The following is a 288358-nucleotide window of genomic DNA, read 5'->3' on the forward strand; positions in this document are numbered from 1 at the left end:
CACACAGAAAAGACCCGGACCGCCCCACCTGGGGATCGAACCCAGGACCTTCTTGCTGTGAGGCGACAGTGCTACCCACCAAGCCACCGTGCCGTGCCCCCCCTTGGTGTAAGTAAATGTAAAAAAAGTAACAGAATGTGTACTATGTACTTGTGTGTAATTGTGTGTAATTATTAAATGTCCTGTCCAGGGTTTGTTTTTGCTCTGCTCTGTGGCCAGGCATGATGATGGACACACTGTGACCCTGACCAAGATAAGTAATTGTTTGACCAGGATGAAAAATAATGAGGTGATTTTTAATTATTTTAATGTTTGATCATTTACAATGTGAACTCTAAGCATGTTCAATTACAATTACAAACAAATTGTAAATACAAATAAAAATGTCAAATATTAAAAGTAATATAAAACTGAGAACTGAATCACTTTCACTCTGTTGAATCAGCTTCATTCGACTCACTCATTCGGAGTCGACTCTCTAATTCCAATTCATGAAATTCTTTGCCTGGGAATCGACCAGTTTCAGCAGGAGGGGCAACAACCGGCCCAGGGAGGGACTTCCTTCAGACCCGCTTCAGCTCCATGACACGTAACTACAGATCCGAGCGAACAGGCCTTTATTTACGCACGATGTAGATCTCATTTCTACTAAAAGTTTACATACTGAATCTTTGAGGCGTGTAGAAGAACCAGGGTGTGACTTTACCTACAGAAGATCTGCTGCTGAAAACCTGCTGACTTTACAACCTGCAGAGAAAAGTTCAGAGTGAAAGTTAAAGTAAACAAAACTGTATGGAACCTTGTTCTCTGTGCATGGAGTGGAAGATCTACTCGTGAGGACCTGCTCAGGTTTGGTCCTGATCTAATGAGGGATCCTGGAATGTAAAGCCCTGAAGCTGAAGAAGGAAAGTTTTGGAGAAAGTTGTGTAGGGTGCAGGGTGGAGAAGAAGGAGAACATGGGCAGTGGGGTTTGCTCCAGGAAGCAGAGAAAGATCTTCCAGTCTCTGCTGCTCACCACTGTGGTTTTCGTGTTCATCTATGGAGGGATGATCTGGTATGAGATGCACCAGCAGCTCAGGAGAACCGAAGCCTTAGCACTAAAATACCAGCAGCACCAGGAGTCTCTCTCAGCCCAACTGCAAGGTATTTTAATGATGATTCAGAAGATCCTGGTGAGAGTAAGGGGGGCAGGCATGGTCCTCTAGTTTATGATTGTGGAAAGTATGGTGTAAAGAAGCCAGAGCTTTAAGAAATGCCATGAAATTCATAAAAGAAATAAAAAGATGTTAAGTTAGCCCACCACTTCTGAGATCCGAGTTTGAATCTCAGTGGTCCTATGTCTGAGAGAGGGGGTGATCAGTGCCCTGTCCAGGGCATGTTTATGCCTTGTGCCCAGAGCTTTCTGGTGGAAACAGACCTGCGATGACCAGGACTAGGATAAAGTGGTTGAGCAATTATGTAATTGGGTCTGTATCAAGCAGGGAAGGAACTAAACGATATTTTCTCTGACTGCAATTTCATAATGCACCTTATAGTTTTTTCTAACACATTGAATCTTGGGAGTTTATTTTTTCAGACGCAATGACACTATTGGTAAATTTTTTAGTGTTTTTTTTTTTTAATGCTTTGGAATTACAAAGCCTCTAATGAAAAGCTCATGAATTGTAAGAATGTTGGTTATAAAAAGTTTCTGAAGCGTTCCCCTGATTTGGGAAGGTAAGGAAGGCATGAGCCATGGCAGGTAGAAATTGGACAGAAGTTTGTTGTTGACCATATGGATAAAGAAAAAATGGGACAAAAGCTCTTTTTTAAAAGGCAGCCTCAAAGCCCTTAACGATTATAAAGCTTGCTTGGCTGTGGACATTGTCACCTGTGTTTCAGAAGCGTTTAATTATTGCCAGATCTTGGTACGTCTTGGGTAACAACTAACCATCCAGTCAAATTGTTCTCTCAGCATGCGCTAATAGTTTGGCTTTTCCTAACACTTTTAAGATATCGAGACACACCGACCACTTTATTAGGTACACTTATCTGATACGCACATTCATTGATTTATTATAAGCTACACCGCTAATACAGACAAATTTTGTGGGTGTACAATTACTGTCAGAAGCCCATCTGTTGCTCTCTACATGGCCAAAAGTATGTGCACACCCATCCAATAATCTACACCCTTTTATAATAATAACAAAATCTTGTAAAAACTGGACCAAAGTTTGTTGTTGACCACATGGATGAAGAAAAACTGGAATAAAAGCTCCTTTCTGAAAGGCAGTCAAAGCCATTGGCAATATAAAGCATGCAAAACTGTTCTCTCAGCATGCGCTAATAGTTTGGGTTTTCTCAACTCTAGCAAAGAGACCAGTGTTCCTTATACTAGGTGCTTACAGACTGTATTATATTGGGCACAGAGCTTTCTAAACCTTCCTACAGCTTTCTACTCCATTATATTAAAATATAATGTAAATTTATACATAATATGCATAAATATTTTTCTTACGATTGCTCATTTTGGTCCACAAACCTGATTTGGCACAGTTTTTGTCAAAAATGCCCCTTCTTATGCACCCCTCTTAATTTTATACAGGCTTGGAACCGGCACTAAGAGTGCACTGATAACTGCACCTTCCACTAGTTAGGCTGTTCGGCCACCCTCCCCATAACAGCTTTAAATTGTTCCCTGATGCTCACTAATCCTCACAGCTTTACTAACACGCCGGTGCTACACTGTACTTCCCATATGTGTACAGAAGCTGTATCTTCAATAGAGCCCACCCGACAACAAAAAAAATTCTGATCAATTTATTACGTAGGTTAGTGAGTGAATGAGGGAATTATTGTGTTTCTAGCCAGAACACACAGAGATGGAACATCATTTAAAATATTGTATCACAGGGCCGCTCAGGTGGCGCAGCGGTAAAACACATGCTAGCACAGTGGAGCTGGGATCTCGAATACATCGTATTGAATCTCAGTCCTGCCATCCGGCTGAGCTGAGCAGCCACATGATCAACGATTGGCCTGTTTATATAGGGGTGGGGTAGTAGTAAGCCAGATAGGGTCTCCTCGTAGCTGATGCGGCTGCGACCTCTGCTGGCTGATTGATGGCGCCTGCACAGGGGCGGGAAGGAGTGCTTTGATCAGGGTCTCTCCGTACACAGTGGTGATCCGCATTAGCGAAAAAAAAAAAGCATATTAGTGAAAAAATGCATACAGCTGCTGTTCACGTGTCGGAGGGTGTGTGTGTTAGCTTCGTTCTTCTCAATCAGAGCAGGGATGGGCATTAGTGGAGAGGAAACATGATGCAATCGGATGATGCAAGTGAATGCGCTAAAAGTCGGGAGAAAAACGGAGAAAATGCATATTATTCTACTAACATCTCCATGTTCTGTACATGATAATCTTTGATCTTTTTCCGCTCTTAGTTGTGTATGAGCATCGGTCCAGGCTGGAGAAATCTCTTCAGAAAGAACGAGTGGAGCACAAGAAGGCCAAAGAAGGTACAATAATACTTCATATTTATTCATCTGTCTCTAATGCCTCTAAACATTCAGTGTACAGGACTTAAATAAAAAGGGGTACTGTAGCTGAGAACGTTTCTGGACCATGCAAATGATTTGTATTTGTTGTGTTTTAGATTATATGGTGTATAAACTAGAGGCTCAGCAGTCGTTAAATAAAGAGAAGGTAGGTCTGTGTGTAATTATTTCTTTATTATACATCAGCGTGTACATACTTCGGTTTTTTGTTTTCCCTTTAACGGTGGGTGCTCGGGAGGCACAGCAGTAAATTTCGCCAGCCCACTGGTGATGAAATCCGGGGTAAGAAACCCCAGCAGTGCTGTCGGCTATCGGTGGATCATCCTACTGTGCATCCTGGTGCAGCTCTTTCATGGGTAAACGATGCGCACATGCTGGGATTCGCACATGCTCGGTGGGTGGCACTGTCGCCTCACAGCAAGAAGGTCCTGGATTCGATTCCCAGGTCGAACGGTCCAGGTCCTTTCTGTGTGGAGTTTGCATGTTCTCCCCGTGTCTGTGTGGGTTTCCTCCGGGAGCTCCGGTTTCCTCCCACAGTCCAAAGACGTGCGAGTGAGGTGAATTGGAGATACAAAAAAGTGTGTTTGACTTTAAACTTGTGAACTGATGAATCTTGTGTAACCAAAGTGTAAAACATGCTGTTAAAATCCTAATAAATCACCAAACAAACAACAGTGTGCTGCAGTGACAAACATACGCAACTGATACCACAAAACCATAAAAACTGCAGCGGGATAGAACTGTAAATCGTCCTGTTGTTGCTGCTGCTCTTGTTTAGAGCATCTGCTCTCAGCATCTCTTTAAGAAGTCATCACAGCCTCACCTGTCTCAACCAGAGATGTCCGAGTCGCACGTAAGTCACACACAGCGACTTCAGACTTGACTCGGACTCGACTCATGACTCGTGTGTGTGTGTGTATATATATATATATATGATGAAGTGTCGCTCCCTACTCCCTACACAGTTTGAAGTTCACTTCATTTGAACATTTTCGTTGGATTGGAATCTTACTCAAAATGGTGGAATACCCTACGTAGTGTACTTCACAGGAACAACTGGGGTGAATAAAATGCTCCTACAGAATTGGTGCTAATAGTTGAAAAAATGCTTTCTGAACCAATCAGAGCTTCTGATTGTAATTGTTAGTACGAAATGCTGTAATTTGCATATTCAGTTTGCGTCACACAGATGATTGTCAAGGAAACGCTTAATTGGAGTTCGTGTTTTACTTCACAACCGGGAAAAGTTTGGAGGTTTTTAATTATAAGCACATTTACAAAATAATGGATTATATTCCTAATGGGACACACGGTTATAAATTTAATAGCATCTGAAAGAACATAAGCTAAGGTAAGCAGTGGTAATGATTTTTTTTGCTGTGTTTTGGATTTGGGCCGCTGTGCCGTGATTTATCGAGTGCTTTCGTTTTGCAATGAAAACAAAACGTATCAGTTGAAGGTTTTAACTGGTACCTTCATGTTATGGAAATTACATTCATTTGCACAATGAATAGGAAAGTAAAGGCATTAAGTAAAACTGCAGAATACAGTCGCTAATCTAAACTAGTCGTTTTTATCTGAACCTAGATATTATTTGTTTATTTCTACGCTACATTTCCAATATATGTTTTGTGTTTATTATATTGACTCGTGACTTGACTCGGACTCTAGCCTAAAGACTTGTGACTTGACTTGGACTCTAACCTAAAGACTTGTGACTTGACTCGGACTCTAGCCTAAAGACTCGTGACTTGACTCGGACTCTAGCCTAAAGACTCGTGACTTGACTTAGACTCTAACCTAAAGACTTGTGACTTGACTTGGACTCTAACCTAAAGACTTGTGACTTGACTTGGACTCTAACCTAAAGACTTGTGACTTGACTCGGACTCTAACCTAAAGACTTGTGACTTGACTCGGACTCTAGCCTAAAGACTCGTGACTTGACTTGGACTCTAACCTAAAGACTTGTGACTTGACTTGGACTCTAACCTAAAGACTTGTGACTTGACTCGGACTCTAGCCTAAAGACTTGTGACTTGACTTGGACTCTAACCTAAAGACTTGTGACTTGACTCGGACTCTAGCCTAAAGACTCGTGACTTGACTTGGACTCTAGCCTAAAGACTCGTGACTTGACTTGGACTCTAACCTAAAGACTTGTGACTTGACTTGGACTCTAACCTAAAGACTTGTGACTTGACTAGGACTCTAACCTAAAGACTTGTGACTTGACTCGGACTCTAACCTAAAGACTCGTGTCTCAACTCGGACTCTAACCTAAAGACTTGTGACTTGACTCGGACTCTAACCTAAAGACTTGTGACTTGACTCGGACTCTAACCTAAAGACTTGTGACTTGACTCGGACTCTAACCTAAAGACTCGTGTCTCAACTCGGACTCTAACCTAAAGACTCGTGTCTCAACTCGGACTCTAACCTAAAGACTTGTGACTTGACTCGGACTCTAACCTAAAGACTTGTGACTTGACTCGGACTCTAACCTAAAGACTTGTGACTTGACTCGGACTCTAACCTAAAGACTTGTGACTTGACTCGGACTCTAACCTAAAGACTTGTGACTTGACTAGGACTATAACCTAAAGACTTGTGACTTGACTCGGACTCTAACCTAAAGACTTGTGACTTGACTCGGACTCTAACCTAAAGACTTGTGACTTGACTAGGACTCTAGCCTAAAGACTCGTGTCTCAACTCGGACTCTAACCTAAAGACTTGTGACTTGACTAGGACTCTAACCTAAAGACTTGTGACTTGACTCTGACTCTAGCCTAAAGACTCGTGTCTCAACTCAGACTCTAGCCTAAAGACTTGTGACTTGACTTGGACTCTAACCTAAAGACTTGTGACTTGACTCGGACTCTAGCCTAAAGACTTGTGACTTGACTCGGACTCTAACCTAAAGACTTGTGACTTGACTCGGACTCTAACCTAAAGACTTGTGACTTGACTCTGACTCTAGTCTAAAGACTTGTGACTTGACTCGGACTCTAGCCTAAAGACTTGTGACTTGACTTGGACTCTAACCTAAAGACTTGTGACTTGACTCGGACTCTAACCTAAAGACTTGTGACTTGACTTGGACTCTAACCTAAAGACTTGTGACTTGACTCGGACTCTAGCCTAAAGACTTGTGACTTGACTTGGACTCTAACCTAAAGACTTGTGACTTGACTCGGACTCTAGCCTAAAGACTCGTGACTTGACTTGGACTCTAACCTAAAGACTTGTGACTTGACTTGGACTCTAACCTAAAGACTTGTGACTTGACTAGGACTCTAACCTAAAGACTTGTGACTTGACTCGGACTCTAACCTAAAGACTCGTGTCTCAACTCGGACTCTAACCTAAAGACTTGTGACTTGACTCGGACTCTAACCTAAAGACTTGTGACTTGACTCGGACTCTAACCTAAAGACTTGTGACTTGACTCGGACTCTAACCTAAAGACTTGTGACTTGACTCGGACTCTAACCTAAAGACTTGTGACTTGACTAGGACTCTAACCTAAAGACTTGTGACTTGACTCGGACTCTAACCTAAAGACTTGTGACTTGACTCGGACTCTAACCTAAAGACTTGTGACTTGACTCGGACTCTAACCTAAAGACTTGTGACTTGACTAGGACTCTAACCTAAAGACTTGTGACTTGACTCGGACTCTAACCTAAAGACTTGTGACTTGACTCGGACTCTAACCTAAAGACTTGTGACTTGACTAGGACTCTAGCCTAAAGACTCGTGTCTCAACTCGGACTCTAACCTAAAGACTTGTGACTTGACTAGGACTCTAACCTAAAGACTTGTGACTTGACTCTGACTCTAGCCTAAAGACTCGTGTCTCAACTCAGACTCTAGCCTAAAGACTTGTGACTTGACTTGGACTCTAACCTAAAGACTTGTGACTTGACTCGGACTCTAGCCTAAAGACTTGTGACTTGACTCGGACTCTAACCTAAAGACTTGTGACTTGACTCGGACTCTAACCTAAAGACTTGTGACTTGACTCTGACTCTAGTCTAAAGACTTGTGACTTGACTCGGACTCTAGCCTAAAGACTTGTGACTTGACTTGGACTCTAACCTAAAGACTTGTGACTTGACTCGGACTCTAACCTAAAGACTTGTGACTTGACTTGGACTCTAACCTAAAGACTTGTGACTTGACTCGGACTCTAGCCTAAAGACTTGTGACTTGACTCGGACTCTAACCTAAAGACTTGTGACTTGACTCGGACTCTAACCTAAAGACTTGTGACTTGACTCAGACTCTAGCCTAAAGACTTGTGACTTGACTCGGACTCTAACCTAAAGACTTGTGACTTGACTCGGACTCTAACCTAAAGACTTGTGACTTGACTCTGACTCTAGTCTAAAGACTCGTGACTTGACTCGGACTCGTATTTTGTGACTTGTGAACATCTCTGGCCTAAACTCCTTTTAATTTCATGGGTACCACTTGATCTGGGTTTGGATCAGTGTCATTCCCGTTCTGGATTAATGTCAGTGTTGTTTGTGTTGTGTCTCCACAGCAAGATTCCAGCAGCAGGTTAAATGTTCTACACTCACAGCATCAGATACTCAAGGTCAGTATGGCACTTTCAAACCACAATGCATTTCTGTTTAAGTTTTGACCCATGTTGTTTCTTTCTTATTGCTTTATGTGTTTTTTTTTCCGTTACGTTGTACTGATTTGGACATATCCAATCCCCCTGTTTACTCTGGCGACCCCTGTTGCTTGAGGCACCTGATGTGTAAAGCTTCTGGCTGTTTATTTACACTAGACAGCGGTGGATGCTTACAGCGGGCCCTAACATTTATGTAGTTATAACGGATTAGATTGATGAATCATGTCCTCTGTTCTGCCTCTAATAACCTGCAGTGGGCATTGAGGTGTAGATGAGTGTCTGTGTCTCTGCATCTCATCAGTGGTAATGCGCTGCAGCTGGGAGATCCTTTTAAATACTGTTCCTGTTGGACATTTACTTGCTGGCTCATTGGTTTTGTATGGTGAGGTGTTTGTACCTTAGTGGCACCTGCATGTTCTGCAAGGCCGTTATTTTCCATTTTTGCCTAATTAGATATAGGCACTCATCTAGAACCTAGCTGGTATTGCTGCCCCTTTGGACCACCAGTAACCACCCTGGACAAGCACGGTGCCTTCCAGGATATTTTCATTTTTGTTTGTGGCTCAGTTAGGTGTCCTGCATGTTGAGTTCATCCTCCCTGCTCTCGCAAATACGGGGCTACACCGGCCGCCTCGGTGGCAAGGCACGACTTACCCTGTTACATGTAGTAACATCACACTGTGCTCTCTGTATTCCTCCACCGGTCACCTCAGACTGTAAAGATCACTAATTGATGAGTTGTGTCTGTTAAGCACCCAACAAGGCACCACTCAGGTATCAGTTGCCTCTGGTAACATCTGCATGGTGTCTGCATGCTGGTGACTATCTGTGGTAAATTGCTTCTAAATGTCCATCTGCACTTCTACTAGGATAAAGTGATGACTTTGTGTGTGTGTGTGTGTGTGTGTGTGTGTGTTTGTCAGAACCAACATGAGGAACTTAAGAAGCAGTTCTACGAGCTGCAGGAGCAGCACCAGGCTCAGGGTGAGGATCACAGTAAAGTTGTGGATGAACACCAGCAGAGATATGATAACCTACAGCAGATCAAAGAGCTGGAGGTCTCCAAATTTAAAGGTAGCTCTTCATTGATTTAACCCCTTATTCCAGTGTCATCTCACTTGATCGGCCTTATTGGGCAGAATTTGTTGCCGTGCTTCCACCTAGTGGTGCTTTGGCACAACACCAGCTTTGTCCTTCTGGTGCTGATGTTTGGTCTGATCTGTGGCTTTGCACTGCTTGAAGAACTTTAAATCCAGGTGGACACTGCAGTTTTGGAAATCTAAGTCTAGGTATAAGTCACTATGACTACCTCGCTGGCAGACGAGGGGCGGCAGGCGAGTACACACATTCGCCAACGTGTGAATCTGCTGGCCGGTGTGAAGATGATTCTTTTTAATTGCCTCAACACATATGGTGGACCATGCTATCTTCTCTACTCTTCCCATGTTCTTCCTCTGCGTGTTTCATTTCCTTGACCAGACAGCAGAGGTCACTGTGGCAGCAAGAAGAAACCCTATCCCACCTCCCCTCCCTCAGACAAGGCCAATCCAGTCGTATCTGTTGATATTATTTTGACTGATACCGAGACAGCTCGTTCTTTGCTGCCTTAACAGCCTCCAATCCACTGGTAAGGCTTTCCAAAAGATTTTGGAGTGTCTCTGTGGGAATGTGTGCCCACTCACTCACTGTCTTAACCGCTTATCCAATTAGGGTCACGGGGGTGGGGGTCGGGTGCTGGAGCCTATCCCAGCTTTTCAATGGGCGCAAGGCACAAATAACACCCTGCACGGGGCACCAGTCCATCGCAGGGCAGACACACATACACACACACACACACACACACACACACACATTAACCTATAGGACAATTCAGTGTCTCCAGTTGACCTGACTGCATGTTTTTGGACTGTGGGAGGAAACCGGAGCTCCCGGGGGAAACCCACACAGACACTGGGAGAACATGCAAACTCCACACAGAAAGGACCCGGACCGCCCACCTGGGGATCGAACCCAGGACCTTCTTACTGTGAGGTGGCAGTGCTACTCACTGAGCCACCGTGCTGCCCGAATGTGTGCCCAGTTAGTCTAAAATGCTTTTTTGAGGTCAGGCATTGATGTAGGTTGCAATCGACATTCCAGTTCATCCCAAAGTTTTCTCACATCAAGCTCATCAAACCATTTCTTTATGGATTTCAAGGCTGAAACAGAAAATTACCTTCCTTAAACTGTCGGCACTGTATTGGAAGCAAGGAATCGATTCAGTATCATTAATTTTATGCACCTGTAAGCAAGTGATGTAGCTGAACCTGGACTTAAAAGGCGTTTCCATGCACGTTTGGCCATACAGTGTGTATTGTCAGCTCTTTTTTACATACAGCATTGATCACTAATAGTTTCACTACCTGTCCAGTCGTGTGTGTGAATTATTATCGATCCCTCTTTCCACCTGTAGAGAGTGTGTACAACCTGCGGGAGGAGAACAGACAGTTGAGGAAAGCTCATCAGGAGGTCCACGTGCAGCTCCAGGATACAAGGGTAAGGCCCTGAGGCACCATGGGTAATGCAGTTTAGCAGCAACATGGGCAGATGGTTTGACTGATATCTGATTGATCTGCATATCCAGCCGAGACATGGACTTCACAAGACATATGCAGGACTCTTGTGGTGTCTGGTACCAGGATGTTATAGGATTGTCCTACGAGGAAATGATGTACATGAGCCTGGCAGCCAACATGATCCCTGTTGGACCAGTTGACCATCTTCTGTTGCTTCAATGTCCATTAATGATGCCTGTGTTCTGTTTTGATGTTTTGTTAGCTTATTTTGTGATTTTGTGGTTGGTTTTTAGCAACAGCACAAAGATTTAAAGGCTGCGCATGATCAGCTGTTGCTGACGCTGGAGGACCACAAGAGTGCGCTAGACGCAGCTCAGGTATGTGTGTTTATGTTTGTCTGTGTGGGAGAATTGCCTATAGCAGCCTTACTGCTCCAACAGTGACTCCTACTGTCCGACTGAGGCACTGGCATGAATTGTGGAGGAATACGAAGAGAGTAGTGTGATCCTCTGTACGTGCTGAGGCTCTCTGTAAGAATCCACCACTAGCTGGTCTAAATATATAGCCCACGGCTTCACATGTCGGAGCAGGTGTGCGCTTGCTTGCGTCCCTCCTCAACCAGTGACAGGATGTTTTTCAGAGGTCGCCAGAGTGCATATGGGAATTAACCATATTCAAATTGGTACAATTTAATTTAAGCTTAGCATGTTTTATTTGTAATGTAGAGCAATATAGTTGTTACTGGTTCTAGGTAACAGTCGATACTTGAGGACCAGGGGTCAGTATTGATATTAATGCATCCTTAGAGACTGATATCAATAATGGGTATACAATTACTCCCTCACAGTAACTTGTTTACATTTACATTTTCGGCATTTAGCAGACGCCTTTATCCAAAGCGACTTACAGTACTGTTACAGTATACAGTTTGAGCAATTGAGGGTCAAGGGCCTTGCTCAAGGGTCCTTGTTTCTATTGTATTTATAATGTCTGTACGCTCAGGTAGTGCAGAGGTAAATTACTCCACCCCCCTACTGCTGGGATACAGGGTTCGAACCATCAGGGGGGCTATCAGCCTGTTGTGCGTCTACATACAGACACACAGACACGACTGGCTGTGTCTGGGTGGGGTGAGATTGCCTAGGCCCAGCGATAGATTGGCGCCACGTCTTCTGTGTATTACTGGGTTTAGCGATTTCGAACCCACCGCGACCCTGACCAGGATAAAGTGGTGCTGCAGCTTTCGTACTTTTCAATGAACCCTCATTGTCCAGGGTTGGAGATGTTGGAATGTTGACTGGTTGTAAGAGTGTGAGCTGAAGTGTTTATCAGTGTTCATTAGTGTTTATGTTTGTTTTGTATTGGTGTATTTGGAAGGCTATAACGTAGCTCTGTGTGGTTTGCAGGTTCAGGTAAACGAATACAAGCAGCTGAAGGAAACTCTGAATAAAATGCCCAGTCTGAGGAAAGGTGAAGAACATCAACCTCCAGCATCTCAGATCAATCAACCAGAGGAACATCAGAACCCAGAGAACCAGGTACAAAACAATTGTGATGATGATGATGATCTAAACCAGGGCAGTTGTAGCCTAGGGTGCTGGACTAGTAATTGAAAGGTCACTGTTTAAGCCTCACCACTGCCAGGTTGTCCCTGTTGGGCCATTGAGCGAGGCCCTTAACCTTCAATTGCTTAGACAATATACTGTCACAGTACTGTAAGTCGCTTTGGATAAAAGTGTCTGCTAAATGCCAAAAATGTAAATGTAATGTAAATTCTCATAAATTCTGTACCAAAAAACAACAAACCTCCAACGGACTTCAAAAAGCCCCAACAAGCCCCAGATATTCCTACAAGCATCAGAAAACATGATTCTACCAGTGCTATAGTGGTGCAGGAGTCTAATCACAAACACACCATCGATGAAAGTGCCTGAGAAGGTCAGGAAGGACCTCTGCTGTCTAGTCGGGGTGCTTGCACTTATGATGGATGATTACTGGAGGGCACAGAGTGACTCTTCTCTGAGAGTCCACCAGTGCCAAGTGTCTGAGAAGGCACATGATAGTCTGCAGCTCTCCTCGGCCAGTGTAGGGGTGGTGTAAGTCGTTGAGAATTGGAAAGACATGGTATTTTGCAACCAGCAGAGGTTGCCAGAGTGCACATGGGAATTAACCATATCCAAATTGGTACAATCCAGAAAACCCAAACAAATAAAAAAACTTCAATAATTTAAGCTTAACATGTTTTGTTTATGATACAAAACAATGTAGTTGATACTTGAGGACCAGGGATCAGTATTGGTGTTAGAAGGTAAAAGTGCATCCCTAATTAAGACTTATATTAATGATAGATATACAGTAACTACCTCACAGTAAATTGGTTCTACTGTATTTATAATGTCTGGACGGGTGGTGCAGTGGCAAATCACGCTAGCCCACTACCGTTAGGCCTTGCTTTGGGGTCCAACAGTGGCAACCTGGCAGCATGTTGGCTCAAACCGAGACCTTCTGATCACTAGTGCAGTACCTTATTCTCTAACCTACCACTGACACTATTAACCATAATCAACATTTCCAGCATCCGTTCTTCTGTTCCTAGTCGTTTTCCAGATTCTTCCCCTCATCCACCAGGCTTACTGCTAATGTCTCTAACGTCCTCACCCAGGTGGTCCACCGGGAGGACAAAGGAGAGGCGAGGGAACTGGTAGCAGCTCAGGTGGGGCAGAAGAGGCATGAAGATGTGCAGCAGCCTCAGATACCTGAAGATCAAAATCACCTCCATCATCAGAAAGAAGAGAAAGAACATGAAGAAAACCTGCCGGATGAAAACGCATTAGAGAGGGAACGTCTCGCCGTACAGTCGGTGCGCTGATTTTACTCTCTATTTCCTCCATTTTCAATATATATATACTTTAACAGAAGATACACGACATGGCCACAAGTATGTAGACACATTTTCAAATGATGGATTAAGTTCTAGCTTCTTCTGCCACACACCGGTGTGGCAGGTGTGAAAATAAATCGTACCTTCTCGTCTGGATGAATTTTGGCATTAGAATGTGTTGTGCTCAGTTTGATAAATCAGCTCCATTACTCACTATGGTGTTCCAAACTGGCCAGAAAGCAACGTCAGCATCATAACTGCTTCGTGGATCTGGTTTTAAAACAGAATAAGCTTAAGATCAGCAGGTACAATACCAGGAATGAGCTAGTTTAAAGTAAAGCACAACACATTTGGACTCTGGAGCAGTGAAAGCATTCTGGTGTAAAGCAGTAGAGTATCTGCTTAAATGTATTGTGCCTACTGTCAAGTTTGGTAAAGAAGGAGTTATGTGGAAGCTGTGTGGACTTTAGGGAATGCCCTTTGTTGTTAAAGATTGGCAATGCTTCACTTGGTACAGACAACGATTGGCCCATCTGAGGGTGGGAATGTCGGAGGAGATTCCTCATAACCTGTGCAGTTGTGCCCTCTGCTGCTTGATTGATTGAGACGGGGAATAATGGAGGTCAGTGCTTGACTCTCTGTGCGTGATACAGATCTCCACATGAACTCGCCTCATACAGGTAAAAAGAAGCGGTCAGCTACTGCTCATGTATCGAAGGGGGCGTGTGTTAGTCTTGACTCTACTCGGTCAGGAGTGGGTGGCTAAGTGGGTAGCACTATCGCCTCACAGCAAGAAGGTCCTGGGTTCGATCCCCAGGTGGGGCGGTCCGGGTCCTTTCTGTGTGGAGTTTGCATGTTCTCCCTGTGTCTGCGTGGGTTTCCTCCGGGAGCTCCGGTTTCCTCCCACAGTCCAAAGACGTGCAAGTGAGGTGAACTGGAGATACTAAATTGTCCGTGACTGATGAACCTTGTGTAATGAGTAACTACCGTTCCTGTCATGAATGTAACCAAAGTGTGGAACATGACGTTAAAATCCTAATAAACAAACCAACAAACTCGGTCAGGAGCAGCAGTAGAGAAGAAATATAATCAGGTAATTGGATATGACTAAATTGGGAGGAAAATTAGGGGAAAAAAGATTGCCAATGCTCCATAGACAGTGCAAGCTCCATAAATAAATGGTTTTGAGTGGAAGAACTTGACCCTGGTCGCCAACGTCAACCCCGTCGAGCCCTGCTGGGAATGAATTAGAATGGCTCAACATGGCTGAATCCCCCTCGGTTCTGAAACCAGACGTTTTGGCCACGTGTTACTCATATTTTCTATATTTATTTTCTGAAGGACGGCATGCACGTGCTGCTTCTGTCTCCATGTGTGTTCAGGTGAACCCCACGCGGGTGAAATCGGCGTACGAGCAGCAGCAGGACGAGCAGCGGCGCTTAGCCGCACAGCTGGAGGAGGAACAGCGGCGGCTGCTCCAGAGACAGGAAGAACTGCAGAAGGAACGGGAGGAGAGAGAACGGACCGAGAGAGAGAGGGCAGAGAGGGAGAGAGAGGAGAGAGAGAGGGAGGAGAGAAGGATGAGAGCGGAAGAGCAGCACAGAGAAGCTGAGCTCAGGCAGCTGCAAGAGAAGCAGCTCAGGTTGATCACATGCACATTTTACTACATTTGACTTCCTTTGCTTCACTTCCGTCCCTCTTTCGTCCTCTCTTTGTTCATTTCAGCTCTTTTTTATTTCCCTCCTTTGCTTTCTCTGCTTTCCTTAATATCCTTACATTTCAGACCCCCATTCTCCTACATCTGTACATTTTTATTAGTCGCTTTCAGAGATGGGGACTCTAGTCCGAGCTGCACGTAAGTCGCACACACAGCGACTTCAGACTCGACTCGGACTCGTTTTAAATGACTCGGACTCTGACTCGTGACTCACATAAAATTACAAAAGTCAGCAACATTAGTTACGTGTGACAATTGTATACCACAACACACAATGGGAAAATGTCCCAGCCAGCTTCCGTCGTAGTAATAAGGCGTCGGTCCCTACTTAAAGTGGTGGAATACCCTACGTAGTGCACTTCACAGTGACAGATAATGTGAATGAAACGCTCCTACAGAATTGGCGCTAATGATTGTAAGAACCGCTTTCTGAACCAATCAGACCTTCTAATTTTAATTGTTAGTAAGAAATGCTGTTATTTGCATGTATTTAGTTTGCAGCGTCACACAGATGATTGTCAGTGAAACGCTTGATCGGCTTTCTAACGAGTTCGTGTTTTACTTCACACCCGGGAAAAGTTTGGAGGTTTTTAATTATAAGCACATTTACAAAATAATGGATTATATTCCTAATGGGACACACGGTTATAAATTTAATAGCATCTGGAAGAACATAAGCTAAGGTAAGCAGTGGTTATGGATTTTTTGCTCTGTTTTGGATTTTGGCCGCTGTGCCGTAATTTGCAATGAAAACAAAACGTCAGTTTAAGCTTTAACTGGTACCTAGGAAAGTAAAGGCACGAAGTAAAACGGCAAAATACAGTCGCTAATCTGTTGTTGTTTTTATCTGAACTTAGATATTATTTGTTTATTTCTACGCTACATTTCCAATATATGTTTTGTGTGGATTATATTGACTCGTGACTTGCCTCGGACTCTAGCCCAAAGACTCGTGACTCGACTCGGACTCGTATTTGTGACATTTGAACATCATCGCTTTATCCTGGTCAGGGTCACGGCAGGTATAATTCCACCAGAAAACACCGGGTGCGAGGCAGGAATACCCTGGACAGAGCGTCACGGGATCAATCCACAGCAGGCCTGTGACAATCCTTACACCTAAACCCCCAGACGTAGCCCATCATGGTAGCCATCATGGGATTCGAACCCGAATGTCAGAGGTGTTGGGCTAGTGCAACATATTTCTGCTCCACCTGAGCTTTCTCCAGCATCAGTGCAGCTCTTGCTTTAATTCTCTTGTTCTTTTTTGCTTTCGATATCAGCTGCTTTTCTTTTTTCATTTGTTCTCCTCCTCCACTACTTCCATTTATACCATTTTCTTTATTTATATGCTCCCTTTGATCCACCTTCCTTTCATCCCCAAACTCCTTTGTCTCTTTATTGCTTTGTTTATTGTTTGATCAGTCAGTTCATTTAAATCACATAAAATATTAAATTTATAATAAGCTTTACTCAGCGATAAATTGAACTAGCCCACTGCTGCTGGGATGGAGGGTTCTAATCCACAGCTGTGCTATCAGCCAGTCGGGCGTCTACAGAAAGACGTGAATGTGTGTGTCTGTGAGGGGGTAATTGAGGCCTGCAATATATAGGCATCCTGTCTGGGGTGTTACTTTTTTTATGCATCTTCTCCCCTTTTCTCCTTTTTAGCACGTCCAATTGCCCGATTGCGTCATGCTTCCTCTCCACCAGTGCCGATCCCCGCTCTGATTGAGGAGAACGAACCTAACCCACGCCCCCTCCGACACGTGGTCAGCAGCCGTATGCATTTTGTTACCTACACTTTGACGAGTGCAATGCGGATCAGCCCTGTGTACGGAGAGACACACCCTGAGAGCACTCTTTTCCCGTCTCTGTGCAGGCGCCATCAATCAGCCAGCAGAGGTCGTAATTGCATTAGTTATGAGAGAGAGAGCCTACCCGGCTTTAATATCCCACCCCCTATCTGAACAACAGGCCAATCGTTGTTCATGTGGTTGCCCAGCCCAGCCGGTAGGCAGAGCTGAGACTTGATACGGTGTATTCGAGATCCCAGCTCTGGTGTTCCAGCATCCGGGGTGTTACCTGATATTACTGCATAGTGCCCGGTGATTCTGGGGCAACCAGACCCACCACGACCCTGACCAGGATAGAGCGGTGATATAAAACATGAAAATGAAATAAAATCAAAAACTAATTGTAATCATTCATATCATTACCTTAGGAAGAAGGCTGCATATGAGAACATGCATGTTGACGTTCACGGTGAGGAAGGTGAGTGATTTTTAGCTCTGTTTGCATTAACGCAGGATTTTTCACTAGTGCACCAGTGCTGGAATACTGAACTCCTCAAATTTAAATTTCAGCTCTGCTACCAGTCGGCTGGGCGCCCTCTAGCGGGCACAATTGGCAGTGTCTGCAGCAGACAAAATTGGCTTCTAGTCTGCTGGGTGGGAAAAGACCGGCCTAAACAGTGGGTGGTTAAAATTTCAGCTCTGCTACCAGTCGGCAGGGCGCCCTCTAGCGGGCACAATTAGGAGTGCCTGTAGCAGACAAAATTGGCTACTAGTGTGCTGGGTGGGAATCAGAATCAGAATACTTTATTGATCCCAGAGGGAAATTGCAGTTCTTACAGAGTCACACATTAAGGGAGGAATTATAGAGTTTGATGGCCACAGGTAGAAAAGACTTCCTGTGGCGCTCTGTGGTGCATTTTAGTAGGATGAGTCTTGCACTGAATGTGCTCCTTTGTCTCATCACCGTGTCATAAAGTGGGTGGGTGCCATTGTTCATGATAACCTGCAGTTAACTCTGCTACTAGTCGGCTGGGCGCCCTCTAGCGGGTACAATTGGCAGTTCCTGCAGCAGACAAAATTGGCTACTAGTCTGCTGGGTGGGAAAAGACTGGACTAAAAAGGGGGTGGTGTCTTCGATGCTGTGTAAGGACCCTGGTTAGTAGCCTGAGGCGCCTGTTCAGAAGTGGAGGGGAGGGGGGTCAGTTCGTGACTCTCAATGCACAAGACTGGGCTCATGCGTGAATCCACCAAAGTATGGGCAAATAAGGGAAATGTATCCTCCTCAGAAGCAGTTATGGTCTTCAGCAGCAAAGGACAAATTGGCGACTCTAAATGTACAAATAAAATATTAAAAAAACCTGATAAACTAACGACATGCTGTTTTTTTCTGATTGAAGAGAACAACGAGCCCCACGAGGAGCAGCAGAGACACGAGGAACAAAAACCTCCACTTCAGGACGAGGTACGGCCGTTACCCTCGAATTAAACACACACATCCTGTTGTTCAGACCTTTGTGCAATGGTTCAGCTCCACCTCACTCTCCTCCAGCACATGGTGGACGCAGAAGTGGATCCAGCAGACGATCCCAACAACCAGGGAGAGGACGAGTTCGAGGAGGCCGAGCAGCAGGTCCACGAGGAGGAGGAGGATGAAAAGCAGCCACTTCGTCCCAGGCACTCCCATACGCATATAATGAAAGAGGATCAGCAGCATCCTGGAGTCGACGAGCAGCTCGTGGTGAGTCTCGATCAGTCCGATAAAGTCATAAATCAGTAGTGACTGTACCCCTGTGCACAAAGTAAGCTCTATCAAGACATGATATTCCAGTGTCATGCACAGAGCCCTGACCTCAACCCCACTGAACAGCTCTGGAATGAACCGGAACATCAACTGAGGCTTTCTTGACCAACATCAGCGCCCAGCCAGACAAATAATCGTTTGAGCATGACTGAATAGCTCCACTTAGCATATAGAAAAACTTTGTAGATCTACAATTACTGACTGTAGTCCATCGGTCTCTCTGCATGCTTTGTTAGCCCCCTTTCATGCTGTTCTTCAATAGTCAGGACCCCCACAGGACCACCACAGAGCAGGTATTATTTAGGTGGTGGATGATTCTCAGCACTGCAGTGTGTTAGTGTGTGTTGTGCTGGTATGAGTGGATCAGACACAGCAGCGCTGCTGGAGTTTTTAAATACCGTGTCCACTCACTGTCCACTCTATTAGACACTCCTACCTAGTTGGTCCACCTTGTAGCTGTAAAGTCAGAGACGATCGCTCATCTATTGCTGCTGTTTGAGTCGGTCATCTTCTAGACCTTCATCAGTGGTCAGAGGACGCTGCCCATGGGGCAGTGACAGTGAGGTGTTTAAAAACTCCAGCAGCACTGCTGTGTCTTATCCACTCATACCAGCACAACACACACTAACACACCACCACCATGTCAGTGTCACTGCAGTGCTGAGAATGATCCACCACCTAAATAATACCTGCTCTGTGGTGGTCCTGTGGGGGTCCTGATCATTGAAGAACAGCATGAAAAGGGGCTAACAAAGCATACAGAGTAATATATGGACTACAGTCAGTAATTGTAGAACTACAAAGTGCTTCTATATGGTAAGTGGAGCTGATAAAATGGACAGTGAGTGTAGAAACAAGGAGGTGGTTTTAATGTTATGGCTGATCAGTGTACTTCAAAGTCTTGTGAAAAGCTGAAAAGATCACATAGAGGTCATTCTAATTTAATGCCATTTGTTTTCATAATGAGAAGTCCGACAACTCATGGTCAGGTGTCCGAATACTTTTGGCCATATGGTTTAAATGTATTTGACTCGTTGTTTAGAAAGACTGAAGTATGTTGTGTGTTTGTGTGTAGATGGCAGGAAACCCAGACCAGCAGGAGGACAATTTAGAAGAGCAGTATCAGGAAGAAGGAGATGATGAGGTACAACACACACACACAGACACACAGACACACACACACACACACACACTAATAAAAAGACAGATTTATATATGTGTGCACGACATGATTTCCGTCTCAGGCTCAGGAGGATCTGGCTGAGGGACAAAAACCTGAAGAAGGGGGAGAAGAAGAGGCAAATCCTTATAATGAGGAAAACGGAGAACAGGTACGTCCAGTTTTATTTATTTATTAGGATTTTAACGTCACGTTTTACACACTTTGGTTTCATTCATGATAGGACAGGTAGTTACTCATTACACAAGATTCATCAGGTCAAGTTTTTAATATCAAACACAGTCATGGACAATTTAGTATCTCCAATTCACCTCACTTGCACATCTTTGGACTGTGGGAGGAAACCGGAGCACCCGGAGGAAACCCACACAGACAGTGGGGAAGATGCGGTACATCAAAAAAGAAAACAATGCTTCAGAGAAACATTAGAACCCCCCACCCCAAAATAAATGTTCGGCTGATGGTGGTTCCTCGTAGTTCATGTGTTTAATGCAGCAGATCTGATCAGCATAAAGACCTGAGGGACTTTGATAAGGACCCCCTATCGCCGATCACTCGTGTAGTGTGAAAACCACGACTTAAAAGACTCCAAAATACAAGAGATCCAGTTGTGTAGTGTGAACTGTACAGCCATCTGACAGCTCTGAAAGTCGGCATTATGGTCGTTTGTCCACATACTTTTGACCATATAGTGTATTTTTTACCTTCCATTATAATTTAGCATAAATGATTATTAATTTTAGATGAAATGAGGAGAATCTGTCCATAGTTACACCTACAGCCCACAAAAGCTTCATAACGCAGGAGCATCGTGCACTATAAGAGTGGACGGTTATGAAGCTTTTGTGAGCTGTAGGTGTAACTATGGACACGACTTGCTAAGCGGGTGGATAAAGTTTCTCTGTGGTGTCTGATTACCGCTCGTCCCGCTGCCTGGTAAACGAAAATCAGCTCGTCTGTGTCGCTCTGTTCGGCTTCTCATCTACGCATACATTTACATTTCGGTATTTAGCGGACGCTTTTATCCAAAGTGACTTACAGTACTGTGACAGTATATTGTCCAAGCAATTGAGGGTTAAGGGCCTTGCTCAAGGGCCCAACAGTGACAACCTGGCAGTGGTGGGGCTTGAACCAGCGACCTTTAGATTACTAGTCCAGTACCTTAACCACTAAGCTACAACTGGCCACTTATATTCCACATTCTTATATGAAATTCATCTATTCATTGTCTGTTTATTCATTGTACCACCACTTTATCCTGGTCAGGGTTGCGGTGGGGTTGATTCCTTGTGCGAAAAGGAGGTTTGTGGGAAAGGTCGGGTCAGCTGTGATGGGTGCACACACACTTTGGTGTACCTGTATTGAAGGGAAAAGGTAAAAAATTCATGCAGCAGTATGATTAATCATGTTTGACCCTGTTTGTATTGTGTGTGTGTGTGTGTGTGTGTGTGTAGGATGACGCCAGAGAGCAGGAAGAGGTGGGGCCTGAAAAGCGAGCTGCCAGAGAGCCCAATGAGGGGGAGAATTACGAGGAAGAAGAGGAGGAGCCCGATGAAGATGCCAATCACAGAGCGGAGATGTGAGCTGTTATTTACTGTATGGGATCAGATTAGAAACTGTGACCGGAATAAACACACACACACACACACAAATCTGATCTGATTAAGTATACACATTATTTTCTTTACTGTGCTTCTGTTATATGAATCGGTCACTGAGGTTTCAGACGTGATTATTAAGTGTTTATTATAAAAGCTGACGGCGCCTCTTTATAAATGTTACTTTTAGTTTTTGTTGTTTATATTCATGTGTGTTGGGGTTGGAGAGTTCTGGTGATGAATACTGTTACTGTCACTGAATGTTGAATCTGTTTGTTTGTTGCTGATGACGATCAGTTTTTCTCTCTATAATATTTTATTTTAAGCGGAGGACGTGAAAGTGCCGAAGCACCGAACAATTTCTGTGTAAAATAACCCGTTCAACAATTCTGAAAACTAATAAGTGTTGGGCTGGCTGTTGCCCAGTGTGTAAAATGCCATATCATGTTAATTTTGTATTATTTTATATTATTTGTTATTTCCTTTTGCTGTATGAGTTTCGTTTGCTAAGATTATTTAAATTTGAGACGATACCTCATAGGTACACTAAAAACGATCGACTTAATTCGAACACTGTTCAGTTTCAATTTAATAATGATTTTATCATGGCTGTTTAGCTGAAAGGGCTTGGGGCTGATTTTTTTCTGACCCACATCACCCAGACCGCTGTTCGCTAATCACAAGATGTTGCCATTCTGACATTTACATTTACATTTTTATTCTTTGGCATTTAGCTGACGCTTTTATCCAAAGCGACTTACAGCACTGTGACACTACACAGTCTAAGCATTGCTCAAGGGGGGCGGCAAGGTGGCTTAGTGGGTCGCCTCACAGCAAGAAGGTCCTGGGTTCGATTTCCAGGTGGAGCAGTCCGGGTCCTTTCTGTGTAGAGTTTGCATGTTCTCCCTGTGTCTGTGAGCTCCGGTTTCCTCCCACAGTCCAAAGACGTGCAAGTGAGGTGAATTGGAGACACAAAATTGGCCAGGACTGTGTTCGACATCGAACTTGTGTCAGTAACTACCGTTTCTGTCATGAATGTAACCAAACTTTGTAAAACATGACGTTAAAATCCTAACAAACATTGCTCAAGGTTTAACAGTGGAAGCCTGTCAGTGGTGGGACCTGAACCAGCAACCTTCTGATTACTAGTCCTATACCTTATAACCGCTAGGCTACAGCTGCCCTCAGTTGTGTTTATTTTTTCTTTTAAATCCTATGTTAATGGATTAATGCTTTGATTAAATTGATGGCTTTAGTAATTCATTGCGAGTGGTGCTGCCGCAGTAAATAATGCTAGCTTACTACTACGAGGATCCCAGGGTTCGAATCCCCAGCAGTGCTATCGACTCATCGGGTGTCTACATACAGACACAATGGAGATGCTGTCTGAAAGTGGGGTGGCTGATACCCCGTGATGGATTGGCGTCCGGTACAGGGTGTGTCCCTGCATTCCGGGGAAGCCGGACCCACTGCAGCCCTGACCATGATAAAGAGGTGGTGAAAGCTGAAAAATTAAACAAATTAACTGTTCAAGGTACGAACATGGTGCAACATTTAATGCCACACTTTCCTGTTATTGTCTTTGATTTACTGAGGGAAAAAATTTTTATTACACGAAACTGATATAAACAATGTAAACTGTGGGTAAAATATGATTAGAACATATTTTATACAGGTTGATAAAGAGCAAAACTTAGTTTGTGTTACCGGACCGCTGGTCGGGTCTAAGTCTCAGCACTGTGGGTGCAACAGCTCCCCCTACTGTCTGGCAGAGGTAGCAGAAGAATACAGAGAGAGTAGCGTGTTCCTCCGTATGTGCTGAGACTCTCTGCCAGGATTCACAGTTGATCAGTGTGAAGATGGGTGGAATGCATTTTTTTCTCACCCATTCATGTACACATGTACCCTACAATTTAGAAGCAGAGGTCAGAGCGCAGGGTCAGTCGTTAACCGGCGCCTCTGGAGCTGAGAGGGTTGAGGGCCCAACAATGGCTGTATGGCAGAGCCGAGATTCAAAACTCGTCGCCTCAGAGTCCACAGGGAAATCGAGTATATCCAAAGATTTTTCCAGTTCACGAAAGGAAGGAAAAAAGGAAAAAAATCTTTTTAAACACTTTACTAAACACAAATCTTTATCATTTTCTATCTTATTTGATTTCTTTTGTTCTGCCGTAGACTGAAGTTTTTATTACACGTTTGTAAAGTTTGTGTGTTTGGGATGTTTAATGTGTCACTACAAATGATTGTATTTATTTTGCCAAATGTTACTGTTTTTATAAAGCGAATCACCTTTTTACTGCCAAAATGTTCTTTACATCACGATGTACAGTTTTGTTTCCCCCTCGTAGAGCTTCAAGATTTATTATTAATCGTTTACTATTATATTGCAGGAACAATCTTAGGAAATGTTTATTATTTAAAACGATAAAATAAAAGTCAGAATTAAATGTATACGTGTGTGTTGAGTGTAGATTCATTTCTGCTGACCGTGTTGAGCGAGGGGAATCTGGTAAAGCTCCTAAGGGTCTTGTTAATTTTGAGTACGTAAAGCCTGGACACTGAAGAAAGAGGAAGAAAGATGCTTTCAGGCAGAAATCTGATGAAAATCTAATGGCGGAAGATGATCACCACTGAGTAAGTGGACAAGATGGCCAGAACAGAAAACAAGCTACTAAACTGTGATGAGGCACCCATGTGACAACGCAGTGTTAGGACAGGACTTGTGGAAGGGCTCAGAAGATTAGGAAGACCAAAAATAAACTGGATTGACATTATAACATGGATTACGTTATAGGGGTTGTGTCTGCGCCCAGGTGGCGCAGCGGGATATTCCGCTAGCACACCAACCCCCGAGATTCTGAACTCCTCGGTTCGAAACTCGGCGTTGCCACCGGTCAGCTTGGCACCATCTGGCGGGAATAATTGGCAGTGCCTGCAGCAGATACTAATTGGCCACCGCGTGTGCTAGGGTGGGATGACCGGACTATGTGTGGGTGGGTCTTCATACGCTGTGTAAGGACCCTGATTGGCAGGAGAGACGCCTGTGCAGAATGCAGGGGTGAGAAGAGGAGGGATGTGCACGTGTCGGAAGAGGCGTGTACAGTGACATGCTGTCCTCGGATACAATCGGGTATCCCTCAGCAGCGGAAGACAAATTGACTGCGCTAACTGACTGGGAGGAAAATGGGGAGAAAATGCATTAAAAAAAAAAGTGGTGTGTCTGCTACAGGTGACACTAGACAGAGGGCATTGGAGAAAACTGACTCATCTCTGCAGCCAACCATCACAAAGCCATGATGGCGTAGTGACATGACAGAACGGACCACTAGATAAACAGTTATAGATAAACTAGATAAACCCAGCAGTAGTAGTAGTAGTGTGGAACACAGTTATAGATAAACTAGATAAACCTAGTAGTAGTTGTAGTAGTGTGGAACACAGTTATAGATAAACTAGATAAACCCAGCAGTAGTAGTAGTAGTGTGGAACACAGTTATAGATGAACTAGATAAACCTAGTAGTAGTAGTAGTAGTAGTAGTGTGGAACACAGTTATAGATAAACTAGATAAACCCAGTAGTAGTAGTAGTAGTGTGGAACACAGTTATAGATGAACTAGATAAACCTAGTAGTAGTAGTAGTGTGGAACACAGTTATAGATAAACTAGATAAACCCAGCAGTAGTAGTAGTAGTAGTGTGGAACACAGTTATAGATGAACTAGATAAACCTAGTAGTAGTAGTAGTAGTGTGGAACACAGTTATAGATAAACTAGATAAACCCAGTAGTAGTAGTAGTAGTGTGGAACACAGTTATAGATGAACTAGATAAACCTAGTAGTAGTAGTAGTGTGGAACACAGTTATAGATGAACTAGATAAAGCTAGTAGTAGTAGTAGTAGTGTGGAACACAGTTATAGATGAACTAGATAAACCTAGTAGTAGTAGTAGTAGTGTGGAACACAGTTACAGATGAACTAGATAAAGCTAGTAGTAGTAGTAGTAGTAGTGTGGAACACAGTTATAGATGAACTAGATAAACCTAGTAGTAGTAGTAGTAGTGTGGAACACAGTTACAGATGAACTAGATAAACCTAGTAGTAGTAGTAGTAGTGTGGAACACAGTTATAGATGAACTAGATAAACCTAGTAGTAGTAGTAGTAGTAGTGTGGAACACAGTTATAGATGAACTAGATAAACCTAGTAGTAGTAGTAATAGTAGTAGTAGTGTGGAACACAGTTATAGATTAACTAGATAAACCCAGTAGTAGTAGTGTGGAACACAGTTATAGATGAACTAGATAAACCTAGTAGTAGTAGTAGTAGTAGTGTGGAACACAGTTATAGATGAACTAGATAAACCTAGTAGTAGTAGTAATAGTAGTAGTAGTGTGGAACACAGTTATAGATTAACTAGATAAACCCAGTAGTAGTAGTGTGGAACACAGTTATAGATTAACTAGATAAACCCAGTAGTAGTAGTGTGGAACACAGTTATAGATGAACTAGATAAACCCAGTAGTAGTAGTAGTAGTGTGGAACACAGTTATAGATGAACTAGATAAACCTAGTAGTAGTAGTAGTGTGGAACACAGTTATAGATGAACTAGATAAACCTAGTAGTAGTAGTAGTAGTAGTGTGGAACACAGTAGTAAGTGCTGTGACCAAGAAATAACAGGGATTTGATCAGTGATGGAGAATTTTCTGACTCTGTGTGAAACCTCAGGACTGGAATTTGCTTTACTTATTTCTCCTGGTACGTGTAGCTTTAAACGCTGATGTCCTCTGTCCCTTCGTCCTCGGCTCAGGTTACAGTGCAGCTGAACTTGATCCTGAATTTTAAACTGAAGTGGAAATGAATTAATGAGGCGGCGCTGACAGAGTCAGACATAGGATTTGCTCCTCACCTTTGAATTGTGGGGTTAGAATCACATGCAGTCTTAAAATATAAATATGGTGGTGTGAAAAATCATTGCATTCTCTTAAATGGTCTTCGTTGTTGCATAGTGATCATAAACAAAACACGTTTTATAACAGATTATTTGAATTATTTAAGGAACAAAGTTATCCACCACCCATATTACATATACAACCTATAAACCATTAGAGCTAATTAAACACAGCCAGGGGTGATTTCAGCAGCTCTGTAGAATAGAAATCTCATTTATACTGAGCCTTTCCATCAGTGTCGATAAGTTTCTACAGGAACACTATGACATGATATTGTGCGCATTTAAAAGTTGCACCGCTAAAGTGTAAGGCTGCGTTTTGTAAGGCTTTGGGACTCAACTGAACAGGTTGGTTACTAAACACCACAAAATCTCTACAAAACTGAAATATCACCTCACCTCAAAAACTGTACATCATAATCTTAACAAAATCCACTTAATCAATAGCAGCAAAAAACCTGGTGTAAGGAATGCAAAACCTGGACCCCTGAGCAATCAAAAGTAAGTAAGTAATATAGTCTGGAGGAAATTAAACAATGTTTTAAACCCACTATGTTTTTTCTTAAATATGAGAGAATACATAATGGGAAATCATTGGGTTTGATGTTAAACCAGTATGAGACCCTATGGTGCAAACCCTCTTACTATAATCAAATTTAAACACCAAAGCTTTATTTTAAGCTCTAAAGCTCTTTTTACAATATACTTAGTCTCAAAGCAATTTTACAGAATCCAGGACCGACAGACCAAAAACCCCCTGTTGAGCAAGCCGAGGGCAAAGTTCTGAAGAGCACTTGGCAAAATAGATTCCTACTTCTAACATCCCTTCAAAGAACTGGAAGATTTTGTTCTTAAAGAAGCTCCAACACATTCATCACAAACATGAAGGACTTACAGTGAGTGATAGGGGAACCAGTTCTGACCCGACAAGACAAGGTTTCCACAGGACCCCTGAGGAAGGATGTTACCAGCAGGTCCTGTAACTTCTGTACATTGTGAGGTAGACCATTCCACAGTGCATCCTGGTTTATCTCTTCCTCAGTCAAATGATGTACCAATGCCTGACATGATCTTAGAGAAAACAGGATTCATTGAACCAGTCGACCTTCTTCCATTGCTTTAATGCCTGTGGCCACCGAGCTTTGGATAGTAGACAGGAGTTGCATGGGCACTTTGACTGGCACAGAAGGGTTCAATGCTCTGTGTGTTGTGACACATTCACCTTATCACCAGGATTAAAATCATCTGCAGTTTGATCCACATTAGATTTTCAGTTGGTCCGTACCAGACGCCAAAGCCTTCATGTCCTCTGGTTGCAGTGATCAAAGTTTATCAAAGTCCCTCAGGTCTTTATGCTGACCAGATCTGCTGTATTCAACACTTGAACCACAAGAAACCACCATCAGCCCAACATCTAATAGATCCCTCACCCTCGCATGCTCATTTTGGATGGTGGTCCTAATGTTTTGGCTCATCAATTCATAAAAGAGTTTAGAGAAGAACTGAAGCTGTTCAGGACGTGAAACCTACTGTTAAACAGAAAAACGAGAAGACATGATGCTACGAAATCTTCAACCTTTTAATTCCTCATATAAAAACAAAAGCTTTAACAAACAGTTCCATTTAGAAAAGAAAACAATCACATTTCCTCCACAGTACGTCAGATGTGATCATGACTTGTGCAGCTTTGTGACCATGAGCTTGGACTTCCAGTCCAAACCCTGCTGACGTCACTGAATAATACAGAACCTGGAGGACTGTGGGAAACGTGGAGGCACTGAATCTTCTGGCAGCTTTGGGATGCCATCCAGGACTTTAAGTTTTGGCAAATAGGAGAACACCCTGACAAGAGAACACAGAAGATCATCCAAAACGTTTAACTAACAGCTTATAAGAGCTTATACGTAGCTACCAGTTTAGTCTGAACGATCTCTCACCGTGAGCGGTAGTCCTGGAGGAACTCACAAGGGTTGTGTCGCAGTGTGAGGGTGTGTATGGGGGTGTGTTGGAGCAGTCTGAGCTCCGTCAGGTTGTAGATGTTGTTCTCAGATACACACAGGCACTCGATGGATGGGAGTTTTGGCAGCTGAGCAAAAGACGTCAAGTGATTCCGGTGCAGGTTCAGGATTTTACATCTACAACATAAAAGCTCAGATTTACCAACAGCGGCGTCGTTTTTGCTTATTTTTTATTTCTTTTTCTTGTTTTACCACCGCTTTATCCTGATCAGGGACGCAGTGGATCTAGTTTCAGAAACACTCACTGTATTGGCCTATTTGCACTGTGTAGCTATTAGCATTTACATACGAGGGATCTTCAAAAAGTTTCCACACTTTATATTTTGGTTGGAAATGGTGAGGGTTGGAGGAGTAGTAATAATTTCAAGTCACATTACTACACTGTCATGGCTTTGTGATGGTTGGCTGCACAGATGGGTCAGCTTTCTCCAATGCCCTCACTGTTGTGTCACCTGTCGCATACTAGCCCCTAATAATGCAATTCCACATCATTAGGTTATCACTTCAGCTTGTTGTTCATCTTCCTCGACCTGTCATAACTCTGCCTTCAATGTTGTCATGTGGGTGAATCATCACACGCCCAAAGTTACGTAACATGTGGGACTTAATGTGGTTCAGAAGCTCTGTTCTGGCCGTCTTGTACACTTGCTCAGTGGTCGTCATCTTCCTTTTTCTTTTTTTGATAGGCATTTTCTCCCTTTTTCTCCCGACTTTTAGCGAATCCAATTGCCCAATTGCATCACGCTTCCTTTCCAATAACGCCGATCCCCGCTATGATTTCAGGAGAATGAAGCTAACTCACACCCCCTCCGACACGTGGGCAGCAGCCGTATGCATTTTTTCACCTGCAATACACAAGAGACACACCCTGATCAACGCACTCCTTCCCTGCCCCTGTGCAGGCACCATCAATCAGCCATCAGAGGTCGTAGTTGCATCAGTTATGAGGAGACCCTATCTGGCTTAATACCCCACCCCTATATGAACAACAGGCCAATCGTTGTTTATGTGGCTGCTCAGCCCAGCCGGATGGCGGAGCTGAGCTTCGATACGATGTATTCGAGATCCCAGCTCTGAGATTTTTACTGCCCTGAGATTTTCAGCAGTTTTCTGATGCACTTGTTCTCAAAAGTCTGAAGGTCATCCTTCCTCTTAGTGATAGTGTTAATTTGACTTGTTTTTCACATTCTTGTCAATTTGACCATCATCGCAACCACGTCCATTTACATTCTTGACTTCACTTCACCAGCACATTTTGCATTTATTTATTTATTATTTCATCATTCATTCTTATGAGAAATAATCAACATTATCATAATGCCATAAATCAGTCAGTCTAACTGAAATGTATTATACTTTCACGATGGGCAAACTATAGCATCCTAAAATATAAATATTTATACTAATACTAATTTTTATTAATAATAACTATTCATTCTCTGATATTTTGATACTGAAATACTGGTGGATAAAACAAAGGCTACAACATCCCGTAGTGTTTTAAATGAGAGTTTTAAAGTAAAAAAAAGTGACCTGTAATTCTATTCATATATAAAAACATGATTCATTTTGTCCCCACTAGCAGCTCTGTGCAGTTTAAGACGGGATGAGATCAGATTAAGGTCACATTCTGATTAGTAATCTGAGTTTGCCAGCTGGATTCCTGTGTGGATCAGTAATCTGCTTATTCCAGTGCAGGTAATGATGAAAAGAAGATAAAAACGTGATGGTTGATGATGAGATACTTTACATGTTATTCTAATGGATGTGAAACATTCAAAACTTAATCTTAATCTAAAAATCAACAACGGTCGGTGTGAATTCCTAAATTATCTTAAATAATTAGGTGTGATGAATGTGCAGTAACCAAGGCAATCAGGAAAGAGGGGCAATTACTTTTGGAGTGATTAAGTTTGGAGAAAAATTTAAAATAAAAATATTGGGACATCTGACCATGAGCTTTTTGAACAAAAAACGGTATTAAAATTGAGTGACCTTTATGTGACAGCCTTCTTCTATGAAGGTTTCTCACAAGACTTTAAAGTCTGTGGGAATTTGTGCCCATTCAGGCAAATTTCTATTTCAGCATTTTGCCTATACAAAGCGACTTACAGTACTGTGACAGTATAATGTCTAAGCAATTGAGGGTTGAGGGCCCAACAGCAGCAACCTGGCAGTGGTGGGGCTTGAACCAGTGACCTTCTGATTATTAGTCCAGTACCTTAACCACTAAGCTACAATGTCCCTATAAGCATTTCTATGGCTGGGCACTGATGTTGGTCAAGAAACAGTTTATTCCAAAACTGTTCAGTGGGTAACAGAGTTCAGGTTTACACACACACACACACACACACACACACACACACCTTGGCAGTCTGATTGAGCTGAGATCGGACAGTGTGTTATCCACCAGCTGCAGACGCTCCACTCTGATCAACCTTCTCAGGATCCTCTTAAAGTTCTCCAGCTGATAATCGTCTCCCAGATCTTGATAGGACAGATTTAGCTCCTGAACACACAAACACACTCAACTAAATATTCTTTCTCTGCCCTGATTGGTTGGATGTGGTGTGTGTGTGTGTATGTGGTGAACATCTCACCATACAGTTCTCCCAGTTCTCCTGCAGTCTCTCATCCCAAATCTGACCTTCATCCTCCCTCCTCTTTCTCCTGCTGTTCCTGATGAGCGTCTCTTCAGCCTGAAAAGGCCGCTCGTCCTCTGATGGACCTGTATAATAACGGTACAAACTCTTGTACACACTTTATTGTTAAAAGTATGTGAACATGTGAGTGTGGCCTTTTCAGAAGAAGTAAACTTAAGGCTTAGCTGGGGTGTCCACATAATTTTGGCCAAAGATTATAGATTCATTATGCAACAATAACTTGTGTTCAAGTCCAATTCCAGGTACTGTAATTTAAACACACTGAATTCACAAGTGGAATGAAGATTTTATAAACCCACTTGCTGTTCGTGTTGCTTTTGGTGTGGATGGGTTGATATTTTGGCACAAAAAAGTCCAGCATTGTGGTTCAGTTAGCAAATCAGCCATGACTTAGCATTTTATTATTATTATTAAGTGCTCTAAGGTGCAGAAACGTTTGGTGAATTAAGCAAATGAGGGGTTGTTGGCTTGTCGAAAGTGCTCTTACCTTCTCTGACTCTGGGACAGGAAAGCTGGTTTCCACGAACATCGCTTTCCTCCAGGTGATGCCACGAGGTGAATCTGAACCGACTGGATGGCAGCTGAATTAAAAGAAAAAAAAAACATAATTTGAAAATTTGCTAATTCTTCCCTTATGCCACCACTATTTGCACTCACATGGCACCCGACATTAGCTTTCAATACACTGAAGCTGTAACTCATCACTGAAACTGCAGAAAACTGCTGCGGAATCAAAAATCTACTAGAACAATAAAAACATTTAACCACGGAGCTTCTTCCATACTGGGGGCGGCACAGTGGCTAGCACTGTCGCCTCACAGCAAGAAGGTCGTGTGTTCGATCCCCAGGTGGGGCGGTCCGGGTCCTTTCTGTGTGGAGTTTGCATGTTCTCCCTGTGTCTGCATGGGTTTACTGCGGGAGCTCCGGTTTCCTCCCACAATCCAAAGACGTGCAAGTGAGGTGAACTGTAGATGCTAAATTGTCCACGACTGTGTGTGATATAAACTTGTGAACTGATGAATCTTGTGTAATGAGTAACTACCGTTCCTGTCATGAATGTAACATCTATTACATATATTATCTATTAAAATCAGCATGATTGGCATTGAACACGGTGAGTAAATCATTGTACAGTTCTGCAACAAAAAACAGGTAAAGAACTGCCAATAACCAGTATATATATATATATATATATATATATATATATATATATATATATATATATATATATATATATATACTGTATATATATATATATATATATATATATATATATATATATATATATATATATATACAGTGGGGGCAAAAAGTATTTAGTCAGCCACTGATTGTGCAAGTTCTCCTACTTAGAAAGATGAGAGAGGTCTGTAATTTTCATCATAGGTACACTTCAACTATGAGAGACAAAATGAGAAAAAAAAATCCAGGAAATCACATTGCAGGATTTTTAAAGAATTTATTTGTAAATTATGGTGGAAAACAAGCAAGATTTCTGGCTCTCACAGACCTGTAACTTCTTCTTTAAGAAGCTCTTCTGTACTTCACTCGTTACCTGTATTAATGGCACCTGTTTGACCTCGTTATCTGTATAAAAGACACCTGTCCACAGCCTCAAACAGTCAGACTCCAAACTCAACCATGGCCAAGACCAAAGAGCTGTCGAAGGACACCAGGAAGAAAATTGTAGACCTGCACCAGGCTGGGAAGAGTGAATCTACAATAGGTAAGCAGGTTGGTGTGAATAAATCAACTGTGGGAGCAATTGTAAGAAAATGGAAGACATACAAGACCATTGATAATTTCCCTCGATCTGGGGCCCCACGCATGATCATGAGAACGGTGAGCAAAAATCCCAGAACTACACGGAGGGACCTGATGAATGACCTGCAGAGAGCTGGGACCAAAGTAACAAAGGCTACCATCAGTATACACACTACGCCGAGAGGGACTCAAATCCTGCAGTGCCAGGCGTGTCCCACTGCTTAAGCCAGTACATGTCCAGGCCCGTCTGATGTTTGCCAGAGAGCATATGGATGATCCAGAAGAGGATTGGGAGAATATCATGTGGTCAGATGAAACCAAAATGGATTTTTTTGGTAAAAACTCAACTCGTCGTGTTTGGAGGAAGAAGAATGCTGAGTTGCATCCCAAGAACACCATACCTACTGTGAAGCATGGGGGTGGAAACATCATGCTTTGGGGCAGTTTTTCTGCAAAGGGGACAGGACGACTGATCCGTGTTAAGGGAAGAATGAACGGGGCCATGTATCGTGAGATTTTAAGCCAAAACCTCCTTCCATCAGTGAGAGCATTGAAGATGGAACGTGGCTGGGTCTTCCAGCATGACAATGATCCCAAACACACCGCTCGGGCAACAAAGGAGTGGCTCCGTAAAAAGCATTTCAAGGTCCTGACCTCAACCCCATAAAACATTTGTGGAGGGAGTTGAAAGTCTGTGTTGCCCAGCGACAGCCCCAAAACATCACTGCTCTAGAGGAGATCTGCATGGAGGAATGGGCCAAAATACCAGCTACAGTGTGTGCAAACCTGGTGAAGACTTACAGGAAACGTTTGACCTCTGTCATTGCCAACAAAGGTTATGTTACAAAGTACTGAGTTGAACTTTTGTTATTGACCAAATACTTATTTTCCACCATAATTTACAAATAAATTCTTTAAAAATCCTACAATGTGATTTCCTGGATTTTTTTTTCTCATTTTGTCTCTCATAGTTGAAGTGTACCTATGATGAAAATTACAGACCTCTCTCATCTTTCTAAGTAGGAGAACTTGCACAATCAGTGGCTGACTAAATACTTTTTGCCCCCACTGTATATATATATATATATATGACACACACATATATATATTATAGGTTCACAGAACTGATATTAGAAAAAAAGGCTGGTGTTCCAAAGTTCTAATGCATCTTGCAAACCGGAACAGCATTGTATACACATGTTAGCAATGGATGTGGCTGAAACACTTGATATCAGTAATTAGGAGGAGTGTCATCATACCTTTAGCCATATAATGTTTATTTACTTATTCATCTTTATTACCCTGGAAACTCTGGTTAAGGTGCAGAAGGCCACCCTTCCTCCAGTCCATCATACACCCCCTCCCACAGCAATACGTTTTTTAAAGTTGCTTACTGGAGTGCTGGCTATGCCGGAGTCTGGACTTTGTTCCACTGAGAGAAGGTTGTGTGTATCACTGAGTTCAGAGTAACGAGATGAGTCTAATTTGGGGAAACTGCTGCTGCTTGTGTTCACTCCTGAGGAACTGTAGAGAGAAAACGAGAGCAGAAAAGAGAGGAACAACCAAGTGAGTGGACGGTTGATTAAAAGTAAGCAACAATGAATCAGGATCTGCTAAAACAGGGTTGATTATTTGCAGTCAAGCAAGCTTTACAGTGGCATTAAACTGAAACAAGAAAGATCTATGCTTTTTCGCATCTGATCAACAAACTTAATTTTTCACTGCAAGTCTGAGATCTTGTGTGCTGCTCCTGTCCGGGGACAATTTGCGGTTCCATGAACTTTCCACTTGTGGATGATGGGACCGGGTGCACAGCAGAAATGTTGGTGTTCACTGCCGCTCTGTAGCTTTTTCCATTCAAGTGTCTTATCACTTTGTTCCTAAGAACTGGGCAGTTGTACCCTAGTGGTTAAGTTTGCTGATTTAAGCCCCAGGTTGCCACTTAAGTTGGGCCTTTAAGGCCCCTCAGGTGGCGCAGCGGTAAAACACAAGCTTAACACCAGAGCTGGGATCTCGAATACATCGTATTGAATCTCAGCTCTGCCTGCCGGCTGGGCTGAGTGGCCACATGAACAACGATTGGCCTGTTGTTCAGATAGGGGTGGGCTATTAAGCCAGATAGGGATTTTCTCATAACTAATGCAATTACGACCTCTGCTGGCTGATTGATGGTGCCTGCACAGAGGTGGGAAAAGAGTGCTGTCAGGGTGTGTCTCTCTGTACACAGTGCTGATCCTTATGCACTCGTCAAAGTGTAGTTGACAAAATGCATACGGCTGCTGCCCACGTGAGGGGGCATGGGTTAGCTTCGTTCTCTTCAATCAGAGCAAATGGACATGCTAAAGTCTTTATATATATGTATAAATGTATAAATATAAATGTTGGACCCTTAAGCAAGGCTCTAAACCCCTAAATTGCTTAGACTGTATACTGTCACAGTACTGTAAGCCGCTTTGGAAAAATATGTGACAAATATGTCGATGTAGAACTTTAGGAAGCTCCATTAGCTTCATCATTATGGATCCTCGCTGTGTGGGATCTGTTTCTAATGAAATTAAAATGTGACTTTTTTATGTAACCATTTACATCTTTTTATTTTTAAATATAGCAAAAAAATATGTTTTTGTGTTGTTTTGGTTTGTAAACTTGTCTTTGCCCTGAAAATGTAGCGTAACACCAGTTCTATAGCAATTGTGAATGTGAGGGATCTATTAGAGATGTTAGGCAGGTAGTTCCTCTATGGGGGGGGGGAGGTGGGATACTTCGGTCGGTCGATACTGCTTCTAACAGGTGAAAAGAAGCACGCAGTGCCCTCCTTGACCCTCCTCGATCAGTGGTTGGGTGACGGCAGTGATGAGAGAGAGATAAACTCCAATCAAACAGGGAAAAATAAATACATTGAAAGTAATGAAGTAGAAATAAAGTAATTAGAAGGGGTGTTTAAACACTTATTTATGGTTTTTAATCACTCTGGTTGAAATTAAATCATTTATACAGGTTTGTTTGTTTGTTTATTAGTATTTTAATGTCATGTTTTACACTTTGCTTACATTCATGACAGGAACGGTAGTTACTCATTACACAAGATTCATCAGTTCACAAGATTATATCGAACACAGTCATGGACAATTTAGTATCTCCAATTTACCTCACCTGCATGTCTTTGGACTGTGGGAGAAAACCGGAGCTCCTGGAGGAAACCCACACGGACACAGGGAGAACATGCAAACTCCACACAGAAAGGACCCGGACCGCCCCACCCGGGGATCGAACCCAGGACCTTCTTGCTGTGAGGCGACAGTGCTACCCACTTAGCCACCGTGCCGCCCAGTTATGCATGTAAGAAATATATCAATTCATGTATGAAGGTATGAAATTAATTTGTTAATCATGATGTGAATGTTTGAAGTCAGTAGCTGAAGCTTTAGGAGGTTTTTAGATGGAGAATGAGGCGTAATTCCTGTGTAACCAAACACCACAGCACTGAAACTCTGATCTCTTTCTTTAAGGCTTAGGTTTCCATGACCTCTGACCCCTTCACCTACATAAAGCCTCAATGTCTAAAATACACAAGCAGGTACCATAGAATTAGATGTTTATATACATTTTTAGTTAGTTACACCTTTATATAAGAGGTTATACAGCTCCTACAAACACACATATCAAAAAACATTCAAACCAAAAACATTAAAGGTGTAAAAAGAGACCTTTTAACCCGAATTAAAGGTCACGTCTTACCTTTCGGACATGTCCGGCAGTCACAGTGAATCTCTTTGGCATTTAAAAGCAGGTGAAAGAGGGCATTATGTCCACAGAGGGTTTGGGTTCCCATCGGGGCCGAGACGCCGCTCACATACTGAAATGGCGACAGGATGGGACGGGATCTGTCAGCGCCGGCGCGGGCTCGTTGCTAGGCGACACTTTGCCTGGTCATGATATCCAGATCGTGGCTGAAGAGTGACCCCGAGTGCATCCTAAATTATACACCTCGCTCTCAGTAGAAGCACAGTGACCAGGTAAAGGAGGCATCTGTGGACCTTCTGACTATAATCCTCTCTCATACAAACACCTGATACATAGTCTTACACTGATGAGCCAAAACACATGAGACTCTGAGGATCTATTAGATGTTGGGCTGAAGGTGGCTCCTCACAGTCCACATGCTGAATGCAGCAGATCTGATCAGCATAGAGATCTGAGGGACAGTGGTAGCTTAGTGATAAGGGACAGATAAGGGACAGTGGGTAGATAAAGGACAGTGGTAGCCTAGTGATAAGGGACAGATAAGGGACAGTGGTAGCCTAGTGGGTAGATAAGGGACAGTGGTAGCCTAGTGATAAGGGACAGATAAGGGCAGTGGTAGCCTAGTGATAAGGGACAGATAAGGGACAGATAAGGGACAGTGGTAGCCTGGTGGGTAGATAAGGGTCAGATAAGGGACAGTGGTAGCGTAGTGATAAGGGACAGATAAGGGACAGTGGTAGCCTAGTGGGTAGATAAGGGACAGATAAGGAACAGTGGTAGCCTGGTGGGTAGATAAGGGACAGATAAGGGACAGTGGTAGCCTAGTGGGTAGACAAGGGAGAGTGGTAGCCTAGTGATAAGGGACAGATAAGGGACAGTGGTAGCCTAGTGATAAGGGACAGATAAGGGACAGTGGTAGCGTAGTGATAAGGGACAGATAAGGGACAGTGGTAGCCTGGTGGGTAGATAAGGGTCAGATAAGGGACAGTGGTAGCCTAGTGGGTAGATAAGGGAGAGTGGTAGCCTAGTGATAAGGGACAGATAAGGGACAGTGGTAGCCTAGTGGGTAGATAAGGGACAGATAAGGAACAGTGGTAGCCTAGTGGGTAGATAAGGGACAGATAAGGAACAGTGGTAGCCTGGTGGGTAGATAAGGGACAGTGGTAGCCTAGTGATAAGGGACAGATAAGGGACGGTGGTAGCCTAGTGGGTAGAGCTTTGGGTTATCAACTGGAAGATTGGCGGTTCAAATCCAGGCTCTGCTATGCAGCCACTGTTGGGTCCTTGAGCAAGGCCCTTAACTCTGTCTGCTCCAGGGGCGCCGTACGATGGCTGACCCTGCGCTCTGACCCCAGCTTCCAAACAAGCTGGGATATACAAAGAGAGAATTTCATTGTACTGTACACCTGTATATGTATATATGACAAATAAAGGATATCGATATTTATATAGATCATTATGATCAGGTTCAAATATCTTAGGGGTGTCACAGACAACCATGGTGAGTATCGACCAACCCACAGTGATCCGAGGAGGGACAACTGCTGACAGGTTGTTGGGCGACCGAGATTCAGTAATGGCAGACGACATTAAGGCTGTGGCGCCTGGTACGGATCAACAGAAGATCTACTGTGGATCAAAGTGCAGATGATTTCAATCCTGGTGATGAGGTGATTGAGACCATTGGGACGGATGCAGTGTAGGATGCTTGAGATTCCACAGGACTTCTTCAGATGTCTTGTGGAGTCTATGTCTTGGTGGGTCAGTCGTTTTGATAGTATTTTAAAACGGGTGGTCCTAATGTTTTGGTTCTAACGTTTACGAACTGGGCATAACATGCCAACATGTGTGAAAATATACATTTTGAGGCTGTATATTATAAACGTTTGTGAACCCTTTGAATGATCCACAATACCTTCAATTTTGATCCAATATTCTTAGTTAATAACACACACATGCTACCAGAACTGACACACACTGTGAAACACTGATCAATGATTCATCATTCCCTCCCAAAGCTGAAGAAAAGTGTAGACTATGCGGTCAATAGGATGTGGAGAGCAATCAATAATGTCAAATGAATTATAGATCCTGTTTCAGAACGGCTGCGCCATGGTTTGAAGAGCTTAGTGTGGAGACCTAAACTCAGATAAGCCATACCTTCTTGTCCAGCCTCACAAGTGCACTTTTAAATAAACAGGCTTCTTGAAAAGCCTTCCTAGATGAGTGGAGGCTGGGGGTGCAACATCAACTTTGTGTTAATGGCAATGGTTTTGGAATGAAATGACCAACCAGCTCATGGTCAGGAGTCCACATGGGATTTAATGTCTTTCTACAAATCAATCATAAAGCCAATTTACAGCATAAATACAACTATGGCATCCATTTAGATTAGGAACACAGCTGGTACAGTGGGTGCTGAATAACATCCTGGGAGTGGATCAGACACAGCAGTGCTGCTGGAGATTTTAAATACCGTGTCCACTCACTGCCCACTCTATTAGACACTCCTACCTAGTTGGTCCACCTTGTAGATGTAAAGTCAGAGACGATCGCTCATCTATTGCTGCTGTTTGAGTCGGTCATCTTCTAGACCTTCATCAGGGGTCACAGGACGCTGCCCATGCGGCGCTGTTGGCTGGATATTTTTGGTTGGCGGACTATTCTCAGTCCAGCAGTGACAGTGAGGTGTTTAAAAACTCCAGCAGCGCTGCTGTATCTTATCCTCTCATACCAACACAACACACACTAACACACCACCACCATGTCAGTGTCACTGCAGTGCTGAGAATGATCCACCACCTAAATAATACCTGCTCTGTGGGGGTCCTGACCATTGAAGAACAGCATGAAAGGGGGCTAACAAAGCATGCATAGAAACAGATGGACTACAGTCAGTAATTGTAGAACTACAAAGTGCTTCTATATGGTAAGTAGAGCTGATAAAATGGACAGTGAGTGTGGAAACAAGGTGGGTTTTTCCACCTCCTGAAATCATGCATTAGGTGGATTTGATACTCGGAAGTGTCCCTAGGTGTAAGTAAGGGTGTGATTCGGTATACCATGACTTGGCAACATGACCAGGTTGTATTCTTGCCTCGTGTGAGTGTTTCTGGCTTGTATAGCAAACCTGGATAAATTACGTCAAATCCAATCCAACAGGTGATTCAGTCTGTATCGGACGGCATTAAATAAACATTTCAGCATAGAAAGCGAACCAGATTTTCTTACATTCGTATTTATTTCCAAAATCCAGAATACAGCTGGTGTGTCTCTGTTTCTAAATCCCTGTACACCAAACAGTTAACCATGAACACGGCACTTCTCTACAGAGGAGACTGATCCGTGTCCTGTACATTCATGAATGCAAATACTTTCATTTTTATTTCTAAGGCAGGTGAATATTTCAGCAGTACTTCAGCCACATCATAAAAATACTGAGATTCATCAGGATAGAGAGAGAAATGTGAGCGCTCGCGTTATTCTCAAGAAATATCTACTCTAACACAAAAGGAAATATACAATCAATAAGAGAACATGCTCTGAGCCTGGAGAAATACAAATCCTATCAATATGATCTTATATACAGTGTATCACAAAAGTGAGTACACCCCTCACATTTCTGCAAATATTTCATTATATCTTTTCATGGGACAACACTATAGACATGAAACTTGGATATAACTTAGAGTAGTCAGTGTACAGCTTGTATAGCAGTGTAGATTTACTGTCTTCTGAAAATAACTCAACACACAGCCATTAATGTCTAAATAGCTGGCAACATAAGTGAGTACACCCCACAGTGAACATGTCCAAATTGTGCTCAAATGTGTCGTTGTCCCTCCCTGGTGTCATGTGTCAAGGTCCCAGGTGTAAATGGGGAGCAGGGCTGTTAAATTTGGTGTTTTGGGTACAATTCTCTCATACTGGCCACTGGATATTCAACATGGCACCTCATGGCAAAGAACTCTCTGAGGATGTGAGAAATAGAATTGTTGCTCTCCACAAAGATGGCCTGGGCTATAAGAAGATTGCTAACACCCTGAAACTGAGCTACAGCATGGTGGCCAAGGTCATACAGCGGTTTTCCAGGACAGGTTCCACTCGGAACAGGCTTCGCCAGGGTCGACCAAAGAAGTTGAGTCCACGTGTTCGGCGTCATATCCAGAGGTTGGCTTTAAAAAATAGACACATGAGTGCTGCCAGCATTGCTGCAGAGGTTGAAGACGTGGGAGGTCAGCCTGTCAGTGCTCAGACCATACGCCGCACACTGCATCAACTCGGTCTGCATGGTCGTCATCCCAGAAGGAAGCTGACGCACAAGAAAGCCCGCAAACAGTTTGCTGAAGACAAGCAGTCCAAGAACATGGATTACTGGAATGCCCTGTGGTCTGACGAGACCAAGATAAACTTGTTTGGCTCAGATGGTGTCCAGCATGTGTGGCGGCGCCCTGGTGAGAAGTACCAAGACAACTGTATCTTGCCTACAGTCAAGCATGGTGGTGGTAGCATCATGGTCTTGGGCTGCATGAGTGTTGCTGGCACTGGGGAGCTGCAGTTCATTGAGGGAAACATGAATTCCAACATGTACTGTGACATTCTGAAACAGAGCATGATCCCCTCCCTTCGAAAACTGGGCCTCATGGCAGTTTTCCAACAGGATAACGACCCCAAACACAACCTCCAAGATGACAACTGCCTTGCTGAGGAAGCTGAAGGTAAAGGTGATGGACTAAACCCGATTGAGCACCTGTGGCGCATCCTCAAGTAGAAGGTGGAGGAGTTCAAGGTGTCTAACATCCACCAGCTCCGTGATGTCATCATGGAGGAGTGGAAAAGGATTCCAGTAGCAACCTGTCCAGCTCTGGTGAATTCCATGCCCAGGAGGGTTAAGGCAGTGCTGGATAATAATGGTGGTCACACAAAATATTGACACTTTGGGCACAATTTGGACATGTTCACTGTGGGGTGTACTCACTTATGTTGCCAGCCATTTAGACATTAATGGCTGTGTGTTGAGTTATTTTCAGAAGACAGTAAATCTACACTGCTATACAAGTTGTACACTGACTACTCTAAGTTATATCCAAGTTTTATTTCTATAGTGTTGTCCCATGAAAAGATATAATAAAATATTTGCAGAAATGTGAGGGGTGTACTCACTTTTGTGATACACTGTAAATACTTATAAATGCATGTGTTGCTTTATCTGACCAAATATTCATAGATATATTTACAACGGAGCCGCCAAAAATAAAAAGCGCAGAAGGTTCTTCTCACCCTGTTACCTGTTAGATAGAGTGCACGACTCAAATGAACTTTAGACAGCAAATAGACCGGCAGTGATTCAAAACAAGAACGACTCTGCACAGTGTGTAGTAAAGGTTAGGATTTGCAAAGCCACTGCTGACAGTTGAGCAAGCTTTAAGTCAGAATGAAAGAAGAAAGAAGCCTCTGCTTCTTCGTGTATGTGATTAGCAAGAAATCTTTAACACTGGAACTTATTTCTGTGCAGATCTGACACCCTGGGTGTTTTTGAAAACTTGCTGTCTTACTGCCTAAATAGGAAGCTGCCCAAGTAGTGAGTATTCTAATAAGTCATCGACTTATAAGACACGTTATTCAGACACATACTTAGACAGCGATTAGAGTGTAGGATGACGTAAAATGCTGTCTATGTAGAGAGCTCACTAGGTTTTTGAACAGACCCCTTGTGTGCTGTGCTGCAGCCGTCTGGGGACGATTCATGTTTCAGTGAGCTTTCCACTTCTGAATGATGGAACCAGTTGTACTTACAGTTTGAAGTCACTAAACTACATGCCAATGCGTAAAGAACAATTTGCAAATCGTCACTTTCAATCTGTGAATGTGTACAACGCTATTTGCAGCTGTAAATCAGTATTAGAAACATGTAGCTCAGGGTTTTCCAAACTTAACAAAAATAGTGGCAATCTGGTCCCACTGTGGTTTACAAGATGTAATGTAAAGCCTCCACATGGGGGCATACGTGCAAAAGTTTATTTCGTGTTTATGTGTCTGTTAAAATTTATTTATTTCATTATTATTATTTTTCTCTGCAACCCAGATTTTTTGGCTTACGACCCTTGGTGTGAACAACCCAGGTGTCGAGCACAGCCAGCACAGTAATGTGACTTTTGGAAACTTCCTACCACTTCCAAAACATGGAATTAAGTGTGACTTGTAGATCGCGATGAGGGAATCGGAACTGTGGGTCGCAGACATACATCAGAACAGTAGGTGGCAGTATGCACCTTTCACGCTGAAGAAAAGAAAACACCTCACCGGGCTTTGACAGCCAATCCAAGTAAGTCACCATATGTAACAGGACATACCAGGCATGTACTTATTTATTTTTCTTGGTGTTTTCCCCACTTTTTGCACTCAATCCAGGCCAACTGGAATTTGCTTATCACTGCTGCCACGCCCACCCCTGATCGAGAGGAGCCACGGACTGCCATTCATAGGGATGTAACGATGCACCACAAGACAGTTAAAAATCGATTCACATGTGTAACGTTTCAAATTGGTTTACATATATAATGAATCGATCTTCACTTTAAACAGCAGAGGGCGCTGGCGCTATTCACCTTGCCTGGTTGACATCACTACAGGGTTGCCAGGTTTGGAATTTTCCAGCCAAATATATTTATGTCAGGATACTTTCTTTATTTGTATTATTCATTTATTTATTTAATGTGGGATTTGTTTTAAGATTTCATTTCAGTTTTTTTTACACAAAAAGGGAAATGTGCAGCATTGTTTTGCATAGTTTGTACCTACCTCAGAAATAAAAGGGCATTCATTATTTAGATAAATAAAAGATAATCACAAATACAGTATTTTATTTTATTTTTTTAAAGAGAAATAAGAAAAGGAAACTTTGTCATAATTTGTCTTCAATTTAATTTTGTTTAAAAAAATCATGAAAAAAAAAACGGATTCACTATTCAGTATCGTGAATTGCATCGCATCATGGGTAGAGTGTATCGTTACATCCCTAGCCATTCATGATCAGCAGAACCCAAGCACGCGTCTCGACTAGCCAGCAGAGGCCAGAATTGCAGCAGCAATTAGGAACCTGTTTGACCATCGTCCCACTGTAGACACAGCCAATCATGTCTGTGTGACGCCCATCAGGTAGCACGGCTGAGATTTGAACTTGAGCTTGAGGTGTCAGTGTCGGTGGTCTACTGTATTAGACTGTATTAGACTTCTGCACCCTCGTCAGGCATGGATCAGGTAACCACACCAGCCGTTACACTGTTCTGTGCTGCCGACTGTATACTGCCACCTGCTGTTCTAATGTATGTCTGTAACCCATAGTTATACTGACAAAGCAGTTTGCTCGACAGACGCGATCGCGCCAATCAATGCTCAACATCTTAGCTGATCAATATTCGGGGTAAGAAGAACGAAATGCAGGATTTATGTTCGGTAAAGCTGAGAGTATAAAAAACAATCACATGTAGCATAGAGTACACGGCGTAATGCACTTCCTCTCTTTGGGCGTCGTTTCATTCGATGACTTGCGTCTTACGCCGAATCAAATTCAGCTTCATAGGGATCGATAACGTCTGGGTTCATGACCCGGCCCATAAACAGAATCCATCCTGCAAGAAACAAAAACATTCACGACATTTAACACAATATAAAGAATAAAAGCCGGTTGCCTTAGACTCCTGCTGCTTGTAATGTTGCTATATGAAAAAGGGGGGTGGTCAGGCTAAGTCTAGCTAATTGAACCACAATGGTGCACCATTTCAGGCTTAAGTAAGTGAATTAGACATGACTTGGTGAATCCCTGTTAAATTATAAGTGCACATTATGAAGGTATATGATTCAGTTGTGTTAGCTAGTTAGCATTAGCAGAATACAGCAATACCATAGCATTAGCTTATGTGGCTAAGCATAGACTATAAAATATTTGAGAATCTGACTTTAAAGTCCTCTCACAAATCTCATCAGACGACCTGTATAAAGAACACCCATAAAGAGTTGCCAATGTTGCAAAGCTTTACACACATTTTATGTGTGCTTTATCCTGGTCAGGGTTACGGTGGGTCCAGTTTTCTCTGTAATTACTGGCCGCAATGCAGTAACACACCCCGGACAAGTCGCCAATCCATTGTGGGCCTCGACAATATCCAACCTCCCACCCTACTTCCCAGACGTGTCTGTATGTAGATGCCCAACTGGCCAATAGCATAGCTGGGGATTCGAACCCTAAATCCTAGTGATTTTAAGCTAGCCGAATTTACCACTACGTCACCTGACTTGCCATATTTTTATTCTTTCTAGTATGGAAAACAGACGTTCGCTTCCTGACCATGGAACACGTCCAGATATACAGTTATCACACAGTACACCTGTTGACTGCGGGTGGGTCGTACCTGTCTTTCTGTTTCGGATGACAAAGAAGAACGGATGATCAGCCATAACCTGAGGGTACAGCACCATGGTCCTGCTCAGAGCTACAAACCCTGCAGAGAAAACCCACAAACTCATGTAAATCAAAACCAATGTGGCTCAAACCCTAATGCTAATGATAAGACAACTATAAAAGCATGTGGACAGCTGACAGTAAGCTCAGACATTTTATTACAGAACATTAGTTTTTATGTAATGGTCCTCTTTAGGTTTGTGGCTAACACAACCTTCACTCCTCTAAGTAGACCTCCCATAACGATTTGGAGAGTGTCTGTAGGAATTTGTGCCCATTCTATCAAAAGAGCACTGATGATAAAGGTTGCAGTCAATTCTAGATGTGTTCAGTGAGATTGAACCAGGGCTTTGTGCAGACCTTTGGAGTTCCTTCACATCACATTTGTCAGAACAGGACTTGGTTTATGTTCAGGTGCACAGACAGGGTGGAAGAGGACAGAGCCTACGCATTGTGGGTGTGGGTAAAACATCTGAACTCAATAATTAGGGGTCCAGACACGTCAGAGAGGGCAGCATCGACGAATCTTCATCTGAGGTCCATACCATTGTCGTACCATCAGAAACATGCTGTGAAGATCAGACACTGATAGATCCCAGTTCTTTAAATGCAACAGGGTGCCCACTCACACCTGATTCCAATTTTCACCTGCAAACCCTAGAGGTTCACATACTTTTGCCACTCACATACACAAAATATTGGGTCATTTGCCACATTTTTGTCTTGTTTAACTGGATTCTCTGGATTCTTGTTTAACTGGATTCTCGAACAGGACAGACAGGGTGGAAGAGGACAGAGCCTATGCATTGTGGGTGTGGGTAAAACATCTGAACTCAATAATTAGGGGTCCAGACACGTCAGAGAGGTCAGCATCAACAACTCTTCATCTGAGGTCCTCAGAAATCTCTGTTGTCCATACTATGGCCATATCACCACAAACATGCTATGAAGATCAGACACTGATAGATCCCAGTTCTTTAAATACAACAGGGTGCCCACTCACACCTGATTCCTATTTTCACCTGCAAACCCTAGAGGTTCACAAACTTTTGCTATTCATATACACATAATATCGGATCATTCGACACATTAAACCCTGTTTATTTAAATGGATTTTCGTTTTTCTACTTTTAGTACTTGAGTGAAAATCGGATGGTGTGTTCACAAACTTTCAAGCACCGCTGTATATAAAAGTCCATGGATCTGTAATAGACCTTATGTTCAGGTGTCCACATACTTGTGGCTATACATTATAGTTAAGCATAGTGTTTTACAGAATGGTGAAACATAAAAATGTGGACATGATCAGCATCTCAGCTGCAGAGTTGATGCATTTACTGAGTTTGGACTAAAACAATCACATCACTGTTACAGAGAAGCATCTAGCTGTTTGTCATAAATGACAATTTTGAGTAACAATGCCAACTCTGCCCATTAGTGGTGAAATATTTCAGAATACAACAAATAATGCACAGCCTGAACAGAAGTTTCCACTGAACATACATGAACTAATGCAGCGTTTCCCAACCTTTTTTGCACCACAGACCTGTTTCATATAAGACATAATTTCACAGACCAGTGGGGAAGGAAGGATTTAATAATATTGCTCACAAACTACGCCGACCAGGCATAACATTATGACCACTGACAGGTGATGTGAATAACACTGGTTATCTCTTCATCACGGCACCTGTTAGTGGGTAGGATATATTAGGCAGCAAGTGAACATTTTATCCTCAAAGGAAAAATGGACGAGCCTGAGGATTTGAGCGAGGTTAACGAGGGTCAAATTGTGACGGCTAGACGACTGGGTAAGAGCATCTCCAAAACTGCAGCTCTTGTGGGGTCTTCCCGGTCTGCAGTGGTCAGTACCTATCAAAAGTGGTCCAAGGAAGGAACAGTGGTAAACCACCGACAGGGTCATGGGCGGCCAAGGCTCATTGATGCACGTGGGGAGTGAAGGCTGGCCCGTGTGGTCCGATCCAACAGACGAGCTACTGTAGCTCAAACTGCTGAACAAGTTAATGCTGGTTCTGATAGAAAGGTGTCAGAATATACAGAGCATCACAGTTGCAGGGCTGTTTTGGCAGCAAAAGGGGGGCCAGCACAATATTAGGACGGTGGTCATAATGTTATGCCTTATCGGTGTATGTAAAATAAGCTTTTTTCGCTGCAACGAGACGCTGCTCCGACCTAGAAGTGACAATAAGTCAATAACACCTGAAATAGAAGCGATCTTTTCTAGCAACCTGTAATTATTCATTCTTTCTGTGCGGCCCGGCAACAAATAGCCAACGGACCGGTACCGGTCCGCGGCCTGGTGGATGGGGACCATCAAACTTATGTCAAAAAATAAGAAAGGATCGATAAAGACTCAAATAAATAAGAGAATTTCATCCATTCAGATTGTGATTCTGTTACAGAATATAATAATGAAACGTGGATAAAAAACATCCAGCAGCTCCCACCTGATCCAGCGGCTCCCTCTGCTCCCTCCTCCGTCACCTCCAGGTACGACTTCTGTACGGCTTTAGCGATGAACATGTTCTTCCCTTCTGTACAAAGAAAAGAGGAGAGAATAAAAGTGATGAAATTCTGAGAAATATCTTACCATCCTCTGTTCAGACACACACACACACACACACACACACACACACACACACACACACACACACACAGTACCTGCACTGTTGGAGGTCATGGCTGAGAGATCTGCATCTTTAGTGAAGATACTTTTGATGCCGAGCTGCTGCAGCGTCTCTCTCAAATCGATCTTTTGCTCCACTTTAAACCTGCAGCAGCACCACATCATCACTATCATACTCATCACCATCATCATCACTACCATCTTAATCATCACCATCACTACCACGATAATCATCACTATCATCATCATTAGTACCATGATAATCATCACCATCATCATTACTACCATCATTATCATCACTATAATCATCACCATCAACATTACTACCATCATTATCATCACTATAATCATCACCATCATCATTACTACCATGATAATCATCACCATCATCATTACTACCACGATAATCATCACTATCATCATTACTACCGTCATAATCATCACGATCATCATTACTACCACGATAATCATCACTATCATCATTACTACCGTCATAATCATCACCATCATCATTACTACCATCATAATCATTAACATCATCACTACATCATAATTATCACTATAATCATCACCATCATAATCATCACCACCATCATCACAAACATCACCATCAACATTGAAATGATAATCAGTAAACACCACCATAATCAAAATCACCAGCATCATCACAATCATTAACATCAACATCAATCACCACCATATTCATCAACATCATAATCACAGTAATCACCACCATCATAATCACCACCATCATATTCAAGACCATCACCACCATTAACATCACCACCATCATATTCACAACCATCAACATGATTATCAATATCACCAGCACCACCATAATCAAAATCACCACCATCAACATCACCACCAACATAACCATCATAATCATCACCATCATTAACATCAACACAATCGTCAATATCACCATCATAATAATCACCACCATCACAATAACACACAGTTATTAGTTTTTCTCCTCTCACAAACAGAAGTGCAGTGAAAGTGACTCACCTGGGCAGGTAAACCTCCACTTTCTGCTTTTTGACGTTATTGGCCCACTCATCAATCAGGGAGGCTTTGATGATCGGCTCTAACGAAGCCAGTGGAACTTCTTGTCTTGGTAAAACGATGATCATGCTCATTTCTTCTCCTTCATATGGCATCTCCAGCACCTGGTACATACCACCCGCCTCCATAGTGCCATCACTAAACTCACCTACAAGCACAAACAGGAAAACATAACGGTGGTGTTTTCTGTGCATGAAGTTTTGTCCTGTTAAATATTTTAAAGGTAAGAATTTATACAACAAGGACATTTTTGAGGAACCAGACAGCAGGAGATGAACTACAGTCAGTAACTGTACACCCACAGTTTATCTGTATAGTGGGTGCAGCTTATTAGTCAATGTATGTGCCAAATAGGTGTTCTTAATAAAGTGCTCAGTGAAATCATCGCTCATACGTTCCCTCCCTAAATAACAACAAATAAATCAAGCACATACTGGTAATGGAATTAAAACCCCAGTGTACCCACCATAGTAAAAATCCGCCTGTTGGTACATCATCAGCGTCTGCACTTCACTGCCGTCGTCTTTGCTAAATGAAAACGTTCTGGTGTTTTCGGGTCGGAACTGATTCTTCCAGCTTCCTCTGAAGTAAAGAGCATTAACCAGTGTGATCCTGGTCAGGCTGCTGAAATCCTCGGCCGACACCAGGTCAGTAATCTTACCTGTACAGACGAGAAATAAAAAAAGAGAGAAATATATTTCCTTCCATCAATTCTTAAGTGTCTCTCAGTATTTCTGTCCTGCCTTGGGTCTGCACAAACACAACTGGGCATGTACAAGTGTAAGTGTGTGTTGGGGGGTCACATGGAGCTTAGCGTGACACTCCATACATGATACAGCTCTGTGTGGGAACCCAACACTGGCGGGTGATAAGAAGCGGCGGCAGATTGGACACACGTTGGAGGAGGCGTGTGGTGATCTGGATCAGATAGAGGGTTGTGCAAGCAGAGGGATTTACGATCGGGAACTGGATATGACTAAATTGGGAGATAAATTGGGCTCTTCATACATAATATAGATCTGTGGGAACCCAACTCTGGCAGGTGATAAGAAGTGGCGGCAGATTGGACACACATTGGAGGGGGTGTGTGGTGATCTGGATTAGAAAGAGGTTTGTGCAAGCAGCAGCGGATTATCGATTGGGAACTAGATATGACTAAATTGGGAGATAAATTGGGAGATAAATTGGGCTCTTCATACATGATAAAGCTCTGTGTGGGAACCCAACACTGGCGGGTGATAAGAAGCGGAAGCAGATTGGACACACGTTGGATGGGGATAAAGGGGATGGGGGTCCCAAAGAAATCAGTTCTGGCTGCTTCTCAAACCACTAATGAAGAGACTATCAAAGCACACAGTATGAGCAAGTTAGTAACTAGCTGACTTAGCACGATGGCTAAGGGTAATTCAGCTCAGGAGTGTTGGTGGTGGTGGTGCACTCACTCTCCGTGTGGTTTTGAACCCAGGCGTTGATGTGTTGAGCCACAGCGGCCGATTCGTTAAAATCCACCGTCTCAGCTTCAGCGTGGAAATAATGTTTAATCAGCTTCAGGAACTCTGGGTTGAAGTGAATCCCACTCTGGAGGAACAGGGAATTCGCACAACGCACCACATACTGAGATTCTTCTACCGTCAGAGCCTGGGTCAGGTTCCTCAACATGGAGAACTCTTCATCTACACACACAGGAGGAAAACGGCTCATTATATTATCATGACGGTGTAGAACCTTGATGTAGATTTGCAGAGAAATGACAACTGTAAAAAATTTGTGGACATTTTCAAACCTCCAGGTCTTCATGGGTCAGGGGTCACTTTACTTTTCAATATTAAATCTGTATTTAGTTTTTCTAATTTAATTTCTTCTTTATACCTGAAACTGCACCTCCCTGCACATTCATTCATTCATTCATTCAATTGTTTCTTCATTTATAACTGCACTGTAGAGACGTGTGTGTCTGTGCGTGACTCGAGTGTCTCTACATACAGTATATGCATTTTTGTGGTGTTGTACTTCAGCAATCCCCAACCTTTTTTGCACCACAGACCGGCTTCATATAAGATATACAACCCTAAATCAGAAAAAGCTGGGACAGTATGAAATGAATTACATTTACTTTTATTTGACTGCAGACAGGATGAACCTGAGATATTTCATGTTTTATCGGCTCAGCATAATTTCATTTGTTAATAAACATCCATTCCTGCATTTCAGGCCTGCAACTAGGTGAAAAAACTAAATAATGATGTGATTCCAAACAGGTGATTGTAATCATGGCTTGGTACAAAGGCAGCATCCAGGAAAGGATGTTTATTAATAAATGAAATTAAGACTTGAACTGATGAATCTTGTGTAACCAGTAACTACCTGTTCTGTCATGAATGTAACCAAAGTGTGTAAAACATGACGTTAAAATCCTAATAAATAAATAAATAACTGTAGCAAGTACATGTACCTTTCAGTCTTTGATGTTGTGTAGGTTTTGTTGTCGTATTTGTACTGTCGTACTTTCATGGTTGTATAATGCCACTGGGTTAATCTATCCATCCATCCATCCATCAATCTATCTGTCTATCCATCCATCTACCTATCCATCCATCCATCCATCCATCCATCAATCTATCTGTCTATCCATCCATCTACCTATCCATCCATCCATCCATCAATCTATCTGTCTATCCATCCATCTACCTATCCATCCATCCAGCTATCTATCCTTCTATCTATCCATCTATCCATCCATCCAGCTATCTATCCTTCTATCTCTCTATCCATCCATCCATCCATCCACCTATCCATCCATCCATCCATCTATCTCTCTATCCATCCATCCATCCATCCATCCATCCATCCATCTATCTATCCATCCATCCATTGAACCATCCATCGAGCTCAGTCATGAGGCCATACAAGCTCACAGAGTAAACACAGACTTAAATCATGTTCATCATCATCATCAGCAATTTCAAAGTGCATCTAGGGGACAAGAGCTGTTCATTAGGAACTTCATATACCCGAACATCACCATGCACAGTGCTAGGAATTGGCTGGAGTTGTGTAAAGCACACTGCCTTTGGATTCTGGGGCAATAAGTAATCATGCTTTGCCACCTGGCAGTCTGATATATCTGTTATTTATCAGGGAATGTAGATACAGATATGTCAGGTTTTCAAATGCCCAAACACTTCCTGCCCCAACAGACAGCGTCATCTGTAAAGTAAGGTGGAGGAGGAATCACTGTAAGAGTTTTACCTTCTCTGTAGTTTGTGTAACCCATGACCTGTCGTATCTGCTGCAGAGATGATCCACGTGCACCGAGCTCCACCATGCCCATCGCCAGCGCCACGCTCAGAGGGGAGAAGATGATGTTCTCGTCCTCCCCGGGTATCTGCAGCTGACGGTACAGTCTGACCCAGAACTCTGCACTTGCATCTTCAGAAACTTCCGTCGCCCGGCAACAGCAGATCTGCAGCAGCAGCATCGGCACAAGGAGTCCGAACGGCGGCATGGTGGGCGAGAGAGACAGACCTACAGAGGAAAAGAGAGAGAGATTGGTGTGTGTATTTGTGTATGTATGTGTGTGTATGCACAGGTTGCCAACTCCGGTCTTGGCGCAGTGTGTGTCATAAATGATTGAGGTGTGTCCTACCTCCCTGCGTTGTACTGCTGCACACACACACACACACACACACACACTAATACATATCCTAATCCTGTATCAGCCCTTGAATACTGCCACTGTGGTTGCCTAGCAACACCCACTGTGTGTGCTCTGTGTTTTAATGTGTGTGTGTGTGTGTGTGTGGTGTGGAGGGGGGAAGTCAAGGATCTGCCATAAAGTAGAAGATGCTGGAACACTGTTGGCACTGTCCACAATCGAGTAAGCTCTACATATCCATAGGTTTGGAAGCCCAAGCAGCTAGTTAAACTAGGCTTATTTATATGGGCACAGAGACGTCACCAAAAACCGTCAATCATGCACTTGATGTAAATGTTATGCCTTATCTATCTATCTTTATAGATACCGGTAGCTCAGCAGTTAAGGTAGTGGACTAATGATCAGAAGCTGCAATTGTTGGGCCCTTGAGCAAGGCCCTTAATTACACCGAATTGTATTCGATCCCATATTAAGCTGATTGTACATGATAATAGAAAACTATCATCTGAAACTCTGATGACGAGGTGTTTGTTCCAAAAGGCAGGAAAAGACGAAGCTTGTTCAGGCGTGAAGTTAGAACCAGGAGCTCAGGTGAGGGAAAACAGATGCTCGTTTGTGTACTAAAGAGAAAAGACGAGAGGAGAGACGATGACCTTTTATTCTTTTACTAAGGCCGAGCGGTGCGTAAAGGCCAGCAGGCCACCAGGGACGAACCAACCAGGTCAGACTGGCACTGCAGACCGGCATCCGGAGCTTCCAGCTCCAATTCAGCTTAGAGTCTCACGCACTGTAAGTCCTAAAGTTTGTACACACCTCTCCTGAAGACTGAGCTCTCTCTCTCTATTTCCTCGACTGCTCCCGTTAGGGGTCGTCGGCGGATCGTGATCCGCATTATTGATTTGGAACAGTTTTTACGCCGGATGTTCTTCCTGACACAACCCTCCCTATTTATCCGGGCTTGGGACCGGCACTACAATGCACTGGTTTATGCATCCTAGCGGCCAGGAACCTATAGGGCAATTCAGTGTCTCCAATTATCCTGGCTGCATGTTTTTGGACTGTGGGAGGAAACCGGAGCCCCGGAGGAAACCCACGCAGACACAAGGAGAACATGCAAACTCCACACAGAAAGGACCCGGACCGCCACACCTGGGGATCGAACCCAGGACCTTTTTGCCGTGAGGCGACAGTGCTACACACTTAGCCACCGTGCTGCCCTTCTAAAGACTAAGCACAGGTGTATATAATCAGAAGAAGTGCTTTTAAATCTGTGACAAAAGTTTGGGGAAGGCTCTTCTACTGTTTCCTCATCGAGGTCCATAAAAACACCCACGTTGGCGAGGAGGATTAGGACACACCTCATCCGACACCTTAGCAGCCGCCGGTTGCTTTGTTACAGAGAGCTTTAACATGTATAGAGATCACACTATACACTCTGTATTCCTTCACCAAATGTATCAGCACGTTAACCAGACACCGCCAGTTTTATCCACAGTCTCTATGGTGGTGGACTGGCGCATGGGACAGTTGCGCCACACAGAGGCCACAGGTTAAATTCATATTTAATTTAGATTCAGTTTGGTTCCACCAAAGGTTCCATCACCTTGGTTCTTTTTGATTGACTGATAAGACGGCTAAAGGTGCTGGGTGATATACACTATGTAGTCAAAAGTATTGGGACACCCCTTCTAATTATTGAATTCACGTGTTTCAGGCACAACAATTCCTAACAGGTGTAATAAATCAAGAAAATCATATGCTTCCAACTTTACAGCAACAGTTTAGGGAAGACCCCTTCCTGTTCCAGCATGACTGTGCCACTGTACACAAAGTAAGCTCTATAAAGACGTGAAGAAAACTCTGATGACGAGATGTTTGTTCCAAACCAGTTCGAACCAGGAGCTCAGGTGAGGGAAAACCGATGCTCAATTCAAAGAAACACCAGTGACCTGCACAGAGCCCTGACCTCAGCCCCACCGAACAGCTTTGGAATAAACTGGAACATCAACAGAGGATTTCTTGACCAGCATCAGTGCCCAGCCACACAAACGCTTGTTTTGTCTGAATGGACACAAATTCCCAGAGACATACTTTAAAGTCTTGTGAAAAGGTATTCTCTGAAGAGTGCAACAAGCTCATGGTCAGGTGTCCAAATACTTTGGACATAGAATGTAAGAACCTGATCACTGATTTTGATCAACTAAAATGGACATGACTGATTATTATTTATAATAATTTAGACATGTCCAATTCCCCCACCCCATTGCATTGTCAACCTTTGCCTCATACTTGGCATCGATGCTGGCGTAGGAGAACCACAGACTAACAACCATCACCTCGGACACAAGCCATCAGGCTCTTCTTTTCACCGACCAGCAGTGGGTTCCTATACAGAGTCGTAATTGGCTCAGAGGAACATGCTATACTTAAGAACTCCTCCACTGCTCATGCTGGCATCTCAACAACAAGATGTCCCAGCTTTTTGATACAGAGATGGACAAATATGTCTATAAAAAGGCTGATCAGAGGCTGGCCATTAACATCTTGGACATTACTTTCCAAAACCATCAGCACCTATAATAGTCTCTACTCCTCTGGAAAGCTTTCTACAAGATTTTGAAGGGTGTCTGTGGGGATTTCTTCCTATTTGGTCAAAAATGCATTGTGAGGAAGACATTCTGACATTCTGAACATGTTAATAAGGGCTCTGTGCACGCCACTGTAAAAATCTGTCAACATAGAATTGTCCAAGTGTGGACACCACGCAGCAAAATGGGTTCTGTGATCCTGGGTTTGATGCTTGCCTTGGGGCACCATATATACAGAGTTTTACATGTTCTCCTTGTGTATGTGAGGGTTTCTTTTGGGTAATCTGGTTTCCTCCTACCTCCTAAAAACTGGTGCCTCTTGTCCTGGGTGAATTCCTGCCTTATACCACCACAACCCTGATAAAGATAGTGGTTTGTAAACATGTATGATGCAGTAAATGATGGTATTATAGTTCATTGTAATACAAAAAACAATGTGAAAATACAGTTGTTGATTTGTCAGCCACCAGTGCAGAAAAAACATAAGGCATTGTTATAATTAGATTATCTAATATCTTAAAATAAATAAAATACCTAAAAGTGACACATTGACCTGTTTATTCCATTTATAGCTAATTATAATATCCTGTATAATATCCTGTACAAATACTCTTAGGTAAATATACGAATATGCTTTTATTTACTGCACTGTTTTGCATGGCTGCTAATAAATGAATTAATTTAAAGCTGATCTTTTTCTGTTTCTTTAGGATATTATAAATCTATATAAAAATAAGCACTACTTACCCTATGTGTTGGATAAAAAAAATAAAGAATTAACAACGACCTGATCTCTGGTTTGTCCTTCACTACACCGAGACTGAGCGATCACATCATTTTATACTCAGCAGTAGCCCCGCCCCTTTGTGTTCTGATTGGTCAGTTCCACACGGTCTGATGAATCTACCCATGAATCAAAACTCATCTTGTTATTATATTTAATTAAAATTAATTAGAGATAAGAACAATGCTTAAGTTTTAAAAAAAGCTCATGACAACAGCATGAGCTGTGCTTTTGTTAATCCAACTCAAGTCTGATCAGAAGCAGATCATCAGAACAATCTGAGCTGCAGTGGGAAGTGTAGTTCTGTTTCTGACATGCAGAATATTGTTTCTTGTACAGTGGACCCTTGACTTACGAATTTAATTGGTTCTGAAGTTCTGTTCTTAAGTCAAAATGTTTGTTAGTTAAACCTATTTTTCCCATAAGAAATAATGTAAACAGAATTAATCCATGCCAGACCTCCCAAACCCCCCCTTACCTAACCTCTCTAATGTCTTAAATGCTCTTTTTTGTTATAAATACAAGTATATTTTCCATTAAATCTTAAATTATAGACATTACTTAGACATTACTGTAATAAACAATAATAAACAACAATACACAGCAGTACTGTACTGTACATAAAACACACACATCACATTTCAGTACAGTACGTGTGCTGTACCATACACCATAATATATTTCCTTCTTTTTTTATATATAAAATGTATCTACCAGAAACAACAATAACTCTCATATTTCTCTATTATTTCCTTCTTTATTTCAGTAGTGTTGTATTTTGTAGGTGTAATTGCACAAAAGAAAGAATACTTTACTGAGCCGACCTCCTTCTTCTCTCTCACTCACTGTCCCCTCTGTCTGATACACAGTGACACCTACTGGCAGGAGTAATTATACAACAACAAATAGTGATTTTTTTTCATTTTCTCACCACTACGCTTCCTCTGCACCTTCTCTGGGGACATTTTAATATTGAATTTTACAAAATATAAAGAAAACACAGGAAAAACACCGTCTGCTGTCCGTATGTTCGCTCACTGTATATATATACAGGGCCAGTGATAGCTCAGTGGTTAAGGTACTGGACTAGTAAACAGAAGGTTGACCAAGTTGCCACTGTTGGGTCCCTGAGCAAGGCCCTTAACCCTCAATTGCTCATCGTGTTCCGCTCATTGTGTAAGTCGCTTTGGATAAAAGCGTCTGCTAAATGCTGAAAATGTAAAATGTAAATATATAGAGAGAGACGGTTGGAGTCAACTTGTTCGTGATGTCATGTGTTTCGCGAAATTCTGTTCGTAATCCGAAATTTGTTCGTACGTTAAGTTGAACGAAATGTTTGTATGGTAAAACGTTCATAACTCAAGGGTCTACTGTATTTTGACATATTTACTCTGGCTTTTGATTAATCTTTCCAACCTGTGGCTCCAGAAGAAGTGTGTGGCTCCAGTACTGGATGTCTGGGGTCTGGGCAAACTGGTGCTCTCATGTTTGTCAGATTTGCTGGCGCGGCGTGTTGGCTTCTGGCTGCGCCTGATTAGCTGCCCATTCCGATTATACAAAGGCGCAGAGCTTGGGGGTTCTTGGTCATAGAAACTTGTGGTGATCAGGGATGTTGGGTTGCTGTCGTTCTGTCTCTCTTGTCCGATCAGGTTTGATGGCGGTGGGGGAGGTGGGTGCTGAAAATGTTTCAGAGCACCCCAGTGGTTTTCAGCAGGGTTAATGTCAGTGCTCTGTATAGTTTCTCCACACCAAACTAGTCAAACCCTACCATGTCTTCATACAGTAATACTGAAATAGAAATAGAAAGAACTTAACCAGGAGAAGAATCATTCGTTGAATCTTGTGCACACGGAAAGCACACAGACAAGACACCAAGTCAAAGTATGAATGCCTTAGTTTATTGAAAGACAGAGTTTTTATGAACACAAGAAAAGTGTGTGTACGTATGTGTGTCTGAGTGTGTGTGTGATGGCTAAACTAGTTTCAGAGAGATAACAGGAACAAAACTCGCCAAAACAATGTTCAGAACTGCATGCTCAGCTCGTAAGCTGTGCGAAGTGGAGAAATAATAGGCCTAATACCATAAGTATATGGACATAAGTATAACATCTAACAGATGCAGTCTGATTAATTAGAGTTTGTGTGTGTGTGCCTTGTGATGCTTTTTTTGCTAGTTTTTTTCTTTTGCTAGTTATGACTTTCAGTTCAATTTAATTCTGTGTTTGTATGACTTGCCACTGCCGCCCTCGGCTTGCTCAATAGGGGTTTTTGGTCTGTTGGTCCTGGATTCTGTGAAGTTGCTTTGAGACAATGTTCATTGTAAAAAGCGCTATATAAATAAATTTGACTTGACTTGAGTTGAGTTGATGGACTGGCCACATGTCCGGGGTGTTTCCTTCCTTTTGTCCAATGAATCTGACCTATCGTGACCCTAAATAGGATAAAACGATGGTAAAACAGACAATGAATGAGTCGATACTTCGTGTTCCAGCCTTTAAAGTGGGTGAAGACAGAGGCTCACAGGGCGGCACGGTGGCTAAGTGGGTAGCACTGCCGCCTCACAGCAAGAAGGGTCCTGGGTTCAATCCCCAGGTGCGGTGGTCCGGGTCCTTTCTGTGTGGAGTTTGCATGTTCTCCCCGTGCCCGAGTGGGTTTCCTCCCACAGTCCAAAGACATGCAAGTGAGGTGAATTGGAGACACTAAATTGTCCATGACTGTGTTCAATATGGCCTTGTGAACTGATTAACCTTGTGTGGTGAGTAACTACCGTTTCCTGTCATGAATGTAACCAAAGTGTAAAACATGACGTTAAAATCCTAATAAACAAATAAACAAACAGAGGCTCACATTTAGTGGTTCGTTATTTTTTATATTTAATTATATATTCATTTTGCTTAGTAATTAATAATGCTATTTTAATGATACTTTTATGCTGTGGACATGAAAAACAAAAGGTGCATTTTTTGTAAACCGGAATTCATTCGTTTGGGTTTCGATCAGATCAACCAATCAGCGAACGCGCTGGGAATTGTAGTTCTTTATCTGCACTCGGTGCACTTCCTGAAAGGCTTCCAGTCATCGGAAAAAACTACAAATTCTGTGTCCACACCTTGCGAGTCTTCTGAAAACACAGAACCTCACCTATTTGGTTTGTGGATTTTAGGCTTGCTGTACAAAAACTTCCGTCTTTCATTTCATACGATAATCGGCGTACTAACGAGCGGTTTTATCTTCAAATTTCACAAAACTGTACAGTAATAAAGATTACAGGTAAGACGAATTGGTGTTTTTATCGTTAGTAAAACACTTCAATGTTTATGCGTTAGTGGGTATTAAAGTGCGGCTTGTACTGGTTCCGTCTCCATTGTATCTGTATTATATAAATAGTGTACACTTTATAGGGTGTGTAGCGCTTAACTAATCCACTAGGTAGGTCACATATGAAGGGAGAGCGGATGTTTTCGACTCGGCCCTCTCTCTTGCGCTACCATTAGCTAACTGTGCTAAAAGGTGTTTGGCGAGAAGCTCTTGTTGTATGAGTCAGCGATCTCGACACCGTCCATATTATTTTGAAAAGGTTTTAAATGATTAGAATTAGTGATTTGATTAAGATTTTTAAAGATTTTTAAACCAGTTTTACTGAAAACAGGTTCATTAGTAGAAGCTTTGATCAACATAGTGCAGCGCGCCCCCTGCTGGCCCGACCTGTTATAGCAGTCAATCTCATAACAGCTCTCTTCTTCATACACTGATCAGCCATAACATTAAAACCACCTCCTGGTTTTTACACTCACTGTCCACTTACCATATAGAAGCACTTTGTAGTTCTACAATTACTGACTGGAATCCATGTGTTTCTCTAAATACTTTTTTTTTAGCCGGTATCACCCTGTTCTTCAATGGTCAGGACCACCACAGAGCAGGTATTATTTAGGTGGTGTGCTGGTATGAGTGGACTAGACACAGCAGTGCTGATGGAGTTTTTAAATACCGTGTCCACTCACTGTCCACTCTATTAGACACTCCTACCTAGTTGGTCCACCTTGTAGATGTAAAGTCAGAGACGGTCGCTCGTCTATTGCTGCTGTTTGAGTCGGTCATCTTCTAGACCTTCATCAGTGGTCACAGGACGCTGCCCACGGGGCGCTGTTGGCTGGATATTTTTGGTTGGTGGACTATTCTCAGTCCAGCAGTGACAGTGAGGTGTTTAAAAACTCCATCAGCATTGCTGTGTCTTATCCACTCATACCAGCACAACACACACTAACACACCACCACCATGTCAGTGTCACTGCAGTGCTGAGAATGATCCACCACCTAAATAATACCTGCTCTGTAGTGGTCCTGTGGGGGTCCTGACCATCGAGGAACAGGGTGAAAGGGGGCTAACAAAGCATGCATAGAAACAGATGGACTACAGTCAGTAATTGTAGAACTACAAAGTGCTTCTATACGGTAAGTGGAGCTGATAAAATGGACAGTGAGTGTAGAAACAATGAGGTGGTTTTAATGTTATGGCTGATCAGTGTACACCGTTTTGTGCAAAAGTATGTACACCCCTGCTCAAATCCCGTGTTTCGGTGGTTGTGTGAGTGAAACTCGACACTCACCTAAACCGAGAAAGCAATTAAATTCAAAACTTTATTTCAGTATGTACTTCAAGAGGTAAAAGATCTGTAAAATGAAAAAATATATATAATTAATTCAAGAAAAAATACAAAATTCTCTAGTGGTCTGATAATTCTGCTGCTCACTTTATTAGGAACACCAATCTGATATGTCCATTCTTTAGTTAGACTATAAGATACACCAAGCATACAGATGAACTTTGTGAATATACAGTTACTGACGTAGTACATAGAAATAGTACCCTATTTATAAATGGAAAGGAGCCCCCATAGGACCCGTACTGACCACAGATTTCATGTCATCTGGCATCAGTGGGTCTTGATCGCCCAGCAACCTGTCTGCAGTTGGTGGCTTGTCCATCCTTGGATCATTGTGACTGGGTTCTTACCATGGCTGCCTGTGACACCCCTTGTTTGGGAAATACCTCAACACATTATGATCGTTTGATCATAATGAACTGGTCCTTATCAAAGTGAGTCAGGTCTATGCTGATTAGATCTGCTTCATTTAACACGTGAACTATGAGGAGCCCGACATCTAATAGATCCCTCACCCTTACGTCCTTACATGCACCAGTGCTACAGAATAGTCAAGTCAAGTTACATTTATTTATATAGCGTTTTTTACAATAGACATTGTCTCAAAGCAACTTTACAGAATCCAGGACCAACAGACCAAAAACACCTACTGAGCAAGCCGAGGGCGACAGTGGCAAGAAAAAACTCCCTTAAAATTACAGGAAGAAACCTTGAGAGGAACCAGACTCAGCAAGGCCCCCATCCTTCTTGGGTGGCCTGCAGGATACTTTAAATAAATAGGATTTACACAAATCATACAACACAAAATTAAATTGAACTGAAAGTTATAACTAGCAAAAAACTTTATTGTTCAGTCCAGTCAGTCCAGTCTGTGATGAAGTCCATTGTAAGTTCTGGACATTTTGGGTGCAAAAAACACGCCAGGTTGCCATCCCATCTAGTAGGAGCAGCATTGTTGGCACTGCAGTTTTGACTTGCAGTCTTTAACCTCGAGAGGGTAAACAGAATAGAAGGTACAGTGGTTCTAATGTTTTGGCTGATTGGTAAAGCCTTTGACCTTGACTGTATATTATATCTAATAAATAATAAATTAATAATTAATTGGATCTCACCACCTCTCTTGTGTAGTAAATAGAGATGGGACGATCGATCGGCTACGAATCGGTATCGGCCGATTTTTAATCAAAATATGCTATCGGCGATCGGCGATATTTCCTAAAAGTAGCCGATCCGATCGTGTGATATATAAAGACCACGTTAAGCTTAACAGCTCAGTGGATTGATCCAGACTTTGAGCTACGAAGCACCAACCATCACATCACCATTCATCAACCATCGTACAGAAACCATCGTGAAAGCTCTTACGATGTAATTTTGCTGATTGTAATATTTACTTTAAAAAGATAATTCAACCCGGTCACATCTGAGTCGATTCTATCAGCACGTTATATAAACTCCTGGTTCACTTTGGTAAATCGTAAGCGGTTCTTACTTGTGATGTAGATGAGAACAGAAAACGTTACAGAGCCAATCAGAGGCAAAAGTTTATTCATTACCAAATTCGTTAGTTCAGGATCATCTGCTGAACTTTTAGAAAACTTTTAGCTCCTTAGACGGAACGAGTCTGACTCGGTTACAGATCTGTGGTAATAGCAGTTTAATGAAGCTTTTTAATGTAAGAGAGTCACACAAAATGTTCTGTAGTAGCTGGTGTTTATTTAAAACCACGACATTTAATTAATAACAGTAAACACGGAGAGATAACTGAGAAGAGAAACTTACGCTTCACATAAAAACGAATCAACTCATGAATCAATGAATCACTTATAGCGATACTGTGAACAAAGCGTGTGTTCTAAAGGCACAAACACACACACACACACACACGCGCGCGCGCTGCTCCGGTTTATCTTTACTGTGAGGCTCTTTTTAAGTTCATTTACTGCTAATCACCCCCCCCCGATCGGAATCGGCTATCAGCCGATGTCCCTGAAAGGAGATCGGAGATCGGAATCGGTGCCAAAAACCCCGATCGGTCCATCTCTAGTAGTAAATATTCAGACTGTACCTCTGTGCCCTGGTTCCTGACGTATCGAGTTGTGTTGGGTGTCAGTATTTTGTCCTCTAATGCAGGGTGCATTCTGTCACCGTGTGTTTATGGCATCGGGGCACCGTGCCAGCCGCGAGTCCTCGCCCGTCGTGTAGAACTAATGTGGCTTGTAACGGGCTGCTTCGTTTAAACAGTGAAGCTTTTTGACTGGGAGGAATGGCATCGTATCACCACCCTTCTGTCTTCATATGCTTGGTGCTCGTTCACCTTTCATAGCAGCAGTCACTTGAATAGAGGACGTGTTTGTTAAACCAGTGCAGCTGCTCTTATGTTGGCTGTAAAATGTACTACATGACCAAAAGTATGTGGACACCATTTATAATCCATAGTTTTTGCAGTTTAACACAATATTAACATGTCTCAGTGAGCTGCTGAGCCTTCTGTATGGCTGGCAAAGCAACCAGGTTTAGATCCACACCTGCACTCACTGTATGTTTGGTTGGTGCTGAACACACTGTGACCCTGACCAGGATGAAGCAGTTAGTGTTAAGAACTAAAGCATAAAAATCAGACATGCAGCATGTAGTATTGGTGCCACACAGCACCAGGACTCCAGGCACCTGGGTTCAAACCTAATGAACAGTCACTGTAAACAACCTATAGGTTTGAGTGTACTGTGTCGAGGCTGTTCTGCACTGCCTGTCCGGGGATCCACCACAACCCTGACCAGGATTCAATGGTCACTAAAATGCTTTCAATGTTGGTCACTGTTCTACGTGATCAGGGTTGTGGAGGTGTAAGCTTCACCTGCTGTCAGATTTTTGGGAGATGCGAGAAAACTTAAGCGGACATTAAGAGAACATGCCAAACTTCTTACAGATGTGATCGTACATGTGGTCTAAACTTCGGTCTCGAGGATCCTGGTGCTGTGTAGAGAGGTGTAAATCATGCCATGTCGGCTGTAAAGTATGGTGGAGGAGGAATAATGCCATGAGAGGGAATGTCTTAATGCTCCAGAATACAATGCCATTTTGGATTAATTTTGGGGAACAGTTTGGGGAATGCCCTTTTCTGATTTACAAGGGAGCTCCCTGAAAGACAGGTTTAGTCTCCTAACTCAATCTTAGACCTTTGGAATGCTTGAATTGGAACTCAGACTGTGCATAAAGCCTCATCAAATCAGCCCCTGACACCAGTAATAATGTTAACGATGAATGCAAGCGAATTCCCACAGTCGTGGTACTATATCTAGTGAAAAGCTTTTGAAACGAGGACTCGATGATCTAATATGTTTGTTATTTTGCAGGTGACGTCTCGGCTCGAACTGAGCATGCTCTGTAGTGAATGAAGCCCCGCCCCATCTCTTATTGCCACGACAACGATGACAATGGAAGAGATCAAGAATGAAGCGGAGACGGCCCCGATGGTTTCCATGACTCTCTACACCGTCATGTACCCGGTCTTCAATGAGGTACAAAGATACGTACACTACATTGCCAAAAGGATATGGACACCCCGGGGTATTTGTAGCCTAGAGGTTAAGGTGCTGGTCTAGTAATCGAAAGGTCACTAGTTCAAGCCCCACCACTGCCAGGTTGCCACTGTTAGACCCTTGATCAAGGCCCTTAAGTCTCAATTGCTTAGACAATGTGCTGTCACATTACTGTGAGTCGCTTTGGATGAAAGCGTCTGTGAATCAACCGTCTCGCATGCAGACGTCTCGACCCGCCAGCAGAGGCCGCAGTTGCTGCAGAAACGGGGAACCAGTTTGACCCCTTTTCTGAATGGCTGCCTGTCCTGGGATCCACCACAACCCTGATCAGGATTAAATGGTCACTGAAATGCTTTCCCAGTTGGTCACTGTTCTCCCTGATCAGGGTTGTGGTGGTGTTAGCTTCACCTACTGCAGGTTTTTGGGAGATGAGAGAAAACCCAAGTGGTCATTACATTTACATTTACGTTTTTTGCTCTTAGTAGACGCCTTTATCCAAAGCGACTTAGAGTACTGTGACAGCATACAGTCTAAGCAATTGAGTGTTAAGGGCCTTGCTCAAGGGCCCAACAGTGGCAACCTGGCAGTGGTGGGGCTTGAACCGGCAACCTTCTGATTACTGGACCAGCACCTTAACCACTAGGCAAAATAAATAGCAATGATAAAAGCGTCTGTGAATCAACGTCGCTCATGCAGACGCCTCGACCCGCCAGCAGAGGCCGCAGTTGCTGCAGAAACGAGGAACCCTCTTTCGACCTCTTTCTTCCAGACGGAGCCAGTCGTGTCTGTGTCAGTGTGGGTGCAGGGCTGGTCGAACATTGGGCAGAGATTACATTCCTAATGTAATGATTTTAAAGGTCCAGAGGATACTTACTAGCAGAAGTTAAATCAGAATGACTGGACGCTTCATGGACGCTTCATAAGAATGAATGATCTGTTTATTTAATTCGATGAAACATCCTGTTCCTGCCAAAGATCTCAGTGTTTGTGTCTGAGCTGTAAATCAGGAAGGTAAAAGCACTGACGCCGTGTGTTTTTGTTCTCCTGCAGTTGGAGAAAGTGAATTTATCTGCGGCACAAACGCTGAGAGCTGCTTTCATCAAGGTAAGAACATCTCACCTGGAAAACAGCGAGCCAAGTCACTTTTGTTTCATCGATTTTTGTCCAAAACTTTGCAGTTTGATGAAGTTTGAGGCCTGAATCACAAGCTGGATTTGCTTTACTGTGAAGATCTCTAAATATATCTAAAGATCTCTATAGATCTCTAAAGTTCTCCAAAGATATCTACTGGTCTCTAAAGGTATCTAAAGATCTCTTAAGGTCTCTAAATATCACCTAAGATCTCTAAAGGTCTCTGAAGATCTCTAAAGGTCTCTGCAGATCACTAAAGGTCTGTAAAGGTCTCTAAAGGTATCTAAAGATCTCTAAAGGTCTTTAAAGGTATCTAAAGCTCTCTAAATATCTCTAAAGATCTCTAATTATCACCAAAGATTTCTAAAGGTCTCTGAAGATCTCTAGCAAATATCTCTTAAAGATCTCTAAAGGTCTTTGAAGATCTCTTAAGGTATCTAAAGGCCTCTGAAGATCTCTGAAGGTCTTTGAAGATCTCTAAAGTTCTCTAAAGGGCCTCTGAAGATGTCTGAAGGTATCTAAAGATCTCTGAAGGTATCTAAAGATCTCTGAAGGTATCAAAAGATCTCTTAAGGTATCTAAAGATCTCTAAAGGTCTCTGAAGATCTCTTAAGGTATCTAAAGATCTCTAAAGGTCTCTGAAGATCTCTGATCTGTTCACGATGCAACACGTTTGGTTGTTCCTTCATTTATTTTTACTCATACTGGAGACCAGACTGAAATTCCACCGTACCGGTCGCTGAATACTTTCACGACATCACATACTCGCATCTTGGAGCAATTTAGAGCAGCCAATCCACCTTCTGCCTGCTTTAGAAGGTTGAAGGGAACCATATACATGTAAACATGTACTATTGTCCACATACAGCCACTGTCATTGAGGATCAAATCCAGGTTCCCAGGACTCATGTTGGTGTGCTGCACCCACCCGTCTTTGACTGTAACTTTCTCCACTGTTCCACTGTTACTCGTCTATCTGAGTGATTCAGCAGAGATCGATTCTATTCAAAATCAACCCTACAAAACCAAAAAGTGTGCAGAAACTGCAGTACTTTATAAATCCACTGTACATGTGTATAGGCTTATCATTAGTTTTTTCTTTCCAACGATGCGACAAGATAAATAAATTCAACTTGGTCGCTGCTTAGTACAGTTACAAGGCAATGAAATGCAGTTAGCATCTACTAGAAGTGCAAATGGTAGCATTGTGCAAAAAACTAAACAAAGAAAATCAAAAAACTTACAGATCTATGGTTAGTGTAAAAATCATAACTATAGCTATTTACATATATGGTATTAGATCTATGTACATAGTAATGTATACTTAATAATAATAATAATAAGAATAGGAATACTAGGTTTACATGACTATACATAGGGTCTTGATGGGTATATACACCGATCAGCCATAACATTAAAACTACCTCCTTGTTTCTACACTCACTGTCCACTTTATCAGCTCCACTTACCATATAGAAGCACTTTGTAGTTCTACAATTACTGACTGTAGTCCATCTGTTTCTCTACATACTTTTTTAACCTGCTTTCACCCTCTTCTTCAATGGTCAGGACCCCCACAGGACCACCACAGAGCAGGTATTATTTAGGTGGTGGATCATTCTCAGCACTGCAGTGACAATGACATGGTGGTGGTGTGTTAGTGTGTGTTGTGCTGGTATGAGTATACCAGACACAGCAGTGCTGCTGGAGTTTTAAATACCGTGTCCACTCACTGTCCACTCTATTAGACACTCCTACCTAGTGTGTCCACCTTGTAGATGTAAAGTCAGAGACGATCGCTCATCTATTGCTGCTGTTTGAGTCGGTCATCTTCTAGATCTTCACCAACGGTCACAGGACGCTGCCCACGGGGCGCTGTTGGCTGGATGTTTTTGGTTGGTGGACTATTCTCAGTCCAGCAGGGACAGTGACGTGTTTAAAAACTCCAGCAGCGCTGCTGTGTCTGATCCACTCATACCAGCACAACACACACTAACACACCAGCACCATGTCAGTGTCACTGCAGTGCTGAGAATGATCCACCACCTAAATAATACCTGCTCTGTGGGGGTCCTGACCATTGAAGAACAGCATGAAAGGGGGCTAACAAAGCATGCAGAGAAACAGATGGACTACAGTCAGTAATTGTAGAACTACAAAGGGCTTCTATACGGTAAGTGGAGCTGATAAAATAGACAGTGAGTGTAGAAACAAGGAGGTGGTTTTATTATGCAGATATGTGTGAGGTAGATAGTTTTATGTAAAGTGCAGGTGTTAATGATAATAAATAATAAATAATAGGTCCAGTGAGTAGTCCAGGGTGTTAGTGGTGTTAACGGTGTAGTGTTGTGTTCAGCAAGGTGAGTGAGGTGGGGAGGAAATTGTTCTTAATTTCTGCTCTTTTGTTTCTGAGCATTGCTGAGGTTCTGTAAGGAGTTCGCATATAAACAAATAAATAAATAAGTAAGTAAGTAAGTAAGGGGTTCTCAGCCTGCGGAACGTGATCCGTCGACGACCTTCCTCTGTTCTGTACTGATGAAAGCACTGAAATGTCTGCAGGCGGAGAAGGAGAACCCAGGTCTGACTCAGGACATCATCCTGAAGATTTTAGAGAAGAAGAACGTGGAGATCAACTTCTCCGAGTCTTTGTTACGCATGGCTGCAGACGACGTGAAAGGTGCGTTCAGATCCCAGACCACAGACATCCCAAGTCTCCCGGAAGTTCCAAAAGTCTCCCGCATAAACATGGCGGCTCCCTGATGCCCGCAAGTCAGATAAAATCTCCCGGAATCTAGAACGAGCGGCCAAGAGTGCACGCACGCACGCGCGCGCACGCACACATGCAGGCGACACTATGTAAGGAACACAAATCATCATCTAGTTATACTTTCTAGTGCACTATGTAGTGAACATGAATGTGTTATCTAATACACTATCTAGTGCACTATGTAGGGAACATCAATCCGTGATCTGATATACAATCTAGTGCACTATGTAGGGAACATAATTAATTATGTAATACACTATCTAGTGCACTATGTAAGGAACACAAATCATCATCTAGTTATACTTTCTAGTGCACTATGTAGTGAACATGAATGCGTTATCTAATACACTATCTAGTGCACTATGTAGGGAACATAAATCCGTGATCTGATATACAATCTAGTGCACTATGTAGGGAACATCAATCCGTGATCTGATATACGATCTAGTGCACTATGTAGGGAACATAATTAATTATGTAATACACTATCTAGTGCACTATGTAAGGAACACAAATCATCATCTAGTTATACTTTCTAGTGCACTATGTAGTGAACATGAATGCGTTATCTAATACACTATCTAGTGCACTATGTAGGGAACATAAATCCGTGATCTGATATACAATCTAGTGCACTATGTAGGGAACATCAATCCGTGATCTGATATACGATCTAGTGCACTATGTAGTGAACATAATTAATTATGTAATACACTATCTAGTGCACTATGTAAGGAACACAAATCATCATCTAGTTATACTTTCTAGTGCACTATGTAGTGAACATGAATGCGTTATCTAATACACTATCTAGTGCACTATGTCGGGAACATAAATCCGTGATCTGATATACAATCTAGTGCACTATGTCGGGAACATAATTAATTATGTAATACACTATCTAGTGCACTATGTAAGGAACACAAATCATCATCTAGTTATACTTTCTAGTGCACTATGTAGTGAACATGAATGCGTTATCTAATACACAATCTAGTGCACTGTGTAGGGAACATAAACCAATTGTCTAATTCACTATCTAGTGCACTACGTAGGGAACATAAATTCATATCTAAAATACAATCTAGTGCACTATGTAGGGAACCTAAATCCATTAACTAATACGCTATCTAAAGCATTATGTAAGTAACATAACTCTATTATCTTGTACACTATCTAGTGCACTAAGTAAGGAACATAAATTCTTTTTTAATATACAATCTAGTGCACTATGTAGGGAACATAAATCTGTTATCTTTCACACTATCTAGTGCACTATGTAGTACACATAAATGTGTTTGTGACACAAACAGTTAGTTTAGTAGCTCAGTTAGCAGCTCCTAAAAGTTCTGTTATCACCCATAATCCTTTGGTGTGTGCGAGAGGTTTTTTTTCTTTTTTTTTCTTTTTTTCTTTGGGCTTGGGGGGGGGTCGTGGGGGTCGTGGTCGTGGTTACCTCCCTGAAATGAGTTTTTGCTACTTGGGATGTCTGCAGACCATCCCGGCTGCCACAGATTCACTCTCTGTCCTCTAGGTGGAGCTGTGTTCCTACAGTTTCTGCCTCTGTTCGGCGCTCACATTTCCTCCTCGTCATAATTTAATTTCCTGCTCACTGCAGCCAGTTTTTTTTTTTTTTGCTCACATCTTCAGATTTATGCTGGTAATGAATTCACAGACACACTCGCGCTGGAATGTGAAATTTCACTCCATCCCCAAACTGGGGCCGTTTTCATACCTTAATCCCGTCTTTGTAATCGCTTCCTGCACTCTGTGTGTGTTTGACTGTGTGTGTTGGGATTAATGGTTTAGTGAAACTGGTATAAAACCCCGCTGCAAAATTTGTTCTCGTTAATCTACTTTACGCGCCAGCTAGCGAGCCAGGCGTCGTATCTCTCAGCGCTGATTTCAGCCTGGAAAAATCCATCCTTGATCTCGGAGGATCTCGCTCTGCTTTGTGTTTTCCCTAAACAAGATTTATTCCCCCCCTCGTCGTTTCTAATCGAAGTAATCGTCACGTCGTAGGAGCTTCAGTTACGCCTTGGGAGTTTGGGAGTCGGACTAAACGGCTAACGTTTAGTTTAGTGGACGGAACAATGCGCGATGCTCTGGGGAGTGATGCTACACGCGGTATTGTGGGCTTAAATAAAATCCTCAGACACTGCAGCTTTTCCCACTTCAGTTTTTTAAAGAAGTAAAGTTGCTCCAACTTTTTCTGCAAACCAAATCCCAGCAGCTGTCATTGTTTAGGTTTATTTATGCATTTTTTTTCTTTTTTCCCCCTGATTTAGAGTAGCGAATTTGTGGGCGGCACAGTGGCTAAGTGGGTAGCTCTGTCACCTCACAGCAAGGAGGTCCTGGGTTCGATTCCTCAGGCAGGGCGGTCCGGGTCCTTTCTGTACAGAGTTTGCATGTTCTCCCCGTGCCTGCGTGACTTCCCTCTGGGTGCTCCGGTTTCCTCCCACAGTCCAAAAACATGCAGTCAGGTTAATTGGAGACACTGAATTGTCCTATAGGCACCGAGCCACTAGGATGCATAATCCAGAGCATTGTAGTGCCGGTCCCAAGCCCGGATAAATAGGGATGGTTGTGTCGGGAAGGGCATCCGGCGTAAAAAAAACGGTGCCAAATCGATAATGCGGATCACGATCCGCCGGCGACCCCTAACGGGAGCAACCGAGGAAATGGGGAGAGTAGCCAATTTGTCTTTCACTGCTGGGAGTCCCGATTGCGTCCAACATAATTGGCTCTGTCTGGGAAGGAGGGTGGATGGCGGGGCAGCCTAGTCATTGGGAGGCGCAGTCATCAGTGCACTCATAGTGCTGGTCCCAAGCCCGGATACAGTAAGGAAGGTTGCGTCGGGAAGGGCATCCAGCATAAACATGTAATCATTTACATTTTAGCTAATCATCTGCATTGTTTTTTTATATACACCAATCAGCCATAACATTAAAACCACCTCCTTGTTTCTACACTCACTGTCCATTTTATCAGCTCCACTTACCATATAGAAGCACTTTGTAGTTCCACAATTACTGACTGTAGTCCATCCATTTCTCTGCATGCTTTGTTAGCTCCTTTTCACCCTGTTCTTCAATGGTCATGACACCCACAGGACCACCACAGAGCAGGTATTATTTGGGAGGTGGATCATTCTCAGCATTGCAGTGACACTGACATGGTGGTGGTGTGTTAGTGTGTGTTGTGCTGGTATGAGTGGATCAGACACAGCAGCGCTGATGGAGTTTTTAAACACCTCACTGTCACTGCTGGACTGAGAATAGTCCACCGGCAAACAGCGCCCCGTGGGCAGCGTCCTGTGACCACTGATGAAGGTCTAGAAGATGACCAACTCAAACAGCAGCAATAGATGAGTGATCGTCTCTGACTTTACATCTACAAGGTGGACCAGCTAGATAGGAGTGTCTAATAGAGTGGACAGTGAGTGGACACGGTATTTAAAAACTCCAGCAGCGCTGCTGTGTCTGATCCACTCGTACCAGCACAACACACACTAACACACCACCACCATGTCAGTGTCACTGCAGTGCTGAGAATGATCCACACCTAAATAATACCTGCTCTGTGGTGGTCCTGTGGGGGTCCTGACCATTGAAGAACAGCATGAAAGGGGGCTAACAAAGCATGCAGAGGAACAGTCAGTAATTGTAGAACTACAAAGTGCTTCTATATGGTAAGTGGAGCTGATAAAATGGACAGTGAGTCCATAGAAACAAGGAGGTGGTTTTAATGTTATGGCTGATCAGTGTACAGATGTTCAGTACAACAAAATTCTTTCTTCGCATATCCCAGCTTGTTTGGAAACTGGGGTCAGAGCGCAGAGACAGCCATTGTAAGGAGCCCCTGAAGCTGAGAGGGTTAAGGGCCTTGCTCAAGGGCCCAACAGTGGCTGGATGGCAGAGCTGGGATTCAAACTCTCAACCTTTTAGTTAATAGCTCAAAGCTTTACCCACTAGGCTACAACTGTCCCTTTCAACAGAATATTAGCGCACGTTTATTCGATCAGCCTGAAACAGGGTTTTCTGTTTTTTTCCCTCTCGCGAGTGGCGCACATGCCAGGCGTCAGTCAGTAATGGAGTGCAGTGAGGGCTGTAGAGATTGGTTGGAATTTGTTCCACAGTGCTGCAGTGATGGATTCGAGCGCACTCGTTTTTCACTGGAACTAAGCAGGGCTGTCGGACTGAGTTTCTGGGATTGGTGCTCCGTTATGATGGGTGTCGGCTGCTGTTACGCTGATGTACGGGTATGTCGTGTTTCTCAGAGTACATGATTGACAGGCCGGAGCGGGAGTTTCAGGAGCTGAACGAACGAGCTCGAGCGCTCAAACAAATCCTCAGCAAAATCCCCGACGAGATCAACAACAGAGTGAGCTTCCTGCAGACTATCAAGTAAGTGCTAACACACACACACACACACACACTAACACACACACACTAACACATCTTGAAGTTTTGCGAGTGTTTCCGGGTGAAATTGGACCTCCATGACCCTGACCAGGATGAAGCGGTTGATGAAAATAAAATGAAATGGAAATTCAAACACAACAATATGCTGATGCTCCCACCACCGTGCTTCACTGTGCTCTTTTGGTTTGGTGCTACTGGGATCATAAGTGACTCTTCTTTCTTCAAACAAGCAGCTGAATTATTAGCCAAAATTATATTTCAGTTTTATCTAGACGTCGTTCTGATTTGTCTAAATGATGGCATGCTAATTTTAAACATGTTAGCATGGTTTAGCGTGTGCTGTAGGAGGTGCCAGCATGGAGCCCATAAAATAAATAATTAAAGTAAAAACATAATGGTAATAAAATAGTACAAAATAGTAAAATTAGTAAAAATAATTTTTTTAATTTTTTTAATTTAATTAATAAATAATAATAAAAAATAACAATATAATAATAATACGTTTAAGTAATACAATAATAAATATCTTTGATATATATAAATCATTAATAGCAAAAATAACAATAAATGAGTAAAAATAGTAGTACATAGTAATAATAATAATAATACTTTATATTAAAAATTTTATATTGGAAAATTAATAATAATTATAATAAAATGGTAAAAATACAAGTAAAATAATAATAATAATTATTTTAAATAGTAAAATTTAATATTGATAAATTAATAATAAAAATAATAATAAAATAGTAAAAATACAAGTAAAATAATAATAGTAATTATTTTAAGTCATAAAAACGTTAATGTAATAATTACAAAAATAATGATATAGTAAAATGACTAGTAAAATAATAATAATAATAAAAATAATAATGATAATAATAATAATAAAAAATAAATAAATAAATAAAATAATAATAAATAATAATAATATAATAAAATAAAAATAATAAGAATAAAATGAAAAATAATAACAAAAATAATAAGAATAAAAAATAATAGTAAAAATAATAATTAATAATAATAAATAATAATAAAATAATAATAATAATAATAATAAAATAATAATAAAAATAATAAAAACAAAAATAAATTAATACATTGTGTTTTGATTGTTTTACTAAAATATGTTTTTTAATTCAGTTTTATTACTGATGAATGTTTTTGTACAGAGACATCGCCAGTTCTATTAAAGAGCTTCTGGATACCGTCAACACCGTCTTCAAAAAATACCAGTACCAGAACAGGAGGGTGAGTGGACACACACACACACACACACACACACACACACACACAGATTAAGGACGTTGAGTGAGGTGTAATGAGTGCCGCCTGGCAGGATGATGGATGTTAATGAGAGCTGTTTTGTGTCCTGCAGGCGCTGGAGCATCAGAAGAAAGAGTTTGTGAAATATTCCAAAAGTTTCAGCGACACTCTAAAAACTTACTTCAAAGATGGAAAGTAAGTACAGCATCACCACGGCTTTCCCAATGCTCCCTTTCACTACAGCGTTCCCAACGTTCCTTTTCTCACCATGACAATCCCTCTCTCACCACGACGTTCCCATCGTTCCCTCGCTCACCACAACGTTCCCTCTCTTACCACGACGCTCCCTCGCTCACCATGACATTTCCAACATTCCCTCTCTTTCCATGACGTTCCCAACGTTCCCTCTCTCACCTCGACGTTCCCAATGTTTCTTTTTACCCCAACGTTCCCTCTCTCACCTCGACGTTCCCTCTCTCACGACAGTGTTTCCTCTGTCACCTCAACGTTCCCTCTCTCACCTCACCGTTCCCAACGTTTCCTTTCACTACAGCTTTCTTAACGTTCCATCTCCCACCACAAAGTTCACGATGTTCCCTCCCTTACCACCCCGTTCCCAACATTCCCTCTCATCACAGCATTCCCAACAACCCCTCTCTCACCACGACGTTCCCAACATTCTCTCTCTAACCACAACGTTCCCAACGTTCTTTTTCACCACAGCGTTCCCAACGTTCCTTCTCTCACCACATTTCCTCTCTCACCACGATATTTCACTATGTTCTCTCTCTCACTGTGATGTTTCCTCCCTCACCACAACGTTCCCAACATTCCTTCTCTGACCACGATATTCCCTCTCTGACCACGATATTCCCCCTCTCACCACAACGTTCCCAACATTCCTTCTCTCACCACGATAGTCCCTCTCTGACCACGATAGTCCCTCTCTCTCCACAACGTTCCCAACATTCCTTCTCTCACCACGATAGTCCCTCTCTGACCACGATAGTCCCTCTCTCTCCACAACGTTCCCTCTCTCACCACGACATTCTTTTTGTTTTTCAGGGCAAACAACGTGTTCGTCAGTGCCAACCGCCTGATCCACCAAACCAACCTGATCCTCCAAACCTTCAAAACGGTTTCATAGGACTCGGCTCATTTTAATCTGCTCTCATTTTTAAATCTAGGATCAGATCTTTATATAAACGTGTAGGAATGTTGGGGAGGTTTATTAATTTATGAAGCTTTTGGGACGATCACTGGGATTCTCTTTTACTTTTCTCCTCCAGCTTCTTTTCATTTCCTGTAATGACCAGGTTCAGATCCTGGACTTTTTCATGTCATTTTTAATTCTCCCTTTTTATCATCTGCTTTTGATTCAGAGCTTCAGCTGAATTTCCCCTGATGGTGGTGGGAAAGAAGAGCAGGATTTTCTTTCTGTACATACTGGACTTTCACAGATGCTCTGAGCTCTGACGATGGGAGATTGTATATTAAATTAATATTTGGTAGCAGAAATATTCAAATAAATATAATAAAACTCCTGTGTGATGTTCTAATGTTTCTTTATTAAAGATATAAAGATATTGGTGTATATATCATTCATTCTTATCATTATAAACATAATTAAAATTAAGTTTTTTTAATATAAATACAGCACGGTGGCTTAGTGGGTAGCACTGTTGCCTCACAGCAAGAAGGTCCTGGGTTCGATCCCCAGGTGGGGCGGTCCGGTTTCTTTCTGTGTGGAGTTGTTGGCATGTTCTCCGTGTCTGTGTGGGTTTCCTCCGGGAGCTCCGGTTTCCTCCCACAGTCCAAAAACATGCAGTCAGGTTAATCTGAGACATTGAATTGCCCTGTAGGTGAATGGGTGTGTGTATGTGTCTGCCCTGCGATGTACTGGCGCCCCGTCCAGGGTGTTACTGTGTTCCTTGCGCCCATTGAAAAGCTGGGATAGGCTCCAGCGCGCCCCTGAAAAAAGACAAAAAAAAAGAAAAATAAATAAATTAAAGAAAATTAAAAAATAAAAGAAAAAAGACAAGAAAGAAATAAGAGAAAATAAAGAAAAAAGACAAGAATAAATAAAAGAAAATAAAGAAAAAAGACAAGAACAAATGAAAGAAAATAAAGAAAAAAAGACGAAGATAGAAAATAAAGAAAAAAGACAAGAAAAAAAAGTCAAGAAGAGAAATAAAAGAAAATAAAGAAAAAAGACAAGAAATAAAAGAAAAAAGACAAGAAGAGAAATTAAAGAAAATAAAGAGAAGAAAGAAAAGGTTTAAGATGAGATCAACCCATAAATTAGCATATTTGAAAGACATTGTTCTTGTGTAAAAGTTCTGTTATAAATAAATAAACAAATTAATTAAATAAATACGTTTTGAACAGGTGAGGTGATGGTGGTGCTGGAACCAGAGACCTTCCAATTTCTATATATCGAGGATATCGATGGAACGTCTGTGACAGGATTTAAAGCTCAGCTTTACGGGTGGAAGCTCTGATCAGATCAGTCTGATTATCTTGACCCATTAAATAATGTGGAGAACTCGGACACGATTCCTGTAGAGGCCAGTTACGAGAGAATCCATCATCTCAGCGATGTTTCACTCTTCTGCTTTTATTCACTCGTTCATTACAATCATTGCTGCTTCTTTCTTCAGATCAGATCTCACAATCTAGTTCTGTCCAGATTTATCACCTCTTACTACGTCCGAGACTCCGAGCAGCACCGTATCTAACACACACTCGGTCTGACGTGTGTAATAGCCAACCGCTTCTTACACACACAGTAGTGAGGATCTTTCTCTGGCTGCTTAACCTGATTAGACCTCAGCTTTAGCTCATGGACAGATGACCTTCCATTCTCCAGAATTTTCTGATAGGTAGTGAAACTCATTGTTCCTGTTATAACAGCAGGTTTTTCAGGTCCTGGTGCAGTGAAGCACCTGCACAAGATGAAGTGATCAGTGATGATGACAGTGGAATCACATCTACAGTCTCAGGTGTTTGTATTGATGTCAGCAGGTGGATTGTGTGTGCCGTGTTCATCATTAATTCATTATTAAGTGAAGGACGCCTCCTCACTTCTCTTTTTCTAACTGGAACTTCTGACCTTCCAAATCCGGTGTTGTTGGGCTCCCGGGGTGATGGTTTGTTGTGGAGTTTGTGTGTGTGTGTGTGTGTGTGTGTGTGTGTGTGTCTGTGTAAGAAAAAGACAGAGAGAGAGAGAGAACAATTGTTTAAGGCCCTAGAGAGTGGAGGTGGGTGAGGGTTGTGGAAACTGTAATAAAACTTTTCCCACTGGCTGTGTGTGTGCGTATGTGTCTGTGTGTGTGGTGGGTGTGTGTGTACTGTATGTGTGTGGTGTTCTGTGTTGTGTACTGTGTATTCTGTATTAGTGTGTATATAAGTGTGTGTGTGTGTTGTGTATGTGTACTGTGTATGTTGTGTAGTTTGTGTGCCTGTTACTCTGTATACCGCATATAGCTGTGTACGTGTGTGTACTGTGTACCGTTACTGTGTGTATTACATACATAGGTGTGTGTGTACAGAGTATGTTGTGTAGTGTGTACTGTTACTGTGTGTATACTGTATGTAGGCATACGTGCGTGTAATGTGTGTGAGTGTGTACTGTTACTGTGTGTATATTGTATGTAGGCGTACATGTGTGTAATGTGTGTGTGTGTGTGTACTGTTACTGTGTGTATACTGTATGTAGGCGTACGTGCGTGTAATGTATGTGTGTAAGTGTGTACCATACATAGGTGTGTGTGTACAGAGTATGTTGTGTAGTGTGTACTGTTACTGTGTGTATACTGTATGTAGGCGTACGTGCGTGTAATATGTGTGTGTGAGTGTGTACTGTTACTGTGTGTATAACATACATAGGTGTGTGTGTGTACGGTTACTGTGTGTATACTGTATATAGGAGTGTGTGTGTGTACTATTACTGTATGAACATTGTGTATAGGTGTGTGTGTGAGAGTGTGTACTGTAACTGTATGTACATCGTGTTTAGGTGTGTGTGTGTGTGTGTGTTTGGGGGAGGGGGGGAGGTATACCCAAGGCTCAGATAAACTTTCCTCTGGTGCCCAATCTGGACACATAAACATCTCGTCCTCGTCCTCGCCCTCGTGCTTGTCCACGCTGCTGTGTTGCCTGGAGACACGACAGCTTTAAAAGAGCCCATTATAAAGAACAAAGTTGTGTACTGTGTGTGTGTGTGTGTGTGTGTGTGTGTGTGTGTGTGTGTGTGTGTGTGTGTGTGTGTGTGTGTGTGTGTGTGTGTGTGTGTGAAGGGATTTAGCAGCACTAACACACTGCTGCTGGACGTTCTCTTCACTGGAGTGTACAGAAGCACTTTTACGTTGTGGGATTTGAAATCAGCGCTGAAACACCTCAACTTTTTTCATCAGGATTAGAAAAACCTTCAGAACCAAACGGGCCCGAATTCACCCAAAGGATTATGGGTAGGAGCCTCTTATATCACTTTATCATTCTTTTTTCTCCTTATCAAATGTAAAGTTCAGTTCTTCTCTGGTTCCTTTGTTACGTCACTAAACGTGGATGAATTTTATGATGATTTTATTCTCAGGCTGTTGTAAGATTCTCTCATTTTATCATCAGGGTAAAAATGTTGTGGTACGAGGAACACACCAACTAGCCAAATGTATGTGGACACCCTTCTTTATGATTAACATCAAATTCATTTAACAGAATCATGTATGTTAAATAAATGACATACCTTCACAACTGTGCTCCAGGCTGGACAGGTTTAATGTGCCTGCACAGAGCCCTGAGCCCTGACTGTATATGTGTGTGTGTTTGTGTGTGTGAGTGTGTATAGGTGTGTGTGTACTGTTACTGTGTGTACATCATGTATAGGTGTGTGTGTACTGTTGCTGTGTGTACATCATGTATAGGTGTGTGTGTACTGTTACTGTGTGTACATCATGTATAAATGTGTGTGTACTGTTACTGTGTGTACATCATGTATAGGTGTGTGTGTACTGTTACTGTGTGTACATCATGTATAGGTGTGTGTGTACTGTTACTGTGTGTACATCATTTATAGGTGTGTGTACTGTTGCTGTGTGTACATCATTTATAGGTGTGTGTGTACTGTTACTGTGTGTACATCATGTATAGGTGTGTGTGTTTGTGTGTGTGAGTGTGTATAGGTGTGTGTGTACTGTTACTGTGTGTACATCATGTATAGGTGTGTGTGTGTACTGTTACTGTGTACATCTTGTGTAGGTGTGTGTGTGTGAGAGAGAGAGTGTGTATACTGTATATAGGTGTTTGTGTGTGTGTGTTTGTACTGTTACTGTGTGTACATCGTGTGTAGGTGTGTGTGAGAGTGTGTATACTGTATATAGGTGTGTGTGTACTGTTACTGTGTGTACATCGTGTGTAGGTGTGTGTGTGAGAGAGAGTGTGTATACTGTATATAGGTGTGTGTGTGTACTGTTACTGTGTGTACATCGTGTGTAGGTGTGTGTGTGAGGAAGTGTGTATATAGTTGTGTGTTTGAAAAGTCTGCTTATTCAACATCAGTGCCTGACCACACAAGTGCTCCTTTAACCAGGACAAATTCCCACAGACACGCTCCAAAATCTCATGGTAAGCCTTCCGGTAAATCTGTAATTTTGGAGTAAATCTGAATTGATGACCATGGTTTTGAAATGTGATGTGAAACTAGCTAATGGTCAGGTGTCCACAAACTTCTTGACAATTTATATTGCTTTAGCTTTTAGACACACACTGCCTTTTACTTCAATTTTGAGGCAAATCACATGTTTTAGTGTGAAGATTATAATAAAAGACTAAATATTTAATGTTTATTTTATCTGCACACAAACCAATTCCAAAAAAAGTTGGGACAGTTAATAAGTAAAGTAAGGGTGACATGGTGGCTCGGTGGGTAGCTCTGTCACCTCACAGCAAGAAGGTCCTGGGTTTGATCCCCAGGTGGGGCGGGTCCTTTCTGTGTGGAGTTTGCATGTTCTCCCAGTGTCTGTGTAGGTTTCCTCCCACAATTCAAAGTCGTGCAAGTGAGGTGAACTGGAGATACAAAATTGTCCATGACTGTGTTTGATATTAAAAACTTGAACTGATGAATCTTGTGTAACCAGTAATTACCTGTCCTGTCAGGAATTAAACCAACGTGTAAAACATGACGTTAAAATCCTAATAAATAAATAAATATACATTTACATTTACTGCATTTAGCAGACGCTTTTATCCAAAGTGACTTACAGTACTGTGAGAGTATATTGTCTGAGCAATTGAGGGTTGAGGGCCTTGTTTAGGGGCCCAACAGTAGCAGCTGGCAGTGGTGGTGCTTGAACCAGCAATCTTTCAATTACTAGTCCAGTACCTTAATCACTAGGCTACATCTGCCCTATAAATAAATAAATAAATAAGTAGTAAAATGCAAATAATAAACAGAAAGCAGTGATATTTGTTCTTCACAGTGATGCTTTACACTCATTCCTAATTGATGACAGGAACACATTCCAAAAAAAAGTTGGGGCAGGTGCGATGCAAGACTGAGAAGTTTGTTAAATGACCTGAAACGGCTGTTTTCTAACTTCCCACAGGTTAAATGGGAGATGCTGTCATGATTGTGCAGGACTAGGTGCACCCTATGGCGCTGATGAGTCCAGTATGTTTCCAGATTAAAGCCTCATTATAAAGGGCAGAGGGTGAAGTAGATATCCCCCTTCTTCATCATTCAAAATACTAAAAGATTCTTGAAGGAGCTCCATCATCTCACCACAAACCACCCAGGACTTCTGCTGGACTGTTCCAATAAATCAAAGCTGTTGAGGAAACAAAGACTCAGACTCAGACTCAGACTCTGCTTTATTGTCATTCAACCACGTACATGATAGAACGAAATACAGTTTCCCAGGTCTCGGTGTGTGTGACATGAAGAAAATAAAATAGAATAAAATATAGAATAATATAGAATAAACTAAGATAAGTAATACAAATTTAGAACAAACTGAGAAACTAAAAAGAGTACAAGTACAAAGTTTACAAGTATGCAGCAGCTTATGTTTACTAAAGTGCATGATTCCAAAGGTGTAGCAGCAAAAACTAGCAGCAACAATCCCAAGATTGTCAAAGTGACAGTGTGCCAGTTGTGTCCAGTATGGTAGATTGTGTTAATAAGATGTTCAGTATATGGGGAGTAGAAGAGTTCAACAGTCTGAATGGATGGTCTGAGTGGTCACCTGAAGTACTAAAAGAGCTCAGCAGTTACAGGATTGAAAATAGCAGTGTGTAACATACACAGCTTTCATACACAACACACACACACACACACACACACACACACACACATCCATGTTTGTATGGATGTGTGATCTGATCAGACTTTCTGAACTTTGACACTTTCACCCCTGTGGGGTGGCGCCCTCGCCCCCTCTCGCGGGTGACCGACAGGTGTAACCATGGCGACGGTGCAGGAGGCGGAGGTGCTGGAGAATCGCCTGAGCATGGAGGACTTCATCAGCATGCACCGTCTGTTTCAGGTGGGATCGGTCAGCACTAAAGAGGCCAGACGTGCCGGTACTTACTGTGTGAGGGCTGTGAAAAAGTAATCCCCCCCCCCCGCCCCCATCTAACTGAGTCTCTTATTAAACGTTTCGCAATGACTCAGACCCACCGTGACCCTGACCAGGAAAAAGCGGTGATAAAACTGACAATGAATGAATGAATGAATGAATGAATGTTGACCTCCTTGATCAGCTGTAATGAAGCCCTTGACTTCGATGATTTCAAGTCAGCCAATAATGGGCTGATTGAGTTAAAGGTTAGAGGCTTGTTTCACCTTGATAGAATGGCTCTTATTGTGGTTCAGCTGAGTCCCAGAATTTTAGAAATAGTTGTGCAATCCTTTCCAGACTACTATTCAACTTGCACTGATCAGCATAACATTAAAACCACCTCCTTGTTTCTACACTCACTGTCCATTTTATCAGCTCCACTTACCATATAGAAGCACTTTGTAGTTCTACAATTACTGACTGTAGTCCATCTGTTTCTCTACATACTTTTTTAACCTGCTTTCACCCTGTTCTTCAATGGTCAGGACCCCCACAGGACCACCACAGAGCAGGTATTATTTGGGTGTTGGATGATTCTCAGCACTGCAGTGACACTGACATGGTGCTGGTGTGTTAGTGTGTGTTGTGCTGGTATGAGTGGATCAGACACAGCCCCGTCGCTGGAGTTTTTAAATATTGTGTCCACTCACTGTTAACTCTATTAGACACTCCTACCTAGTTGGTCCACCTTGTAGATGTAAAGTCAGAGACGATCGCTTATCTATTGCTGAGTTGGTCATCTTCTAGACCTTCATCAGTGGTCACAGGATGCTGCCCACAGGGCGCTGTTGGCTGGATATTTTTGGTTGGTGGACTATTCTCAGTCCAGCAGTGACAGTGAGGTGTTTAAAAACTCCAGCAGCACTGCTGTGTCTGATCCACTCATACCAGCACAACACACAATAACACACCACCACCATGTCAGTGTCACTGCAGTGCTGACAATGATCCACCACCTAAATAATACCTGCTCTGTGGGGGTCCTGTGGGGGTCCTGACCATTAAAGAAAAGCATGAAAGGGGGTAACAAAGCATGCAGAGAAACAGATGGACTACAGTCAGTAATTGTAGAACTACAAAGTGCTTCTATATTATAAGTGGAGCTGATAAAATCTCCCTGTGTCTGTGTGAGTTTCTTCCCGCAGTCCAAATACATGCAGTCAAATTAATTGGAGCTGCTAGAAATTGCCTGTGTGTGTTAAGGTGTGAATGTGTTTGAGTGTTCGCCCTCTGATGGACTGGGGCCCTGGCCAGGGTATTTTTGTGTACCTTGCGCCCAGTGAGAACTGGGATAGGCACACCCCCACCCCTTCCACAACCTTGATTAGGATGAGCAGTGATAAGTGATCGACATTCAACAAACCTGATTATGTTTAATTAATCTAATTGGCTTATGGTTCATTAAGTAACTAAGGGGGCAATTACTTTTTCACACCATCGTATGAGTCTGTGTTTTAGTCTAGGTTTTGAGTTTGATACGTTCTCTCTTTATCTACTTGGTTTCTTTTTGGGTACTCTGGTTTCCTCCCACATTTATAAAATATGCATAAGTGGATTGACTGCTTAAAACTACCCTTAGTTGTTAGTGAAGGGGCAGTAAGAATGTAGTTCTGCCTTTTGATTATTTTCCAGGAGGCTCTGGACCCACTGTGACCCAAACCAGGATAAATCAATTGTAAAAAAAAAAAAAAAAAATGTAACAAAAATGTGTTGTTTTTTCCACCTTGTTATTCTCCCACCTGTTTCTGTACCACAGTCATCCGACGGCTCCACAGTGGTGATGCAGCGGGCGGAGTTTGTTGACCGCTTCTGCTCTGCGATTGGTCGGGGCTCCCGGGAGGAATACGAACGTCTTTTTGACAGTGTGGACGTATCCAGGGACGGCTGGTTAGACTGGGATCGACTGGCATCTTACCTTCTTCTGGGGCTTTCAGAGAAAGAGGAGCTGACCGTGATGTCCGCAGTGCCACGCTGGTCCTCGCCCCGACTCTTATCCAACCCACACAAAGGGCCAATCCAGAGCCTGGCACAGCTGAGTGGTGGACGCTACCTGAGCATTAGTAAGGAGGGCATGATGGGAGTGTGGGCGGAGAACCTGACCCTGCTGAAGAGTCACCGTCTTCATAATGACTCGGTCAAACTTAAAGACCTCTGGGTAACGGGGATGGTGGTCATGCCCAATGTCCACAAGGTGACTGTCTAGCAAAATCTGGTCTGCCTAACCACATACAGCACTGCCTAACCAAACCTCTTAATTATTAATTCACTCAAACCCTACCATCAGGTTACCATCAGATTACCATCAGATTACCATCAAGTTACCATCATATTACCATCAGATTACCATCAGATTACCATCAGATTACCATCAGGTTACCCATCATATTACCATCAGGTTACCCATCATATTACCATCAGGTTACCATCAAGTTACCATCAGATTACCATCAGATTACCATGAGGTTACCCATCATATTACCATCAGGTTACCATCAAGTTACCATCATATTACCATCAGGTTACCATCAGATTACCATCAGGTTACCATCAAGTTACCATCATATTACCATCAGGTTACCATCAGATTACCATCAGGTTACCCATCATATTACCATCAGGTTACCCATCATATTACCATCAGGTTACCATCAGATTACCATCAGGTTACCATCATATTACCATCAGGTTACCCATCATATTACCATCAGGTTACCATCAAGTTACCATCATATTACCATCAGATTACCATGAGGTTACCCATCATATTACCATCAGGTTACCATCAAGTTACCATCATATTACCATCAGGTTACCATCAGATTACCATCAGGTTACCATCAAGTTACCATCATATTACCATCAGATTACCATCATATTACCATGAGGTTACCCATCATATTACCATCAGGTTACCATCAAGTTACCATCATATTACCATCAGGTTACCATCAGATTACCATCAGGTTACCCATCATATTACCATCAGGTTACCCATCATATTACCATCAGGTTACCATCAGATTACCATCAGGTTACCCATCATATTACCATCAGGTTACCATCAGATTACCATCAGGTTACCATCAGGTTACCCATCATATTACCATCAGGTTCCCATCAGATTACCATCAGGTTACCCATCATATTACCATCAGGTTACCATCAGATTACCATCATATTACCATCAGGTTACCATCAGATTACCATCAGGTTACCCATCATATTACCATCAGATTACCATCAGATTACCATCAGGTTACCCATCATATTACCATCAGGTTACCCATCATATTACCATCAGGTTACCATCAGATTACCATCAGGTTACCCATCATATTACCATCAAGTTACTATCAGATTACCATCAGGTTACCATTAGATTTCCATCAGGTTACCCATCATATTACCATCAGATTACCATTAGATTACCATTAGATTACCATCAGGTTATTATTAGTTTAACATTAGGTAACCAGATCATCCCAGTTCTAAATTCTGATCAGTGTTGTATTTCTTCCCTCCTCCACCAGGTCGCTGTTTCCTTCACCAGTAAAGAGATCTGCTTTTACGATCTGCTCTCCAAACCAGAGTTCAGTTGTCAGTATAAAGTTCTGGGGTTGCGCCACACCCCCATCTGCCTCCATTACTGGTACAATTCAGAGAGACCTGAACACTCTGTGCTCAGCTTTGGAGACGTAGCAGGACAGGTGAGCACTGAGACCCTGTACACATCTGTCCACATTCTTACCCAAATTCACACACCTGTGTGTGTGTGTGTGTGTGAGTGTTCAGGTGAGCGCAGTGTGTTTCAGGTCAGCTCTGGTCTCTCTGTTTGAGAGGCCGAGTGCTGGAGTGGATCAGAACACCGTCGTTACCATCAGCTGGACGGAACTTCAGCAAAATCACCATCGCTGCTGTTACACCGTCACACACAGCGGTCATCACACACACTGGGTCAGGAACGGTGAGCAACACCATCACACACAGCGGTCATCACACACACTGGGTCAGAAACGGTGAGCTACACCATCACACACAGCGGCCATCACACACACTGGGTCAGAAACAGTGAGCTACATCATCACACACAGCGGTCATCACACACACTGGGTCAGAAACGGTGAGCTACACCATCACACACAGCGGTCACTACACACACACTGGTTCAGAAACAGTGAGCTACACCATCACACACAGCGGCCACTACACACACTGGGTCAGAAACAGTGAGCTACATCATCACACACAGCGGTCATCACACACACTGGGTCAGAAACGGTGAGCTACACCATCACACACAGCGGTCACTACACACACTGGGTCAGAAACGGTGAGCTACACCATCACACACAGCTTCCATTCCTCTGATGAGCTGTTCACTTCACACCTAAATTCACCTGTAAATACCTGACCGTGTACACACCCGTACAAACCTCACCTGTACACACAGAATTGAACCTGTACACCCCTGTTCTTTACACACCTAAAAAACACTAATACACACCTGTACACACCTGACCTTCCATTTACACACCTGTACAAACCTTCATTCACCTGTACACAAATAATTTTACCTGTACACACCTGACCCTTCATGTACACACCCGACAACATTAATACACACCTGTATACACCAGTACACACCACTCCTGCATACACCTGACCTTCCGTTTACACAACCATACAAGCGTATATTCACCTGCACACACATCATTTTATCTGCTTCCCTTTACACACCCGGAAAGACTAATACACACCTTTACACACCTGTACAAACCAGTACACACCTACATTCACCTTTACACACCCAAAAACACATCTGTAATCACCAATGTTCATCTGTACACAAATAATTGTATCTGTACACACCTACTTCTCTCTCTACACACACAAAAATGCAAATACACACCTGTACACTCCTGTACACAGCAGTACACACCTCCATTCACCTGTACACACTGGATTTTACATGTACACACCCGCTCCTCCATCTACACACCCGAAAACACTGATACACACCTGTACACATCTACATTCACCTGTACACATAAAACTTGATCTGTACACACCTACTCCCTCTACACACCTGAAAACACTAATACACACCTGTATTCACCTACATTTACCTGTACACAGAATTTTACCTGTAAACACACGCTCCTCCCTCTACACACCCCAAAACCCTGATACACACCTGTACACACCTGTCTGTCCATTTACATGCATGTACACACTTGAATACTCCTGTCGGATTTCACCTGGCTGCAGTGTGTGTGTGTGTGTGTGTGTGTGTGTGTGTGTATGTGTGTGTGTGTGTGTGTGTACCGGATGATAAAGTAAACAAGTAAAAGCCCCACAAACAGAAGGAAGAGGAGAACATGAAAATGACTGGTTAATTGAAAATTGCACCATGGTTCATTTCCTCTGCTGAAGGCGAAATCCTTTAGAAGTTTGTGTATGATTAGACACACAGTGTTTGTATATGTGTATGTGTGTGTGTGGGGGTGGGGGGGCTGATTTAATACACTACTTTGGTGGCTTGCTGGCCTTCAGGCACTCACACACACACACAATACAATACGGTTCTCTACAAATTGTAGTCCTGCTCCCATCGGCAGGATGTTACTGATCCCAGTTCCTAAGCAATGCCACAGCTCATTAAGTGTAGGCAGCATAGACACAGAGACAGGTGCCAACTGCCAGCACCAAAAGTCCAGAGCATAGCTGTCAGGTAAGAATGAGAAAAAAATGGCTGTGTGGAGTTGGCATGTTCTCCTCGGGGAGCTCCGGTTTCCAAACCACAGTCCAAAGACATGTGGTCAGGTAAACTGGAAGTACTCAAATTGTTAGATTTCTTAGATGTGTGTGTGCATGTGTGCTAAGGTGTGAATGTTTGTGTGTCTGCCCTTTGATGGACTGGCACCCTGTTCAGGGTGTTACTGTGTGTAGGCCCCAGCACCCCCGTGACCCTGATTAGGATAAGCAGCTTATAAAGTGAGCAGGTAAGTAAGTAATTATTACACTGTTGACTTTGTTTCTTCAGTGCGGTTCCTGGGGCCGTTGGAGGCGCTGGTCTCCTGCAGCGCTTCCTCTCAGAGCAGCATGGTGATTGCATGGAGAGAATCAGAGACCCGCCCACTCCGAATCACCACCTTCCACACCGAGAAGGGAATCCTGGATCTGGATTATCATCCGGGACTCAACCTCGTCGGTACTTTATCTAAAACCATGTCAGCTTATAAAGTACCTATCGTTTTAATTAGTGGTCATGTGAGCCTGCTTGCTGATTGGATGATGGCAACATTGAGGGTGAAAATAATCTGCTTTTTAAATGCAACCGTTGATGATTGAAAACTGAATAAATACATCTCATATAAACACAAACGTGGCTTGTTTTAGATTGGATCGGTTCCTTGGGGGGTTCCTATGATTTAATCTTCACACTTCTCATCAATCCTAATTTGAGCAGCAATAAGAGGAGTGAAGCAGTACTGGAGCAAATTCTTCACCCCTTACAAATCCTGGGTCGTGACCCTTAGATGGGTCGTGAGCCAAAAAAATTGGTTGCACAGAAAATAATAATAATAATCATCAAATAAACCAATTGTTACAGTTTTTACAGTACAGAAGCATGAAATGAACTTGTATGCGATCGCTGCCTTGTGGAGGCTTTGTGTTACATATTGTAAACCACAGTGGGACCAGATTGTACAGAGAGAGTAAGATGCATTGTTTGTGTTGCCTGGGTCGCATAAAAACACGCTAGCTCGTCTGTTCGCAACTCAGCTCTGCCATCCGGTGGACTGGGTGCCTACACGAACAACGATTGGCTGTTGTTCATACAGGATGGGAGCTGGATAGGGATTCCTCATAACTGATTCAATTAGGACCTCTGCTGGCTGATTGATGGCACCTGCACAGAGTATAGGAATAATGCTTTGATCAGGGTGTGGCTCTCCATACGCAAAGCTGATCTGCATATGAACTTACTTTGTGCAGGTGAAAAGATGCAGTCGGTTACTGCACACGTGTCGGAGGGGGCGTGTGTTAGTCTCGCTCTCCTCAATCAGGGCGTGCATTGACATCAGTAGAGAGGAAGCATAATCATCACTTTTTCAAGTCCATATGACCCAGATGTCTGTCAGTTATGGGTATTTTTTTTGTTTACAGTATGGGTACTGTATGGTTACTGTAAACTGCAGAAGGAAATATCCATACCTGACAGACATCTAGATCAAATGTTTACACCCACTGTGGAAGTGGTGTCTTCGTCATGCTTGTCTTGAGAAATTCTGCAACTGTTTTTTGACTAAATGATTAATATGTACACTGTCCAAAACCCGCAAAGCAAAACAAAACCAAAATGAACCTTCACAAATTTAAGTTGAAGGGTCTGAGATGCAGTTGCCATAGCGACATGATAAACCTGTTTGTTATTGTTTCTTTTCCAAACTCTGTTTGGTTTGTTGGCTTTTTCCTTAACCTGTTCCCTGGGTGTATCGTTGTCAAGGATCGTGGTGGGTTAGTGGGTAAGGTACTGGACTGGTGATCAGAAGGGTCCTAGTTTAATCCCCATTACTGCCAAGTAAACACTGTTGAGCCCCTGAACAAGGCTCTTATTTTTATATTTCTGGTCTGTCTGTGAGTCTGTGGGGAGACATGATTTATACTTTAACGGGCTCACCTTCACTGGAGATTGGCTGGGTGGCTCATTTATAGAATCATGTCCTTCTGTCTTCTCGAATAAGGGCGGCAGAGGGGGCACTGAGGCGCAGATAATTGACGTGTTCGTTCTTCATTGAGCTTTACTCGCTCCAGGTGGATGCATTTCTATTTATGACTGATTCTTCTTCACTGAGTTGCCTGCTCATTTGTTAGAAACCAGCTTTCTTCTAAAAACCATGATGTCAGGCTTGATGCGGTCCGGTTTTCTGCTTGTCCACAATGCCAACACCTTAAACCGAATGAGTATAGTCAGTGTCAAGGCACTTTTTGGCCATTTACATTTTCTGCATTTCGCAGACGCTTTTATTCAAAGTGACTTACAGTACTGGGACAGTATAGTGGCAACCTGGTAGTAGTGGGGCTTGAACCAGCAACCGTTCAATTACTAGTCCAGTACCTTAATCGCTAGGCTACAACTGCACACTTACCACACCAGGGACAGTGGTGGGTTAGTGGTTAAGGTACTGGACTAGTGATCAAAATGTGCTGGTTTAAGCCCCACCACTGCCAAGTAAACACTGTTGGGCCCCTGAATAAGGCCCTTATTTTAAGTTACTGGTCTGTCTGTGAGTCTGTAGTTGACTGCCTGTGAGGCTGCTGCCTGCAATACCTCATACCCCATCACCCTCAAAACATCAATACATGAAACAACTATCTTGGAATAGTTATTGATACAGAATGATGGGATCTTCTGAGATGTTTGAGATGTTTCCTCCTCCCTGTAGCCACAGCAGGTATAAACAACCAGGTGCGTCTGTGGAACCCATACCTGGTCTCCAAACCTGTGGGAATCCTGCAAGGTCATGTAACCAGTGTGGTGGCAGTGCAGTTCATGCTGGGAAGGAAACAGCTCATCAGCTTCTCCAAAGACAAGGTGTACCTCAAATGTACCTCATTAGCATTAGAAATAAGACGAGAAGGTACAAATAATCCACTCTCTCTCTCTGTTCCAGGTGTTGAGGGTGTGGGACGTGTCCACCCAGCTGTGCATCCAGCGTGTAGCGGGACTCTTCCCAAAAACGCGGGAGTGTAGGACACTCTTGTTCTTCCATGAGGACCGATGGCGTTTACTCCTGTCGTTCAACAGCGATCTGTGGTTTCTCCAGCTGCACAAAGAGGAGAAGAGAAAAAGAATGAGCCACGAATGTGTCGTAACCTGCGTCCTCTACAACCCCCTGTTCAAACAGGTGGGGTGCAAATATCCTAAAACTAACCCTCCCAAAAAGGTCGACAGTGCCTTTCTGAGGATAACGTCCAGATACTGATACTGTGATGTTTCTCTTCTCAGGTGATCAGCAGTGATGTGAACTCTGGAGTGACGTTCTGGCTCATCGACACGGGACAGAAAGTCAAACACTTTCCCCGTTGCCATGGTGATGCAGCAATTTCCACCATGGCGTTGGACAAGACTCAGATGCAGCTCTTTACCGGAGGCACAGACGGCGTGGTTATGGTTAGAGGCATGTTATTATATGTGTTATTATCATTGTGGAGCTGATCTGTCTGTCTGATCTGTATAGATGAATAGGAAAACACCGATTAGGCATAACATTATGACCACCTTCCTAATATTGTGTTGGTCCCCCTTGACCCGTCGAGGCATGGATTGCACTAGACCCCTGAAGGTGTGCTGTTGTATCTGGCACCAAGATGTCAGCAGCAGATCCTTTAACTCCTGTAAGTTGTGAGGTGGGGCCTCCATGGATCGGACTTGTTCGTCCAGCACATCCCACAGATGCTCGATTGGATTGAGATCTGGGGAATTTGGAGGCGAAGTCAACACCTCAAACTCGTTGTTGTGCTCCTCAAACCGTTCCTGAAGCATTTTTGCTTCGTGGCAGGGCGCATCATCCTGCTGAAAGAGGCCACAGCCATCAGGAAATACAGCCTGGTCAGTGTATATCTGGCTGTACCAGTTTAAAATAATGTTCATTAATATGAAGTTTGCTCCTGATCTCCAGTCTTGCATTGATCACCACAGTTCTGGGAAGTCTTGCCAAAAGATTCTTGGAGTGTGGTAATTGGTGCACATTTAGATAAGAGATTATTATTCCCAAAAAGTAATTGATCGGTCTCCGCCCACGCTGGGGGAACTCTGGGGGATTCTGAAAGATGCAGCTCACCCTGGACACAATCTCTTTTCTCTGATTCCATCGGGAGGCATTACAGGTTTTTAACTACACCCACCTCCAGACTGCAATTGTTGAATTAAACAAATACTGCCCTCTTACCCCTGTACTTCAACAACACTGCAATAAGTCCTGAAGTGCAATAAATTCCTTCAAATGTGTAATTATACCTGTACTGTATATACTGTAATACCTCTAAATGTAAAATCTAGAGCACAGATTCACTTTTTGTACACTTTAGTTTACTTTTTATATGTAACCTTTTGTTATCTACCTTTTTAATAGTTTAGGCCTTAATTGTTGTGAGTATTTCATCTTTTTAGTGTATATATGTATGTGAAAGTGTGTCTTATAATTTTTTTTTTGCATTTTTTCCCAATTTTCCTCCCAATCTAGTCATATCCAATTACCCGATTACATTACGCTTCCTCTTTACTGATGCTGATCTCCACTCCTGATTGAGGAGAGCGAGACTGTCACATGCCCCCTCCGACATGTGCAGTAGCCGACTGCATCTTTTCACCTACACCAGTCGAGTTAAGTCAAGGCGCCATCAATCAGCCAGAAGAGGTTGTAATTGCATCAGTTATGAGGTCCCTCTGGCTCCCACCTGTATAAACAACAGCCAATCCTTGTTTGTGTAGCCACCCATGACAAAGCTGAGATTTAAAACGATGTGTTCGAAGTCCCAGCTCTAGTGTGCTAGTGTGTTTTACCGCTGCGCCACCTGAGCAGCCCAACAGCATGTGTTCTTGTTGGTTCTTGTATGTTTTTGTTTTTCCATGGAGTTGCACAGAACATTTTTCTACTATGATAGTAAAGGCATGAATTCATTTATTTATTATTTAAGAGGTAAGGTACTGAGAGGACCTGGCTTGCAACTGACGTTCCAGTTCCGTCCAATGGGCCTTCTTAAAGTATAGCCAAAATTATTAATGCATCTGTTAGCAGTAGATGTGCCTAAAACATAATGATCAGACGGGGTGTCCACATACTCACACCTCCAAACCTTCCCTAATGTGTTTCAAAACTGCCTCTGATAAAGGGGTATATGATGCTCATATTGTGTGCAGTTTGTTATTCTAACCATTTCTGGTTGTGACCTTTGTGTGTGTGTGTGTGTGTGTGTGTGTGTGTGTACCAGGTTTGGGATTTTAATGGCCACTGTCTCCACAAACTGAATGTAGGTGGAAATGTGGAAGTGGAAATCACACAGATCCTGCTGCTGAAGACGAAAGTTTTAGTGTTTGACTGGGACAGGTCAGAAGTACTGAGACACTGAGAAAGACCTTCACTGATACTGATATACTGTAGGACTGTTTGAAGCCAGTTTTATTCCCATTGGAAGAAAGTGTATCTGCTCATAATATAATTATACTTGCAACACCCTAGTAACCACCTGAAATACCACAGTCGCCTTACATGGTTGGGAGGACCAGGAAACACAGGATGCACCATTTTCAGGGTGTTGATTCTTGCAGGACAACATACACTCACTTACTTTCTTATACCTAGGGTCAGTTTTAAGTGACCAGTACACTTAGAACCAGTGTACCTAAAGGATACAGTTGGTAGGTCTTGATCATCTCACTCTCTCTCTTTCTCTCTCTAAACAGGATGATTGGTGTATTCAGGATGAACGCTTTCTCTCAGTACTATGTTCAGATGTCCGAGTGGAGAGGAGGAGTTCAGCATCGTGATGATGTTCTGTGTGCTGCTTTTCATCCACCTCAAACTTTAGTGACTGGTACCGTCCTCTTACTGTCCCTCCCATCTCTCTATTTTCTGCTGCCACAATTATACTCATTCACTAAAGTCCAGCTATCAACCTACTGTTCTAGATCACTGGTTTTATTAGCTGCACACCTTTAAGGTATCCTTATTAACAAAATAGACCATTGTGATACTGGCTAGCCCTGCCTTCTAATTGGCCACAGTGGGTTCCAAACACTGAGCTAACTGTAAGCTGTGGATTTCAATGATCTGCAATGAGCATTTGTGGCATAACATGACTGTTTGTGCAAGGTAAAGTTTTTATAGGTATTTATTAAATTTATAGTCAACGTCTAAAGCCAGAACCATTACCATGTACATGGAGTAGTGCTGCTCTGAACTCCCCGGGTTTGAGTCTCGGCTCTGCTACCGGTCAGCTGGGTGCCCTCTAGAAAGCAGTCTAACAATTGGCAGTGCCTGCAGCAGACAAAATTGGCCACAAGTCTGCTGGGTGGGAAAGGCCAGACTAATAAGTGGACCAGTCTTCAAACGCTGTGCAAGGACCCTGGTTAGCAGCCCGATGCGCCTGTGCAGAAGTGGATGAGCATGGAGATTGGTACGTGTTTCTCTGTGCACGAATCCACCGAAGTTTGGGAGTATAAGAAGGGGTCGAGGGACTACGCATGCGGCAGAGAGGGCGAAGGGCAGGCGAATATACTCTCCTCAGATGCGATCGGGATTCCCAGCAGCGGAAGACTAATTGGCTACGTTAAGAATCGGGAGAAATAATGAGAAAATGCTTAAATAAAAATGGAAAATAGTTGGATTTGCCTCAGATAGACTGCACATATAAATAACCGTTACCAGTTTCACTAATGCAATTCTCCTGCTGTTTGTCCACCCACACAGCTCATCTTTTCACCGGCCAGTGGTGAAGTCTGACACACTTGTATAATGAGTCTCTCTAACTAAACCACATGGTGCCTGAACCAGACATCAGAGGTTGCAATTGTACAGCGGCACAGAAGCCCAGTCGACTCAGGCTCGCACAGCTGTGTCTGGAGCTTAAAATGCAAGTTCAGCTCAATTTTAAGTCAAATGCTGAATGTAAAAGTTATCCTGACTCTCCGAGCCTGTGTTTTGTGGGAATTATGGCCCACGCTACTATTTAATAGTTGTAACACTTGAAGCCTCTGTGTGCTCTGGAGCTTGTCTGCCATGCCCCCCCCCTCCATGAGCACACGCTGTCTCCTGCCACACCCCTGTTCCTGATTGGTTCATTGCGTGGCATCACGAGATTATTATTAAGAACCGGTGGTACACGAGATTGAGCTGCGCTTCATGAAGGGGAGGGGGCCGTGAGCTGTGCCTAATCAAGGGGAAGGGGACGTGGAGGAATCCGCTCTTGGCATCTGCGTCAGAGCGCTGTGTCACCAAGGGGAGGGGGGCGTGGCGGAAGCCGAGCTTGGCATTCGCAATGGAGCCGTGCTTCATGAAGGGGAGGGGGGTGCGGCGGAACGAGCTGGGGTTGTGAATGCATCGAATCGAATCTCAGCTCTGCCTTCCGACTGGGCTGGGTGGCTGCATGAACAATGATTGGCTGTTGTTCAGGGTTAGGGGTAAAAAGTCGGATCATAGGTCCTCACAACTGGTGCAGCTGCGGCCCCTGCTGGCTGACTGATGGCGTCTGCACGGGGCTGAGGAATAATGCTGATGGGGGTGTGACCCTCAGTACACAGTGCCCGTCAGTGTATGAACTCGACTCGTGCAGGTGAAAAATGCAGTCTGTACTGACTGTACGTGCCGGAGGGGGCGCATGTCAGTTTAGCGGCGTCCTCAGTCAGCGGTGAAGGGTCGAATCAGTATAGAGGACGCAATCAGGATAACTGGACACGACTAGATTAGGGGAGAAAATTGGGGGGAAAAAAGTGGGAAAAATAGAAAATGATGCCACTGCTGAAAATGTGCAAGCTAAAGTACGTTAATAGCAGATATTTAGATAAACTATTATGGGACGGCAGGGCATGATAGGTTGGTTCCAGTTTGTCCACATATACATAAATATTCATATGTGCTAATGTTATTAATGTTATTAATTAGGGTTGTTTTTATTTTTTAGCCATCAAATCTGAATCATTAAACCATTTATTATTTCATATATTTAATTTTAATCTTCTAAAAGTGAGCAGTTGGTGATATATTTTAGTGTTTTTATTTTGGATGTGTTTGGTGTAGGCAGCAGGGACGGTGAGATTATAGTGTGGAACAACAACACTGAAAACGTTCTGCACAAACTGAAAACTCCCACACAGCATTCAGACCTGAAGTCCAACTCAGGTAAATCCTTTCAACTTTAACAACAACAACAAACAACAACAACAAAATAAAAGATTTCTGATGATGGATTACTTTTGGAATGATAAGGATGACAAACAAACAGTAAAAAATAAATGAGTATGTTAAATAAGTACAGCTATAAAGCTTATAACAATTAAATGTATTGGAGTTTTACAACTGTCGTCAAACATTTACCTCAGAATCTGTTGATGCATGCTCAATAATCCAGGTACACAAATCCACAAAGTTGAATCAGTTCATCTGGACACAAGTTTGGTGTAGAGATACGTTTCGTCACTCAATCCGAATGACTTCTTCAGTCTGAGCTGGTGGTGGATACCCCGACCTTATATGCAGCCGATTTGCATAACGACCGATCACCGCCCATTGCATAACAATGAAACCAGTGATCAGGTCCATATGCAAATCACAATGACCATTAATTTCAATGGTCATGTGTGTCTTTCACATATGATTGGGGTATAGCTCCTATTACAGCGTTGTAAGATGGTGAGAGACGTACTCTCAGGCCCCCTCCACGGTTCAGGGATGGTCGTTCCCTCTTCACATAGATGGCCTCTTCGACTCCCCATTCAAACCAGCGTTTCTCTTTGTCAAGGATCTGCACATCTTCATCATTAAATAAGTGGCCGCTGGCTTGCAGGTGGGCGATTTACACCCACTTTGAGTGACAAAACGTATCTCTACAACAAACTTGTGTCCAGATGAACTGATTCAACTTTGTGGATTTACCTCAGAAGTAATCCAAGAAGGTCCGACATACTGTAAATCTGAAGCTGCTGATAAACATTGCCACTGTCGACCATCAAGATGCTTCTCTAAAACAAGAACTTTGTTTTACTTGGTTGCAGATAATGCACTATATAAATCCAGCACACCAAAAGGCAAACAGACGTCAGTGAATTCTGCATCCGGAGTGAACTGTAGCGCCCCTGGTGGTAAAGAGGACTCAGAGAACTATGCCTTCACCAGACTGGCATTTCTGGAAGGAAGAAAAGAAGCAACAGCGACAGGTAACAAGGTTCATGTGCAGACTGCACACCACAAAATACTCAAAAAATGTCTTTACTTAACGACAACAACAGTGATAATAATAATAATACAAGGGATCTTCAAAAAGTTTCCACACTTTTATATTTTGGTTATAAGCGGTGAGGGTGGTAGGAGTAGTAATCGGTCGTGTCTGAGAGACTGAGAGACGCTTATAGTCCGGATTTAGCTCCATCTGATTTCCACCTTTTTTGACCTTTTCTCAAAAAAGCTTTAAGGGGAAGAAGATTTTCATGTGATGATGATGTGAAAGCAACGCTGCATCAGTGGTTACACGTTCAACCAAAAAAATTTTTTGCTGAGGGTGTTATAATAATAATAATAATAATAATAAAAATAAATAAATAAAAATAACAATATTAATAATAATAAAAACAATGATAATAATAATAATAATAATAAAAAAATAAAAATAACAATATTAATAATAATAAAAACAATGATAATAATAATAATAATAATAACAATAATGTAATAATAACAATAATAATAATAATAATGTAATAATAATAGTAATAATAATAATAATGATAATATAATGTAATAATAATAATAAAAATATAATAATAATAACAACAACAATAATAATAATGTAATAATAACAATAGTAATAATAATAGTAATAATAATAGTAATAATAATAGTAATAATAATAATGTAATAATAATATTAATATTAATAATAAACATAACAATGATAATATAATATAATAATAAAAATATAATAATAATAATAATAATAATAACAATAATAATAATACGTGGGATTTATATAGGGCTTTTCAAGGACCCAAAACTGCTTTAATATATAAAATACACAACACAGTAGGCAACAGAACATGATAAACATAATATTATCAACATAACAATATTGAACAAGACAAGGAAGAAGCAAAGAGGAAAGTCAGGGATGACCGTACTTAAACCTACAAGAGGTGGATTGACAAGCATACAAGGGGAAAAAAGTTCCAGAGTCATGGAGCACATCTGGAAAATGCTTGTTCACCAAACCTGTGAAATTTGGCAGGACAGTCAGTAAACAGTCAGTAAACCAACAGAAGAAGACCTAAGAGAGGGCAAGGTTTGTGGTAAGAAGGTCAGAGGGGGCAGGAGAGATTTGTACGTGAGAACTTTGAAGTAAAGGTGATACTTAACAGGAAGCCAGTGTAGATCCTGTAGAACAGGGGTGGGGAACCTCCGGCCCGTGGGCCGTATACGGCCCCCCTGCTCAATCAAATGTGGCCCGCCATATATTTCCTAGATTTTATTGTCTGGGCTTTATGCAATTAATTAAACTTTAGACGATACAACAGACATAACAAATACGAGTTATGTTGCCACATACCGGTTGCGTGTTGCCACGACATCATTGCCCCCAGATATTCCACAGCTGGTCAAGACCAAACATTCACAACTGTCACATTGAAATTATGATAAGGTAAGTCTGAGATCAAATATAAACACTACATACCATCAGCATCTTGTATTTATAAAGCCTATATTAATTTGGCTCTATGTTGCGTCATTGTAGTCTGTGGCCCGTGACCAGATATGTAATTATTAATCTGGCCCTCAGTGGGTAGAAGGTTCCCCAGAGTCAGAGTCAGAGAGGTTTTATTGTCATTTCAGCTACATACAAGTACATATTGAAACGAAACAGCGTTCCTCTAGGATCACGGTGTAACACGGTACAAAAAGTGCAAGACAATACAAAAACAGTGTAAATACAACAATAAATACAAAAAATCCTATAATAAATAACTACAAAAGATATTCCTAATTATCCCTAATATAAACAAGTAATTAGAAGACAGGACTAAAGACAAGTGTTAGTACATGATGGTGAATAGATGGTACAATGGTTCATGAGGTAGTGACATGTTGTACATTAGCAGCGTAAAATTGGCAATGCCGATAAGGTGCCTAAAGAGTAAATAAGGTGCAAAAATACAAGTAAGGTGCAGAAATTACTTGTTCAGTTCCAGGAGGTGTGCAAAAAATGCAAGTAACATAGTCAATACAGTTCAGTGTGTGGCAGCAGAAAATTTCCGCAGGAAATTGTTACAGTACTGAGTTGAGGAGTCTGATTGCTTGTGGGATAAAACTGTTACACAGTCTGGTTGTGTTAGTCCGGATGCTGCGGTATCGTCTCCCAGACGGGAGCAGAGTAAAAAGTCCATGTGATGGATGGGTTGGATCGTCCACAATGCTGAGAGCTTTGCGGATGCAGCGGGTGTTAAAAATGTCCGTGAGAGATGGAAGAGCGACCCCGATGATCTTTTCAGCTGTCCTCACTACTCGCTGGAGAGTCCTGCGGTCCGACGCAGTACAATTTCCGAACCAGACAGTGATGCAGCCGCTCAGGATGCTCTCGATTGTTCCTCTGTAGAACGTGGTGAGAATGGGGGGTGGCAGATGAGCTTTCCTCAGTCTTCTCAAAAAGTAGAGACGCTGCTGGGCTTTCTTGGTGATAGAACTGGTGTTGAGGGTCCAGGTGAGATTCTCCTCCAGATGAACACCGAGAAATTTGGTGCTCTTGACGATCTCAACAGATGAGCCGTCGATGTGCAGTGGGGAGTGGTCCCTTAGTGTCTTTCTAAAGTCAATGACCATCTCTTTGGTTTTATCCACGTTCAGAGACAGGTTGTTGACTTGGCACCAGTCCGTTAGATGTTGGATCTCCTCTCTGTACGCTGACTCATCGTTGTTGCTGATGAGTCCCACCACAGTTGTGTCGTCTGCAAACTTAACGATGGAATTCGAGCTGTGCATTGCTGTACAGTCGTGCGTAAGCAGAGTAAACAGCAGTGGACTGAGCACACAGCCTTGGGGAGCGCCGGTGCTCAGTGTGGTGGTGCTGGAGGTGTTCTTACCGATCCGGACGGACTGAGGTCTCTCAGTCAAGAAATCCAGGATCCAGTTGCAGAGAGAGGTGTTCAGGCCCAGCGTGCTCAGCTTTCCAATTAGATGCTGAGGAATGATGGTGTTGAATGCTGAGCTAAAGTCTATGAACAGCATCCTGACGTAAGTGTTCTTTCTGTCCAGGTGTGTAGAAGCCAGGTGAAGTGTAGTGGATATGGCGTCGTCCGTTGAGCGATTAGGACGGTACGCAAACTGCAGTGGGTCCATGGTGGGAGGCAGTAGGGTCTTAATATGCCTCATGACTAGTTTCTCGAAGCACTTCATGATGATAGGCGTGAGTGCTACAGGACGATAGTCATTGAAGCATGACACAGATGACTTCTTTGGCACAGGTACGATGGTGGTCATCTTGAGGCACGTTGGAACGATGGCGCTGCTCAGGGAGATGTTGAAGATGTCAGTGAATACATCTGCCAGCTGGTCTGCACATCCTTTGAGCACTCGGCCAGGAATGTTGTCTGGTCCAGAAGCTTTCCGTGGGTTGACTCTGTGCAGAGTTCTCCTCACGTCCGCTGTGGTGAGACGAAGCACCTGGTCATCACAAGGTGGGATCATCTTTCTCGCCAACATGTTGTTCTGCGCCTCGAACCGAGCGTAGAAGTCATTCAGTGCATCTGGAAGGGAGGCATCACTGTCACAGACGGGTGGAGTCGTCCTGTAGTTGGTGATGGCCTGGATGCCCTGCCACAAGCGCCGTGTGTCACCGCTGTTCTGGAAGTGGCTGTGGATGTTCTGGCCGTGTGCGCGCTTTGCTTCTCGGATCGCCCGGGACAGTCTGGCTCTCGCTGTTCTCAGAGCCGGCTGGTCACCTGCTTTAAAAGCGGCGTCTCGGGCCCTCAGCAGTGCACGCACCTCTGGAGTCATCCACAGCTTCTGGTTGGGTCTGGAAGTGATGGTTCTAGTGGTAGTGACGTCCTCAATGCATTTGCTGATGTAGCAGGTCACTGAAGTCGTGTACTCCTCTAGATCAGTGTAATCGCCGTATGTTGCAGCGTCCCTAAACATGTCCCAGTCAGTGCACTCAAAACAGTCCTGAAGAGCAGAGATGGATCCTTCTGGCCAGGTTTTCACCTGTTTCTGTACAGGTCTGGAGCGCCTGACGAGTGATCTGTATGCTGGAATTAGCATTACAGAGATGTGGTCTGAGTATCCGAGGTGGGGGCGGGGCTCCGCCCGGTACGCACCGGCAATGTTCGTGTAAACATTATCCAGCGTGTTCGCTCCTCTCGTAGCAAAGTCCACATGCTGATGGAATTTAGGGAGAACAGACTTGAGATTTGCATGATTAAAATCCCCAGCGATAATAAACTGTCCGTCTGGATGAGTGTTCTGCAGTTCGCTGATGGCTCTGTAAAGTTCGCTCAATGCTTCCTTCGCGTTCGCGCTGGGCGGAAGATACACCGCGACAATAAGCACGCTGGTGAATTCCCGTGGTAAATAAAAAGGTCTGCATCTAACAATAGCAAATTCCACCATCGGAGAACAGTACGCCACAACAAGCACAGAGTCCTTGCACCATTCGGTGTTAATGTAAACACAAACGCCTCCTCCTCGTGTTTTACCGGACTGAGCTGCATTTCTATCGGCGCGATACGATGCTAGCCCGTCTAGCTGAATGGCACTGTCTGGAATGTTGTCGCTAAGCCATGTTTCAGTGAAAATTAAAACGCAACAGTCCCTGTACTCACATTGGGTAGTTCGCTGAAGTCTGATACAGTCCAGTTTATTCTCCAGAGAGCATGCATTTGCGAGGAATAACGATGGTAGAGCCGGCCGGCTTGGGCTAGCTTTTAGCCTAGCACGGACCCCGGCTCGCTTTCCACGCTTCTGCTTCCTCGAGCACCGCTTGCGGCACCCCCTCCCCCGGTCACCTGCTTCAGGTAACACCGAGGACTGCAGGCCTGGTTCGCGAAGTAGGCAGAGTTCATGCAGAGTTCGCTGCAGATCATCTTGCAGGTTGGTTTCTGACTGTTTTCTCAATTGTAGCAGTGTCTGGCGGTTGTAAACTGAGTCAAAAGTGGTTTTCATACGTTTATAAACAAAACTGTCCTAAACAAACTTACAAACTTTTCCTGAAAACAAAAAAAAAAACACAGTTTTTCGACCCCAGAGCGGCCGCTGCGTGTTAACACGCCGCCATCTTGGATCAACCATGCTGTAGAACAAGTGTCATGTGCTGGTGAGAGCTGGTGTGTGTAGCAGCAGAATTTTGATCTGCCTGAACCTTGTAAAGGAGAGATGAGATACTTTCAACTTTAAAAGTGTAGACATGTCTTGAAGTCTACAGATGGAAAGCAAAGCTGCTCCACATGGGTTTGATTATGTAAGTAAAAAAAAGTGTTTTTAGGGCAGTTGTAGCTTAGCAGTTAAGGTACTGGACTAGCAATCAAAAGGTCGCTGGTTCAAGCCCCACCAATGCCAGGTTGTCACTGTTGGGCTCCTGAGCAAGGCCCTTAACCCTCAATCTCTTAGACAATAAACTGTCCCAGTACTGTAAGTCACTTTGGAAAAAAGCGTCTGCTAAATGCTGAAAATGTAAATGTTTTATGTTTAGAGATCTTTAAGTAGGAGAAAAGAAAAAATTTAAGGCTTTTGTAATTGACGCCCATCTACCCCAACAAAACGTCTGTTTTCCTGCAGGTGGAGCTGATCTGGTGTCGTGTGGAGGTTCCGGTGTGGTTTGTATTTGGAGTACCACATGTTCTCGGTTAGTCGGGGAGTTCGTGGCCCATAAAGACTCCAGCTCCATCACAATGACCGTGGACAGTGGTGGACGTTACCTGGTCACAGGGGACATGGACGGAGCTCTAAAAGTGTGGGATGTCCAGGTGAGAGAGAGAATTTTTTAGTAAAATGTAGAAATTAGGGACAGAAAACTTTAGTTTGCTATGATTAAGTGCTGTTGTGTTTATTCTGACTCTGGGTCTTCAGGATGGTTGATTCCTCTAATTGTATCCGTCCATCTTGTTGATGGTTGTTTTGCTTCTTCTAATTGCTTGTTCACTTTTGCTTCTGATTTGTACCCCAGTCACAGTTCCTGTTTGTGCCAGGGAGTCACAAGCATACAGACTTTGGAGGGCATGGTGGCATCTTAAATTTAAAGTCTGGGACCATAATATCAGGTCTTTTCTCAGTGGTGTTACCAGCCTGGCCAAGCGCTCAACAGACACATTTAGGCATGTCTAAAAGAGGGTAGGTCAGATAATGTTTCTCTTTATTGTCGCTGTCTGCTGGGGATGGAGGAACACATAGGGCATAGTATGACTCTCCATATGGCAGTAGGCAACTTCACATTTGTCAAAGGGGGGCGAGTGCTAGTCTGCAGCCCTCCTCAGCCCAACTGTGGGCAGACGATCTGCAATAGGGCATTCAAGGTTCTAGTTATTGACCATGTACAGTGTATCACAAAAGTGAGTACACCCCTCACATTTCTGCAGATATTTAAGTATATCTTTTCATGGGACAACACTGACAAAATGACACTTTGACACAATGAAAAGTAGTCTGTGTGCAGCTTATATAACAGTGTAAATTTATTCCTCCCTCAAAATAACTCAATATACAGCCATTAATGTCTAAACCACCGGCAACAAAAGTGAGTACACCCCTTAGTGAAAGTTCCTGAAGTGTCAATATTTTGTGTGGCCACCATTATTTCCCAGAACTGCCTTAACTCTCCTGGGCATGGAGTTTACCAGAGCTTTACAGGTTGCCACTGGAATGCTTTTCCACTCCTCCATGACGACATCACGGAGCTGGCGGATATTCGAGACTTTGCGCTCCTCCACCTTCCGCTTGAGGATGCCCCAAAGATGTTCTATTGGGTTTAGGTCTGGAGACATGCTTGGCCAGTCCATCACCTTTACCCTCAGCCTCTTCAATAAAGCAGTGGTCGTCTTAGAGGTGTGTTTGGGGTCATTATCATGCTGGAACACTGCCCTGCGACCCAGTTTCCGGAGGGAGGGGATCATGCTCTGCTTCAGTATTTCACAGTACATATTGGAGTTCATGTGTCCCTCAATGAAATGTAACTCCCCAACACCTGCTGCACTCATGCAGCCCCAGACCATGGCATTCCCACCACCATGCTTGACTGTAGGCATGACACACTTATCTTTGTACTCCTCACCTGATTGCCGCCACACATGCTTGAGACCATCTGAACCAAACAAATTAATCTTGGTCTCATCAGACCATAGGACATGGTTCCAGTAATCCATGTCCTTTGTTGACATGCCTTCAGCAAACTGTTTGCGGGCTTTCTTGTGTAGAGACTTCAGAAGAGGCTTCCTTATGGGGTGACAGCCATGCAGACCAATTTGATGTAGTGTGCGGCGTATGGTCTGAGCACTGACAGGCTGACCCCCCACCTTTTCAATCTCTGCAGCAATGCTGACAGCACTCCTGCGCCTATCTTTCAAAGACAGCAGTTGGATGTGACGCTGAGCACGTGCACTCAGCTTCTTTGGACGACCAACGCGAGGTCTGTTCTGAGTGGACCCTGCTCTTTTAAAACGCTGGATGATCTTGGCCACTGTGCTGCAGCTCAGTTTCAGGGTGTTGGCAATCTTCTTGTAGCCTTGGCCATCTTCATGTAGCGCAACAATTCGTCTTTTAAGATCCTCAGAGAGTTCTTTGCCATGAGGTGCCATGTTGGAACTTTCAGTGACCAGTATGAGAGAGTGTGAGAGCTGTACTACTAAATTGAACACACCTGCTCCCTATGCATACCTGAGACCTAGTAACACTAACAAATCACATGACATTTTGGAGGGAAAATGACAAGCAGTGCTCAATTTGGACATTTAGGGGTGTAGTCTCTTAGGGGTGTACTCACTTTTGTTGCCGGTGGTTTAGACATTAATGGCTGTATATTGAGTTATTTTGAGGGAAGAATAAATTTACACTGTTATATAAGCTGCACACAGACTACTTTTCATTGTGTCAAAGTGTCATTTTGTCAGTGTTGTCCCATGAAAAGATATACTTAAATATCTGCAGAAATGTGAGGGGTGTACTCACTTTTGTGATACACTGTAAGTGTGAGGTACAAACTCTAAAGTACTAAGCAATAATGTAGTGTTACTTCCCATCATGGTACCCATGTTGTTTTTTAATCCCCCCTTCCCCGAATTTTCCTCTCAGTCTAGTCGTATCTAATTACCTGATTGTATTTCACTTCCTCTCTACTGTTGCTGACCTCCACTTCTGACTGCAGACAGCCCAGACTAACACACTTCCCCAACACCGACCTTTTGCTTAACACCTGCACAAGGCAGGTTCATATGGAGCTCAGTGTCACATATAGAGAGTCACGCACTGATCTCCATTATCCCCTGTCTCTGTGCAGCCACCATCGATCAGCCAGCAGAGGTCGTAATTGCAGCAGTTATGAGGAATTGAGCCAATCCTTGACCGTGTAGGTGCCCGGCTTGCTGGTTGCGGCAATGAGATTTAAATTGGCAAATTTGAGATGGTGTGCTAGTGTTGCTGATCACTGCGCTATCTGAGTGCCCGTTACCCAAGTTTGTACCTCACATTACCTGGTTAATACTTGGAACCTGTGAGAGAGTTCAGTGTGAATAAATTACTCTGTATTTGTATTTACCGTCTTGTTAACCAAAATATTTACCTAATACTTTGGAGTTTGTACCTCACACTTACCTGGTTAATATCTAGAACTTGTTGGACCGTTAAAGAAAGCGTCACCCCTGACTTTACACTCCCAGCTGTGGTGTTTTGCAGACGAAGCCCCGTCCTCATGTCATCTCATCTAAAGGACACAAGTTTTTGTCCTTGAGGACAAATAGAGGCTGTCAGAAGGAAGCCATGATTGATGAAGTGAGAGCGAGGTGTTTGTCAACTCCTCATAACTTTCCTGGAAGTGTAACGGCTCTCCTCCATAAGGATAAATCACGTGTTCGCTTTCATTTTATCGCTTCGACAAATCGGCGTAATTTGGTCTCGGATTTCGGCTGCTCGTCGAATGTAATTGCTTTACGGCTTGTCTGTGTCTGTTAGCTTTTCACTGCATCTTTATGGCTGTATCTTAAAATACTGTTTCTGTTCACGCCTGGGGCGCAAAAACACACTTCCAATAAGATCGTTTAGCTTCCTCACGTCGCTGGAGAATTTTTATTTAAGGCTGCAAAAATCTGCACAAAACCTAGCTGTGTCTAGTCTAATAAAACAAGTTAGTAATTAGCTAATGTGCTCAGGAGACGCAGCGGTCTATAACACCAGCCCACCACTGCTTTTGACCGGCCGGTCAGCTACACATACAAAAACACCATACATTTACATTTACATTTTCTGCATTTGGATGGCTAATTTCGCTGTAATTGTACTTGTTGCAATTTATAGTGACAATAAAGTTCTACTACTACTACTACTACTACTATTTAGCAGACGCTCTTATCCAGAGCGACTTACAGAAGAGCTTCCATAGTAAACATTTCATTACTCTAGTTTACAGTCCAAGAACACAAATCTGCTAAAACTCTGTTAGAACCAAAGTTTTTTTTTTATTCTGCAAGAAATAAGTGCATTAGTAAGTAAGTACAAGTCAGTTTAAGTACTCAGTAAAGAGGTGACGAAGGTTTTTAATTGTTTTTTAAAGACAGCAAGAGACTCAGATGTTCAGACAGACAGGGGAAGTTCGTTCCACCACTTGGGTGCCAGTACAGAGAAGAGTCTTGATGCTCGTCTTGCTCGAGTCCTGGGTGGAGGATAAAGTCGAGCGAGACTGGTGGCTCGGAGGTTGCGTGGTACAGAGTGGTGTTTGATTAGACCGTGAAGGTAGCTTGGGGCTGGTCCATTTTTGGCTTTGTAGGCGAGCATCAGTGTTTTAAACTTGCGTGCAGCTACAGGAAGCCAGTAATGGGGTGATGTGGCAGCAATGGGGTGATGTGGCAGTGTCTAGGTTGGTTTAAAACCAGGCAAGCAGCTGCATTTGGAATAAGCTGCAAGAGTTTAATAGTGGACATAGGAGCACCTGCCAGGAGGGAGTTGCAGTACTCCAGACAAAATGAAACAGGGAAAGTCAGAAAACAGACTACCAAGAAACAAGCCAGAAACGCTAACAAGGGAGCTAAAAGGAGAGACAGGGAGTCGTGAGCTGGGTCCCCGGGATGCCTTAAAACAATCCTACAATTATAGTGAGTAATGTCAGTTATGCGCAGAAACAATTACACTTTATGTCAACCTGTGCCCTCCTACCAGTCGTCTGATGTGGGCGTAGCAGGTCAACGTGTTACACCTTTCTATTTTATTTATGCATTTTCTCCCATTTTCTCCCAATTTAGTGTAGTCAATTTGTCTTCCACTGCTGAAGGATCCCTGACTGCAGTCGAGGTGGGTATATTGCTGCTCACGCCCCAGCGGAACCCTTTTTCACCTACGCTTTCTGCACAGGCACCTCTATCTGCTAATTAGGGTCCTTACACAGCGTTTGTACCACATAGTCTGGTCATCCCGCCCTAGCAGAACCGTGTCTGGTACAGGCACTGCCAATTATGCCAATTATGCAACGGCAATGGTGTGCCAGCGGAATATCCGCTGTGCCACCTGGGCACGTCACACCTTTATATGTCAAATAATCCGTGGTCTATTTTTATTCTTCTCTATCAGGGTTACTGTCTCTACCCCTCCGAGGACGTGACCACCCAGCCACCAGCACTTCTCTCCAGTCTCCACCCTCACACCAACTGTATCACTCACCTGGAGACGTGCAGCCACGACAGCCGCCTGTTTCTTCTCAGCGCCTCGGCTGATTGCACCGTGGCACTCAGTTTCCTGCCAGGAGGAACAATTGGCACATTCGGACAAGTGAGTGTTGTTTACTGTAGGAGGCACAGCGTGTGTACGTGGAGTGTCAGTGAAGGATTCGCCTTTTTTTAGATTTTGCCTTTTTTTAAGATCATAACATCATAACAGAAAGTTTCTAAACCATTTAATTAACTTCATACTCCTCTTGATTCTGCAAGCTGTGGATTATTTTTATTTGTTGAGATTTTAATGTCATGTAACAAAATGTGGTTCATATTGCTATGGGTGGCATCAGAGTAATACAGTACATTATTTCATTAGGGACGACACTGGAACCTGGCATCAATAAGTCAGGTGTTTCAGAGGGAGGAGCAGGATGTGGGTACACATGTTCCCTCAGAGGGTGAGAAACAAAACGTTCAGCAGGAACCACGACCTGAACCAAAACCAGAGGAGGAACCAGATCTGAACCACTCAGTGTAAGTGTGTGTATCTCTTTTTGTGCATGCTGTTGGACAAAATAATGGAAACAGCAGTACTATAACAGCTAAATGGGCGAGTCTATTAGATTACATATGAATATCGGGCAGCACGGTGGCTAAGTAGGTAGCACTGTCGCCTCACAGCAAGAAGGTCCTGGGTTCGATCCCCAGGTGGGGCGGTCTGGTTCCTTTCTGTGTGGAGTTTGCATGTTCTCCCCATGTCTGCGTGGGTTTACTCCGAGTGCTCCGGTTTCCTCCCACAGTCCAAAAACATGCAAGTGATGTAAATTGGAGACACTAAATTGTCCATGACTGTGTTTGATATAACCTTGTGAACTGATGAACCTTGTGTGAAGATAAGCTACCGTTTCCTGTCATGAATGTAACCAAAAGTGTAAAACTTAATAAACAAACAAATGAATATCAAACAACACGAGGCAACTAACAGAGTTACAAAGACACCAAATAGCGCGTTCCTGACTATCAGGTGCATCAGTCATCAAAAAGGATTTATTGATGAAGGGAAACAGTCTGAAAAGGCATGGCAGTGAAAGTTTGTTTGTTTATTAGGATTTTAACGTCATGTTTTACACTTTGGTTACAGTCATGACAGGAACGGTAGTTACTCATTACACAAGATTCATCAGTTCACAAGGTTATATCAAACACAGTCATGGACAATTTAATGTCTCCAATTCACCTCACTTGCACGTCTTTGGACTGTGGGAGAAAACCGAAGCACCTGAAGGAAACCCACGCAGACCCGGAGGAAACATGCAAACTCCACACAGAAAGGACCCGTACCGCCCCACCTGGGGATCGAACACAGGACCTTCTTGCTGTGATGCGACAGTGCTACCCACATAGCCATCGTGCCGCCCTGGCAGTGAAAGTCAAACAGCACCCGACACTACAGCAGAGGTTTCCAAACTTTTCTTGTTGGGGGTCAGATGAAGTAAAAAAAATAAGCAAACACAGACAACAGACTTTTGTAATAAAACAAATAAAAAATATAACAGACCTACATGATCACTAACAATTTAACTTCCTTTTTATTTGAGTAACTGATGATCTATCGCAGACAGTGTATTAATGATTTCACGCAACAGTTTATAATCCTAATGCGAAGATTATTATACTTTTTTAATTTAAACGTACCCACTTCCCTCTGAACTCAGTGAAAAAATATTTATTATCTTAAAATCTTCTACCTTCGCTGTCTAATTTTTGTTTCTTTGGAGCCACCATGTTTATCCAAAAACTCAGGAACATTAATGTAGGAGTAACATTAATGTTTTGAGTCGGGGGAAAGAAGACAGGGAGAGTTTTAGATTTGATTTATGTGATAGCGACACCCAGAGTTCAAACAGTTCGAACATTTTTAAAACCTGCTTAATAGTGGGGCAACTTTAATTTTATTTCTTAAATACCTCGTGATACACTATATGACCAAATGTATTTGGACACCTAATCGTGAGATATGTGATCTTTTCACCTATTCTTCTGAAAGAAGAAGTATTTGTGGGAATGTGCGCCTATTAGTCAAAAAAACGTTTGTATGGCTGGGCACTTCTGTTGGTCAAGAAAGCATCAATTGATGTTCCAGTTTATTTCAAAGCTGTTTAATGGGGCTGAGGTCGGGGGTCTTTTCTTCATATCATTATAGAGCTAGCTTTGTGCACAGAACCTTGATAAATTACTTGGTGAAGGCCAAAGGATGTTTTCAACTCACACTGTTATACAAAGTACAGTGGAGGAGTCACACTAGTGTAAAAGCCACATCTGATGGAAATAATTCAGTCTAATGCTTATTTACATGGTTGAATAGTAGCCGAGGTGACTACAGTGTGCACAAAATCCAATATAGCAACACCTTCATACCTACTGCAAAAAGTCTGGCCTGAATCCCTTTTAGCACCCAATGTTTAATGTTTCCAATATTTTGTCCACCTTTTTTATTAGTAACACCTTTACAGTTATAAATACAGCTGGGTGTGGTTCTGGGTGACAAATTGGTTACTTCGAGTATTTTAGAAGCTCCTGATCTTTTAGGAATCATCTAGTAAGTGGAAGTTGTTGATGAGAAAGTCAGAAGAGACTGTCAATAACCAGTTGCTCAAAGCACAGTGAAGAAAAAAGCACCTCGCGCCCAGTATGCCAAATCTTGAGGCAGATGTGCTATGACAACAGGACCACAATTTAGTCTCTTTTCCTCTGTCGCTCCAAACCCCCCAAATGAGCAGATAAACAGACAGGAACAGACAGGTAAGAGACGGACAGATGTTGGGTAAATGCCAGCAGACGGCTGGTTTCCACATGAGAGCGCTCATTCAGCGAATCCCATGCAATCTCATTACTGTCTCCACATCTGGCTGATTGATAAAGCAGATAAATCACCTGCACCTCTGCGCCTGTCACTGTTACCATCCAAATTCAATCAGTGAGAGTGTGTGTGCGTGTGTGTGCATGTTTGCCTTTTTGTTCTAAAATGCCGTAAATTCATTCTGCATACCCTCAAAACAGCATCAGAAATAAAAGCTGCTGAATTTTCTGACTCTCTCCCTGTGAGAGAAACTGTGAGGCGGAAGTTTGTATGGTGATTATTTATGTCTTTTATAACGAGTGTTAAATAAATGCAGCGTGAATGTGCGAGTGTGTGTGTGTCACCGTCATTAAACTGCAGTGAAGAATCACTGCTCTCTGGCTAAACCAGACGCCTTTGTTAATAAATAGCTAAAAGTTCAGTCTGCATACGAAATTCCAGGCCAAATTCATTTCCTTTTGCTTCAGGACTGTAATAAAGAATTGAAAAATGGGGCGTGGTTTTGTCTCTGTCTCTTGAACTCGTGGTGGCGGCTCATTTTCAAAGAACTGAGATCAGACGGCTTAGTGCGAGTCTGTTTTATTTTAGAGAAAGTAGAATTGCAATATTTTATCTGGCTTACATTCTAATGACGAGCACATCAGTGGTTGCCAAAAGTATGTAGACATTTCTGTTTTGACTAGATACATTGGAAGTCCAAATTTTACATGAACTTGTAAGGAAAACATACACCGATCAGCCATAACATTAAAACCACCTCCTTGTTTCTACACTCACTGTCCATTTTATCAGCTCCACCTACCATATAGAAGCACTTTGTAGTTCTACAATTACTGACTGTGGTCCATCTGTTTCTCTACATACTTTTTAAACCTCATTTTACTCTGTTCCTCAATGGTCGGGAGTCCCACAGGACCACCACAGAGCAGGTATTATTTAGGTGGTGGATCATTCTCATCACTGGTGGTGGTGTGTTAGTGTGTGTTGTGCTAGTACGAGTGGATCAGACATAGCAGTGCTGCTGGAGTTTTTAAACACCTCACTGTCACTGCTGGACTGAGAATAGAACCAACCAAAAATATATCCAGCCAACAGCACCCTGTGGGCAGCGTCCTGTGATCACTGATGAAGGTCTAGAAGATGACCAACTCAAACAGCAGCAATAGATGAGCGATTGTCTCTGATTTGACATCTACAAGGTGGACCAACTAGGTAGGAGTGTCTAATAGAGTGGACAGTGAGTGGACACAGTATTTAAAATCTCCAGCAGCGCTGCTGTGTCTGATCCACTCATACCAGCACAACACACACTAACACACCACCAGCATGTCAGTGTCACTGCAGTGCTGAGAATCATCCAGCCAGAACAGATTCTACATCTGATCTTAGGCAAAAGGCAAGAAGCCTTGATGATATATACATAGTGCTAGGTTGACAGTACCTATTACACTCAGCCACAAGCATTTTAATAGAAAACTAGTACACATTAAAAAAAGTTGAATGTATTTCTAACCAACTTCAGATCCTTAGATCAGCCCAGTCCACAGTCCTGGGGGAACCCCATTTATTTCCAAGCCAGCTGTGAGATATAATCCCTCCAGTTGGTCCTGGATCTAATGGGACTTGCCTGAAACATCTCCAGGGGAGGACGTCTGGGGAAGTCCTTGTGAGATCTTTAACGGCTCTACTTCAAGGTTCTCTCAAATGGCTGAGCTATCTGTCCTATTATAGGAAGCAAGCCTTGTCACCTGACAACATCTTTGCTGCTTTCATCTATGCATACACCGACTTCTAATGTTAACATGTATATAGACTATCTATCTGTCTGTCTGTCCGTCCGCCCGCCTGCCCGCCCGCCCACCAATCCAAGTCCATTCACCCAAGTCCATCCAAGTCCATCTACCATCCATCCACTCAAGTCCATACACCCATCCACCCATCCATCCATCTATCCATCCATCCATCCATCCATCCACCCATCCACCCATCCATCCATCCATCTATCCATCCATCCATCCATCCATCTATCTATCTGCTTCTCCATCACAGATGGATCTATACATGAACACTTCTTTACTCTGACCTGGGACTTTATCTGGTACCTTTGTTGATTATTTTGTAAGCTACACTTTGTGGTTATACAGTTACTGACTGTAGCCTATGTGTTGCTTTGTGCATGCTGTCATCCCCCTGGACCACTAGAGCTGTCTGATCTCAGTTGTGTGGCACGGTGGCTCGTTGGGTAGCACTGTCGCCTCACAGCAAGAAGGTCCTGGGTTCGATCCCCAGGTGGGGCGGTCCGGGTCTTTTCTGTGTGGAGTTTGCATGTTCTCCCCGTGTCCGTGTGGGTTTCCTTCGGGAGCTCCGGTTTCCTCCCACAGTCCAAAGACGTGCATGTGAGGTGAACTGGAGAGACAAAATTGTCCATGACTGTGTTTGATATTAAACTTGAACTGATGAATGTTGTGTAATGAGTAACTACCGTTCCTGTCATCAATGTAACCAAAGTGTAAAACATGACGTTAAATTCCTAATAAACAAACAAACTGATCTCAATTCTTTAAAAATGAGACGATAACGCCACGCCCCATTTTTCAAATCCTTATTCCAGTCCAGAAGCTAAAGGAAATGAATTTGGCTTGGAATTTTGGATGTGGACTGAACTTTTAGCTTGTTTATTAAAAAACTGAACCCCATAGGACCTCTACTTACCAGATGATGATGTTCTGGTATGAGTGTAGCAGGTGCAGCAGTGTTGTTGGGGTTCTAAAACAGCTCAGTGTCAATGCTGGGAGGAGAATAGCACTCCAACCAAAAAATAAATAAAAATAAAGCCATGTGATCAGAAAGTGTTTGCTGAGACTAGAGTAAGTTAAACACACATTGTGTCAATAACTGTCCACCTACAACCAGCACTAACAGGGTTTGTGTTTTTACAAACTTTTGTAAGGTGTTTTTACACCTGCTACACTCATTCCACAACAACAACAGACACTAGCATATCATTACCATGTTAGAAAGATCAACATTTATAGCAGAAAAATCATTTATTTTTCATTTATTCTGGTTTAAATTCTGGTTACAACATGTTTAAACTAACACAGATTTGTAGATTCTGGAGAATGTTCTTCACCATCACATTATTATTGTACTATTTACTGTATCCTAGGCAACTCAGTAACCCTGGTAATGATGTCACTCCACGCGGGCAGGGCTTTGTGGACGGACTGGGTCAGCAGCAGCGTGACAGCAAATCCCATCAGCATGTGAACGGTGTTCACAAACCCTCCATCGGTCAGTCCCAGATTATTCTCACTATTTATAAAGTTACACACACTCACATACACAACATGGCCAAAAGTATTTGGACACCAGACCATGGTACTCTAAAATAGAGTGACCCCTATGTGAACAAAAGCCACTTCTCTGAGAAGACTTTGAAGTATGTCTGTGAGAATTTGTGCCCATTCAGTCAAGAGAGCATTTGTGTGGATTGATGTTAGTCAAGAAAAATTCAAGTTATGTTCCAGTTCATTCCGAAACTTTCATTGTTTTGATTTTTTTATGGAAAACATGAGCAAAATCTCATGTTTTCAAAATCTCATGTTTTCAAAATCTCATTACCACTTTGGAAGCTGGGGTTAGAGCGCAGGGTCAGCCACTGTAGAGCACCCCTGGAGCCAAGAGGGTTAAGGGCCTTGCTCAAGGGCCCAACAGTGGCTGCAACCCACAACCTTACAATTGATGGCCCAAAGCTCTACCCACTAGGCTACTACTGCCCCAATCACCAACCAGTTTAATTGCCAACAAATGTGGCATGTGTGGATTTTAAAAATATTGATTTCTTAATAAGATTAAGAGTGCAGTATTTTGTTTCTATCATTGTGGCTTTTTAATAGTAAGAAGATGAAAAATGTGCAAACTACTGTATGTGCAAACTACACTCATTCAAGTAATTAGTAATGATTAATTTTTCATTTTGATGAAAACAATTTTTGGGTAACAGTCTGTGGAATAAACAATTATTTATTACATACTGTGATAGAAAAACATGGATCTCAGAGTAGGTTTAGAGTAGGGTTGCTAAAACTTAAAAATAAAACCACTAAATAAGGCCACTGGCCCAAAAATGTTAAATCCTCTTAAATCCTTAAATCCTGAAAATGGCCATTTATTTAATCACATATTAAACACAGCCACTCATTTGCTGCTCGTTATTCAACAGGTCGTTAGAAAATCCTTTCTCAGATGCACGAGTGTTTCCTTATCATCCTTTTTTGTGTTCTGCTATCTCAGGGAGGCTCAGTGATCTGCGACTGGAGAAACTGGAACCAGTGGAACAGCTGCGCAAACCAGACTTCATCTTCAATCCTCATTTATATTTTGGCAAGATGTGGGATTCACCAACTCCAACTCCACCTGCACTTCCTGCCACAGAGGAGGGTAAACACCTCACTCCAGCAGACATTGAATAATTATAATAATTATATAAAAACAGAGACTTACCAAGTAGTTATATATGTACAGTGTATCACAAAAGTGAGTACACCCCTCACATTTCTGCAGATATTTAAGTATATCTTTTCATGGGACAACACTGACAAAATGACACTTTGACACAATGAAAAGTAGTCTGTGTGCAGCTTATATAACAGTGTAAATTTATTCTTCCCTCAAAATAACTCAATATACAGCCATTAATGTCTAAACCACCAGCAACAAAAGTGAGTACACCCCTAAGAGACTACACCCCTAAATGTCCAAATTGAGCACTGCTTGTCATTTTCCCTCCAAAATATCATGTGATTTGTTAGTGTTACTAGGTCTCAGGTGTGCATAGGGAGCAGGTGTGTTCAATTTAGTAGTACAGCTCTCACACTCTCTCATACTGGTCACTGAAAGTTCCAACATGGCACCTCATGGCAAAGAACTCTCTGAGGATCTTAAAAGACGAATTGTTGCGCTACATGAAGATGGCCAAGGCTACAAGAAGATTGCCAACACCCTGAAACTGAGCTGCAGCACAGTGGCCAAGATCATCCAGCGTTTTAAAAGAGCAGGGTCCACTCAGAACAGACCTCGCGTTGGTCGTCCAAAGAAGCTGAGTGCACGTGCTCAGCGTCACATCCAACTGCTGTCTTTGAAAGATAGGCGCAGGAGTGCTGTCAGCATTGCTGCAGAGATTGAAAAGGTGGGGGGTCAGCCTGTCAGTGTTCAGACCATACGCCGCACACTACATCAAATTGGTCTGCATGGCTGTCACCCCAGAAGGAAGCCTCTTCTGAAGTCTCTACACAAGAAAGCCCGCAAACAGTTTGCTGAAGACATGTCAACAAAGGACATGGATTACTGGAACCATGTCCTATGGTCTGATGAGACCAAGATTAATTTGTTTGATTCAGATGGTCTCAAGCATGTGTGGTGGCAATCAGGTGAGGAGTACAAAGATAAGTGTGTCATGCCTACAGTCAAGCATGGTGGTGGGAATGCCATGGTCTGGGGCTGCATGAGTGCAGCAGGTGTTGGGGAGTTACATTTCATTGAGGGACACATGAACTCCAATATGTACTGTGAAATACTGAAGCAGAGCATGATCCCCTCCCTCCGGAAACTGGGTCGCAGGGCAGTGTTCCAGCATGATAATGACCCCAAACACACCTCTAAGACGACCACTGCTTTATTGAAGAGGCTGAGGGTAAAGGTGATGGACTGGCCAAGCATGTCTCTAGACCTAAACCCAATAGAACATCTTTGGGGCATCCTCAAGTGGAAGGTGGAGGAGCGCAAAGTCTCGAATATCCGCCAGCTCCGTGATGTCGTCATGGAGGAGTGGAAAAGCATTCCAGTGGCAACCTGTGAAGCTCTGGTAAACTCCATGCCCAGGAGAGTTAAGGCAGTTCTGGGAAATAATGATGGCCACACAAAATATTGACACTTCAGAAACTTTCACTAAGGGGTGTACTCACTTTTGTTGCCGGTGGTTTAGACATTAATGGCTGTATATTGAGTTATTTTGAGGGAAGAATAAATTTACACTGTTATATAAGCTGCACACAGACTACTTTTCATTGTGTCAAAGTGTCATTTTGTCAGTGTTGTCCCATGAAAAGATATACTTAAATATCTGCAGAAATGTGAGGGGTGTACTCATTTTTGTGATACACTGTATATATATATATATATATATATATATATATATATATATATATATATATATATATATAGTAGTATAAATAATAATAATTATAGTAATACAATATTGCATGCCATGTCATCCACTTTTTTAATGTACCCTAATTTTCCTCTCAATGTAGTCATATCCAATTACCCTATTGCATTTTGCTTTATCTCTACTGCTGCAGACCTCCTCCTGACTGAGGAGAGCCGTGACTAACACACACCCCCTCATCCCGTTCATACAGGACTCAGTCCCACGTACAGAGAGTCACGCACTGATCTCCATTATCCCTCGTCTCTGTGCAGGCACAATCAGTTAGCCTGCAGAGGTCGTAATTGCAACAGTCATGATGAATCCCCTTCGGCATTCAACCCAACTGACGAGCCAATCTGTGTCCTTGTAGGCTCTGTAGCTCTGGTGTGCTAGAGTGTTTTACCTCTGCCCCTAATCCATGTTCTTATTTAGCAGTGAGGTCACTGTCCCGTAATTATATGGACATTATCACTTAGGATTGCTTTATTGATCCACATCAGCTCCAGTACAGCGTAAGTACAGTAAATACAGTAAACAGAGTAAATAGAGTAGAATGAAATAAAAAAATATTGATAATGTAATGCAATTACTATTCTGACCTCAAATGTGACCTTGACTGAACAAACAAATCACTGAGCACACACACGTCGTGTTTAAACCCACTGTACTGTATTACAGAAGACTGACATCACTGAAAATGGTTAAAAATGGTTTTATTTATTATTAAAAACAGAAACTTGCACTGGAGAACCAAGATGTGAAGCCAAAGAGACATAACATGACACACCCTTATTTTAAACCTCTGAACGTTTTATAAACTGAAATAATAATATTCCTTATTCCAGAAGGACTGAAGGAACTTGGTGGAGGAATCAGGAACTATTTGTTTACTTAATTTTCTGATATGAAACACGTTTCCTCTGTGTAGCAGGACACAAAGCCGTGTTTGACGAGAAGAATCTGTTTCCTAAAGACGTTCTGGAGAAGGTGGAAAGATCTCAGTGTTGCACTCAGACGGTGAACGTGATGAGGAGTTATGGCAGAGCCACCAGGAGCTTTGGGTGTGTGTGATTGTTTATTTAATAAAGACTAATAATGCTTCTGTGAAGTACAGGACGTCAATAATCTAATCTCACTAACAAAATATATTTACGACCTGTCTCCTTATCTCTTGCAGAAAAACTAAATCATCCTCTGGAGCCCACAAAACCAAATGATGATCCTTTCATTTAAGGGAGGAGGAGGGAATTATGTAAATGCTTTTTAAAAGAGAGATTCAGGAATATTCTTCACACGTTCCAACAGCAAACAGTCAGGTCAAAGTTCAGGGTAAAAATGTCTGTGTTGCGGCTCTGGGATCTGCAGATGGAAGAGAAACAAACCCGGTTGGCATGTGAAATTTCACCAGACGTTCTGCTGACCTGTGTATCACGTATGTAATAACCTTCAGGTGTTCTAAGCATCTCTGACTTATGTGTTTTTGGATTATGACCACTCTTCTGAAAAGACTTTGAAGTATGTTTGAGAGAATTTGTATGACTGGGCATTGATGTTGGTCAAGAAATCCTCAAGTAATGTTCCAGTTAATTCCAAAAGTTTCATTGTTTTGATCTTTTATGTAAAATATGAGCAACAATAGCTGCTTTACTAGCTGAAATTAATTAATAAATAATAATAATAATAATCTAGGGTCGATGGATCAGCCATAACATTAAAACCACCTCCTTGTTTCTACACTCACTGTCCATTTTATCAGCTCCACTTACCATATAGAAGCACTTTGTAGTTCTACAATTACTGACTGTAGTCCATCTATTTCTCTACATACATTTTTAGCCTGCTTTCACCCTGTTCTTCAATGTTCAGGACCCCCACAGGACCACCACAGAGCAGGTATTATTTAGGTGGTGGATCATTCTCAGCACTGCAGTGACACTGACATGGTGGTGGTGTGTTAGTGTGTGTTGTGCTGGTATGAGTGGATCAGACACAGCAGCGCTGCTGGAGTTTTTGAAAATATTGTGTCCACTTACTGTCCACTATATTAGACACTCCCACCTAGTTGGTCCACCTTAGAAGAGAAACCACTGCTTTCCCCTTGTAATAATTCTGACTGTATTGCTATAATGTAGTGTTAAGGTTGCTGTGTTGCAGCACATACCACATCTTGCTTTTTCTTTGTCGAATTTCATATAAAAATGAAGTTGTGAGGTGAGAAGAACTAATTAGATAAAATAAAGATGTGAATTGCATGATGATACCTGTGTGCTGCATGGTTTCATCTCAAACCACTGAATCCTGTTGCCATGGAAGCTGAAGGACTTTCACACGAGTGTTCATTAATTAGTAAAATGTAAATTAAAATTTAACAAACATTTTGATGCTTTGTGTGACAGTAATGATCTGATCTGCATGAAGAATCGGTTTATACTGAGCTTCAAACCTGCCAAAGCTCAAAGTATAAAATACACTATGTGGCCAAAAGTATTTGGACATCTGACCAAATACTTAACTCCCGAGTTCATCCACCACTTGGGTGCAAGTACAGAGAAGAGCCTTGATAAATGTCTTCCCCGAGTTCTGGGAGGAAGATCAAGGCGAACAAGAATTAAATCCCAGTTAAACACGCAGTCTGGACTCGAATCAACATCCTTCCGATTTATGGCCCAAAGTTCTACCCACTAGGCTACCACTGCCCCAATTCTAAGCATCTCGGGCTCATGTGTTTTTGGATTATGACTTTTTAAGGGTGAGGCTGAATGTCACATATTTTTGGGGTGGCACGGTGGTGCAGTGTGTGGTGCTGTTGCCTCACAGTGAGAAGGTCCCAGGTTCGACTCACCAGCCAGGCGACCAGAGTGCTTTCTGTGTGGAGTTTGCATGTTCTCCATATGTCCGTGTGGGTTTGCTCCGGGTGCTCCAGTTTTCTCCTATAAGTCCAAAGACATGCAGTCAGGCCTAAAATCACTAAAATCACTCTAAACACTCTAAAATCCCAGTGACAGCCTTCCCGGATGAATGGAGACTATTATCGGTACCAATTTGGAATATGTTTCATATTAATGCCTATAGTTTTGGAAATAGGGCATCCATCAAGATCATAGGCTGCTGTCCATAAACTTTTGGTCATTTAGTGTAGGTCTCTCAGGACATTGTGAAGCAGAAAAATCAGATATCTAAAAATATAGGACTCCTGAAACATGAAGCATTGAGAACGTAGGACCCGGTACATTAAAATACACATGAGATTCTAGGAACTCTGGGAATACAGGAACCTGAGATCGGTCAGGATCACAGCGGGTCACAAAGGGTCCAGTTCCCCCGGGAGACACTGGCACAAGGCAGAAATACCCTTAACAGAGTGCCAATCCATCTCAGGGTTTCGGTCATCACCTCCCCCCTCAGACATAGCCAATCATGTCTGTCTAGGGATTTGAACCTGGTGCTGGGATATGTAATAATCAGAATACAGGAGAGTGGGAATATATAAAAGTGGGATTATAGAGTAAATCCAGCCCTGTTAACATACCCAGACTACAAGTGCAAGATCATGTTAACAAATGCTAATAACTGTACAGGTGATGATTGTTAGTAAAAGCGACTCTGAGCCGCCCGCTGAGCCCGAAATAGCAGCAACGTGCTTATTTAGTTAAAAGAAATAAATATTATCCGACAAACTCACTGACTCCTGTTTAAAATTCAAATAAAGCACTGCAAATGATTCCAGTCGCAAATGTTCAATTAATTTCATTCAGTGTGTATGTGTTGCATGCTGCTTCTGTCCAAACGCTAATGAAACTGGTGTTTTAGTGTGTTTGCCCTTCAGCTGCGTCTGCTCCTCGGTTCTATTCTTTACAAGCCTTTTAAATGATTAGATACAGTAAAACAAGCAACACCGCCGTTCCTGCGGCTTCCTAACAGCAATAATACTGAATGTTGTTGTTCCAGGTTACACAGTTTTGTTTCTAAACTGTTCAACATCATGTGATCATCAGACCTGACAGACATTAACATTATTATATACACTGATCAGCATAACATTAAAACCACCTCCTTGTTTCTACACTCACTGTCCATTTTATCAGCTCCACTTACCCTATAGGAGCACTTTGTAGTTTTACAATTACTGACTGTAGTCCATCTGTTTCTCTACATTTACTGTTCTTCAATGGTCAGGACCACCACAGGACCACCACAGAGCAGGTATTATTTAGGTGGTTGATCATTCTCAGCACTGGAGAGAGCTGGAGTTTTAAAATACCGTGTCCACTCACTCTCCACTCTATTAGACACTCCTACCTAGTTGGTCCACCTTGTAGATGTAAAGTCAGAGACAATCGCTCATCTATTGATGCTGTTTGAATTGATCATCTTCTAGGCCTTCATCAGTGGTCTCAGACCTTCATTCTCTGTTCAGCAGTGACAGTGAGGTGTTTAAAAACTCCAGCAGCGCTGCTGTGTCTGATCCACTCATACCAGCACAACACACACTAACACACCACCACCATGTCAGTGTCACTGCAGTGCTGAGAATGATCCACCACCCCAAATAATACCTACTCTGTGGTGGTCCTGACCATTGAAGAACAGCATGAAAGGGGGCTAAAAAAGCATGCAGAGAAACAGATGGACTACAGTCAGTAATTGTAGAACTACAAAGTGCTTCTATATGGTAAGTGGAGCTGATAAAATGGACAGTGAGTGTAGAAACAAGGAGGTGGTTGTAATGATATGGCTGACCTGTGTAATTATTTATTAATTCAAGATCAAGGTCACTGTGGCTCTAATTAATTGGGCAAAAGATAGGAAACACCCCAGACAGGTCGCCAGTTGATCAAAAGAAAGAGACACACACACAAGGCAATTTCTATTGTAGGAGGAAACCGGAGCATCAGGAGGAAACCCACACAGACACGGAAAGAACATGCAAACTCCTCGCAGAAAGGACCCAGGCCCTTCTTGCTGTGAGACAGTAGCGCTACCCACTGCACCTTATTTAGTGCTGCCTTATTAACAAGTAGTAGCGGGCGGCACGGTGGCTTGATGGGTATCACTGTCACCTCTTTTTTTTTTTGATCAAAGTTTGTTTATTTTATTTTTTAATACAATTTTACAAAAAAATATCAACAAAGAGAAAGTAATTAATAAAAAATAAAAAATAAAAGGGAATAAAGTCCCCTTCCCCCCAAACCAGACATGAGTATTCAAACTTAAAATACAGCCAGTATACAATAAATCAAAACAGAAAATGCCATCACATTAAAGTTACATACTGTATGTTAATTATATCGTCGCGCCGTTAGCCCCCATCTCCCCAATATGTACCAAAAAGGGCTGCCAGATATTATAAAATTTCTCGGTAGACCCCCGGACAGTGTATCCAATCTTCTCCAGTCTGAGATGACTAGCGACCTCTGTAAACCACTGGCAATATGTAGGTGGGGCAGAGTCCTTCCATTTAAATAATATCAATCTTCTTGCCAGGAGAGAGCTGAAGGCCATAACGCTAATTTCTTTCTTGCTGGCGGTACCACTCTCCGGTGTCACATCTAACAAGGCAATAAACGGGGATGGGTCAATTACTCTCCTAAAAATTTTAGAGAAAGTTTCAAAAATTGTACGCCAGTACACATGGAGCCTTGGGCATGTCCAAAACATATGCAGTAGAGTGGCCGGGGCCTGTCTGCATCGGTCACATGTAGGATCTATGTCTGCCCTAATCTTAGAGAGTCTGACCTTAGTCCAGTGCAGGCGGTGCACAATCTTAAATTGAATAACTGCGTGCCTTAGACAAATCGATGAGGAGAAAATTCCCCGTATTATTGTTTGCCACGTTTCATCTGATATAGTTTGGTTAAAATCTGATTCCCATTTGTCTTTGAGAAGATCTAATGAGGTTGAGTTACAATCGTCAAGCAAGCCGTAAATTGTGCTTATAGCTCCCTTATTAGTAGGATTGCAGTTAAAAACTGAGTCCAATAGAGTAGTGGGAGGGCGTATTGGGAAGCAGTCCGAGCTGGTAGCTACAAAATTTCGAAGCTGCAAGTATCTGTAAAAATGTGGTCTTGTGATATTAAATTTTTGTACTAACTGATCAAATGAGGCAAAGCAATCGTCAATATAGAGATCCGACACCGTGACCAGGCCTCTACTAGACCATAAAGCGAAGGCTGCATCCATCGTTGATGGAATGAACATATGATTGTTTGTGATTGGCACTGCCAAAGATAGATCCCTGAGAGAAAAAGTCCTTCTGAACTGATTCCAGATCTTAAGTGAGTGTATTATGACTGGGTTATGAGTAAAATTAGAGAGAGGCTGAGTGAATGGTAATTTGGAACATAATAAAGCTGGTAAAGATGTGTGACTGACTGACGCTTTTTCCAGTTTTAGCCAATCAGATGTGGTGTCCTCACTCCTAATCCAATATAGCAATGACCTTATATTGGCCGCCCAGTAATAGTACAGAAAATTTGGTAATGCCATCCCTCCCATTGTACGAGATCTTTGTAGCATACTTCTTTTAATACGGGGTGTCTTCTTGTTCCAAATAAAAGTTGAAATTAAATTATTCAACTTAGAAAAAAATGATTTTGTTAAAAAGACCGGGAAACATTGGAATATATATAAAAATTTGGGAAGAACGTTCATTTTTATTGAGTTGATTCGCCCCCCCAGAGAGAGGGCTAGGTGGTCCCAACGCTCAATGTCTTTCCTCAAATTATAGAGCAAAGGTTCATAATTAGCCACAAATAGGTCTTTATGATTATTTGTAATCCATACTCCAAGATATTTGAACTTTCTAGGACTAATTTTGAAAGGAAGTGAAGACAACGACGCCCGGTTGTTCCCATTATTTATAGGCATCAGCTCGCTTTTCTGAATATTGATCTTGTAACCGGACAATTTCCCAAATTCTGTGAGCAGGTCTATCAATTTGGGAATGCTTGAGAGGGGCTGTGTGATGTATAGCAGCATATCATCCGCATACAGCGAGACCCTATGCTCCACCCCTGCTCGCATGATCCCTTTAATATTATCATTCTGTCTCAGAGCTAGAGCCAGTGGTTCGATTGCGAATGCAAACAAAAGTGGGGATAGAAGGCAACCCTGTCTTGTACCACGGTGGAGTTCAAAGTAGGTGGACAGATTATTATTAGTGCGTACAGCTGCCATCGGAGATGTGTATAATATTTTAACCCATGATATAAATTTATGACCAAATCCAGGGAGCCGTAAAGAATGTTTAGGAGGCGTCTAATATTAAAAAAAGAAAAGCGATTTTTTACAAAGCCAGTTTGATCAGGTGAGATAATGGAAGGGAGGACCATCTCCAAACGGTGTGCAAGGACTTTGGCGAGAATTTTAGCATCTGTGTTTAAAAGAGAGATGGGGCGAAATGAGCTGCATTCAAGTGGATTCTTGTCCTTCTTAAGTATTAAAGAGATGATTGCATGTCGCATGGTCGGTGGCAGGGATTTTTGATAGAGTGATTCTTCGAAGACAGACAGCAGTAATGGAGAAAGCTGGTCTGAAAATTTTTTGAAAAATTCAGTTGGATAGCCATCAGGCCCTGGAGATTTACCGCTTTGCATTGCTCTAATGGCCAAAGCTATCTCCTCAACCGACAGATCTTCCTCCAGTCTGGCTATGGTCATTGGGTCTAAGGATGGGAAATGCAAAGGTTTGAAAAAGTTTTCAAATTGGGAATGATTTACAGATGAGTCAGAGGTATATAATAACTGGTAAAATGTCTTAAAACAGGAATTAATTTTTAAGCTGTCCATAGTTTTTAAACCTTGCTCGTCTTTGATTGCCGAAATAGTTTGGTTGGCAGTCCTTTGTCGAAGTTGGTGGGCGAGTATCCGTCCAGCTTTTTCCCCATGTTCGTATGAACTGTGCCTCGATTTAGTAATAAGGTACTCGGCCTGTCTTGTTGATAGGAGATCAAATTCGACTTGCAAGGACATACGCTTTTTCTTTATATCTTCGGAGTGCTGACAACTATATTGCCTGTCTAGTGTCAGAATTTCATCAGCTAATTCTTTAAGACGTGCCGTATTTGTTTTATTTTTGTTAGCACAATATGAGATAACTTGTCCCCGAATATACGCCTTAAGTGATTCCCACACAGTAGAGGAGGACATTTCTGGAGATTGATTAATATCAAGGAAAAGTGCAATCTCAGATGAAATGAAAGTGGTAAATGTTTCTTCTGATAAAAGTAACGGATTTAGTCTCCAGGGTCGGGAGTCGAATCGTGTGTTAGGAATACGCATTTTCATGGTCAAGGGGCCATGGTCAGAAATCACCATAGCCTCATATTCACATTCAGTGATTAAAGGCAGAAGCCGCCTATCCAGAAGGAAATTATCTATGCGGGAATAGGTTCCATGAACTGGGGAGAAAAAAGAATATCCTCTAGTCACAGGATTGCGAAACCGCCATATATCGACTGCCCCATACACTTCGAGGAAGTGCTGAATAGAGTGTGCAGATTTAGATAAGGGAACTTTTTTGGATGAACTACGATCCCAAACCGGGGAGAGTACACAATTCATATCACCTCCAAGGATAAGGTGGTGAGAAACCATATTCGGTAGACGGGAAAAAAGACCGGTAAAGAATGCAGGATTGTCCCAATTTGGTGCATATATGTTAGCCAATATAACCGGAAATGCATAAAGTTGTCCCACCACTATAACATAGCGCCCCGCAAGGTCAGCATCCACACTAGTTGCAGTAAAGGGTATATTTTTATCAATCAGTATGGCAGCCCCTCTAGCCCTTGAGTCAAATTTAGAATGAAACATCTGTCCTGTCCAACTTCTTTCTAATCGGAAATGGTCTGCTACCCGTAAATGCGTCTCCTGAAGGAACGCGATATCTGCCTTAAGCTGTTTTAGATGCGTAAAGACCTTTTTACGCTTAACCGGATGATTAAGCGATTTAACATTCCAACTTACAAAATTAACCGAGCAGCCTCCCCGGCCTCCCAAAACATTAGAACTTGCCATGTTGGGTATAGGAAGTTATGGATTTGAAGTCAATGGGAGCCACAGCACGACAGCAAATACAAAGCAAAACTAATAACTGGCTTATTAAATCAGAAAAGAAGAAAAACAAAAGAACCATGTCTGGTGAAACCCCCCACATAACGCTTACATGAACAAAAACAGCGTTAACACTACACCAGTCCAAAACAAATCCACACATTTAGTGCTTATGATTGGGACCTCAGCTACTCGTGTCCCCCCCGCCGAGCCTCCTGAGAGGAATGATCAATTTGTGCATAGTAAAACAATAATATATATATCTTAGAATTTAACCGCGCATTTAAATAATAAAATTGGTCATGGAAAACAGTGATGCCTCCGCCCAAGCAACTTCCAAAGAACACATGGATTCACTCTCATCAACATACGCATCTACACACACACTCACATAATAACTCGCACACTTAACACCATGCACACAAACACACACACACACACAGGACACACAGTCATCCACACACACACATACACATCTGGGTATATATATACTTATGTCAGGGCAGAGGCAATCACCGTAAAGCAAGTCTACAGACCTAATGGGGCAAACTAAATCATATTAACACCATAACTTAATACAAATTACTTGTGACCCCAACTGAACGAATCGATGCTGAAACGGGTTAGCGTATAAACATAGCATTTAGTCTCACAGTCCATCTACTGCCGCTGGGAGAATCTTGCTCTTTACATAATCCATCGCTTTAGCTGCATCGGTGAATTTCTTTAGATCTCCGTTATGTGTGATACGAAAACGGGCTGGAAATAGTATGCCATACCGGACGCCCTGGCGATTTTGAAGCAGCTTTCTAACCTCTGTGAAGGCAGCCCGAGCCTTGAGAACATTTGGAGTGTAGTCCGGGTAAATGGCAATTAACTCGCCATTAATACGAAGTGGAGCATGAGAACGCGCGCGACTCAGTACTTCAACACAGTCTTGGTAATAATGTAGCTTCGCTATGAGGTGTCTGGAAGGTTCATATAAAATAATTTGGTCAGATATCTCTTTTTAATATTCCTTTTAAAACAATCTCATATATAGGTTATTGTGTAGAAGTGTTTCCCACACTTCTGGGATGCCTCTCATGAGACCTCTACATTCCATAAGGAGGCCGGGGTGTATTCGGTTGCAATCCCACATCTGGGATCCATTTTAAATGCATACATTTCTGTTATTCTATAGAAAATATATTAATCACACAGAGGCCCTAACTGTCAGTAGGACTGTGGGAACCTCTACTGAGTTTTAAGAAAATGACACACCCAATACATTCCATATGTTTTTTGTATGGATATTCAAGTATTTAAGGAGAAGCAAATTTCATTGGAGTCAGAGAGCAGCAGATCCGAACACAAGCTCTCTCCGGACAAAGCCAGGCTGTCCGAGCGACACTGCTATTATTCTGTAATAAACTTCTTAATTGCAAATAAACTGTGTCAACGGAGTCGTCATTTCACAATCGGCACCTCATCGTTAAGACAAAGACACCTCAGCTACAATGGCGCGCGGTTTACCATCAGCTCTTCTCATAGCCGCACTTCTGTGTGAACGGTCCACTAACACATCCTTATCTAGATGCAGCACTTCTCTCAGAAGTTTCGAAACAGATTCAGTAGAACTTGACCCGTTCGTCTCAGCCACTCCGTGTATTCTAATGTTACATCTCCTCATTCTCCCCTCCACAATCTCGTATTTCTCCTTAACCTCAGCCACCTCGGCTTTCAAAGCAGTCACAGTTGTTTGTAAAGCAGTCGTTTCATCAGACCAGGTTGATAATCCGCCTTCCATTTCTTTGACGGTGTTTTTAACTTTGTCCATTTCGGCGTGCATTACCGTTGTGCTATTTGCTAATTCCAATCTAACCGCATGCAGTTCCATTTTTAGGAAGTTAAATTCCTCAGCAAACGCGCTTTTTATTTCTGCTTTTATCACGGCTGATAAATCCGCTTTTAGCGATGAAATAATCTCCGCTTTTAGTGTTGTGAAATCCATATCGAAACTGTTCGATGGTGTCCGAGTCCGTTGGGCCGGAGCATCGGAGGGACTTGAAGTTGTGCTGGGCCTAGCGTTGGATGGTCCGGCGTATTTATATTTGCGTAGATTTGTCGCCATTGGCTTAAATATAAGTTATCCCCCAGCTTCAGAGATTCTTTCAGCATAGATTGCGCAGTATTTCCTAAAGTAAGCACTTAATTATTTTAATAAAATTGGAGACTCGGCGGGAGCACTAATTAAACACGTCCTACACCATCGCGAGCTCAGCAGCGCCCCCTGTATCACTGTCACCTCTCATCAAAAAAGTCCTGGGTTCAATTCCCAGGTGGAGCGGTCTGGGTCCTTTCTGTGTGGAGTTTGCATGTTCTCCCCCTGTCTGTGTGGGTTTCCTCCTGGAGCTCCGATTTCCTCCCACAGTCCAAAGACGTGCAAGTGAGGTGAATTGGAGATACAGAATTGTCCATGACTGTGTTTGACAATAAACTAGAACCTGTCCTGTCATGAATTTAACCAAAGTTTGTAAAACATGATGTTAAAATCCTAATAAATAAATAAATACATTAATTAATTTGTATTTAATCAGATGAGTCTGATGACCTGAGGTCTGGAAGAGGAGCAGCTGAGGAAATGAACTGAGAAGCTTCCTATAAAGCAGCTCGGGTAAGGTAAGACGTCCAGCAGGCTTAGACTAGCTCTCTTAAAATAAGCAAATAAGATTGACCGTAAGTCTGGGCAGTTCTTAAAGCGACTTAGTAAAAGACGCCATCGCTAGTCTACTAATGAGTAAGCAGTAACCGTTGTATTCGAGCGCAGGAAGTGAACGAGTAAGCTGACTCGAATGCAGAAGGACGTGTGTGTAAAGCCCATCTGTGCTGGTCCAGTCAGTAGATGAAGACTGATATCGACTGCAGCAGTTTTGCTGAGTTTGTAACATTTTTACTATTAACAGCAGCGTAATCAACTGAGATTGTGTGTGAACATCTCTCAGCAGAATTCACCTTCTCATCAGGAGAGAAACGGCCCCGAGAAAAACCCTCATCGATTTTTATTTATTCGGACTTTCTTTCATTAAAATACAGACGAAAAAAACGATACTGTTGAAGCATTTTGTCATCCAGCTGCTGCTTTAGACCGAATCATGACATCATAGAATAGAACGCTTTTATTTGTCATATATACATAAACATGAGTACAGTACAATGAAATTCTTTTTTTCACATATCCCAGCTTGTTTAGAAGCTAGGGTCAGAGCACAGGGTCAGCCATCGTACAGCGCCCCTGGAGCAGGGAGGGTTAAGGGTCTTGCTCAAGGGCCCAACAGTGGCAACTAAGATTTGAACCCTCAACCTTTCAGCTGATAGCCCAAAGCTCTACTCACTAGGCTACCACTGTCCCATCATGAAGCTGGAGCTTAAAGGTAGAGGTTTTGTTGTTTTAGACTATTTGTTGTACCAGAATAAAATAATGATTTAATCATTTCTACATTAAACAGTTGAGACATACACCAACCAAGCATTACAAAATCATGCACTAAATCATGCTGGCCCACCACCGCTGGGATCCAGGCTTCAGATCCACAGTGGTGCTATCAGCCGACAGGTCTTCTACATACAGACTTGATTGGATGTCTGAGGTAGGCGGGATGGCTGAGGCCCTGCGATGGATTGGCGTCCTGTTCGGGGTGTGTTACTTCATTGCGCCCAGTGATTCCAGGGGATTGGACCCACTGCAACCCTGACCAGGATAAAGTTGTGGTACAACATGAAAATTAAATGAACAAAAAACCTTTAGAAATATAAATACAGCACATGCAGCACAGTGGCTCAGTGGGTAGCACTGTTACCTTACAGCAAGAAGGGCCTGGGTTTGATTCCCACATCCTTTCTGTGTTGTTTTGCATGTTCTCCCTGTGTCCATGTGGGTTCCTGGGTAGTTTTTTCCTACACGTCTAAATACACACAGTCAAGCCCACTGGAGCAACTAAAATGGTCCTAAGTGTGTGTGTGTGTGTGTTTGCTTTGTGATGGACTGGCGATCTGCCCGGGTTGTTTACAGCCTTTTGTCTAATGAATCAGACCCACTGCAACCCTGACCAGGATAAAGTGGTGGTAAAACTGACAATGATTGAATGAATGTGTGTAATGGTTGAGGCTAAAACTTCAGAAGAATTAGAAGGGGTGTCCACATACTTTTGTCATACAAATACTCCCTCAAAGTCTATTTGCTGTAAGTGGTTGTTATAATGGTTTTCATCCTAGTAAACTGGTTTCCTAATGCCCTCTGAAAGCATGCAAAAGGTGGATTAGCTGCTCTAAACCAACCACACTTCTGTGTGAAGGGGTGAGTAATGAGTGCGAGTGTGCTTCCCTGTTCTAACCCTGCAATCAGTGTTTCCTGGTGGCACTGGACCTATTGTGACCCTGACCAGGATAAAATGGTTATTAAAAAAATAAATGAAGGAATGAATCAAAACCACAGAACAGAATCGTGGTTCTCCGTTCACGTTTAGGTTCTGTTAGTGATTCTCGTATCCGTCTGCACTGAGGTTGAGAGGAGAGGAGATTCCTCATCGTCTCCACGTTCTCCCACCCCGCGGCTTCCTGCACGAGGTTCTCCTCAGATCTGATTCGATCTCTGAGTGTTTATCTCCTCTCCATCACGGAGAGCAGGAATGAAAAGCTCTCAGATCTCGTTAGTGTCTCTGCAGTGCTGAAGACGAGAGAAGGAGATAAACATCTCTGCTGACGTCTCACTGATGCTCACTGTCGACTCCACGTTCCTCATCCATCACTCTAATTCCACTCATTACTCTGTGTAAGTGTGTGTGTGTGTGTGTGTGTGTGTTAGGGCTTTTTCCAGGTCCTCTGTTTTTATATAAAACAACATACACTGATCAACCATAACATTAAAACCACCTCCTTGTTTCTACACTCACTGTCCATTTTATCAGCTTCACTTACCATATAGAAGCACTTTGTAGTTCTGCAATTACTGACTGTAGTCCATCTGTTTCTCTGCATGCTTTTTTAGCCTGCATTCACCCTGTTCCTCAATGGTCAGGACCCCCACAGGACCACCACAGAGTAGGTATTATTTAGGTGGTGGATCATTCTCAGCACTGCAGTGACACTGACATGGTGGTGGTGTGTTAGTGTGTGTTGTGCTGGTATGAGTGGATCAGACACAGCAGTGCTGATGGAGTTTTTAAACACCTCACTGTCACTGCTGGACTGAGAATAGTCCACCAACCAAAAATATCCAGCCAACAACGCCCTGGTGGGCAGCATCCTGTGACCACTGATGAAGGTCTAGAAGATGACCAACTGAAACAGCAGCAATAGATGAGTGATCGTCTCTGACTTTACATCTACAAGGTGGACCAACTAGGTAGGAGTGTCTAATAGAGTGGACAGTGAGTGGACACGATATTTAAAAACTCCAGCAACGCTGCTGTGTCTGATCCACTCATACCAGCACAACACACACTAACACACCACCACCATGTCAGTGTCACTGCAAAGTGCTACAAAGTCAACTACAAAGTGCTTCTATATGGTAAGTGCAGCTGATTAAATGGACAGTGAGTGTAGAAACAAGGAGGTGGTTTTAATGTTATGGCTAATCGGTGTAACTCCAAACTGGGAACACTGGAATGAGGTCAAGCTGCTTTCATGATCTCCTCAAATTGTATTCATCAAAGCTTCAGTGAAAGTTCCTCCTTCGTCCTACAAAGTACTGAAAGGCATCAAACTATAAATCATCCAGGATGCTGAGGAGAGCATTTAGAGAAGAAGTTCAGATCTTCTCAAGGTAAACACAGCCATGAGTCATATACGTGTGTGTGTGTGTGTGTGTGGAACATGATAGAATGAAAGGAAACCTTACAGCAACCTTGAATGTGATGTGTGTCATGGCATTTATTAATTATTACACACGCACACACACACTCACAAATCATAAGAAATGAGATCATGTGATCATGTGAGGTATTTATCAGACCTTCTTCTAACCGCCGAGATGATGGAACTGCTCGGCCGTGTGTGTGTGTAGCCTTCACCATCCCCGCCATTAACCTTTATTCAGAAATGATGGACAGTTGTCAGGAAACAAATATGGGAGAGAGAAAGGGGTGATGGATGAAGAAAAGGAAAAGTGTGTGTGTGTGTGTGTGTTGGTCAGGTGGCACAGCAGAATATCCACAACGGAGACCCAAGTTCAAGTGTCAGGGGTGCAACAGACCTGGCTGCAATTGGTCATGTCTAATAAAGGAAAGGCCGGGTGGGCTGTGACCTGTGCATTTTGAGACGTCTGAGGTTGTGACCACACCCAGTTTCCCAAATTTACCTCCAGTCTTCCTGGGTTTGTCTCACCTCTGGAATCAGACGAGCAGAATATCCACAACGGAGACCCAAGTTCAAGTGTCAGCGGTGCAACAGACCTGGATGGGCGCAGCAGACACAGTTGGTCATGTCTAATAAAGGAAAGGCCGGGTGGGCTGTGACCTGTGCATTGTGAGACGTCTGAGGTTGTGGCCACACCCAGTTCCTCATCCAGTTCCTGAGCCCAAATTTACCTCCAGTCGTCCCGGCTTTGTCTCACCCCTGGAATCAGACGAGCAGAATATCCACAACGGAGGAGACACAAGTTCAAGTGTCAGCGGTGCAACAGACCTGGATGGGCGCAGCAGACACAGTTGGTCATGTCTAATAAAGGAAAGGCCGGGTGGGCTGTGACGTCTGAGGTTGTGGCCACACCCAGTTTTTGTCTCTTTGTCTCACCCCTGGAATCAGATGAGCAGGTGGAAAGTGACGTAGTCATCCTCATTATAGTCCATCTTATGTGCAAATCAGCTTAATCTGCATCCCATCATGATGACGATGGTTTTGAATTTGATCAGTGATCAATAAATGAAGTTTATATGAGCAGGATAAATGTGTCTATGAACCATGACATCATGCCCATGTACCATCCTGTTTCGGATGCACCAGTTGGCTCAGCACTTACTGCAATGCAATGAATAGAGGCTACTGACTAGTTGTTTTCAATTCCCCTGACTGTAATACCTCTGCTGCTTGCACCACCCCTGCCCTGACTGAAGACAACTGGAGACACATCGAGGTCTTACAGAGAGCCATATCACGTACATAGAGACACATTGCTGCTCCGTGCCTGCTCGACCCCTTGTGCAGGTCCCTTGACCATCCAGCAGTGGTTGCATTTACAGCAGCAATGAGAATTAAGCTGGCCTCCCTCCCTCAGACCAACTGTTTGTGTTGAATGCCCGGCCAGCACAGCACAGCTGTCTGAACATAAGAACTCAAGATCTTAGAGGTGATGGGCTAGTGCATTAGAATGCTGCACCTCCAGGTCACCCTTTTTTATTATGTCCAATTCCCCCCATTGTACTGTTAACCTGTACCTGAGACAGACCACAGACTAGCACACACCCTCTCCGGCACGTGTGAAGCCATCGGTTTCTTCTTTTCAACAGTCAGCGGTAGATTTCTACACAGAGCTGTAACACATAAAGAAGAACAATATACTACAGTGTTCCTTCACTTCAGTCTCCGCCCAGTGGCACCACTGAGACTCGAATCCCAGTATTTAAAAAAAAATATTTAAATAAAACTAAACTTTCCCTGTGTGGTTTCTAAACAATCTGATCCCACGGATGGTTCAATCCAGTTAGAGTGGGTTAGTGTTTCTTTGTCAGAGTAAACGAACAGATCATTTCTAATGAGGGATTAAAGAGATTAACATAAAGAGATTAGAGCGCTGTGCCACGCTGCGGTCCTAACATTACAAACGCTTTTATTAAATCATCAAAGTATCATCAGATAAGTCGTGTGGTAGAAACTAACCAGCACAAAGAGAAACGAATCAGAGTGAAATAATAATAATAATAAAAATAATAATATTCATAAGTATACCGTTACCATTAGAAGAAACATTTAAACACTTTAGTTTCTATTTAGACTCAGTAGATAGCACTGTCACCTTACAGCAAGAAGGTCCTGGGTTCGATCCCCAGGCGTAGCGGTCCAGGTGCTTTCTGTGCGGAGTTTGCATGTTCTCCCCGTGTCTGCGTGGGTTTCCTCTGGGAGCTCCGGTTTCCTCCCACAGTCCAAAAACATGCAGTCAAGTTAATTGGAGACACTGAATTGCCCTATAGGTACAGTAAATGTGTGTGTGTATGTGTGTCTGCCCTGCGATGGACTGGCGACCCCGTCCAGGGTGTTACTGTGAGCCTTGCGCCTATTGAAAAGCTGGGATAGGCTCCAGCGCCCGCCCCCCCATGACCCTGATTGGATAAGCGATTAAGACAGTGAGTGAGTGAGTGAGTTTCTTTTTAATATACACTGATGAGCCAAAACTTTATAACCACCCACGTAATACACTATATGGACAAAAGTATTGGGACACCTTAACTCTATGAATTTATAACCCGTGGTTACATATTGGGGCAGGAAAACAAAAATCATAATGTTGTATGTGTAAACGTTATGGCATACTTATTAGAATATGTTCTTATTTTTAAAATATTATTTAAGGTTGTTGTTTTTATAGTATATATAGTAGGGCTGGCACTGATCCGATACTCTGTATCAGTATCGGTCCGATATTGGCCCAAATCACTGAATCGGATATGAGAAGGAAAAAAAACGTGTAATCTGATCCAATACTGTTGCTTAATGTAAATAACACTTAATGTAGATAAGGCCATTGTTTGTGTGTAAAGCAAATAACACACGAAGATACAATCCAACAGTGCCTTTTATTGCCAGCTTGCATCTTCATGACATTATTTGTTTAAAATATATTTGTCTTTATGCATTTTCTCCCCTTTTTCTCACTTTAGCGCGTCCAATTGCCCGATTGCGTCATGCTTTCTCTCCACCAATGCCGATCCCTGCTCTGATTGAGGAGAACGAAGCTAACCAACGCCCCCTCTGACACGTGGGCAGCATGCTGTATGCATCTTATCACCTACACTTTGACGAGTGCAGTGCAGCTCAGCGTTGTGTACGGAGAGACACATCTCTCATAATCTCTGTTCAGGTGCCATCAATCAGCCAGCGGAGGTCGTAATTGCACCAGTCATGAGGGAGACCCCATCCGGCTTAGTCCCGCCCATATCTAAACAACAGGCCAATCGTTGTTCATGTGGCTGCTCAACCTTAGCCGGCAGGCAGAGCTGAGATTCGATACGATGTATTCGAGATCCCAGCTCTGGTTCCACCGTGTTTTTTTACCGCTGCGCCACCTGAGCGACCTTCCTGACATTATTAACATGACGTGTCACTGATCTACAACTCATCTGCAACAGCCACTCAGAAATTAAAACACACTGATCTACTTAAACTTCTAACATTTAAAAAAAAAAATCTACTACTACCACATCTAAAAACACTGTTTAAACACAATAAAAATTGCTTTATAAATGATAAATCGCTCAGCTGAGATAAAGAAAACCTATCTTGTCCCGGCTTGGAGATCTCTCACATCCTCAACAATTAATCCATTAGTGTTATGAAATAAAACAAGCTACACCGTTTCCTGTTTAGCCACAGACATCCTCTTCAAAATGGCAGGGTTTAATCATCTAAAAACGTGACAGAACTTTAACGGAAAATCTTAACTCTGCGTCAATTCTAATTGGTCCATCGCGTTTGATTGACATCCACATCTTCCAATTGTAGACACTTTGGACGAGACGCCGTAAAGCGAGATGTGTCACGTGAACAACAACTTGAACGTAAGTGAAACCGAAAATGCTGCAAAATGTTCTGTGTGTAAAAGTTAAAATAAAAACAGCAGTTTTGTGTAAGCGTGATGTTGTAGCTTCTGTATTTATTCCTTTAGAATATTTGTTTCACAGTCTGAGCGTTGTTATTTAGATTAAAGCAATAAGCCACGAGAGGCCGTGCGTTACTGTGATTTTAGGTCAGATTTAGATCAGATTTTAGGGCCGGAACTATCCGTTTTATAAAGCTAGTTTAACCATGGTGCATTGAGACATGTATTATTACTGCTTAGTTGTTTGAGAGGAGAAATGACATATCGAATTGGTGTCGGCAGATACTCAATTTGCAGTATTGGTATCGGACATAACAAAGTGGTTTTGAGCCAGCCCTAATATATAGTATAATTCCTCACTTATTGGAATTAGTTGCAATACCCAGACCTTATGGCAAGTGTTAAGTCTTGCCTATTCAGTGTGAATAAAACCTTTTTAGAATATTCTCTGTTTTTTAAAGTCTGTTACAGTTTTTCAAGTACACCAGCGTTTTTTTTTTTTTTTAGTCTTTATGCACTAAACATATGGGTAAGTGTAAAGCACTGTCTCCTGGCATCTGATCCTGGCTCTGCTTCTGAATACTGATTTCTGTTCCATATAAAAATAAGCTCAGTGATCTGATCTCTGCTGAGCAGCTTTGTTAGACAGCATCGGGAAGTTTCAGCGCTTGAATTCTTTTTGTGGTACTTCACCTGGCATTGCTTTTATAATTTGGAATTAAGTAGTGCCATACTTGGTGCCAGTCCTAAGGAGCTGCAAAACCCATCCAGCTGGTACCTTTGGTGAGTATTCGCAAATGATAAAAGCAGTTAAAGTTTTCCTGTGCCTATAAAATTCCTGTCCTCAGGTAAAGAGGACCAGTTTTAATTGCAAAGGTCCAGCAGTTACCTCTAATTTTTTTGTAACAGCAGTGGGTGCTTTTTAGGTCCAAACTCATAACATGGTGTGTTGTTGCCTGAGGAAAATAGTAAAATCTAATTGCAGTCCAATTACAGACAGCACAGTAAGAATGTGGTTTATTTCCGGTCAGAGATATAAAACTACAGGGTGCATGAGAGAGAACCTGTTCTGAATGGATAATGACCTAAATAATATAATGATTATAAATAATAATTATTATTTAATATTGTGATATAAATATATGATATTGATAATATCACACAATTTCTAGCCATGAATCAAATAAACAAACAAATAAATGTACTTTAAAACTGCATTTTATTTCTCAATATGTGAGATTGCACCCTGGTAGTGTGGGTGCTGTATTGCAACATAGGCTCCGGGTTTGTTTCCTTCTGTCACTGTCTGTAATGCTGTTCTCGTATCCATGTGGGTTTTCTTTCACCTTCTTTTACCTGGAAGGTGGATTGGCCCCCTGTCCAATCCTGAAGAGCATAGTGTCTAGTAAACATTTGTAATGTTATATGTATGTGTACTGCTATTTTCTCTATAAAATAAACAACCTTTAGAAATCTTTAAACAACAAAACAAACATGTAATAAATTAAAACATTAAATACAAAAACATTAATTATTTCGTAGATTAATTATGTTTGTATAATTAAATGTTTGTAATTACTTAAACTATGTCCTGTAAATGTTTTTGCTATTAAATGCTCACAGTTAAATTATTTATGTATTTAATATAATTATTTTGTTATTATTATTATTTTATGTTATAGTATTACTATAAATATTAAATTTTTATTACAATTAAGAGCGTCATTATTATTATATATTATTATTATTTCTTTATGTTATAGTAATTTGTAAATATTACATTTTATTACAATTAGTAACGTCATTATTATTATTATATATTATTATATATTCTTCTTCTTCTTATTACTATTATTATTATTGTTATTATAGGTTTTTAATTCCTCTCAATCGACTCTCAACAGAATATAATAATATTCTTATTATTATTATTTTACAGTATTATTATTATTATTATTATCATATATTATTATTATTATATATAATTGTTATTATTATTATCATTGTCATTACTATTATTATATAGTATTATTATTATCATTATTATTATGTTTATATAGTGTGTTTATAGGTTTATATATATATATATAGTTATTATTATTATATATTATAATTATTATTATTATTTATTATTAGTATTATTATTATTATTATTATTAGTATTATTATCATTATTATATTTCTTCTTCTTCTTCTTCTTCTTCTTCTTCTTCTTCTTATTATTATTATTATTATTATGTAGTTTTTGATTCCTCTTAATCGACTCTCATCACTCGGGAATAACGCTCCACATCTCGCGGGATTTCCCGTTACCATAGTGACGGACGTACACATCGCGGGACCTGCACGGAGTAAGAACTTATTGTAAATCTAATTACATTTTAAAATAATAACTTTTGTAAATTTGTTGGTTTAACAGTTATAAATTTATATATGATGTATATTTATATTGTATTTAATTCTGATATAAATAATAAGCAGGTAGTTCTTGCTGAGCTGTGGATGCTAACCATGCTAACTGTAGGGCGCTAAGTGTGGAATCTAATGTCACAGTATTCCGTACACACAGTTTTATCATTCCTATTAATTATATTCATTGTTTTTATATAATTATTTTTTACTAAACTTATCTGACATGAGACAAAGTTTTATTGTAATGAATGATTAATAAAAACGCTTCTCTCTAAATTCTATTAAAGTATGTAAAAAAATCAGTAGTGGATCTGATTCGTTGAATAATTCGTTGTTTTTTAGGTTTTATATATATATATATATACTTTAAATTTACATAAATATAAAGTGTGTTATAAACAATAAAAAAGAAGAAAAAATCCAGGAGTAAAAACTGGGGGAAAAGACTGTAAATTATATTTTGTTTTTTTTTATTATGTTTTTTTCACTTAAATTATCATAAAAATAACAAATCAGTTGAAGAGATTAATGGTTTGAGAATTATTCATTTTTTCTACAGATTTTTTGAGATACTGTTTGGATTAAGCAGGCGAATCCATCTGCAGCATGAATTTAAACGACTTCAAGCTGCTTCCTAACAAGCCCAAATCAGTCAGGCTGAACATCAGGTGGGTTTCCTTCATCATGCTTACAGAAAGTACTGGAGTGTGTGTGATAGTGATGAATAATTTCACCTGATTCATTATTATTTTGATGTGAATAAAGTTTGTTATTAGGTGTTTAAATGAGTCTGTTTGCAGGAATTTGCATGAACTGAGGATGGAGACGGTACAGCTGGATCAGGAGAATAAAAACATGGAGCTCAGACTGCAGCAGCTGCGTGAGGCCATGAGCCGAGAGAAACAGGAGAGAGAGTGAGTCTGATAAAGCAGAGGTGGAGGATGATGTGTCTGCACCAGAGATGTTCACAAGTCACAAAATACGAGTCCGAGTCAAGTCACGAGTCAATATAATCTACACAAAACATATATTGGAAATGTAGCGTAGAAACAAATAACATGTAAGTTCAGATTGTTCAAAAACAACAGATTAGCGACTGTATTTAGCAGTTTTACTTAGTGCCTTTACTTTCCTAGGTACCAGTTTTCATTGCAAAACAAAAGCGCACAATAAATCATGGCACAGCGGCCCAAATCCAAAACACAGCAAAAAACTCCATAACCACTGCTTACCTTAGCTTATGTACTTCCAGATGATATTAAATTTATAAGCGTGTGTCCCATTAGGAATATACCATTAGTGCCAATTCTGTAGGAGCGTTCCATTCACACCAGTTGTTCCTGTGAAGTGCACTACGTAGGGTATTCCACTATTTTAAGTGAGATTCAAATACAAAGAAGGGAGTAGGGAGCGACGCTTCATCACTACTCCAGAAGCTGGCTGGAACATTTACCCATTGCGTTCGTTGCGGGTTAAAACAGCTGGAGCGATATTAGAGAGCAGAAAATGACACGATCAGAATGATGTCAGATCATATATATATATATATATATATATATATATATACAGTCACATGTAACTAATGTTAACACATGCTGCTGACTTTTGTTGTCTACAAGTCATTTTTTGCGAGTCATGAGACGAGTCCGAGTCGAGTGTGAAGTTGCTGTGTGTGCTACTTATTGGACTCAAGTCCCCATCTCTGGTCTGCACGGACCAAAAATATTCATGTTATCAACCATTTATTTACTAAATGAGAGATTCTGCACTGCTTATTGTAGGCATCTTAATATATAATAACTACATTTCCCAAACTTTGTTGCAGTGCCTTGTCTGTCCTTCACTAAATGGGGGCACACATAAATGGTGTACAGTTCAGTGAAATGTTTTATTATGCAGTGAAAACTCTGTACGGCGGTTTATTGGGGCCGCTGTAAAAGTAAACAGTATATATATTTTTAAGCTTCGATTTCGAGAATAAAGTCGAAATGATTTCAAGATTGAAGTCTAAATATTATGGCCAGCCGTTCAGGTGGCGCAGCGGTAAAGCGTACGCTCTTCACCAGAGCTGAGATCTCGAATACATCGTATCGAATCTTGGCTCTGCCTGCCGGCTGAGGCTGAGAGACCACATGAACAACTGTTGGCCTGTTGTTCAGATAGGGGCGGGATTAAGCCGGATGGGAACTCTCTCTCAGACTAGTGCGATTACGACCTCTGCTGGCTGGTTGGTGGCGCCTGCACGGAGATGGGAAAGGAGTGCGGTAGGGGGTGTGGCCCTCCATGCACAACGCTGTATCACACTGCGCTCGTCAAGTGTGGGTGAGAAGATGCTCGACTGCTGTGCACGTTTTGGAGGGGGTGTGGCGCAGCCTCGTCCTCCCCAATCAGGAGCAGGGACCAGCATTAGTGAGAGGATGATTGACGGGCAGAAATTGGATGCACTAAAGTGGGAGAAAAAGGGGTAAAAAAAAAAAAATATATATATAGACATATATTATGGCCATAGCAACCTCCTTGTGTTAAAATGAGGGATGTTCATGATCTGGTAAAGTTATACTTTCGTATCGGTAAAAAAAAAAAAACTGTGTTTATTTAGAAGAACGTGCGCCACCGGTACGCTCGGCGTCTGCGTCGTTGCCAGTACTTCAACCGAGCCTTATGGGCTCGTACGATAAACTAAAGCCGTACAGCATTGCTATAAATGCTTGCATGGATGGGTTTAGTCGTCATGTCATGTGGATGGAAGCGTACAATACAAACAGCGACCCAAAAGTAATCACGGGTTATTGGATAACCACAGTAATACGCATTGGAGGCTGCCCTCAGCACTTGCGTGCCGATCCAGGTACTATGACCCGTGCTTCTCTGAACTGACTGGCTTTATTCTCATAATCATTTTGACTTTGTTCTCGAAATTTAAACTTATACGACTTTATTCTCGAAATCAATTTAAAAATATTTTTTTTACAGCGGCCCTAATCCACTGTCGTACTGCTGTGCTTTTCACAGAGGTTCAGACGATTACTTAAAAAACACCATGATTCAAAAGATATTCTTACATCTAGCCGTGATGCAAATGCACTATAAACATTCTGCACAAATTGAATAAAAAAATCAATTTTCATTAGCAACCCAGCTTCATTAGCAACCCAGCAGAACATCAAAACACCAGGTAGAACCTGAGATTATTGACTGGTTTACTGGTTCTGGTCAGTTAGACAGGATGGTGATATTAATTTAACTCAGTACTACTAAAGCCAGGCCAGAAATGTAGACAACGTTTTCACTCTGGAGCGCTACCTTAGCTGATTTGCTTAACAGAAGCACTGACTCAGCGTAGCAGTTACACAAACGGTAGCTGTGTAACAAATCTAGCGAAGATAAGGAAATGAAAGGGTCGAGTGCGCCGACGAGCAAGATGGAGAAAATAAAGTGCTGAATTCAGCAAGGACATTGAGCGTTCCAAAAGTCTGAGCGCCCCACCAAAAACGGTTTAATTCCCTCATTTGTCAAAAACTAATACACTTAGGTCAAACCTTATTTCACACAGAAAGCTTCATCATTCTACACTAATATCACTGAAGGACTAGGAGATCTTATTGGCTGGGAGGAGAAGAAGTACAAAAACAAACTGAGGGCTGATTAAAGAAAAGCCATCTGAATCTGTAGCTTAGTGGTGCTGGATCTGAAGCTCATTACTGCAATGCGTATCACTCACACACACAAAAAGCACTTACGTTTAAATAGAGTTTTTGGGAAAGTCTTGCCGTGTGATTGTCTGAGAACTGGACTCACGTTAACTAGATGTACAAAGGTGAGGAGGTGCAATTCAAATCTGCGTTTACATTGCTGGTGATGTTGACGTTCAGTTTACTGAAGCTGTAGCTCATTACACAAGCCTGCTGGTTGCTTGCTGTTTGAGGTGCAGAGTGTGAATTGGTAAAGTTGATCAAGCATAGAAGCAAAAACAGTGTGCGTGTGTTAGTGTTAATAGTCTGATATGGGACTGGATTCAGGCTGGCTGGTTTTATTCTGATGAAAACACGACTGCATGCAAAATTAACTCCCTCATGAAAAAGCATAAAATAAAACTGTTTTTACTTTTTTATACCAGAACAACACACACTACCATGTTATTACCATGTTAGTGTCAGCGCAGTGCTGAGAATGATTCACCATCCAAACATTATAATTAATATACGCCTTGAATTTGTGTTCCTAATAATGTGCTTAGTGAGTGTAATGTTTAAAAGAAAACATGGGAACCAAAAAATAATGGTTTTAGTTTCATGAGGTAGAAGAAATTATACACAAATCTCACTTACTTTCTTAACCGCTTATCCAATCAGGGTTGTTGGTGTTGCTGGAGTCTATCCCAGCTTTTCAATGGGCGCAAGGCACACAGTAACACCCTAAACGGGGTGCCAGTCCATCACAGGGCAGACACACATACACACACACACACAGACACACACCCATTCACCTATAGGGCAATTCAGTGTCTCCAGTTAACCTGACTGCATGTTTTTGGACTGTGGGAGGAAACCGGAGACACGGGGAGAACATGCAAACCCTGCACAGAAAGGACCTGGACCGCCCCGCCTGGGGGTTGACCCCAGGACCTTCTTGCTGTGAGGCGACAGTGCTACCCACCGAGCCAATGTGCCGCCCCTATACACAAATCTGCCATCATTAATTACCCAAATTTTAGTAAATTGAATCTCGTGAGTAAATTTCACATACACTATATGGCCAAAAGTATTTGGACACCTGACCATGTGCTTGTTGGACATCCCACTTCAAAAGCAAATGGTGTTACGATAAAGTGACCTCTATGTGATCTTTACAGCTATAACAACAGCCACTCTTCTGAGAAGACTTCTCACAAGATTTTGAAGTATGTCTGTGGGAATTTGTGCCCATTCAGTCAAAGAGTATTTGTATGACTGGCCACTGATGTTAATCAAGAAAACCTCTGGTTAATTCCAATGCTGGACTCACTGAAGTTTCTTTAAACCGAGGTTTTCTTAATGTCTTAATGTCTGTAGAGCTTGTTTTGTGCACAGGGGTATAGTCATGCTGGAACAGGAAAGGACCTTCCCTAAACTGTTGCTGTCAAGCTGGAGGCACATAATTTTCTTTATATAATTGACTTATTACACCAAATTACATATAGCAACTGTTATGGCTGAAACACATTAAATCAATAATTACAAGGGTTGTCCCAATACTTTTGTTCATATAGTGTATTTCCAGACTTTTTTGGGGGCGTATTTGCCACTTTTTGTTTGATCCTTCTTTATTTGCATATGTATGAGGAACAGAAGCGCACATTTTTCATCGTGCCACATACGGAACGTGGGAACTGAAACTGAGAAACTTCAACACAAGTGCGAAAAACTCACAGCATCTCGTCCTCAGTCTTGGCACCGCAGACAGGCGTGTGTAATTTGGATATTGACACCACGCTACATTTCTGTTACTTCACCACAAATACCGTCATGTGAGGATTTCTCATATGTCATGGCATTTTGAGTCATCCTCGCTCTGGTACCACCCACCACTGCCCACCACTGCCCACCGTGTCTTCTCTGTAAACGAAATGAGAATAAATGAAAAAAAACTGAAGCAGGAAAATTGGTTTCCCATGAAAACCAAACATTTGAAGTTATTAATTGGCAGGTTCTTCCACGGTGTGACCCGGTTCTGCAGAATTTCATTAATAATGTTAGGATTTGACCTGCGTGTGAAATTACAGCAGGGCCCTTTCAGAGGATTACCAGAGGATCTATGAGCCTATAAGTCATCCGGCGTGAGTGGAGGAGTGTTTGTGGTGTAAATTTCACCCACACACTCTACCATGATGAATCACCGCAGAGGTGAGAGGAGGGTCACGATGAACTTAGCCATGACTTAATATCTGGCTGGCGTGCTGTGTGTTGGAGCTCATCCGAAAAATAAAACAGTATAATAGCAGAGGAGAAATGAAAGCGGCGTAATAAAGAGGTTTATAGATGTTCTTCATCATGCTGGTTGCACACTGACAGTACAGGCTGCGATATGCTCTCTCACAAGTGTGTCTGAGAGCTGTCAGAAACAAGCTGCTGTCAGAGTCTTCAGCAGTAGATACGATTGCGTAATTGGACACCACAAATGCATAATTAGAATTTAAAAATACAAAAAGCACATGGGATGAAATGCATGTTCATTAGACGTGTATGTAAACTTCTGAGCTGTGTGTGCTGTTGTGTTTCTAACAGGAAGTGTGGAGCTCTTCGCTGGAAATCTGCTCAGATTCCAAACGGACTGAAGAATAAAGAGACGAAACCCGAGAGTGTGAGGGTTTCACACTCGCATACATATAGTTTCCTACTATCACATTGATAGTGCTGTTATTGTCTGTGGGCATATGATTGCCATGATTTAACTAATGCCAAGAAAAAAAGACTGACACATCAATCATCTGCGCCTCTTTGCCCCTTCTGCCGACCAAAACGGCAACGCAGAAGGACGCGACTTTTTTTTGTGTGCATTTTCTCCCTTTTTCTCCCGATTTTTAGCGCATCCAATTTTTAGCCAATTGCATTGTACTTCCTCTCTACTGGTGCTGACCCCCACCCCTGATTGAGGAAAGTGAACTGACACACGTCCCCTCAGATACGTGAGCAGTAGCCAACTGCATTTTTTCACCTGCACCAGCCGAGTTTATATGCGAATCAGCCCTGTGCATGGAGAGCCACACCCTGATCAGCATCATTCCTCTACTCTGTGCAGACACCATCAACCAGCCAGCAGAGGTCATAATTGCATCAGTTATGAGGTCCTTATCTGGCTCCCTAACCCTGTATGAACAACAGCCAATCGCTGTTCATGTGGCTGCCCAGCCCAGCTGGATGTATTCGGAATCCCAGCTCTGGTGTGCTAGCGTATTTTAGCGCTGTGCCACCTGAGCGGCTTTGAAGGACTCGACTCTTAATGTCACCAACTGTCAAATTCATTTAGCAAATGAGCCATGTTATAATAACCTAGTATAGTGAGTTCTGATTGGCTGGATAGTCTGCGCAATGACACAATAAAGGCTATACGAATACAACTTATTTTTTCTTTCAATGTAGTCATTTCCAATTCCCCATTGCAATCCCTCCATACCCATGCTGGCTGATGATGCGTTAACACTGATAGTGCCGCTATTGTCTGTGGGCATCTCTTCCGCCAATCAGGGTCCTTACACAGTGTATGAAGACCCACCCACCCACACATAGTCCGGCCCCCCCCTGCAGATACGATGGCCAATTAGTATCTGCTGCAGGCACTGCCAATTATGCCCGCCAGATGGCGTCCAGACGACCGGTGGCAACACCGAGTTTCAAACCGGGGAGTTCAAAAACTCGGTGCTGGTGTGCAAGCGGAATATCCCGCTGCGCCACCTGGGCGCCCAAAAATGTAATTTTTAAAAATTATTTTCTTCTGTTGGGAATCATAACGAGATCTGAAAATGTTTGTGTGTGTTTGGGCAGATTACTACCGGGAAAATGAAGATCCGACTGCTGAAGGACGAACCGCTACCAGGTAAGTGTGTGTGTGTGTGTCTGTGTGTTAGGGGTGCAAACGTTGCCAAATTCTTTCAACCGATAAGCGACCGTCATTAGTCAAGAGTGAACTGTTAACAAACAAGCAAATACTCATGAGACAAAACATTAGGACCAGCCCCCAATGTGAGTGTGAGAGCTCTATTAGATGTCGGGTTGATGATGGTTCCACTTACTAAAAATGAGTCACGTTGATATGGACTAGATAGTTATCTACCAGATCTATCTATTTCCTCTGCTGCTCCTGTTAGGGGTCGCCGGCGGATAGTGATCCGCATTATTGATTTGGCACAGTTTTTACACCGGATGCCCTTCCTGACACAACCCCTTCCTATTTATCCGGGCTTGGGACCGGCACTACAATGCACTGGTTTATGCATCCTAGCGGCTAGGTACCTATAGAACAATTCAGTGTCTCAAATTAGCCTGGCTGCATGTTTTTGGACTGTGGGAGAAAACCGGAGCACCCGGAGGAAACCCACGCAGACACGGGGAGAACATGCAGACTCTGCACAGAAAGGACCTGGACCGCCACACCTGGGGATCGATCCCAGGACCTTCCTGCTGTGAGGCGACAGTGCTACCCACTTAGCCACCGTGCCACCCATAGTTGTGGCCAGATGACTGGGTTTAAATATCTCCCAAAAAGCAAGGGTGTTACAAGGAGGGTTAGGGTCAACAAACCTGTAAACAAACCTCAGTGATCGTATTAGAGAGGCAGAACGACAGCAACCCAATGTCTCTGATCACCACAAATGTCTATGACCTTGAAGATCTGCCCCAAGATCTGCACCTTTGTCTGTAGTCGGGGTGGACAGTCCCTGTCCTAGAGGGCCAAAGAAAGCACAGCCAAACGGCCAACATGCCATAAAACTGGGCAAGTGTGACAGAATATGACAGTACCAGACTAACCAGACCCCAGATCCCCACATCCCTGGTTTGGAAAGACTAATCTAAAGCCTGAGTAAATAAGTATGTTTTAATTTGGACTTGAGGATTGAGGTGGGGAGATTATGCCGAAGCTGGAGCCGTGTATGAGGAAGCTCTTCCCCCCTGCAGTGATTTTTTAAATACTAGTAACTATGAGTAACTCTGCCATGTAGCGCCTTATTGGTTAGTGAAAGTACTGTATTTTGGAATGAATGCAGAATTAAATTGGCAGCCAGTGCAGAGATGATAGAACAGGGCAAATATGATCAAACTTTCTAGCTGTAGTTAATACTTGAGCTGCTGAATTTTAAACCAATAAAGCTTTAAGATCAAGTTCAAGTGCAAACAACACAGTACACACAATAAATACAAGGGAAACTTTCTATTTTAAAAAGGTTAGCTCGGTGGGTAGCACTGTCACCTCATAGCAAGAAAGTCCTGGGGGACCCAGGTGGACTGGTCCAGGTCCTTTCTTGAGTTTGCATGTTCTTCCCGTGTCTGTGTGGGTTTCCTCCGGGAGCTCCGGTTTCCTCCCACAGTCCAAAGACGTGCAAGTGAGGTGAACTGGAGATACAAAATTGTCCATGACTGTGTTTGACATTAAAAGACTTGAACTAATGAATCTTGAATGAGTGTCAGTGTTTCCGCTACATGTACTTTGCGGTGGCGGCCCGCCGCTGCTTAATTATTGCCGCCGCTCCATCAGAATTTATATAATGACATGAAACCGCAATGACCCCCGTCCCAAAGCACTCACAGACGGTCAGTCTTACAACCCGCGTTTCCACCAGTGTTTGGGAACCAAGCGCGTGTCATCAACGGTGGGCGTTACTTAAAGAAAGTATAGAGTAGTGATGTGAAGTAATGCGGAGCGTGTAGATTATGTGTGAGCATTTCTGCTGTTGTTACAGATGTTCATCTTTATGCAAAAGCATCGTATAACTATTGGTGATAAGAAGACGTAGACATGTTTGTTGTAGTTGTTGTTTTCTTTAGTGCATCACGTGAGAATCGTTTTGCGCTTTGCTCTCACCGCGACCCTCGGCGCTCGGCTTGAGCGATAAAACATCACAAAAGTTCCACGACACGAGGGAGCCTGCCGCCGCTGCTAAAAAAAATTCTAGAGGAAACACTGAGTGTAATGAGTAACTACCGTTCCTGTCATGAATGTAACCAAAGTGTGTAAAACATGATGTTAAAATCCCAATGAATAAATACAATAAATCTATTTTAAAAAGTGAAGGGACGGGACCAAATGAACAAGTGTGTTGTTGGCCAGTACACGGCACTCAGTAAATGTAGAGTGAGAAACTCTTGCTGAAACTCTACCAGAGCATCCCATGAGAAGAACATGCAGTAATCTAACCTTGAATTTATAAATGCATGGATCCATGTTTCAGCATTATCAGATAATTTAGAGATATTACGCAGGTTAATGTAAAAAAACTCTGGTAATATTATTAACTTGTGCATCAAATGAAAGTTTGAATCTATTGTGACGCCAAGGTTTTTTTTTTACAACTGAGATGAAAAAAAGCTTCAAGGTTTAGCACCAGTTTAGACAACTTGTCCTTCACAGACTTGGATCTCACATGTAATAATACCTCTGTTTAATCTGAATGAATTAGAACGCTACACAACATCCAGTCATTTTACGCAACATCCTCAGTCCTAGGTTTGGCTGATATATTGGGAATGAAAACTCAAACCTCCACATTTGTTTGTATGTACTGCAAAAACCACCAAACAGGGCTGCCATGAATAAAAGGCTACTAGAACAAAGTATGGACAATGTTTACAGTCAAGCCAGCTTCATGTTATCGACAGCATGAAAGAACCTCTTTCTCATTCTCCTGCTTTTTCTTTGTCCTCTCTGTCCTTGTGACCATCAATAAACTGTGTGTGTGTGTGTGTGTGTGTGTGTGTGTACAGTTGAGAGGGTACCTGAGCCTCCACCTAAGGATGGACGAGGCAGGAAATCCAAACTAAAAGGAAAAGTGTGTGGACAGTGTGAAGCCCGAACTGCTGGACTGGTAAGTTATTATTAATTCATCCATTCATCATCCATCCATTGGACATCCAATGGATTCAATCATCCGTCCATTCATCCGTCCGTCTATCCATCAAATCATCCGTCCATTCATTTAACCATCCATCCATCCATCCAATCATCCATCCATCCATCCATCCAATCATCCATCCATCTAATCATCTATCCATCCAATCATCCATCCATTCATCCATCTATCCAATCATCCATCCAATCATCTATCCATCCAATCATCCATCCATCCATCCATCCATCCAATCATCCATCCATCTAATCATCTATCCATCCAATCATCCATCCATTCATCCATCCATCCAATCATCCATCCAATCATCTATCCATCCAATCATCCATCCATCCATCCATCCATCCAATCATCCATCCATCTAATCATCTATCCATCCAATCATCCATCCATCCATCCATCCAATCATCCATCCATCTAATCATCTATCCATCCAATCATCCATCCATTCATCCATCCATCCAATCATCCATCCAATCATCTATCCATCCAATCATCCATCCATTCATCCATCCATCCAATCATCTATCCATCCATCCATCCATCCAATCATCCATCCATCTAATCATCCATCCATCCAATCATCCATCCATCTAATCATCCATCCATCCAATCATCCATCCATTCATCCATCCATCCAATCATCTATCCATCCAATCATCCATCCATCCATCCATCCATCCAATCATCCATCCATCTAATCATCCATCCATCCAATCATCCATCCATTCATCCATCCATCCATCCATCCAATCATCTATCCATCCATCAAATCATCCATCCATCCATCCGTCCACTAAATTATCTGTTCGTCTGTCCGTCCGTCCATCTATCTATCAAATCATCCATACATCCATAATCCATTCATCATGCATCCATCCATCCACTAAATCATCCGTCCGTCCGTCCTTCCATCTGATCTTTCATCCATCCATCCGTCCATCCGTCCATCCATCAGATCATTCATCCATCCATCAGTTTTTCCATCCATCCATCCATCCATCCATCCATCCAAATAAGGAACCACTGTGTCTCTCTCACTCACGTACTCACTCTCTCACTCACGTACTCACTCACTCACTCACTCACTCACTCACTCACTCACTCACGCACTCACTCACACACCCACTAACTCACTCACTCACTCACTCACTCACTCACGCACCCACTAACTCACTCACTCACTCACTCACTCACTCACTCACTCACTCACACACTCACTCACTCACTCACTCTCACTCACGCACCCACTAACTCACTCACTCACTCACTCACTCACGCACTCACTCACTCACTCACGCACCCACTAACTCACTCACTCACGCACCCACTCACTCACTCACTCACTCACTCACGCACTCACTCACGCACCCACTAACTCACTCACTCACTCACTCACTCACTCACTCACCCACTCACTCACTCACTCACTCACTCACGCACTCACTCATGCACCCACTAACTCACTCACTCACTCACTCACGCACTCACTCACGCACCCACTAACTCACTCACTCACTCACTCACTCACTCACGCACCCACTAACTCACTCACTCACTCACTCACTCACTCACTCACTCACACACTCACTCACTCACTCACTCTCACTCACGCACCCACTAACTCACTCACTCACGCACTCACTCACTCACTCACGCACCCACTAACTCACTCACTCACTCACTCACTCACTCACGCACCCACTAACTCACTCACTCACTCACTCACTCACTCACTCACTCACTCACTCACACACTCACTCACTCACTCACTCTCACTCACGCACTCACTCACTCACTCACGCACCCACTAACTCACTCACTCACTCACTCACGCACTCACTCACGCACCCACTAACTCACTCACTCACTCACTCACTCACTCACGCACCCACTAACTCACTCACTCACTCACTCACTCACTCACTCACTCACTCACACACTCACTCACTCACTCACTCTCACTCACGCACCCACTAACTCACTCACTCACGCACTCACTCACTCACTCACGCACCCACTAACTCACTCACTCACTCACTCACGCACTCACTCACGCACCCACTAACTCACTCACTCACTCACTCACTCACTCACTCACGCACCCACTAACTCACTCACTCACTCACTCACTCACTCACTCACTCACTCACACACTCACTCACTCACTCACGCACTCACTCACTCACTCACTCACGCACCCACTAACTCACTCACTCACTCACTCACGCACTCACTCACGCACCCACTAACTCACTCACTCACTCACTCACTCACTCACTCACGCACCCACTAACTCACTCACTCACTCACTCACTCACTCACTCACACACTCACTCACTCACGCACTCACTCACTCACTCACTCACTCACGCACCCACTCACTCACTCACTCACTCACACACTCACTCACTCACTCACTCACGCACTCACGCACTCACTCACTCACTCACTCACTCACTCACTCATGCACCCACTCACTCACTCACTCACTCACTCACGCACCCACTCACTCACTCACTCACTCACTCACGCACTCACTCACTCACTCATGCACCCACTCACTCACTCACTCACTCACTCACGCACCCACTCACTCACTCACTCACGCACTCACTCACTCACTCACTCACGCACTCACTCACACACTCACTCACTCACTCACTCACTCACTCACGCACCCACTCACTCACTCACTCACGCACTCACTCACTCACTCACTCACGCACTCACTCACTCACTCACTCACTCACTCACACACTCACTCACTCACTCACGCACTCACGCACTCACTCACTCACTCACTCACTCACTCACGCACTCACTCACTCACTCACTCACTCACGCACTCACTCACTCACTCACTCACACACTCACTCACTCACTCACACACTCACTCACTCACTCACGCACTCACGCACTCACTCACTCACTCATGCACCCACTCACTCACTCACTCACTCACGCACCCACTCACTCACTCACTCACTCACTCACTCACGCACTCACTCACTCACTCACGCACTCACTCACTCACTCACTCACTCACTCACTCACGCACTCACTCACTCACTCATGCACCCACTCACTCACTCACTCACGCACTCACGCACCCACTCACTCACTCACGCACTCACTCACTCACTCACTCACTCACGCACTCACTCACACACTCACTCACTCACTCACTCACTCACTCACGCACCCACTCACTCACTCACTCACGCACCCACTAACTCACTCACTCACGCACTCACTCACTCACTCACGCACCCACTAACTCACTCACTCACTCACGCACTCACTCACGCACCCACTAACTCACTCACTCACTCACTCACTCACTCACTCACTCACGCACCCACTAACTCACTCACTCACTCACTCACTCACTCACTCACTCACACACTCACTCACTCACTCACTCTCACTCACGCACTCACTCACTCACTCACGCACTCACTCACGCACCCACTAACTCACTCACTCACTCACTCACGCACTCACTCACGCACCCACTAACTCACTCACTCACTCACTCACTCACTCACTCACGCACCCACTAACTCACTCACTCACTCACTCACTCACTCACTCACTCACTCACTCACTCACACACTCACTCACTCACTCTCACTCACGCACCCACTAACTCACTCACTCACGCACTCACTCACTCACTCACGCACCCACTAACTCACTCACTCACTCACTCACGCACTCACTCACGCACCCACTAACTCACTCACTCACTCACTCACTCACTCACTCACTCACTCACTCACTCACGCACCCACTAACTCACTCACTCACTCACTCACTCACTCACACACTCACACACTCACTCACTCACTCACGCACTCACTCACTCACTCACTCACTCACGCACCCACTAACTCACTCACTCACTCACTCACTCACTCACACACTCACTCACTCTCACTCACGCACCCACTAACTCACTCACTCACGCACTCACTCACTCACTCACGCACCCACTAACTCACTCACTCACTCACTCACGCACTCACTCACGCACCCACTAACTCACTCACTCACTCACTCACTCACTCACTCACTCACGCACCCACTAACTCACTCACTCACTCACTCACTCACTCACTCACTCACACACTCACTCACTCACTCACGCACTCACTCACTCACTCACTCACTCACTCACGCACCCACTAACTCACGCACTCACTCACTCACTCACTCACTCACGCACCCACTAACTCACTCACTCACTCACTCACTCACTCACTCACTCACTCACGCACTCACTCACGCACCCACTAACTCACTCACTCACTCACTCACTCACTCACTCACGCACCCACTAACTCACTCACTCACTCACTCACTCACTCACACACTCACTCACTCACGCACTCACTCACTCACTCACTCACTCACGCACCCACTCACTCACTCACTCACTCACACACTCACTCACTCACTCACGCACTCACTCACTCACTCACTCACTCACTCACTCATGCACCCACTCACTCACTCACTCACTCACTCACTCACTCACGCACCCACTCACTCACTCACTCACTCACTCACTCACTCACGCACTCACTCACTCACTCATGCACCCACTCACTCACTCACTCACTCACTCACGCACCCACTCACTCACTCACTCACGCACTCACTCACTCACTCACTCACGCACTCACTCACACACTCACGCACTCACTCACTCACTCACGCACTCACTCACTCACTCACTCACACACTCACTCACTCACGCACTCACGCACTCACTCACTCACTCACTCACTCACTCACTCACGCACTCACTCACTCACTCACTCACTCACGCACTCACTCACTCACTCACTCACTCACTCACACACTCACTCACTCACTCACACACTCACTCACTCACTCACGCACTCACGCACTCACTCACTCACTCACTCACTCATGCACCCACTCACTCACTCACTCACTCACTCACGCACCCACTCACTCACTCACTCACTCACTCACTCACGCACTCACTCACTCACTCACGCACCCACTCACTCACTCACTAACTCACTCACTCACTCACTCACGCACTCACTCACGCACCCACTAACTCACTCACTCACTCACTCACTCACTCACTCACACACTCACTCACTCTCACTCACGCACCCACTAACTCACTCACTCACGCACTCACTCACTCACTCACGCACCCACTAACTCACTCACTCACTCACTCACGCACTCACTCACGCACCCACTAACTCACTCACTCACTCACTCACTCACTCACTCACTCACGCACCCACTAACTCACTCACTCACTCACTCACTCACTCACTCACGCACTCACTCACTCACTCACGCACCCACTCACTCACTCACTCACTCACTCACTCACTCACGCACCCACTCACTCACTCACTCACTCACGCACCCACTCACTCACTCACTCACTCACTCACTCACGCACTCACTCACTCACTCACTCACTCACGCACTCACTCACTCACTCACTCACTCACTCACACACTCACTCACTCACTCACACACTCACTCACTCACTCACGCACTCACGCACTCACTCACTCACTCACTCACTCATGCACCCACTCACTCACTCACTCACTCACTCACGCACCCACTCACTCACTCACTCACTCACTCACTCACGCACTCACTCACTCACTCACGCACCCACTCACTCACTCACTCACTCACTCACTCACGCACTCACGCACCCACTCACTCACTCACGCACTCACTCACTCACTCACTCACGCACTCACTCACACACTCACTCACTCACTCACTCACTCACTCACGCACCCACTCACTCACTCACGCACTCACTCACTCACTCACTCACTCACTCACTCTCACTCACGCACCCACTAACTCACTCACTCACGCACTCACTCACTCACTCACGCACCCACTAACTCACTCACTCACTCACTCACGCACTCACTCACGCACCCACTAACTCACTCACTCACTCACTCACTCACGCACCCACTAACTCACTCACTCACTCACTCACTCACTCACTCACTCACTCACACACTCACTCACTCACTCACTCTCACTAACTCACTCACTCACGCACCCACTAACTCACTCACTCACTCACTCACTCACTCACTCACTCACACACTCACTCACTCACTCACTCTCACTAACTCACTCACTCACGCACTCACTCACTCACTCACGCACCCACTAACTCACTCACTCACTCACTCACGCACTCACTCACGCACCCACTAACTCACTCACTCACTCACTCACTCACTCACTCACGCACCCACTAACTCACTCACTCACTCACTCACTCACTCACTCACACACTCACTCACTCACTCACGCACTCACTCACTCACTCACTCACTCACTCACGCACCCACTAACTCACTCACTCACTCACTCACGCACTCACTCACGCACCCACTAACTCACTCACTCACTCACTCACGCACCCACTAACTCACTCACTCACTCACTCACTCACTCACGCACCCACTAACTCACTCACTCACTCACGCACCCACTAACTCACTCACTCACTCACTCACTCACTCACTCACTCACTCACTCACACACTCACTCACTCACGCACTCACTCACTCACTCACTCACGCACCCACTCACTCACTCACTCACTCACTCACACACTCACTCACTCACTCACTCACGCACCCACTCACTCACGCACTCACTCACTCACTCACTCACTCACGCACCCACTCACTCACTCACGCACCCACTCACTCACGCACCCACTCACTCACGCACTCACTCACGCACTCACTCACTCACGCACCCACTCACTCACTCACTCACGCACCCACTCACTCACTCACTCACTCACTCATGCACCCACTCACTCACTCACTCACGCACCCACCCACTCACTCACTCACGCACCCACGCACCCACTCACTCACTCACTCACTCACGCACTCACTCACTCACTCACTGACTCACTGACTCAGTTGGCTGTTCTGAGGTAGATTAGGTTGATCCTCATCTCTCAGCCGTCTGTCTGGTTGAGGATCAGTTTTTCCATCCATCTATTCATCCAAATAAGGGTGAGTGGAGATACCATGGACAGACAAACGTGGTCCTCTGTACATACCGCCACCCTCCTTGGCCAACATGGATGTTGTGCAACCAGCAGAGGTCACTAAGTGCATGAGGAAATAAAATGCATCTAAATTTGGTGCAAAGAGGAATTTCATTAAAAGCCTGATTTACAGGATCTGATCTGAATGTGTGTTTTTTTTTAAGAAAGAACTGTAAAAACATCATCTTTGTTTTTTGATGTTTGGTAGCTTCTTATATGTGTGATTATTTAGGCCCTCGCTGTGTTTCTTCATTTAGGCTTTAAAAAGAAATAATGAGCTCCCTTATGATACCTGCACCTCACATCTCATTTTTATTTAAAAGACACATTAGGATAAAAAAAGCATCAATTCCCAACCCAACATACGCAACATGGCTTCGATTGTTAGACATACGCTACAAAGCTTGCTCGTAAATGATGAAGCCTTTGTTCTTCTTATACCCAGTAATGACAGCTTTGCCTGTGGAAAGTTCCTGAACAGATGCTTTTTTATCATTCCACACAGATCCAAGTCTTATATTGATCCTGTCTCAACCTTTTTTTGAAATGCTTTGGATGTTTTTTTGCCATTCTATCCCACAGCCCAGACATACACCAATCAGCCATAACATTAAAACCACCTCCTTGTTTCTACACTCACTGTCCATTTTATCAGCTCCACTTACCATATAGAAGCACTTTGTAGTTCTACAATTACTGACTGTAGTCCATCTGTTTCTCTGCATGCTTTGTTAGCCACCATTCACCCTGTTCTGCAATGATCAGGACCCCCACAGGACCACCACAGAGCAGGTATTATTTAGGTGGTGGATCATTCTCAGCACTGCAGTGACACTGACATGGTGGTGGTGTGTTAGTGTGTTAGGGAGTTTTTAAACACCTCACTGTCACTGCTGGACTGAGAATAGTCCACCAACCAAAAATATCCAGCCAACAGCGCCCCGTGGGCAGCGTCCTGTGACCACTGATGAAGGTCTAGAAGATGACCAACTCAAACAGCAGCAATAGATGAGCGATCGTCTCTGACTTTACATCTACAAGGTGGACCAACTAGATAGGAGTGTCTAATAGAGTGGACAGTGAGTGGACACGGTATTTAAAAACTCCAGCAGCGCTGCTGTGTCTGATCCACTCATACCAGCACAACACACACTAACACACCACCACCATGTCAGTGTCACTGCAGTGCTGAGAATGATCCACCACCTAAATAATACCTGCTCTGTGGTGGTCCTGTGGGGGTCCTGACCATTGAAGAACAGGGTGAAAGCAGGTTAAAAAGATATGCAGAGAAACAGATGGACTACAGTCAGTAATTGTAGAACTACAAAGTGCTTCTATATGGTAGGTGGAGCTGATAAAATGGACAGTGAGTGTAGAAACAAGGAGGTGGTTTTAATGTTATGGCTGATCAGTGTGTGTATGTATGTATGTACGGTTCTCTTCTTGTCATTTCATCTATTTTGGGGGGACGTCCTGTTCTTGGTAATGGTGCTGTTGTGCTATGTTTTACACTTGTTGATGACCACTGTGTTCCCTGGTATTTGTAATGCTTTGGAATTGTTTGTACCCTTTTTATACCGTTTTGTAAGCTTTTTACAGACAGTCAGTAAAATCCTGACCTTTAACTATATGGGGCTAATTGGAGTCTGTAATTACTGGCAGATAGTGATTACTATGTAACATGAGCTTGAACGTAATTGGTTCATTCTGAACACAGCCACACCCCCCGTTATAGGACGGTTTATTTATTTATTTTCTTTTTTTCACTCTAACTGATGTCAGTTTGGTTTTTAGTTAAATTGTACAGATTTTAGGTGGAAATAAATCTGAAATGATTCCTTATGGTCTGATTTTATTACATCACAGAACCTTTCATTGTAGCAGGGGTGTGTAGACTTTTTATATCCACTGTATATATTTTATACAGTTATGTTGGGTTACAGTCGATCCATCTTTATAATGTTTATGTGCTTGTGTGTGTGTGTGTGTGTGTGTGTGTGTGTGTGTGTGTGTGTGTGTGTTTAAAGGTGTGTGCGGAATGTGGAGAGGATTACTGTGTTGGCTGCTTTGCCAGATTCCATCAGAAGGGGGCACTGAAGTTCCACCACATGATCCCTGTACAGGTAAAGAACACAGTTCACACACACACACACACACACACACACACACACTGGTTTGTTCCACAGATTGCAGATGCTACACATCGTTTAAGCTAGAACATTTACCATGTGTGTATGTGTGTGTGCAGCATATGTAGGTTTATCTGTGTGTGTTGTGTGTGTGTGTGTGTTGGTCAGTGGCTCAGTGACTCTAAACCTGAGCAGCAGGAGATGTAGCAGGTCATTACAGCCACCTTCCAACCAGCAGGACCACTGTCTAATCCTAACACACACACACACACACACACTTTTACACACATATACGTTCACACACATATACACTAACCTACACACATACACACACACTCACACCCATATACTCACACATATGCAGTACGTTCACTCACATATAAACTAACCTACATACACACACACACACACATACACACACACACACACACACTTACGCACATATACACTCACCTTTATACACACACATACACACTCACACATATATGTTCACACATATTTTTAAAATGTATTTTCTAAATGTATTATTATATGCACTAACCTACATACACACACTCACACATATACGTTTACACACATAAACTAATCTACACCCACACACACACTCACACATATACGCCCACACACATATACACTCACCTTCACACACACACACACACACACACACACACACTTACACACATATACACTCACCTTTATACACACACCTACATACACACACACACTCACACACACATACACTCATACATATAAGTTCACACACAGATACAGTACCCTACACACACACACACACACACACACATGCACACACTTACACACATATACTCACTCACCTTTATACACACACATACACTAACCTATATACACACACACAAACACACTCACACACACATACACTCATACATATAAGTTCACACACAGATACACACACACACACACACATATACTCACCTTTATACACACACATACACACTCACACCTATATGTTCACACACATATACCCTAACCTACACACACACACACACACACACACACACACGCACACACTTACACACATATACTCACTCACCTTTATACACACACATACACTAACCTATATACACACACACAAACACACTCACACACACATACACTCATACATATAAGTTCACACACAGATACACACACACACACACACTTACACACATATACTCACCTTTATACACACACATACACACTCACACCTATATGTTCACACACATATACCCTAACCTACACACACATACACACACTCACATACACTTACACATACAGGGGTTGGACAAAATAACTGAAACACCTGGTTTTAGACCACAATCATTTATTAGTATGGTGTAAGGCCTCCTTTTGCGGCCAATACAGCGTCAATTCGTCTTGGAAATGACATATACAAGTCCTGCACAGTGGTCAGAGGGATTTTAAGCCATTCTTCTTGCAGGATAGTGGCCAGGTCACTACGTGATGCTGGTGGAGGAAAACGTTTCCTGACTCGCTTCTCCAAAACACCCCAAAGTGGCTCAATAATATTTAGATCTGGTGACTGTGCAGGCCATGGGAGATGTTCAACTTCACTTTCATGTTCATCAAACCAATCTTTCACCAGTCTTGCTGTGTGTATTGGTGCATTGTCATCCTGATACACGGCACCGCCATTGGATGCACATGGTCCTCCAGAATGGTTCGGTAGTCCTTGGCAGTGACGCGCCCATCTAGCACAAGTATTGGGCCAAGGGAATGCCATGATATGGCAGCCCAAACCATCACTGATCCACCCCCATGCTTCACTCTGGGCATGCAACAGTCTGGGTGGTACGCTTCTTTGGGGCTTCTCCACACCGTAACTCTCCCGGATGTGGGGAAAACAGTAAAGGTGGACTCATCAGAGAACAATACATGTTTCACATTGTCCACAGCCCAAGATTTGCGCTCCTTGCACCATTGAAACCGACGTTTGGCATTGGCACGAGTGACCAAAGGTTTGGCTATAGCAGCCCGGCCGTGTATATTGACCCTGTGGAGCTCCCGACGGACAGTTCTGGTGGAAACAGGAGAGTTGAGGTGCACATTTAATTCTGCCGTGATTTGGGCAGCCGTGGTTTTATCTTTTTTGGATACAATCCGGGTTAGCACCCGAACATCCCTTTCAGACAGCTTCCTCTTGCGTCCACAGTTAATCCTGTTGGATGTGGTTTGTCCTTCTTGGTGGTATGCTGACATTACCCTGGATACCGTGGCTCTTGATACATCACAAAGACTTGCTGTCTTGGTCACAGATGCGCCAGCAAGACGTGCACCAACAATTTGTCCTCTTTTGAACTCTGGTATGTCACCCATAATGTTGTGTGCATTGCAATATTTTGAGCAAAACTGTGCTCTTACCCTGCTAATTGAACCTTCACACTCTGCTCTTACTGGTGCAATGTGCAATTAATGAAGATTGGCCACCAGACTGGTCCAATTTAGCCATGAAACCTCCCACACTAAAATGACAGGTGTTTCAGTTATTTTGTCCAACCCCTGTATATGTTTACACACATAAACTAACCTACATACACACACACACACAGACACACACACACTCACACATATACGTCCACACACATATACACTCACCTTCACACACACACACACTCACTCACACTCTCTGTGTCTGTCAGCTCGCACACACACACTCACACACACATACACTCATACATATAAGTTCACACACAGATACACACACACACACACACACACACACACACACACACACATATACTTACACATATATGTTTACACACATAAACTAACCTACATACACACACACACACAGACACACACACTCACACATATACGTCCACACACATATACACTCACCTTCACACACACACACACACACTCACTCACACTCTCTGTGTCTGTCAGCTCGCACACACACACTCACACATATACGCCCACACACATATACACTCACCTTCACACACACACACACACACTCACTCACACTCTCTGTGTCTGTGTCAGCTCACACACACACACTCACATATATACGTTCACTCACATATACACTAACCTACACACACACACACATACACACACACACACTCTCACACTCATACACTCACACATATACGTTCACTCACATATACACTAACCTTCATACACATACACACACACACACACTTACACATATATACACTCACCTGTATACACACACATACACTAACCTACATACACACACACACACACACACACACACTCACACACATACACTCATACATATAAGTTCACACACAGATACAGTACCCTACACACACACACACACACACACACACACTTACACACATATACACTCACCTGTATACACACACATACACTAACCTACATACACACACACACACTCACACACATACACTCATACATATAAGTTCACACACAGATACAGTACCCTACACACACACACACGCACACACACTGACAGTGTTTATTTCACTCTCCTATAATAAAACCAAAGTGAATGATGGTTCTCAGCTTTTTAAGAATATGTCTTTAGTACACCAGACTTATAGAGGGTCTAATCCAGAAATTGAGAGAATTGTAAACAAACAAGCTGCTCTGGAGAGCACAAGTATACAGTTGCAGTTGTTACAGAATGCACTGTACAGTGATCTGTTTTCACCTTGTTTGAAAGTAAGAGTTGAAGTACATTCTAAGTACAGAACATTGTAAGTGTGTAAATAAGTGAATGTGGTGTGGTCTGGTCTCCTGTCCAGGGTGTGTTTCAGTGGTTCTGGCACAGGCTCTGGGTTCATGTAGGTAAAGAATGAACCACTCACTGAAGATGAATGAATAAAAAATCTGTCCCTGAAAACCTCACAAGTATCTGAGAAACATGAAATTTATACCAACATTATCAGCAGAATCGAATCAATAAACACATCAGTGAAGATAGTAATACAATGGTGTGTACGTCATTGTGTGTATGTGTGTGTGTGAGCTCGTGTAAAAGCTCTGTTGGAATCAAGGCCGAACGCTTGGCAGGCCACATTGAAGCAGGATTAGAGGAATCTGGCCACTGAGGCAGGTTTCCACTCCTAATCCTGTTTGATTTGCCTTCATCAAAAAAGAGAAAAATAAAACGGAGAGAAAAAAATGGCTGTGGATTTGTTTCTAGTTTTTCTCTACGGTGTGTTTTCTGTTTCTCCAGAGACAATGAGCGTTTCATCACGTCTCTTTTCTTTCTTTTCACAGATTGCGTGTCCTCTTACATTCACGTGTCCCGTTTATTCTCGCATTCTTTAGGCAGAATCCAATCTCAGCACGGAGCCGAGCATTAAAGGATGAGAGTCTTGCTGAAAAGCCCCCAAATCCTGGGATTTCAACTTGGATCTGCTGATCAAAAACTGCTATTTTAAAGTGCTGGGATTTGAACTCACAACCTTATGGAAAATTGTGTTTTCCTGAAAGACCTAGAATCAAAACTCACAACTGTCACGACTTTTTTGGATTTGAACTATTAAAATCTACAGTGTAAATTGGTGACTTTTAGCAGCCCTGAGATTTGAACTTTACTCATTTCTTTACTCTCACAGATTTAGTTACTTCAAACTTAAGGAGGTTTTAACTCACAATCTTTTATTGGTTCACAAATAGCTTCACGGCAGAACTGGTATTTGAAGCCGTTCAGGTGGTGCAGAGGTAAAACATTGCCGTCCGGCTGGGCTAGGCAGCTACATGACGATTGGCTTGTTGTTCATACAGGGTGGGAAAGGCCGGTTGGCTGATGCAGTTGCGGCCTCTGCTGGCTGATTGATGGCATCTGCACAGAGTTGAGGGATAATGCTGATCAGGGTGTGGCTCTCCGTACACTAAGCTGATCTGCATATGAACTCACCTCGTGCAGGTGAAAAGATGCAGTCGTCTACTGCTCACGTATCAGTGGGGTCTTGTCGGGCCGGGGGTCAGCTCCAATGGAGAGGAAGCATAATGCAATTGGGTAAAAAATTGGATGTGCTAAAAATCAGAAGAAAAGTGGAAAAATGCATTAAAAAAGAACTGGTATTTGTACTCACGACCTGCCAGTCAGCACTTGGGCGGACGCAGCAGTAAATTGTGCTACTATTCACAATCCAGCGGTGCTCTCCACCGGTCAGGCGTCTTTATACACACGATTGGCTATGTCTGAGGCCAGGGTGGAGGATGACTGAGGTCCTGTGATGAATAACCTTCTTTTCCTGGGTGTGTTACTGCATTGTGCCTCGTGATTCCGGGGGAACCGGACCTACCACGACCCTGACCAGGTTAAGTGGTGGAAAAAACTTAAAAAAACATGAAAAACCAACCTGCTGGTCACTTTAAGGTCTAGAGATTCTACACTGATATTTATAGTGTTTAAACTTATAACAATGTCCATTAATGTAATAAATTAAGCAGTCCTGAAGGTTATGATATTTATATTAATAGTATTTGTTCTACTTAGATTGTACCGCAGTGTTCCTGTAGAAACTTTAAGATATTAAAAATTAGTCAGGGGATAATTACTTCTCCACACTTCTGAGTGACATATGAACGACAGTTTGATTACAGTGGCACAGTGGGTAGAGCTGTCATCTTAGCAAGAAGGGGCTGGGTTCAATTCCTTTTTGTGTTGAGTTTGCTTGTTCTCCCTGTGTCCACATTGGTTTCTTCCTGGTTCTTTGGTTTCCTCCTACAAGTCCAAAGACATGCAATCAGGTCAAGTGGAGCTACTTTGTGTTTGTGCGTGTTTGCCTTGTGATAGACTGGCGACCTCTCTGGGGTGTTTCCTACCTTTGACCTAATAAATCAGACCCACCACGACCGTGACCCTGACCAGGATAAAGTGGATAAAGGTTTAAAACAGACAACAAAAGAAAAAAGGTGGTGAAACTGATAATAAATGAATGAATTAATGAATGATTGATTATGTAATGATTTGCAGGCGGAGCTGCACACCTCCATCAGCAGTGTGGACGTGCGGAACCGATTCCAGAAGAATGAAGAAAAGGAAGCAGAGGAAGAGCGGTCTGATCGCTCAAAACACAGCGCTGATGAAAAACACGCCACACAGGTGAGACTAACACTAACACATTGTCTCTAGTGTTTACCTATAACCAGTTCTAAGAGGCTGTGTGTTCCTAATAAAGAAACCAGTATGTTTGAATGGTGAGAAAATGTAATGAGGTAGAAATGATGTGTCATGGGTTTATGCAAAATACTGAATCAATCTCTCATCTGAATGACTGTAAATATCAAAAGACGGTCGGTCAGACCGGGGGCAATTACTTTCTCACAACGATATAGGAATGAGTCTGTATTGTGGATCATGTGTTCAGGTGTTGTTGGTGAATGACGGAGATGTAATGGAGGATGAGGAAGGCGAGGAGCCGGAGGAATCTTTACTGAGAGGGCAGTTTGATGAAGAGGAATCTTCCAGATCATTCCAGCAGGCGCTGATGCAGTGGAGAAACTCACATGCAGAGAAAAAATGCCATCAATCTGACAGCATGGTGCAAACACCACGCCCAGGTAACTCCCACATAAAAGTCACTCTATTTTAATACTACAGTGGTACCTTGAAACTCGACGTCAGTTGGTTCTGGGAGTGGCGTTGAGTTTTATAAGGCGTTGAGTTTCATGGTATTTTTTTCCATAAGGATGTATGGGAAAACTGTTAATGTGTTCCATGGTCCTGTGGAACTGCATATATTTTAGACTAATGTAAAATAATGGGGTTGTTTTTGACACTTGTACACTGAAACTAACACAAATATAATATAAAAACACTGAAATACAATTAGAACAGTTAAAAATAGATAAAAAATACAATATAACCTGCACTTTAGCTTTACTTCTTTATTGTTTTCATATGCTTCTTAATTAGTGGAGAGAACTTTTGAACAGTAATAATTAAGAGAAGTTTAGTGTTTCTATGTCGTTCTTTTAATACATTAAGTCACATTAAGCGTTTTAGACTCTCAGAAAAGCTGATTCTTACAATTTCTCAGAACCTCGAGCTGTAACACAAGTTTAAAAGTGAAACAGTAAGGAAAATCCAGATAAACACAGATACATGTGGAGCTTTCAGAGTGAATCTGACGGTTATTCCACACAAATGCAGATTCGTCTCATACTCGCACTTTGATAACGTTTTACCGCACCGCTCAAGCCGAGCGCCGAACAAAGCGACGGTACAAATTTCTTAATGAAGGGTACTGAGTTTCAAAGATTTTGAGTTTAGGGGACGTCGAGTTACAAGGTACCACTGTATTTGTTTTTTAAATGGGACGTCCAACAAGCTCGTAGTCAGGTGTCCAAATATTTTTGGCCATATAGTGCATGTGGTTAGGGATGCAGCCAAAATGAAAAATTTGAGCTTGGGTGTTGCAGTAGCATCTCGAATGGCTGGACGCTCAACAGACAAAATTAAAGACTTTTTTTATAACCTCTCAGATCAGATCACATAGATCAAAATTAAACCAATAAAAGTTCACAAAGAAAAAGTGTAAATGTTTAAAACCAATAAAAGTTGGAGAAAAACGTCTCGAACCTCTTTCTCTTTCAGTGAGCGTCGAGGTGACGGGTACGCAGTCTGAAGAAAGACCTCCAGCCATCCGTATTGAGTTTAGGGATCACGGCCTGAGCTACATGGAGAAGCTGCTGCTGAAGAAACACCGCAGGTCAGGAGGCATCACGTTAGCCCATGAATTTAGCGTCTTAGAGAACGGAATGCTAAACAGGCTAAGCGATCCTCCCGGGACCTTCATTAACAGCCATCAGTTAATGACTTCCTCAGGTTTAAAAATCACCCAGAGTCCCGCGAGCCTGTTTACGCCAGGAGAGGAAATTGAACGTGTAGCGGCGCTCTTTGATGCCGCGGTGATGCTAATACATGAGGATTGGAAGGTTTGACTAAATAAATTGTGCTTTTTGAAGGTCTTTTCTGACGGAGAATGCGATTTTCTGCCGATCTTCTCCCTCCTGAGTTCAGTAATAACTCAATTCTGAGTGGCGGCCGCTGGGGAGGCCTGGAGCCACAAACATTCGCTTGCTGGTTAATTCTGGGATGAATCCGCACGGTGAAGCCTGGAATGCTAACAGGAATTAGGGTAGAACTTAAGAACAGAAGAACAAAGTGTCCTTGAGTCAAGAGGAAAACCAATTTCTTTTATAGTTAGGACCGAAGCTACTGAGAAGATGCTAACAAGCACCCGCCATAATGCTAACAGGTGTTCAATAAGTCATACGCTAGCAACTTTGTGCCAATAGTTTGGGGAAGGTTCTTCCTGGTTCTAGTATGAGCTAGTATAACCCCAAATCAGAAAAAGTTGGTACAGCATGAAAAAAGCAAATAATAAAAATGCAGAGTTACTTAAATTGACTTTGACTTTTATTTGATTGCAGACAGGATGAACCTGAGATATTTCATGTTTTATCTGCTCAACTTCATTTCATTTATTAATAAAAATCCATTCCTGCATTTCAGATTTGCAACACATTCCAAAAAAACGTTGGGACAGTAAAGCATTTACCACTTTGTAATGTTGCAGTTACTTCTCACCACTAAAAAGACGTTTTGGCATCAAGGAGACCAAGTGATTTAGTGTTTCAGCTTTTATTTTGTCCCATTCTTCCTGCAAACACGTCTTAAGATGTGCAACAGTACGGGGTCGTCGTTGTCGCATTTTTCCTTTCAAAATTCTCTATTGGGGACAGGTCAGGACTGCAGGGAGGCCAGTCCAGTACCCGTACCCTCTTCTTCCGCAGCCATGCCTTTGTAACGTGTGCAGCATGTGGTTTTGCATTGTCTTGCTGAAAAATGCATGGACGTCCCTGTAAAAGATGATGTCTTAAAGGCTGCATATGTTGCTCCAAGATCTCAATGTACTTTTCTGCATTAATTCTGCATCACAGAAGTGTTAATGACCTTTACCAAGGGCACTGACACACCCCCATACCATGACAGACCCCGACTTTTGGACTTGTTGCTGATAACAGTCTGGATGGTCCTTTTCATCTTTGGTCCGGAGCACACGGCGTCCATTTTTTCCAAAAAAAGACCTGGAATGCTGATTCATCTGACCACAATACACGTTTCCACTGTGTAATGGTCCATCCTAGATGCCTCTGAGCCCGGAGAAGTTGACACCGCTTCTGGACATGGTTAACAAAAGGCTTCTTTTTTGCACAGTAAAGATTTAAGTGGCATTTGTGCATGTAACTCTGTATTGTAGAGCTTGATAAAGGTTTGATAAAGTAATCCCTCACCCATGTGGTTATATCAGCTATTGTTGAGTGGAGGTTCTTAATGCAGTGCCGTCTGAGGGATCGAAGATCACGGACATTTAGTTTAAGCTTGCGCCCTTGGCCTTTACGCGCCCTTGACCTTTGAAATTCCTCCCGATTTCTTGATTGGTTTAATGATGTTCTGCACTGTAGAGGAAGAACTATGCAAATCCCTTCCAATCTTTCTTTGAGGTTCATTGTTTTTAAACATTTCAATCATTTTCTCACACGTTTGTTGATAAACTGGAGATCCTCTGATCATCTTTACTCATCAAAGACTCTCAGCCTTTCCTGGATGCTGCTTTTGTACGAAACCATGATAACAATAACCTGTTACCATCACCTGTTTAAAATCGCATTATTATTTAGGTTTTTCACCTCATTACTAGCCCTAAATTGCCCCCATCCCAACTCTTTTTGGAATGTGTTGCAGGCCTGAAATGCAGGAATGGATGTTTATTAATAAATGAAATGAAGTTGAGCAGATAAAACATGAAATTTCTCAGGTTCATCCTGTCTGCCATCAAATAAAAGTCAAAGTAAATGTAAGGAACACTGTGTTTTTATTTTATTTGCATTTTCCATACTGTCCCGTTCCATACTGTTCTGATTTGGGGTTGTATGATCTAGTATGTGCAAAGACCACGGTCCATTGCTAACAATTGCTATTGCTAACAGGTGTTTAATAAATGATACGCTAGCAACTTTGTGGTAACAGTTAGGAGACGGTTCTTCCCTGTTCTAGTATGAGCTAGTATGTGTACAGACCAAGGTCCACATAGACAGCTCTGACCTCAGCTCAACAAAACCATTTTGAGATGAATTTGGAACCTTACAAACCAACCAGATCTTCCCAAACATCAGTGCATGACTTGAATACTCTTGATAAATGGGCACATTTTTCATCACACACCAACATTTTCATTTTATAAAAGACTAGAGAACGACATGAACAAAAAAAACAGTCAGTAATTGTTTAATCAAAAAATGTGTCTGTATGATAGATGTAGCTAATAAAATTGGCACTGAGTTACTGTACCTTAATGTTTTCAGTTTATGTGTGTATATAAAGCAGGACTTAGCTTTAGCTTCAGGCTGAGGGTTTGCAGTGGAGAACAGAGTGAACCGTCAGGATGAAGTAAGGGTAGAAGAAGTGAGATAGAGGAGAACACTTGTACCCACGTGTGCTTTTGTTCAGGATTTAGAGGATTTTGGCTCAGACGCTCTTCAGCTGCAGCCTTCCTCAGCCAGCATGGACGTCTTGCATGAAGTGGAGGGACGGGTATTGGAAATTGGGCATGTCTAAATGACTGTAATATTCGGCACATTCTTTGCTTACTTTCACGGCAGATGCACGACCATGTGCTGGTCTGCACATTAATTCCTGCGACTCGCTCACTTTTCAAGTGGATCTGTGGGTCATTTCCTTAAGTCCTGAAATGTTCCCGTGTAATGAAGTGAGAATAAAATCAGTGAATCCAAAGAATTGATTATTTTTAGTCACGCTCTGGTTCTTGTGTTCCTTCCTCCCTCAGAACTCCTATCGAATCTTATCGGCTGCTTTCCACCTCCAGCTCCCCACAGGACCAGAATGTTCACCCATCCAAACAACCCAATGAGGAGAACCACCAGTTAACAGGTCAGCAAGACTTTATCTTACACAGACACATAGGGTCTGGTCAAAAACCTAGTAAGATACCTTGTGTCCAGTGAATGCTGGGATTGCATTCACCGCTAAGGCAGCATCGGATGCTCCCTCATCATTCAGTCAAAATACCGTTCAGATTTAAGGTGTCTTACTAGGTAGCATTTTAAGGTATCTAAGATCAGCCATAACATTAAAACCACCTCCTTGTTTTTACACACACTGTCCATTTTATCAGCTCCACTTACCATATAGAAGCACTTTGTAGTTCTACAATTACTGACTGTAGTCCACCTGTTTCTCTGCATGCTTTGTTAGCCCTCTTTCATGCTGTCAATGGTCAGGACCCCCACAGGACCACCACAGAACAGGTATTATTTAGGTGGTGGATCATTCTCAGCACTGCAGTGACACTGACATGGTGGTGGTGTGTTAGTGTGTGTTGTGCTGGTATGAGTGGATCAGACACAGCAGCGCTGCTGGAGTTTTTAAACACCTCACTGTCACTGCTGGACTAAGAATAGTCCACCAACCAAAAATATATTCAGCCAACAGCTCCCCGTGGGCAGCGTCCTGTGACCACTGATGAAGGTCTAGAAGATGACCGACTCAAACAGCAGCAATAGATGAGCGATCGTCTCTGACTTTATATCTACAAGATGGACCAACTAGGTAGGAGTGTCTAATAGAGTGGACAGTGAGTGGACACGGTATTTAAGAACTCCAGCAGCGCTGCTGTGTCTGGTCCACTCATACCAGCACAACACACACTAACACACCACCACCATGTCAGTGTCACTGCAGTGCTGAGAATGATCCATCACCTAAATAATACCTGTTCTGTGGTGGTCCTGTGGGGGTCCTGACCACTGAAGAACAGGGTGAAAGCAGGCTAAAAAAAGTATGTAAAAAATTTAAAGATGGACCACAGTCAGTAATTGTAGAACTACAAAGTGCTTCTATATGGTAAGTGGAGCTGATAAAATGGACATTGAGTGTAGAAACCAAGAGGTGGTTTTAATGTTATGGCTGATCGGTGTTAGGTTATGTGTCTAAAAGTATTTAAACTTGTTGGACAAGCAATCATATGGCAATTAAGTTAGTGTAACAGTCTTTTCTGTGTAGTGTGCTCACAATGTTTGATGTATGTGTTTACGTATTGAGTGCATTTTGTCCCTAATCCACTTTCCATAATCAATGGAAAAGTGTGATTCTCTACATACATGATCATCTTTCTGTAGTTTGTGCTGTGCCTCAAAATAACATTCAAAAGAGTATTCTGCTCCTGATAGATGTCTGTGTACAGTTTCTTTCTTTCTTCATAAACTCCAAAGACGCTCGGTTACATTAGCAATCAGTTAGACAAAATGTCCAAGATGTCGACGTCTACTGCAGCTAAAAACACGACTCAGGTAACTGAGTTTGGAAAATTAACAACTGATACTGTGGACGGGGGTGGGGGGTTGTCAAAACATGGACAAGTATTTTCGTATTTGAGACAGAGCCTTGCACCGTCACTGGATGTTCTAGGTTTACATTCAACCATTAAGGTAGCTGTGCTGTGTATTGTTGCTTCCATTCATTCTACTGTTCAATTTATGAGAGTAATTTAATGACTGCCGTGAAATGTGGCTCTTTTCTTTATGAAATCTGTGATTTTTGAAAAACACGGTCTGTGAAGTGAAGCACATTTTCCTGTGAATTTAGTAGGGCCGTAGCTATAACACTAGCCTGGGCCAGTGATAGCTCAGTGGTTAAGGTACTGGACTAGTAAACAGAAGGTTGCCGGTTCAAACCCCGCCACCACCAAGTTGCCACTGTTGGGTCCCTGAGCAAGGCCCTTAACCCTCAATTGTTCATCGTGTTCCGCTCACTGTGTAAGTCGCTTTGGATAAAAGCGTCTGCTAAATGCTGAAAATGTAAAAATGTAAAAATGGGTTCAGATCTCATTAGCTGGCTATCAGGCGGCTACACAGACATGACAACCTGATATAACAGTGGTAATAAAATGAAAATGAAAAGAAAGGAAAATGAACTTACACTAAGGGTGTGTTCGAAAACCTAGGGAGCTGCCTTGCTGTCTTACTGTCTACATAGGCAGCTGACTTAGTAGAGAGGATTCTAATAAGTCAGTGACTTAAAAGGCAGGTTATTCGAACACACTACTTAGATTGCGATTCCATCGGGTTTAGCATTTCGCGTTTAGCATTTAGCATCTCGCCATAAAAACCAATAAACTGAGGTAGCACAGCACGCTAACGTCAATAACATCTCCCTTCATGTACCGATAACCGATACATTTCCTGACAAGCCCGAACTTGCAAATAAAAACACACGGTACAGGTTTATACAAGTTAAAAATCAGTAATATTTTATTTACGTTTGAAAATAACTCCATTCGTTTCTCCGCCCCGTCAGCCATGAATGCTGGGATTGTCTTGATCACTAAGGCAGCGTTCGATGCTCACTCGTTCTTGAGCCAAAATAACATTGAAATAATAAGATGCCTCAGAAGTGAGGATTTTAAGGCATCTAGGATTTCGAACAGCCTCCTTCTCGGGAGCGCGCACAGGATGACGTAAAATGCTGCCTATGTAGACAGCACACTAGCTTTTCGAACACACCCTATATTGCCAAAAGTACTCACTCGTCTGCCTTCATGTGCATATTAACTTGAGTGACGTCCCATTCTTAATCCATAGGGTTTAATATGATGTGGGCCCACCCTTTGCAGCTATAACAGCTTTAACTCTTCTGGGAAGCTTTCCACAAGGTTTAGGAGTGTGTTTATGGGAATTTTTGACCACTCTTCCAGAAGCGCATTTGTGAGGTTGCTCGCAGTCTCCGCTCTAATTCATCCCAAAGGTGTTCTGTCTGGTTGAGGTCAGAACTTAGGCCAGTCAAGTTCTTCCACACCAAACTCGCTTTGTGCACTGGTGCGCAGTCATGTTGGAACAGGAAGGGGCCATCCCCAAACTGTTCCCATCCCCAAACAGTTGGGAGCATGAAATTTTCCAAAATCTCTTGGTATGCTGAAGCATTAAGAGTTCCTTTCACTGGAACTAAGGGGCCGAGCCCAACGCCTGAAAAACAACCCCACCCCATAATCCCCCCTCCACCAAACTTTACACTTGGCACAATGCAGTCAGACAGGTACCGTTCTCCTGGCAACCGCCAAACCCAGACTCGTCCATCGGGTCGCCAGACGGAGAAGCGTGATTCGTCACTCCAGAGAACACGTCTCCACTGCTCTAGAGTCCAGTTGCGGCGTGCTTTACACCACTGCACCCGACGCTTTGCATTGTGCTTGGTGATGTAAGGCTTGGATGCAGCTGCTCGGCCATGGAAACCCATTCCATGAAGTTCTACACGCTGTTCTTCAGCTAATCTGAAGGCCACATGAAGTTTGGAGGTCTGTAGCGATTGACTCTGCAGAAAATTGGCGACCTCTGCGCACTATGCGCCTCAGCATCCGCTGACCCCGCCCTGTCATTTTACGTGGCCTAACACTTCGTGGCTGAGTTGCTGTCGTTCCCAATCGCTTCCACTTTGTTATAATATCACTGACAGTCGACTGTGGAATATTTAGTAGTGAGGAAATTTCACGACTGGTCTTGTTGCACAGGTGGCATCACGGTACCACGCTGGAATTCACTGAGCTCCTGAGAGCGACCCATTCTTTCACTAATGTTTGTAGAAGCAGTCTGCATGCCTAAGTGCTTGGTTTTATACACCTGTGGCCATGGGTGAGTGAATACTTTTGGCAATATAGTGTATATCCGTGGTATGTACAGCCCGTTCCCTGCCAGTGTTTCTCTATTGAGGTGGCATGGCAGTATTATTGATTTTCTGTTCCTGTTAGCTGAAATCTGAATTTTCTGTACATGAACTGTTAGTTACTTGTTTGTTCGTTTGTCATTGCACCGCTTTTTAAAACTAAATCAAAAACAACCTGCCGTAGCTGCCGAACAGAGAATAGCACCTACTTTAGAAAAGTAAGTTTTGTGCCCGACCACTGCTCAGTTTTGTGGAACTCCAGTAGCACAGAGTGCCAATCCATCACGCTAACACCACTGAAGGCTAATCACAGGGCTTTTATTACAGCAGAGAGGCTGCCATGGCTTGACGGAGGCCTCTGACAGCCCACGAATGAGTGCATGTCGAAATTCTGCAGGTGAAAAGAAAGAAAAGAGCTCATCTGTCACCCGAACGCCCCGAGCCGGCCAGGTCGTCCGAGCTCTGGCATCAGCGCCAACCCTTCCTGACATCCTATACATATCCCACAATCCTTCCCTTTTCTCCCCACCTGAGAGAGCCTGAGCACTCTCGTACACCACTAGCTGATGGAGAAATCTTCTTTGACACTTTGTACAGGGCATCCTGCTGTCATTCGGCTCTGAAATGTGACGTCTAATCAGAGATGAGCTCACACGTTTGGGTTTCTGATTTTTTCTCAGACAGCTCGTCCCGAGTTTCAACAAAAAGATCTTACAGGATCAATCAGAGGGATTTTACTGAAGAATTAGATCTTTTTAATTCCTGCTTGCACTCTGGAATTTACCACATGTAAAATCAAACCCATAATTATTCATTTATTGTCTGTTTAACCACCACTTTAGTCTGGTCAGGGTCGGGGTGGGTCCGGTTCATTGAGTAAAAGGTACTAAACACTCTGAACAGGTCGCCAGTCCATCACAAGGCAGACACACACCCACATAGGGCAATTTCTAGAAGCTCCAGTTGGCCTAACTGCATGTCTCTGAACTTGTGGGAGGAAACTGGAACATCCAGATGGAACCCCATAGACACAGGGAGAACATGCAAACTCCACACAGGGTCAACAACCAAACAGATTCTTTAAGTTTTTTAATTTTCTATAAAAACGTAAATCTGTAACAACAGCACAAATGCTCACACATAATCTACATCTCCACCATCATGTTACGACTCCTTACTCTCTTTATGTAACGCCCACCGTTGATGACGCAGGCTTGTTTCCCAAAAACGGGTGGAAACGCAGGTCAGTTCTCTACGAAACACCAAGGTTCGAAGAAACCTGAACAGAACCGGTTCAAAAGCCAGGGTTCTTTTGGTGGAAAAGCGCTGAATGTGAAAACCTCTGGTGTAGCTGGCAAATCCAGACATCCTACAAACATTTAGCATTTTGATGAAACGTCCTCGGTCTCCTCCGGTCTCATAATCTCTTGTTTCTCTGGTATATGTGCTGCAGCTGAGGAGCTGGATCTGCACAGCTACTGCGTCTCTCTGTTCTCCGTCTCCACCTCAGCAGGACCAGAAGAACCGAATTACGTTCCTAAATCCCACCCGAGTATCACAGAGATAGATGAGGTAATCCCGGTTCCTCTGTACCTGCTGCCCACATGACCTGTAGGCTCTATCTATGACCCGCAGTACTGCTGGAACTAGTGCGTATACGTTTTCAATTTCCTCTCGGGTGCACTTTCTTCTCTCACTTGTTTTCTGGCTTTCATTTTATCCAGACGGCTGCAGATTCAGCTGCGGAAGCTTCTTCTGGAGTCACACAGAGAGACGATGATGAGAAAACGTGAGTCATGCTACATATAATAAAGTGGTTTCCCTGTTTGTCATTTTCTTAAATTGTGAGCGCAATTTTGTTTTTATTATGCATTGTTTATTGGTGCTGGTGCACCAAATGTAATGAGCCCACCTGCCGAGGAGATTGGTGGTATGTCTCGATTATGGTTGCCTGTCCTTCTGCCTTTCCAAATACGGACGACAGAGGGGGCATGGAGGTGCACATGATTAACATGTCTTTTCCTTTAAACTGACCTCATTGAGCTTTAATTTTTTCCTCACAGTGTTGCCAGCTCCTCTGTTTTAAAACCTGCCTGGTTCTGGTCAAATTTTCTGCTGCTGCTTGATGCCTGCATACTAGAGCTATTTCTGGGAACTCAGCTGGTGTTGCTTCCTTAAAAAAATAATGCAATTTTTAATATGTCTGGCATTATGCAACATTTACTTACATGAAAAAGGTGATTCATACACTTTAATAACAGCTTTGCATTATTAATGCTGAGGTTCTTTCAGCCAGCTTCAAAAGGAATGAAGGTTCGTAATCTTGGGACTCAGAGATGCAAACATTTATCATAGAGATACAAACTGTTATTGTAGAGATCAAGGCATTGTAGTAATAATTCAACCTTTTTGAACATGCTATAATTAGTTTCATTTGTAGCTTCTCACACACTCCTGACAATATCAGTGGTACACTGAATGGAAAACGTATTGAGACACCTTCTAATAATTTTTGTATTTCAGCCACACCAATTGTAATAAATCAGTTATATAAAGAAAATGAAATGCTTCCGGTCTTGCAGCCCTTTTTTATACCAGCGTGACTGTGTCCCTGTGCACACAGTAAACTCTATAAAGACATGAAGACAAGCTTGATTTAAAGCAGGGATGCCCATCCTTTCATGGCTTGAGATCTACTATTTCAGTCGACAGGTCATCACGATCTACTTTTTAAAGAGTTTGGGCTCATCATTTTTCAAAAAAACTTTGAAGCTTTTTTAAATGCACTTCAGTTCATATATTGATATTCAGCATTACAGGGCAATCACACTAACCTTATTCTAATGATTTACACTGAATGGTGTCAGCCAGGTTTGCTGCTGATGCCAATTCTCAAGCAGGCTTCCTAGTGTTCATCAGTAAGGGTGGACCGATATTTAGACTTCATTATTTTTTTATGTGGAAAAAGGCAGATTCACTTAAGTAGGTTGATCCAAAAATGCTGTCAAATACAGTACGTGGCTCATGTTCTTATGTTTGGATATTTTTCTTCAGCCAGCAAGTTCCAAAATTGTCCAGCAGAGGCGCTTGACTTCATATGAATGTCAGATTGTAGGGTTAAAATTTCTCCGTCAGCTTCTTCCATGCATGAATGAAACAGCCACCCAGTCGAACTGTTTTTGGTTTCTATGTGATTGGTTGCGCACTCATCTTCACAAACAGTGTAGGTTACAAAAGGAAAAATGCAAAAATGCCACAAACTGGCTACTGATGAATGAAAACTTTCTAGATTAGCGGTGCTTTAGGCGGGCTGAGGCATAGCTATGGTAACAAACCACAAATTAAAGAAACAGTGGCCACATTTCATGTCAATCACATTGACCTGTTTGAATGAGGCTTGAATGATCAACGTATTGAGCACCTCTGATTAAAAGGAACTCCAGTGACCTGCACAGAACCCTGTCCTCAGCCCCACTGAACAGCTTTGGGGAGAATTGGAACATCAATTGAGGCTTTCTTGAACAGCATTAGTGCCCGGCCATACAAATGCTGTTTGGCTAAGTGTGATGTCCAAGAAGCTGTCCAAATACTTTTGGTCATATAGTGTTTGATGATGTACAAGCATTTCTTGAAGCTTGCGCCTAATGTGAATGCGATGTGGTGAGGGGCTGCATTCATTTGCGTAAAGGGAAGCTTTGCTGAGCTTAAATTCTCTACCTTACAATTTGTGGAACACTCACTATTCAGCAACAGTCCACTTTGAGACCTTGAGACGGTTGTGAGGGGTCCCAAAAATGTTAAGAACTTAAAATAGGGTCAGCTTCATTTACTTTCATTAGACGTGCTTTAGCTCTTGACTGTTCATACATCTGATTTTCTTTTTTCTCAAAAAGATTCAACCAAGCAAGAAAGGGCGCATCTGCACCTCCCCGAGTAGAAGAACTTGGAGAGCAAACAACATCAATGAATCTGTCTGGAAGAACGTTTACTAACGAAGCAATGCTAAATCAGTTCTTACAATCACCCCCATCTAACCAACGTCCATCATCACTCACGTCCCAGAATCTTAAACAGTCTGAGGATACCTTGGTTACCGCATCTTCCCCCAGACTTGGTGACTTCCTCAAATCACAGACGTCTCAAGGATCTCAAGAGAAGTCAATGTTTGAGTCAGTACAGGACTGGGATTTCTCTCTTTCTGCTTCCTTTCAGTCCCAGAGCCTAATGCATTCCACACCAGTACTGTGCAGATCTCCAGTATTGCCTGTTTCCTCTAGTCCAACACCTTTAGGGCACCTTCATACAGGTTCCAAAGCTTTGGATCCATCATTGTCAGTGGCTTCCCTTCTGCAAGATGAAGTTTATTGCACCACGAAGCATCTGGACTCATCACAAGACAATCACACAGTGGATAATGAAGCAGTGTTGCATCAGGTCTCACTATCATCTAGACTCGATGATTTGACTCAATCACAGACATCACGATCTTCACCAAACGCTACGTCAACACCAAATTACCTTAGTCTAACGTCTGGTGATTCCCCACATTTGCATTCTCCTTCTCTGAGATCCCAGAACCCACTGCATTCCACGTCAGTTCAGTTCCAGTCTCCAGAATTCCCTGTGTTCTCTGAGCCAAATATGAGTACAACACCTTCAAAGCACCATCATAAAGGTTACAAAGCTCTGGATCTACCAGTATCTGTGCCGTCCACACCAAAAGAGATCCCAGAGTCCCACAGTCCATTGCTTCCCACGTCAATTCTGTGCCAGTCCCCAACGTTTCTGGATTCATCTGGGCCAGCACCTGTAGATCCAGCATTGTCGGTACCTTCCCACACAGAGGAGACATTTGGAGGCCCGACAAAGTCACTTGATTCCTCACTATGTCCCACACCAGCAAATGAAGTAACGTCCAGGCAGGTCTCACCATCACCAAGACTAGATACATTTTCTAAACTACAAACACCAACACAAGACTCTGATTCTTTTCCTGCTCCTTCTTCTTATTCTCAAGCCAAGAGTTCATTGATTTTCTCTTCACCTCAGCGCCATCCTCCACTATTTCCAGTTTCCACTGTGGCAGAACTTCCAGAACAGCATCACATAAGCTACAAAGCTCTGGAAATGCCATCATCTTTGCAATCCAAAGAGGAGCAAGATGACTGGCTAATACTAGATGTCTCACAAAAAAGTCGAACACCAGCTAATGAGGGAATGCTAAGTCAGGTCTCACCATCACCAAGACTCAGTGACCTTTTTGAACCTCTGACACAAAGAACATCAGCTCAATCAAGATCCAGGTCAGTCATCGAACAAACCAGGACAACACAAGACTCTCAGAATATTTCCCCCTCCCCTCGACCCTACAGCTTATCGACTTCCACATCAGCATTTCCTGTTTCACCTTTAGAACTCAAAAGTAGAGGCTTTAAAGATCTGAACCCACAATCCACAATCCTCAGATCAACTCCTTACACATCCTCATCTGAACCTCAGAAATGTCCTGCATCTGCAGAGGAACTGTCCTCAGAGGATGAGGAACCTAAAGAACAAATAAACCTATCAGGGTCTCATATTGCTCCTCACCCCAGCTCACCAGGTTAGTGCACTTATTAGTGTATGGTGTGATTTATTTGAAGGGCACTTGCGGGCACCCAGGTGACGGAGCAGGATATTCCACTAGCACAGCAGCGCTGGGATATTCCACTAGCACAGCAGCGCTGGGATATTCCACTAGCACACCAGCATTGGAATATTCCACTAGCACACCAGCGCTGGGATATTCTACTAGCACAGCAGCGCTGGGATATTCCACTAGCACACCAGCATTGGAATATTCCACTAGCACAGCAGCGCTGGGATATTCCACTAGCACAGCAGCGCTGGGATATTCCACTAGCACAGCAGCGCTGGGATATTCCACTAGCACAGCAGCGCTGGGATATTCCACTAGCACAGCAGCGCTGGAATATTCCACTAGCACACCAGCGCTGGGATATTCTACTAGCACAGCAGCGCTGGGATATTCCACTAGCACACCAGCATTGGAATATTCCACTAGCACACCAGCGCTGGGATATTCCACTAGCACACCAGCATTGGGATATTCTATTAGCACAGCAGTGCTGGGATATTCCACTAGCACACCAGCATTGGAATATTCCACTAGCACACCAGCGCTGGGATATTCCACTAGCACACCAGCATTGGGATATTCTATTAGCACAGCAGCGCTGGGATATTCCACTAGCACACCAGCATTGGGATATTCTATTAGCACAGCAGCGCTGGGATATTCCACTAGCACACCAGCGCTGGGATATTCCACTAGCACACCAGCATTGGAATATTCCACTAGCACAGCAGCGCTGGGATATTCCACTAGCACACCAGCATTGGGATATTCTATTAGCACAGCAGCGCTGGGATATTCCACTAGCACACCAGCATTGGGATATTCTATTAGCACAGCAGCGCTGGGATATTCCACTAGCACACCAGCATTGGGATATTCTATTAGCACAGCAGCGCTGGGATATTCCACTAGCACACCAGCATTGGAATATTCCACTAGCACACCAGCATTGGAATATTCCACTAGCACACCAGCATTGGAATATTCCACTAGCACAGCAGCGCTGGGATATTCCACTAGCACACCAGCATTGGGATATTCTATTAGCACAGCAGCGCTGGGATATTCTACTAGCACACCAGCATTGGGATATTCTATTAGCACAGCAGCGCTGGGATATTCCACTAGCACACCAGCATTGGAATATTCCACTAGCACACCTTTCAGAGTTTGAATTTTAGCTCTGCTACCGGTCGGCTGGACGCCCCTAGCAGGCACAATTGGCATCTAGACTGGGGGACAAAAGAAGAATATGCATAAATAAAATAGCAAAAAAAGTAAGTTGTTTACCCCATCAACAAGGTTCATTATATGGCTAAAAGTATGTAGACACCCCCATACAAACCCTTACAAACACCTTATTTGACTGAATGGGCACAAATCTCCACAGATTCACTTTAAGATCTTATGGCAAGCGTTCCCAGAAGAGTGGAGGCTGTATCAGCCATAACATTAAAACCACCTCCTGGTTTCTATACTCACTGTCTATTTTATCAGCTCCACTTACCATATAAAAGCACTTTGTAGTTCTACAATTACTGACTGTAGTCCATCTGTTTCTCTACATACTTTTTAGCCCCCTTTCACCCTGTTCTTCAATGGTCAGGACCCTCACAGGACCACCACAGAGCAGGTATTATTTAGGTGGTGGATCATTCTCAGCACTGCAGTGACACTGACATGGAGGTGGTGTGTTAGTGTGTGTTGTGCTGGTATGAGTGGATCAGACACAGCAGCGCTGCTGGAGTTTTTAAATACCGTGTCCACTCACTGTCCACTCTATTAGACACTCCTACCTAGTTGATCCACCTTGTAGATGTAAAGTCAGAGACGATCGCTCATCTATTGCTGCTGTTTGAGTCGGTCATCTTCTAGACCTTCATCAGTGTTCACAGGACGCTGCCCACAGGGCGCTGTTGGCTGGATATTTTTGGTTGGTGGACTATTCTCAGTCCAGCAGTGACAGTGAGGTGTTTAAAAACTCCAGCAGCGCTGCTGTGTCTGATCCACTCATACCAGCACAACACACACTAACACACCACCAGTGTCAGTGTCACTGCAGTGCTGAGAATCCAGCACCTAAATAATACCTGCTCTGTGGTGGTCCTGTGGGGGTCCTGACCATTGAAGAACAGGGTGAAAGCAGGTTAAAAAGGTATGTAGAGAAACAGATGGACTACAGTCAGTAATTGTAGAACTACAAAGTGCTTCTATATGCTAAGTGGAGCTGATAAAATGGACAGTGTGTGTAGCAACCAGGAGGTGGTTTTAATGTTATGCCTGATCGGTGTATCTTTTGTTGAAATAGGATGCCCATCAAGCTCATGGTCAGGTGTCCACATACTTTTGGGCAATTATTTTATGTTATCAGATGATCTATCATGTCATACATCAAAACACTTGAAATGACCACAAACTTGAGTCAAATACACAAAGTTTCTGTGGCGTACTAAAAAGTAGGCAATGCCAAGAGGGTGCGTCTTTGTTGTTGGACTTCCTCGGCCCCCCATGACCCCATGCGAACCGTCCACTCCTTTGCCAAAGTTAATTTCGACAGAGCGATAAAGGCCTTTCTCTTTCCATATCGATTAGAGCATTAAGTAAATACTCCGTGTGCTGCTGCATTAAACCAGCCAATTACACACCCAGCAACATGGCGGGCATACAGGGCAGCAACCTAATCACCAGCATCACCTGGGGCTCCAGACAGTCTGAATCAGGAATACAGATACACACACACACACACACACACACACACACAGTGCTGTTTCCCACACCGCAGGAATGCTAAGCTTTACTTGCTGACTAGCAGAACGATGCCAGCCTCATGCTGGGTATTATAAACATTATTAATGCCAGAGAGAAAGAGACATGAGCGAGAGACATCTACACAGTGAAGAAGAGAGGGAGTTAGAAATTTGCCTCACAGCTGGCACATTTGTTCTGGCGCTGAAATCAGATAACAAATCCAATCTAATAATAATTAAATATCTGGCCAAAATTATGTGGACAACCCATTTTGTTATAAATGCCAGGTTTTTCAGCCACACCCATTGCTTTTGTAAAAGCACAAAAGGTGCTTTGTAAAGTTATTTATTTTAAATGTATTATGTACTTCCAACTTCGTTTCAACAGTTTAGGGAAGGCCCTTTCGTGTTCCTGCAATAGATTCAGTAATTAAAAGGGGTGTCTACATACTTTTGTTCATGCAGTGTGGGTAATTTTAAATATAACACAGATTTTAACACCAACAACAACAAAAAAAAAAAAAAACATAAAACACAAGCAATGTGATCATAACTATACAGTAAGAACATAATAATAAAGGCTGAAATAGACACTATATGACCAAAAGTATTTGGACATCCTGCTTTAAAAGTGACCTTTATGTGATCTTTTCAGCTAGAACAACAACCACTCTTCTGAGAAGGCATCTCACAAGACTTTGAAGTGTGCCTGTGGGAATCTTTGCCCATTCACTCAATTGTTGTGGTCGTAGCCTAGTGGTTAAGGAATTGGACTAGTAATCGAAAGGTCACTGGTTCAAGTCCCACCACTGCCCGGTTGCCACTGTTGGGCCCTTAAACAAGATTATTTATGCATTTTCTCCTCAATTTAGCGTAGTCAATTTGTCTTCCACTGCTGGGGGATACCCGATTGCAGTCGAGGTGGGTATATTGCTGCTCATGCCTCCTCCAACCCGCATGCAGCTCTTAGCTGAACCCTTTTCCACCTATGTATTCTGCACTGTTGCCCCTCCATCTGCCAATCAGGGTCCTTACACAACGTTTGAAGACCCCACCCACATAGTCCGGTTATCCCGCCCTAGCAGAGACGTGATGGCCGCTAGATGGCGACCAGCCAACAGGTGGCAACACCGAGTTTCGAACCGAGGAGTTCAGAATCTCGGCGCTGGTGTGCTAGTGGAATATCCCGCTGCGCCACCTGGGCACCTTAAACAAGACTCTTAACCCTCAACTGCTCAGACAATATACTGTCACAGTACTGTAAGACTCTTTGGATAAAAGCATTTGCTAAATACCAGAAATGTCAAAAATTTTTAATGCACAAGAGCATTTGTATGGCTAGGAACTGATGTTGGTCAAGAAAGCCTCAACTGATGTTCCAGTTTATTCCAAAGCTGTTCAGTGGGACTAAAATCAGATCTGAAGAACTGTAACTATAATCAAGTCTGTAGAACTATAAATACAGTCAGATCTGTGGGTCTATCAGTAGAATCAGATTTTTTATCACAGTGCTAAAACAAGACTAAAGACATTCACTGGTTCTAACCAGGCATGCATTGAAAGAAGTGGTGTCCTCATACTTTTGGCCATTTGGTGTATATTGTTTCACTGATGCATCTCTATAACCCAGACTGAAATGTCATTTCCTTTCCCCCGGTTCCTGCTGTATCAGATTCAGACATGTCAAGTGAGAGCATGGGTCTGATGCCCTCTGATAATGAAGGCTCTTCTGATGAAGATATGAGGAGCGCTACAGTACAGGCAGTGGAGCCGGTGCAGAGGAGAAGCATTTCCTCCTCCCAGCGATCGTTCTCAGAGGATTCGCTCCTCTCTCAGAGCTGCAGGAGCACTGAGAATTCAGGACTTTTCACTGAACCGTCTACGGTAAGTGAATTAGGTGAATATTAAACCTGTGACATTAAATTGGGTCTGATTGTGAGAGGTGTGTTTGTAAACAGGTTTTTGCATAGCATCCACTAAAGTTCGATCAGGCACAGTCGCCTCACAGCAAGAAGGTCCTGGGTTCAATTCCCAGGCGGGGCGATCCTGGTCCTTTCTGTGTGGAGTTTGCATGTTCTCCCCGTGTCTGCATGAGTTTCCTCCAGGAGCTCCGGTTTCCTCCCACAGTCCAAAAACATGCAGTTAATTGGAGACACTGAATTGCCCCATAGGTGAATGTGTGTGTGTGTGTCTGCCCTGCGATGGACTGGTGCCCCGTCCAGGGTGTTACTGTGTGTCTTGCGCCCATTGAAAAGCTGGGATAGGCTCCAGTAACCCCCCCCCCCTCCATGACCCTAATTGGATAAGCAGTTAAGAAAATGAGTGAGTGAGTAAATGGCTCAGTTTACCCAGTCATTCCAGGGTACGATAATCTTCTCCTCCTTCTTGCTATTATTTATTTATTTTCTCCATCTTTATTCCAGACTTTGAGATCATTAGCCCAGAGACATTCTAGTGTATCCTCACACTATCAGGGTCTGAATGGTTTCCTCAATCTGGGAGTGGACACCGTGTCCAATCCATTGAACCCAGCTCTATCATACACTCCTGAAGAGACACTGACCCACCCGATACACTCCGAGAGCTTCATAACAGGTCAGTATTCCATGCAAACACCAGAAAATCCTGTTTTTGTCATGTTTTTATTTACACTGGGGTTTAAAGGTGCTCATACAATTCAGTGGGTCTTTCTGGGGGCAGCTGTCCATGACTAGAAAGTACATGGAACATTTGTCTCTTTATCAAGGTTTGAAGGGAAACCCAAACTGTTCCCATATGCTGAGAGGAAACTAGAAACAGCTGGTAAAAGGGGACTAGTAACTCAGGGGTTAAGCAACTGGACTAGTAATCAGAAGATGGCTGGTTCAAGCCCCATCACAACCAAGTTGCCTTTAAGCAAGGCCCTTAACTCTCAATTGCTTAAATTGCATTCAGCCACAACTGTAAGTCGCTTTGGATAAAAAAGCCTCTGCTAGGTGCCCAGTTGGCACAGCGGGATATTCCGCTAGCACACCAGCGCCGAGTTTCTGAACTCCTCGGCTGGGCGCCATCTAGCGGGCATAGTTGCCAGTGCCTGCAGCAGACTCTAATTGGCTACCGTGTTTGCTAGGGCGGGATGAGCGGACTATGTGGGTGAGGTCTTTAAACGCTGTGTAAGGATTTAATTGATTGATTGGCAGATAGAGAGGCGCCTGTGCAGAGTGCATAGGTGGAAAAGGGTTCCGCTAAGGGCTGCATGCAGGTCGGAGGAGGCGTGAGCAGGAAATATACCTTCCTCGACTGCAATCGGGGATCCCCCAGCACCGGAAGACTAATTGAATACGCTAAATTGGGAAAAAATAGGAAAAAAGCCTCTGCTAATGCTGTAAATGTAACCCAAGAACCATCAATAACAAATACATAGGTGTGGGCTTTAGAGACAGTGGATGGAGACTCGACTGAGCTTGAAAAAGAGTTTTTGGTCAAATTAATTAAAGCTTAAGTGATTAGGCCTTCATTATCAGATGACTGTACCTACTGTGAAGCATGGTGGTGGCAGTATTATACTCTGGTGCATAGCAGAAAGTGGACAACATAATAAAGACGCACTATTACTCCCAAAATTCTGAATCTTGGACCCAAATGGGTGTTTTAACAGGACAGTGAGCTGAAACTGGGTTTAGAATTATTAAACCTGGGTACAGTTATGCTTTTGGAATGGCCTTGGCCTCAATCATCTAAGAATATGTGGTGGTACTAGGCCAAAGAACCAGTTTGAACCAGTTTACCAGTAGCTTGGTAAAGACTACAAAAGCAACTGATTGAATTGAAAAGAGCTAATAAACAAATAATAACATATTACTTGTACTTTATTTATACACTGTATGGCCAAATGTATATAGACACCCATACTAATGATTAAGTTCAGGTGTTTTAGTCACACCCATTACTAACAGCTATACAGTACACCGACCAGGCATAACATTCTGACCACTGACAGGTGAAGTGAATAACACTGATTATCTCTTCATCATGGCACCTGTTAGTGGGTGGGATATATTAGGCAGCAAGTGAACATTTTATTTTCAAAGTTGATGTTAGAAGCAGGAAAAATGGACGAGCGTGAGGATTTGAGTGAGTTTGACAAGGTCCAAATTGTAATGGCTAGACGACGGGGTCAGAGCATCTCCAAAACTGCAGCTCTTGTGGGGTGTTCCCGGTCTGCAGTGGTCAGTATCTATCAAAAGTGGTCCAAGGAAGGAACAGTGGTAAACTGGCGACAGGGTCATGGGCGGCCAAGTCTCATTGATGTACGTGGGGAGCGAACGCTGGCCCGTGTGGTCCGATCCAACACATGAGCTACTGTAGCTCAAACTGCTGAAGAAGTTCATGCTGGTTCTGATAGAAAGGTGTCAGAATACACAGTGCATCACAGTTTGTTGTGTATGGGGCAGCAAAAGGGGGACCAACATAATATTATGAAGGTGGTCATAATGTTGTGCCTGATCGGTGTATAATAGGGGCATATCGAAGATCTCAGTGATGTCTAACATGGCACTCTCATAGAATCCCAATTTTGTCAGTTCCCTGCTAGATCTATCAGGGTCAACTGTACTGTGATTGTGAAATGAAATCGTCTAGGAACAACCACAGCTCAGCAACAGGGCAGGTAGACCACGCAACCTCATAATGACTTATTCTTGGTTGCATGATCGACTACAGAATTACAAATTCAGATCACTATGCACAACAGCTGTTGTTTACTAGACGTGGTGTAAAGCAGATCGTCTCTAGACTCTGGAGCAAACCAAACTTGGTTTAGATGGCTACCTACCAAAATGCGTGGTGCTCTTTTGACTTAATAAGTGCAGATTCTCATGGAAGCATTATGAAGGTGTGGTGCTCAGGCGTCCACATAGTTTTGGCCATACACGTTTTTTTGACCGAGCAGGTTAAGCTATATTTTTTTTATATCATTCTCATGTGATTTGCTTTGTAGCTTCAGTGCAAAACATAAAAAACTAAAAAAAACTTCAGACATCAAGCAGGCCTTGGCGGATCGACTATGTTAGTCAGGGGAAACATAGCATTTCATTTTTGGCCAGAATTTCACTTCAAGCTGGAAAAAGCCCCACTGAGAGCAAAATCTCATCTCTGAGAAAAGCCGGCATGTCAGCAGCAATCTAACCAAAACATTTAAGGAAATTAATAGAAGTTTAAAGGCCTGCAGAGCAAAACTGATCCTGCCAGATTAAATAAAACATGTACATTAAATTGAAAACTAAAGTAAACCTACAGCTGATCGTAAACCAACAACTATTATAAAAGAAAACTAATCAGACTAATGCGATTAAACAGCACCAACATTAAATCAGATGTACAAGATCATATTTGTTGAGTCGGAGAATCTTTACAGCTTAGTAATAAATTCATTTCTAACTGCTGACGCTTTTGTACTGAGAGCGAACAGTACAGACTAGAGTTCAGACTACTGATCTGAGAGTCACCCACACCCACAGTCAGTGTGCTGCCCACATCCACGGTCAGTGTACTGCCCACACTCACCCTCGGTGTACTGCCCTCACCCACAGTCAGCGTGCAGCGCACAGCTCACACCCACTCTCAGTCTATTGCCCACACCCAGCGTCTCAATGTACAGTAAAGCCCACACCCATTCTCAGTGTGCAATACAGCCCACACTCACCGTCAGTGTACAGTGCATAGCTCACACCCACCATCAGTGTACAGCCCACACCCACCGTCGGTGTACTGTACAGCCCACACTCACTGTCAGTGTACAGTACAGCCCACTCCCACCATCAGTGTACAGTACAGCCCACACCCACCCTCATTGTTCAGCCCACACCCACCGTCAGTGTACAGTACAGCACACTCCCACCATCACTGTACAGTACAGCACACTCCCACCATCACTGTACAGTACAGCACACTCCCACCATCACTGTACAGTACAGCACACTCCCACCGTCACTGTATCGTACATATCCACCGTCAGTGTACAGCCCACACCCACAGTCAGTGTACTGCCCAAACCCACTGTCAGTGTACAGCACACACCCACCATCAGTGTACTGCCCACTCTCACAGTGTACAGCACACACCCACAGTCAGTGTACTGCCCACTCCCACAGTGTACTGCCCACTCCCACAGTGTACAGCCCACACCCAGTCAGTGTACTCCCCAAACCCACTGTCAGTGTACAGCACACACCCACCATCAGTGTACTGCCCACTCTCACAGTCAGTGTACAGCCCACTCCCACCATCACTGTACAGTACAGCACACTCCCACCGTCACTGTATCGTACATATCCACTGTCAGTGTACAGCCCACACCCACTGTCAGTGTACAGCACACACCCACCATCAGTGTACAGCACACACCCACAGTCAGTGTACTGCCCACTCCCACAGTGTACAGCCCACACCCACAGTCAGTGTACTGCCCAAACCCACTGTCAGTGTACAGCACACACCCACCATCAGTGTACTGCCCACTCTCACAGTCAGTGTACAGCCCACACCCACCCTCAGTGTACAGTGCACAGCCCAAACCCACAGTCAGTGTACAGCCTACACCCACCCTCAGTGTACAGTGCACAGCCCAAACCACCGACAGTGTACTGCCCACACCCACACCCACCAATGCATTTATATGATTTAAATCATGATTGAAGAAATAGCCGGTCAGTGTCAGTATGAAGCTGGTTGATGTGAGTATGAAGCTGGTCAGTGTGAGTATGCTGGTCAGTGTGAATATGAAGCTGGTCAGTGCGAGTATAAAGCTGGTCAGTGTGAGTATCCTGGTCAGTGTGACTTTTATTGTTGAAGCTACCAGTTTGCTGTAGGTGTTTTTATCTATTTTTGTTATTGTTCCTCGTGGAGTCGAGCAGCTTAATAACTAATCCAGAAAATAAAAGACATTTATTTTCAAGCAGGATGAAATGTTCGGGTCCACCTGAGACTGAAGACCCGAAATATTACAGTAGAAATGAAGGACACTCTGGCCTGGAGATCTTCATGCTCCTGCACCTGATCCACATGTTTTCAATGATGTTTATAATAATAGTATGAGCTTTAGGAGATGACAAAGAGTTTCTACAGAGAGGAGATGATATGAAGCTCTCGTACCTCCAATCCCCTCCTGTATCCAATTCAACATCATAAACACGGACCTTTAAAATACAACATCACCTCTCATAACCTGTAACCCGGTGGTACCATTACACACCTGATTCCCATTCATCCTAAAAAACTGGGTGAACGTTCTGCTTCTGCGCCCGCCGTGTTTTATTCCTGCTCTCCATCAACCCGCCAGATTATGTTCACCCGAGGCTAAACAGGATTCAGTGCTGGTGACACGCCTTATTCCCACAGCTCCCATTAATCCAAACGCTCCTGGTGAACAGTATAAACTGGATAAATCTTCCCTCAGATTTGTGGAGGTCTACATGAAGCTGGTTGGTTTTTTCATGTGTGGTTGAATGAGCAGCGTAATGCAGCCAAATCTCACATCAAAACCTGAGCTGATCTGGAACCAGGTTCAAACCCTGGATTACGGGACTCATGCTGCTGTGAGACACCCACTTCAGCAGCTGCACCACTGTATCGCCACACAGCATTGAATTAAATTAGATTCTTGTATCTGGTCTAAGTAGTTTGGCATGTACTTCCAGTTACCCTGTGTAAGCCAGATTTATTTTTAATTTTTATTGTACCTCCTATGAGCATGCAGAAGGTGGATTGGCTGCCCTGGGTGTGAGTGTGTGAGGCATGCTCTGTCATTGACTGATGCTAAATTTGGTACATTTTGGGGTATTTTTATTAAAGTTGACCCTGATCCTAAATGATTAATTCACGAAAATAAATGAATGATGAATAGGCCGTGTGCTACATTATATGGTCAAAAGTATGTGGACACCTGATAATGAGCATTTTATTCCAAAACCATCTGAAAAGGGTTTCCAAAAGTAGGATTTTTGAAATTTGTGTCCATTTAGGTAAAATAGATTTTTTTTGGGTCTGGCATAGATGTTGGACAAGAAGGTCTGACTCACAGTTAATATTCCTGTTCATCCCAAGTATGTTTAATGGGGTTAAGGTCAGAGCTCTGTGCAATTCACTGGAGTTCTTCCATACCAACCTGAAGGAACTTCCACAAACTGTTGACATGAATTTGGAAACTTATAATTTATTTAATGAGAGTATGTTGTGGGCAAACTATGGCCCGCGGGCCACATACGGTTAGGCTGTTTGATCCGGCCCATTGAGCATTTACAAAATTGTCCTTTAGAGTAGGGCTTGCAAATTGAATCACTGAGTCAACAAGTCAGAAATGACTCTTTTCAAACAAATTATTCATTGGAATCGAATCAGGGAGCTGTGCTCTTATCTATGGTAAAGATTCATTCGTTTTGCTCACTCTATTTCATTAGGGTGTCGTGCTCAAACAACTTAATGAATCAGTTCATTTAATAAAGAGATTCGATCGTGGTCCAGGCCTTGATAAACCGCTGTATAAACCAATCAGAGCTTCCAAATTCAGATTTTAGGCGGAATTTCAATCTCTCTCTTTATTGGTTGTTGTATAAGTGTCAGTTTAGTGAACAAATTACCAGTTTCAGCTTTTTACCGCGAAAGCCGAGAGAATAAACGATCGAAACGGTTTTCATTAGTTAGGTGGACAAACACAGTTACATATGGATTTTTATATTCTGGAAATATTCTGGAAACCAAGAAGAAAAAAAAGTGGATTATATCATTAATGGAACAACACATGGATATAGATCAGGTAAGCAGCGGTTATGATTTTATGCTGCTGTGTGGTTGATCTGGGTCGTGGTGCTGCTGTTTAACGTGCGCTTTCATTTTGCAATAATAGCAGAGCATTATCAAATATTGTGATTTTTTTAATGCTCATTTATTTGAAGTAAAATGGACAGCAGAAATGTGGTTGTGAGATTGTGCTGGTTTGTTTAATATTGTCGAAATGTATATATAGGGTGTGTTTGAAAACCTAGGGAGCTGCCTTGCTGTCTTACTGCCTACATAGGCAGCTGCCTCAGTAGAGAGAATTCTAATAAGTCAATGACTTATAAGTCAGGTTATTCGAACGCGCTACTTAGACAGCGATTCCATCGGGTTTCGCTTACTAAGCTAACAGTTAGCATCTTGCCATTCAAACCAATGGGATGGGGTGGCACAGCGCGATAGCATGTCAATATAACATCTCCCTCCGTGTACCAAAAACTGTTAAATTCGCTGACAAGCCCGAACTTGCAAATAAAAACACTTGTGCAAGTTTATACAAGTTAAAAATCAATAATAATTTATTTAGGTTGGAAAATAACTCATTTCATTTCTCCGCACCGTCAGCCATGTTTTTTAATTTTCTGTGAGAGAAGAGCTGCCGCACTGAATGCTGGGATAGCCTTGATCACTAAGGACGCTAACAATGCTCACTCGTTCTTGATTTAAAATAACATTGAAATGTTAAGAGCAAGATCGTAAAAAAATTCTGCACTCTAACGACGGTGTCCAAACGACTCCTAACGTTCTTCTCATCGGTTTGTTCAGCGTTCGGTCGTTCCTGCGCTTAACGAGCCACGTTCAAAAGAGATTCAGCTTAAACGTAAGCGCTCAGATTTCCACGGTCCAATCGGAAGCGGCGGATATTACAGTCGGGGACGTGTCTATGGAGACAGGCAGGAGAGCAATGAACTCACAGGCGGCGGATTTAATGAGAGGCAGGAAAGGTCAGAGCACTCAGATCTTTTTTCATTTGTCCTCCTGCAGCAGTAGCAGCATCTATCCATCACATCTTCTCTTAAGCTTCTTTTCTTTATTATTCCTCCGACTGCTCTGATCTCATCCAGCCGCTTTTATTGGTCCGTCTGTGCAGCTCTTGTTCCCCTGAGCACAGTGACAAGGCCAGAAACTACTGAGGTGGAAAATGGCTTAATTATAGCTGGTGTTTAAGACAGAGAGAGGAGACACAGGCTAACCCCGGAGACATGTCTCTCTTTTTCCTCGTCCCTTTTTTTCTTTGTTTTTCTCTTTTCGTCCCTCTGTTTCTACATCCCCATCCCTCTTTTTCCCTGTCTCACTTACTCTGTCTTTCTTTATCCCTCTGTCTCTACATCCCCATTCTTCCAAGTCCCTCTTACTACTTGTCTCTTTTCGTCTCTGTCTCAACATCCCTCTTTTTCCTTGTCTCGCTTCCTCTGTCTTTCTTTCTCCTTCTGTTTCTACATACCTCTGTGTCCTTGTCCCTCTTATTCTTCGGTTTTCTCTTTTTGTCCCTCTGTCGTTATGTCCCTCTTTTTCTTTGTTTTTCTCTTTTCGTCCCTTTGTTTCTACATCCCCATCCTTCTTTTTCCTAGTCCCTCTTAGTCTTTGTTTCTACTGTCTCTACATCACTTTTTTTCTGTCCCTTTTACTGTTTGTCTTTCTTTCTTTCTCCCTCTGTCTCTCTTTTCCTTGTTTCTTTAACTCTTTGTCTTTCTTTATGTCCCTCTGTCTCTACATCCCTATTTTTCCATGTCTCACTTACTCTGTCTTTCTTTATCCCTCTGTCTCTACATCCCTATTTTTCCAAGTCCCTCTTACGTCTTGTCTTTTTCGTCCCTCAGTCTCTCTATCCCTCTTTTTCTTCATCCCTCTTTTTTCTCATCCCTCTTATTTTTATTGTGTTTTTTTCTTTACGTCCTTCTGTCTCTACATCCATCTTTTCCCTGTCCCTTTTACTCCTTTTTTTGTCCCTCTGTCTTTATGTTCCTCTTTTTCCTCGTCCTTCATATTTCATGTTTCTACTGTCTCTACATCCCTCTTTTTTTGTGTCCCTCTTACTTTGTCTTTTTTCTCCCTCTGTCTCTACAGCCTGCTTTTTCCTCATTCCTGTTATTCTTCGTTTCTACTGTCTCTACATCCTTCTTTTTCCTCATCCCTCGTTTCTACTGTCTGTACATCCCTCTTTGTCCTCGTCCCTTGTTTCTTTGTTTCTACTGTCTGTACATTTCTCTTTTTCCTCGTCCCTCTTATTCTTTGTTTTTACTGTCTCTACATCCCTCTTTTTCCTTGTACCTCGTTTCTTTGTTTCTACTCTCTGTACATCCCTCTTTTTCCTCGTCCCTTGTTTCTAATGTCTCTACATCCCTGTTTTTTCTTCATCCCTCGTTTCTTTGTCCCTCTGTCTTTACTTCCCCTTTTTTACTTGTCCCTCTTACTGTTTTTTTTCCTCATTGTTCCTCAGTCTCTACATCCTTTTCTTACTTGTCCCTTTTACTCCTTGTCTTTTTTCGTCCCTTTGTCTTTGTGCCCCTCTTTGTTTTCGCCGCTCTGTCTCTGTCTCTTTTTCTTTGTCCCTTTTAAACTTTGACTTTTTTTCATCCCTCTTTCTACGTCCCTCTTTCTACGTCCCTCTTTGTTTTTCTTATTGTCCCTCTAATTCCACGTCCTTATTTCTGTCTCTTTACTGTATATTTTTCTTTGTCAGTCCTGTTTCCTTTTGTTGTTTCTTCTGTTTTATTGTTTTATGTCTCCATTCTCTTTTGTCTCTATCTGTTTTATCGACCCACTGTCTTACCTTTCCTGTCTGTGCATGCCTCTCATCATCATCTTTTTTTCTTATTCCTTTGTAAGCAAGTAAATGAAACATAAAGCTAGAGGAAACAATAGTCAGGAGCTCTCGCATGTGTTAATTAATGTGGTTTTGGAATAGAGGTGTCCACACTTTTAGGGTTTAGTCTAAACATTAATATAAGTGAAAGTGAAAATAAAAGTGAACCTGCTCAAAGCCTTTATCTCAACCCCATCCAACATTTCTGGGATGAGTTAGAACACCTCTTATAGGACAGATAGTTCCGGTCCTAAAATCTGATTGGCTGAGCCGCGTTCGAAGCCGTTGTAAAATCCCCGATAAACTCACACCTATGACCACCTCACATCATTCCATATTAATACGCCACTGAATAGAAAAAATTAATGTTATTTTCGCCCTCATGTTGCCTAGAAACACTGTTAATCGAACTATTTTGCGTCGCGGAAGAATGCTTTATTGTAAGTTTATACACAATAAATACATTTATGAATTAAACATTGTTGTATTTATTATATTTTATGTTGACCGCCGTTTTATAAAAGCAATAAGCCACTCGAGACTCCGCTTCGCGTCGTGCCAAAAACGTCATCCCCGTGCTAAAATCACAGTAATGCACGGCCTCTCGTGGCTTATTGCTTTATTAATACGCCACTGAAAAGAAAAAGTGAATGTTATGTTCGCCCTCATGTTGCCTAGCAACACTGTTAACGAACTACCTGGGGTCGCGGAAGAATGCTTTTTGTAAGTGTTTTTGTAAATAAAAACATTTATAAATTGAACATTGTTGTATTTTATTATATTTTATGTTGTTTTATCTACCGCCATTTTATAAAAGCAATAAGCCACTCGAGACTCCGCTCCGCTTTGCATCGTGCCAAAACAACCTTCCCCGTGATAAAATCGCAGTAACGCACGGTGTCTCGTGGCTTATTGCTTTATTAACATTTCTTCTCTACCTCTCAACATTAATTCCTAGCATTACTGATGCTCTGGCTCATTTCTATAAATCAATTCTAACAAAATACATTTCATGATATAAATAAATAAATCCATTTATTACAATATATATATATATATACTGTAATATTTAAACCCTGTTTCGTCCTCCTCTCTGTAGGTAAAGCAAGCTGGAGACCAGACAGCAGCCTTCGACATCACATAGAGGCGGAGCTTGTTAATGAAGTGATCAACAACCAACCAATCAGCATCAGTTTACATTCTGCTACACCAACCCGCAAAACAGTGCAACCCGGGAGTCCAAATGTATCAGGTGCAGTATCACTGTATTAGTCACTATAACAGTCTCTACTCCTCTGGGAAGGATTCCCACAGGATATTAGAGTGTGTTTGTGGGGTGTTGGTTTCCATTCAGTTAAAATATTTGTGAGGATCATAAACTATTCCAAATAAAGGCAAAAAGAATCAACCTTGGGCGGCACGGTGGCTTAGTGGGTAGCACTGTCGCCTCACAGCAAGAAGGTCCTGGGATCGATCCCCAGGCGGGGCGGTCCGGGTCCTTTCTGTGCGCAGTTTGCATGTTCTCCCTGTGTGTCCTCTGGTTTCCTCCCACAGTCCAAAAAAAACATGCAGTCAGGTTCATTGGAAACACTGAATTGCCCTATAGGTGAATGTATGTGTGTGTGTGTGTGTGTGTGTGTATGTGTGTGTGTGTGTGTATGTGTGTCTGCCCTGCGATGGACTGGCGTTCCGTCCAGGGTGTTACTGTGTGCCTTGCGCCCATTGAAAAGCTGGGATAGGCTCCAGCACCCCCCCGGTGACCCAAACTGGATAAGAAAATGAATGAATGAATCAATCGTGACACCAGATAAAATTTAGATCTACGGGTCTAAATGTAAAAGGTTCATTATTAACGTCATTCTGGACCTTTAGATTCTGGTTCCATCAAATCTCATAAGCAAATCTTCATGAATTACCTATATATGGAAGAAAACTATTGGGACACACCTTTTTCAGACACAGAGTTGTAGCAGAAAGAAGGTGATTTTTCAACCAATAATTGTTATTTTTGTCCATTTCTTAACAATTTTGTTTTTGTCTTTAGTTCTTTCTTCTTCCTTTTTAACTCCTACCCCAATTGTCTTTTTTTTACCTTGTTTTTCTCCTGATTTTTCTTGCTTTTAGTCCTGATTGCACATATTCTTTTATTCTTCCAGCCTCGCTGTGTTTGTGCACTTAATTGAAATCACTTTCATTTCTTCTACATGATTTTCTGAGTGTTTTTATTCTCTTCTATGTCTTTCTTATTTTTCCTCTCCAGACGTCTCTCGTCCCCCGACCGCTCCTTGTTCTCTGAGTGTCTCTCGTCCGGCTTCTCTGAAGGTTCGGACTGTGGAGATGGTGGACCCTGCACTCTCTGATCAGGATGATGAAGAGGAGGATGAACTCGCCCTCATGTCTCTGGAGGAAGAGCTCAGACGGATGAGCGCTAAACCAGGTCAACTTAATTCATACAGGCATAAAGCCGTCAGAAGATGGGAAGAGGACGACTCAGATTTTTAAATATTCCCACTTTTAAATGTATTTATAACAATTATTACTGGCTCTTTCTTTACTGTTTATTAGTTTATAATCACATAGAATTTAAATATTTTGTTCATAAAACAGAACAAATGCTAAAAATCCATCACAACAGTAAAACATGAATATTTTTTTAATATATTTAAATTACTGTAACACTTCTGTTATGCTTTTTTATACAAAACTCATATGGGAAACTTACTGATGGTGTTGCTAATTTTATAAGATCTGTCCTAAAGTCCAGCCCAAGTCTGTCCACTTATTGGCTTTATAGGGTGAATTTAAAGCTAATATATAAAAATGTGTTTATGTTTTAAGCCATATATAAAAATTTGGGTAGGTTTTAGTTCATATATGGAAGTGCGGGAATGTGTTTAGTCCATATATGGAAATGTGGGTATGTTTTAGTTAATATATTGACATGTGGGTGTGTTTTAGTCCATATATGAACATGTGCAGAGGTATGTGTTAGTTGATATAAGAAAAAGTGGGTATGTTTCAATCTATATATGGAAATGTGGGTGTGTTTCAGTCCATATATGGACATGTGGATGTGTATTTGTCCATATTTTATGTGGGAATGTTTTAGTCCATATATGAACATGTGCACAGGCATGTTTCAGTCCATATATAGACATGTGGGTATGTTTCCGTCCATATATGGAAATGTGGGAATGTTTTAGTCCATATATGAACATGTGCACAGGTATGTTTCAGTCCATATATAGACATGTGGGAATGTTTTAGTGCATATATGAACATGTGCACAGGTACGTTTCAGTCCATATATGGACATGTGGGAATGTTTTAGTCCATATATGAACATGTGCACAGGTATGTTTCAGTCCATATATAGACATGTGGGAATGTTTTAGTCCATATATGAACATGTGCACAGGTATGTTTCAGTCCATATATAGACATGTGGGAATGTTTTAGTGCATATATGAACATGTGCACAGGTACGTTTCAGTCCATATATGGACATGTGGGTGTGTTGTAGTCCATATATGAACATGTGCACAGGTATGTTTTAGCCCTTATATGTAAATATGGGTATGTTTTAGTTTCTATATGGAAGGGTGTGTATGTTTCAGTCCATATATTGACATGTGGGTATGTTTCCGTCCATTTATGGACATGTGGGAATGTTTTAGTCCATAATATATGAACATGTGCACAGGTATGTTTTAGTTGATATATGGAAATGTGGGTATATTTTAGTCCATATATGGAAATGCGGATATGTTTTAGTCCATATATGGAAATGTATGTATGTTTTAGTCCATATATGAACATGTGCACAGGTATGTTTTAGTCCATATATGGATACACTGTATGGGCATGTTTTAGTCCATATATGGAAATGTGTGTATGTTTTAGTCCATATATGGAAATATGGGCATGTTTTAGTCCATATATGGAAATGTGTGTATGTTTTAGTCCATATATGGAAATATGGGCATGTTTTAGTCCATATATGGAAATATGGGCATGTTTTAGTCCATATATGGAAATGTGTGTATGTTTTAGTCCATATATGGAAATGTGTGTATGTTTTAGTTTCTATATAGACTTTTTAGTTTACTTAATTCAGTTATTTTACCTAATTTAACTGGTAGGCCAATTGACTATTTGACCACAGGTTCGATTTGGTGATATATGTGTTGGATAATTTTGCTTCTTAAATAAATGAAAGTATGATTTACTCATGTGCTCTCATAAAGAAATATGTTTTATTTGATAGTCTGATATAATTAAGTGCTGCATTAATTAAGGTAATGAGGTACAACCCCAATCTTATAAGTTTAATAAGTAAGATAAATAGCAACACGGCTGAGACTAATTAACACCTGGTTTTGGGAGGTTAAAAAATCTGAATTTCTGCAAATTGTTCTTGTTTAGTTTCATTTTTACACTTTTTGCCACTTTTTGTCATGCGAAAGTCTTTTCGCATGACCCTTTAAATTTTCATTTAAACAGAGTAAAAGTGATGTCTATATGTCCACGACTAGACATATTTTTATGTAACATGTCATGAAGCACCCAGCTTCTGCTCAGTGTGACCATAATGTAGTATTAGAGACATAAAGAAAAAGGGGGCAATTACTTTCACACACCACTGTAAATTTAATATTACTCATATGTGCACATCCTTTGAAGCACAAAAGCTCTTTTAAAAATGGCAAAATTATTTAGGCGAGCTCACATTTAACACCACATTACGCTTACTGTGGCTGGAAGTGCTGCACACACACACACACACACACACACACCATAGCCTTAAGCTTGTATACATAAAACCAGTCATTGCTATTATATTTAACCTGTCATGGTTAAGGGTTTTACACACACACACACACACACACACTTGAATTGAAGCCTGGAGCTCTGCAGAGAAAAAACAGAAGCTTGGAACGCTGGAGTAGAAGCAAGTAATAAAGAATGAAGAGGAAGAAAAAGAGAAAATAAAATAATAAAAACAAAACATAAAACACAGAGAAACAAAAATAAAGACGCACACCAGATGCTCTCCGTCCTCAGTGGTTCGAGAAGTGAGCAATTCAGTTTTGCCATGACTTGGGATATAAGGTACGACTTGTTTGTGGTATGGAACGGATTACTAGGAATTTGCTGTTTTATAAATGCAATTTAACGGGGAGCTACTATTGACCTGGCTGGGTGTCCAAACAGGCACAACTGCGACGTCTGCTGGTGGAGATGCCTGCCCTAATGGTTGGGTGTTTTCAGCTCCTTTGTAAAGGCTCCACCACTGGCAGGTGGAAAAAATGCAGCTGGTGATTTCTTGCATGTTGAAGGGGGCGTGATATACTCAGCTCCCCTTGGCCAGCACAGTTATAGCGCTTTTCCACCAAAAGAACCCTGGTTCTTGAACCGGTTCTGTTCAGGTTTCTTTGAACCTTGTCTTGTTTTGTAGAGAACGGACCACGCGTTTCCACCAGTCTTTGGTAACCAAGCATGCGTCAACGACACGAACATCCATTTGTGTGAAATAACAATAAAATCCACTCTAAAATACAACATGTATCTGTGTTTAGCTGGATTTACTTCACGTGTGGTGGTTTTGCAGCTCGGGGTTCTGAATCCGCTTCTCGGGAGAGTTAAAAAAGCTTCACCTAAATAAAGCGTAAGGTGGCTGAATGTACTACAAGTACGACACAGAAACACTAAACCTCTCTCCGTTATTACTGGTTGTAAGCGCTCTGTACTGGTTATAAGTGCTCTGTACTGGTTATAAGTGCTCTGTACTGCCTAAATTCATCTGTCATTGTTTTAGTATAACAAACCACATTACGCTTTATTTTTCACGGTAAGCGTTTATACTGTCCGGGTCACTTTTACCACGTCATATCACACAGTTCATCTCTTTAAAAATATCAGTGGCAAACTGGCTCAAAATGTAATCAGGTGAAAAGATGAAAGTGCAGCGCAAACGCGGTTTAGCAGCTTCTCATGTAAAAGCACCCAAACCTCTACACTGTGACACGCCCACAGATTCATGCTGAAAACTAAGTATTCTGTGGTGCCAGATTAGAACCAGTTTGCTGTCTGGAACCTCTTTTTTTCGGTGGAAACACACGGAACCAGTTCAAAATCAAGTTTGCGAACCGGAGTTTGTTCGGGAGGAAAATGCAGTCATGTAGGTCAGGGTTTAACAAACTTTATTTCAAGTGACCCACATTTTGTCCATGATTTTTTACGTGACCCGGGCAACACTTACTCTTACTCTCTCGATATAATCTGGTCCCACTGAGGTTTACAAAATGTAACATAAAGCCTCCACAAGGGGGTGTTTACGTACAAATTTAATTATTATTATTTTTCTCTGTGATCCATTTTTTTGGCTCACGACCCACCTAAGGGTCATGACCCATGGTTTGCAAAAACCCTAATGTAAGTGACCTGCCAGTACACCTTTCCTGCCTCACCGTTCCAAGTCACAGTTAGCAACCTCCTAACAGCCTCCACTCTTTTGGGGAAGCTTTTTACAAGGTTTCAATTTAAATTAATTGAAGTAAGTGCTAGTTGACTTTTTTATTAAAATATATTGTGTTGAAAATATATTTGTGTAAAAATATATTGTGGAACAACTCGCTTTTTTTCAGTTCTGGTGCTGACAATATCTATTCATTCATCCACCTTTGTGCCCACTCGCCCACCTCTGTATGCTTAAAACCCTGACTGTTATCAAATTTTGTTGGGTGTGTTCACCTGAGCTACTTTGCAAAATAGATGTACTGCAGCATAAAATAAAGAAGTTAAAGAGAGAGATCATCTGTCTGAGGCAGTGCATTAGTGCAGGTGAAGGTAAGTCATGTTTTTCAGCAATAAATATTTTGTGCACCATAAAAAATTAATGCTGAGATCACAAAAGTTTATACATCTCTTGCAATATACTGACCACCCAAACAACAGATTATCTTTAAAAATAACATTATCTTTGAAAATAATGATACTCTGTCCCTAACTCCTGCTTAGGCTCAATCAATGTTGTAACCATAAAAGTATTTCTTTTCTTTTTCTTTCTTTTTTCAGTTGCTGCTACTATTAAAAAAAACATTCATAGAGTTTAATACCATATTGCAGCCAAGAGAGTTATACCAAGAGACTGTAAGAAAAGTGCTCTTCCCAAGTGAAAGATTTAATCTAACCAGTCAAACCAGCTGCTGACTCACAATCAGAGCCATAACAGGTACATTTATATTGCCTCACATTAGAATGTTTAAGCAAAATGGCACAAGTGAGAGTGGTGATACATTCTTAATAATATGGGTGAGCAAGAACAACATCTGGTTATATGGACTGTACTCTGCTAGATGTGAACATTTAAATGGAACAGTACTTGGGCTGCGAATGGTGACGTTTCTCAAGTCTATAACATTGAGGAAGCAACCAATGGCTGATCTGTCGCTGCACAGTTTGTGTACGTCATCGTCTAGTCCTTCATCAGTGCAAAAACAGATTTTTATTCAATAGCTTTTAAAATATTCATCACATTGCTCCAAAACAAGGTGTATTTTATCAAGTGTAACCCATATTACATACTACACTTTTACCCTTTATTACATAATAAAAAACAGATTTTTATTCATAACTTCAATAGCATTTAAAGTATTCAGCATATTAATAATTTCAATAGCTTTTTAAATATGCATCAAGAAGCGTTCTAACCGTGCTGATATTGGTGATAACAGCACGGCCTTTTCACACCACAACTGTATTACTCTGCTGATGCGTTGCCAGTAACGACAAGCTTCATGCACACAAACGTGCACGCAGGCGACACAGACTTTTTTCCCAGTCGCGTTTTAAATCCGTTATCTGATATACAATCTAACGCACTGTGTAGGGAACATAAATCAATTGTCTAATATACTGTCTAGTGCACTATGTAGTGAACATGTATGCGTTATCTGATATACAATCTAGTGCACTGTGTAGGGAACATAACCAATTGTCTAATTCACTATCTAGTGCACTATGTAGGGAACATAAATCCGTGATCTGATACACTATCTAGTGCACTATGTAGGGAACATTAATGTGTTTGTAACGCGAACAGTTAGCTTAATAGCCCAGTTAGCAGCTCCTAAAAGTTCTGTTATCTGTTATCAGCCTTCGGCTCGTGCCTGCGACCGAATCACAGCCGTGATGTTCTATTGCTCAAATAAAAAACTGATTTTTATTCATAACTTCAATAGCATTTAAAGTATTCAACATATTAATAACTTCAATAGCTTTTAAAATATTCATCACATTGCTCCAAAACAAGTTGTATTTTATCAAGTGTAACACACATTACATACTACAACTCTTATACTGACACTTTTACCCTTTATTACATAATAAAAACAGATTTTTATTCATAACTTCAATAGCATTTAAAGTATTCAGCATATTAATAACTTCAATAGCTTTTAAAATATTCAATGAATTGCTCCAAAACAAGTTGTATTTTATCAAGTGTAACCCACATTACATACTACAACTCTTATACTGACACTTTTACCCGGTGGACTATTCTCAGTAAAAAGAAGATTAGCTTTTTGATGTGACATATATCCTACATTTGTCTGAACAGTTTATAATCCTAAACTAACGTGTACGCACAATACAAAAATGCTTCACTTCACAAGTAGGGTTGCAACTAACGATTATTTTCCTAATCAATCTGGTGATTGTTTTTGATTAATTGCTTAGTTGGATTATTTAAAATACAAAAACAGAAACAGTATTTACAAAAAAAACCCAATATTTAAATAAATATTAAAACATCCACAACACTAGTATGATTTCCCTTCTTAATTTTGTTTAATCAAGCTGGCTGTTTAATTATTTTATGGCATATTAAATAGCGCCATGTACCTCATGAAACAATGCTGTTTCATTATTTTCACTGTAAAATCACACATACGAGTAATTCAACCATTAAAAAAAGAGCCACAGACACCTCTTGCTTATTGAAGACTTAAATTAAATTAAAGACTGCAAGATAACTTCAAGGAAGCTTTGTATTTTAGCTTCCCAGAATGACTTGGTTACAGTGTAAAATGTACTTAAAAAACCTCTTTGTTTACTTTTGCAGGTGGAGAATGCAGAGACGCCCTGAATTACTACCTAACTTCATTTGTTTTTTTCCCTCATTTTCCATTTATTTATTTACATTAGAATTTATATATACTTTTTCCATTTTCCATTGATTAATTTAAATTAATTGTTTAATAATAATATTAATAACATATAATAAATACAATATATTCTGATAATATAACTGATTTTTTTCAGTTTTTAAGGGATAGAAAAATTGAGGGATTGTTCTTTTTTCATTTTTTGTTCATTCAATTGAATTTGATTGATGATGATAAAACATTTTTTAAAATAAATATGTTTGCATTGATTTTGCCTCCGTTTATGTCAGTATTATCACATGAATTGTTTGAATTAGACCATCATAGCAAATGTTATCAGAGTGATTCAGATATGTTTTTTTTTAATGAATGGTAATGTCTGAGGGGGTTGGGGGTTCAAGACTGTAGTATAGTAGAATTGTATTTGGTGATCTATAACTGTAAGTTAGTTAACGGTTAGAAGGTGGCAGTAAATACTTAATGACTATATAAGATAATGAGGGTAGAATTACTAAGTGAATGCACATGTAACGGGTTGGAAGCATGAATGTGTGTGTGTGTGTGTGTGTGTGTGTGTATGTTGAGAATAAATGTCCATAGTTAAACGGATTCTCTCTCTGCCTTCAATTAATTAAAATTAACATTGTCTTGGATTAACATTATCTGTAGTTATGTTAAAAGTATGTTAAAGTAACATTTAAAACATTTAAAAATGTTTTTGGGTATGTTCTTTAACTTATTAAATGTCTTGAGAATATTAAGAAAACTCACAAAAAAAATTACAAAATAACGTTGAAGGAACGTTCTAATAAAACATTCATACAACCAAAATGGAACATTAAGGGAACGTTCAGAGGACCTTATTTGAAATGTTTTTAGAACATTCCAAGACAACGTTCCCAGAACGTTAAATTATGGTTGCAAATGAGGTTTAGGTAACGTTCTATGAACATTTTCATAGCTTTAAAAAAAACATTCTGAGAACATCAAGAAAACTGGACAAAATAACGTTGAGGGAACTATCCAATGCAACGTTCCCATAACCAAAATGGAACATTTGGGGAACGTTCTCAAAACGTAATTTTGTTAACTGGGAACCTGGAAGCATAGATTATTGATTGTGGCTGGAACACCTGAAGCCAGTAATTGAAAAGCGTGTTCACATACTTTTGTCTGTTCAGTGCATTTTCATTCTATTTTTTCCTCTCAGTGCACCTCTGAGGTGAGAATATTTTCAGGTTGTTCCCTGGACGTTTGTTCCTGTTCCTGCTCGTCTGGACTCGTCTGTGAGAAAATCACAGCTTATGTTTTTCCTCTTGGCCTTGATCCACTCAGACTGACGCAGTAGACGTGAGCTCTGACCTCTGTCATTGATTCAGAAACAGAGGTGCAGAGATTCGGCTGTTGTGTTCGCGGTGCTGTTTGGTGACAGTCTGAGCTGTTAAAAACACGTTCAGATCAGTGGAGATTTTTTACCTCATGCTACCAGAATCACTGTTTGTTTGCTCCTGTAACGAGTTTTGATTTTGATTTTGATTGAAATTATCGCTTATTATTTTTGGTTTCGTGAAAATTAGGGTCATCAGATTTCAGCTGTGAAGGGCTGATGTTCATGAGTCCATGTTTCAGTGATTTAAATGTGCATCATGTTCACAGTCAGTCTTTATAAAATGAGCCATACTGCAAAAAGACATAAATGAATCCAATCACTACAAACAACAACAAAAACAACGCATTTCATTTATATAATTATACCTGTTAGCAATTGTTGTGGCAACAAATGAATTCAGTAATCAGAAGGGGTGTCCCAATACCTTTATCCATATAGTGTACTTGAACCTTTTTTTACATTAAGTATAAATACAGTGACCATACGTCCCCTTTTCTCCGGACATGTCCTCTTCTTTAGACCTAAAAATTGCGTCCGGCCCGGGATTTAAAAAAAAATGTCCAGAATCCAGATTTTGAAGTCTGCGTGCACTATTCTTTGTATGTTTTTGCACTGATTTCCACTTTCTCTTTAGTAGGTCCCACCTTTTCGCACTTCTCTTGCTCAAGTGCAAATAAAAATTCCCAGACGAATTACAGACAAAAATCTGTTTTCATGTCGTTTGGGATCTTTGGGAAGCAGAATGTTTGACCTGTAATGCAGGAGCCAGTTTAGCAAAACAAAAAACTGCAGCTAAAGAAGAGAGTTCTTCAGGTAACAAAGAAGATGCAGATCAATGGACTGCACGACTGCCTTGTTAAAAGATTTTTCTGTGACTCTGAAACAGCGTAAACATTTTTAGGTGAAACGCTCAGGTTGCGCAGTGGTTAAACACCCTAGCACACCAGAGCTGACATCTGTTGTCGGTTTGAAACTCAGCTCTGCCATCCGGCTGGGCTGGAAGGCTACACGAACAATGATTGGCTGTTGTTCATACAGGGTGGGGGCTGGATAGGGACCTCGTAACGATGCAATTATGACCTGCTGGCTGTTTAATGGCGCCTGCACAGGGTCGAGGAATAATGTGTTGATCAGGGTGTGGCTCTCCGTACACAAAGCTGATCCGCATATGAACTCGCCTCGTGCAGGTGAAAAGATGCAGTCGGCTACTGTACACGTGTCGGAGGGGGTGTGTGACAGTCTCGCTCTCCTCAATCGGTAGTGAAGATCAGCATCAGTAGAGAGGAAGCGTAATGCATTTGAAAATTGGGAAAAATGCAACCAAAAAAAAAAACATTTTCAAGTGTGCATAGGTGAAAAAGGGTTCCGATAGGGGCTGCTCATGTGTTGGAGGAGGCATGAACAGCAATATACCCTCCTCGACTGCAATCAGGGATCCCACAGCAGCAGAAGACTATACTAAATTGGGAGAAAATGCATAAATAAAATAGAAAAAAATAAATGTGGTTTTTGTGTGCATCTAAAAGCCTCGTATGACCAGGATTTACGGCTCACTGGCTTCTCCTGAGTGCAGGTCTGAGGGCCACTAGAGGGTGATTTGTGGGTTCCTGGCCCACTGGTTGAGAAACCCAGATGTAAATGATGATAAATGGTACACAGACCTCAGGTTCTGATGAGTAAGTTGGGTTCCGTGTCCTCTTTGATTTGTAGCAATCACATTAAGCCACAGCTTGTTACATGACGGTGAGGCGATTTTGGAAGGAAGGTATGGAAATTTTTTTTGGATGGACCGAGGGCTGGATGTTTCCTGGCACATGAGGTGCAGTATCCGTGCCAGCCTGGTCCTCAGGAGCCTGGAGCTGAATCTGTTGCTTTGTTCTCATCACATTTTCTCTTAATTAGACATAGCCGGTGTGAGGCGAGCATGAACGCAGCTGATAAACGGTGTTTATGGCAGCAGGAGGAACGAAGCTGTTCCACACTGATAAATTTCTCACGGGTCTGTGTTTATTACCTGTATGAGCTACGGCACGTGTCTCTGGCTTTTTGCTGATTTGTATTTTCTCGTCCGCTGCTTTTAGTTTCTCCTGGCCTGCTCTGCTCATTTCAGCCTGGCACAGATACCCTCACCTTCCTGCTGTCTGATGTTGGCACTAGCAGACACTGACACAAAGCGGCAGAACAATTTCATTCTGATCCGAGTTCCAGTCAGACGGCAGCTCCTCTTGGTGACTTTTAAGATAAAGGCTGGCATCAAAAGAGAGACACTAATACTTCTGTTCACCAGGACCTGTTCCAAAGTTCTTACAAACCTGGTGGAACAAACTGTCGCTCAGGTTTTGTTTGGGATTTCTATATTTTACTCATTGCTGTAGGAGTTGATGTATTATCAGTAAGGCCCTACCTCATTCACGGCCGAGAAAATCACGTCACGGTCCGTGAAATAAGTCACTTCCTGTGAAATATGCAATTTGCTGTAAAAGTCAAAATTTAAGGTTTGTGTTTAACGATTTAACATTTTTTATTTGCAAAGCATATAAAATATTAGGCGGTTTCTAGCAATCATATGACAATTTAGTTAGTGTAAGAGACTTTCCTGTGCTGTAGTGTGTTGACATTGTTCGATGTGTGTTTACATATTAAGTGCATTTTGTTACATTGATTCCATAATCAATAAAAGTGTCGCTTCTCTACACACGTGATCATCTCTGTAATCTGTGCTGCTTGTCCTCACAAGAACAAGCCAGTAAAGTATTTTGCTCCTGATAGTTTGTGTATGTACAGTTTATTTCTTTCTTTATAAACTCAGCAAACTCTAAAGATGCTAAGTAACATTAACAGGAGACAAAATGTCCAGGATATTGAAGTCTAATGCCTAGTTCACACTACACGATATTTGCCCTGATTTTGCTTGCCGTCAGGTTGCCCCTACATGTGCCCCTACATTAAGGACTCGATCCGAGCGGAAATATCTAGCATCTAAAATATCTGGACCAGTTGATGACTGAAAATCGTGTAGTGTGAATGGTGTTGTGAGCAGGCTGTGAGTGGCGGCGAGTGTTATGTGGAACCACAGCCAATGAGAACGCAGGATACGGGGTGAGGGGAAACCCGAGGAAGGAGTGTAAAAATGAGGGACAGGGGCATAATATAGTTTCTATCCGAATACATCAGCACACACACAAGCTTTACAGTATTTGTGACCTTATCGTCCATGCGAAACCATAATACCAACACTCCAACCTCCAACTCACTACAGAACAAACAATCCCTGCTGGTCGCGTAGCCTAATTCATTTGGATTCATTTATTTTTTTCTCTTTGTTTTTACGCTGCACATCAGCGCACAAACAACTTTGATCACTCGCTTCTTGTTGACGTGCATTTTTAGACGTGGTATCACTAAACGCCTCGTCACTTCTCGTGTGTGTTTTCGTGACAAAACGTACTTTGGGAGACCAGACAGACTCATCTGAGATTCCTCCTGGTGATGGATGGTGTAGTGTGTGACCCCCTATCACTGATCAGTCGTGTAGTGTGAAATCCACAATAATTTAAAAGACTCCCGATTACAAGAGATCCAGTTGTATAGTGTGAACTGTACAGCCATCTGACGACTTGAAAGTCGTGTAGTGTGAACTTGGCATAAAGCAGCTAAAATCACGACTCGAACTGAGTTTGGAAAAGTCCCAATCAGTGCTGTAGATGCAGAAGGAGGGTGTGTCAAAACATGGACGAGAATATTCGTCTTTCACCTATTAAGGTAGCTGTGCTGTGTATTGTAGCTTCCATTGATTCTATCATTCAATTTATGAGTGTAATTTAATGACTTATGGCCTAAGTAACGACCTTTAAACCTTTTCTAGTAATGAAAAGTAAAACAAGTAAAACAAAGATTTTAATCAATTGAATACAATGACGGTTTGCAGACACATCAACGTGAGAATACGTGATCTTGTCCGATCTAAGAAGCTAAGCAGGGATGGACTTGGTCAGTACCTGGATGGGGGACTAGCAGGGAATACCGCATGCTGTAAGAATTTGGGGTAGCACAGCAAGAAGGGCATGGGTTTAATTCCCCAGTTGGAGTTTGTACGTTCTCCCTGTGTCCACATGAGTTTTCTTCCGGGTGCTCCGGTTTCCTACCACCAAACACATGCAGTCAGACCAACTGGAGCTAAATTTGCTCTAATTGTGTGTGTGTGTGTGTGTGTGTGTGTGTTGATTTGCATCTGGCATATTTTTGGAAAGGCTTTTTGGTTTGACAATTACTGAAGGATGAGAACGTTTATTTGGGAGGTTTTTAATGGCACGGCATTGTGCATTGTTTATTGTGTGTGTGTGTGTGTGTGTGTGGCAGGCTGGTAATCCCACAGCAATCAGACAGCAGCTGATTGAAACAGAGCGAGAGTGAAAACGATAAAAAAAAAGAGAAACACGCTGGACACTATGTCCTTCAGAATAGTACCATCCTTCATGAGCCCAGGAGATTCCACCTTAAATATCTATCTGTTAATGGTCTAGTTCCACACAAAGTAGCATCTTGAACCACATTTTAAAGCACATCCTGTGTGCTACTTTGTGTAGAACTAGACCTCAACCCCACGGAACAGCTCTGGAATGAACTGGAACATCAACTGAGGCTTTTTTGACCAACTTATAAATGCTCTTTTGACTAAATGGGCACAAATCCCCACAGACATACTTCAAAGTCTTGTGAGAAGCCTTCTCAGAAGCCTGGCTGTTGTTATGACTGAATACAATAACGACTGAATTAATACAATTGAGAGTAAAGGGCCTCGCTCAGGGACCCAACAGTGACAACTTGGTAGGGGTGGTGGGGCTTGAACCGGCAAACTTCTGATTACTAATCCAGTACCTTTCTAGACTTTCCCGTTGTGCTTGTGGCTTAGTTAAATGAGTGCAGTCAAATTAAAAACAGAGACAGTTGTAGCCTAGTGGTTAAAATACTGGACTAGTAATCCAAAGGTTGCTGGTTCAAGCCCCACTACTACCAGATTGCCACTGTTGGGCTCTTAAGCAAGGCTCTTAACCTTCAATTGCTGAGACAGTATACTGCCCCAGTACTGTAAGTCGCTTTGGATAAAAGCGTCCACTAAATGCCGTAAACGAAAACTTATAGGGCAAGTCGTAGCCTAGTGGTTAAGGTACTGGACTCGTAATCAGAAGGTCGCTGGTTCAAACCCCATCACTGCCAGGTTGCTGCTGTTGGCCCTTGAGCAAGGCTGTTAACCCTCAGTTGCTCAGACTGTAACTGTAATGTAAGTCGCTTTGGATAAAGGCGTCTGCTAAATGTTGAAAATGTAAATGTAAATATATGCTGACAGGAAGGTTGCCAGTTATACTAAAATCGAATCACTAACATAGAACCTACATCAAACTTACAGTGTTTTTAAAGATTCAGTCAGAGACAAACAGCTGCAGAAATCACAGAAAGTCCAAAGCTGGAATAATTGATTCATCTGTGAAGCGGACGAGCTGATTCCTCGTTATCTCCCTCGTGTTTTTGGAAAATCTCGTCCACTTTGTTTCTGAGCGTCCGGTTTGTCGGATACAGTGCCAGGCCGAGAAGAGCTAATGAAGCTCGGCTAAATTCTGATGAGCTGAATTCTCACCCCACCGTAACGTGCCCTGAAGAACAGATTCCTAATGAGGGTCCTGAACAGGTGCATCTCATTAGTGCGGCCGAAAATGAGAATGAAAGAAAAACAACTTTCTTCTAAACGTCCATAAAACGTGTCTCAGGTTTCCTGCTGATCGTTTTCACCTTCCATCAACCTCTTCTTTCTTATTTTTTAAAACCTATTTTTGCTGCATTTGCAGAAACGTGAAGCTGCATAAATTTAACTGACATTTTGTCCAAAAATATATGGACACCTGGACATTAGGCATCAGTGTTGCCACTCTGCATTTTAAGAATTCCCAAGATCTTGCCACAAAAATTGCAAGATTGTACTACAAATCCCAAGTAACTGACAAAGAAAAAGCGGGATCATTATCAGTATTAATATTCAAAAATTTTATCTTATTTATTTTATCTTAAAAATTTTATATATATATAGACTAGTAACCACCGAGTTGCCAAAGTTAATAAAGAATAATTAATTCATTATTTAATTAACTAATCATGCGTCCCTTCAAAGTACTGGAATCTATGTATGATTTAATAATGGCTTCATGTTAAAAGTGTGATTTCACAGTTTACATCTGGCAACCCTGCTGCATTTGTAATGTTCACTATGGTTGCTGGTGTCATGTTTCCTGCACTTTGCAACTTTTTTCAGTCTTTATATCAAAATTTATTAAAAGGGCAGCATGGTGGCTAAGTGGGTAGCACTGTCGCATCACAGCAAGAAGGTCCTGGGTTCGATCCCCAGGTGGGGTGGTCCGGGTCCTTTCTGTGTGGAGTTCGCATTTTCTCCCCGTGTCTGTGTGGGTTTCCTCCCACAGTCCAAAAACATGCAGCCAGGCTACTTGGAGACATTGAATTGTCCTATAGGTACCTAGCCGCTAGGATGCATAAACCAGTGCATTGTAGTGCCGGTCCTAAGCCCGGATAAATAGGAAGGGGTTGTGTCAGGAAGGGCATCCGTTTAAAAAACTGTGCCAAATCAATAATGCGGATCACTATCAGCCGGCGACCCCTAACGGGAGCAGCCAAGGAAATAGATATAGAGATATCAAAATGTATTAAAAATTGTTTATTAGTGATGCATAACATTATGATGACCACAACACCAAATGTCAAAAGTATCTGGACACCACTCCTAATTATTAAGCACACCCACTGTTAATGGTATACACCCGTTATTAACGTTGGCTTTGTATGACATAATTTTTACTTACACTGTATAAAGCTCCAATTGCAAGTCAGTTGATAATTTTATATTTATTTATATTTATTAGGATTTTAAGATCATGTTTTACACACTTTGGTTATATTCATGACAGGACAAGTAGTTACTGGTTACACAAGATTTATCAGTTTAAGTTTAATGTCAAACACAGTCCTGGACAATTTTGTATCTCCAATTCACCTCACTTGCACGTCTTTGGACTGTGGGAGGAAACCCACACAGACACGGGGAGAACATACAAACTCCACATACAAAGAACCCGGACCGCCCCACCTGGAGACCGAGCCCAGGACCTTCTTGCTGTGTGGTGAGAGTGCTACCCACTAGTCAGTTTAATAACGGCATCTGCTCAGTGCCATTAATTTAAAAGCAATGCCTGGATAAGAGATGAAATTCCAGTTCATTCTAGGTTGGGGTTTTGTGCAGGTTCAAGTTTTTTTTAAGGCAAAACTCACCCAAATATTTTGTTATGGAGCCTGAAAAAACCCACACTAGAATGATATAGTGTTGGGAGTGTTGGGAGTGTGTTTATGTAACCACTGTTAATAATGGGTGTGTGGAGGAAACACCTGAACTTAATAATTTGGAGGGGTGTCCAGATACTTTTGACACTGTGTTCATCATAATTTTATGCATCACTAATGAGCATTTTAAACATAAATTTTGACAAAAAGACAGAAAAAGCTGCAAAAGGTTGAAACTTGGGCAGGAAACATGACACCTACAATCATAGTGATCATTACAAATGCAGCAGGGTTGCCAGATGCCAACTGTAAAAACAGCACAACACCCAGAAATCACACTTTAAATCATACGTAGATTCCACTACATAAAAGAGACACATGACGCCAATCCAAATATTAGGGACAAGATACCTGTCCCACGTGTCCGTTTTGGTCCCTCTGCCCTTGATGCTGAGTTATGATGGGATCCGATAGCTCATTGTGGTGTGACCTTGCTGAACCTGAGTGTGAAATATTAATGCCCTCCACTCTCGCTCTCTTCTGCCAACCTGGAGTCATTAATCAGGCTTTTGCCCTTTGCTGAGCTGGGTGGTGCACAGATGGATGCTATCAGCCAGCATTAGGTTAACAGAGCTGCTCAGGATGGGAATCTCGCTCACGCATCAGCTGTGCTGAAGCAGAAAGGATGAGGATTAAACATGGCAACGTAAACATCTACGTTAATTAATCTCCATTAACTGACCAGCTCTTTTTACCACTTACTCGTGTCTCCACCATCAACTGGGAGATCTGTCTGAATTTTTGATGGGTACGACTGGAACCTTTACTTTAATTCATTTACATATCTGTTCAGGGAACTCGGGTGGTGCAGCGGTAATCTATGCTAGCTCAGTACCGCTGAGATCTGAGGATACTGGGTTCAAATATCAGCGGTGCCATCAGCTGATGAAGCGTGTACATTTCAAAGTCTTTTGAGAACTCAGTTTTAAGCCAGGGTGGAACGGTCAGTGGGTAGCACTGTCGCCTCACAGCAAGAAGGTCCTGGGTTTGATCCCCAGGCGGGGCGGCACGGGTCCTTTCTGTGTGGAGTTTGCATGTTCTCCCAGTGTCTGCATGAGTTTCCTCCCACAGTCCAAAAACATGCATTCAGGTTAATTGGAGACACTAAATTGCCCTATAGGTGAATGGGTGTGTGTATGTGTGTGTGTGTGTTTGCCCTGCGATGGACTGGCGTCCCGTCCAGGGTGTTACTGTTTGCCTTGCGCCCATTGAAAAGCTGGAATAGACTCCAGCACCCCTCGCGACCCTAATTGGATAAGCGGTAAAGACAGTGAGTGAGTTTTAAGTCAAAATCATTCGACAGGTTGCCAGTTCATGACATTTCACTCACTCATTGTTTACTCACTGATCCTAGGGCTAATTTTAAGCAGCCAGTCCACCTTCTGCATGTACTAGGAGGTGAAAGTGAACTCAAGTACCTGAAACACACACACACACAGATATACAGACTTTATGGCAAGGATCTAACCCAGGGTTTCAGGACTCGTGTTGCTTTGCGGCACCTAGTTTGCCAGCTTTCGATTCTTTAGCTTAACCAGCGAATTTGTCTTAGTGCATTTATCCCACACGGACGGTGAGATGTTCTTATTTGTCCCTAAATTAATGGACAGTCCAGTTTAATTAATGCCGACACCACAGTAAAGCGTCTCTATAATTATGCCCAGGCTGCCGTCTGGATCTCACGCTGCAGATTGCATTAACCGAAATGAAAAGAAGTTTTCACCCAAGTGCATTAAAATTCTAATGAGTGTCTTTATCACCAGCATAAGGGTGACGCTCCGAATTCAGCCGCTCTCATTCTGATCCTAATAGAGGAGGGTCTGCCTATTTCGGGATAATCATAACAGCCCTCGGTCCGTGATTACACCAATCACATGTGTGTGTGTGTGTGTGTGGGGGGGGGGGGGGGATATGGTCATTTAGAGCTAGAAAATAAAGTTCTGATATCTGTACAGCCTCAGTACAGAAGTTTAGAACTACTCTGAGTGTGTCCTGGTCAGTTTTACCGCTTTATTCTATTTAGGGTCGCGGTGGGTCCAATATACAGGACAAAGGCAGGAAACACCCTGGACAGGTTGCCAGTCCATCACAGGGCAAACACACACACACACACACACATTCAGGGCAATTTTAGTATCTGTAGTTAAACTGACTGCATGTTTTGAACTGTGGGAGAAAACCGGACCACCTGAAGGAAACCCACACAGACCTGGAGAGAACATGCAAACTCCACACATAAACTTGAGAATCAAACCCAGGACCTTACTGCTGTTAGGAGACAGTGCTACCCACCGAGCCACCGTGTCAGCTGGCACCGTGATTACACCAATCAATCACATCATCGTGTGTCTGTGTGTGTGTGGAGGGGGGTGGATATGGTACTGACCTTTAGAGCTAGAAAAGAAGGTTCTGATGTCAGCACAGCTTCAGTACAGAAGTTCAGAACCACTCTGAGTGTGTCCTGCATATCTGGAATTAAACATCTGGAGAAATAATTCACCCATTCATAGCTGTTTTACCATCGATTTCTCATATTCAAGATAACAGTGGGTCCAATTTACTGGGTGAAAGTTAGGAAACACTCTGTGTGTGTGTGTTTGCCCTGTGATGGACTGGCAACCTGAGTCCACACTCAAACATGCAAGGCAATTGTAGTATCTCTAGTTAACCTGACTGCATGTTTTGAACTGTGGGAGGAAACCAAAGCACCCGGAGGAAATCCACACAGACATGGAGAGAACATGCAAACTCCACACATAAACTTGAGAATCAAACCCAGGACCTTATTGCTGTGAGGAGACAGTGCTACCCACCGAGCCGACATGTCAACCTGCACCGTGATTACACCAATCACATCATCGTGTGTGTGGTAGGGGTGGTGGGGGTGGACAATTGTAATATCTCCAGTTAACCTGACTGCACGTCTTTGGACTGTGGGAAGAAACCCACACAGGATGAAGAAACCTGTAGAAATAAATAAAAAAATGAATGAACGTCCTGATTGACGTGTTTGTTTCATTTATTTTATTCCTCTGATAAATGAAACTCCAGTCTGTGTTGTTCCTTTGTTCCTTTCTTGTTTATTTCTTGTTTTATTATTTGCTTCGTCACAGACATTCTCCTCTCATCCGAGCGGGATTTATGTCCCGCCTGATTTACGTGAGACCTGTAAACCCCGAATAACAGATTTTTCACTTGGCGTGGCCGCCCGTGCTCCTGTGCTGTTCAAGTCCCACACTAATAATCCAATAATCAACAGAGACTTTCCACCCAAAGTGTGAATTTCACACCAGAATCCACACTGGTGCTGCTGAGATGCTCCACTGACCGTGTCAAACATGACCCTGTAAATCCGAGGCTGAGAAGAAAGGAAATGAATAGTCGACGTTGCCTTAGAGACAACAATAAATGACTTCATCTGTAACTCTTTGGTTATTATTTTTTCTTTCAACTGCTCCTGTATTAAGGGATCGCCAAGGCAGATCTCTCATTGGTAGCTTGAAACTCAATGTTAGTTGGTTCTGGGAGTGGCATTGAGTTTAAAAAACGTTGAGTTTCAAGGTATTTTTTCCCATAAGGATGTTTGGGAAATCTGTTAATGCGTTCCATGGTCCCGTGGAACTGCTTATATTTTAGGCTAATATAAAATAATGGGGTTGTTTTAGACACTGAAAATAACACAAATATAATTTAAAAAACACAAAAATACAATTAAAAACAGTTAAAAATCAATAAAAGCTGCACTTTAGTTTTACTTCTTTATTGTTTCCTTCTTAATCGTGGAGATGCTTGATCTTGGAATACTGCATTCCATTCAGTACCAGCGCATTCACATGAGAAGTTGCTTCTGTGCCGCTATTTCCTACGGAGTGTGACGGTGCACAAAGCTTAACGTGACTTATTGTACTAAATCAACGAGTGAGGAATTTCATTAGTGGAGAGAACTTATGAGCAGTAATAATTAAGAGAGGTTGAGTGTTTCTGTGTCGTTCTTTTAATACATTAAGTCACATTAAGCTTTTTTAACGGTCAGCATTTTAGACTCGGAAAATCTGAATCTCACAGTTTCTCAGAGCCTCGAGCTGTAACACAAGTTTAAAAGTGAAACAGGAGGAAAATCCAGCTAAACACAGACACATGGAGCTTTCAGACTGGATTTGACTGTTATTCCACACAAATGCAGATTCGTCTCATATTCGCACTTTGATGATGTTTTAAGGAACCGCTCAAGCCGAGCGCTGAACAAAGCGGCGGTCACACACACATTGAGTTTAAGAGAAATATCAAGTTTAAGGGTACAAATGTCTTGACAAAGGGCATCAAGTTTCCAAGATTTCAAGTTTAGGGGACGTCGAGTTACAAGATAATGCTGGGTACTTTGTAAAATACAGCATGAATCAAGTATATGTGTCACTCTATCATCCAAATAAGATTGTTGGACATTTAAAATAGAAGCATGAGCATTAACATGAATAAGCTGTGTGTCTATTACAGAATTCACTCTTCTCAAAAGGTATTCCACGAGATTTTAGACTGTATCTCTGGGAATTTGTGCTTACTCAGTGTAAAAGCAATTGTGAGTTCACGGCTCTGGGGTTCCTCCAGACCAAACTCGTCTTTATGGGCTACACAGCAGCACCTTCATCCAAAAATAAAAAAAGGAAAGGGGCCTTCCCCAAACTATTTATCCCATAGGGTGTGTTCGAAAACCTAATGAGCTCTCTACATAGACGCATTTTACGTCATCCTATGCTCCCGAGAAAAAGGCTGTTCGAATTCTTAGATGCCTTCAAATGCTGCCTAGTGAGGTACCTATTTGAGCGGTATTTTGACTGAATGATGAGGGAGCATCCGATGCTTCCTCAGCAGTGAAGGCAATCCCAGCATTCAGTGCACCACAACTTTACTGACAAAAAATGGCGAACAAATGCTGGGCAACGAGTGGAGTTCTTTTCAAATGTAAATAAATTCTCATTGATTTTTAATTTGTATAAACGTGTACAAGTGTCGTTTATTTGTAAATTCAGGCTTGTCAGCGAATTTAACCATTTTCTGTACACGGAGGGAGATGTTAGTTGACATGGCATGAGGCTAACTGTGTTAGCTTAGTAAGAGAAAACTGATGTATTTGCTGTCTAACGAGACTTATAAGTCGATGACTTATTAGAATCCTCTCTACTGAGGCAGCTGCCTATGTAGGCACTAGACAGCAAGGCAGGTCACTAAGTTTTTGAACAGACCCATAGTGTTTGGGCAGGTGATTTTTTTTTAAAAGGTATTTATTTTGGGGAGGTCTGGATATTTATAAGGTAAGCCAATTAAAAATGTTTTCTTCTGAAACATCTTTAAAATCAAATCTTTTTATCATAGCGGGACTTCATGGTTCAGTCGAACTGACCTGCAGTCCAAACATCAATCAATATCACTTCATCCTAATGAGAGCGCTCGTCCATGAAAGCAAACAGTCCAGTGTGAATTATAAATGGGTTCAATAAAGGACTGTGAGTTTGACTAAGATGCAAATACACTACATGGACAAATGTATTAGGACACCCCTTTTTGATTCATGTTTTTCAGCTGCAACAATTGGTAGAATAAATCAATTACAAACAGAAGATTATACCTAGAAAAGCTTATTTTCAGCATGACTATGTCTCCATAAATACATGAAGAAACTCCAGTGTCCTGCACAGAGCCCTGACCTCAGCTCCACTGACCAACTTTGGAATGAATTGGAACATCAAATGAGGCTTTCTTGACCAACATCAGTGCCCAGCCATACAAATGCTTTTTTAACTGAATGGGCTTAAATCTCCACAGAGATACTTCACAGTCTTGTGGAAAGCCTGGCTGTTATTATCTTATCTATCTGTCTGTCTGTCTGTCTGTCTGTCTGTCTGTCTGTCTGTCTGTCTGTCTGTCTATCTATCTATCTATCTATCTATCTATCTATCTATCTATCTATCTATCTATCTATCTATCTATCTATCTATCTATCTATCTATCTATCTCTGTCCAACGGTCAGGTGTCCAAATATTGCTCATGGCCAGGTGTCCAAATACTTTTGACTATGTAGTGTTCCTCCTGTACTGTCCTGTACTGTTTTGTATGAATACAGTGGTGATATTGCACTGATTTCTGTTGATTTCCAGCTGTTTCCCCTTTATTCACATGAAATGATTTGAGGTCAGAACAGAAATAAACCAGAACCAAAACATTTAATCATTCATTCTGTGTCTGTTTACTACCAATTTATCCTGGTCAGGGCCACAGTGGGTCTAATTCATTGGGTAAAAGGTAGAAAACACCCCAGACAGGTCACCAGTCCATCACAGAGCAGACACACACACACACACACACACACACACACACACAGACACATGCACAAACACACACACACACAAACACAAAGTAATTTCTAGTAGTGTTAATCAAACTGACTGCATGTCTTTTTCCCAAAAAAAACCCCACACAAACACAGGGAGAACATGCAATCTCCACACACACTTTGGCCACCCTGCCAGAGAACTGAACTCATGCCCTTCTTGCAGTGAGGTGGCAGTGCTACCCAATGTGCCATCATGTCTAGAGAAACTTTCTTTGGATTTCAGCTTGATGGTGGGTGAAAATGACACCCACTCTCTGCAGAAATCACTGGTGTGTGCTGTATTAACAATGTTAACCAGGTGTTACAGGGCATGAAAGCACCATGGCAGAACTGGATCAAACAGTAAGCCTATTGGTTGTTTATTAAAAGTGTTATTTTGCTTGTGTTGTGAACTTCCCTGTGTTAGTGAAGTGGCTGCTGTTAGGAAATTTGTGGGTATAGTTCTTTTATAGCTTTACTGTGGGACTTTGGAGTGTATCTATGAGAATTTATACCTGATGTTGGACAGGAACATCACATGACTGGCTGACTAGTGAAGCTTTAATTTACCCCTAAGGTGTTTACCTGGGGGTTAGATGAGGATGAAGACTCCATGCAGGCCACTGAAGTTCCCACAATAATGCTCTAAAGGGAAGTTCACAACTCAAGCAAAATAACACTTTTAATAAACAACCAATAGGCTTACTGTTTGATCCAGTTCTGCCATGGTGCTTTCATGCCCTGTAACACCTGGTTAACATTGTTTATACAGCACACACCAGTGATTTCCGCAAAGAGTGGGTGTCATTTTCACCTCCCAATGAGCCGAAATCCAAAGAAGGTTTCTCTAGACATGGTGACACAGTGGGTAGCACTCTCGCCTCACTGCAAGAAGGGCATGGGTTCAATTCCCTGGCCAAACCATGTCATTATGGACCTTGCTTTTCAGAAACTGTTGCCACATCTTATTGATTTTATTTACTTCAAACACCCAAACTCCATCATTAGGACAGATGTCTACATACTTTTGGCCATACGCAACATGTAATTAAAATAAAAGGGCAGAAAATTAATCCAAATACTACAAAATATTTTACATTTATATTTAAATCCAGGTCAGGTTTGTAGGGTTTGTCAGGGTTGCAGTGGGTCTGATTTATTGGGTAAAGGGTAGGAAACACCCCGGACAGGTCACCAGTCCATCACAGGGCAAACACTTACATCAATTTAAGTAATTTCAATCAACCTGACCGTTTTCCCAAGAGAAAACCCACGAGTACACAGCGAGCTCCGGCCACCCGGCCAGGAAATCGAACCCATGCCCTTCTTGCAGTGAGGTGAGAGCACTACCCACTGTGTCACCATATCTAGAGAAACCTTCTTTGGATTTCAGCTTGATGGTGGGTGAAAATGACACCCACTCTCTGAGGAAAACACTGGTGTGTGCTGTATAAACAATGTTAACCAGGTGTTACAGGGCATGAAAGCACCACGGCAGAACTGGATCAAACAGTAAGCCTATTGGTTGTTTATTAAAAGTGTTATTTGGGGGTTAGAGGGTGGGTGTCATTTTCACCCAACATCAAGCCCAAATCCAAAGAAAGTTTCTTTAGACATGGAAGGGCATGGGTTCGATTCTCTGGCTGGCCAAACCAAGTCATTATGAACCTCGCTTTTCAAAAACTATTACCACATATTATTGATTTTATTAATTTAAAACACCCAAACCGGGCGGCACGGTGGCTTAGTGGGTTGAACTGTCGCCTCACAGCAAGAAAGTCCTGGGTTCGATCCCCAGGCGGGGCGGTCCGGGTCCTCTCTGTGCGGAGTTTGCATGTTCTCCCCGTGTTGGCGTGAGTTTCCTCCGGGAGCCCCGGTTTCCTCCCACAGTCCAAAAACATGCAGTCAGGTTAATTGGAGACACTGAATTGCCCTATAGGTGAATGTGTGTGAGTGTATGTATGTTTGTCTGCCCTATGATGGACTAGCGTCCCGTCCAGGGTGTTACTGTGTGCCTTGCGCCCATTGAAAAGCTGGGATAGGCTACAGCACCCCCCCGCGACCCTAATTGGATAAGCGGATAAGACAATGAATGAATAAAACACCCGAACCCAATTGTTAAGACGTGTGTCTACGTACTTTTGGCCATAGGCAACATGTAATTAAAATAAAAGGGCAGAAAATGTATCCAAATATTACAAAATCATTTACATTTATATTTAAATCCAGGTCAGGTTAGTATGTTTTTTTTTGTGTTTGAATTTCCAGTCTCTGTCCCGTTTATTCATTCCGGAGGTTGTTTTTTTCCCCCTTTTCTCACTTCACACGGTTATAAATGCAAATGCGCCTCTTTCATTTTTATAAATGTCAGTACAGCCGTACAAATACTGGCGGAAAAAGTGCGTCACGAGCGCAAACCTCATTTTAAGCAGCGGCTTGTACCTCATATCAAATATTCATAAAGTGACCTCGAAATGAGGAGAGAAAAATCACCCCCGGCTTCAAATATAAATCAACCTCCTTCATTCTGCTGCAGTCAAGGAGCACTTTAACCGTATTTCATCTAACATTAATTTCTGCATGGCGTGTAGAGCAGCGTGGGTAATTCTGCTCCCGTATAGCACGCGGAGCTTGTTCCGCTCAGATCCCGGAGTAATCCTGACTGCTCTGACTGAGCCCGATGTACTCGCAGCGTCATTACATTCAGAAGTCAGTTTACTAAGCTGATCAATTCCCTAATGTGAAACACCTGAAGCTCTTTTTGTCACATTGTTTTAACCGCTTGTATCAGTGATGATAATCATTTTAGGCTGTACATACCGCTAGCGAACCGTGACTATGTATACACCCCCCTCCTTCCTCATCTAATAAGAAATCCAGCATAGTTTACTCTGCACTAGTCTTTCAGTCTGCACTTCAGCTCTTTGTGGGACTTGAGCACTGGCAGGGGAAAAGTAGTGGCTGGCGACAGAACACAAGTATCGGCCAGTGCACTGGTGGTACCGGTGGCATTAGAAATGCAATAGGAAAACGAGTAATGCTTAATCAGGGAGAAAAATGAAAAATTATACAAAATAATTAATTAAATTCTGCACTTTTTGCCAGCAGTTTCTGAATGAGGGCAGCGCAGTGGCTCGGTGGGTAGAACTGTCGGCTCACAGCAAGAAGGTCCTGGCTTTTGGCAATTTACAAATGGAGCAGTCTGGGTCCTTCCTGCATGGAGTTTGCATGTTCTCTCCATGTCTGTGTGGGTTTCCTCCGGGAGCTCCGGTTTCCTCCCACAGTCCAAAAACATGCAGTCAGGTTAAGTGGAGACACTGAATTGCCCTATAGGTGAATATGTGTGTGTATGTGTGTCTGCCCTGCGATGGACTGGCGCCCCGTCCTGGGTGTTACTGTGTGCCTTGCGCCCATTGAAAAGCTGGGAAATTTCAGCACCCCCACGGCCCTAATTGGATAAGCGGTTAAGTAAAGTAAGTAAGTTTCTGCTCTTTTTCTGCCTGAGTGAGGGCAGCACAGTGGCTCGGTGGGTAGCACTGTCGCCTCACAGCAAGAAGGTCCTGAGTTCAATTCCCCAGTGGAACGGTCCCGGTCCTTTCTGTGTGGAGTTTGTATGTTCTCCCCGTGTCTGTGTGGGTTTCCACTGGGAGCTCCGGTTTCCTCCCACAGTACAAAGACGTGCAAGTGAGGTGAAGTGGAGATACTAAATTGTCCATGACTGTGTTTGATATTAAACTTGATCTGATGAATCTTGTGTAATGAGTAACTACCTGTTCTGTCATGAATGTAACCAAAGTGTAAAACATGATAAATGGCCGCTCAGGTGGCGCAGCGGTAAAACACACACTAGAACACCAGAGCTGGGATCTTGAATACATCGTATCGAGTCTCGGCTCTGCCTGCCAGCTTGGCTGAACGGCCACATGAACAACGATTGTCCTGTTGTTCACATATGGGTGGGATATTAAGTCGGATAGGGTCTCTCTCATAACTAATGCAATTACGACCTCTGCTGGCTGATTGATGGCGCCTGCACAGAGACGGGAAAAGAGTGCTGTCAGGGTGTGTCTCTCCGTACACAGGGTTGATCCACATTGCAATCGTCAAAGTGTAGCTGACAAGATGCATACGGCTGCTGACCACGTGTCGAAGGGGGCGTGGGTTAGCTTTGTTCTCCTCAATCAGAGCGGGGATCGGCATTGGTGGAGAGGAAGCATGACGCAATCGGGCAATTGGACACGCTAAAAGGGAGAAAATGCATAAAACAAACAAACAAACAAAAATATATATATATAAATCCTAATAAATAAAATAATAATACATTTTCTGTCTGAGTGAGTTAATGGAACAGTAGAATGAGTGTGTTGAGTGGACGCTCTGCTCCTCTGAGATCACTTCGTTCTCCTCGTTCAGGCACAATCACGAAATGCTATCAGTCTTCATTTAGCAGCTCGCTGACCGCAAATCTCCGAGCCTGTAAGCGCCGGCTATTAAAATCACACAATAAGAACAACAAAAACGATTATTGCACATAGAGCGAAACAAAAAGCTTCGTACCAACACTGTGGGGAATGACTGTCCTTAACAAAGTGATGTCCATAATAACAGCAGATGTGATGCAGAGCTCAAATGGCCTGCACAAAACATTTGGAATGAATTGGAACACTGATTGTGAGACAGGCCATTATGTCCATTATTTTTCCTGATTATGTAAATGGTATTTTGACTGAATGGGAACAAATTCCCACATACACACTTGAGTATCTTGTTAAAGCTGCGGTAGTGCAAAACGTTGGCTAAAATGTTCTGGACTGGTCTTGTAAAAAAAAATGCAATTAAGCTCTACACAGACTAGGCATAACATTATGACCACTGACAGGTGAAGTGAATAACACTGTTTATCTCTTCATCACAACACCTGTTAGTGGGTGGGATATATTAGACAGCAAGTGAACATTTTATCTTCAAAGTTGATGTTAGAAGCAGGAAAAATGGGCGAGTGTGAGGATTTGAGCGAGTTTGATAACGGCCAAATTGTGATGGATGGATGACGGGGTCAGAGCATCTCCAAAACTGCAGCTCTTGTGGGGTGTTCCCGGTCTGCAGTGGTCAGTGTCTATCAAAAATGGTCCAAGGAAGGAACAGTGGTAAACCACCGACAGGGTCATGGCCAAGGCTCACTGATGCACGAGGGGAGCGAAGGCTGGCCCGTGTGGTCCGATCCAACAGACGAGCTACTGTAGCTCCAACTGCTGAAGAAGTTGATGCTGGTTCTGATAGAAAGGAGTCAGAATATACGGTGCATCACAGTTTGTTGCGTATGGGACAGCATAGCCGCAGACCAGTCAGGGTGCCCATGCTGACCCCTGTCCACCACCGAAAGCGCCAACAATGGGCACGTGAGCATCGGAACTGGACCAGGGAGCAATGGAAGAAGTTGGCCTGGTCTGATGAATCACGTTTTCTTTTACATCATGTGTATGGCCGGGTGCGTGTGCGTTGGTTACCTGGGGAACACACGGCACCAGGATGCACTATGGGAAGAAGGCAAGCTGGCGGAGGCAGTGTGATGCTTTGGGCAATGACCTGCTGGGAAACCTTGGGTCCTGCCATCCATGTGGATGTTACTTTGACACGTAGCACCTATTTAAGCATTGTTGCAGACCATGTCCACCCTTTCATGTTAACGGTATTCCCTGATGGCTGTGGCCTCTTTCAGCAGGATGATGCGCCCTGCCACAAAGCAAAAATGCTTCAGGAATGGTTTGAGGAGCACAACAACGAGTTTGAGGTGTTGACTTGTCCTCCAAATTCCCCAGATCTCAATCCAATCAAGCGTCTGTAGGATGTGCTGGACAAACAAGTGCGATCCATGGAGGCCCCACCTCACAACTTAGAGTTAAAGGATCTGCTGCTGACATCTTGGTGCCAGATACCACAGCACACCTTCAGGGGTCTAGTGGAGTCCATGCCTCGATGGGTCAGAGCTGTTTTGGCAGCAAAAGGAGGACCAAAACAATATTAGGAAGGTGGTCATAATGTTATGCATCATTGATGTATACCTTTAATTTTAAGTAAAATGATGGATTTAGGAAAAATTTCCTATTTTTAATCGTTTTCCGCTCTAACATGCAATCAGAAGGGGTGCATTTACTTTCTCACAGCTCTGCTTTCTCCCACATGACTCAGTGAGGCATTTTTATTCTTATGATCCTCATATCGACTCCTCTTCACGCCACGTTTAATATCAGCGTGTTTACGGTTCTATTCCCCAAGGACTCGAAACGAACTTTTTCATCCCCGTCCTGCCCGGAGGGACATCCAGCCCCCGTCCTGCAGGTTCCTCTCTTTTATATCTCACGCTTCCCTCAATAACTCACACATTTCAGAGTGGAAGAAAAGCCCGAGGAAGCATGTCCTCCACCTTCACCAGACGGAGAAGTTTATTTATTAAAAATGAGAGGGATGAGAATGCCGGCGCTGAGAGAAGAAGCGAGCGAGAATCAAATCTTCTTGGTTTTAATGCTGGTTAATTAGGGCCATGGGGAGCTGAAAAATAATTAAGCTCAGTGAAAGAGTTGATCAATGCTTTGAGGGAACGCTAATGGAGCAGCATTCACATCAAGAGCCCGGGTTCGAACCGCATTAATGTGTTGCCTCCACAAAAGATGTGTTATCCCGTTATGAATTCTTGATTACGCTCACCATCATTCGAACGCCGGCCCGGATTTTACACGATAACGGCTGAGGATTCGTTTATGTGAAAACGCAGCAGCGGTCGTCGAGTGGGTCATCTGACCCACTGTGACCCTGACCAGAATAAAGAAATGGTGAAAATGAAAATTAAATAAAAACACATAAGTCTATTTGTTGCTGCCAATTCACCTTCTGCATTTGTTGAAAAGTTGGGAATAAACCAAATTACCTTCTGGAAATGCTGAGGATTAAGACAAAACTTCACAAAAAGACCTAAAATAAGGACTAAGTCCAGGTCCATGCCTACAGCTTTAAAAATCAGCCAGTTCATCTCTAGATTGACGTCACAGTGTGAATTCCACCTCATTCCAGCAGCACTGGGACCCGGAGCAGGACGGTGGACCTTCACAATACAGCAAAAAAAATGTCCCAGTATTGCAATCAATGCAGGTCTATAAAAAGAGCCGCTGGAACATCTCATATATCTCAATCTGATTCACTCGTTCATATAAAGTCCCCCAGGTTTAAGTGTGATATGAAACACAGCCGAGCGAGATGGCACAGTGGCAGGAAAAATGAATTATGTTTCTATTAAGTCTGGGAGGAATCAGTCATGCTATGTGGCGTACGGACGTGTTAGTTAATGCTAGTTATTGTGCTAGCAGGATGATCTGATCAGACTCGGCTATATTTATCACTCAGATATTATTATACCTGTGTGTGTGTGTGTGTGTGTGTTAGCATGTCAGATGCTCTCCTGAGCAGCTTTCACTTTTACAGCAGCACTGGTTTTGTAATATTGTTGCAGTTATTGAGTTTTGGACCTGGTTTAGGGTGTTTTGGGCAGGTACTTGTGCCAGACAGGATTTTGTAACTTCCTGGACTATTCTGGGCTGGTTTGAAATGTTGTTTAAAGCTTATTAGACTGTTTGGGCTGGTTTGAGATGTTTTTTTGGAGCTTATTAGATGGTTTGGGCTGGTTTGAGATTTTTTTTGTATGTTCTTGGACTATTTGGGGGTAGTTTGAGATGATTCTAGTAGGTTTTGGACTGTTTAGGCTGGTTTAAGATGTATTTAGTAGGTTATTGGACTATTTGTACCAGTTTAAGATGTTTTTAGTAGGTTTTTGGACTGTTTGGGCTGGTTTGAGATGTTTTTAGTAGGTTCTTGGACTATTTATACTAAGTTTTGTCCATGTTTTGTCCAGTTTTAATGATTTGTGGTTGAAAGTCTCCAGCCACAGATGTAGCTTTGATTGGCTGTATCATGTGAAGGCACTTTGGTTTCTTTTCATGTAAATAAAGTGCAGATCATACAGAGATCCAGGATCTGTAGGGATGTGGTTTTAGATGTTGTTTGTACAGTAGATGATTTGTTAAATTTTAATATTTTAATATACAACAGGCATAACATTAAAACCACCTCCATGTTTCTACACTCACTGTCCATTTTATCAGCTCCACTTACCATATAGAAGCACTTTGTAGTTCTACAATTACTGACTGTAGTCCATCTGTTTCTCTGCATGCTTTGTTAGTCCCCTTTCATGCTGTTTTTTAATGGTCAGGACCACCACAGAGCAGGTATTATTTAGGTGGTGGATCATTCTCAGCACTGCAGTGACACTAACATGGTGGTGGTGTGTTAGTGTGTGTTGTGCTGGTATGAGTGGATCAGACACAGCAGCGCTGCTGGAGTTTTTAAACACCTCACTGCCACTGCTGGACTGAGAATAGTCCACCAACCAAAAATATACAGCTAACAACGCCATGTGGGCAGCGTCCTGTGACCACTGATGAAGGTCTAGAAGATGACCAACTCAAACAGCAGCAATAGATGAGTGATCGTCTCTGACTTTACATCTACAAGGTGGAGCAACTAGGTAGGAGTGTCTAATAGAGTGGACAGTGAGTGGACACGGTATTTAAAAACTCCATCAGCGCTGCTGTGTCTGACCCACTCGTACCAGCACAACACACACTAACACACCACCACCATGTCAGTGTCACTGCAGTGCTGAGAATGATCCACCACCTAAATAAAACCTACTCTGTCATGGTCCTGACCATTGAAGAACAGGGTGAACGGTGTAGAACAGGTAAGTGAAGCTGATAAAATGGACAGTGAGTGTAGAAACCAGGAGGTGGTTTTAATGTTATGGCTGATCGGTGTATTTGTAATAATTCTAATACTTTATTTCTGCTGAATTAGAAAGAATTTAAAGCAATTCATGCTGCTATTTCTGGAGGAAAATGTTATAATCAGACGAGTGTAATATGAGATGGTTGAGAAATATCCATAGAACAGATTCTGTGACTATAAAAAGCAGAACAATTGAAAACAAGCAGCAATTCAGAGCATTCAGATCAAGCATCAAGTCTCGACTGACTCAATCCATGAAAGAATGAAAGTCCCAAATGGATTTTCCTCTTTTGTGTTAGAGTTTAATTCTGCAGCTGCTCCATGTTATTTACAAGTCGTAATTAAAGGATTTTGCACCGTGCAACAAATGTCAAGGCCGTTTTTCAGCCTTTCGGATGAAACACAGCTTGGTCTGTACAGGGAAATACATTAACTCCAGGGGAAAGCTAATGGTCTCGGTGTCACAATGCATCACGACTATAAATGTCACGCTGCATCCGATGTCGAATCAGTGTCTCAATGTCAGATAATCATGTATTCCAGCCATAATGAGCATCGACGTGGCGTTATTAGTGTGTGCGACTGTCAAAGACATGACGCCGAGCGTCGCTAGTGTGTGTAAACAACTTGCAGAAACAAAAAACCATCAAGATCCGGGCAAAAACAAAAAAGGCAACCGTATATACGATTCAGATTTGATTCTATGGCCTGAACAAACAGGAGCACATAAACGATCCAGGCTGAGACGTTACTGGAAACCAACAGCAGCAGCGGCGGCGGCAGGATGAATGATTCTGTCAAAGTGTCCAATTAGTCTAAGTGATGCAGTGCGCCGGACTGAAGCGAGCTCCGATTGTTTATTCCTGCAGGGATTTTCACAGCCGATCCTGCCGGGCCGTAATGAAAACTAAACGAGAGATGATAACCACTCAAAATTGCATTCGCTGCTTCAGAACAGGACTTTTACATTCAGTGAGAAATTCACCCTTTTTTTTCCTCGGAGCGCTGTCGGCTTCTCTTTGTCCGATCAGGGGAGTTAATTGAGCGGTGTTCCCGTCCACCCCTGAATTTCAATTACATCCTGCAGCTTCTTGTCCTGCCGCAACGGGATCCATTAGCAATGCTGTCTGGACCTGCAGGACGTTTAATGGCGCTTAGTGTCAACGCAAACACACCGCCGAGAAGAATGAGGTGGAGGGACCGGCTGGGGGTGGGGGGGGGGGGGGAGGGGGGTATTGCACTGCTACAGGGGCGATTACAATCCCAATTTGTCACATATAACAGAAGGAATGTCTTATGGTACAAAGTTTCAACATGAATCTCAGAAAAATAAAACATTTATATTTTTAATCCTGGTCCTAAAGTACCTCGTCCTTATTTTATTATTTGTTTTGTGTTTGTATTTTTCTACCCTAACAAACCTGATTCACGCTTGTTAATCGACTGATGAGACATTTCAGGTATCTCAGAAGCTGAAAAGCTATCAAATCTAAGGTGCTGAGGTATTTCCTGTCCAGAAATCACAGACAGACTAGAAAAAAGTGGTCTAAAATAAAAATACACCAGTGGGCACCTTACACTGACATTGTTGGACATTCTATTCCAAAACCTTGGACATTATTTTAGATTTGTCCCCTCGGTGCAGCTATAACAGGGGTGTCAAACCCAAGGCCCGCGGGCCAAATCCGGTCCACCACGTCATTTGATGTGGCCCGCGAGAGCTTAAAAGATTAAATAAAGTATTATTGTTGTGATGGTTCGAGTAGTTACAGAGACGCACTCATAATTTAATAGGACACCTGTGACTTTAAGCGGCAACCGTTGACATCGTAGTCATGGCAACTAACTTTGACTTTCGCTAAGAAGACATTTCACTTTGACGTTTTAGCGGCAAAAGAACGTGGGTCAGAGATGTTCACAAGTCACAAAATACGAGTCCGAGTTGAGTCACAAGTCTTTAGGCTAGAGACTGAGTCAAGCCACGAGTCTTTAGGCTAGAGTCCGAGTCAAGTCACGAGTCTTTAGGGTAGAGACCGAGTCAAGTCACGAGTCTTTAGGGTAGAGACCGAGTCAAGTCACGAGTCTTTAGGGTAGAGACCGAGTCAAGTCACGAGTCTTTAGGGTAGAGACCGAGTCAAGTCACGAGTCAATATAATCTACACAAAACATATATTGGAAATGTAGCGTAGAAATAAACAAATAATATGTAAGTTCAGATAAAAAACCCGTTTCACTGACAATCATCTGTGTGACGCTGCAAACTAAATACATGCAAATAACAGCATTTCTTACTAACAATTAAAATCAGAAGGTCTGATTGGTTCAGAAAGCGGTTCTTACAATCATTAGCGCCAATTCTGTTGGAGCGTTTCATTCACATTATCTGTTACTGTTAAGTGCACTATGTAGGGTATTCCACCACTTTAAGTAGGGAGAGATGCTTTATTACTACGGCCGGAATCTGGCTGAAACATTTAGCCATTGCATGCGTTGCGGGTTAAAACGGCTGGAGCATTATTAGAGAGCAGAAAATGACACGATCAGAATGATGACGGATCATATACAGTATATCATCTATATATATATATATATATATATATATATATATATATATATATATATATATATATATACAGTATATATACAGGGGTTGGACAATGAAACTGAAACACCTGGTTTTAGACCACAATAATTTATTAGTATGGTGTAGGGCCTCCTTTTGCGGCCAATACAGCGTCAATTCATCTTGGAAATGACATATACAAGTCCTGCACAGTGGTCAGAGAGATTTTAAGCCATTCTTCTTGCAGGATAGTGGCCAGGTCACTACGTGATGCTGGTGGAGGAAAACGTTTCCTGACTCGCTTCTCCAAAACACCCCAAAGTGGCTCAATAATATTTAGATCTGGTGACTGTGCAGGCCATGGGAGATGTTCAACTTCACTTTCATGTTCATCAAAACAATCTTTCACCAGTCTTGCTGTGTGTATTGGTGCATTGTCATCCTGATACACGGCACCGCCATTGGATGCACATGGTCCTCCAGAATGGTTCGGTAGTCCTTGGCAGTGACGCGCCCATCTAGCACAAGTATTGGGCCAAGGGAATGCCATGATATGGCAGCCCAAACCATCACTGATCCACCCCCATGCTTCACTCTGGGCATGCAACAGTCTGGGTGGTACGCTTCTTTGGGGCTTCTCCACACCGTAACTCTCCCGGATGTGGGGAAAACAGTAAAGGTGGACTCATCAGAGAACAATACATGTTTCACATTGTCCACAGCCCAAGATTTGCGCTCCTTGCACCATTGAAACCGACGTTTGGCATCGGCACGAGTGACCAAAGGTTTGGCTATAGCAGCCCGGCCGTGTATATTGACCCTGTGGAGCTCCCGACGGACAGTTCTGGTGGAAACAGGAGAGTTGAGGTGCACATTTAATTCTGCCGTGATTTGGGCAGCCGTGGTTTTATTTTTTTTGGATACAATCCGGGTTAGCACCCGAACATCCCTTTCAGACAGCTTCCTCTTGCGTCCACAGTTAATCCTGTTGGATGTGGTTTGTCCTTCTTGGTGGTATGCTGACATTACCCTGGCTCTTGATACATCACAAAGACTTGCTGTCTTGGTCACAGATGCGCCAGCAAGACGTGCACCAACAATTTGTCCTCTTTTGAACTCTGGTATGTCACCCATAATGTTGTGTGCATTGCAATATTTTGAGCAAAACTGTGCTCTTACCCTGCTAATTGAACCTTCACACTCTGCTCTTACTGGTGCAATGTGCAATTAATGAAGATTGGCCACCAGACTGGTCCAATTTAGCCATGAAACCTCCCACACTAAAATGACAGGTGTTTCAGTTTCATTGTCCAACCCCTGTATATATATACAGTATATACTGTATATACAGTGTATCACAAAAGTGAGTACACCCCTCACATTTCTGCAGATATTTAAGTATATCTTTTCATGGGACAACACTGACAAAATGACACTTTGACACAATGAAAAGTAGTCTGTGTGCAGCTTATATAACAGTGTAAATTAATTCTTCCCTCAAAATAACTCAATATACAGCCATTAATGTCTAAACCACCGGCAACAAAAGTGAGTACACCCCTAAGAGACTACACCCCTAAATGTCCAAATTGAGCACTGCTTGTCATTTTCCCTCCAAAATGTCATGTGATTTGTTAGTGTTACTAGGTCTCAGGTGTGCATAGGGAGCAGGTGTGTTCAATTTAGTAGTACAGCTCTCACACTCTCTCATCCTGGTCACTGAAAGTTCCAACATGGCACCTCATGGCAAAGAACTCTCTGAGGATCTTAAAAGACGAATTGTTGCGCTACATGAAGATGGCCAAGGCTACAAGAAGATTGCCAACACCCTGAAACTGAGCTGCAGCACAGTGGCCAAGATCATCCAGCGTTTTAAAAGAGCAGGGTCCACTCAGAACAGACCTCGCATTGGTCGTCCAAAAAAGCTGAGTGCACGTGCTCAGCATCACATCCAACTGCTGTCTTTGAAAGATAGGCGCAGGAGTGCTGTCAGCATTGCTGCAGAGATTGAAAAGGTGGGGGGTCAGCCTGTCAGTGCTCAGACCATACGCCGCACACTACATCAAATTGGTCTGCATGGCTGTCACCCCAGAAGGAAGCCTCTTCTGAAGTCTCTACACAAGAAAGCCCGCAAACAGTTTGCTGAAGACATGTCAACAAAGGACATGGATTACTGGAACCATGTCCTATGGTCTGATGAGACCAAGATTCATTTGTTTGGTTCAGATGCATGTGTGGCGGCAATCAGGTGAGGAGTACAAAGATAAGTGTGTCATGCCTACAGTCAAGCATGGTGGTGGGAATGCCATGGTCTGGGGCTGCATGAGTGCAGCAGGTGTTGGGGAGTTACATTTCATTGAGGGACACATGAACTCCAATATGTACTGTGAAATACTGAAGCAGAGCATGATCCCCTCCCTCCGGAAACTGGGTCGCAGGGCAGTGTTCCAGCATGATAATGACCCCAAACACACCTCTAAGATGACCACTGCTTTATTGAGGAGGCTGAGGGTAAAGGTGATGGACTGGCCAAGCATGTCTCCAGACCTAAACCCAATAGAACATCTTTGGGGCATCCTCAAGCGGAAGGTGGAGGAGCGCAAAGTCTCGAATATCCGCCAGCTCCGTGATGTCGTCATGGAGGAGTGGAAAAGCATTCCAGTGGCAACCTGTGAAGCTCTGGTAAACTCCATGCCCAGGAGAGTTAAGGCAGTTCTGGAAAATAATGGTGGCCACACAAAATATTGACACTTCAGGAACTTTCACTAAGGGGTGTACTCACTTTTGTTGCCGGTGGTTTAGACATTAATGGCTGTATGTTGAGTTATTTTGAGGAAAGAATACATTTACACTGTTATATAAGCTGCACACAGACTACTTTTCATTGTGTCAAAGTGTCATTTTGTCAGTGTTGTCCCATGAAAAGATATACTTAAATATCTGCAGAAATGTGAGGGGTGTACTCACTTTTGTGATACACTGTATATATATATACAGTGTATCACGAAAGTGAGTACACCCCTCACATTTCTGCAAATATTTCATTATATCTTTTCATGGGACAACACTATAGACATGAAACTTGGATATAACTTAGAGTAGTCAGTGTACAACTTGTATAGCAGTGTAGATTTACTGTCTTCTGAAAATAACTCAACACACAGCCATTAATGTCTAAATAGCTGGCAACATAAGTGAGTACACCCCACAGTGAACATGTCCAAATTGTGCCCAAAGTGTCAATATTTTGTGTGACCACCATTATTATCCAGCACTGCCTTAACCCTCCTGGGCATGGAATTCACCAGAGCTGCACAGGTTGCTACTAGAATCCTCTTCCACTCCTCCATGATGACATCACGGAGCTGGTGGATGTTAGACACCTTGAACTACTCCACCTTCCACTTGAGGATGCGCCACAGGTGCTCAATTGGGTTTAGTCCATCACCTTTACCTTCAGCTTCCTCAGCAAGGCAGTTGTCATCTTGGAGGTTGTGTTTGGGGTCGTTATCCTGTTGGAAAACTGCCATGAGGCCCAGTTTTTGAAGGGAGGGGATCATGCTCTGTTTCAGAATGTCACAGTACATGTTGGAATTCATGTTTCCCTCAATGAACTGCAGCTCCCCAGTGCCAGCAACACTCATGCAGCCCAAGACCATGATGCTACCACCACCATGCTTGACTGTAGGCAAGATACAGTTGTCTTGGTACTTCTCACCAGGGCGCCGCCACACATGCTGGACACCATCTGAGCCAAACAAGTTTATCTTGGTCTCGTCAGACCACAGGGCATTCCAGTAATCCATGTTCTTGGACTGCTTGTCTTCAGCAAACTGTTTGCAGGCTTTCTTGTGCGTCAGCTTCCTTCTGGGATGACGACCATGCAGACCGAGTTGATGCAGTGTGCGGCGTATGGTCTGAGCACTGACAGGCTGACCTCCCACATCTTCAACCTCTGCAGCAATGCTGGCAGCACTCATGTGTCTATTTTTTAAAGCCAACCTCTGGATATGACGCCGAACACGTGGACTCAACTTCTTTGGTCGACCCTGGCGAAGCCTGTTCCGAGTGGAACCTGTCCGGGAAAACCGCTGTATGACCTTGGCCACCATGCTGTAGCTCAGTTTCAGGGTGTTAGCAATCTTCTTATAGCCCAGGCCATCTTTGTGGAGAGCAACAATTCTATTTCTCACATCCTCAGAGAGTTCTTTGCCATGAGGTGCCATGTTGAATATCCAGTGGCCAGTATGAGAGAATTGTACCCAAAACACCAAATTTAACAGCCCTGCTCCCCATTTACACCTGGGACCTTGACACATGACACCAGGGAGGGACAACAACACATTTGGGCACAATTTGGACATGTTCACTGTGGGGTGTACTCACTTATGTTGCCAGCTATTTAGACATTAATGGCTGTGTGTTGAGTTATTTTCAGAAGACAGTAAATCTACACTGCTATACAAGCTGTACACTGACTACTCTAAGTTATATCCAAGTTTCATGTCTATAGTGTTGTCCCATGAAAAGATATAGTGAAATATTTGCAGAAATGTGAGGGGTGTACTCACTTTTGTGATACACTGTATATATATATATATATATACACAGTATATATATAACTAATGTTGCTGGACTCGAGTCCCCATCTCTGAAGTTGGTAACGTCAGTAGCGTAAACAATAATAAACAGACGTTAATTCTCTTGCTATCCAATACAGAATCATCATCTGTAAGTAGTAGATGTTTATATTATAAAACGGATAGTTCCGGTCCTAAAATCTGACTGGCTGAGCCGCGTTCGAAGCCGTTGTAAAATCCCCGATAAACGCACACCTAGGACCACCTCACATCATTCCATATTAATACGCCACTGAATAGAAAAAGTTAATGTTATTTTCTCCCTCATGTTGCCTAGCAACACTGTTAATTGAACTATTTTGTGTCGCGGAAGAATGCTTTATTGTAAGTTTATACACAATAAATACATTTATGAATTAAACATTGTTGTATTTATTATATTTTATGTTGACCACCGTTTTATAAAAGCAATAAGCCACTCGAGACTAAAATCACAGTAATGCACGGCCTCTCGTGGCTTATTGCTTTATTCTCAGGTGTTTGTAAATGTTTAGCAAGTACGTTACAGCGTTTCAGTTACAAATTTACTGTAATTCTGTAATTAAATATGGTTGTTACCGTTACTATAGCAATTAGTATTTTTACACAAAATTTTACGTTATTTTACGCTATTTTACGTTTGGTTGAATTTCATATTGTACTAGATGGAGAAGTGAGTTGGGTGGTCGGCCAATCTTTCTGGTTCTATTAGAGGTAAGCTTTACCAATGTCCTTTTTAAGCACCACAGGTGGTTACAGATGGACATCATGTGGTTATATAAGCTCTCCAGACAGTCTTTAGGGCATCTTAGATGGTTAGAAACATACATTAGATGGTTGGAGGTTGAAAAAGCGCTTTAGATGGTCAGATCATTTTGGACAGGCGTATTATTTCAGATGGCTGGAGAATGTTTAATACCTGTTGAATGTATTTTCTGATTAGGCAGCATTAAAACATTTTGCTTTGGAATTATAAAGACACAGGATCATAATCAGGGACATCTGGAGTCTCAGTGGAGCTTTACAAACACTACAAACATTAAGTTACATCTATTATTCATGTACTGTAGAATCTCTATTATTAATGACAAATAAGTGGCGTGTTGAACCAGGGAGGTATCACCAGCTAAGCTGAAGGTCATTAGGAGTGAAAAGAACTTGTAGCTGCTGCATTTTTAATCTAAAATACTGTGTACAAAACATCATTCCATCTTTAATCAATAGTAAGACCAAACCCATGTGGACACCTCACTGAATTATTGAGTTCAGGTGATTCAGACACATCCATTGTAAGCAGGTGCATTAAATAAATAATATGAAATAAATGATATGCTTCCAATTTTGTGGCAACAGGCAAAATAAAAAAGTTGCAGTTCAGTGATGATATGAGGGTCCTTGCTTCGACAAGTTTGGTTTGGAGGACCTTAAGTGGCCTGGGTAGAGCATTGACCTCAACACCATCAACAAATCAATGATGAATAACTTTTGGATGAATTGGAATGCCAACTGTGAGCCAGACCTCCTCGTTCAGCGAGTCTTCGGAAAAAACTCTGCATTAATGGCAATGGTTTTGACCCACCAATATGATTATCAGCAGATAATCAACCTAAAATTGGACTTCCCAGGGTGACCCTAGATTTTCTCTATGCAACATAGGTTTTGGGTTTTAAAATGTAATTAAGATGCCTAGTTTTAGGGGTTTAGTGAAGGCAGGTCATTTTTTACCCTTAGGACAAGGGAAGTATAGTAGTGAATAATGTAATGTAAAAAATTTATGAAGTATACATAATGTTAAGAATGGACTACACAAGGTTTAATACTTCTGGCTGGATAATACTAGGTAGTTGGAAAAGTTCTTCAATAAGCTTTCTAGATGAACTAAATGCTCAAAAGGGGTGTCCACAAACTTCTAATCATATCATTATTTCAGTCTCCTTAATGGGATCATGTTTTGTACAGAATAGTTTAGATATTCCGTTAGCACACCTGCGCAGAGATTCTGAACTCCTCGGTTTAAAAACTCGGCGTTGCCACTGGTCAACTGGGCAGCATCTAGTGGGCATAATTGGCAGTGCCTGCAGCAGACAAGTTTCTGCTAGGGTGGAATGACTAGACTATGTGGGTGGGGTCTTCAAACGCTGTGTAAGGACCCTTATTAGCAGATGGAGAGGCGCCTGTGCCGAATGCATGGGTGAAAAAGGTTCCACCAGGTGCTGCACGCAGGTCAGAGGAGGCGTGAGCAGGAAATATACCCTCCTCGACTGCAATTAGGGATCCTCCAGCAGCGGAAGATAGATTGACTATGCTAAGAATGGGAGAAAATGCATAAATAAAATAGAAACAAAGAATAGTTTTCACTTTAAGATAAAAAAGTGCAACAAAATCTACGTATTTTCATTGCTAAAGACCTTCATGGTGCTGGTGATCTCTCCATGGTTCAACATTAAGAGTAAAGATATTAAGAATAAAACACCTTCATCTGTCATATATACGTATACACATGCACAGTGCAACGAAATTCTTTCTTCACATATTCCAGCTTGTTTTAAAAGCTGGGCTCAGAGCGCAGGGTCAGCCCCTGTACAGCATCTCTAGAGCTGAGAGAGTTAAGAGCCTTGCTTAAGGCAGTGGCAGCATGACACAGCATGAGCCGGGATTCAAACTCTCAACCTTTCAATTGATAGCCCAAGGCTCTACCCACTAGGCCACCACTGTCTTAAGAGTTAAGAGTAAAGACATTCATGAATACGAATCTCCAACTAACTAATAGTCAGGTGTCCACATATTTGTGGCCATATAATGTACTAAATACACCGATCAGCCCTAACATTAAAACCATCTCCTTGTTTCTACACTCACTGTCCATTTTATGAGCTCCACTTACCATATAGAAGCACTTTGTAGTTCTACAATTACTGACTGTAGTCCATCTGTTTCTCTACATACTTTTTTTAGTCCCCTTTCATGCTGTTCTTCAATGGTCAGGACACCCACAGGACCACCACAGAGCAGGTATTATTTAGGTGGTGGATCATTCTCAGCACTGCAGTGACACTGACATGGTGGTGGTGTGTTAGTGTGTGTTGTGCTGGTATGAGTGGATCAGACACAGCAGCGCTGCTGGAGTTTTTAAATATTGTGTCCACTCACTGTCCACTCTATTAGACACTCCTACCTAGTTGGTCCACCTTGTAGATGTAAAGTCAGAGACGATCGCTCATCTATTGCTGCTGTTTGAGTTGGTCATCTTCTAGACCTTCATCAGTGGGCACAGGACGCTGCCCACAGGGCGCTGTTGGCTGGATGTTTTTGGTTGGTGGACTATTCTCAGTCCAGCAGTGACAGTGAGGTGTTTAAAAACTCCAGCAGCGCTGCTGTGTCTGATCCACTCATACCAGCACAACACACTAACACACCACCACCATGTCAGTGTCACTGCAGTCCTTTGGGGGTCCTGACCGTTGAAGAACAGCATGAAAGGGGGCTAACAAAGCATGTAGAGAAACAGATGGACTACAGTCAGTAATTGTAGAACTACACAGTGCTTCTATATGATAGGTGGAGCTGATAAAATGGACAGTGAGTGTAGAAACAAGGAGGTGGTTTTAATGTTATGGCTGATCGGTGTATGTAACAATGCTAAGTAAAATAGTCCATTTCTGAACTCATATCCTTCCTCAAGCCAGGAAAGTGGTGGAACTGGCACATCCGTATCCCAAATGCATCCGGGCACTTCACATTAGCTCAACAATAAAAACGTCTCCAGGTCGTGAGTCCAATCGTTTATACCGATTCGTAACAATCCATTTATCTGCAGGAAGTCAAGGGCGGATAGAGCAGATTTGCAGCGCTAATAAAGTAACTGAAGGAAGTAGAATCAGAGGGAATCAGGAGATGGAGGGAGGTGGATGGAGGGTAGAGACACAAATCATGGACTCGGGCGTGATGAAGAAAAACTCGGCGATGTGAGGCAGCAGCAGCAGCGGCAGCAGCAATCTGTTGCTCATGAGCGCCAATCAAACGATTTCACAGTGCAGGAGAAAGTAAATCGATGAAGCAACGGATGGGACGAGATGCAGGGCAGAAGCTCTGGAGATGATGGAGTGATAAATGTAGAATGGTAATGTGGGACTATTGGTGTTCAATACAGATAAACAGCCATCCTCCCTCAGACACAGCCGATCATGTCTGTATGTAGAAGCTTGACCGGCCAACAGCACCGCAGTGGCCAAAATAATGGAAACAAAGTGACAAACGAAGGACACAAACCAACCACAGCTACAACAGAGAGAGTGAAAAGAACAAAGCAGAACTGAGATCTGGGATTTCATTTCTGCTCTTCATGGAACCCACTCACGAAAAGTGCCGTCACCTCTGGGGCAGCTCGTTCGTCCAGCGTGGTTCCCTTGAGATGCCTGAAAGTGCTGCAGTGCCAGCTGAGTTCCCAGAAAGAGATAAAGTAGAAAACCAGACTGGATTGATCCCAGCATCACAGGTTCAAGAGAAAAGCAGGTTGCACACAGAGGACCCGGCAGATCAGTGAGGGAGAAGCCGTGATAAATAGAAACAATTCCACCTGGAGTGCATTAATGTGTCAGTTAAAAGGAACCCGACACGTCTATCATTTACACCTCTGTGCCCATTCTGCTAAAATGATTCCATAACTGAACCTGCTGCTGATCTTCATGGCAGGTGAGCTTGTTACTCAGGGACTTTTAACACTCTTCAGAAATTCTCATGCATCCTTAAAATAAAGGTGATGCCCATAAGGTACCATTTTTGGTTTCCTAAAACCCCTTCAGTTCAGGGTGCTTTATACTGTTGTGTTGTTGCTACAATGAAGAATTCACATCATTTATTTTTATTATTATTATTGCTGTTGTTATTTGTTATGATTGTTATGTATATAAATTATTGTTATTAAAATGTATATTTTGGTGGTTATTATTAGTTGGGCACTTGTAACCTTGAGCAAGGCCCTTAACCCTCAATTGCTTAGACAATATACTGTCACTGTACTGTAAGTCACTTTGGATAAAAGCATCTGCTAAATGCTGTAAAAGTAAATTAGTATTATTATTGTTATTACTAATCAGTGGTGTACAAAGTACCAGAAGGCCATACTTGAGTAAAAGTACAAGTATCTTACCAGACTTAGATAGAAGTAAAAGTCACCTTTTAAAATATTACTTGAGTAAAAGTCTAAAAGTATCTGATATTTAATGTACTTAAGTATTAAAAGTAATTTGATATTAAATGTACTTAAGTATTAAAAGTAGAAGTAAAAGTAACTGCTGTTAGTATAAACTGAAGCGGTCATTTTAAATATAAAGATTGTGCTTTTAAGCCTGTAAAGCACCTTAACAACCTTTTTTCTTCCTTCCATCTGAACATGATCTGTGCCAATTTGTGATTATAACCAGCTGTTCACATCACCTATTTGAAATCATGTCATTATTTCGTTGTTTTTTAACCTTATTACGAGGACTAAATTGCCCTGTTCCAACTTTATTTAGAATGTGTTGTAGCTTAAAATGCATGTATGTGTATGTTAAGAATGAAGTTGACCAGACAAAACATGAAATATTTTGGGTTCATAAAAGATGGAATAAGAGTCGATGTAAATGTAAAAAACACTGAATCTATTTTATTTGCATTTTCTATACTGTCCCATTTTTTTGATTTGGGTAGTATATTCAAGTTATAGGTACTGTATATATCCCAATAACCTAAAACAACTGAATTTTGGCAGAATTAATTTAAAAGCAAAACTCAAGCAAGTTTAACTAAACGTGTGGCACTTTTAACCCTTTAATGATCTGCTCAACCATTAGTTTAAATCTAAATAGCTGGGTAAAATAAGCTGTATTTAAATCATCTTTTTTTGGGGCTGTATCTACTCCCTGATTGGCGTGTGTTAAACGTAAAAAATATTGGTATTCTTACTTTAAGAAAACACCATTTCTAACTTATGTGTCAACCTGAAGCAGCAGCTGAAAAATCATCCATAAAATGTTGAAAGTTGAGTTCTTGTTGAGAGCATTAAAGGGTTAAAGACGTGCTGCATGTTCCTCAGCACCATGAATCTTTCCTCTGTCAGTGTAATACAGAAGTTATCTGAGGAAATATTTGTCTGTAGGTGAGTTTAAAAAAATGATGGGACACATCATGTCTGCACTGAATTAATTACAAACTAATGTAGTGAAACGTTTTATTTGTGGTTCGAATGTAATCGGTAGCTAGATATCTGAACAATGTTAATGCAAATAATAATAATAATAAAAACAATGGTGCTGTGGCTTTACTTTGTTAATCATTCCTAACTTACATCAGTGTGTAGGACGGGGAGATTCTGAAATGACGATTATTCTGTATCTTTGAGTGAACGATGCGCTTTTACAAAACGTTTGCATCTGCGCATTAATGTGTTTAACCGCTGATGTAATTTACAAGCGCAGATTCGCCAAACCGCTGCAGTCTGTCACACATCTCACATTATTTAGCAAAAAAATTCTTGTCGTTATATTTTGTAGTAACGAGTAACGAATTCGCATACAGCAAATGTATCGGAGTAAAAGTACTCAATTTCTTTAGGAAATGTAGTGGAGTAAAAGTGAAAGTCAACGAATTTTTTTATACTCCAGTAAAGTACAGATACTCCAAAAAACTACTTAAGTACTGTAACGAAGTATTATTACTTCGTTACTATACACCACTGTTACTAATAAATATGATTAATATTCATTATTATTATTATTATTGCTGTTGTTTATTATTTATTATATATAATATTTTTTTATTATTTTATTGTTATTATTATTTGTGTATTTATTAATTAATTAATGTATTTATAGAAACATTCCACAAAGAAGCAGACATGGTACTTCTATGGTACTGCACAAAACAAAAAAAAAAAAAAATAAATTAGAAATAATAAAAAAAAATCCCCTCGAGGACAGAACTCCAGCAGAGGAAAATAATTTTATACCCAAACATGAGCAGAGTGAACAGAATCAGACAGAAGTAACTAGATGCTCTATGTGCCGTCTCACCAAATCTCTGGCCCACGGTTAAAATTGGCAGGATTCAATTAACTGAGTCGAATTAAAGTTTACCTTCTCGTCACTCCGGCATCGTTTGAATCGGCCCGGAAGCCCAGTGGAGTTTTTAATTAGACGTACTTTCTCCCCGTGGCCATGTAAATGAATTTCTGATGGATTTTTGGGGGGAGAAACACTGAGCGCTGGTTTTTGGAGCATCACGCTGCTCTGAAACATCAGGAATGAAGAGGCCGGGTGATCAGAAATTACCCAAATCAACTTCATTACTAATCAACACTGAAATCAGCGTGGAGAGAAAACACAGGCGTTTAAAATCCTCCCGTCAGAACACTTAATTTATACAATGTATGAGCAAAAATATGCGAACATCTTTTATTATCATTAATTCTCTTTGTTTCAGCCACAGTTCTTGCTAACCAGGGCATGAAATTAATTATATTCCTGTTCCAGCATTACGGTTCCACTGTTCACACTAAAAAGGTCCGGACTGCACAGAGCCCTGAGCACAAACCTACAATAGACTGTTGGGAGGAGTAAAAATGTTCATTGGAAGGCCAGGCCAACTTTCATCTACCTTACAAATACTTAAAAAAAAAAATAAAACTGGCACAAATCCCCACAGACACATTTTAAAATCCAGTGGAAAGCCTTCCCAGAGAATTGTTGGCTGCTCTATTTTATTGCTCATGATTTTGAAACAAAATGCAACGTATAACAAGCTTATGTTCAGGTGTCCACATACTTATGGAAATATACTTAATTCACATACTTTATTTTTATTATTATAATTGCTGTTGTTATTTGTTATTATATTATACTATATATTATTATTATTGTTATTAATATTAATATTTTGTTATTATTATTGTTATTATTATTATTGCTATTATTATTATTTTTATTATTATTATTATTATTGCTGTTGTTTTTGTTATTATTTATTTGTTATAGTATTTATTATTATTATTATTGCTGTTTTTATTATGTATTATTAATAATATTTATTATTAGTATTATTAGTATTGCTGTTTTTTATTATTTATTATTAATAATATTTATTATTATTACTATTATTATTATTATCACTGCTTTTTTTATTATGTATTATTAATAATATAAAAATAACTTTTTCAGAACTGCTCCATTACACTAATTATACTATTTTCATTATACATTATACCAATCAGCCATAACATTAAAACCACCTCCTTGTATCTACACTCACTGTCCATTTTATCAGCTCCACTTACCATATAGAAGCACTTTGTAGTTCTACAGTTACTGACTGTAGTCCATCTGTTTCTCTGTATGCTTTGTTAGCCCCCTTTCCTGCTGTTCTTCAATGGTCAGGACCCCCACAGGACCCCCACAGAGTAAATATTATTTGGGTGGTGGATCATGGTGGTGGTGTGTTAGTGTGTGTTGTGCTGGTATGAGTGGAGCAGACAGTGGAACAGCAGCGCTGCTGGAGTTTTTAAATACCGTGTCCACTCACTGTCCACTCTATTAGACACTCCTACCTAGTTGGTCCACCTTGTAGATGTAAAGTCAGAGACGATTGCTCATCTATTGCTGCTGTTTGAGTTGGTCATCTTCTAGACCTTCATCAGTGGTCACAGGACGCTGCCCACAGGGCGCTGTTGGCTGGATATTTTTGGTTGGTGGACTATTCTCAGTCCAGCAGTGACAGTGAGGTGTTTAAAAACTCCATCAGTGCTGCTGTGTCTGATCCACTCATACCAGCACAACACACACTAACACACCACCACCATGTCAGTGTCACTGCAGTGCTGAGAATGATCCACCACCTAAATAAAAGCTTTGCTTTAAGGCTTTATAGAGCTTCCTTTGTGCACAGGAAGGGGCCTTCCCTAAACTGTTGCTGCAAAGTTGTAACCATGTAGAAGGGCCATATACACCGTACAGCCAAAAGTATTTGGACACCGGACCATGAGCTTGTAGGACATTTCATTTCCTCTATGTGATCTTTTTAGCTAGAACAACAGAAGGCTGAGAAGGCTTCTCACAAGACTTTGAAGTATATCTGTGGGAATTTGTGCCCGTTCTGTCAAAAGAGCATTTGTATGGCTGGGTGCTGATATTGGTCCAGAAAGCCTTAGATGATGTTCCAGTTCATTCCAAAGCTGTTCTGATCTTTTCTTCATGTCTTTATGGAGCATCCTTTGTGCACATGGGCACAGTTATACTGAAACAGGTGAGGGCCTTCCCTAAACTGTTGCTACAACACTTTCCGTCCGTATAATGTGTGTTCTGGTATGAAAGCTACATTGTACGAGGTGACCTGTGGAGGGCAGTGTGGACCCGAAGAGCATCCCGTGTTCCTGAACGCCGTCCGGGGAGAAAATCCAGCTTTTAATGGGGTGGCTGCTTGCAGTGCTGAATAATTGATGCTCTTCTCATGGGCGACGCTTTGTAGTGCGCAGAGGTGCAGAGAGACCACTTTGATGGAGGGTATCCACCTCTCGCTGCAGCGGAATTCTGCGTAGATGTGTGTAAACACACATGCGGACGGCGATTTATGCGCGCACACACACGCGCACACACAATTTAAGCCTGGTGGTATTTGATTTGGGTTTAACCTGCTCTCTAAGCTGTGAATAAATCTACACTGACGGCTGAGAGCTTTTCCCCCGACGCCTGAAGCACCGGAGTCCAATCTTAATCAGACGTGGTGGCAGGAAAAAAAAACCCCAAAACCCCTCTGGCCCGAGGCTTCAATCTGAACTCAGTCTGCACCTTTTTTGCGTAATTACATAACCTTACAACACAACACAACACAACACAGCACAAATATGTACACACTCATTCTAATCAGGGCGGCACAGTGGCTCGGTGGGTAGCACTGTCGCCTCACAGCAAAAAGGTCCTGGGTTCGATCCCCTGGTGGGACGGTCCGGGCAGAGTTTGCATGTTCTCCCCGTGTCTGTGAGGGTTTCCTCCGGGAGCTCCGGTTTCCTCCCACAGTCCAAAAACATGCAGTCAGGTTAATTGGAGACACTGAATTGCCCTATAAGTGAATGGGTGTGTGTATGAGCGTGTGTGTGTCTGCCCTGCGATGAACTTGCGCCCCGTCCAGGGTGTTACTGTGTGCCTTGCGCCCATTGAAAAGCTGGGATAGGCTCCAGCTACAACAAGAGCCACCTACTAGAACGCGCCCCCACCAAGACACTTGTAGTCTCCAGCTGCTTCCTTTCACTTGCCGTCTATGCATTTCCAAAAGCCGCACAGCATCGGGCACCTCGACCGGACAGCACTCGCATTTTCAGCCGTAATGAGGAACCCCGTGGACCCTCCACCCCTCAGGCCCAGCAGAGTGTGCCTATTAGACGCTCTGCCAGGTCGATAGCACTGCTGAGATCTGAACTCTAGAGCTCGAGCGCTCTGTGGTGGCGGTCCGGCGCATTAGGCCGCCGCGCCACACGAGCACCGCAGACGCCTCCTTTTAACATCGGTTTGTAAAATTCCTGCCCCGCCAGAGCCGCTCCAATTATTTCCTGTTTTTGTGAAGGGGGAACATCTTATAGATACAAAATCTCAGCCATGAGTGCAGATAGCTCACAAACTGAGACCAGCACATGCTGAGGAGCTCCTTCCACACTCAGCCCTGGCCACACCAGTACAACGACGGAAATGGTCCACCATTATGACTGTATATCCATTATTGGATATACAGTGGTACCTTGGAACTCGTCCCCTAAACTCAAAATCTCTGAAACTCGCGCACTTATTGGAGAAATTTGTACCCTTCAACTCAACATTTCCCTTAAACTCAACATGTTCAGCTTATTAACAATGAACAGCCGCTTTGTTCAGCGCTCGGCTTGAGTGGCGCAGTAAAACATCATCAAAGTGTGAATATGAGACGAATCTGCATTTGTGTGCAATAACCATCAAATTCACTGTAAAAGCTCCATGTGTCTGTGTTTATCTGGATTTTTCTCCTGTTTCACTTTTAAACTTGTGTTACAGCTCGAGGTTCTGAGAAATTGTGAGAATCAGCTTTTCCGAGAGTCTGAAACGCTTATCGTTAAAAAAAGATTAACGTGACGATGTATCAAAAGAACAAAACAGAAACATTGAACGTCTCTTAATTATTACTGCCTATAAGTTCTCTCCACTAATGAAATTCCTCACTTGTTGTTTTAGCACAATGTCACGTTAAGTTTTGTGCCCTGCCACACTCCATAGGAAATAACGGCACAGCAGCGCAAGAGTGGTTTTGCCGCTTCTCATGTGAATGCGCCGGTACTGAACATAATATGGTATTCCAAGATCAAGCATCTCCACGATTAGGAAGCATAAGGAAACATTAAAGATGTTAAGCTAAAGTGCAGGTTTTATTGTATTTAACGGTTTTTAATTGTATTTCAGTGTTTTTATATTATATTTGTGTTATTTTCAGTGAATAAGTGTCAAAAACAACCACATTATTTTACATAAGCCCAAAATATTTGCAGTTCCACAGGACCATGGAACACATTAACAGTTTTCCCTACATCCTAATAGGAAAAATACCTTGAAACTCAACGCCTTTAAAACCCGATGTCACTCCCAGAACCAAGTGACGTCAAGTTTGAAGGTACCGCTGTACTTATTTCTGTACTCATGCCTCTGCTGGCATGACACTCTTTCACAGACACATGAAAATCCACTGGTTGCATCTTTAGCAGACAGTAGGAGTCACTGTTACTCATCTACGCTGAGCATCTCTGTGAAGGCGGAGAATCGTTGGTTAATATATTCTGCATTTATAAGCTTGTAGAAACACAAATTAACATCCCAAAATTATCTAGAGGGACCAAATTGGCACTTCCAACACTCAGATGTTTGTTAGAGCTAATATATGAGGGTTCTTCAAAAGGTTTCCACACTTTTTTAATTCAAAAACAAATGGCATCACTTTTTTACACAGTCGCCTTCCGATGCATTTTTCCAGCGTCGTACCAACTTTTTAATGCCGTCAGCAAAACATGTTTTTGGTTGAGTGTGTAGCCACTGATGCACAGCTGCTTTCACATCATCACATGAAAATCTTCTTCCCCTTAAAGCTTCTTTGAGCGTCCAAAAAGGTGACAATCAGATGGAGCTACATCCGGACTATAAGCATCTCTCAGTGTCTCAGACACGACTGATTACTCCTCCCATGCTCACCACTTATAACCAACATATAAAAGTGCGGATCCCTCGTAGTGAAGCAGGCTGCAGTTCAAACTAATGAAACTTTAGCTTTCTATTTTTTAGGTGCTGAATTTGCATCTGAAAAGCTGGTGAGTGACCGGTGAGTGACCAGTCAAACATCAAAATCTTCAAATCTGCAAAATCAGAGATTATTTCAGCCTGCTTATAGTTGATTTATAGAATTTGTGGTATTAAATATTGGTATTATATTGGGGCTTGGCTAGCGCTGCAGTAAATCACACTAGCCCACTACTGCTGGGATCCAGGGTTCGAATTCCCAGCAGCGCTACTGGCTGGTTGGGCTTTAACACACAGACCTGATTGGCTATGTCTGAGCGGGGGCGAGGCCCAGTGATTGATTGCTGCTGTCACAAGTCTTTGTATAGTTGGAAGAAACCCAAAGCTCCTGAAGGAAACTCACACAGAAACAAGGAGAGCATCCAGACTTCACAGAGAGAGGACCTGAACTGCTCCACCTGGGAATTGAACCCATGACCTACTTGCTGTGAGGCGACTGTGCTACCCACTGAGCCAGTGGGCTGGTATGTTGTGTGTTACTGCAATGCACTCAGTGATTCTGGGGAAACTGGACTCACCATGACTTTTAAATAATAATAATAATAATAGTAATAATAATAATTAATAATAATAATAATAATAATAATAATAATACAAATGATGATGATGATAATAACTGGAAAGACACAGAAGCACGTTCAGTCAAAGACTCATTCCACCCAAAAGCACCACGGAGCGCCACAGGAGGTCATTCCTACCTGTGGCCATCAAACTTTACAACTCCTCACTTAAGTAATAGACCTTACAATACGTGCAATATGATAGTTGTATCATAAATAGTGCAATATATGTCACCACTGCATCTGCCACTTTATTTTAAGAGCGTTTTAAGTGTATTTTAAGAGCGTTTTGCCACTTTATTTTAAGAGCGTTTTTACTTTACTTTACTTTTTAATATATTCTTACCTTTTAATATTCTTAATACATATATACAATCTGAGCAACTGTAACATCTGAAATTTCCCCTCGGGGATCAATAAAGTATTCTGATTCTGATTCTGATTCTGAATAATAATTAATAATAATGATAATAATAATAATAATAATAATAACAATAATAATAATAATAGTAATAATAATAATAATAATAATACAAATTATGATGATGATAATAATAATAATAAATTGATAATAATAATAATAATAATAAAATGATGATAATAATAATAATAATAATAAAATGATAATAATAATAATAAAATGATAATAATAATAATAATAATAATAACATCACTGTAGTTTCTTTTTCCTTTTTTGCTACCTTCCCACAATTCTGTTTGTTCATTTTTTAAAATTATCTAGCTAGGGATTGGGAAGTGCCTTTTCGATGATTTGTCTTTAAGCCCTTGTAGATGTTACAGGTAGTATAATGCAGTGTTACAGGTTGGCTCTACTGGGGTACTGCCCATCTTAAACCAGCAATAGACCAGTATTTGGCAGGAGAAAAGAGCTAAGATCAACCAGCAGGTAATGCTAATCCATTTTTGTTTAGCAGGATAATGTCTCGTCCCACGCGGCCTTTAAAAGCACTGAGTTAGTGAAGAGTTCATTTATAGCCCTTAGCTTAAAGCGCTGAAGTTCAGCAGCCAATAAAAAGCTCCATCTATCTTGTTACAGTAAAAATCTTCCTCCAGTTTTGACCCTGAAGTGCTGTGAAACCCGAACGTCGCTCACTAACCAGCCGGATCATGAACTTCTCCATGTGGAGGAGTGTGTATTCATAACCCGAGTAAAACGCGGCCCATAAATCACGTTTGGTAATTACGGCAGTGAGGGGTTTAATCGGAGAAGCAGAAGTGAAGTCAGGTGGTTGAGATGAGTGGTTTCACCTATTAATTATAACAGAATGTTCTCTGTCGTGCTCTTCACAGGAACTTGCTCATGAGTCCAAATGAAGATCTTTAGCCTGGTTTGAGTCGATAGCGATTTATGAACATCTGATTAGATCCTTACCGCCAGCAAATGATCATTTCATTTATTTTACCTCTTCAGTTCAGTTCAGACAGGATGTTTTGCATTGTGTGGATCAAAATACTGTTTACATTTTTGCAGACGCTTTTTATCCAAAGTGACTTACAGTACTGTGACAGTATATTGTCTAAGCAATTGAAGGTTAAGGGCCTTGCTCAAGGGCCCAACAGTGGCAAACTGGCAGTGGTGGGGTTTGAACCAGCAACTTTCTGCTTACTAGTTCAGTACCTTAACATCTAGGCTCCTTGTTTCTACACTCACCATTTTATCAGCAGCGCTGCTGGACTACCGTGTCCACTCACTGTCCACTCTATTAGACACTCCTACCTAGTTGGACACTAGTTAGACACTCCTACCTTCACATTCACCTTGTAGATGTGAAGTCAGAGACGATCGCTCATCTATTGCTGCTGTTTGAGTTGATCATCTCCTAGACCTTCATCAGTGGTCACAGGACGCGGCCCATTGGGCGCTGTTGGCTGGATGTTTTTTGTTGGTGGACTATTCTCAGTCCAGCAGTGACAGTGAGGTGTCTGCTGTGTCTAATCCACTCATACCAGCACAACACACACTAACACACCACCACCATGTCAGTGTCACTGCAGTGCTGAGAATGATCCACCACCCAAATAATACCTGCTCTGTGGTGGTCCTGTAGGGGTCCTGACCATTGAAGAACAGCCTGAAAGGGGTTAAAAAAGTATGTAGAGAAACAGATGGACTACAGTCAGTAATTGTAGAACTACAAAGTGCTTCTATATGGTAAGTGGAGCTGATAAAATGGACAGTGAGTGTAGAAACAAGGAGGTGGTTTTAGTGTTATGGCTGATCGGTGTACATGTGATAATCGGGACAGAGGCATCCTAGTGGGTAGAGCTTTGGGCTATCAACTAAAAGGTTGAGAGTTTGAATCCCAGCTCTGCCATGCAGCCACTGTTTGGCCCTTGAGCATGGCCCTTAACCCTCTCTGCTCCAGGGGTGCAGTACAATGGCTGATCCTGCACTCTGACCCCAGCTTTCAAACAAGCTGAGATATGCTAAGAAAGAATTTTGTTGTACTGTATACATGTGCATGTATATATGACAAATAAAGGAATTATATTCTATTATTTAATTTGCAGGTGTCCACATTCTTTTGGATGCAAAGTGTATGAGAGCACATATTTCACATTCTGCTCCACCTCCAGTGCACATTTTACACCACAAAACACGTTGTGATTAAAAGAAAAGTATGTTAAACGTTTCCCATGATGCACTGCAAGCTGTAATAAATTGTTCTGTAGGTATGGATCTATATTTAGATGATACGCACACGTTCCTTCAGTCTCTAGCAACGGACGACTTCAGTCACAGAGACACTTAAACACCTTAATGAATCACCTGCTATTTTCATACCACCAGAAAGACCTCACGAGAGCCAAACTGGAAACAATTTTACCTCGTTTTTGCTCCGGCGAAAAATAGCTTCATATTTTAGTAAATAGGGCAAAAAAGAAGCGCTGCTGCGTGACACGTTTGCTCCTGAACTGTTTCTGCTTATAATCTTCTGTATATAACAAAGAAAAGCCAGAAAGCTGAGACTGGATCAACACTACGCTCAGGGTGATAGTTGCAGGATTGGGAAGCGCTAAAAATGAATAATTAAATAAAAAACACACCAGATGCCCTTCTTGACACAACCCTCCTATTTATATCCAAGCTTGAGAGTGCAGTGATAAGTTCAAGGATTTAAGGATTTTAAAATTGTAGGTCAACAGGAGGAACACTTCACCTAAACTGTTAGCTTAATGGATTCAGTGATACGTCAAGTGGTGCTTGGATTTAATAATCAGTTGCTATGGTATTATAGGTAGTTACCAGGACGTTACTAGGTGTTTCTATGGCTGGGCACTGATGTTGGCCAAGAAAACCTCCATTGAATTCATGTTCTAATTCATTCCAGAGCTGTTCAGTGGTTTTGAAGCTGTTCCAGGCTTTTCTTTAAGTCTGTGTAGAGCTTGCTTTGTGCTTAAGGGCACAGCCATGCTGGACCAGGAAAGGGCCTTCCCTAAACTGTTGCTGCAAAGGTGGAATTTAAAATTGTAGGTCAACAGGAGGAACACTTCACCTCTTAGCTTAATGGATGCAGTGATATGTCAAGTGGTGCTTGGATTTAATAATCAGTTGCTATGGTATCATAGGTAGTTACCAGGACGTTGCTAGGTGTTTGCTATGGTATCCCAAATACACTATATGGCTAAAAGTATTTGGACACCTGACCATGAGCTTTTCCAAAAACAGACTCTCTCCTGAGAAGTTTCTCACAAGTCTGACTGTGGGCAGTTGTAGCCTAGCGGTTAAGGCACCAGACTAGTAATTAAAAGGTCGCTGGTTCAAGCTCCACCCTTGCCAGGTTGCCACTGTTGGGCCCTCGAGCAAGGCCCTTGACCCTCAATTGCTTAGACAATATACTGTCACAGTACTGTAAGTCGCTTTGGATAAAAGTGTGTGCTTAATACTAAAAATGAAATGAAATGACTGTGGGAATTTGTGCCGCTTAGTCAAAAGAGCATTTCTATGGCTGGGCACTCATGTTGGTCAAGAAAACCTTGATTTATTCATTCATTCCAAAGCTGTTCAGTGGTTTTAAAGCTGTTCCAAGCTTTTCTTCATGTCCTTATGGAGCTGGAACAGGAAAGGGCCTTCCCTAAACTGCTGCAAAGTTGGAATTCAGTAATTAGGATGTCCCAATACTTTTGTCCATATAGTGTACTAAATAGGGTGTTGCTATGTGGTTGTTATGGAATGTTAGGTGGTTCCAAGTAAACAGTTGGGTGGTTATGCTATCTCCAAGTAGGTGGTTGCTAGTTTGTTGCTAAATTTTAGCTATAAAATTTCAGGCGATTAAAAATTAGTCACTAGGTAGTTGTAAGGGTATTGACTACATTTTTATCATTTATATACACTGATCAACCATAACATCTCCTTGTTTTCACACTCACTGTCCATTTTATCAGCTCCACTTACCATATAGAAGTACTTTAAAGTTCTACAATTACTGACTGAAGTCCATCTGTTTCTCTAGTCTTTTAACAGCATATATATATATATATATATATATATATATATATATATATATATATATATATACAGTATATAGCCATAATATTAAAACCACCTCCCTGTTTCTACACTCACTGTCCATGTTATCAGCTCCACTTACCATATAGAGGCACTTTGTAGTTCTACAATTACTGACTGTAGTCCATCTGTTTCTCTACATACTTTTTTAACCCCTTTCACCCTGTTCTTCAATGGTCAGACCCCTCACCACAGAGCAGGTATTATTTAGGTGGTGGATCATTCTCAGCACTGCAGTAACACTGACATGGTGGTGGTGTGTTAGTGTGTATTGTGCTGGTATGAGTGGATCAGACACAGCAGCGCTGCTGGAGTTTTTAAACACCTCACTGTCACTGCTGGACTGAGAATAGTTCACCAACCAAAAATATCCAGCCAACAGCACCCCATGGAAGAACAGGGTGAAAGCAGGTTAAAAAAGTATGTAGAGAAACAGAGGACTACATTCAGTAATTGTAGAACTACAAAGTGCTTCTATATGGTAAGTGGAGCTGATAAAATGGACAGTGAGTGTAGAAACAAGGAGGTGGTTTTAATGTTATGGCTGATCGGTGTATGTAATGTATATATACGTGTCTTGAGGCCTTTTGGGAGTTGGGAATCGGTGCTGTGTTGTATTTCTTTCTTTGCACGTTTCACATCTTCAGTCTGAGCAGAGATGGATGGATTCCTGATTTCGTCTAACAGAGCCCAATTTCGGACGGCCCTATCTTACATGTATCCAGCATCGGCGTCATTTAGGATCCTTACATCTCTTTTATATCTCGGCTGGATTTATAGTCCTGTCATAATGAATGGCTGTCATAATGCGCCGGCTCTGATCGCTTTTACGAGACGGGCTGCGCTGACAGCTTATTAGCTGACAAAGAGTTACGGGTGGCATTTGATCTCGTGTCATAAAGAAGAGGAACGATGTAGCGGATTCTCTGGCATCAGATAATCGAACGGAACCTCGTATCTCTCCACATTCTCTCTCTCTCTCTATCATTCTCCCGTCACTGGTCCTCCCTCCGCACCCCTCACTGACTTATTTGTCTCCTCGGCTGGTTTCGACGCTCTAATTTTCCTCCTCGTTCGTCCTCTTTTGTGTTGTTTATTGTTGCCGTCAGCCTCCTCTCATGAGTGGTGGATCTGCCAGCATCCACTTCCACTCATTATGGACAAAGTGCTTTCTTCTTTTGCACACCAGTAAGTACATGGACACCTGTCTTAATTACTGAGTTCAGGTGTTTCAGCCACACCCATTGCTGAGAGATGTGTAAAATTAAATCTATTAGATTAATTAGGAAGGGACAGTGGTACCCTTGTGGGTAGAGATTTGAGCTATCAATCGGAAGATTGTGGGGTCAAATCCACCCTATGCTATGCAGCCACTGTTGGGCCCTTGAGCAAGGCCCTTAACCCTGTCTGCTCCAGGGGTGCTGTACAATGGCTGACCCTGCGCTCTGACCCCAGCTTCCAAAACAAGCTGGGAAAAAGAATTTCATTGTATTGTACACCTGTATATGTATTTTTGACAAATAAAGGCGTTTATCTTTATAGAATTATTAATTAAGCATTCAACTTCGTGGTAATAGTTTGGGGAGGGCTCTGTCCTATTTCAGCATGAAAGGTCTATAAAGCACTTTGTAGTTCTACAATTACTGACTGTAGTCCATCTGTTTCTCTACATACCTTTTTAGCCCCCTTTGATGCTGTTCTTCAATGATCAGGACCCCCACAGGACCACCACAGAGCAGGTATTATTTAGGTGGTGGATCATTCTCAGCACTGCAGTGACACTGACATGGTGGTGGTGTGTTAATGTGTGTTGTGCTGGTATGAGTGGATCAGACACACTGATGGAGTTTTTAAATACCGTGTCCACTCACTGTCCACTCTATTAGACACTCCTTTTTTAAATGCATTTTCTCCCTTTTTCTCCCTCTTTAGCACGTCCAATTGCCCAATTGTGTCATGCTTCCTCTCCGCCTATGCCGATCCCTGCTCTGACCGAGGAGATCGAAGCTAACCCACGCCCCCTCCGACACGTGGGCAGCAAGCCGTATGCATCTTATCACCCACACATTGACGAGTGTTGTGCCACCTAGCGTTGTGTACGGAGAGACACACCCTAAGAGCACTCTTTCCTCTCTGTGGAGGTGCCTCTAATATCTGGCTTAGTCCCGCCCATCTGAACAACAGGCCAATCGTTGTTCATGTGGCTGCTCAGCCTCAGCCGGCAAGGCAGAGCTGAGATTCGATACGATGTATTCGAGATCCCAGCTCTGGTTCCAGCGTGTGTTTTTACCGCTGCGCCACCTGAGCGGCCTTCTATTAGACACTCCTACCTAGTTGGTCCTCCTTGTAGATGTAAAGTCAGAGACGATCGCTCATCTATTGCTGCTGTTTGAGTTGGTCATCTTCTAGACCTTCATCAGTGGTCACAGGATGCTGCCCATGAGGCGCTGTTGGCTGGGTATTTTATGTTGGTGGACTATTCTCAGTCCAGCGGTGACAGTGAGGTGTTTAACAACTCCAGCAGCGCTGCTGTGTCTGATCCACTCATACCAGCACAACACACACTAACACACCACCATCATGTCAGTGTCACTGCAGTGCAAAGAATGATCCACCACCTAAATAATACCTGCTCTGTGGTGGTCCTGTGGGGGTCCTGACCATTGAAGAACAGCATGAAAGGAGGCTAACAAAGCATGCCGAGAAACAGATGGACTACAGTCAGTAATTGTGGAACTACAAAGTGCTTCTACGTGGAGCTGATAAAATGGACAGTGAGTGTAGATACAAGGAGGTGGTTTTAATGTTATGCCTGATCAGTGTACTTATTGCTGGATGATGTCTAATCATCTAGTAACGTTACAGTTTTGCAGCTATAAATCTGAACTTTTTTGCTAATGTTTGCAAAACTTAAAGAAAAGTGAATATAGGAACAGAAATGTGAGTGAATGATGTTTCCCCCCGTGTGACCCGACTCAGTCTGGATTCCGATGCTGATTGTTAGAAGGTAAAGAAATGAGAAATGACGCACGGCTGGATTTAAAAGAACCCCGCCTCAGAAGATGTGTAAGAACGAGGAGTTGAAGGACGGGCGGAGAGCGAGTGGAGACGAAAATGCTCGCAGCTCAGACAAATTAATATGTAAAGGGCATTTCCCGCTCGGAGAGCGCACACACTGGCCGAATCAAAGACTATCTTCTCCTTTGGAATGTAAATGCGGGACGTTCTCGCGGCAGAACAAAGGTGATGGAACTGGTGCTGTTGAATTAATCCAGTGTGTGTGGAGTCGACTGGATGTTTCAGCCTTATTTTAGAGGGTAAATGAAAAAGACAATTGTGCTGCAGTTAGTGAGAGACGAGACGGACCGAGATTATTTCCACGTGAAGCTTCAGAAAGCCTCGGGACCTTCTATTCAACATCTGCTGCTGGAATTATTCAGACAGAGAACAGAACTGTAATCACTCTGCTCCCAATTTACCTCTCAATCCTAAAACTTCAGGAACCCAAATCTACCACATATATATATACAGCCAAAAGTATGTGGACATCACAAATTACTGACTTTATCAAGTAGGTGAAATAAATAATATGGGTAGGGCCCGTTCCAGCTCCAGTATGACTGTGGCCTTGTGTTCAGAGGGAGGATTAATGAGCTGGAAACAGAAACTCCTGCATGGAAGTCATAAACACACTTAACACACTGGGGATGGACTGTTTATGACATTACAATGATGTAATGTGTAGGTTATGTGTAGGTTATCTGTACATGTCGATTATCTGTAGGTTATGTGTGGGTTATCTGTAGGTTATGTGTGGGTTATCTGTAGGTTATGTGTGGGTTATCTGTAGGTTATGTGTGGGTTATCTGTAGGTTATGTGTGGGTTATCTGTAGGTTATGTGTAGGTTATGTGTGGGTTATCTGTAGGTAATGTGTAGGTTATGTGTGGGTTATCTGTAGGTTATGTGTGGGTTATCTGTAGGTTATGTGTGGGTTATCTGTAGGTTATGTGTGGGTTATCTGTAGGTTATGTGTGGGTTATCTGTAGGTTATGTGTAGGTTATTTGTAGGTTATGTGTGGGTTATCTGTAGGTTATGTGTGGGTTATCTGTAGGTTATGTGTGGGTTATCTGTAGGTTATGTGTGGGTTATCTGTAGGTTATGTGTGGGTTATCTGTAGGTTATGTGTGGGTTATTTGTAGGTTATGTGTGGGTTATCTGTAGGTTATGTGTAGGTTATTTGTAGGTTATGTGTGGGTTATCTGTAGGTTATGTGTGGGTTATCTGTAGGTTATGTGTAGGTTATTTGTAGGTTATGTGTGGGTTATCTGTAGGTTATGTGTGGGTTATCTGTAGGTTATGTGTAGGTTATCTGTATATGTGGGTTATCTGTAGGTTATGTGTGGGTTATCTGTAGGTTATGTGTGGGTTATCTGTAGGTTATGTGTGGGTTATCTGTAGGTTATGTGTGGGTTATCTGTAGGTTATGTGTGGGTTATCTGTAGGTTATGTGTGGGTTATCTGTAGGTTATGTGTGGGTTATCTGTAGGTTATGTGTAGGTTATCTGTAGGTTATGTGTGGGTTATCTGTAGGTAATGTGTAGGTTATGTGTAGGTTGTATGTGGGTTATCTGTAGGTAATGTGTAGGTTATGTGTAGGTTATGTGTAGGTTATCTGTAGGTTTTGTGTGGGTTATCTGTAGGTAATGTGTAGGTTGTGTGTGGGTTATCTGTAGGTAATGTGTAGGTTGTGTGTGGGTTTTGTGTGGGTTATCTGTGGGTTATCTGTAGGTAATGTGTAGGTTGTGTGTGGGTTTTGTGTGGGTTATCTGTGGGTTATCTGTAGGTAATGTGTAGGTTGTGTGTGGGTTTTGTGTAGGTTGTGTGTGGGTTATCTGTAGGTAATGTGTAGGTTGTGTGTGGGTTATCTGTAGGTAATGTGTAGGTTGTGTGTGGGTTTTGTGTGGGTTATCTGTGGGTTATCTGTAGGTAATGTGTAGGTTGTGTGTGGGTTTTGTGTGGATTATCTGTAGGTTATCTGTAGGTAATGTGTAGGTTGTGTGTGGGTTATCTGTAGGTTATGTGTGGGTTATCTGTAGGTTATGTGTGGGTTATCTGTAGGTTATGTGTGGGTTATCTGTAGGTTATGTGTGGGTTATCTGTAGGTTATGTGTAGGTTATCTGTAGGTTATGTGTGGGTTATCTGTAGGTTATGTGTGGGTTATCTGTAGGTTATGTGTGGGTTATCTGTAGGTTATGTGTGGGTTATCTGTAGGTTATGTGTGGGTTATCTGTAGGTTATGTGTGGGTTATCTGTAGGTTATGTGTGGGTTATCTGTAGGTTATGTGTAGGTTATCTGTACATGTGGATTATCTGTAGGTTATGTGTGGGTTATCTGTAGGTAATGTGTAGGTTATGTGTGGGTTATCTGTAGGTAATGTGTAGGTTATGTGTGGGTTATCTGTAGGTTATGTGTGGGTTATCTGTAGGTAATGTGTGGGTTATCTGTAGGTAATGTGTAGGTTATGTGTGGGTTATCTGTAGGTAATGTGTAGGTTATGTGTGGGTTATCTGTAGGTTATGTGTGGGTTATCTGTAGGTTATGTGTGGGTTATCTGTAGGTTATGTGTGGGTTATCTGTAGGTTATGTGTGGGTTATCTGTAGGTTATGTGTGGGTTATCTGTAGGTTATGTGTAGGTTATGTGTGGGTTATCTGTAGGTAATGTGTAGGTTATGTGTGGGTTATCTGTAGGTTATGTGTGGGTTATCTGTAGGTTATGTGTGGGTTATCTGTAGGTTATGTGTGGGTTATCTGTAGGTTATGTGTGGGTTATCTGTAGGTTATGTGTAGGTTATTTGTAGGTTATGTGTGGGTTATCTGTAGGTTATGTGTGGGTTATCTGTAGGTTATGTGTGGGTTATCTGTAGGTTATGTGTGGGTTATCTGTAGGTTATGTGTGGGTTATCTGTAGGTTATGTGTGGGTTATTTGTAGGTTATGTGTGGGTTATCTGTAGGTTATGTGTGGGTTATCTGTAGGTTATGTGTAGGTTATTTGTAGGTTATGTGTGGGTTATCTGTAGGTTATGTGTGGGTTATCTGTAGGTTATGTGTAGGTTATTTGTAGGTTATGTGTGGGTTATCTGTAGGTTATGTGTGGGTTATCTGTAGGTTATGTGTAGGTTATCTGTATATGTGGGTTATCTGTAGGTTATGTGTGGGTTATCTGTAGGTTATGTGTGGGTTATCTGTAGGTTATGTGTGGGTTATCTGTAGGTTATGTGTGGGTTATCTGTAGGTTATGTGTGGGTTATCTGTAGGTTATGTGTGGGTTATCTGTAGGTTATGTGTGGGTTATCTGTAGGTTATGTGTGGGTTATCTGTAGGTTATGTGTAGGTTATCTGTAGGTTATGTGTGGGTTATCTGTAGGTAATGTGTAGGTTATGTGTAGGTTGTGTGTGGGTTATCTGTAGGTAATGTGTAGGTTATGTGTAGGTTATGTGTAGGTTATCTGTAGGTTTTGTGTGGGTTATCTGTAGGTAATGTGTAGGTTGTGTGTGGGTTATCTGTAGGTAATGTGTAGGTTGTGTGTGGGTTTTGTGTGGGTTATCTGTGGGTTATCTGTAGGTAATGTGTAGGTTGTGTGTGGGTTTTGTGTGGGTTATCTGTGGGTTATCTGTAGGTAATGTGTAGGTTGTGTGTGGGTTTTGTGTAGGTTGTGTGTGGGTTATCTGTAGGTAATGTGTAGGTTGTGTGTGGGTTATCTGTAGGTAATGTGTAGGTTGTGTGTGGGTTTTGTGTGGGTTATCTGTGGGTTATCTGTAGGTAATGTGTAGGTTGTGTGTGGGTTTTGTGTGGGTTATCTGTAGGTTATCTGTAGGTAATGTGTAGGTTGTGTGTGGGTTATCTGTAGGTTATGTGTGGGTTATCTGTAGGTTATGTGTGGGTTATCTGTAGGTTATGTGTGGGTTATCTGTAGGTTATGTGTGGGTTATCTGTAGGTTATGTGTGGGTTATCTGTAGGTTATGTGTGGGTTATCTGTAGGTTATGTGTAGGTTATCTGTAGGTTATGTGTGGGTTATCTGTAGGTAATGTGTAGGTTATGTGTAGGTTGTGTGTGGGTTATCTGTAGGTAATGTGTAGGTTATGTGTAGGTTATGTGTAGGTTATCTGTAGGTTTTGTGTGGGTTATCTGTAGGTAATGTGTAGGTTGTGTGTGGGTTATCTGTAGGTAATGTGTAGGTTGTGTGTGGGTTTTGTGTGGGTTATCTGTGGGTTATCTGTAGGTAATGTGTAGGTTGTGTGTGGGTTTTGTGTGGGTTATCTGTGGGTTATCTGTAGGTAATGTGTAGGTTGTGTGTGGGTTTTGTGTAGGTTGTGTGTGGGTTATCTGTAGGTAATGTGTAGGTTGTGTGTGGGTTATCTGTAGGTAATGTGTAGGTTGTGTGTGGGTTTTGTGTGGGTTATCTGTGGGTTATCTGTAGGTAATGTGTAGGTTGTGTGTGGGTTTTGTGTGGGTTATCTGTAGGTTATCTGTAGGTAATGTGTAGGTTGTGTGTGGGTTATCTGTAGGTTATGTGTGGGTTATCTGTAGGTAATGTGTAGGTTATGTGTGGGTTATCTGTAGGTAATGTGTAGGTTATGTGTAGGTTATGTGTGGGTTATCTGTATATGTGGATTATGTGTAGGTTATGTGTAGGTTATCTGTAGGTTATGTTTAGGTTTCCTGTAGCTTACGTGTAGGTTATCTGTAGGTTAAGTGAAGATTATTTATAGGTTATCTTTAGGTTATGTGTAGGTTATCTGTAGGTTTTGTGTGGGTTATCTGTAGGTAATGTGTAGGTTGTGTGTGGGTTATCTGTAGGTAATGTGTAGGTTATCTGTAGGTTATGTGTAGGTTATCTGTAGGTTATGTGTAGGTTATCTGTAGGTTTTGTGTGGGTTATCTGTAGGTAATGTGTAGGTTGTGTGTGGGTTATGTGTGGGTTATCTGTAGGTAATGTGTAGGTTGTGTGTGGGTTATCTGTAGGTAATGTGTAGGTTGTGTGTGGGTTATCTGTAGGTAATGTGTAGGTTGTGTGTGGGTTATGTGTGGGTTATCTGTAGGTAATGTGTAGGTAATGTGTAGGTTGTGTGTGGGTTATCTGTAGGTAATGTGTAGGTTGTTTGTGGGTTATCTGTAGGTAATGTGTAGGTTGTGTGTGGGTTATCTGTAGGTTGTGTGTGGGTTATGTGTGGGTTATCTGTAGGTAATGTGTAGGTTGTGTGTGGGTTATCTGTAGGTAATGTGTAGGTTGTGTGTGGGTTATCTGTAGGTTGTGTGTGGGTTATGTGTGGGTTATCTGTAGGTAATGTGTAGGTTGTGTGTGGGTTATCTGTAGGTAATGTGTAGGTTGTGTGTGGGTTTTGTGTAGGTTGTGTGTGGGTTATCTGTAGGTAATGTGTAGGTTGTGTGTGGGTTTTGTGTAGGTTGTGTGTGGGTTATCTGTAGGTAATGTGTAGGTTATCTGTGGGTTATCTGTAGGTAATGTGTAGGTTGTGTGTGGGTTTTGTGTAGGTTGTGTGTGGGTTATCTGTAGGTAATGTGTAGGTTGTGTGTGGGTTATCTGTAGGTAATGTGTAGGTTGTGTGTGGGTTTTGTGTAGGTTGTGTGTGGGTTATCTGTAGGTAATGTGTAGGTTGTGTGTGGGTTATCTGTAGGTTATGTGTGGGTTATCTGTAGGTTATGTGTGGGTTATCTGTAGGTAATGTGTAGGTTATGTGTGGGTTATCTGTAGGTTATGTGTGGGTTATCTGTAGGTAATGTGTAGGTTATGTGTGGGTTATCTGTAGGTAATGTGTAGGTTATGTGTAGGTTATGTGTGGGTTATCTGTATATGTGGATTATGTGTAGGTTATGTGTAGGTTATCTGTAGGTTATGTTTAGGTTTCCTGTAGCTTACGTGTAGGTTATCTGTAGGTTAAGTGAATATTATTCATAGGTTATCTGTAGGTTATGTGTAAGTTATCTGTAGGTTGTGTGTGGGTTATCTGTAGGTAATGTGTAGGTTATCTGTAGGTTATGTGTAGGTTATCTGTAGGTTATGTGTAGGTTATCTGTAGGTTTTGTGTGGGTTATCTGTAGGTAATGTGTAGGTTATGTGTAGGTTATCTGTAGGTTATGTGTGGGTTATCTGTAGGTAATGTGTAGGTTATGTGTGGGTTATCTGTAGGTAATGTGTAGGTTATGTGTAGGTTATGTGTGGGTTATCTGTATATGTGGATTATGTGTAGGTTATGTGTAGGTTATCTGTAGGTTATGTTTAGGTTTCCTGTAGCTTACGTGTAGGTTATCTGTAGGTTAAGTGAAGATTATTTATAGGTTATCTGTAGGTTATGTGTAGGTTATCTGTAGGTTGTGTGTGGGTTATCTGTAGGTAATGTGTAGGTTATCTGCAGGTTATGTGTAGGTTATCTGTAGGTTATGTGTAGGTTATCTGTAGGTTTTGTGTGGGTTATCTGTAGGTAATGTGTAGGTTGTGTGTGGGTTATGTGTAGGTAATGTGTAGGTTGTGTGTGGGTTATCTGTAGGTTATGTGTAGGTTATCTGTAGGTTGTGTGTGGGTTATCTGTAGGTAATGTGTAGGTTGTGTGTGGGTTATCTGTAGGTAATGTGTAGGTTGTGTGTGGGTTATCTGTAGGTTGTGTGTGGGTTATGTGTGGGTTATCTGTAGGTAATGTGTAGGTTGTGTGTGGGTTATCTGTAGGTAATGTGTAGGTTGTGTGTGGGTTATCTGTAGGTTGTGTGTGGGTTATGTGTGGGTTATCTGTAGGTAATGTGTAGGTTGTGTGTGGGTTATCTGTAGGTAATGTGTAGGTTGTGTGTGGGTTATCTGTAGGTTGTGTGTCTGTGTTATGTGTGGTTATCTGTAGGTAATGTGTAGGTTGTGTGTGGGTTATCTGTAGGTAATGTGTAGGTTGTGTGTGGGTTATCTGTAGGTAATGTGTAGGTTGTGTGTGGGTTTTGTGTAGGTTGTGTGTGGGTTATCTGTAGGTAATGTGTAGGTTGTGTGTGGGTTTTGTGTGGGTTATCTGTAGGTTACATGGAGGTTTTGATAGGGTTATGTTTGGGTTATGTGTAGGATAGGATTAGGTTATCTGTAGGTTATGTGTTAGTTACTGTATATATAGGTTATGTGTGGATTATGTGTAGGATATGTGTAGGTTATGTGTAGGTTATTTGCAGGTTATCTGTGGGTTATATGGAGGTTGTATTGGTTTTACCTATAGGTAATGTTCAAGTTATGTGTAGGTTATGTTTAGGTTATTTTTAGGTTATCTGTGGGTTATCTGTAGATTATCTAGTAGGTTATGTTTGGGTTATATATAGGTTATCTGTAGGTTATGTGTGGGATACTTGTAGATTATACTGTACTTAGGTTGTGGGTAGGTTATGCTAAGATTATGTGTAGGTTATTTATTGGTTATATGTAGGTTATATAAAGGTTATTTTTGGGTTATCTGTAGGCTATGTGAAAGTTGTCTAGGTTATATGTAGGTGATCTTCTGTGTGGGTTATCTGTAGGTTATGTGGAGATTATCTATAGGTAATGTGTGGGTTATCTGTAGGTTATTTGTAGGTTGTATTTACGTTATCTGTGGGTTATCTGTAGGATGTGTATTGTAGTGTTCTGTAAATGAACCATGGCATTGTGTTTTTTTCTCTCACTATCCCACAGATTTCCTTTTATGAACCTCCTGTTCTGTAAAGGCAAACAGCAAACATCTCTCATGTAGCTGCAAGTGTTAGGGAGGATTTTATGAGGGAAAGATGAAAGAGCTTTTTGATGCAGTGCAGTCGAGGTGATGCTTTTACTTTCAGTGCAAACTTTTAAAGCACCGAATGCTTCCCAACAATAACTCTTTATTTTCACTATTTCTGTTTTCGGCTGCATCATTACGTGGGCCGATAATTTTCTACCTCACTTCACACCGTAGTGATTTTTACATTATACAGTGAAATGATTGTTTTTATGTTTTGTTGGGAGAACAGCAGGATTTTAACTCATCTGAAATATTCTAGGGTGAAAGTGTTGATGCTGTACAGCACCAGGATCCTGCAAACTTGGGTTTGATCTCTACCTGTTGTCATCATCTGTGAAGAGTCTAGCATCATTTCAGCCTGGCATTATTTTCTTATTAGTGTAAGAAGACTTCAGTTTTATACCAGCTAGCAAAAACATGCAGAAGGTGAATTGGTTGCTGTTACCGGCCTATGTGTACATGGTCACTACATGGTCAAAAATATATGGACACCCTTTCTTATTACTGTGTATAGGTTTAGCCACACCTATTGTTATGAGGCATATAAATCAATTGATATTGGGATACAGGAGGGTGACAAAACGTACATAGCAACAGATGCTCTACAGTCAGTGATTTATTTATTTATTTATTAGGATTTAACGCCATGTTTTACACACTTCGGTTACATTCATGACAGGACAGGTAATTACTGGTCACACAAGATTCATCAGTTCAAGTTTAATATCAAACACACTCATGAACAATTTTGTATCTCCATTTCACTTGCACGTCTTTGGACTGTAGGAGGGAACCGGAGCTAGCGGAGGAAACCCACACAGACACAGGGAGAACATGCAAACCATACACAGAAAGGACCTGGACCGCTCCACCTGGGAATCGAACCCAAGACATTCTTGCTGTGAGGCAACAATGCTACCCACTTAGCCACCGTGCTGCACCTTAATGTATGGTACATACCAGATAGGTGCTGCTAATAAAGAGCTCAGTGAGTACATATAGGTTTAGGATCAGGACCTATTAAACTTCTTAAAAACTAGAATTGTCAATTGTGAGACAGATTTTTTTCTGTCCAAAATCAGAGTCTAATATCACAATTGCTCATTTGGGAAAGAAGGGGGAGGCACAACAAGCTCATGGTCAAGTGTCATCATACTTTTGGCCATACAGTGTGTCCGCCTGCAGCAAAACCAGTGTGATTACCGTCCTAACCCAGTTAACAGAGGCTGAACCCGGTGCAGATCCTGATCCGTTTCTCCACAGGGAAGCTCAAAGGAGCAGCTGATGCTGTCGGTGTGAGAATAATTAATTTAGGACAAGACACCGGTTAAACTGGGGATATGGCGTCGGTGAACAGGTGCCAAGCGCCGTTCTGTACTTCGTAAGTCGTTCTACCACGAACGGGCCATTAAATTGAGACGGAGCCGGGGGGACGTATCAAATTAAAACATGAGTCTGAACCTCAGGAGCTTCAGGTGCATCTGCCACATGGCTCCGACCGATTTATACACTTACAGCCAAGATAAAAGTCTAATTAAATTACACTGAGGGGTCTCGATCTGTCTGTGGAGTCTATAAAGCGTATTAGAGGTTTTATGGGCGATGTAGACGAGGACGAGGGCGTGACCTGTGATCACGTCATTCATTCAATAATAGGTTAATAATCACTGAGCACTTTATTAGGAACACCTGTCTAGTATAAACATTCAATGATTATTTTATCATCACACCTTCCATACAGATGAACTTAGTGGGGCTCATGTGTTGCTCTATATACTCTGTTACCCCATTTTCCAATTAACAGCCCCCCCACTAATGAGACGATGGGTCTGTCTGAAAACCTAGTGATCTATCTACATAGATGCATTTTACGTCATCCTACACTCCCAAGAAGAGGACATGTCTACATTCTTAGATTCCTTAGAATGCTCCTAGTGAGGTGCCTTATTTTGAAGTGATAATCTGACTGAATAATGAGCGATGCTTCCTTAGCCCTAAACGCAATCCCAGCATTCAGTGCGGCACGACTTTTCTCACAAAAAACTACAAATATGGTGAATTAATATAATGTGAAGCAACCAACGGAGTTCTTTTCAAAGGTAAATAAATTATCATTGATTTTTAAATAAGTATAAAGGTGCACAAGTGTTGTTTATTTGCAAATTTGGGCTCGTCAGGGACAGTTTAACCGTTTTCGGTACACGGGGGGAGATGTTAGCTGGCATGCTAGCGGGTTGTGCTGCCTCATCCCATTGGATTGAATTCCCTGAGGCTAACTGTGTTAACTTAGTAGTGAAAACTGCGGTGTCGTAATCAGCGTTTAACTAGTACGTCTAAATAATCTGCCTTATGAGTTCGATGTCTTATTAGAATCCTCTTTACTAAGGCAGCTGCCCAGGTAGTCAGTAGGCAGCAAGGCAGTTCACTAGGTTTTTAGACAGACCCATGTCTGGCTGGAGTGTAGCAGGTTCAGCAGTGTTGGGATTTTGTAATCCTGTTTAAAACTGGTCAGCACTGGTTGTAGGTGTGCAGTAAGTTTGTTTGTGTGTTCATCTTTCTCTTGTATTTTATCAGTGGACACTTGCTGATCACAACAACAAAAAAAAGGCCAACAACACTACTGCACCTGCTACACTTATATTAGAAGAACATACACTGATCAGCCATAACATTAAAACCACCTCCTTGTATCTACACTCACCGTCCATTTTATCAGCTCCACTTACCATATAGAAGCACTTTGTAGTTCTACAATTACTGACTGTAGTCCATCTGTTTCTTTGCATGCTTTTTTAGCCCCCTTTCACCCTGTTCTTCAACGGTCAGGACCCCCATTCTCAGCACTGCAGTGACACTGACATGGTGGTGGTGTGTTAGTGTGTGTTGTTCTGGTATGAGTGGATCAGACACAGCAGCACTGATGGAGTTTTTAAATGCTGTGTCCACTCACTGTCCACTCTGTTAGACACTCCTACTTAGTTGGTCCACCTTGTAGATGTAAAGTCAGAGACGATCGCTCATCTATTGCTGCTGTTTGAGTTGGTAATCTTCTAGACCTTCACCAGTGGTCACAGGACGCTGCCCACGGGGCGCTGTTGGCTGGATTTTTTTGGTTCATGGACTATTCTCAGTCCAGCAGTGACAGTGAGGTGTTTAAAAACTCCATCAGTGCTGCTGTGTCTGATCCACTTATACCAGCACAACACACACTAACACACCACCACCATGTCAGTGTCACTGCAGTACTGAGAATGAGCCACCACCTAAATAATACCTGCTCTGTGGTGGTCCTGTGGGGGTCCTGACCATTGAAGAACAGCATAAAAGGGGGCTAACAAAGCATGCAGAGAAACTGATGGACTACAGTCAGTAATTGCAGAACTACAAAGTGCTTCTATATGGTAAGTGGAGCTGATAACATGGACAGTGAGTGTAGAAACAAGGAGGTGGTTTTAATGTTATGGCTGATGTGTACGCTACCATGTTATTACCACATAGGTGCCAGTGCAAGGGGTCCCTTTCCTTAGCTAAATGAATTACAGGGGGTGACAGTGTACAAAATAATAAATGGGCTTATTGGGAGTATATAAAAGTATGTGAACACTGGTTTATTATGAATTTTAGGTGCCACGACCACACCCGGAGCTAACAGCTGTACACAAGGAGCCTTGTTCCAGCCTGACTGTGTTCCTGAGAGCCATACAGACATAATAATATGACAAATTTAGTGTGAATGAACTTCAGTGTCCTGCACAGACCTCAATAACATTTATCTATGTCTGTCTGCCTGAGCTGATGACATTTTGTTTCATGACTTTTTTCTTCAGTTCTTTAATGTCTGTGTGTTTTTATTTGCTGATGTCGTTTCGTTTGAGGCTTTATTGCCAGCATTCAGTCGTATGAGGTTTTGGATAAAGGACCCACGATAACTTAAAATCACACAGCTCCAGCTCAGCGGAAATCACATTTTCTTTTACGCTCTGTGTATATCTGTATAAAAGAAGCTTTATAGGTCATGCGTGGGCGTGAATAAATCAGAGGTGTTAATAAAAAAAAATCATTTATTTCCGTCGGTTGAATCTTGATCTACAGCTCCACGTGAATCTCTTACGTACACGTAAAATAGCAGTAAATAGCAGGGAAGTGAACCTATCGTACATCACTTCAGCTATAAATTGTTTACAAGCCCTTTTACACCTGAGAGAGTCCACGCTGGGATGAAATACGGCTTCTATATCAGTCCTGAGACCCTCATTACCTTGGGGCTGAAATGGGAGGAGCTTTTTTATGATCCGTCAGTGCGTGATGGAGTGATGGAACCCGTTAGCTTTAGAGGAACGTTGGTATAACGCTCACCGCCCGGCACTTAAACCTCATCACAGCGCAAACGTCTCCTGCAGGTTCCTGTGACGTGATATACACCGATCAGCCATAACATTAAAACCACCTCCTTGTTTCTACACACACTGTCCATTTTATCGGCTCCATTTACCATATAGAAGCATTTTGTAGTTCTACAATTACTGACGGTAGTCCATCTGTTACTCTGCATGCTTTGTTAGCCCCTTTTACTCGATTCTTTAATACTCAGGACCCCCTGAGGACCACCACAGAGCAGGTATTATTTAGGTGGTGGATCATTCTCTGCACTGCAGTGACACTGACATGGTGGTGGTGTGTTAGTGTGTGTTGTGCTGGTATGAGTGGATCAGACACAGCAGCGCTGATGGAGTTTTTAAACACCTCACTGTCACTGCTGGACTGAGAATAGTCCACCAACCTAAAACATCCAACCAACAGCGCCCTGTGGGCAGCGTCCTGTGACCACTGATGAAGGTCTAGAAGATGACCAACTCAAACAGCAGCAATAGATGAGCGATCGTCTCTGACTTTACATCTACAAGGAGGACCAACTAGGTAGGAGTGTCTAATAGATTGGACAGTAAGTGGACACGGTATTTAAAAACTCCAGCAGCGCTCCTGTGTCTGATCCACTCATACCAGCACAACACACACTAACACACCACCACCATGTCAGTGTCACTGCAGTGCTGGGAATGATCCACCACCTAAATAATACCTGCTCTGTAGTCGTCCTGTGGGGGTCCTGACCATTGAAGAACAGGGTGAAAGCAGGCTAAAAGAAGTATGTAGAGAAACAGATGGACTACAGTCAGTAATTGTAGAACTACAAAGTGCTTCTATATGGTAAGTGGAGCTGATAAAATGGACAGTGAGTGTAGAAACAAGGAGGTGGTTTTAATGTTATGCTGATCAGTGTACAGTAAGAACAATAAGAACTATTCAGTTATTTTTATAGTGCTGACATCGTTCTGTCCAGCGCACGTCAATGTTTCCATCAAACAATAATAAATAACCAACAGCTTTTTCTATTATACCCACATTTACACCAACATTTGTTAAAAATGTCAGAAATCATTACATAAAACATCAAATTTTTTTTAAATCAATCCTAAAGCATTACTGATATCAATCATTTCTATAAAACACCAATGATTTAGAAAACCAACGTCTCATGAACATCCTGATTCAAGCAGAAAAACCTTCATTTATTTCCCAAACCACATTTGAAAAATGAATGCTGGCGCGGTGGTAACACATGCTAGCACATGCAGGTTTGAATCTCATCTCTGCTACCGCACCGGCAGGCCGGGCACCTATATGGACAACGATTGGCTCATCCGAGGGTGGAACGTCGATCGAGCTGCCAATACGACTTCCGCTGGCTGATCGATGGTGCCTGCAGGGGGATAATGGAGATCGATCTGTGCAAAGGTGAGAAGAAGCGGTCGGCTACTTCACACGTGTAAGACAGGTCTGTAGTAGCTCAGCGGTTAAAGTACAGGACTAACTGGAAGGTCACTGGTTTAAGCCCCACATCTGCAAGGCCCTTAACCCTTAATTGCTTGCAGTGTTCACTGTCTCAATTGTAAGTCTCTTTAGATAAAGGTGTTTACTGTGTTAGCTTACTCTGTTGGGTTTGGCAATGGGCGGGGACACTTGATAATGTAATCATCTAACTACATCATCTAAATAACCTACTCTCTAAAGTTCATTGCCAGTGGAGTGGGCAGCAGGGCAGCTCAATAGGATTTGAGACGGACCCTCGGTGCTGAAACTGAAAGTCCGGTGCAGCTCGTTCTACCGTTTCTCTCTTTCAGATTCACTGGAACAGAAGCAGCTGTGATCTTTATCTTCCTGATTCATCACCGTGAATTCTCGTCCTGTTGCCGTAGTTCGGTGCACTTGGTGTTGAAACACTAATTTGGTATATTTTGAAACGCTCAGTAATATTTATGCCGGTATAAAGTGGCTCCTGTAAGCGGTTTGTTAGAAAAACGCGACGCCTCATTGCTCATGTGTCACTGTAATATGTTTAGGGAGTGAAAGGACAAATTTGTTGCATGCAGTAATAACATTAGAACAACAAAGAGATTGTGTTGCTGGATGTGAGGCCAGACGAGTCGCAGGTACATCATCATTCTAGTTTCCCAGCATGCCCAGTGGATCAGCCCAATCCATCTACTGCATGTTGGACACCCGGAAGACGATCCGCTTAATCGAAAGTCTAATCAAAAGTCTCACAGTATTTATTTTGTCTGAGAGAAGGTGTGACGGATAAAAAAAAAAAAAAAAAACGTTGATAAAATCTATTCAATTTCTTCTAACGGCTTCATACTGATCAGGGTCACAGTGGGTCTGGTGCCAAAGGTATTGCACACCCTGGACAAAAGCACCATCTTACATACACACACACTTTTACAAAAAGGTAAGCAAAGAACCCCAAGCAAAAAAACATGCAGACACTGAGAGAACATACCAAACTTCACATTATTGGTTAATGACGTGGATAAAATCAACATTCCCAAGAACCATGTTGCTGCACCGCTGTGCCGCCCATTGTAAGGATTTATATGTTCTATATGTAGGATCCAGGTTTTAATCTCAGCTGTGCTATCAGCTGACCGGGCGCCTACACAGACATGATTGGTTATGTCTGGGTTGGGTGGAAGGAGGGGTCGTGGAGCTGCTGGCGCCCTGTCCTTGATATATATATATTTATGGCACACAAATTAGTCCTGTCCCTGTATAAAAGACTCCTGTCACAGAATCAGTTTCTTCCGTTCAAATCTCTCGACCACCATGGGCAAGACCAAAGAGCTATCAAAGGACGTCAGGGACAAGATTGTAGACCTGCACAAGGCTGGAATGGGCTACAAGACCATCAGCAAGAAGCTTGGTGAGAAAGAGACCACTGTTGGTGCGATAAATCGAAAATGGAAGAAATACAAGATCACAATCACCCTCACTCTGGAGCTCCATGCAAGATCTCACCTGGTGGGGTAAGAATGATTCTGAGAAAGGTGAGGTCAGTCCAGAATTACACGGGAGGAGCTTGTCAATGATCTCAAGGGAGCTGGGAGCACAGTCACCAAGAAAACCATTAGTAACACACTTCGCCGTAATGGATTGAGATCCTGCAGTGCCCGCAAAGTCCCTTTGCTGAAGAAGGCTCATGTACAGGCCCGTCTGAAGTTTGCCAATGAACACCTGAATGATTCAGAGAAAGCTTGGGAGAATGTGATATGGTCAGATGAGACCAAAATTGAGCTCTTTGGCATCAACTCCACTCACCGTGTTTGGAGGCAAAGAAATGCCCGGTGGGGATGGTGTTCTTGGGGTCATATCCAGCATTTCTCTGCTCCCAGCTCCCTTGAGATCATTGACAAGCTCCTCCCGTGTAATTCTGGGCTGACCTCACCTTTCTCAGAATCATTCTTACCCCACCAGGTGAGATCTTGCATGGAGCTCCAGAGTGAGGGTGATTGTGATCTTGTATTTCTTCCATTTTCGAATTATCGCACCAACAGTGGTCTCTTTCTCACCAAGCTTCTTGCTGATGGTCTTGTAGCCCATTCCAGCCTTGTGCAGGTCTACAATCTTGTCCCTGACGTCCTTTGATAGCTCTTGGGTCTTGCCCATGGTGGTCGAGAGATTTGAACGGAAGAAACTGATTCTGTGACAGGAGTCTTTTATACAGGGACAAGACTAATTTGTGTGCCTAATGGGCACATAACCGGTCTGTGGGGGTCAGAATTCTTGCTGGGGATCAAATACTTATTTCCCTTAATTAAATACAAATTAATTTATAACTTTTATTTAACATTTTTTTTCTGGATTTTTTGTTGATATTCTGTCTCTCTCTGTTAAAATAAACCTTCCATAAAAATTATAGACTGTTCAAGTCTTTGTAAGGGGGTAAACTTACAAAATCAGCAGGGGATCAAATACTTATTCCCCCCACTATATATACTATATACAGGTATATATATACAGTGTATCACAATAGTGAGTACACCCCTCACATTTCTGCAAATATTTCATTATATCTTTTCATGGGACAACACTATAGACATGAAACTTGGATATAACTTAGAGTAGTCAGTGTACAGCTTGTATAGCAGTGTAGATTTACTGTCTTCTGAAAATAACTCAACACACAGCCATTAATGTCTAAATGGCTGGCAACATAAGTGAGTACACCCCACAGTGAACATGTCCAAATTGTGCCCAAAGTGTCAATATTTTGTGTGACCACCATTATTATCCAGCACTGCCTTTACCCTCCTGGGCATGGAATTCACCAGAGCTGCACAGGTTGCTACTGGAATCCTCTTCCACTCCTCCATGATGACATCACGGAGCTGGTGGATGTTAGACACCTTGAACTCCTCCACCTTCCACTTGAGGATGCGCCACAGGTGCTCAATTGGGTTTAGTCCATCACCTTTACCTTCAGCTTCCTCAGCAAGGCAGTTGTCATCTTGGAGGTTGTTTTTGGGGTCGTTATCCTGTTGGAAAACTGCCATGAGGCCCAGTTTTTGAAGGGAGGGGATCATGCTCTGTTTCAGAATGTCACAGTACATGTTGAAATTCATGTTTCCCTCACTGAACTGCAGCTCCCCAGTGCCAGCAACACTCATGCAGCCCAAGACCATGATGCTACCACCACCATGCTTGACTGTAGGCAAGATACAGTTGTCTTGGTACTTCTCACCAGGGCGCCGCCACACATGCTGGACACCATCTGAGCCAAACAAGTTTATCTTGGTCTCGTCAGACCACAGGGCATTCCAGTAATCCATGTTCTTGGACTGCTTGTTTTCAGCAAACTGTTTGCTGGCTTTCTTGTGCATCAGCTTCCTTCTGGGATGACGACCATGCAGACCGAGTTGATGCAGTGTGCGGCGTATGGTCTGAGCACTGACAGGCTGACCTCCCACGTCTTCAACCTCTGCAGCAATGCTGGCAGCACTCATGTGTCTATTTTTTAAAGCCAACCTCTGGATATGATGCCGAACACGTGGACTCAACTTCTTTGGTCGACCCTGGCGAAGCCTGTTCCGAGTGGAACCTGTCCTGGAAAACCGCTGTATGACCTTGGCCACCATGCTGTAGCTCCGTTTCAGGGTGTTAGCAATCTTCTTATAGCCCAGGCCATCTTTGTGGAGAGCAACAATTCTATTTCTCACATCCTCAGAGAGTTCTTTGCCATGAGGTGCCATGTTGAATATCCAGTGGCCAGTATGAGAGAATTGTACCCAAAACACCAAATTTAACAGCCCTGCTCCCCATTTACACCTGGGACCTTGACACATGACACCAGGGAGGGACAACGACACATTTGGGCACAATATGGACATGTTCACTGTGGGGTGTACTCACTTATGTTGCCAGCTATTTAGACATTAATGGCTGTGTGTTGAGTTATTTTCAGAAGACAGTAAATTTACACTGCTATACAAGCTGTACACTGACTACTCTAAGTTATATCCAAGTTTCATGTCTATAGTGTTGTCCCATGAAAAGATATAATGAAATATTTGCAGAAATGTGAGGGGTGTACTCACTTTTGTGATACACTGTATATATATTAGGGCTGTCGAAGTTAACGCGATAATAACGCATTAACGCAATCTCAATTTAACGCGATTAAGATAAATAGTGCCATTAACGCAAATTCTAGTTCATGTTGAGACTTGACTGGTAGAACAAACGTTTTAATGTCGGACATGTCACCGTTTTTCATTTGCGGTTTGTTAACAAAATGTAAAAGAGCGTCGTAGCATCTGCACTTGCATAATAAAGAAATAAATACACGCTATATTCACAAGTTGTCGGGAGCAGAACACTTTATTAACTTATTCTGTTACGGTAAAGAATACCGGACAGCTGAGTCAAGCACGTTGTCCATGAACTATGGAAGCCCCAAAGGGTCAAAACACACTCACTTCGTGTAGAAACGTCCATTAAACCATTGGATAGTATTACTACCTAGTATGTGAGTGAATAAAACTCCCTTACAGTTTTCTCTTGTCCCAGCAGTTTTTAACATCAGTACATTTAGCATAAAATGTGTTCACCATTTTAATTGTAACATTTCACTTAAAAATCCTTTACATTTACACAGATTTTTTTAAATGCGATTAATCGCGATTAACTATATGAAATTCTGAGATTAATCGCGATTAAAAATTTTAATCGTTTGACAGCCCTAATATATATATATATATACAGGTATATATATATATATATATATATATCTTCAGAGGGTAATCAAATCAGCTCAGAGAACCATCAACACTGAGCTGCCTTCACTAGAGAACATTTACAAAACCCGATGCCTGCGTCGGGCCACAAACATCATAAAGGACTCATTTCACCCTTGTTGCAACCTGTTCTCCTTGTTGCCCTCTGGTAGGCGCTATAGGAGTATCAAGGCCCGTACTTCCAGACTCCTGAAAAGCTTTTACCCCTCCGCCATAAAAACACTAAACTATCAAACTTTACATCCTAGGAAATAATGTGCAATTTATAGAGACCGTGCAATAACCTTCTTCTTCTTTTCTTTTCTGGAAAGTTCTTAAAACCACACGTTTATTTCTGTATCTAGATGTGTATATGTTTATTTTGTAAATACATGTGTATATATATGTCTGTGTGTACATACATGTACCGTCAAGGAGATGCTCAAAAAATTTCGTTGTGCACTGTGCAATGACAATAAAGGCATTCTATTCTATTCTATTCTATATACAGTGTATCACAAAAGTGAGTACACCCCTCACATTTCTGCAGATATTTAAGTATATCTTTTCATGGGACAACACTGACAAAATGACACTTTGACACAATGAAAAGTAGTCTGTGTGCAGCTTATATAACAGTGTAAATTTATTCTTCCCTCAAAATAACTCAATATACAGCCATTAATGTCTAAACCACCAGCAACAAAAGTGAGTACACCCCTTAGTGAAAGTTCCTGAAGTGTCAATATTTTGTGTGGCCACCATTATTTCCCAGAACTGCCTTAACTCTCCTGGGCATGGAGTTTACCAGAGCTTCACAGGTTGCCACTGGAATGCTTTTCCACTCCTCCATGACGACATCACGGAGCTGGCGGATATTCGAGACTTTGCGCTCCTCCACCTTCCGCTTGAGGGTGCCCCAAAGATGTTCTATTGGGTTTAGGTCTGGAGACATGCTTGGCCAGTCCATCACCTTTACCCTCAGCCTCTTCAATAAAGCAGTGGTCGTCTTAGAGGTGTGTTTGGGGTCATTATCATGCTGGAACACTGCCCTGCGACCCAGTTTCCGGAGGGAGGGGATCATGCTCTGCTTCAGTATTTCACAGTACATATTGGAGTTCATGTGTCCCTCAATGAAATGTAACTCCCCAACACCTGCTGCACTCATGCAGCCCCAGACCATGGCATTCCCACCACCATGCTTGACTGTAGGCATGACACACTTATCTTTGTACTCCTCACCTGATTGCCGCCACACATGCTTGAGACCATCTGAACCAAACAAATTAATCTTGGTCTCATCAGACCATAGGACATGGTTCCAGTAATCCATGTCCTTTGTTGACATGTCTTCAGCAAACTGTTTGCGGGCTTTCTTGTGTAGAGACTTCAGAAGAGGCTTCCTTCTGGGGTGACAGCCATGCAGACCAATTTGATGTAGTGTGCGGCGTATGGTCTGAGCACTGACAGGCTGACCCCCCACCTTTTCAATCTCTGCAGCAATGCTGACAGCACTCCTGCGCCTATCTTTCAAAGACAGCAGTTGGATGTGACGCTGAGCACGTGCACTCAGCTTCTTTGGACGACCAACGCGAGGTCTGTTCTGAGTGGACCCTGCTCTTTTAAAACGCTGGATGATCTTGGCCACTGTGCTGCAGCTCAGTTTCAGGGTGTTGGCAATCTTCTTGTAGCCTTGGCCATCTTCATGTAGCGCAACAATTCGTCTTTTAAGATCCTCAGAGAGTTCTTTGCCATGAGGTGCCATGTTGGAACTTTCAGTGACCAGTATGAGAGAGTGTGAGAGCTGTACTACTAAATTGAACACACCTGCTCCCTATGCACACCTGAGACCTAGTAACACTAACAAATCACATGACATTTTGGAGGGAAAATGACAAGCAGTGCTCAATTTGGACATTTAGGGGTATAGTCTCTTAGGGGTGTACTCACTTTTGTTGCCGGTGGTTTAGACATTAATGGCTGTATATTGAGTTATTTTGAGGGAAGAATAAATTTACACTGTTATATAAGCTGCACACAGACTACTTTTCATTGTGTCAAAGTGTCATTTTGTCAGTGTTGTCCCATGAAAAGATATACTTAAATATCTGCAGAAATGTGAGGGGTGTACTCACTTTTGTGATACACTGTATATATATATATATATATATATATATATATATATATATATATATATATATATATATATATATATATATATATATAACAACAGCCACTTACAAGACTGTGAAGTATGTCTGTGGGAATTTGTGCCCATTCATACCCCTTTTCCACCGACGTGGATCCGGCTCCGTTCCGGTTCACGAACTTGATTTTGAACGGTTCCACGTGTTTCCACAAAAAAAAAAGAGGTTCAGACAGCTAACTAGGGTTCTAATCTGGCACCACAGAATACTTGGTTTTTCTGCGCGAACCCTGACGTAATCTGTGGGCGTGTCACAGTGTAGAGGTTTGGGTGCTTTCACATGAGACATTATAACATTATATAGAATTTAAACTTAAACACTTTCATCTTTTAAAGTTCATCTGATTACATTTTAAGCCATTTTGCTGCTGATATTCGCTGATATTTTTAAAGAGATGAACTGTGTGATATAACGTGGTAAAAGTGACCCGGACAGTATAACGTGAAAAATAAAGTGTAACGTTGCTTGTTGTTCTAAAACAATGACCGATGAATATGGGCAGTACAGAGCACTTATAACCAGTACAGAGCGCTTATAACCAGTACAGAGCACTTATAACCAATAATAACAGAGAGGAGTTTAGTGTTTCTGTGTCGTACTTTTAGTACATTCAGCCACGTTACGCTTTATTTAGGTGAAGCTTTTTCAACTTTCCAGAGAAGCGGATTCAGAACCCAGAGTGGCAGAACCACCACATGTGAAGTAAATCCAGCTAAACACAGATACATGTGGAGCTTTTAGACTGGATTTGATGGTTATTTCACACAGATGTTTGTTCGTGTCATGTAACTTTAGTGATGTTTTATCTCTCAAGTCGAGCGCTGAGCAAATCAGCTATTTGTGCCGAGAGTTGCGGTGAGAGCGAAGCGCAAAACGCTTCTCACGTCAATGAACTACAGAAAACAACAACGTTGACAAACACGTCTACGTCTTCTTATCACCGACAGTTGAGCTTTGATGCTTTTTGCATAAAAACGAACATCTGTAACAACAGCACAAATGCTTGCACATAATCTACACACTCCGCCATCACATCACTACTCATTACTTTCGTTGTGTAACGCCCACCGTTGATGACGCAGGCTTGGTTCCCAAAAACTGGTGGAAGCGTGGGTCGGTTCTCTACAAAACACCAAGGTTCGAAGAAACCTGAACAGAACCGGTTCAAGAACCAGGGTTCTTTTGGTGGAAAAGCGCCATCAGTCAAAAGTGCTTTTGTATGGTTGGGCACTGATGTTGGTTAAGAAGTCTTAGTTGATGTTCCAGTTCATTCCAAAGCGGGTCAGTAGGGCTGAGGTCAGGGCTCTGTGCAGGACACTTGAGTTTCTTTACATCAAGCTTTTCTTCATGTCTTTATAGATCTTACTTTGTGCACAAGGGGTGAAACAGTCATGCTGGAAATGACATGACCTTCCCTAACCTGTTGCTGCAAAGTCAGAATCATAAAGTTTCATTTTTATAATTGATTTATTACAGCTGTTTGCAACTGTTGTGGCTGAAACACGTAGATTTAAATTGTGAATGGGTTTCCTACAAGCTCATGCTCAGGTGTCCACATATTTTTAACCACATAATTCTCATAACTCTCATAACTCTAATTTCAACATGTTTCCGGCTCTCCGGCCTCAGCGTGAGCTACATATAGCCTTCGTTTCAGTAGGAAAAACACTGTATACATGTAATTATCGGCTGAACTGTTTGTTTTGAGATGATGAACTTGTTTGTCGGAGATTTTCGGGACGGCAGAGCTGAGAGGGGTTTTATGGATTTTGAATTTTAAAATGTTGTATCTAATAAATCAGATTGACTGGTAGAATAGATTTTGGAACGGGAGCGTTTCTCTCTTCTGACTCCTTATTGACGGAGATTGATCATCTCTCAGTAAAGGACAGTATGAATTATCTCAGGATCCACGGGGACGCGGCGGCCGCTGGAGCCGCTGTCAGGATTAATAAAGCCTGCTGAAAAATCTGATTTGTCCGAGTAGACGACTGCGAGAATAATTACTGCTAATTATCAGATGCAGGTAGCGAGGTTAGACTGGACAGATGGTGGGTTCGACCCATGTGACGTGGAGTTTCAATCATCGACCTGCTTCGCTCTCGGTTTCACACATAAGCATAAACGCAAACTGTGTGGCTGAAAGTGTGCGGACACCTTGTCTAGTTACTTCATTAAATCTCTATTCTAGAGCGGGGGCGGCACGGTGGCTTGGTGGGTAGCACTGTCGCCTCACAGCAAGAAGGTCCTCGGTTCGATTCCCAAGTGGGGCAGTCCGGGTCCTTTCTGTGTGGAGTTTGCATGTTCTCCCCGTGACTGCGCGGGTTTCCTCTGGGAGCGCCGGTTTCCTCCCACAGTCTAAAAACATGCAGTCAAGTTAACTGGAGACACTGGACTGTCCTATAAGTGAATGGGTGTGTATATGAGACTGGCCCCGTTACTGTGTGCCTTGCGCCCATTGAAAAGCTGGGATAGGCTCTGACAACCCCCTCGATCAGATTTTAAAGGTTCATTTTTCTGTAACCCAGAGTGGTGCACAGCTCCAGAGTGTGAGGGTTTGGTGTTTTTCTGCTCTGATACTCCTGATACACACTCATGTGCTTCATTAGCTGAATCAGGTGCTCTGTAAAGAAGTGCCAACTTCAAATCCAGCCTCAATTTATCACATTAAAAACTTTTAAACAAGCTCAATGGAGATTAATCACCTTCACTCACACCTTCAGCCATCCTCGTCACGAAACTCATTTCAAACTTTCTGATAACATAAAGCAGAGTTGATTTCACTTTTTTGGTTTGATCAGTAATTTAGTAAAAATTTAAATCCCCACATTGCTCATTTTCTGTGTTTTATAATGGTGTGTTAGGTAGGAAAAATATTTGCACCCATTTGAACTGCCTCTGTTATGAGAGATATCAGGATATTGAACAAAACTAGATTAAAAACAATTTTATTGAAGAAACGCCCCCTTCAGCAGCAATGACAAATATCTGTCGGTCGGTCGGTCGGTTAATCGGGCACATTGTTGGTTTTCTGGGATGAACTGATCATTTCAGATCTCACCACAGTATCTCTCTTGAGTTCAAGTCTGGCCTGAGACTAGGTCCGCATTATAACTTGATTTCACCTCAACTTCGGCTCATAATAATTTTTTATTATTTTTGCATTTTCATAACATTTTCCTCCCAGTCTAGTCAGATCCAATTACCCGATTGCATTTCACTTCTTCTCTACTGATGTTGAACTCTACTTTGATTGAGGAGAGCCGTGACTAAAAAACACCCCTCTGACACGTGTGCAGAAGCCGACTGCGTCTTTTCACCTGCACAATATGGAGATCTGCATCGGGCATGGAGAGTCACACACTGATCTCTATTAATCCCCCGTCTCTGAGCAGGCACCATCACTCAGCCAGCAGTGGTCGTAACTGCATCAGTTGTGAGGAATCCCCTCTGGCAACCAATCCGATGGACAAGCAATTATTGTACGTGTAGACGCCCAGCCTGCCGGAAGCAGAGCTGTAATTTGAACTTAAGTTCGCGACTTGACATTAATTTTTAAATAATTTATAATCTGAAGTGAATTTAATTATTTGGGTATGAATTCTGAGTCGTCCAGATCCCGAGGCAGTAGTGCATCCTCACACGACCCCCATTACCCTGACCTTCACCCTCACAAATGCCTTTTTGACCAAATAGTCAAATCCACCCACAGACACACTCAAAATCTTACTGAAAGCCATTTTAAAAGTGTGCAGGTTCTTATAACCTTAAGGAAATTAGGGACAGTGGTAGCCTAGTGGGTAGAGCTTTGGGCTATCAGTCACAAGATTGTCGGATTAAATCCAGGCTCTGCTAAGCAGCCACTGCTGGGCTCTTGAGCAAGACCCTTAGCCCTGTCTGCTCCTCTTTCTGCGCTGTATAATGGCTGACCCTGCACTCCGACCCCGGCTTCCAAATAAACTGGGATACGCAGAGAAAGAATTTCATTGTACTGTATACGTGTAGATGTATATATAAAAAGCAACTTCATATTAATGTTTATTATTTTAGTACAGGATGTTCAGCAGTGGTCAGACGTACACATACCTTGTCCACATACTTTTGGCCATACTGTTTACACGTCTCCTACAGCTGTGTGTAAACTATTTATTGTCGTGCTGTATTGTCTCACAATGAGAAACGCTGCACAGACATGCAAGCCTGCAGTAAACACATTAGGGAAGAAAAATAGCGGCTTTTTGACATCCGAGCAGGTGACGTGAACGTTTCCCGTCCTGCGACTGCACATCTTCGGGAGTGAGATGGATAAAGTGCAGAAGTGGGTTGGAGAAGTTGAATAAGGGAAGTTGAAATAAAAAGGATAGATGACAGCTCGGCGGTGGGGTGTACGGTTGAGTGGGGGTGTGTGTGTAGTGTTACGAGAGTCTTTTCTGTGATTTTGCCCGGGGCATCACGTCAATCATGTGCCAGTCACTCTTATTTCTTCTGGTTCTTCCTCATGAAGCTACACCTCAGCCGCGCTCTCCGTCTTCGTTTCGGAGTCGTTATTCTACCGCAATAAAAACGCCTCACAGTCATTAGTGAGAGAGAGAGAGAGAGAGAGAGAGAGTGAGAGAGCGGACGATAAAGAAAGTGAGAAACAAAAAAGAAAGATGGAGTGTTAGTACACAAAGCCGAAGAACAGGCGGGTATGTCCTCATGGAATCCTAACAATAAACACAAAGTTGGCGAGGATTTTTAAGGAGAATGTGCTCGTTAATCACTGATGCGCTTATTGACTGCCTTTAACTCCCTCTGCTTTGTTTTATCCACAATCGCTGGGATAAAAAACAGCCCTGTTTACATGTTGCAATAAAAAAAATACAATCTGAAAGTGCTCCTCGTTTGTGGGTAAAAGCAGCCTGCGGTAGTAGGAATACCAGAACAGTCTGTTAAGGTGTGAGTCCTGTATTTCCATATATTTCCATGTAGGTTCTATATTTTTCTGTTTCCATATTGCCAGTGTCTTTAATTTCAACGGTCGTATGATACATTGTCAGGATCCTTTATTCATAGGGTCATTAATTTCTATGATTCTGCATTGCTAAGCTTCTCAGAACCCCTTTTTGCCCGGGTATTATATTCACATAGTGATTAAGTTCTTAGTCTTATAGTTCAAGAGTCCTTTATTTTCATGGTCCTACATTGCCAAGGTGCTATACTGATAGGATCATTAATTTCTTTGGTCCTGCATTGCTAAGCTTCTCAGAACCTTTTTTGCCAGGGTATTATATTCACATAGTGATTAAATTCTTAGTCTTATAGTCCAAGAGTCCTTTATTTACATGGTTCTACATTGCCAGGGTGCTACACTGATAGGATCATTAATTTCTGTTCCTGTATTGCAAAATCTCTCTTTCATTTCTTTGCTGTATCCTTGAAGTCCATGGTTCTACATCATCAGGGTCCTATATTTGCATATTTCATTATTTCTATTTCATATAATGGCAATAACTTATACTAATAGGACCTTGATTCCAGGGTCTCATATTTACCAGGTTCCTTTATTTCCATATTTCCATATTGCCAGTGTCCTTGATTCCAATGGTTCTATGATACAGTAGCAGGGTCCTATAATCACCGGTTCATTCCTTTCTATGTTCCTAGGCACTGTTTCAATATGGTCCATGGTTTATTTCTTAGTCTTACAATCCAAAGGTTTCTATATTGTCAGGGTTGTATATTCATGGGATCGTTAATGTCTATGTTCCTGCATTGCTACGGTTCTCAGAACCCTTTTGGTCAGTGTCTTATTTTTACGTAGTGATTAATTTCTTATAGTCCAAGAGTCCTTTATTTACATGGCCCTACATTTCCATGGTGCTTTATTGATAGGATCATTAATTTCAATGTTCCTGTATAGCTAAGTTTCTCAGGGATCATTAATTTCTGTTTCTGCATTGCAAAATCTCTCAGAAGCATTTTGCCAGGGTCCTATATTCACATGCTTATTCATTTCTTTGCTGTAGTCCAGTGGTCCTCTATGTCCATGGTTCTACATCATCAGGGTCCTATATTTGCAGATTTTATTATTTCTGTTTCATATAATGGCAAGAACTTTAACTAATAGGACCTTTATTCCAGGGTCTCATATTTACCAGGTTCCTTTGTTTCCATGCTTCCATATTGCCAGTGTCCTTGATTTTGAGGGTTCTATGATACAGTACCAGGGTCCTGTGTGCACAGGGTCATTTGTTTCTATGTTCCTGCATCGCTACGGTTCTCAGGAGTGGTTTTTTTTTTTTTTTGCCAAAGTTCTACATTTACAGTGTTGTTATTTTTCTATATTGCTTAGGTCTTACATTTCCAGACTTTTTTGCCAGTGTCTTATATTTACAAAGTGATTCATTTCTTAGTCCACTAGTCCAAGAGTCCTTTATTGCCAGGGTCCTCTATTGATAGGATCATTAATTTCTTTGTTCATGTATTGCAAAATCTCTCAGGACCATTTTTGCCAAGATCCTTTATTCACATGGGGATTCATTTTGCTATACAGTCCGAGGATCCTCTATGTCCATGGTTCTACATCATCATGGTCTTATATTCACATGGTTCATTATTTGTATTTTCATATAGTGGCAAGGACTTATACTAATAGGAACTATACTTATACTAATAAGAACTTTATGTCAGGGTCTCATATTTACCAGGTACCTCTATTTCCATGCTTCCATATTGCAAGTGTCCTTGATTTTGATGGTTCTATGATACAGTACCAGGGTCCTGTGTGCACAGGGTCATTTGTTTCTATGTTCCTGCATTGCTACGGTTCTCAGGGCCGTTTTTTGCCAAAGTTCTACAGTGTTGTTATTTTTCTATATTGCTTAGGTCTTACATTTCCAGACTTTTTTGCCAGTGTCTTATATTCACATAGTGATTAATTTGTTAGTCTTATAGTCCAAGAGTCCTTTATTTACATTGCATGGGTGCTATATTGATACGATCATTAATTGTGAAAGTTTTTAGGGATCATTAATTCCTGTTCTTGCATTTCAAAATCTCCCAGAACCACTTTTACCAGGGTCTTATATTCACATGCTGATTCATTTCTTTGTTGTATAGTCCAAGCGTTGTCTATTTTCATGATCCTACATCACCAGGGTCTTATATTCACATGGTTTATTATTGTTCTCTATAGTCCTTCATTTCCATGGTCCGACATTATCAGGGTCCTGCGTGTTCCTGTGTTGCTAAAGTTCTCAAGACCATTTTATTGCAACATTTTTGTGTTTGCTGCATCATTTATTTCTTTGTTCCTGTATTGGAACAAAGATTCTCGGGACCCTTTATTGCCAGTGACCTATATTCACACAGTGCATCTCTGTTGAATAGTCCAAGGATCTTCTATTTTCATTGTCGTACATGGCCAGGGACTTATAAGCACAGGATCATTCATCTCTATGTTCCTGCTTGTCCTGAGGTCTTACATTTGAAATGGTGTGGGTACCATAAATGTTCTATAATGATTATGAATAAAAAAAAAATAACACACAGTCTTGTAAACTGCTGTAACTGCTTCACGTTAATGGGCAGTTAGGTTGTGATATTATTTATTAGTGTCCTTACTTCCTATCTTTTAATCCTTTTATTCTATGGTACCGGTTTCCTATATGTATAGGGTCCTCTATTCCCAGGTCCCTATAGATCCAGTACACTATATGTACATGGTTCTCTATTTCCAGGTCCCTATAGATCCAGTATCCTATATGTACAGGGTCCTCTATTCCCAGGTCCCTATAGATCCAGTATCCTATATGTACAGGGTTCTCTATTTGCAGTTTCCTGTAGTACCAGTATCCCATATGTACATGTGTTTCTATTCCCAGGTTCCTATAGTGCCAGTATCCTATATGTACAGGGTCATTTATCCTCAGGTTCTTATAGTGCCAGTATCCTATATGTACAGGGTCGTCTATTCTCAGGTTCCTGTAGTACCAGTATCCTATATGTACAGGGTCATTTATCCTCAGGTTCTTATAGTGCCAGTATCCTATATGTACAGGGTCGTCTATTCTCAGGTTCCTGTAGTACCAGTATCCTATATGTACAGGGTCATCTATCCTCAGGTTCTTATAGTGCCAGTATCCTATATGTACAGAGTCGTCTATTCTCAGGTTCCTGTAGTACCAGTATCCTATATGTACAGGGTCGTCTATTCTCAGGTTCCTGTAGTACCAGTATCCTATATGTACAGGGTCGTCTATTCTCAGGTTCCTGTAGTACCAGTATCCTATATGTACAGGGTCATCTATCCTCAGGTTCTTATAGTACCAGTATCCTAAATGTACAGGGTCATCTATCCTCAGGTTCTTATAGTGCCAGTATCCTATATGTACAGAGTTCTCTATTTCCACTTTACTTTAGTTCTATATTCCCACTTTACTTTATTCTTCTCTTTCTAAATTCTCAGACTAAGTGGATCCGAGTAAGCATCAGAATGCCGACAGAATCCAGACACACGAGCGTGTATAAAACCCAGGAGTAAATTGAGGACAAGATGGGATCATTTATTATCCAGGATAAGTCAGCCAGATACACATCACATTTTAAAGCAAAGTGTAAATAAGGCCTGATTTCTATGTAAATAAAGCATTCTGGGAAAAATAACAACACAAGTGGTGCTGAGTATCCTGTAGAATATCAATGAGAAACCGAGAGTGCAATTACCAGGATGCAAATTTCTACAGCCACAATAGTCGACACATTATAATAACAATTACTTTATAGAATGTTTAATTCTGCAGAGGTGACGGTTCGTGTTTTCCACGAGACCTTGGCCAAAGACCACCGTTCTGTATATTTGTATGAATAGAGAATTGTTCATGCAGGTGATTTTGGAAGCTGAAGGACGCTTAGAGGTGACTCCAAATTTCATTCCTGATGTAAGCCACTAGACTTTCTCACTGTAATGTTTATGGCTTAGTCCAATAGGTGCAGTCACACTAGCTATTGATATGAGTTAAGAGTCACTGATGAGGAATGCGAAGGCTTGCTAACAACACAAAGATAATCTAGAATGGGGTTTTCATGACCAGGCAACACAAACAATACACCTTACTCTCTCTGTACAATCTGGTCCCACTGTGGTTTACAAGATGTAACATAAAGCCTCCACAAGGGGGTGTTCACATACACATTTATTTAATAATTATTATTTTTCTCTTTGACCCTGATCTAGAATGTTCTACACCCCCAAATTCATCATTTAAGTTAGTGTATGTAAACACAGTTGCCAAAAGTATTGGGACAACTGATAATGAGCTTGTACATCAAATCATGAGCATTATTTCTGCTCCCCCACCATTTCTCGACTCATCTGGGAAGGCTTTTCACTGAACTTTGGAGTTCAGGTCAGGTTCTGAACAAGAAGGTCTGGCTCACAGTCAACTTTCCAATTTATCCTAAATGTGCTTAATATATCAGGGCTCCATGCAGGTCCAGGAGTTCCTCCACCTAACATGTAAAACCATGTCTTTACTAGAAACAGTTGTTACAGTTATAACCAAGAATAATACTGGATGTACAGAACTGCTGTCTACATCCCTGATGAAGAGAAGACAAGTGATCAGATTTTAAAACCAATAACAAATCTTATTACTCTAATTTGAAGAAATAATCTGCCCAGGTGGGACGCAGCATTGCTAAGTGGTTCCCGCGACAGAGGGCTGAGAGTGGATTAGCTGTTGTTACTGTGTGTCTGGAGTGAGTATTTGGGTGATATTGTGAAGCTGGTGGTGGTCGAGCACCAGATAAATGGCTCGGCTTGTTAAACATGGCCCAGGCGTCCCCAGAGGAGGGAACTGCTTAAGCTGCTTACAAATTAACACCAATTTTTCAGCCAGAATTCTGCAGCTCTGAGCAGAGTCATAAAGAAAAGCAACATTTGGTATGAAATAAAGGTTTAAAGCAAGGTTTCACATTTTAACCATGTTATAAACTGGACTACAACACTTTAATGAGCTGGAGGTTACAAATGTAAGCTTAGCCTGATCTGTTTTTCTTGTGTGAAAAATATAGTTTTAGGCAGAAAGATGCAAACAGGAGTTTGTGAACCCTTGAGAGGCTCTTGTTGGAATTAAGAAGGGGTTATGAAACCCATAAACATGTCAAAAAATATTTTCTTTTGTTACCATATTGGACTAAATCAGGGATAAATTTGAAATATAGAGGCTGTGTATTTATAAAGTTAAAAATACAAACACTTAAAATACTTTCCTGTGTTGGAAATGTGTTTACCCTCTCAAGGTCGAGACTGCAGTGCCAACAATGCTGCTTGCACCAACCAGGCGTGTTTGCACCAAAAATGTCCAGAACTTATAAGGGACTTTATCACAGACTGGACTAAATAATTAAGAACTTTTTTTTTTTTTTTTCAGTTCAAAACTTTCAGTTCAATTTAATTTTGTGTTTGTATGATTTGTGTAAATCCTATTTATTTAAAGTATCCTGCAGGCCACCCAAGAAGGATGGACCCCTGCTGAGTCTGGTTCCTCTCAAGGCTTCTTCCTGTAATTTTAAGGGAGTTTTCCCTTGCCATTGTTGCCCTCAGCTTGCTCAATAGGGGTTTTTGGTCTGTTGGTCCTGGATTCTGTAAAGCTGCTTTGAGACAATGTCCATTGTAAAAAGCGCTATATAAATAAATTTGACTTGACTTGACCTATTATAACAATTTCTCTGAATAATGAGGCACGATCAGAAAACCGTGAGGCTCCATCCTAAATCATCTTAAAATCTTACTAACATGCACAAATGTGGATTTCCAAATTAATAAATAACACAATCATTTAAATGCAAAAATATCCACATATGAATATAACCTTAACATAAAAATTGTGGCATTTTGGCACCTACAGGGGTTTATAAAGTCTAAGGTTGTCCAACAAGGAAAATATAAATAGAAAATTGCTACAAACATCATCTGTCAGATATGTAATTATAACGTAATTATAATGATATATTGACTATAAGTATTCAATCATTACATTCCACCCCTACACACTTAATACAGAATACAGAATATTCTATTATGTTCTATTCTGTTTTGTTCTATTCTATTCTGCTCTATTATGTTCTATTCTGTTCTGTTCTATTCTGTTCCGTTCTATTCTATTTTGTTCTATTGTATTCGATTATGTTCTATTCTATTATGTTCTATGCTGTTCTGTTCTATTTTATTTGTTCTGTTCTATTCTATTCTGTTATATCCTGTTCTGTTCTATTTGTTATGTTCTATTCTATTTTATTCTATCTGTTCTGTTTGATTCTGTTCTGTTTGATTCTGTTCTGTTAAATTATTTTCTGTTCTGTTCAATTCTGTTGTATTCTGATCTATTTTGTTCTGTTCTATTCTGTTTTTTTTTCCATTCTGTTCTATTCTGTTCTATTTTATTCTATTCTTATTAGGGAGAGGTTAAAAAACAAAATAAATAAATAAATAAATAAATCAGCCGTCCTGATTGAGACATTGTGTGTTTGTGATAATTTAAACTAACATGGAGAGAAATCTCATTCTGCCTGCTAATTATTCTACCACCCTGACAGAGACACTCGGAGCCAAAGAGAATTTACAAAGCACTTTGCTCCAGACGGAGCTTCTGTGTGTCCTGCTGTTTATCCAAAACTGTTACCAAACAGGCTCCTTGCACAAATTGGGCAATTTTTAGTCCGTAAATGAATTACGTGCTTTATTTAAGAAGTGAAATTAAGTTACGGGTTAGAAAATGATGCGGCTGCGTGGTGCATAAAGCAGAGTATAAAAGATAAAAGTTTCCTTGCTGTTATTGTTCTGTTTTGGCCCAGAAGAATGAAATCTGATTATCACTTACATAAATGAACTTTTTCATTCTACAGCTCTGAGAACATTCTAGCATCTTTTATAAACACATGGAGATTACAAGCAGTTAAAAAAGAAGAATTCTGTATATGAAACAGGCTTTATTTCCTCTCTTCAGCTGCACAGATAAGTGAGACTGTGTAGAACATGTAGATCATATATCATACTGTTATCATATATACTGTATATATCATATTTTTGCTTTTTTTTTGGATATGTAACATAATTATTTTTCATATTCTACATAATATAATACATAGATTTACATTTATATGGCATTAATACTTGAAACATTTACATTAACGGACTCACAGTAGATTATACAGATTTTTCTCACGATTTAGCGCATCCAATTTGTCTTCCGCTACTGACAAACTCCAGATTTGCATCCAAGGAGAGCACGGCGCTGCCCACGCCTTCTTTACACTTGTACAGCCCTCCTTTTCTAGTCCGTGCTTCCTGCACGTGCGTCTCTTCTGCCAATCAGGGTCCTTACACAGCGTATGAAGACCCACCCACCCACCCACCCACCCACCCACCCACACACCCACATACCCACCCACCCACCCACATACCCACATACCCACATACCCACATACCCACCCACATACCCACATACCCACATACCCACCCACATACCCACCCACATACCCACCCACATACCCACATACCCACATACCCACCCACATACCCACCCACATACCCACATACCCACATACCCACATACCCACATACCCACATATAGTCCAGTCCCCACCCTGCAGATACGGTGGCCAAGTTTCTATCTCCTGCAGGCACTGCCAATTATGACTGCCAGATGGCACCCAGCCGACCGGTGGCAACACCGAGCCTCGAACCCGGGAGTTCAGAAACTCTGTGCTGGTGCGTCAGCGGAATATCCCACTGCGCCACCTGGGCGCCAGTAGATTATACTTTAATGTTGTATATAGCTTTACATGTATATACTGAACAGATGGTGCTAGTTTTATGTAAGTTTTATGTAAGCAAATGTGTGTTTTGTATTAAATGTGTGTTAAAACTGTGAGGGACTATGCGCAAGATTGTCACTCACCTTCCACACCTGTGTTAATGTGATGTGATAATAAAAGTGATTTGATTTGTATGTTGGCTTCTCCTGTAAGGCGTCGCCACAGTGGAACATATTTTCCACATGTTTTTACAATGATCACCCTTCCTGGGGCAACCCTCCTGATTAACTGGACTTGTGACCAGCACTAAGAGTGCACTTATGTATAGCTCCAGAAATGACTAAGTATAGGTAACGTCACACACCATCTGTATTTGTGAGCCCAACTTGGGATTTGAACCCCCAGAACTCAGACGGTGGTGGCACAGTGGGTAGCAATGTTCTCCCTGTGTCTACGTGGGTTTCCTCTGAGAGCTCTGGTTTCCTCCCACAGTCCAAAAACATGCAAGTGAGGTGAAATAAATAAAATAAATGTAACACTCATTGCCTGTGAAGCAAATAAATGAACTTTGTAGAACAGTGGTAGCTCAGGGGTTAAGGTACTGGACAATTAATTGTGAGAGGCACAACAGTCCTCAGAGAACCACAAAGCTCTTCAGCCTTAATTATGTGTTCATGACTGCACAATACACAAACACTGAAAACATGAAATTAATAAAATGGTAAGTTTGTTTGTTTATTAGGATTTTAACGTCATCTTTTACACTTTGGTTACATTCATGACAGGAACGGTATTAGTCATTACACAAGGTTCATAAGATCACAAGTTTAAATCAAACACACTGTCATGGACAATTTTGTATCTCCAGTTCACCTCACTTGCATGTCTTTGGACTGTGGGAGGAAACCGGAGCTCCCGGAGGAAACCCACAGACATGGGAGAACATGCAAACTCCACATAGAAAGGACCCGGTCTGCACCACCTGGGAATCGAACCCAGGACCTTCTTGCTGTAAGGCTTACAGTGCTACCCACCGAGCCACTGCACTGCCCATAATAATAATAATAATAAATCCAATGTTAAATAAAATATGCAAATTAAAAAATAAGTTTTATAAATCTCCAGCTGCTACAACACATGTTTGCAGTAGCCATAACATCAGGCATTAACAAGCAAGTTGGAAAACATTAACAAACTGGCTAGTTGGCAGTTTATGGTACAGTGAGAGAAGCTAAAATAGTGAGGCTGGAGTAACTGTAAAGCAGAAAGCACGTCAGCTTGTTTTTCTTTTTAATAGCTCAGGTGGTAAATAAATACATTTTTTTTTTCCAGAAGCTCCGGCGTTTTAGAACAGTCTTCATTAATTCAAATAAATATGGCAGTTTTCAGTAGTATCATTTAACTATTGAGGCATTTTAATAACTCGATGATATCAGAACATCTGTGAGGCTCAGCTCATTAAATGTTCTGCTCTTATACATTATGTCTACTAAGGATTTGCAAATCTTTGCATTTAACTGTAGTTACACAAAATGTAATGCACATCTGGTGCCAGTTCCTTTATAATACACTCGAAAATCACTCCTAGACTGTAATATAAGACTGTAAGTATAAGCTGCCCTTTTGCCCTCTATATGTAAAAAGTGCCCTGTTGCCCTAAATGTACAATAATTTATATTGCCTCAGGCTGGCTCACGGATAACAGAGAGATGCCTGGAGTGCACTCAGAAGCCCTGAGATTGGGGTCTCACCCCTGGCTGCAGGATTATTTAAAGTCTGTCTTAGAGAGAAACAATCAGTCCAGACTCTTCTCAGAAATAAAGTTTGTGGGTTAAATCTGAATCAACTGATTGAACTTACTTTGCAGACTATTCACTTCAGTCATCTGTCGGTGGGTAGCACTGTCGGCTCACAGCACAGAAGGTCCTGGGTTCGATCCCCAGGTGTGTTTGCGTGGGTTTACTCCGGGTGCTCCGGTGTCCTCCCAAAGATGTGCAAGTGAGGTGAATTGAAGATACTAAATTTTCCATGACTGTGTTCGATATAAACTTGTGAACTGATGAATCTTGTGTAATGAGTAACTGCCGTTTCTGTCATAAATGTAACCAAAGTGTAAAATGTGACGTTAAATCCTAAAAAACAAACAAACATACTGACTATGGATATTCACTTTAGTCAACTTT

At 42.3% G+C, this 288358-nt stretch overlaps 6 protein-coding genes and 1 long non-coding RNA gene across 9 annotated transcripts; 5 read left to right on the plus strand and 2 right to left on the minus strand.

The window, feature by feature from the left end:
• Positions 1–585: 585 nt before the first annotated feature.
• On the plus strand, positions 586–24166 carry golim4a (golgi integral membrane protein 4a). The gene is made up of 16 exons (XM_063005062.1): positions 586–1143; positions 3426–3500; positions 3638–3687; positions 8092–8145; positions 9111–9261; positions 10640–10722; positions 11036–11119; positions 12149–12280; positions 13405–13602; positions 15006–15265; positions 17565–17614; positions 18534–18598; positions 18686–18874; positions 20013–20081; positions 20182–20268; positions 21572–24166. The coding sequence occupies exons 1-16, from the start codon at positions 957–959 to the stop codon at positions 21698–21700; spliced, it is 1863 nt and encodes a 620-aa protein (XP_062861132.1). The 5' UTR covers positions 586–956; the 3' UTR covers positions 21701–24166.
• A 4076-nt stretch (positions 24167–28242) lies between these two features.
• Positions 28243–36858, minus strand: LOC134323495 (protein tilB homolog). Its single transcript, XM_063005020.1, has 7 exons — positions 36848–36858; positions 34504–34633; positions 31833–31926; positions 31283–31410; positions 31049–31191; positions 28602–28799; positions 28243–28506 (listed from the first exon to the last, which is right to left on the minus strand). Exons 1-7 carry the CDS (start codon positions 36856–36858, stop codon positions 28395–28397), a joined length of 816 nt encoding a protein of 271 aa, XP_062861090.1. The 3' UTR covers positions 28243–28394.
• A 5374-nt stretch (positions 36859–42232) lies between these two features.
• Positions 42233–45270, plus strand: LOC134323530 (uncharacterized). The gene is made up of 3 exons (XR_010014061.1): positions 42233–42434; positions 42939–43178; positions 45173–45270. It is a non-coding gene; the product is annotated as an uncharacterized LOC134323530 (long non-coding RNA).
• On the minus strand, positions 43458–55624 carry serpini1 (serpin peptidase inhibitor, clade I (neuroserpin), member 1). The gene is made up of 9 exons (XM_063005066.1): positions 55572–55624; positions 52279–52554; positions 50472–50702; positions 49496–49690; positions 48973–49177; positions 47997–48106; positions 47783–47869; positions 45265–45354; positions 43458–44484 (listed from the first exon to the last, which is right to left on the minus strand). Exons 2-9 carry the CDS (start codon positions 52532–52534, stop codon positions 44408–44410), a joined length of 1251 nt encoding a protein of 416 aa, XP_062861136.1. The 5' UTR covers positions 52535–52554; positions 55572–55624; the 3' UTR covers positions 43458–44407.
• Positions 55625–59183: 3559 nt separating this feature from the next.
• Positions 59184–75399, plus strand: LOC134323534 (programmed cell death protein 10-A-like). The gene is made up of 8 exons (XM_063005071.1): positions 59184–59326; positions 64080–64244; positions 65316–65369; positions 67956–68073; positions 72443–72569; positions 73760–73838; positions 73966–74048; positions 74919–75399. The coding sequence occupies exons 2-8, from the start codon at positions 64155–64157 to the stop codon at positions 74998–75000; spliced, it is 633 nt and encodes a 210-aa protein (XP_062861141.1). The 5' UTR covers positions 59184–59326; positions 64080–64154; the 3' UTR covers positions 75001–75399.
• A 5908-nt stretch (positions 75400–81307) lies between these two features.
• Positions 81308–118523, plus strand: LOC134323025 (WD repeat-containing protein 49-like). Its single transcript, XM_063004443.1, has 19 exons — positions 81308–81394; positions 83226–83660; positions 85000–85176; positions 85262–85433; positions 87513–87680; positions 89920–90068; positions 90148–90381; positions 90483–90647; positions 92468–92583; positions 92940–93070; positions 95272–95373; positions 96246–96407; positions 102006–102193; positions 106995–107192; positions 107454–107611; positions 113107–113231; positions 114234–114380; positions 117077–117209; positions 117326–118523. The coding sequence occupies exons 1-19, from the start codon at positions 81314–81316 to the stop codon at positions 117363–117365; spliced, it is 3081 nt and encodes a 1026-aa protein (XP_062860513.1). The 5' UTR covers positions 81308–81313; the 3' UTR covers positions 117366–118523.
• Positions 118524–137299: 18776 nt separating this feature from the next.
• zbbx (zinc finger, B-box domain containing) lies at positions 137300–194676 on the plus strand. Of its 3 annotated transcripts, none has more exons than XM_063005084.1 (18): positions 137300–137345; positions 137966–138074; positions 138207–138320; positions 143670–143745; positions 144927–144978; positions 147861–147961; positions 157148–157243; positions 163206–163334; positions 163600–163792; positions 164829–164943; positions 168085–168188; positions 173425–173543; positions 173696–173760; positions 175865–177573; positions 182029–182240; positions 182780–182951; positions 193073–193225; positions 194234–194676. In XM_063005084.1, the coding sequence occupies exons 2-18, from the start codon at positions 138013–138015 to the stop codon at positions 194473–194475; spliced, it is 3714 nt and encodes a 1237-aa protein (XP_062861154.1). In that variant the 5' UTR covers positions 137300–137345; positions 137966–138012; the 3' UTR covers positions 194476–194676. The 3 variants fall into 3 exon arrangements, with proteins under 3 accessions (XP_062861154.1, XP_062861156.1, XP_062861157.1); XM_063005086.1 differs by having other exon boundaries at positions 137316–137358; XM_063005087.1 differs by lacking the exons at positions 137300–137345; positions 137966–138074; positions 138207–138320 and adding an exon at positions 138382–138466.
• The last annotated feature ends 93682 nt before the right edge of the window (positions 194677–288358 follow it).

Source organism: Trichomycterus rosablanca, chromosome 11 (assembly GCF_030014385.1).
Source record: "Trichomycterus rosablanca isolate fTriRos1 chromosome 11, fTriRos1.hap1, whole genome shotgun sequence".
In the NCBI taxonomy this organism is placed as follows: Eukaryota; Metazoa; Chordata; class Actinopteri; order Siluriformes; family Trichomycteridae; genus Trichomycterus; species Trichomycterus rosablanca.

Bases quoted from the DNA above. Each gene is read 5' to 3' on its own strand.
- golim4a (XM_063005062.1), top strand. From the start codon at position 957: ATGGGCAGTGGGGTTTGCTCCAGGAAGCAGAGAAAGATCTTCCAGTCT. The intron at 13,603-15,005 runs GTGCGCTGATTT...ATGTGTGTTCAG, and splicing joins AACGTCTCGCCGTACAGTCG to GTGAACCCCACGCGGGTGAA. The intron at 17,615-18,533 runs GTGAGTGATTTT...TTCTGATTGAAG, and splicing joins TGACGTTCACGGTGAGGAAG to AGAACAACGAGCCCCACGAG.
- LOC134323495 (XM_063005020.1), bottom strand. The intron at 28,800-31,048 runs GTGTGTGTGTGT...TTTATGTTGTAG, and splicing joins AGCTCAATCAGACTGCCAAG to ATGTAAAATCCTGAACCTGC. The intron at 28,507-28,601 runs GTGAGAGATCGT...TTCTCTTGTCAG, and splicing joins CTCCAGGACTACCGCTCACG to GGTGTTCTCCTATTTGCCAA.
- serpini1 (XM_063005066.1), bottom strand. From the start codon at position 52,534: ATGCCGCCGTTCGGACTCCTTGTGCCGATGCTGCTGCTGCAGATCTGC. The intron at 50,703-52,278 runs GTAAAACTCTTA...CTGTGTGTGTAG, and splicing joins TTACACAAACTACAGAGAAG to ATGAAGAGTTCTCCATGTTG. The intron at 47,870-47,996 runs GTACTGTGTGTG...TTCTTTGTACAG, and splicing joins CATGACCTCCAACAGTGCAG to AAGGGAAGAACATGTTCATC.
- LOC134323534 (XM_063005071.1), top strand. From the start codon at position 64,155: ATGACAATGGAAGAGATCAAGAATGAAGCGGAGACGGCCCCGATGGTT. The intron at 64,245-65,315 runs GTACAAAGATAC...GTTCTCCTGCAG, and splicing joins TGTACCCGGTCTTCAATGAG to TTGGAGAAAGTGAATTTATC. The intron at 73,839-73,965 runs GTGAGTGGACAC...TGTGTCCTGCAG, and splicing joins ACCAGTACCAGAACAGGAGG to GCGCTGGAGCATCAGAAGAA.
- LOC134323025 (XM_063004443.1), top strand. From the start codon at position 81,314: ATGGCGACGGTGCAGGAGGCGGAGGTGCTGGAGAATCGCCTGAGCATG. The intron at 113,232-114,233 runs GTCAGTCCCAGA...CTGCTATCTCAG, and splicing joins TGTTCACAAACCCTCCATCG to GGAGGCTCAGTGATCTGCGA. The intron at 117,210-117,325 runs GTGTGTGTGATT...TATCTCTTGCAG, and splicing joins AGAGCCACCAGGAGCTTTGG to AAAAACTAAATCATCCTCTG.
- zbbx (XM_063005084.1), top strand. From the start codon at position 138,013: ATGAATTTAAACGACTTCAAGCTGCTTCCTAACAAGCCCAAATCAGTC. The intron at 138,075-138,206 runs GTGGGTTTCCTT...GTCTGTTTGCAG, and splicing joins TCAGTCAGGCTGAACATCAG to GAATTTGCATGAACTGAGGA. The intron at 173,761-175,864 runs GTGAGTCATGCT...TTTCTCAAAAAG, and splicing joins AGAGACGATGATGAGAAAAC to ATTCAACCAAGCAAGAAAGG.